This window comes from Scatophagus argus, chromosome 20, assembly GCF_020382885.2.
Source record: "Scatophagus argus isolate fScaArg1 chromosome 20, fScaArg1.pri, whole genome shotgun sequence".
NCBI classification, from domain to species: domain Eukaryota; kingdom Metazoa; phylum Chordata; class Actinopteri; family Scatophagidae; genus Scatophagus; species Scatophagus argus.
In genome coordinates, this window is record NC_058512.1 from 19,394,537 (window position 1) to 19,604,533 (window position 209,997).

At 39.5% G+C, this 209,997-nt stretch overlaps 8 protein-coding genes across 11 annotated transcripts; 2 read left to right on the plus strand and 6 right to left on the minus strand.

Annotated features, from left to right (window-relative positions):
* Positions 1-4,407: 4,407 nt before the first annotated feature.
* Positions 4,408-19,933, minus strand: mvb12ba (multivesicular body subunit 12Ba). 2 transcript variants are annotated; one of them, XM_046375433.1, is made up of 10 exons: positions 19,462-19,933; positions 15,028-15,150; positions 14,025-14,132; positions 13,128-13,224; positions 12,827-12,956; positions 11,614-11,757; positions 9,873-9,967; positions 9,153-9,208; positions 8,127-8,186; positions 4,408-7,451 (listed from the first exon to the last, which is right to left on the minus strand). In XM_046375433.1, exons 2-10 carry the CDS (start codon positions 15,136-15,138, stop codon positions 7,365-7,367), a joined length of 888 nt encoding a protein of 295 aa, XP_046231389.1. In that variant the 5' UTR covers positions 15,139-15,150; positions 19,462-19,933; the 3' UTR covers positions 4,408-7,364. The 2 variants fall into 2 exon arrangements, with proteins under 2 accessions (XP_046231389.1, XP_046231390.1); XM_046375434.1 differs by lacking the exon at positions 19,462-19,933 and adding an exon at positions 19,351-19,451.
* Positions 19,934-22,747: 2,814 nt separating this feature from the next.
* Positions 22,748-38,718, plus strand: mapkap1 (MAPK associated protein 1). Of its 2 annotated transcripts, XM_046375479.1 has the most exons (12): positions 22,748-22,982; positions 24,611-25,084; positions 27,046-27,135; positions 27,485-27,633; positions 27,935-28,107; positions 28,211-28,387; positions 30,858-30,967; positions 31,671-31,778; positions 33,399-33,539; positions 33,700-33,837; positions 34,851-34,948; positions 36,376-38,718. In XM_046375479.1, the coding sequence occupies exons 2-12, from the start codon at positions 24,802-24,804 to the stop codon at positions 36,496-36,498; spliced, it is 1,590 nt and encodes a 529-aa protein (XP_046231435.1). In that variant the 5' UTR covers positions 22,748-22,982; positions 24,611-24,801; the 3' UTR covers positions 36,499-38,718. The 2 variants fall into 2 exon arrangements, with proteins under 2 accessions (XP_046231435.1, XP_046231436.1); XM_046375480.1 differs by lacking the exons at positions 22,748-22,982; positions 24,611-25,084 and adding an exon at positions 25,093-26,724.
* Positions 38,719-45,545: 6,827 nt separating this feature from the next.
* Positions 45,546-59,608, minus strand: ajm1 (apical junction component 1 homolog). Its single transcript, XM_046375936.1, has 2 exons — positions 59,388-59,608; positions 45,546-48,996 (listed from the first exon to the last, which is right to left on the minus strand). Exon 2 carries the CDS (start codon positions 48,940-48,942, stop codon positions 45,682-45,684), a length of 3,261 nt encoding a protein of 1,086 aa, XP_046231892.1. The 5' UTR covers positions 48,943-48,996; positions 59,388-59,608; the 3' UTR covers positions 45,546-45,681.
* Positions 59,609-60,372: 764 nt separating this feature from the next.
* On the plus strand, positions 60,373-65,233 carry LOC124052108 (major intrinsically disordered NOTCH2-binding receptor 1-like homolog). The gene is made up of 4 exons (XM_046376030.1): positions 60,373-60,923; positions 61,133-61,170; positions 61,632-61,894; positions 65,039-65,233. The coding sequence occupies exons 1-4, from the start codon at positions 60,760-60,762 to the stop codon at positions 65,228-65,230; spliced, it is 657 nt and encodes a 218-aa protein (XP_046231986.1). The 5' UTR covers positions 60,373-60,759; the 3' UTR covers positions 65,231-65,233.
* Positions 65,234-69,347: 4,114 nt separating this feature from the next.
* On the minus strand, positions 69,348-119,873 carry slc12a2 (solute carrier family 12 member 2). 2 transcript variants are annotated; one of them, XM_046375129.1, is made up of 27 exons: positions 118,796-119,873; positions 100,258-100,377; positions 99,533-99,608; positions 98,348-98,443; positions 96,850-96,989; positions 95,625-95,735; positions 95,360-95,468; positions 95,111-95,235; positions 94,679-94,763; positions 94,415-94,572; positions 94,194-94,301; positions 93,960-94,083; positions 92,408-92,509; positions 89,548-89,703; positions 88,971-89,070; positions 87,489-87,600; positions 86,415-86,555; positions 84,968-85,074; positions 83,698-83,777; positions 82,863-83,006; positions 81,207-81,254; positions 79,353-79,475; positions 78,317-78,428; positions 75,581-75,667; positions 73,544-73,679; positions 73,177-73,244; positions 69,348-71,564 (listed from the first exon to the last, which is right to left on the minus strand). In XM_046375129.1, exons 1-27 carry the CDS (start codon positions 119,378-119,380, stop codon positions 71,429-71,431), a joined length of 3,489 nt encoding a protein of 1,162 aa, XP_046231085.1. In that variant the 5' UTR covers positions 119,381-119,873; the 3' UTR covers positions 69,348-71,428. The 2 variants fall into 2 exon arrangements, with proteins under 2 accessions (XP_046231085.1, XP_046231086.1); XM_046375130.1 differs by lacking the exon at positions 81,207-81,254.
* Positions 119,874-137,353: 17,480 nt separating this feature from the next.
* Positions 137,354-173,864, minus strand: slc27a6 (solute carrier family 27 member 6). The gene is made up of 10 exons (XM_046375140.1): positions 173,294-173,864; positions 162,332-162,541; positions 158,205-158,363; positions 154,257-154,381; positions 152,691-152,885; positions 145,513-145,603; positions 145,222-145,420; positions 139,951-140,048; positions 139,626-139,756; positions 137,354-138,600 (listed from the first exon to the last, which is right to left on the minus strand). Exons 1-10 carry the CDS (start codon positions 173,844-173,846, stop codon positions 138,424-138,426), a joined length of 1,938 nt encoding a protein of 645 aa, XP_046231096.1. The 5' UTR covers positions 173,847-173,864; the 3' UTR covers positions 137,354-138,423.
* A 10,578-nt stretch (positions 173,865-184,442) lies between these two features.
* On the minus strand, positions 184,443-195,114 carry lmnb1 (lamin B1). Its single transcript, XM_046375150.1, has 11 exons — positions 194,557-195,114; positions 191,357-191,513; positions 190,925-191,050; positions 190,125-190,295; positions 188,068-188,193; positions 187,345-187,565; positions 187,016-187,244; positions 186,787-186,891; positions 186,224-186,343; positions 185,887-185,988; positions 184,443-185,520 (listed from the first exon to the last, which is right to left on the minus strand). Exons 1-11 carry the CDS (start codon positions 194,910-194,912, stop codon positions 185,479-185,481), a joined length of 1,755 nt encoding a protein of 584 aa, XP_046231106.1. The 5' UTR covers positions 194,913-195,114; the 3' UTR covers positions 184,443-185,478.
* Positions 195,115-202,666: 7,552 nt separating this feature from the next.
* On the minus strand, positions 202,667-206,731 carry LOC124051624 (cortexin-1). Its single transcript, XM_046375182.1, has 2 exons — positions 206,474-206,731; positions 202,667-203,262 (listed from the first exon to the last, which is right to left on the minus strand). Exons 1-2 carry the CDS (start codon positions 206,502-206,504, stop codon positions 202,838-202,840), a joined length of 456 nt encoding a protein of 151 aa, XP_046231138.1. The 5' UTR covers positions 206,505-206,731; the 3' UTR covers positions 202,667-202,837.
* Between the last annotated feature and the right edge of the window lie 3,266 nt (positions 206,732-209,997).

Here is a 209,997-nt window from a genome sequence, read left to right on the forward strand (position 1 = left end):
ATGGTGCCAGGCTAGTTTTATTAATTAACGCACTCCCTAATGGTTAATTCTGTGAACCAGCAGCTGTCGCATAAAACACATGCAAAGATAAGAGGAGGCATGGTCTTCTTAAGCATCAAATACCACTCACCGCCTGTAAACGTAGTGCAACACATGTATACACAAGGTTAAGAGTATCAAAGCGCAGTGAACACTCTTTCATGACATGTGTCCCACACATTGACTTCCATCATTCCTGTGATTTTAACAAGGAACTTTTGTCAAAGAAAGCCGTAAAACAGTCTTTCTTAAGAAATGAGCGGCAGCTGACATCCTTGTAAACACGTTTTTATAATGTTGTCTAAGTAATGTATCCGAGCAGTTGGGAAGGTCATAAAAAAAATTCAGCAGCAGTCTCAAAGTAGTTGTGGTCGTAGCAACATGAAGAATTCTGGGTAATTACGCACAACAGACTGCTGTAGATGTAAGATTCAAATGTGCAGAATGTTCTTTATGAAATCAACATAAGTCACATTTTATGATATCTATTCTTATAGTTTGCATGGTCCATTAAACTTTAACTGTGCGTCCAGTTCTCCTTGTAGTTTTGTGTTTCTCCCTCCCTTTCTTTCTCTCTCTGTATCTTTCTGCAGGTCTCTCTCCATCCAGATCTACATGTTGAACTGCATCCAGCCCTCTGACAAACCCAATGTCTACTGTCAACATCTGCCCATGTTGTTCTTCTATGTAGTGCTAATATAACTAACTTAAGCAACATATCAGCTAAAAAACAGCAATTCACAATACAGACAATATAGTCTTCAGAATTCCAATTATAACAACCTGTTATGTTTGTCCTTTGTAATTTATGTTTATTGCATGTATGTTTCTCTCTCTCTCTCTCATCCTCTCTGTCCTGTCTACCTCTTCTTTCCTCCCCTTCACCCAGCCGACTATCAGTAGGATAGTTCTCCCTTGTGAGTCGGGTCCTGCTCAAGGTTTCTTCCTGTTAAAAGGGAGTTTTTCCTTGCCACTGTCTGCTTGCTCGGGGGTTCAGGTTCTGGGTCTCTGTAAAGCATCTAGAGACAATTTTGATTGTATAAGGTGCTATATAAATAAATTGAAAAAAATTGAAAACCGGCTTAGCATCATTTATACTGGAAAGATCACACTTATTCAGCTCAGACGCTGGTGACTCGGCTAAATAATCAGTCATTGTTGGACTACTCATGTCCTCTTGATAAATTATGACTTCTTTTCCATTTACTTTGTTATTTTAACCTGAAGCATTTCTTTTCCCTGATTTTTTTTTTAAGAAGAATGACTGCAACACAATGGACACCGAGAGATTCCTTCCATGCATGTGTTTTCTAATATGATGACCCAACTGGAGAACTATATCACCAGGCCATTCAATATCAGCAGCTTTTGAAAGGTTAACACAAGTTCAGCATCAGAACAGAGTGGGCCTGAAAGGGGCTATGCAATGTCTGTACATAGCCCCTATGTTATAGTACAGCTTAGAGAAAGATTTATTTTCCACTTAACATTATTTTGCCACATCAAGGGAATGTTGGCACTGAATGTTAACAGTCGATGTTAAAACTGTGCCACAGAACTGTACTGTAAAAATACTTGCAAAGAACACTGAAATGTTACTTGTGTAAAAGTATGTGAGTATAGTGAGAAAAATGTACTTAAAGTATTATAATAAATGTACTTAAAGTATTATAAGTGTTGTATATTTATATTTATAACTGTTCTACTATCATATATCGTATCATTGGATTCTTTTTATTAATACTAATTTAATATAAAATGATTATACTATAAATATAAATTAATATAAAAGGAGAATTTTACTCTTGGTTGAGGTGTGTAAAAATTCTTAAAATGGTGATAAAAGCTGTCACACATTGCAAAAGCAGTAAATCCTAAATTTGTGATGCTGGAACCATGAAATGGTTTTACATGAAAAATGAATTCATTTTGTGTCAATCAAATAATCAGTCATCAAGCTAATTATCTCATCTGTGGTTGAATATTTTTGTGTTTTATACGAATGCTGTTGGATAAATGTAGCGGAGCAGAAGTAACATGAAATATATAAGTATGTTATGTGAATAAACGTAGACTTAGTTACTTTTCACTGCTAAAGTTGCTTATATGCAAACGAATGTTGTACATAAAATTTCTGGAATCAGAGAAATACTGGTATTTGGTTTAAGCAAAGTACAAGTACTTCATACAACAACAATGTAGTTAGGTAATTAACGGAATGAAGTAAAATTTACAAGGTAAGGAACCTACACCGAACTGTCGTCATACTGACATACTGACTTTCTTCATTAGTTTATCCTGAACCAGCTGGTGAACAAAAACAAAACACAACAAAAATCACAAAACTAGTAATTACACATTAATTACTAATTACTGAAACATAAGTTACTGTCTTTGTGCATTAGTGATATAATTCTGAGTAGTTTACGAAGTAGTCCCTCATTACTTCATCATTATCTCACTATTGGTTATCCTTTCTGTGATTCCGAACAAGAACGAGCCTTACTGATGTGCACAACATATGATAAAGTAAGGTCAAACATACACTGGGATTTTCCACGTACGCTCTCTGTGGTGGTGCAGTGATGCAGCTCCAGATGTCTACCAGCCAGTGTTGTTACTCCACTCTGAAAAGCTCCTGGGGTGGCGGTGACAGAAGCCATATGTTTTCCAGAGAGCTAACTGACTCGTGTTCGTGAATAAACTACACTGTAAAAACACACAGAGATGAAACACAGCGGGAGAAAAGAACCACCAACAGTTTGCTGTAAGAACATCCAATATGGGGACAACTTCAAGGCAATGGCAGACGACTACACCGAGAAGCTTAAGTTGGCTTATGTTCTGTGAGGCGCTCTGTGAATTGGGCTTTGAAGCTTTAATGAGACTCACAAAAGTCTGAAAACTCAAGGCCTTTAAAGGCTACAGTTTTCTAGTTATTTGGAACCTTTTCCACTGGAGTAATTTACCCTTACCCTTGGGGGCGGCCGTGGCCTAGAGGTCGGAGAAGCGGCTTGTGATCGGCAGGTCACCGGTTTGGGTGTGGTGGAGTGATTAATGCAACAAATGCTCCCCCCCTCCAATAGACAACTTGAGCAAGGCACTTGACCTGACTGCCATTAGGTACCGAGATGAGATCCTCAGACCCCTTGTGAGAACATATACTGGTGCGGTTGGCCCCGGGTTCCTCCTAATGCAAGACAATACTAGACCTCATGTGGCTGGAGTGTGTCAGCAGCTCCTGCAAGATGAAGGCATTGATGCTCGTTCCATCCACCAACACCACGTTGCACCACAGACTGTCCAGGAGTTGGCGGATGCTTTAGTCCAGGTCTGGGAGGAGATCCCTCAGGAGACCATCCACCACCTCATCAGGAGCATGGTCATACAGGTCATACAGGCACGTGGAGGCCACACACACCACTGAGCCTCATTTTGACTTGTTTTAAGGACATTACATCAAAGTTGGATCAGCCTGTAGTGTGTTTTTCCACTTTCATTTTGAGTGTGACTCCAAATCCAGACCTCCATGGGTTAATAAATTTAATTTCCATTGGTAATTTTTGTGTGATTTTGTTGTCAGCACATTCAACTATGTAAAGAACAAAGTATTTAATAAGAATATTTCATTCATTCAGATCTAGGATGTGTTATTTTAGTGTTCCCTTCATTTTTTTTGAGCAGTGTATATATACTGTCAATAAAGCTGATTCTTCTTCTTATGGTCGCACTAGAGAAAACTGATCACTTTTCAAAATAAAAGGGTTGGTCTCATTTGAGAGATTGAATGTGATTGGGTAAAAAAAAGTACTTTCCACACAAGATATTGAATGAGCTGACAGGGAAAAATGGAATTAACTACAGTAGTTTAAAAATCTTAAAAGCACACGTGCTACTTCAACCTCATCCTTAGTGTAAGTGTGCTGGAGGCTTCAAGTTTCCACATCACACTCGAGTAGGCTGCATGTTGGATGATAACTGGTTTCCAAACCAGTTGTGAGGTCACAAACTCATATGTACCTCGATCCAAAGACTCTTCATTTACTGTCATAAACAACAAAGACGAGCAGCAAATCCTTACATTTACAAGGCTGAAACAGCAAATGTTTGGCATTAACTGTTTCAGTCAATTTTCAAGCAATAATTGATCATTAAAATATTGGCAACCACTTCTTTCTTTTGACTAAATGCTGCAACTCTATTTAATAGGTATAGCTAAGAGATATTGCTTGATAATGAAATTGAGATACTTAGATGTTTGAAAAATACAGGATAATATACAGATTGGTTTATAGGCCTAAAAAATACACAATACAATCCAATACTAATCAGGCTAGAAGTTGAGGAAAAAAAAAAGATTGAAATTCATCATAGTTTAATAAAACTTTATGATACAACTTCAAATGACGCCATTTTGTGTGTTTACTGAAAAAGAAAAAAAACTATTCATGAGACAAAAGCTGACTTTTGATCAATAACAAACTACAAAAATAACTGTTCTATTGAAACCTCCGACATCTCATGACCACACATGCAAACTAACAGACATATCAAAGCAGGATTCCTATTTGTTGTTAATGTGGATACATTATATTAGTTAGCTATTAAATGTTTCAGCAAAACTGGCTGAAAGTAAACACCACATCTGTGTAATGATACGTGAGTAGCATATAGCAGAGCAAGCCAATGCAGTCAGCTCAAATACAAAGAGCTTCACATGGACATGAGTCTGTCTTTCCATCCCTCGTCAAAGATGTCAGCAGTGTGATTGACAATTTTATGTGGTATTTCTTTAAAACAACAAAGATTTTTTAGGACAAAAGACTCACAATACTGAAATCACAAATAAATTAGACAAACAAAACTAGAAATTAAAAGGAGTTAATCCATGCATTTAGAATTTGATAATATTACAGAGACACTTGGAAAATATTTTCTTTTAACATCCATTTTATGAAATGGTGTGAAATAAACAAAATAAAATGGAGTCACTGGTGTTCGCTAAAGTCCTTGGTGCTTTTCAAAACAATACTGTATTAACTTAAAGGAAACGTTGCACTGAATAAACAGACATCTGGCTGGAGTGAACTCAAAGAGGCAACGCATGACTGAAAATAGGTGAATGAAAGCAGTACTTCGGTGAGAGAGGAGCAGCACAGTGGTGAGTATAATATGGTTCTTGGTGTAAACAACAGATAAACATGGAGGATTGTTAAGATTGCATTAACAGCAAATTCAAACAGGAGCAGATCTGAAAACAGAACATGATGAAATATATTTATAAAACAGGAGATGAGGCTCAGTATTTGAGGATTTCTTATATATTCTGTAGCATATGTTTGTTCATTAGTAACAACAAATGTCAGACATGGGTTTGAGGTCTTTTAGAAACCATGTTAACATTAGTTTGTCCAGCAGAGAGCACTGATATATGGTGTTTTTTTTGTTGTTGTTTTTATTTTACATAGCATAAATGATCCACTCACTACATATCTTGGTCATAATTCTTGAAGAACTACATTTGTTTTCTCACGGGATCTTTGCACCAATGAATGGTCAGTGCTGGGGGTAGATTCCTGCACCACATTTTTAGTCATCTGAAACATCTCCACTGTGAGACAGCCAAAACTGGTTCCATGCCAGCCCCTTCAAGCGGCTACATCCAGTATTGTTGCTCTACGCATGTGTGGCTGGGGAACGCTGACTATTGGTGAAAAGGCCATCTAGTTCACAAAGTTCCTCTCCTTGTGAGACCCTGGAACTGAACCCCCTTTTTTAGTCTCAAAGTTCCACCCATCCCATTAGAACTGAATGCTGTAATGGCTCTGAGCTGAAAATGGTCTTCGCATGTCAAAGAGCTACAAAATAAGAGTTAAATTTAAGTAACAGACTATGAGGATAGATTCAAACTAAGAGAAAGTTTGTTTTTTAAAAAAAAGGAGTAGAGGGGGAAACAAGCTGAATTAAAAATCTATCATTATTACTGTAGGCACAACAGACTCAAAGTAGTCAAAAAAGTATTTCTACTTAACAAGTTTGCCTTTGCTCTTGCATAATGAAGAATGGACTATAATTTTATGACACCCTGCAACCTTTTTGTTTGTACGTGTTGTGCTTACAAAAGTGGCTTAAAATAGTGGAGAACATTCTGATCACGTAAAGAAAGTAGGGCTGGGTATCAAACCTGAACACTTTCTTTTGTAGTGATTGAAATGTTTCAAGTAACAAAAGCTTAGATGCCAAGATACGGATAAAGAAACCCCAAACAAACAAGAACAATCTAATATTGTTTTTCCCATAGGCTCAATGAGGATGATGGAGCAATGACTTGTACTGGGACTAAAGGACTCAAATGTGCCATAGATTGTTTTAACATGTGAAGGGGTGTATAAGTTAAAACAGACTGTCCTCTTTTCCATCCGAGATATTCAAAATAAGGTATCATCAATAATATGAAAATAATGGTTCCCAGCCCTAAAAAAGTAGCAGACATTAGATTAACTCAACAAAAATTATAAAACAGTAACCTCTCTCATGGTTTACCAACGTTTAAACAGTAACAGTGGCTCTATATGGAAGCTAAAATACTGGCTCACATAAACAGACAGTGAAGGAGTGGTTAATAGAATAACTGTGGTGAACAGGATGCACACATTAAAATTCCCAAACACAAACTGCACTCACAGTCACACCAGTATATTGCAGTAACATCTAGAGAACAATGAAAATGATTCCCAATCAAGAGCAACAGCATACTCTTGAAAAAAAAAAATCCCATGGCATGACATTTTCCTTTACACCTTCACACCCTCCAGGTACCTTGATTCAGGCCAATGACCAAACAGCAGGTGTATCATTAACACAGAAGGCAAATATGGTTGCGCACAGACTCTCATCCCATTTCATAAAAAAAAAAAAAAAAAAAGTCTTAACAGGTGCTCTCCATCAGAATAAAGTATCCTTTTACCATGTCTGTAAGTCCTTCAGATAGGGAGTGGTGATTTGTATTACAGAGAACAATACTTAGGACTGATTGGGAAAAGAAATGTATTGTATAAGAGTGAGATCCGTTTCCGTTTTCTTGAGCAAGAAAGGTCTCTTTTGTCCAACAACGGGCAATTTCCTCTCATAAGCCAGCTCATCGATGTTGTACATAGTGGTTTCAGCTGGACACACGGAATCTTTCTGTTGTTTTGTTTTTCTTGTCAGTTACAGGTGTCGGGAACTGTTTTGGGGAGGTCCTCAGTAGTTGTGTACAAGTCTCTCCTGCTGGCATCCATATGGGAGAGTGTTTTTTAGGGTGGGGTCGGGGGGTGGGGGTGTCTTCAGGCCTCAGAGCTCAGCGAGGTCCGTGTTGGGCTGGGGGGGAGGCGAGCAGCTGCACTGTGCTCTGTGCGAAAACTGTAATCATACTGACACAAGGAGCAAGAGCAAAAATTATTAATTGGTGATACTAATAGAAACCATCTCATTTGACGCCGAAGTCATCAAACAGAACATTTGTGGTTTACAGTGACCCATTTACATTTAGTAATTAAAGGGACATTTCTATTTCTTAAGACTATAAGCGGCAATGTAGATTCAAGTAAACACCAGAGGCGTGTTAGAAATGTTTGCATAGGCACAAAAGAAGGTGAGAGGCAACATTATAGTAATAATCAGCCTCATCTGTTTATCTGTTTTTAGAGACAATACTTTCCCACACATTCTTCAAGTCAAACCAGACCAGATAAAGCATAATTATCACAGTTTGGTTCTTTATAGCAATATTGCCACAGGTTAAGTTTAACAGGTAACGTGATTATTATCTAATTTCAGATTGTCTTAAAAATAAAGAGGTTTAGATGATCTGGATAAATTGTTGGTTTGTTAACAGCCTGTCTGATAATCTGACTGCTGGTGTGTACACATATCAGATATTGTTGTAGAGTTGTGGCCATGTTCCCAATCTCAGCTTTTCTTTGGTGAGAACTGTGTTATCCTAACCAATAAAAATGATGGACAAAGCAATGAAAAAAATGAATTTGCAGTGAACTTAAATTAGCAGAACTGTAGTGACTCCAACTTAATTAAATTTGTCAACTCACCTCTTTCTCAATCTCGGCCAGTGACTTGATTGTAATGCCCATCAGATCTACCTGCTGCAGCTGAACATGGATGGTAGAGAAGGTTAGCTTAGTTAGTTGTTCAGTCATCTAAAGTTCAATTTCAGTAGCAGTGGCTCAGGAGGTAGCGCGGTTGTCCACTAATCAGAAGTTAGCGGTCTTGGCCTCCTTGGGCGAGATAATGAACCATCAGTATCTGAACATCTGTGTGAATGGCTGAGCATATAAATATTTCAATTTCAATTTACTTATATAGCACCTTATACAACCAAAATTGTCTTTATGTGCTTTACAGAGACCCAGAGCCTGAACCCCCGAGCAAGCAGACAGTGGCAAGGAAAAACTCCCTTTTAACAGGAAGAAACCTTGAGCAGGACCCGGCTTTCAAGGGAGAACTATCCTGCTGATAGTCAGCTGGGTGAAGGAGGGAAGAAGAGGTAGATAGGACAGAGAGGACGAAAGAGAGAAAGAGAAAGAGAGAAAGAGAGAGAGAGAGAGAGAGAGAGAGAGAGAGAAACATACACGCGATAAACATCATACATTACAACTTCATACAACATGACAGGTTGTTATAATTGAAATTCTGAAGACTATGTTTTATGTATTTGTTTTTTAGCTGATAATATCATGGAGCACTTTGGTAGGAAGGGCAGTATTGCTCCTAATCAGCAGGTTGGCACTCATCATAGCAGCCTCGGCCGTCAGCGGAATGTGGCAGGTGTTGTAAAGCCCTTTGAGACGTCAGCAGATTTGAAACGCGCCACATAAATGCAAGTCAGTACTATTTAGTTACATATAAAGGTATTTCCTTTCAACCTAAAACTACTAGAATTATTTAAAATCTGTTTTACTTTGGCACAATTTGTATTAGTCAAACAAGGACTGACTATTAAACAAAAGTACAGAAGTCGAGCATAGGCATTAAAAGCAATATTCTGGACACCTGTGTCATAGGAGGACAAAACCTGTGACCCTCAAAAGCCTAAAGACTCAACTGAGACAACTTACCTCTGACGAGGCACAAGCAAACTTCTCAGAGATCATGAAAGGCACTCCATCCATAGCTGAAAGAAACAGTTCAAATGAATGCTACGTAAATCTAAACATAATTTAAAATTTATTCAGAAAATACAAATACAAAATCTGAAAGAGGAATATTTATCGATGAGAAGATCATTTTTAAATATCATGTAAGTTTTACTTATTTACAAGGTCCTGGACTGTTCTTTTAAAAAAAAGAAAAAAAAAAAATTCCTTTTTGTACTTCACTGTTATCTTTAATGTGTGCCCTCCTAACAGACATGCTCAGCTGAACTAACCTCATCCTCAGGGCAATTTAAATTTTCATCATCTTACTTTCCAGCTGTTCCTGTTTAAGCTGATTCTTCCGTTTCAAATTTTCAAGATTTGTTCAAGATTGTTCTAGATTTTATTACTTTGCCTATTTTGGCTTTTTATTATTTTTACTTTCTATCAAAATTTCTTATCTAAGCTTCTGGTTTGTGTTTCCTCCTGCCTCGGATGTTCTGTCTATACTTAATACTCTGCCATATTGCAAATGAGGTGCTCAACTACCATGATCGTTTTAATCAAAAAAATCATGATATTAAATTTTCCAATGTTTCGTATGTCTCAAACGTCTCATGTATCTCTAAAGCTAACAAGAAAAATGATTTTAATTATGTGGAGAGGGTGTTGAGAAAAAGACAACTGCACGTTGTTGCTGACCTGAGATGGCATACAGGTTGGAGTTTTGGTGCTCATAGTCTGGCCTGGTGGTATTCTTCCCTCTGAAGCTGGCTGGGAGAGTCATAGAAATATGCCTTGGGGCAAAAAGAAAGTAAATACCAGCATTTGGTTAGCTCAATAGACACAAAAGAAGGAATCTACACATCCATTCCTGTATGTCCTTGCTGATGTTCAGGAGTGCAAAAGCCTTAGATTATTTTTTTCTCCAAGATACAGTTAGCAATTAAGTTTTTACTTTATTATTCTGACATACCATCTGAGCTCTAAACCTGGGCAATCAGACAAATAAGAAAGACGAGGCGGGAAATTACACAGCAACACTGGGCGTATTTGTCATCACGAAAAAACAAACAAAAAAAAAAAACTAAACTGCTAAAGCTGAATGCCGCAATTAGCATCAAAAGTCATTGTATTTAGACAGATGTAGAAATTGGTGTGCAGCAGAATTACACAGATGTGCATACCTTGCAATGACAATGATTAGGATGTACATTATCCATTTAAGAACTTAAAAGCCTGAGGTACAAATTAAAATAATGATCAGTTTTTAGCAAATTAAGGGGGCAGTGTAGTCGTACAGAAGGCAACAATTCAAATGAAAGGACAAGGGAATGCCGCTGGTCATGCACAATGCTGTGAGCCTTTTTGACCAATTGTACAGCTCACAGGCTTTAAGTGGGATGATCTCAGCTTTCTAAAATCAACTGCCATTTTTCCGTTTTCAAGATGTTTAAAAGTAGGTTTGACATCTCACACCAGTTAAGAGAGAAGTCCAAAATTGGCCCAAGCTCATCCTTCCCATCACGCAGAAGGCTGAAATCTTATTTTATAGAATAGAATACCTATATTGTCATTGTAGGCACAGCAAACATTTGGGAGAGAAGCTCTCCAAGGTGCTTAACAGCAAACATAAAAACTACTAATAATAAAAATGTAGAAAGCATACTCTGCGCATAAATAAATAATCAGTCTCAGTAATCCAACATTTTCTAACTGTGCAGATGAGAATGGGTGGAGAAAATGGAGAACTATGAGGAGTTTCAAGAAAAATAAGTTCGCTGTGAGGAGAAACCTGCACAGAGTACACAGTAAAAAGCTTTAAACGATTTGTTCCGATCACAATCCCGCATCACTTCATGTTCACGCAATCAGCCTTATGGAAAACATAACTGAAGCTTTAAGTTCCCAATAAGGCATTATACAGACAGAATTTAAGTTCTCATTTCTAAACTATCTGTACACTATTTGCATTTTAAAATTTAGAGTACACTGTAAACTGCACACTGTGTTACCTTTGTAGAGTATAGTATAATGCTGTCGTTTAACCTTTAACCTCATTCATTTGTTTTCAAATTTGACACAGCTCACCCTGAGACTATTCTCAATATTAAATTTGATATCCTCATCTGAGGGTGCAGAAAATCATCACTATTCAAAACAGACATTCAAAGTAATTGGACAATTCCATAAAAACATGTTTTCCAGATGAGTTCATCACTTTTTCCTACTTCACTGTCACCTAAATATAGATATGTTTCCTTTCCCTTGGCGAAATGTGTTCAAGGACAGTGAACATCCTATTTCCTTCATTCAGGACTGAGTGAAGTGTTTCAGCCTTGTGAGTAAATGCAGAATACATGTGAGTTAGCTGAATGAGTAACAATAAATCAGATATGTTAACACACACACATGTACAAACACACGATTAGGGTGGACGTACTTGGGCATAGGAGCTGTTGGGAGTGGGGCAGTGCTGGAGGAGGAGTTCACAGTCTGGATATTGTTGGTTGTTGGTGTGTGTGTAGAGTCCTGGGCCCGAGGTACGTTCCCCATGCGATACCAGATTCCCATGTTGTTGAGTTCTCTATCAAACAACAACAATTTAATAAGCATTAATAAAAATAAAGATCTGCCAAAACGTCAGATAATGGAGAAAAGTTAGAGGCTTAATATAAAGCATGTCCACTCATTCAATTTCAGTTTATTTATATAGCACCTTATACAATCAAAATTGTCTCTAGATGCTTTACAGAGACCCAGAGCCTGAACCCCCGAGCAAGCAGACAGTGGCAAGGAAAAACTCCCTTTTAACAGGAAGAAACCTTGAGCAGGACCCGGCAAGGGAGAACTATCCTGCTGATAGTCGGCTGGATGAAGGAGGGGGAGAAAAGGTAGCCAGGACAGAGAGGATGGATGGAAGAGAGAGAGAGAGAGAGAGAGAGAGAGGGAGAGAGACAGAGAGAGATAGATAGATAGATAGAGAGAGAGAGAGAGAGAGAGAGAGAGAGAGAGAGAAATACATGCAATAAAAATCATACATTACAAAGGACAAACATGACAGGTTGGATTGGAATTCTGAACACCATGTATTGTATGTATTTGTTTTTTAGCTGATATGTTGTTCAAGTTAGTTATAATAGCACTACACAGAAGAACAACATGGGCAGATGTTGACATGACTGTGTGTATGTTTCTTTTATACTTGAACGTATTTCTAGTACACATTTACATGTTTTTTCTTTTCTGCTACAATCCCAACCTCACACAGAACTTGAATAAATCAACTTGCTCTGGTCAACCAATTCTGGTACGGTTGGTTGAGGGCTCTGTGACCTATGGTTACAAGGTACCATCAGTCAGAGGCAACTTGTTATTTATTCATTATTGTATTATTAAGTCCAATCCAAGTCTGCTTTCTCAACTTCTTCCCTGTTTACTATGTGACTTCTGAACCTGAGTCTCTTTTTGAAATACTGTACATATATTTCAGAGATGCTTAAGGTTCTTCATGCCCCACCTAAAACTGCTTACTCTATACATGGCATAGTGTATTTTGCAGCTGCAACTGCCAACGGTGACTTGGTTTCAACTACAGTCTGAACAATTTTAGTGCAAACACGTGGACAATAAACTACCCATCCCAAACTACACACCCTATAAAGGTGTACTGGGGAGGGGCCTGCTTGGAGCGCCCCAGGATGCGGATGTCACAAATGGCTGCCTCTGTAGAGTCCCGTGGAATAAACTTGATGCAGAGTCGCCTCTTCCTGAAGGCCTGCTCCTCTGTGGAACACACAAGAGTCAGATGGTCAGACTGAGAGTCATTTCACTGCCAATAGTCTGCTCATTAGCTATACATTAAAGCCAGAGAGATTCTCTGCACCTTAAGATGGGGATTTGGGGTATTTAACTCAATTCTAATAATTCTAAAACACATTGGACTTGATAACTTACGAGTATCAACAGTCTCTTGGATCGGAATGAAACCCACAGGCAATGTATCCTTTATATCAATCAGCTTCATATCCACAAGAACATTGCCTAAATGACTCTGTAGAGAAACAGGACAAAAATGGGAAGGAGAGATTATGGAGATAATCTGTATTATTTGGAAACAAATAAGTCAACAATGGGGGAAAAAAACGAGAACTGGACTAAATGTAACCTCAAAATCTTCAATGGTTCATTCAAATGCTAAATGCAGGGATGCTATGATACCAAATTTTTTCAGACATAGTACATTTTAGTACTTGCCAATACTAATACCATTGCAGTTCTGACATGACTGCTCCTCTTTCTATCTGTGTCATGGTTTGAAGTGAGTATTTAGTTTCCTGTTTTTGTAGTTTTTCTCTCTCTCTTCTAGTGTCCTGTTTAGCTTTTCATTTCCTGTCTTTGCGTATTTTCCCTCCTTTTTATTGCTTTCCCCTCCCCCTATTAGTTCCACCCATTTCTTGCTACTCCACCCTTTATCCACCTGTGCTTTGCTTTCGCCAGTGTGTTTTGTCAGTTTGACTGTGTTCCTTCTCTTCCACCGATTTCAGTCTTCCATTGTGATCCCTGTGTTCGTGTTCCATTTTGGATTTATTTCTTTGCTTGGACAATTACTACCTGGACTCCCAGCCACCTTTAGCTTGCTTCTGTTCTTTTTTGAGTAAGTTTAATTATTAAAGTCTTTTGTTCACCTTATCCTTGTGTCTGTGTCGGCACATCGGGTCCTCCTTTTACTGACGCAAAACAACCTGTTCATCTGTATACCTGATATTGGCACTGGTGTCAGTGTATCCCTAGCTAAATGTATGACCTCAGATTGGAACACGTACTGCTGGTTGGTGAGGTGAATTAACTTACGTTTTCTTTAGAGAAGACCCTGGTGAAGCAGAGGTAGCGGGTCACCTTGGATTTGAAAAGACCGTCTTTCCACAGGTCAGCATCAAGGCCATCTGTTGTTGTTGAAACCTAAACAAAGGTAAGTCAAGGGAGAAGGGGTCAGCAATTATCTGGTTGTCACAAGATTCTTCAACCTTTCTCAGACTTGTCTTGTCCTGTCTTTTTTTGTTAACCTTCCAAAGAAAAATAAAATGATGATGAAATGTCAGTGTTACTTGACAGTAGTTTTAGAATTACACTTACAGTAAAACATGATAATGGAACTATTGATAATAAATATCCGACTAGAACTCTACACTCCCGGGATGCAGCGTTACTTGTGGTTCCTAGCGTACATCTCTTTCTGTGGAGCAATTTTCCAGTTTCAGTCCGGGAGGCAGACACTTTGTCAGTGTTTAAGAATTGACTTGAAACTTGCTTTTGATAAAGCTTGTAGTTAGGGCTGCTGCAGGCTGGCCTCCTCTGATACACTGAGCTTCTCTCTCTTCCTCTCCCTCTCCGTCTGCACACATTCTTGTCCTATTAATGCATGTTATTAGCTTGGTTTGTTCCCCAGAGTCTTTGTGCTTTCTCATCTTGACGGTTCACCTCCTGCTGTGGTCCTGCTCACCACCAACTACTATTATTATTTAGTCATATTTCTATATTATTATTATTATATCAGTTATTCATTCATATCATCAATTCATATCATTATTGTATTTCCACACACAGCTCAACCAGGTAATGTCTGGACAACCTCAGGGTAGCAGTGCAAGTGTGAAAGGGGCTTTTGATTCTTGACTTTTGTTCTTCAGGTAATTTTGGTAATTTTAATCAAAATGTGCATTTTTAATTATTATGGTAGGCATTGTTATTGCTTAAAGAATTATTTGGACTTTATTATCAAAATGTATGATTATTTAACATGGTAATTTGGTAATTCAGCTGTCTAACTGTCTAAAAGTTGTGTTCTGTGACGTACCACATCATATCCAGTGGGAGCCCTGTTCCTGGAAGCTACTACTCCAACTCCAGTGATTGGGTCCATGGGCATCTCTGGCAAAGCTTCAGAAAGTTCCCGAACCTCAGGCATTTTTGTAGAGTTCTGCAGTAAAACATGACAGATTAACTTTTGACTGACTGAAACTGACTGAAACTGAGCAGCAGAAGGAGGAGGTGTGAAGGGTGAAATTTGCAATTACCTGGTAAGTTTAAATGAAATGAAGGTGACCTAAACCCTGCAACCCTCTGCTGTACACATGAGGATGTTTTCTTTAATCTACAGATACAGCTCACTGTCAGCTCTGTTGTTATGTGCAAGTTACAGAGAAGTTTTGTAAAAACAGTGTTGTGATTGTGTGTTTGCTCCCTTTGTGATTTCTTATGTTTTTGTATGTCTGTCACACTTAAATGTTTCAGATCATCAAGCAAATTTAAATATTAGACAAAGATAACACAAGTAAACACAAAATTATTTTCAAAATTTCTGTTCTATATTCTCTCTGATTCTCATTTTTTTATGTGTTGTTCATACACCTGTAAAGTGTATAACTCCGTTATGAATTAGCACTTTAAATAAAACTGAACTGAATTGAAACTGAATTGAATGTCCTACACTTGTTACCGTCTGTCCACACATGGGCTCTCTCTCTCTTTCTCTCCTTCCGCCTGATGCTGTCACTTCACAATTCAATATTCAAGATTCATTTGTCATTATACAACAAAAGATTGTATAACAAAACTCAAGTTATAGTTCACTTTGCTACATAAAAAAACTACACTAAACTAATGAATAAATAATTGTGTCACAAAAATAAAATTTGTAAAGGTGGAGTCAGTGTGGAGCATTCATTAAAGAGTCTCATCTCATCTCAATCTTACAGGTGTACTGAGTGAAATCCTAATAACAAGGCAAGAAAAGAAGCAAGAAACAAATTCACCGAACTGTAGCTATTGTTAATGGTGTTTCGACAAAATAGTGACTATTTATGAAATCAATATGAACTTTCTCACAGTTTCATGTCATCCTGTGTAACCAACAAACCCTCAACGGTTGCCCTTTGCATGACATCATATTGAAAAACAGTTCACTTTATGACAACACCCCACAAAAGTAGTACGAGATAGCTTTACACCTACACAGATACATGAGCCTGTGTCATACTTCATAATTCTGAGGACTTGGTGAATTTATTCATCTTAGCAGAGGCTTAATTTATTTAGGTTTAGGAGTGTTAAATAAAAAAAGAGGCTTTTGTGTCATAGTAGCTGCAATAACAGAGCCACAGAAAAGGGGCCTCAAAAAATGAACACATTATCCTTTATGATTCAAGAAAGACCTTGTAGATAGAGGTGCACTGATTGCAATTTTCAAAAAGCAGGTGCAACAGATTTATACAACAAAAGAAATGTCTCTATGTTACTTACATCATTTTACGGTATCCCTATAAATTCACCAAGGCTGAGGTAATTCATCAGATTTCTGAAGCCTCTATTCTCAACTATGGAGAACAGCTGTTCATCCAGGGCCATGAATTCCATCATTTTCCTCATAATTGCAGTGGTCTTTCCACTGTTCATACCCAGGAAAGATAGGAGAAGCTGCTGGCTTGTGTTTGGCACTGAGCTCTGGCTAGCTTTAGCTGTAGCCTCTTTGCCTTTGCTAGCTTCTTCAAACTGGGCATTTTCAGCTGGTCTCATTAGATTTGTTGTTCCGAACATTTTTGCGGTAGTCCCCTTTTCCTTGGCCCTGTGTAATACAAATTGCGAGTATTTGGTCTTCTTAACTCCACATTAGTGTGCGACTATAAGGTTATTGTCGGCTCCATTCTGCGTATGCGCATTTGTAAGCCGGCTTGAAATCAAAGATGCAAAGATGCTAACTAGAGCTCCTTACCCCCTGAGGAAAAATCTGCTCTACATGTATATTGTAAATCATACTGACACTGTTGTGCCACATGTCACGCCTCTTTTGCCTCTGGAAAGCAAGAATTCTTTCCAAGATCACAAACTGGGACGGCATTATACAAAAGCTGTTTGGTTCAAAGCTGGCATAATGTTCGATGTAGCAGTATTGCCTTTTCATCCTATGAAACGGGTTTATAAGACGTAAGAAGTGTGAGATTTGCACAGAGCAGGAAACCCTTTAAAAGCTTTCTGGACAACAGAGGCCCCCTGCATAGCATTTTCTTTACTGCCAAATGCTAATCAGTTAAACCTAGGCTATTACTATTATTGTTCTATTAATGTACATGTAGGTGCAATTTCTGGATCTAAGTATATGCAGTATAGCAATTTGGCCACAAAGGCATCGATTTTGTGCTTTGGGTCACTACAATACAGGTAGGAACTTGCACTCATGGGAATCATGTTGCTGGATGGAGGAGCACAAATAGTTTTTTTAGTGCTAGGCTAGGTGAATGCTGCATTGTTGCATTAGTGAAATGTTTGGCTGTATGGAGATTAAGTTTAACTGTCAGCAGTATGTGTAGTATTTATGCTTGCTTGCCCAAAAATGCTACCTTAATGTGAATTAACAGCCCCACCACTTATTGAAGTTTCATTTTGATGGGTAACCCATATTAGCAACGATGAGCATGTCTGTGATTAGCCTATCTACGCAGCCCCACTAAAATCCTGATATCATTTCAGTGCACATCAAAGCACTTATAACTGAGTATGTATTCATAAGAACTGACCACAGATCTTCTGTGGATGTAGGCTTCCTCAAATCCTTCTGTCTCTTCATGTAATCCCAGACAGACTCGATGGTGTTTAGATCAGGGCTCTGTGGGGACCATACTATCACTTCCAGGACTTCTTTGTGCTGAAGCTAGTTCTTAATGACATTGGCTGTATGTTTGGGGTCATTGTCCTGCTGCAGAATAATTTTGGTGCCAGTCATACACCTCCCTGATGGTATTGCATGAAGGATAAGTATCTGCCTGTATTTCTCAGCATTGACGACACCATTAATCCTGACCAAATCTACAACTCCATTTCCAGAAATGCAGTCCCAGACTTGCAAGGAACCTCCACCATGCTGCACTGTTGCCTGCAGACACTCATTACTGTACTGCTCTCTAGCGAACAAACTGCTGACCACAGCATCTGCAGTCCTCAACGTTGCTTTTGCTTCTTCAAAAGAGCTTGGACAGCACATCTTGAAACCCCAGTCTGCTTTGAAATCGTTGTCTGGGAGAGACCTTGCTAATGGAGTATAAGTCCCTTGTGTCTTGTTGCTGTGCTCAGTCTTGTCATGGTGTATGTCCTGTGACATGAAACTGTCTTCCACAACCTCACCTTGGCAGCAGAGTTTGGCTGTTCCTCACCCAGTTTTAAGCCTCCTACACAGCTGTTTCTGTTTCAGTTAATGACTGTGTTTCAACTTACATGTGAAATTAATGATCATTAGCACCTGTTTGGTATACTTGGTTGATGACCTGACTGTAGTCCTACAGAATTCCCGACTTTGTGCAAGTGTGCCTATAAGAATTGATGCTGGTTTGAAGGAAAAGGGTGGTGTCACCAAATTTGATTTAGATTTTTCTTTTGTTTGCTCACTTTGCATTTTGTAAATTTATAAAAAAATAAACAATTATTATTGACAGCATCCTTAGTTTGCAGCATTTTTTCACACCTGCCTAAAGCTTTTGCACAGTACTGTGTGTATATGTGTGTGTGTGTCTATTTGAGTAAAAAAGAGTTGCATGAACCACAAAACAATTAACTGAATAAACGCACTGCTCTGTGTATTAACTACTTATATACCGGATTTCCCGCCACACATAGATCATTTAGATAAATGTCACATCACTTTTTATAGAGTAAGAATCTATGTTTAAAAGAAAACCCGAAATCATCTGAATTTCACATACTCTGCTCATACTGCTCAAGTATGTACTGGTTTAACAGACATAGCTGACCGTGTAGGCAATTAGTCGAACTATTTGTGCTTCTCCGCGTCAAAATCACACACCATTACCGTTAAACGACAACCAGCTTGCGTTTATTACGCTAGTTCTCTCAATGCGGGCCGTGCAAGTGATTGTAACGCTAGCTAGCTAAGAAGTACCTAGCGTTAAAAAGTAACGTAACGTTAGCGGAGATAGCTTAGCTATGCGACACCGCTAACAAGCTATTCAACTAGCACACTAGAAGTAAGCAAACAACGGCTGCGACAAACGTCCAACGCTGGCAGAACGCTGTTTAGGCCGTTCCTGGTTAGTCCGGGAGACAAACATTAACCGGCAGACGATTTAAGAGCAAACAATACATGTCTAGGTTATTATAATACCCCACTCACCGTCTAAGGCAAACTATAGTTACACGCCATAGCTTTGCTCAAACACAGCGAAACTGCAGTTAGGCTAGCTGCTAATGTTAGCTAACTAGCTGAGAACCACAGTCCACTTACCTAGTGAGATTAACAGTCGGGTCCGATCGGTCGTCTTGTATTTTCTTCCGTGGTATCCTCTCTCACACCGTTTCACAGTTTTGGGGAGAATCTCATCTTCACTAAATGGCTAGAAACAACAAACCAACCCAATACACAAGCTGCTTTGTATGTATTTGCATGGTGGTTTTGCAGCTAGCAGTTTCAGGAAGGTGCCATCAGTTGAGCTATTGCAGGGGACTGGGGTCAGGGGAGTGATGAGTGATCCAGCTGGAGGAGCATTTTCCCCATCCCTTCTCCAGTGCCTGCATATCGAACAAACGTGTGTGTTTGAATTCTCGATAAAACTGGGCATTGAGTGAAGGACTACTTTAACATTTTGCAAACATTTCTTCAACAGATGAATGCGGGGTTTCTGAAGAAAGCACGAAGGCATAATTCGTATTTCTCAACATTTTTCTTGCACAAGGGTGAATTACAAGCCAGTCAAAACTGGTCACTGCCAGGACTCCAAAGACTCCAGGTTCATCATGTACCAATTAGTTTGGAAAAATTTTTATCAATTGCAACTTTGCTTGTGAATAATGTTTGCTCCACTCCATCGTAAATATAAAAATTTGAAAAATTTTAAAATTTTTAATTTTTTTGTTTTCAACATAAAACCTGCATTATATAAGCTGATTTTACCTGATTTTGATGTTGCATCTTGTAGAGTGGCCCAGAGTGAAAATAATTTTATGCCTTTTATTGTTTAAGTATACAGTGTACTGCATTGTGCTAACAATGTGTGTTGTAGTATGTACAACGTGTGCTAGGAGACAATTGCACCACAAACTAACTGCTGCTATCTAAATAATACACACAGTCAGTAGGGGCTCACAGCTTCATTTTGCTTCCATGTCCCCAGACTGGTTAATCTGAGATGCATTCATCAAACTTTTAGAATATGAGCAATTACACTGAGACAATTTGGAGAAAGTGCACATTTCTGTTACACTATATTGCCAAAAGTATTCGCTCATCTACCTTTACACACATATGAACTTAAGCGACATCCCATTATTAATCCATAGGGTTTAATGTGACATTGACCCGACCTTTTGCAGCTATAACAGCTTCAACTCTTCTGGGAAGGCTTTCCTCAAGGTTTAGGAGTGTGTTTATTGGAATTATTGATCATTCTTATGAGCGCATTTGTGAGGTCAGACACTGATGTTGGACGAGAAGGCCTGGCTTGCAGTCTTCGCTGTAATTCATCCCAAAGGTGTTCAATCGGGTTGAGGTCAGGACTCTGTGCAGACCAGTCAAGTTCTTCCACACCTAACTCACTCATTCATGTCTTTATGGACCTTGCTTTGTACACTGGTGCATAGTCATGTTGGAACAGAAAGGGGCCATCCCCAAACTGTTCCCACAAAGTTGGGAGCATGGAATTGTCCAAAATCTGTTGGTATGCTGAAGCATTCAGAGTTCGTTTCACTGGAATTAAGGGGCCAAGCCCAGCTTCTGAAAAAGAACCCCACACCATAATCCCAACTCCGCCAAACTTCACGCATGGCACAATGCAGTCAGACGAGTACCGTTCTCCTGGCAATCACCAAACTCAGACTCGTCCATCTGATTGCCAGATGAAGAAGCGTGATTCGTCACTCCAGAGAACACGTCTCCACTGCTCTAGAGTCCAGTGGTGGCGTGCTTTACGCCACTGAGGCCGACACTTTGTATCGCACTTGGTGATGTATGGCTTGGATGCAGGTGCTCGTCCATGCGCTACGCTGAGCTCTATGCTGGGATTCACTGGGCTCCTGAGAACGGCCCATTCTTTCACAAATGTTTGCTATACCAGCCACTTGGTTATGGCATTCCTGTATCTTGCACTCTGCTGTTATGTGTTGAACTCCCTCAGGGGTGTCTTTGCACTGCCTGCACCTATGTCCTATCTACTGTGGTAGCCTCTACTGATCCTCTGCTTAGTGCCTGTTCTTGTTCATGATTACTGCTTCTGTGTTGGTCTTCAGGCCATTTTTTTCCAGATATCAACCACTTACCAGATTGGATTACCAACCAGGTAACTCCGCAATATAAGCAGAAGTGATTGGAACCTTACATTACATTAAGTCTTATCTTATAGACAAGCTTTTTTTATTATTTCAGTTCTTCTTGTGCTTACATGATGGAACAGACTTAAAATTTAATCAAAGCCCTGCACAAAATGAGAACTGTTTATATGCTTGATATGATTGTAAAAATATATCGCTGATCCTCTAGTGTTTGTTTGCTAACATGATGACGTAGTTACCGTACACTTATTAGTAATTAACAAGTAATGATTAACAATGCTCAGAGAATATGAGAAACTGGTAGTCAATACAGACCACAGTTCATTTTTGCCATGTGCCCTCATCTAGCATTTTGTATATGTAACCAAATATCAGCGTTTCTCTGAGTAATACAGACATTTTATGTGCAACATTCATGAACATAAAATATTGCAAATAATGTTCATTCATTAGCTTCTACTTGCCGTGGTGGAATGTAACTGCTCATGCAGTGGTTAGCACTGTCGCCTCATAGCAAGAGGGTTCCAGGTTTGAATCCCGGTCTGGGCCCTTCTATGTGGAGTTTGCATGTTCTCCCTGTGCCTGCGTGGGTTTTCTCCGGGTACTCCGGCTTCCTCCCACAATAACACAAAAACATGCACATTAGGTTAATTGGCTACTCTAAATTGCCCCTAGGTGTGAGTGTGTGAGTGTGTGGTTGTTTGTCTTTGTGTGTTGGCCCTGCGATTGGCTGGCGACCAGTCCAGGGTGAACCCCGCCTCTCGCCCGTAGTCAGCTGGGATAGGCTCCAGCTCCCCCGCGACCCTGACGGATAAGCGGTATAGAAAATGGATGGATGGATGTACCTTTAACACCACTGTATTTATGTAACAGCATTCAATTACTAGTTATTTTAGAAATTAAGACTTTACTTACTTTTCAAAGACTTTCACTTATAACTGGGTATTTTTTTTACAGTTTGGCTTTAGAACTTTAACTTAAATAAAGGATCAGTATTCATCCTCCAACGCTGGTCATTTGCCCAAAATCTAAGTCTGTCTGCGTGGTCTTTTATGTTGAAAAATGGAACCGGAACAGAAACTGGACTGGTTTTAGGGATTGATTTTCTTTAGATTGCAACTCTACTGTCTGATCTACATTCCGGAACATGAGGTGGCGGCAATGCACCAATAAGGTGGATGCCAACCGCCATAGAACAAGAAGAAGCAGCAGGAGGAGGACGAGAAGAAGAAGTGGTATTACCAGTAGTAGTAGTAGAAGAAGAAAAACAAGTAGTAGTAATAGTAGAAGAAGAAGGGAAAAGAAACTGGGCTGGTACCGCGAGGCTGAATACGACAGATTGCACTGTCTTGCAGTTGTATTATGATTTTGCTACAATGCATTATTGCTTATGAAAAGAGTTTCTGTAACTTTTGATAGTATGCATGGATAAAATGGAACAATGTGGACATTTATTTCGTTCTTCGGATGTGACTTCTAAAGGTGGGACGCCTCTGGGAGGATATAATAGTAGCTAACCACAAACAAGTACCTTGAGAAAGCTTCAGTGTTGTTAGCCTTAGTAGGCTTACGAGCCTGCTTAGGCTAGATACTAAAAATGCCACTTGCACGGACATTTGTACTTAAATTGATTTACAGGCTGAACACTATGTACATACCCCGTTGCTACTTGAATGTTCATTTAGCATATAGCTAGCGGAGTTTTAACTTAGCTTGTTAATGAGCGACGTTCAGGGTCGTCAGCAAACATCAAACTACTGTGTATCATCACTAATCTTAGTTAATAAGGTTGTTGCATAAAGATATTCAAGAGTTTCGCTGTTTAAAGAAGTGCTAGTTCTTGTTTTAGATAATGTTTCCATGAAATTTTCAACACGTAAGGTTTTTTTAAGCAAGCTTGACTGATTTTCAACCTAACGTTGCTACATTTTAGCATCAGCAGCAGTTACCATCAAACGAAGAATCTCTTCGCAGAACTGACTCTTAAAAATGAAGTTAAACCTCGCTCACAATGGAAACTATATGACTGTAATTATTGCATGTAATTATACTGCTGTGTATCGTGTGTTTGTTGCTAACGTTAGATGAACTCTTGGTGCTGCGTGTCACAACAACCGGCTTTTAATATGCTAACTTAGGTATCTGAGCCAGGCTAACGTAACGCCCAGGAATGGGATTGTTTTGCCCTTACTCATAGCTATCATCTCCGTGTTGAAATTAACAACAGCTTATTGTTCACAGTGTAAATACCCTGGACAGTCAAACTAATATTTTGCACAAGGCCATTTGTTTACTGGTCAATACAATAGCCCAGTTATGGCTAACATTACAAAACGTTAATGCTGTCACCATAAAATCAAGTCTGTTGAGTGGCTCAACAACTTGAATGTCCCGACTAGTCCCGACAACCCGTATGGTGCTATGGTGAATAATAATATTAACATTAACAATGTATCTAACACTCTCACTAACGTAATAGAGTTATTTATTTCTTGGCTTGATTTTTTTTTATTATTTATTTATCTTTTTGGTTGGAATTTCTGGAACCTATACCAGTGATGAATGGTCAGTTTACATTCAAACATAACTTTGTACAAAGTGTTGTCTAACTAGTCTGAAATCAGCAGTTTAGCTCTTGCAAACAGCCACATTCAAAGGCAGCATTTAAAGAGGGACATCACAGAGAAGGGGACAGCAATATTTTGTTTTAAACATGAGGATAACACACTTTTTCGTTCTGTGCTGGAACACTCCATTTGTTCATGAGTGACAAAAACAGTTGTGCCAGGAATGGGAAAAAAAGAGAGCTTTCAAGAAAAGCTCGAAGTCTGACTCCTTTTTCGCCTCCGCACGGCTGCCCAGTGATGATGTGAAGTGGGTGTAAATGTTAGATTGTACCATTAAATTAATCATTAAGTCAAAGTGATCAGTCATCACATGAAAAGGTTCCCACTAGATGTTTGTGCCACAGCAAACATATTCATATATATCATATGAAATCATATATGTAATCATATATTTGTTTTTTCAACATATTTGCTCGCTTGCTCAATCTAATTTCAACATTTCCAGCCTGATCCACATAATAACTGTTGTCTTATTTCAAATAGGTACTGCCACCTTTCCTGCCTTGAGACAGAGACAATAAGCATAATGGGAAAGATGATTGCTCTCCACTTGTCATCAGCCACTTTAACACTCTCAGAGAGAAAGTGAAAGGGATTATCTGGCATATGTGCAGGAGAGCGGGACAGAGACAAAACATCCAGCGCTATAAGCCACACTCCATAAAGCAGAGGAAATGGCTTTTCTGGACAATCCTGCCATTATTCTGGCCCACATCAGACAGTCTCATGTGACCAGTGATGATACAGGAATGTGTGAGATGGTACTAATAGACCAGGATGTGGATCTGGAGAAGTGCCAGCTGGCTCTGGTGCCCAGCAGCAGCTGTGGGTCCACGGGGTCGGGCTCCCTGAGCGAGGGGGGCAGCAGTGTAACAGACAATCATGCCTGTGACCTCTCCCAGTCCATGGACATCACCTCCAGCTGGGATTTTGGCATCCGTCGACGCTCCAACACAGGTAGGCTCATCTCAAGACTCTAGCTGGTTTGCAGTGCAGGCTTTCTCTCAGGCACACCTCCTTCCTGTTATTATGGTGTGGACAGTCAGAAAGCCTGTTCTGCTGTTGTGTGGATGGGACTTGTATGTCAAATCTGGGCCAATGATTAAATGAGGCTGAAATTGTGTGCTATTGAAGGTTTTTGTGTTCCTGTTTCTGACAGAGTCAGTTTTTTAAATCCAAATTAATCATAGCAGCATGTCACAATGTTGGGGTGGGGGGAGGGGAGAAAACCTTTTGAATATTGACCAGATGGGAAAAGGCAAGACAAACTGGTCCATCAGTCAGTCAGGAGCTAATGTGAGAGAAAAAACACACTGAAGTTAGAATCACCAGCTGGATCATGTAAATATAGAAAGAGATCTATGTATTGTGTTGCAGCAATAGCTACTGAAGTTAGCATACTGACCAGCTAGCCCAGGATCTTCATGTCTCGTAATACTGCTTTGTGCCTCTAGAGGCAATAGTTTTATAGTCCCCTGTAGTTTCAGCTGGGGGATGTATGAGATCTCTTTTAGTATTTAGTCTAATAAGTAAACAAAACAAACTCATAAAATGTCAAGAAAGGAAATATTCTTACACATATTTTCCTTACTAAACAGGAGAATACAGTGGCAGACCTCCTGAATTCGAGTTTCTCCCTTTCACCTAACAAAGGCGGGTGTAATTTCCTCGTTAACTTATCATGAAACACACTTGATTCAACTCTGACACGAACAAACTACAGCTCACCAATACCATCTTGGTTTGTCTTGCCACAATCACCTCTGGTTTGGTCAAAATAAATCTGCTAAACCTGCTGCTGAAGCACGATTTTCCCTTCTCTCTTGTTGCTTTACCTCTCTGCAGCCCTCTGCCTCATCCCAAGCTTTGATAATGTTTCTGCTTCTCCTTCACTTCGCTTTGTTTGTAACAGTTTGGGGATTTTACGTTACCTCATTTTGCACAGATGGGAAGTGTCGCAGTTCCATTTCACTGCTGTTGTACCAGTACAATCATGTAGGTGAAAAATAAATCTTGACTTGCTTGTTATGCTCTGATGAAATGAAAGCATAAGTTTGAACCCTGGAATGAAACAATGAATCTGTGTTCTACAGTTCACAAATGTAACGCATTGTCTGATTGGAACTGGAAGATAGTAAATTCATCTAATTTAGCTGTGATTTGTATACAAGGCAGCAGGTGTTGGTCTCTGTTATTCCAAGAACGTTGGAGTTCTCCATCATGATGTTCTTGTGTTAACGTTTGGTGTCCTGATCAACATCAGATCAGTCATCAGATAACTGTATTGTGTTAACATTGGGATAATAGTGTGTGATATGTGTGTGTGTATAGTGACTCTGAATCAGATGGAAAGAGTATGAATCTGTGCTACATTCAGGTGTTATATTTGGAAGGAAATTTTGGGTTTGGTGATCGAGGGAGTCCAAAGGTAGACAGCATGTCTCCTTTTGGTTCCCTTGACTTCTGTAGTCAGTTTGGGGAGTGCTGGTCGCGGTTCTGAGTTGTGGGTGTGAGACCTTCGGACTTTGAGTGCTGACCTGTGGTGGCTGTTTCATCAGGACTCCAACAACACAGCAGTGAGAAACCCGGGGCTGCTGGTAAGACACCAGGGATCAATTAAAACATTGAGTTAAAGTTTACAAGTTTTATTCAAGTTTCATTTGATGTTCCTCTTTGTGTGCGTATGATATATATTTGTGTGCGTGTCAACATTATCACATGGCAGAGAGTCATTGTGTGTGGGGGAAAATAAATGTCCTTTTCTTTTCATATTAGGGCCCAATGATATACATTTGAACCAAAGTGTACAGTGTACTAGTATCCCCATGGTGTGGTTTATGAATTTTTCTTTTCCAATACATTTTGAGCAACTAGTTTGTGTGTGACTGAAAATTAAAACTTTTTCTTTTTTCCCCCAGCCCAAAGACTTGAAAGGTTAAGGAAAGAACGGCAGAACCAAATCAAGTGTAAAAACATTCAGTGGAAAGAGAGGTCATCCTCCCAATCAGGTAGTGTTTCTGAATATTTTTTAAATATATATTAAACTAATCTCCCTGAGTGGGGCAAAAATGTTTTCTAGATTTTAGGCTTTGCTGGAAGTTTTACTTTTTTGTGACTTGCTGGATGGTTTCTATCTCTAACAATTCAAGTAATGTAGAAGAAAGTAACCATTCAGTGGTGACAACTGGTAAACACATGATGAAGGACATATTGTGTTTATGTCTAGATAGAAATTTTCACATCCAGACATGAAATTCTCCCATTTATGTGGATATGTTCCTGCAGTCAGATGAAAGTAATTATTATGTTCAGTGTACTTGAAGTGTTTGCCGTATGTTGGTCATGCTTTCTGTCTAGCGGAGGATCTGGGATCCCTGTTTGAAAAACGGGACTTTAAAGACAGACCACGGACAACAGGCACCAAATCTACACTTTCATTGCGGCTGGAGCAGTGTCCCCAGCAGCTCAACAACCCCTTCAATGAATATTCCAAATTTGATGGCAAGGTGAATAATTCCACATTTTGTTCCTGTTTATTGGACCTACTACTTATCATCCTCTGGCAAAGCAAAATGTAAATCATGTATGTTCTGTCATGTCTGTTTGGTTTAGTCTTGCACTATCAATAAAAAAAAAGAACAAAACAAAGCAATGTTGTGACATGTTATGTTGCATTACTATCTTTGATCTTTAATGTAAAGAAACTTCACATCTGAGTAAAAAGCTACATTTTGAGGTAGCTTATACTGTCACTTTTTATAAGGGGTTTTCTATGCATGTAGTGCTCACTGCCTCATCTCATTTTAGGGCCACATTGGCACAACAGCGACAAAAAAGATAGACGTCTACCTCTCAATGCAGATGGCTCAGGAGAAGGTACATCCAATGACAGTGGTAACCATCGCCAACGCCCGGGTCCACGACCTTATCGGGCTCATCTGTTGGCAGTACACAAGTGAGGGACGAGAACCCAAACTTAAGTGAGTACAAACACATTTTAACACCAGTCCCACTGAAGACTAATTTCTATGTGCAAGCTCTTGTGCCTTTCTCTCCACACTTGTGTGTCGTGTTCTTCCGCAGTGAGAATGTGAATGCCTACTGCCTCCACATTGCTGAGGATGATGGCGAGGTGGACACCGACTTCCCACCACTGGACTCCAATGAGCCAATCCATAAGTTTGGTTTCAGCACTCTGGCCTTGGTGGAGAAATACTCTTCACCTGGCCTCGCTGCCAGACAGTCGCTATTTGTAAGAATGTAAGTGTGTTTATAATCATTAGTTGGGTTGAAGATGTCAAATGTTTTGTTTATCTTGATGTTTCCAGGCATGTGGTAATATACAGCATCATGCTGCATACCATCTGCATTGTTGTACCTACCGTACAAGCACAACATAGACAACAGTTAATAGTTTTAAGGCTGAGCCATTATTACCAATATTATTTTAGAGGATCTAATATAGTATATAATATTTCTCATCTGGAAGTGAAATTATTCATATTTCATATTGATTGATAAAAATGTTGGAAACAGATTTCACATTTCTGATCAATCAACTGTAATTAGCAATATCAAGAACACTGAATGTATATTGGCCTCATAAATTCAGTAATTATTAAGTAACCAAAAAAAAAAAAACAATAAAAAAACACTTCTCTTAAAAACAGTCTACATAGTAACTAAGTGCAGCAAAAAGTCTGTGAAAAGTTTGATTTGAATGGAATGCAACAGTGTTTGTAATTTCTGAACACATCATGTGTCAAGGCCAGGCAGCTTGATTTGTGTAGCGCAATTCATACTATGAATAGATAGATAAATATAAAATTAAAATTCATTATTAAAACATTTTACAAACATTTAAAAAAAAAATTACTCTAATATATAAGCAGTATGAAAAAGGAAAGTTTTAAACTTGGACTTAAACATTGTTAGTGTCTGGACCCGTCTAACATTATCTGAGAGGTTATTCCAGCTTTTTGCTGCATGAAAATGAAACATTGCTTCACCGTGTTTAGTTTCAACTCTGGGCACAACCAGGGCTCATGCCAAATGCCATTAGGGTCAGGGGAAGTTCATATGGGACACACATGTCAGAGATGTATTTGGGTGCTAAGTCGTTCAGAGATTTACACGCAGCAGTGTTTTAAAGTCAATTCTCTGAGTGACAGGCAGCCAGTTTAAATATTTTAGAAGTGGAGTAATGTGGTCATACTTCTTGGTTTTAGTCAGGACCGGAGCAGCAGGATTCTGAATATAATGAAGCTGTCATACCGCTTGTCTTGAGAGCCAGTGAGCAGACCGTTACAGTAATCTATTTTGCTGGAAATGAATGCCTGGTTTCCCAGTTTGCCCAGTTTTTCTGGATCTTGTATTGAGATTATTTCTCTGACTCTGATAAAGTCTTTTTGTTGATTAAAAACCCAGTGAGGTTATGAATTTGATGTGGCTGTGGAAATATAAGTTTTAGTCCATTATGAAACCAAGACTTTTTACTTGACTCTTGGTTGTTGACATGCTTTTTCAATAACTTAAAGAACGTTAAGTTTGATAATGGCCAACATTTGTTCAGTACTGTTGCTTTGAGACTGCCCTTCTTTAGGGGAGGCTTAATGACAGCAGTTTTTAAGGCCTTTGGAAAAATTCTAGACTGTAGAGAATTATTGACTTTTGGAGTAAGTTTTATTGACAAGCTGTTTTTGTCCTTAAGAAAATGATGCATATGCATTACATTTGCTGACAGAAACTAGTTCTGGAGGTGTTGGAGCCGGAGGATTTGTTTACTTGTTCACCATAGCAAATAGGATCCGTGAGTTGTTGCTGTGGATGTTGATGATGAAGATTTTAGAAGTACAGTAAGTAAGAAATTCAGTAAGTCCTGAGCAGCATACAAGATAGGGGCAGTTTCTGTTGTGATAGCCTCCATAAACAGCGTTCCGGTATTATCACTGATGTATCTTTTTACAACAAATACAGGTCCAGGGACATCTTTTGGGATTCTAGACAGGTCAAAGAATATGCCAAAATGATCTGATAGAGCAATATCAATCACAGTGACATTTGAAATTTTAACACCCTTAGTAACAACTAGGTACAGAGTATGAGCTTTTTACTCATGTAAATGCTGACAAAGATGAAATGCGTCAAAGATGGCACAGAGTTCTTTGGCATTTCTGTCACAGACATTATCTGCATGTACATTAAAATCAAATATAATGACTACAGACTCAAATTCAGTGCAGATAAGTGGAAGCATTTAGGTGGCCTGTATAGGCCTGCATATAAGGTACATGGAGTGGATAATTTCAAGTCCATTTTAATGTGTACTCAAATGATGAAAACAATCAGAATGACAGTTTCTCCGAAAGAAAACTATCCTTCAAAAAAGGCACAGACACTCCCACCATTTTTGTTCTCTCTTGATTCAGATTCAAATGTAAAATTATGTGGGATGGTTTCAATAAGGACCATGTTTCCGGTCTTGCTGTCAGGCCAGGTCTCCGTAAAAAACATACGATCAAGCTTCTAAGAAGTTTTAAAATCACTGATTAAAAGCGACTTGTTACACAGGGTGCTGATATTGAACAATCAAGTTGCAGGTCAATTTGAACAGGACCAGCTACACATTTACCTACGTACACATATTTTTTACTACGTTTTTGTCTATCTGTATGGGTTGGAACAAATCTACAAAGGCATCCTTAACCTTTTCTGCTCTTCTCCATTTTAGAAATGCTGCTCATGGTTTCTCTCTAATCCCTGTGGACAGTCTGAAGGTAACCATGAAGGAGATTCTCCAAAAAGCACTCAAGAAGAGAAAAGGCTCACAGAAAGGCTCAGGTAATGCTACTTTTATTGCATGATAAACAACCATATAAGTGTGTTGTCTTCTTTATCTTCTTTATACAGAGAGCAAGAGTCCATTTTATTTATTGTTTTGTTTGTGTTTTATTTATTTCGGATATTTTATATTTTTTACATTCCAATGCCAATGTCTCAATATTTTAAAAAATAAGAAACTTTCACATAAGCTTACATATAACCGGTCAAGGCAGATGGCCGCCCATCTTGAGCCGGGGTCTGCTCTGAGGTTTCTGCCTTCTAAAAGGCAGTTTTTCCTCTCCACTGTCGCCAAGTGCTTGCTCAAGGGGGAATGTTGGGCTCTCTGTATTACAATTTAATTAAAGAGTTTGGTCTAGACCTGCTCAAACTGGAAAGTGTCATGAGATAACTTTTGTTGTGAATTGGCGCTATATAAATAAACTGAATTGAATTGAAGCTGAATGCAATCAGACTTCCTCTTGAAACCAGAGGAGTCAATTTCAATTTTCAATTCAGTCATCCCTTGTTGTCCATTTGGAAAAAAATGCAGGTTTGTCATTGGCTTCGCTTTTCAGACCTGGAAGTTCTGTTCACTGCTTATATAGTCTGAATGGAGTTAGTATCAACAAGAATGATTGCTGTCCCACACATACCTTTAAAACTCTGAACAATAAAAAGCTAAGATGTATTGCTGTCGCCTGATTACATCACTCTCCATCAGGGCCCATGTATCGTCTGGAGAAGCAGACAGAGCCTAATGTTGCAGTAGACCTGGACTCCACCCTGGAGAGCCAAAGCACCCTGGAGTTTTGCCTGGTCAGAGAAAACAGTAAGTAACTTCAGTGGGCCAGTTGCCTTATTATCACTATGAATGACCCACCAGCTGGTTACTTAACTTACCTTTTACTTAAACAGCAACTGCATAAAGCACTAAATTGAAGAATTATCATCTAAGTGGTTTTAGTTTTGGTTGCAAAGTAATAATTGCTTTCGACTGTTATTAACAACTTTGAATCAAGTTCTAAATACCCTTGCAATGCCTTGCAAGACTATCCACTCCTCTCTTGGTGTTTTTTCCTGCTTTGTTGCGTTACAACCTGGAGTTAAAATGGATGTTGGGGAGATTTGTATCATTTGATTTACATGCCACTTTGAAGTTGCAAAATAAACAATCTTCCAGTTGTGCCACAGAATCTTAATTGTATCAAGGTCCGGGCTTTGACAAGGCCATTCCAAAACATTTAAATGTTTCCCTTTAAATCACTCCAGTGCAGCTTTAGCAGCATGATTATGGTCATTATTCTGCTGGAAAGTGAACCTCCGTTCCAGTCTCAAATCTCTGGTAGACTGAAACAGGTTTTCCTCAAGGACTGCCCTATATCAAGTGCCATCCATCTTTCCTTCAGCCCTGACCAGTTTTCCCATCCCAGAACAATGGTGTTCTCAGAGTGATGGGAGGTGGTGGCTTTGCACCACACATAGCCTTTCACATGATGGCCATAAATTTCAAGTCTCATTTGACCAGAGACTTTTCTTCCATGTTTTTTTTGGAATCTGCCACATGCTGTTTGATGAACTCCAAATGTGTTTTGCTGTTTTTTTTTTATTTTTGTCTTTAAGCAATGCCTTTTTTTCTGACCACTCTTCCATAAAGCCCCGCTATTTGGAGTGACTTAAAGTCACCCTGTGGACAGAAAATCCATCTCTGCTGTTGATTTCTGCAGCTCCTTCAGTGTTATCTTTGGTGTCTTTTTTGAGTTAGGTTTGTTGTGGTGCCATATTCTTTACATTTTGTGATCATGGATTTAATGGTGCTCCATGTTATGTTTACAGGGATATTTCTTTCATAACCCAACCCTAGCCTGTACACCTCCACAACTTTGTCTCTGACTGGTTTGGAAAGCTCTGGTCTTCGTGTTTCTTGCTTAGTGCAGTAGAACCAATGTATTTATACTGATATCATATGAAAGATCATGTGATCACTCAAATGGACTTTGGTCAACTAATTATGTGATTTGTGATTGATTGGTTTGACCTGATCTTTTTAAAAAAGGTGAATACAGATGCACTTTACAATGCAACTTTTCAGTTTTTATTTATTTATTTATTTATTTATTTTTTAAACAAGGTATTTCATTCATTCCACTTAAACTAGTTGGACTATTTTGTCAGGCCCATTACATGAAATCCAATAACAGTTAATTTTAATTCCAGGTTTTAATGCAGCAAAACACCAAGGGGGGTGAATACTTTTGCAACACACTGTATTTGTTCTTCATCAGCAGTGTAGGATTCCAGCTGCTGCAAATTGCAAATTAGGTGCATTTGCTGTTAATACAGACCAACTCTTAGATAATAGGTCATGGATTAAAAACAAAGGTGGTTATGTTGGTTTTTTTTTAAAATATATATATATATATATATACATTTTTGTTGTGTTCGTCCCTAGGCTCTAGGGGTGAAGAGAGCTCAGAGGAAGATCCTCCTATTGACATCACCACAGTCCAAGACATGTTGAGCAGTCACCATTACAAGTCCTTCAAGATCAGTATGATCCACAAGCTGCGCTTCACCACTGATGTCCAGCTAGGTACGTACTTCTTACTGCAGGGAGTAAAAATCTGACATTTTTTTTCACAAGTCCACAAGTTAAAAAAAAAAAATGTTGGAAGGAGACTTTTTGCATAATTGATTGTAAGCAGTATACAGATTACCAACTCCAAAATGATAATAATGAACTTTTCTCCCAGGTATTTCGGGAGAGAAAGTGGAGATTGATCCTGTCACCAATCAGAAGACCAGTACTAAGTTCTGGATTCGACAGAAACCCATCTCTATTGACTCGGACCACCTCTGTGCCTGTGACCTTGTAGAAGAGAGAAGCCCCAGTGAGTGGACCACAAAAACAGTGGCTTAATTTTCACATCTGTGCATGATATTTACAGTAGAAGTCGCCTCACCGATGCAGTCTCTCATTACGTGTTTGCTCATATCCACATATGCAACACAGTGCAGATGTGACTGGTTTTACAGATATTTACTGTATTCAATTCAATTCAGTTTATTTATATAGCGCCAATTCACAACAAAAGTTATCTCATGACACTTTCCAATTAGAGCAGGTCTAGACCAGACTCTTTAATTAAACTGTAATACAGAGAACCCAACATTCCCCCTTGAGCAAGCACTTGGCAACGATGGCGAGGAAAAACTGCTTTTTAGAAGGCAGAAACATCAGAGCAGACCCCGGCAGTTTTCCTCAGCATATGGGGCTTCTCAACAATCAACCATTTCTCATGAACACCTTGTGATGTAATTGAAAGCTGCAGAACAATTCTGTTTGATCCGTGATTTTCACTTGTACGCAGTGCTGTGTTGCACCGTATAGCCAGTTGTGATAAAGCAGAGCAGGCCAGATAGGCTGCAGAGGACAAAACACAGTAGAATAAATAAAGGATCATCACTGAATCTGCTTTATTTCAGTTGATGCTGACACTTGGGCAATCCTTAGGATCGGCGTATGTCATCTCCGATCTTAAAAATTACCAAACACGACCCTGTGTTGAGTAACTGGACAACATTTGATCACATCGAAGCAGACTGAGACAATGAAGCCATGAATACCGTCACATACTGAATATTCACTTTGTCTTTTTGTCATGTATTTTCACATTATAGTATTGTGCTGGTCTTTTTCTATAATAATGGACGTTTAACCTATTATTATTATTATTATTATTATCTTATTAACAAATTAGTGTTTTGACAAGAATCATATGGCTTTTTTTTCTTTCTTAGCTCTGAGGAGACTTGATCATTTGCAGACAAGCAGAGAAGTGATGGTGGGTGTGATAATTATTTTTGTCTCATTAAACAAGGTTTTTTCCTCTGTGTTTCCCAGGTCATGCAATATTTAAGCTCACTTACCTCAGCAACCATGACTACAAGCCTCTCTACTTTGAATCTGATGCTGCTACTGTCAATGAAATAGTGCTGAAGGTGAGTTGTGGCTGGATGTCTGTGCTGTCTAAGGCTGTCTTAAGTTTTAACAGTAATGCTTCGGGCTGTTTGGGGTAGCTTTGACTCATTCAAATGTGATATAGTGACATCTGCTGGATAAAGATGAGTGGCAGCATGAGACCAGTCTCACTTAGTGAGTTCCTCAAGTGTGAGACTAAATTACTAGCATATATAATCATTTAAATACATTTTGAGTGTAACTTAGTTTTGGTTCAGTTCAGCACTCAAGTCAAGTGTCATTTCCAGCAGCACCAGGCAGCTGGAAACTGGAAAAGTTTTGATAAAACAACTGCCTACATTACCCAGTCTAGCACCACACAGTAGACAAAGTTATATAGCAGCTGGTGAACATATTGGAGCATCAGAGACAGGCTAAAAGGAGACTGAATATTAGACTTGAATACAAGCACAACTAAGTAATGGTTTGCCTGCCTTCACATGGTCAGAAAATGACTTAAGTTATTCATTTAGAAACATAAGTAACTAAGTTATGATTGTCACCTTATACATTTTATTGATTGAACTTAAATAATTTGTGATATTGTGCTGATTTTTTTTTTTTGACAATGCAAAATCTTATTTCAGTACACCAGTAATGGGTGAGTGTAGCACTGTAACAGCTCTTTAGAGGTAATTTGTAAACAATAAGGGTAGTTGTAAGCAGAAGTAAGGATATTTTAAGGCAAATTGTGTTCCATTTTTCTAACAGTAGCAAAAACCAAGAACACAGACATTCATTTAGTCTATAATGGAGACATAAAATCAGATGGAAATGGTGCCAGACAGCCAGCCTGGACCCCAGAGGGTAAATGAACAGTGAGTTTGAAGTTTATAGGCAACCAGTCTATATGTCCATTTCCAGTTTAATTATGCACACATGAACAGTAACACAGGGTGATAGTAATGAATTGTTTATATCCAGGGTCAAATCATTCACAGGCCAGTTTAAAACTGTTCAGAACTTATGAAAACATGTTGTGCATGAAGGTTAATTCTTAACCTTGGAAATAGTAGTTTGATCCCAAACAACTGCAACCTTAAAGCTTGTTCAGTTGAGTGAGGAAGTGTTTTTAAATAAACGCCTACATACTTTGTATTTTAATATATAAATCACATTCAAAATGTGAAGGTGTTTTTGATATGGCCACAGCTGTGTTGTCAGTCATTCATTAAACTATACAAAATGTCCTTCTATCAGGATCCTAGTGTTACATGATGAGATGTCGATGATGTGATGTCAGAATCAGAATCAGAATCAGAATCAGAATTCCTTTATTAATCCCTGGAGGGAAATTCTTGATGTCTTTGTTATTTCATTTTCCCTATGATAAAGGCCACTGGATGTCAGAGAAATCTACGTGTTTCAAATAAAATTGCCCTTTTCATTTTTCATCATTCATTTTCAGGTGAACTATATCCTAGAGTCCCGAGCCAGCACCTCTCGAGCTGATTACTTTGCCCAGAAGCAGCGGAAACTGAGCCGCCGGACCAGTTTCAGTTTCCAGAAGGAGAAGAAGACTGGCCAGTAGACGGACTGAAGCTGCTCAACCACCTGTCTGTCTGTATATGCTAGACACATGCATAAACGAGGCCTGACGGTCTCATGAGCAGACAGCATCAGGCTAAACAGAAGTGGAGGCTTACAGGAATGATGAGCAGAAAATGAAGCGTGACGACATGTTGAAGTGGAGGACTCTGAATCTCCGTGAGAGAAGAGAGTCCACGAGCCAAAACAAACTAGTTATTTTTTTTCCTTAAACACAGTGGAAAAGATTGTGGGGCTGAGATTTGGTTGCCAATTTGTCACTTCCTGTTCATTTACAACCTCTGAGTTCAGGCCCATACTTGAGGATGGATTTGTACAGCTTCAACAAGTTGGTCATGTACACTCAACAAACAAATCAAAGCTCTAAATACTTGCTTCTTACATCCATCTTTAAGAGATTTAACACATGAGAAAAAGCTACTCATTTTTAATGTACTGTACATAAACATTTTACATTCAGGAAATGAAATAATGATGATACATATAAATGAAACAACCCTGCCTGGATCCACATTCTGTCTTGAATGCAGTTAGCAATTCTTTAACATTATAAGTTCTCATTTTCCAGTTTAAAATGTACACCTAATTAAAACTAATGCAGCGAGGATTCATGAGGATTGTAATTGATCAGTTTTGGTGGAAGCTGTTTTACAGTTGTTTAGTCAACGTTTTATTATTTTGACAAATTGTATTGCATTATATTGGCATTTCTTTTATTTAGCTTACCTTCATTGATATGAATGGGGTGGTCAAAACAATAAAAATACCTCTCAGCAGCACCACAAACCCCAGCCTCCAAGATGACAGTGCAATTGAATCAACATCATAACCTTCATAAAGGTCATATTTAATTCAAGGATGTTAGCCTATTACTTTTCGATAGGTTTAGCTTATAAACTGGGAACTGAGTTGATTTATGTTTAGAAGGGTGTGATTAGGGCACATTTTTAGGGTTTTAGATAAAATGATGTTTCATATGGAAGCTTTTAAGTGACAGCAACAGCTAAAAGAAGTGGTGAATTTTGGCTTGGTGGTTTAATCAACACAGCACACAGGGAGGTTACTCAGAAGACATTTGAATGCCGTGGTTATTTGCTGTCTGTATCCTTTATCCCTGTTTATAGCCAACGGAAACCCTGACAGTATAAAACACATGCCTGTATCATCTGTGAGGCTCAGATTTGTGCTTTACACCATGCCACCGTGAAGTATGACAGATTTTGAAACCAATTTGTAGTGGCAAAACCATATACTGACAACACCACCTGATGCACAATGGCCTATAAAGACGTTTTCGTATAAGTTTTCATTGCGAAAGATGTTGATGTGTAACAGTGGATACATTTTTTGAGTCACAACCCCCTCAAGATGATTGATTTCACTCAGGCTTTGATCTGTTTGGGTGATGTGATTTGGAAAGTCCACAAAAGCAACATGATTAAATTATTTTATCCACATTCAAGATAGATGAGAGCTAACTGGAAGCTAGCTGCTCGGCCTGGATAAGTCTCTAGTGCACACACACCATGGGACCCCACAATGTGGAAGCTATCCGGATGATCAGGGTGATCTATCCAAGTCAGTCAAACTGAGCAACTTTCATAAGAAGAATGGACCCCAAATCCAACGTTGTATCCAGTTTCTTCTTAGTACATCCAAGGTTCACACCTTGTCACAATTTTGAGGCTAGAAAATACACATTTTGACCTTGTGGTGGACCTGGGGTTGGCCAATCAAGTACTATGGTTGAGTGTGATAGGTGAAGACAGCTGTCACTCAACCCAGCACTCCCAAACACAAGCTTCTTAAAGCCTTAATAGTACCCTGTAGTTCTTTCTTTAAACCTCTAGTGTCATATGAAGTGGTGTTAAGATGAAGACAGGTAATGTAATACACATTCCTGCTGACTGTTCAGGCTGTTCCACTGATCAGCATTTGGTGGTAGTATCACGCAAAAACATGGTAGTACTCCACCAAAGGCAGTGAAAGAAATGGTCAGCCATTCAGAAATGTAAGTCAAGAGCACAAGTTTAGAAATAATCAAAAAAAAAAAAAAATTGTGAATGTTTTCTTACATTGCCATCCGCAACAAAATTCTCTTATCGAAAGATCCGTTTTCCCACACCAGTTTTATTCAAGTCCCACTTGCTTGTTTAAGTTGTATCACAGAATTGGCAGAATAAATATGAACCTTTCTCATGTCGCTGTTTGACTTCTCAGTGTTTTTTTAGAGGGGACAGTGCCAGATTATTTTCTGAAATCAGTTCACAGTGACTGACATCTTGTGTCTCCATTGTTTGTGTCTATGTGTGTTAACAGGGTACATAGAAGATGTTTTGGTGAGTAAGATTAAGAATCACTTTATTGACAGTATATATATTTTTACATACACACACTGAATTCGTCTTCTGCATTTGACCCATCCTTAGTTGAACACACATGCAAAACCCAACAAATTACATGCAGTGAAACACACACAGGAGCAGTGGGCTGCCACTATCAAGTTCCCACGGAGCAAATTGGGGGTTAAGTGCCTTGCTCAAGGGCAGCTGGCTAATGGAGGGGGGGGAGCATTTTTCACATTAATCACTCCAACACACCCAAATTTTACCTGCCCTTCCGGTGAGGGAATTGAACTGGCAACCTTCCAATCACAAGAGGTGTGGTCTAGCTATCTTGAGGCTTGCAAGACCACCATTGACCAACAAAAACCTGTTCTTAATTCAGTGGTGCAGTGATTTTGCTGTGATTTGCTATTCAAGGGTGCATTATGCAGACAGTAAGATGCACCTACTATTTCTGCTTCTGGGGAATTGCTGCAGTAATGTAATGTAATTAATATTGTCCTCATTAAAGATGTCACCCACTTGCATCCCATTCACTGTACAGTGTACAGCAGCCCTCCTCCCCTGTTGAAATTTACAGATACAACATACACCAATCAGCTGTAACAATAAGATCTCCAACTTAATATTGAGTAGGTCCCCTTTTTGCTGCCCACACAGCCCTAACCCATCAAGACATGGACTCCACTCGACCCCTTAATGTATGCTGTCGTATCTGACACCAAGCCGTCAAAGCATCACACTGCCTCCACTGTCTTGCATCCTGGTTGCATGTCTTCCCCATGTAAGCAACGCACCTGCACCGGGCCAGCCACAAGATGTATCAGACCGGGTTACATTCTTACACTGCTCCATGGTCCAGTCCTGATACTTACGTGTCCATTACAGGTGCTTTTGGCAGTGGACACGGGTCAGCATGGGTACCCTGACTGGTCTGCTGCTATGCAGCCCCATATGTAACAAACTGTGACGTACTGTGTGTTCTGACACCTTTCTGTCAGAACCAGCATTGACTTCTTCAGCATTGTGAGCTATAGTAGCTCTTCTGTTGGATCAGACAATACGGGCCAGGCTTTGCTCCCCACTGTTGGTAGGTCCTGACCACTGCACACCAGGAGGATCCTACAAGAGCTGCAGGTTAGGAGATGCTCTGATCCAGTCGTCCAGTCATCACAGTCTGGCCCTTGCCAAAGTCACTCAAATCCTGGACTGGTCGCCAGTCATTCGCAGGGCTGACACACAAAGACAGACAACCACACACTCTCACACTCACACCTAGGGGCAATTTAGAGTAGCCAATTAACCTAATGTGCATGTTTTTGGTATTGTGGGAGGAAGCCGGAGTACCCGGAGAAAACCCACGCAGGCACAGGGAGAACATGCAAACTCCACATAGAAGGGCCCAGACCGGGATTCCAACCTGGAACCCTCTTGCTATGAGGCGACCGTTTCACTAAATAAACAGAAATACTCCTCTAAGGAAAAAATGCTAGACATGAAAAATGAGTCAGGACAGGGTTAATGATTGTCACAGAACAGAGAGTGACACTGTGGCCATCTGTGCCGTTGCCATCTTGATTATTTGGATCCAGAAATACCATATTTGGAAGAGAGGATTGAGCTTCCATGAATATGCATTACTAAACCTTTACCCAGTCAAGGCAGGTGACTGTCCACCAAGAGCAGGGGTCTGCTCTGAGGTTTCTGTCTTCTAAAAGGAAATTTTTTCCTTATATAAGATAGGTATATAAGGTAAGGTATACGACTAGTATGGTTGAGACCTGCTATATTTGGTAACTATCATGAGATAACTTTTGCTGTGATTTGGCACTATATAAATAAATTGAAATGAATCCTGATTGATTAGTTGCTGTGGCACTCCCTTGTCAACACAAAGTAGCCATGCACTAAAGCCTATTTTGCTTTAATGTTTCTTTTACTCTAAATGGGACCATGATTTACGAAATGAATATCAAGTTGTGTTGAAGAAGACTTTAAATTAGTGACTGAGACAACTGAAACAAACTGTTAACTGAATTAAGAAATCAAGTAAGACTTGAAGGCCACATCTTTTTGAACATATTTTAAGCAAAGAGAAGTCATTTTTCGCCACACAGTTAATAAACATTGGATAAGGGACTTGAAAGGACATGGATTTTTCTTTCATACATTTTTAGGGCTGTGCTGCCCTGCTTCCTCAGTGACTAAAGGCTTCACTATAGTTCAGACAGAGTAGTTTGTTCAGCGTGTTTTCTTACATCTCAAGGCTGCTTGTAAAGAATGTAATGTAATGCTAAAGTTTGGTGTCAGAGCTTCCTCCAGGCTGCATCCTACTGCCTATACGATCTCTCTTCAACTTTGTGTCTCAATCTAAATGTTCACCCTCACAGATTCTTGTCATGTGTACTTTTGTACATTCACTGTCTTAGTCTGCAAGGGTGTTGGACAAGGGTGCTGGACTAAGAGGGTCTTGCCCTAGTTTTCCACTCACAATGAAATAAAGGCTTGAAAACATGTTAAATTTTGGTGTAAAGATGCTTCATAAAATTAAAATTGTACAATAGAAGTGAAGTCACAAAGGGGTTTAATATCTTCAGTCATTTTATTGTCTCTGATTACACACCAGTACATATGTAAACATAATATTAAAATCATTTGTGAGAAACTGAAAAATTCCTGAATTCTTCTGCTTTCTAAAAATAAATTTACATTGTGGTACTCATTAAGCATAGTTACATTATTCAGATAATCAAATGGAGCTCTGTGTCTTTGCTCTCTGCCTTGGGCAGGAATGTGTATTACACCTCTTCTATGCTATTATGTGATATTTAATGCAATACTTAATTCCCAACTCTGGCTTCAGTTTTGAGACGAGGGCAGTGGTGCCTTATAATTCTTTTTTTGTTGTTGTTGTACTGCCATCTAGTGGCAAATAACAGTCTAAACTCAACATACATGTCAAGTCTCTGAACTGTCTGCACAATAACACGCATGATGTCTGTGTCAACATTTCCTAATATGCACACACACCTAATATACACAGCAAATTGATCAGAGGGCTACAGACCAGAAAAGAAGATCAAATAAGGTGTTTAGAAATGTGACTCTTCCATTGTCTGCCTGGACCTCACTAAACATTAACACCGTTATCAAGACCTTTGTATATTCCAAGAAAAGTTGTTTGGATACACTTTTCAGCTGATGATATAGGCAGTCCAGACAGGCAGCAATACTACTGGTGTAGTAGTCAAGTTAGTGCTGATTGACTTCATGTATGAGTTCTCTTAACAAAGGTGACTCTCAGTTACATTAGTAGCCAGATTCAAAGCTAATAAACAATTTCTCTGTTCATCTCAGGGTTACAGAAGGTCACAGCTTAAGTGCTGATGCTGTATGATGAAGGAGTATTATGCAAATGAAGGACTTATAATAAACCGGCGCAGGGCGGTTTCTTGGCCCATCTTGATCATTAACTCATGAGCTGATTTATTCACAGCTGTAGAACTTTGTGTGCTATGGTGATCTTTTATAAATGTTGTTCCATATTTTATTTCTATAAAGTTATAATACTGAATATAGGTTGTAGAAAGGCTTTTAAACAAAAAAACACTGATATTTACTTGTAAGGACACTCTCCAACCAGAGCAGAGGTCAGATATATCAGAAAATTTATAGAAATAGAAATCTAGAATACAGAAATATAGAAAGTTTATAACAAGTTAAATAAATCATGTCCAGTCCACTCTGTTGCAGGCCCACAAGGTAGTAAGGGGAACATCTTGATGCTCAGCCAAAACACTGAGGCCCAGTCTACTTACCCATTTTTGCCTTAGATCCTTTTCCTCACATGACCTACATTCTGTGTGACCACACACATTCACTGGTAGGTTTTCAGAGCACTGGTGTTGGCTGTGCCTACAGCTGAGTTGGTCTCTTGAATGAACCACCACCGTGGAGTAATGTACTGCACTTATCTAAGCCTCCACAATCCTGTCAAACTGCCAGCAGTCACAAAAGATGCTGAGCTGAGAAGCTTGATGGCCAGCCAGAGGAATGAGGCCTGCCTGCATTATTCTGCCCTTACTGCTTTACATTCTTTTACTGTCATGGCCTACATTCAGTTTGAACACACACACACACACTTTAATAAAGCCCATGACTGAGAACATTCAATGATTTGTTGATCGTGCAATTGAAAGTATTCATGGATTTGGACTGATGGAGTTCAGTATCTGGAACAGTCTGAGGCTACATCAAGTCCCATGAGGTCCTGAAGAAAGAGACAAAACACAAGACACACTAGACAGGAATGGGAACAGAAGGGAGGGAGAGCGTTTTTGCTCTCCAGAGAGGATTGCTAGGGTTGTAGGTGAAAAAACCTAGGTGACCTTAAACCATACCATGCTGTTTTACTGCAGGGCTTACATGACTAAAGCTCAGACACCACATTAAACATTCTGACTACTGAATTAAACCATACCAAACTGTCTCATAAATTAGATTTAATCGTATGACAGACTTAATAAAACAGTCAAAAACATTTATTTCAACATACTGTACAAATTTATTTGCTTATTCTATGCCAAACAAAATTTGCATTGGTCCTTTTGAAGTAAATTAATTTCACTTGACTGATCGTATATATATGTATGTACAGTATATTATAAAATAGATCTCTCACCCCTATTACATCATCCTGTTTAAAACTTCCTGTTCACCTGACTCCTTTAAGGAAATATGAAAGAAGTAACTGTCTAATATGCTTGGACAGACAAAGTGTTGTTGGCAAAGAAAAGTCACACAGCAGCACTCAGAGTTCTCATTCCATTTATTAGATATGGTTTATAAATAGACACACTCGGACACATATTTTGAAAGTATAAAAAATACAAGCTTACTAGACATTTTAGTGAGGTCTCTTCTTCATTTCCTTTGACATGTTATTTTATCTTCAATGACTGACAAAAATGGAAAATTCATTTATTTTTTCTTAGACAGCATAGTAGTTTTCACTTGCACGAGTCCATTCATCAAGCATGTTTCTATCATCAATGTCATGTTAAAATGAGATTGGAACATAGGAAGAATCACATGCAGCAACTTTTCACTGTATCTGTACAGCACATCCTGTCAGCCAAACAAGTGTAAATCAGTGAAAGAGAATTTCAAATATATATGTGCTTCAAGTTTCACTGTACTTTGTCTTACAAACGCCGAGGAAAGCTGACAGTCACAAGGAGGGGGGTGATATGGATGAAAACAGCTTATTCAACCTTTACTAAGTACTGATTGACATCTTCAAGACATGTTCAGTCATTTGTTAAATGGGGTCAGTCAAGTTATTTCTAAATAGTTTGGGTATTAGCATAACATACAATGTGGTCCAGCTTTTTTTTAAAAAAAAAATTCAAATCATCATCGGTATGCTGGCAGGAAATTTGGGATTTACGAAATTACAAAAACAAAATGTACTGTAGATTTGAGGCAACATGGCTAAGTTGACAATTGATAAATGTTGCTAAAATTATGAGCAATGCTATGGTTCTGATTTGCTAAAACCAAAAAAGGACAATATGAATCACATGTAATAAACGCAATGCAGCACAAATACACAACTAATGTTTTCTTCAAGCATTTACGTACCATATAGCTACTATGCCAAATCTGGCTCATCTTGTTCTAAGGACAATAACTCCTGTTGCTAATTCATATATTCTCGTATGTAAAGATATCTAAAAATACAACTCATCGACTTCAGTGTTATAGGAAATTGCATGATTTCTTGGTATTACAACAAGATTTGTTTTTGTCGTAGATAATTCTCATTATTCACAGTGTTTAAAACCGAACAGTACAGGCCAACACCTACTGTGTGGCTGGTAACTGGCACCATTTCAAAATCCATTGTAGAGGTTGCTTTCAAGTCCAGTAGTGCTCCAGTAATGCTGCAGTGCAGAATTAAAGAACTACCGAATTTAGTCTTCATCTTTAGACTCAAAGAGGCAAATTTTAACTTTCGGTATAGTACTCCTACCTAACAGTAAGATTTTGTGCCTGTTATAGATGTTTCAAGTAGCACAGATGTATTTCAGTTTTTCAGTTTTCTTATAGGGACTTATGTTTCAACCAAAACTCTTAGCATGTTATCACATTTTCAATGAAAACTTTCTTTACAAATGCATTTAATATAACAGTAACACGTCCTTCTACAGGAATGTGGTATGGTAGCCTACTTAACTCAAAAAGCAACTTTGCATAGAAAGTATTTGCTTAGCTAAGAAAATAATATTTAATATTTTCTAACTGAGACAACATTATAGTCACATATGAAAAATAGTCATGTTGTACTCACTTACAGAAACCAAGTCTCTCATTTCAAGAGGCTATGTTTAGAAGCACATACAGTTGTTGCTAATAATAATAATAAAAAAATGTAAAAATACCTTAATGTCAGTTTTGGTAATCCCTGCCAAAGGGAATGTGTCATAACAGTATGACCAAGAAAGATAAATGACTTGAATAAAAAGTATGTACTTGTTGAAAAGATTAAAATAAATAATGCACTATACCTATTCTGCACCTGACAGGAAATATTCTGAAAAAGAATAATACTGACTGAGCAGACATACATACATATATATATATATATATATATATATATGTATACACACACACGCATCTTTTGGTAACAAAATACTTGTCTACAAATGTTTGTGATTGGATTTATATATAAATATGTGTAACTATATATATTTATATCTATATATCTATAAATAGATATAGATATATATATAGATATATATGTACAACAAAAGTTTCACTTAAATAATGTCATCAAGGAGATGTGGGGTGCCCACCCAGTCCAAAGTCCTGGGCTCAGAGGCAGCCATAATCATGCACATAAACTGTTTACCGGTCCTCTTATCAATGGGATAAATAGTTGTGGGTGTGAACCTTCTGTTACTTTCCACAAACTCACATAGCTGCTGATACACCTGTGGATATTCATGGCGTAAGAAAACCCCACGGATCCGTAACTCCCGTTGAATATTGATAAAACAGATTTCCCTAGCCTTCCTGCCTTCCTCTCCCTCTTTGTCGATATCTGCTGTTCCTGGGGGTGGAGTGAGGATCAGCGTTTCCATGTCACTCTCTTTCTTGTGAAGCTTTCTCTCAGGACTGAATGAAGCCAGTGCTACCTTTGCATATTTTCTGACAGTTGGCGCTTGGTTCCTTGGTGATGGCCCATCTGGCAATTGCTCACCAACAGCAATAGAAACATTCAGGATGAAACATTCATTTGGGTCGTATTCTTTACCAGCTTCCTGAAGCTCCTTACAATACTCCCCCAGGTTGTCCTTGAAGCTTTCAAGCTCTCGCAGGGACAGGTATGTGGGAGACATAAGTAGACTATCCAGGCCATACTGAAGGAAGTTAGTGGATGATGCAGGGTTTGGAAAACCAAGAAAGAGAACTCCTCTACCTCGTGAGAGGTAGCCAACTTTGGCAATGCGGGAGAAGGCTTTGTGGACATCAACAGTCTCCCGGCAGTGTTTGATGATGTGACGACATGTGCTGCCAATTCTTCCATACAAGCAGCTTTCTTTATGAATGTCCCAGTCCTCCCTGCGACAGTTACGGGAGCAATAGTAGGTATAGCAACTGTGGCAAGATTTAAAATATAAGCAAGCATTGAACAAGGTCTCTGTCCTCCGGCATTTGTTGTTGGAGCACATCATTGTATCATCCTCATCTGGGCTCTGATCTGGGGAACACTCATCTACATTCTTCATTGCATCACTGCCCCCATCCATGTCTCGATAAGCATCAGGATTCATTCTTATTGAGGTTGGCTGTTTATCAAGAGGAGGTGGTTCCTCTGTACCTGCCTTTGAGCTTTTTCTGGACAGAGATACTGCTTCTTCCTCATCAATTAACTTCTTTAGCTGATCCAGAATGTCCTCACTTGCTCTTCTACTAGGTGGCTTGTAATCAGTCACGAGATCTGCCAGAAGCTCATCAAGTTGTTCAAGGCTTTGCTGTAGAGAGGCATTGTCATGTGTCTTCTCTTTGGCTGAACTTTGAAAGTCATGCTGAGACAATTCTGGACCCTCAGTGCTTCGGGAGTCAAGAACATCCCAACTGGCAGACCGCCCTTCAGCCTTATTAAGTTTCCCTGGTCGAATGTCATTATCAGTGATTGTTATCTCAGGAGTTACAAACCAGAGTTTACCAGAAGTGCTCTTTGATGTCTCTGTTGGGCTTTTGTCAATTAGTGAGTTATCAGACATCGATAAGGCTGCATAGCGTCTTGGTGAACTGGACAGATTGACTACCACTGGCTGTGGCTTGTCACCTGTGGCGGCCGCAGGCTTTCTAGACTCAAGAAGATCATCATAGCTCTGACCACGCTGTACAGGAAGAGGTTGTTCCCTCTCAACACGAGAGTTGAGAATATTGTCCCAGGACCTTGAGTAAGATTTGGAATCTGCGCCAATTCTTTGAGGTTCTACACATGGGTTGGCATACCAGGATGTTAACACAGGCTCATGACGGACTCTGGTTGGAGTCACTTGAGATACATAAGAGGCAGGATTGGTGGAATAGCCAGATGCATCTGAGCCATACCAGTCATCTGTTTGTGCCTGAATGACTCTAGCATGTCTCCGGCCCTCTGTATAATATGCCCTTGCAGGGATATGATGCTCTGGTGGCATTGCATACATATCACTTGAATAATAAAATCTTGGTGGAGCAGTCTGGATTTGATAAGACCTTGGATCATCCCCATAAAATATTCTTGCTGGAGGTGTCTGTATGATGTATGGCCCTGGTTCATTTGCTGCATAGGGTTTGGGATACCCTGTCTGCACAGAGTATGGATAGGTCTCCATCTCAGGATAAAAGGGTCTTGTAGCTACAGCATGCATCCTTCGAGTCCTTGGATCTTGCAAATATTGCACTTTTGGACTGTATGTTTGTCCTGGTGTGTAACGTTCATCATGAAAGTAAGAACTTGGTTGAGGAGGGACAGTAGTAACATATCTACCTGGGTCATCCGCATAAAAGAATTTTGTTGGCACGTTGGGGCTGGAATGAGCTCTGCGTTCTCTATAATAGGAATCACTTGATGAAGGCATTCTTTGCAATGGAATCTCCATGGGTTGTAAGTAACTATTTGGCATGCTGCGGGAATAATGATAAGCTTGCCTGCTCTCTGTACCTAATGAATCAGTGGGAGTTGGTGTTCTAGAATAGGAGAAATGTCGTGGCACAGTAAGGCTCCTACTCCCCCCACTGTGGTGCCTCTGCCAGGGTATGTCTATTTGAGGTGAAGCCTGTTTCCGTCCTGAATTATGTAATGCAGCCTCATCAGGTTTGATGTCCACCCTACACCTGACATGAGGACTAGTTGCTGGTTTATCCAGTCCTCCATCCTCACTTGGGGAATATTTACTGCTGTCAGTTATTTGAGGCTGCAACTTAATGGGATGGACCTCATGCATATGAGCCCGAGTTGCTGTATAGGAGGACTCCCTACGAGGTGATACTTCCTGTCTCCAGTAGGAGTCTCTTGGAGCCTTTTGGGACTCCCTTCCCTTCCTTCCCAAAGATGAGGATCCTTCAAAAGAAACAGGGGTGAGACTAGTCTGAACTCGAGGGGCACTTTTTGACCTGGTCCTTCTTTTCTGTTCAGGGACAACTTTGTCACTGGCCATATCAGCAGCCATTGGTTGAGGGGTTAGCCTGTGGCTGAAAATGTCTGGAGCAGAAAAGCGATATCTCTGCTGGCGGCCCAAGGCATTCCATGCAACATCTGGGTTAGCTGCATGCCTGTCAGCCTTCCTGTATGGGGACTCCATTGAGTATTTATGGGATTTTGAGTACTCCAATGACTTGTAGTCAAAGGTACAGCAGTGCCTCTTATTGACTTTGTTCTTACTGTCCTCCAGTGTGCTGTAATTTATAGAATCACATTGTTTGGAGGGTTGCAAGGATTTGTAGTGTGAAAAAATCGGGACAACTTTTATATCTTGATGCACAGTTGATACCAGTATGTCAGGCAGGTCTGTCCGTGTCATCTTAAAGGGACTCCTCTAGTTTTGTCCATCAAGTTGCTTTAAAGTTGATGTTGCCTGGAGAGGTAAACAAAGAATTTCAGTCAGGATCATTTATCCATGAACTATAAATTTATTTCACCAACTATGCATATATGGAGCAGAACTACAACTCAGTAAAGGTTAATAAGTTGGAGAATAAGTCAATTAATTAATAATAAATGTTGGCAGACGTATTAAACAAAATTTAGAACATGTTTGAACAGAGTATTCAATTGGACTGGTTGTGGAAAAAAGAGCAATATTGCAAATTAATTCCAGGTTTTTGCCTGCAATTATCTTCCAAGTGGAAACTATGATGAGATGAGATGTTTGTGCAATGAAATTAAGTTTTTTGTTCTAATTGTGGTGTAAAGGAGTGATAATACCATTCTGGCCTCAATAGCCAGACAGCCAGAAATCAAGAAGGGCATATGAGTGTCTATACATGACTTCTAGAGAAGTTAATTATGAGTTTATGTGGAAAAATGAATGAATTTCCACATAATCTTGTGATTGTGTATTTTTTCTAAGCTACAGTCCGTATTCAGTGATCTGTTTTATGTGAAAAACAAACAGGGTCTCCCTCAATCTAAGTACTAACAACATAAAACTTACATGAGTTTGCTTATGTAAAAATGGGGGATCATGAAAATCTATCTGTTTTCACTTAAAATTGACCTACACTTAATGTATTCTCTTCCAAAACCACTGAATACTCATGGGGTTACTTAAAGGTTTTGAAAAATGAAACAAACTATTTTAAGACCCGTCTGATATTTTTCTCACGTCTTTCTCTGTAACAACCTTTAATGAGTTTTGACTTCATGCTGTCTTCAATGATGGAATCAAAAGTATGGCCAAATATAAATAGATGAGTCTAAATCTGTATGGGTTAGGTACCCAGCACTGAGTATTCTAACAACAAGCAATACAGTGGCTGTATTATTCAGAGTGTTGAGGCTTGTATGTCCCTATGTCTCTCAGTAGTGCAACTACATTGAGATCAAATCAACTTTACTTGTGTAACCCAGTATCAATCAATGTACTAATCAACTTTACAGGCCCAGGCCCTTTACAGACTTCACACTAACAATCAATTCGTGCAAACTTCATGAATTGTGGAGGCCTTTTTTACCTTTATTTAACCAATCAAGTCATTAAGGACAAATTCTTATTCACAAATGCCAGAAGGATCATAAGGTAGTTGATTGTTGAGTCTTATTTCCAGATTGTTGGTATCTGGTGACTTGGTGATGATACTCAGCAATCAACTGTCTTTCTCAAGAATTGCTTACTGCACCTTTCAAGAAGTCTTAACAAGTGTCATAGCAGACAAGCCTAAGTCCCAATAACTTATCTCTCAAAACGAGTCAAAGGTCTCAAGTATCCATACAGAATGCCTGAACAATAGGAGAATAATCTGCAATAAACAAAACTGTACATCTCAGTCAACATTTGATCAATAGGGAACAGTCTGATCTTTAACACAGCAACACAGCAAATCACTGGTTCAAGACAATCAACTGACATTACACTGACATTTAAAATGAGAGACAAAGTTGTTTTCTTAATGACTGTTTGGGTCGGCTTACCATCCCAAAACCTTTATTTTTCTTACCCACACTAACGTGTAATAGATAGAGTTTTCAGATTTATCCACTCACAGGTTGAAATAGAGGAAAAACAATGTATTTTCAAAATTAGCTGGCTTTGTGTGGATGTGCTATTCCTGTATCAAGGAAAATGTTTTCTACCCCTGGCTTGGGTTCCAGTTGGCAGAATTTCCCAACTTTGTAATGTTTCCTGATTTTACTTTGTAGTCAAAAATGTCTCAAGCTTTCTATACAATATTTGATTTTTTATTGACTTCCATCAAGTCAAAGATTAGCAAAACACAATAAAAAGCTTTTAATTGGGCGCCAGGTCCAATGAATCGTAGCCTCATCAACAGTAAGTTATGCTGTTTGGTGCCTCTGATCACAGACTGCAATCACATGAAGTTAACTTGTGATTTCAAAGGCAGCAGCTAAAATGTCACAGGTAGTGTGCATTCTTCTGAGATGCAGTTGGTGGGATTTGTCTGTAATCAGCTACATCAGAGAAGAAATTTTCTGATTCTGTAAACTCATTAGTAATGAGTAAAGTAATGACATTTCTATGTATTTACTGACACTATAATATTTTTATAATGTTTTTAATATTTTTTAATCTATAAATAAAAATTAGTTGGAAGTCTATTACTTACAAAATCATCATTTGCTCAGAGAAATGTTTGTACAATAAATACAGGTTATGAAAAAAGAGTAGCATTACGAAGATGCAGGAATTAAAGCCTGCTTACATAACAATAAAAATACAAGCTGCTGCAACCTGTATGAGACCGCAGGAGAAGGAGCTGACCCAGATTGAGCAACTGGTGGAGCAGATGCTCAGACTGGAGCAGATGGAGGATGGTTAAGGTGCTGACATGACTGATATTTTCCAAAAATCCAGTGGCAACTGCAGCCAAGTGTAATTGCAAATATCCAAAAAGAGTGCAACTGTCAGAACGCAGTAACAGATCAGTGAAGGTCGTAAGTGAATTTAATGACTGGTCTTGCTCCAGGTACACGTGAAAAGTTTACAGTACGCTATGGTGGACTGGACTGGAAACGGATACAATTTAAAGCAAGCTTTCATTAACCCAGCTTTACTCATTATTTTCGTATGATGTTTAATCAAAAACACACTCGTGTCTCTCCTCCTCGGGTAGCCTAAGCTACACTTTCCAGAAATAGAAAAAAGAAAGAAAAGAAAAGAATAAGAGTGACAAAATGTACTGGGGAGCAAAGTTCTTATATCTTGGAACACTGGCACTTGCTTCTACCAATTTATATACAAATCTATAGACTTAGAGATTTATCTGGGAATGACATGCCTAGAGAGGACATTCTACATAAGGCTGCAAAATCTGTCAGTTCTGCTCCAAGTGGCCTATGTTTAATGGCTGGGTGTCACTGAACTCTTAGGGACTTTCAGTAAGCATTATTTTCTGATGAATTGTGGGTATGGAGCTGTTCTGTGGAGCTGAGCTCTCTGTGCACTGCAACATGGAACCACTGGCAATGAACGTGCTTTAATTTTAATTCAATTCAGTTTATTTATATTGCGCCAATTCACAACAAAAGTTCTCTCATGACACTTTCCAGTTTGAGCAGGTCTAGACCAAACATCTAGACTCAACATTCCTCCTTGGGGAAGCACTTGGCAACAGTGGTGAGGAAAAACTGCCTTTTAGAAGGCAGAAACCTAACAGCAGACCCCGGCTCAAGATGGGCGGCCATCTGCCTTGACCGGTTGGGTTGAGAGAGAGGGAGAGAGAGAGAGAGAGAGAGAGAGAGATGCTGATAAATACTGTCACACCGCGGTGAGGTATTGTCTTGTTCTGGGTTTATGTCTTGTGATTTCCTGTTTTATTTTGAAAAGTAACTCTCCTCTCGTTTCAGATCACTTGCCCTTCCTCATGTGTCTACAGTCTGATTGTCTTCCTGATTACCTGATTGTGTCCACCTGTTCCCCATTACCTCCATGTGTTCGAATAGTCTGCGTTTCCCTTGTCTTGCCGGTGTGTTTCGTCTGTGTACATTCACTCCAGCCTTGATCTCGCTATAGCCTCAGCCTTGATTTCTGCCTTGAGCTTTGTTCTTTTCTTTTGGCCTCTGCACAGATTGATTTTGATTTTGATTTGTTTCATAAGTTTCATAGATTGGAATTTACTTGTAGTATAGTTCTAGGACTTGTTCATTTGCTTTCTTTTTCCTCTGTATGAGTGATTTTTAGTTCTTTCTTAGAATAACTTAATAGGTAGTTTATCCTCTGCATTCAGAGTGATTTTTTGTTCTTTGTCTATTTTTCCTTTCTTAGTAATTTTCCTCCCGTTGGAGTAATTCTAAGGTTTAGCGATTTGTGTATTTATATCCTTTGGAACTTTTCATAGCTCTTTGTTTTCTCTCTTCAGAGAGTTATAACTTTTATAGCTGCACGCTTTCGTGTGGAAGACATGCTCAGGACATTTCAGAGCCTTTTGATTTTACACTCTGTATGAGGTATTACCTGTTTTTTTTTAATTATTATTATTAATAAAGTCATCACTATCATCTACCTTCTCTGCGTCTGAGTCCTGCCTGAGCCTGATCGTGACAAATACTTTGTTAAAATACATTTGCAGTGTAAAATAAGGGACAAGATGAGAGTGTCCTGTAATATCTGGTCTATGTCACATATGAAGAATTTGATCAAAATTATTAGAGCAAAGTTTCCTGTCCTGAGGTGGACTGTTTGTTAAACTATTTTCCGTATAGTTTAACAAGCACCCCTTCAGAAGACCTGATAAAATCATGCAAAGTCTTTTGTTTTAATTTCACTTCAGTTTATTTATCTTGTGCCAGTTCACAACAAAAGCTATCTCATGACCCTTTCCAATTAGAGCAGGTCTTTAATTAAATTTTGTAATACAGAGAGAACCCAACATTCCCCCATGAGCAAGCACTTGGCGACAGTGGCGAGAAAAAAACCTTCCTTTTAAGGAAGTTACCAGGCAGAATTGGAACTAAAAAGTAGGAATGACCCATCTGCATTTGAGTTCTTTAATTTGAAAGGAATGTGACATCACATCTTCCACTATGTTGCTCCTTGCAAAAATTAGGTTATATGTCATTCTTGCACTCTACTACTCATACAGTTAGGATGGTGGATCAGGCAAGTAACTATACACCCTATTCACAAGAAAGGCAGTGATACTCAACAACATGCTGAAAATGGGTTGCAAGCTCCATATAATGCAGTCAGTGAGCTATGCTTTGTTAATGTGCTGTGACCCATAGCACTGCAAATAAAGAAGCTGTTAGTTCAGGGTCAAATAACTGGGCCTTTCAAGACAGAGATCATGATATGAATGACGTGAAGTTCTTATTGTTTATTATGTTAAGTGTAGGGCTTGTGTGTGTGTGTATGTGTCTGTGTGTGTGAGCTACAATCAGATGCAGATGTTTAGCAGATAATGTGTCAAATTCTGTTTATTGTCTCTCAGACACCACAATGTCTTTTCCAAGCAGTAATGCATGGCATTGGTTACAAGTCCAGTCGAAAGGAAGGCTCTCTTGTTCCCTCTCAGCACAGAAATGTTGCACATCAGTGGTACATGCACCTTTGTGTGCACCATCTGTTTGCTCTGGGCCTATGATTGTTCCTAATTTCACTGGAGTAGCATCCTGTGTTTCAGTCTCTTGACAGAATTATGCCATTACATGTAGGCTGGCAAGCTGAGTCTCTTGCTGCTCTCCAAATACTGTTTCCTGCTCCATTCCTCACGTTTATTTGCAGTATAGCATCATGAGTCTCTTCAGTGCTTCTGATGTAGCGGCCATATTTATGCCACTGTAGTACAGTAGAGACTCAGAAGCAATTCTTGGGTGGCATGTGTTCTATACCACATCTAAACCTTTTAGTTTGTTGCTCCAGTGCTATTTCACATACGGTGTAATTTTTAATTTTTAAGTTACTTTATGAATCCCAAGCTGGGAAATTACTTCTCTGCATTTAACCCATCACTGATTGAAACATACACAACATGCAGTGAAACACGCAGGAGCACTGGAGCATGGGCATCAAGCGCCCGGGGAGCATGGGGGTTAAGTGCCTTGCTCAAGGGCACATCAGCCGGCTAATGGGGGTGGGGACATTATCACTCCACCACACTCAAATTTTTCCTGCCCGTCCGGTGGGGGAATGCGAGGCCAGTTGCCCTTCATGTATTCATCATGCTGTTGCATAGTCCTCCTTAAACAATGATGTCAGGAAATATGTCATGTGACAACTTTTTTGAAAGACAAGCATGTGTGATTTAGTGGCACCTAGTGAGGTTGCAGACTACAACCAACTGAATACCCCTCCACTCACTTAGTGTGTAGTATGTAGCAGAACCTACTGTGGCTTCTCAAAAAACAGAAAGCACAGAAGTCACTCTGTAGAGCCAGTGTTTGGCTTGCCCATTCTGGGCTAATGTAGAAACATACTCAGTGGGAGAGCACTTCCTCTGTAGATATAAAAGACTTATTCTAGGTTAAAGAAAACATAACAAGTTTTACTTTCAGTTTTCATTAATGAAAACATCAATCCATCCATTTTCTATACCGCTTATCCGTCAGGGTCGCGGGGGAGCTGGAGCCTATCCCAGCTGACTACGGGCGAGAGGCGGGGTTCACCCTGGACTGGTCGCCAGCCAATTGCAGGACTGACACACAAAGACAGACAACCACACACTCTCACACTCACACCTAGGGGCAATTTAGAGTAGCCAATTAACCTAATGTGCATGTTTTTGGTATTGTGGGAGGAAGCCGGAGTACCCGGAGAAAACCCACGCAGGCACAGGGAGAACATGCAAACTCCACATAGAAGGGCCCAGACCGGGATTCGAACCTGGAACCCTCTTGCTATGAGGTGACAGTGCTATCCACCAACCAAAAAAACCATTGTGAGTATTACATTCACTTTCTGCCCCTAAATTATACACACAATCTGTTTGATCTAACTGTTGGATGGCACACAAACGTTCACCTTCTGCATGCCTTTTCCACAAGGAAAGTTGGAGGCACTATATACCTATCCACCAGCCCAGTCTCTGCCCTTCATAATGTACTCAGGAAAGAAGCACTATTTCATTTACTATAACCCTACTGCCAGACAGAACTTTGAGATTGCACAATGTTCAGTGACTACGTTTTAAGCAATTTCAGTCCAAATAAAGTTTGTTAAGATACAGTTACGAGAATGGGATGGCGGTTATTATTTAATAAAAAGTAAAAGACTATGACAAAAGCCTTGGTTTTCCATATGACAATCAAGACAATACAAGTCGACCACCTCAACTGCCTTACTCTGTGGGTGTGGGAGTGTGGAGGAAGCTACATAAAAGGCACACTGTTTCCTGCTTCGACACAGAACATTAGTGCTGGACAAGAATCACGTGCAGCAGAATCACCATCTATGAACATAATTTGTAGGAATAATGGACAGCACAATGGTAACAGTTTATACCCAGGCTCAGCGTGTCAGGGGACTCATGCACTACCCCTGGTTGCCATGACATTGATAACTTTGTTGATAGCACTGCAGGCTCATTGCACAGCACGCTCAACCTAATTGCACCTCAATCTAAAAAGAATATAACTAGAAGAAGCTCCGCTCCATGGTACAACCAGGAAACATGCAAGTTAAATCAAAGATCACAACACATAGATGTCAATATGGAGCCAGGGCCTTCAGTTATCAAGCTCCTCTTCTGTGGAACCAATTACCAGCCTCAGTTTGGACGGCACACACGCTCTCTATGTTTAAGAGTAGACTTAAGACCCTCCTTTTTGACAAAGCCTATAGTTGGACCAACCCCTAGTTATGCTGCTATAGGTTTAGATTGCTGGGGGAGATCCTTAGACACTGAGCTTTCAGAGCAGGGGGACTCCCTCATCATGTCCCATCACCGGTACAGTACTAACTCGCCCTCTCCCCCGGAGCTCTTGTGCTCCATCTTTTTTCAGCACTTCCGGAGCATGTTGCTGGATCCAGAATCTCCTACCCCGCCCTCCTGAGGCCTGGTACCGCTGCTGGATCCTGAGCCCTCTATGGCCCTGCCAACTGCACTGATGGTGCTGCTGGATCCAGAACCTTCTGCATGGCCCTGCCCGGATCCTGCTGCTCCTGCTCTGCAGTGTTCTCTCTATCCTCCCTGTCTGTCCTCTCTCCCTCTCCTTTTTCTCTCTATCTCCCCCTCTCCTGTCTCTCTCCATCTCCCTGTCTCCCCCCTCTCCCTCCCAGGCGGTCACAGCAGAAGGCCGTCTACACCGAGTCTGGTTCTGCTCGAGGTTTCTGCCTGTTAAAAGGAAGTTTTTCCTCACCACTGTCACCATATGCTTACTCAGTGTGGGGTTTTGCCCTGGGACCTGTTTCTCTCTGATTCTCTTTTTTTAATGTGTTGTTTACACACCTGTAAAGTGTCTTGAGATAACTGTGTTATGAATCGGCACTTTAAATAAAATTGAATTGAATTGAATTGAATGGTTGATCCAGTCCAACAACCCATTCACCAGCAACTAATGTGTGTGATTGTTCCTTGTCTCCACAGCTACAACTAAAAAGGTGACCCTTCCTGGACAACACAGCTGATTTCTTTCAGTTTTTACACTTCATGGGATGTATAGAGTACAACCACAGCAATAACTACTTATTCAGGAGTATATTGGTTTTGAAAAACCTAAATGTACATTAAAGAAGAAGAAAAAATAAATCCATCAATTATTATGGTATAGCCAGACAAACATACCATAGAGAATACGCTTCTTGCTCTCATTTGTTGTTGATGTGACTAAGAGACCAAAAAAAGCAGACGGGGTTTAAATGCAGCATTGTGCAACTGCTGAAATGATTTCAGAAATAACTGACATAGGCAGGGATGTGGAAGAGTCTAAGTCACATCTGTACAGACGGCAGACTGATCAGAAACTTTAAAAGGTTCAAATCAAAGGTTCTACAGATATAAATAACAAGACATGTTCCCTTTAAACCCCAAATACTAATGTTCATGTGTTCAACAGATTATACTGAGTCTATCCAGTCACTGGTAGCTTGGTTTAATCTGTTTTTGCTGCACTGAATTATGGGTGGCTGCTAGTTTTGGACCACTGCCTTATTATGCCACCTAACTGGTTGTCTGTCAACCAGTCCAGATTGAAATGTTTTGACGGTTATTGGACAGATTGCTGGTTCATACATTTATGTTCCTCTCAGGCTTAATATAATAACTATGGTGATCCTCATCCCCTGACCATCATCAGGTAAAAACTTAACGGTATTAACAATAACAATAGTCTTTGTGCACCGTGTATAGTCCTTGTGCATTATGTATAGTCTTGGTTGTTTGCACTATGTACAGTTATGTACAGGTTGTATTCAACTTCTCATGTAATGTAGTGTAGCACCTGGTACCTGGAGGAACGTTTCATTCTCATTTCACTGTTCACTGGAATGACTGAACTTATAATATTGTCCTTTTTACTCTTTACTCTTTACACTATTTTTTATTTCACAACTTTACTTATACATTTACTATATTACAGATTTATATTATATATATATTATAGATGAAGATATAACTTTACTGATCCCTGATAGGAAATTCTCAGCCTAACCAGCAGATAAACTATGTAAAGTGATGAATGTATGAGTGCATTCGTGATCATAATCCAATAATATACATTATTCTGATGTATGCCATTCTGCAAAATGTGTACTTTTGCTTGTGGTACTTTAGGTTTAGTTTGATGCTAGTACTTTGGTACTGGAAAATAAAATTTTTGACAAGTGTAATAGAGTATTTCTAAATTTTGGTATTGCTATTATTGGTATTAAATCTATGAAATCTAAATACTTCCACTTCTGCTGCTTTCAGATGCATCCCCATACTTACCCCCACTAGTATTCAACTGGCTAAATTCTTTTGGAATAAAAATACCAACATGTAGTTCTGTCTGCTTCTACATACCTTAAACTGAAAACTTATGTGGCTGCTATGTGTCAGTAGTTTTTGCATTTTGACAAATCATCAGTAATTAAAGATGAAAGCTGCAATCATGCTTATAGTGGGGGTGAATTGAAAAACGTTTTTGTTCAATATGTGAAGTTTTGTCACACACACAAAAAAAATTAAACTGTAAAACTGTTTACTATTGGAACCACTCCGAAGCATCTAGGCTAGGCTATTCTGGCGGTCTTCTCCTGACACTATCAGAGTGTCAAGTGAACACAACCTCTGCAACAGTGCAGCGCAGCGGGCCTGTCTTATCTGAAAGGAAATTCATCAATTCAAATTCATCAAGTCCACACAAACGTCGCATTGACTCGCTGAGCTAGCAAACACTGCGTAACAGGCTAACTGCTGCTGCTCTGCTGCTGCTGCTGCTGCTGCATGAAGGGCTGCTCTGCCGCCTCGAGCCACGGTCCTGATGAGGAGGATGATGTCAGTGTTCATGGATGGGGACGCTTTAGTCTAACATCAACCTGAAGGGAAATGACTACGCTGGTGCAGTAATGAGCAGGACAAATACCCAGTGCATCCACTCAGAGCATGCAGCCACAAACAGAAGCTCCCAGTGCTTAAATGCGATCCGATATGCGCATGGAGTCCGTAGTTCATATCGTGCTCAATATGTATGACGGTCCGTCGCACTGATGTCAAATGTAACACAGATCAGGATGGGGAGACGATTCAGAACGATTGGCTGCAGTTGCTGTGATTAAATTGCACGGCGTGTTCAATGTCTTCGTGCGAAGGCTGGTAACCACGCACAGAACATGACAATACGGCACTGCAAATCAAAAGCTCCGTGTCTTACCGCATCGCTCCGGACTCCCACTTTGAGTTTGTCCATTTTTGTCAGGGATGCAATACGAGGCAGTGCGATAGTGGTTTCCCAATGACGACATCGGACATGTGCAAAAGGTGAAACTGCAATATCCGCCTTATTGGTCAGATTCTCCTCCTCCCAAACGTAACATCGTTGGTGGATTGCTGCGCATCCCCACTGCACCATCCACATCTACTGTATGTGGCCGCAGCTACATCCCCCCGCCTCCCCCACCGCACCCTCTCCCTCTCTCTCCCTCCCTCCCTCTCTCTCTCCCCCTCTCTCAATCATCAGATTACAAAGATTTTGGCACTACACAACAAATAGTAATATTAGATATTAATTCAATAAAAAATGTAAAATATCATTTTCTGTGTGTGTGTGTGTGTGAAATAGGGTTTCAGGGATATTTTAATTTTGTGTCTTTCAGTTTGGGGCATGCATTAACAAATTGCTGCTAAGTATTGCTGCTAAGTATGTGTGTCCCCCCCACCCCTCACACACACACACACACACACACACACCCTGATGCCACCGTCGCGCCTGCACCACTGACAGCAGCATGCTTAAACCTCGTTGCCAAGGAGGCTGCTTATTGCCTCTTTCCTCCATATGGTTGTCGGTGACAAAGATGTTTTCATAGAGAAGATCTGCTGTGCACCCATTAGGAAGAGAACTTATCAGTTGTTATGAGCCCCCCATGACCTTGCCACCAGCACCAACACCAGTGTGTTGCATATTGCTGATTCACCATGGGGTCAATGAACAGAAAAAATCTTCAATATAATTCAGAAATTGTTTTGATAAGTCATCAGTTGATTAGTCATCTCTCATCTTGCTGTGGACTGAAGTGCTAGCAGCACAAGTACTCATGCAGAAAAATTTGGGGTTATAATATTATATATGATAGATAGATAGATACTTTATTGAGGGAAATTCGGGATACCAAGACCAACACCTTCACAAATTTTGTTCACCAACAGTCCAAACTCAAAATTATTCCAGATATAGAAACTTAGTTCAGCTTGATTTCTATGTCACTTTGCATAGTTCCATCTGTAACTAAGCATCATATTTTATATGTTTTGTATATATGAGTGATGAGTTCAGTATGGCACTAAGCACAGATACTCGGCCTCCACCTCCCTCTCTCCCTATCAGCCCTACACTACAATGCTGGCTCCCAGCACCAGGCCCATAATGGTCAGGTTGGGTTACGCACACCTGCAAGTGATACAGGCTCATAAATATCTTGCTCCTCGTGAATTATTACAGAGCCTGCAAGTTGTAGTGTGCATGTGCATCCAGCCAGGCTGCTGGCAGGTGAAGCAGTCAGTGTGGATGGAGCAACAGAGCGAAGATGGACATCTCTGTTCTACCTAACAACAACCACCCAGAGAAGTTCCTTCAGCTGGACGTTGGGATGCTGCCGGCTACACACGGCATGTTTCAGGTGGGGGCGTTAATGTCCAGTCAGAGACACTGGCAGAACAAGGTCTACTCGCAGGTATGGACCATGTCACAGTCTTACTATATGTTCATCTGCTTTTGAGTCTGTGGTTCTCCCCTTTGACGTGACTTGAATTTGGTTTTGTAAATATTCTTCAAAACACATATACCCAAATACATTCTTTATAATGTGCACTTAGTAATTTTTGTCTACTTGAATGATCTTTAAGCAGCTATCTTTTTTTTCTGATCATAAGTATTTTTAATATGTGATATACTTATAGTGATGTAAGGCTGTTTCTTGAAGCAAAAAAGTTCGAAAGTGAGGATGGATTTCTTAAAATTAGGTCACCTGCGTATTAGAAATGTGCAGTTGTTCATGAGAATTGGTGCCCAATTCTGAGAGAGGATTGAGAAAAGGGCTGTTGGCTTTGGCTGTTGATCTAAATCTAAACACTGATAAGCTTCATCTGACCAAAATGTTGCACTTATTGCCACAAATAATAAATTAAAATAGAAATCAACAGATATACTTTTTATTTCCAACTGCAGATTAATCATAAGTGTTATTCTGAGCTGCACTGATGAAATAAGAGAGTAAAAGCATAAACACAAGAATCCTGTAAAAATGAAAGAAATTTTGTCCAAATAAAATTGTCATTGTTTATTTAAAAAAATATCATTCAGACACTCTGTATAATCTATCTTCAGCATGTATCTCCTCTCTGTCTATAGGAAGTGTTCAAAGCCTAAAGGAGGACCTGATGAGAATTCAAATGTAAGTCTCATTGTTTCCACAGAGAGAGGGAAGGGTGAAGGCTGAAAGCAGGTCTCTTCCATCCCCAGAGGGCACTCCTGTGGTGTTTGTGGATAGATATCTAGAGAAGCACATCACTCCAGTCACTCTGAAGTCCAACATTAAAAGGAACCCTCTGTACATGCCCATAATATCGATGGATGCAGTGGACAACAAATCCAAGCCTTCCTGGACTGTCAAAGAGTATGACACACAAACAATCCATGGCAACCTTGCAGATTTTTTAAAGGTAATTTGTGGAGAGTAAGAGTGGCTGTGGATGACTGACAAGATGAATGAGTGTCCAGGTGATGGACTGGTGCAAAGACAAAAAAGACAGTTTGATAGATCAAAGGATATACTGTATTGATTGCTCATCTAATTTCATGATTTTCCTTTCTTAATTACTCATGCATATTCTGGTTGCATGACACATATTTCTAAATAACGTATGGTTTAATCAAATTGCCACAAATCAACTGACACACAGAAAACCTGGCCAACTATTTTAGCAAAGAAGTGGGGGTTGGTTTTGTTGGTTTTGTCATTAAGTTCCCATGTATAGTCTGTTGTGAGCTCTGTTTGCTGATTGGTAGAAAGAAGGTTTGTGGTTTGGATTTCTACAGATCTTGCTTTGGGCCTACAAACAAGTAAATAAAGCGCTGAATTTGGATGCAGAACTGTTGTCTTTACGCAGAATGGATGATGCACCCAGCCGTAGTGGATCAGATTTGGACATAGTTCGGCCACAGACTGTGGACCTATTTGCATCAAGGGAAAGGTGATGATGCCCATTGCTCTCCTCCCTGCATGACCAGAGTGCTCTACTGGGAGTGGACATGCTTGCATGCAAGTTGTTACGAGTTCCACAATACATTTTTCCCCCACTAGCCTTGATTGACCTTGAAAGGCATTAATGCATTGGCTGGCAGAAGTGAACCAGCTCCTCTGCAGCCCCCCTGTGGCCCCTCACGCAGAGCAGGGACCTTTTCACTGAGGCAGATATTTCATCCCCATCTGGAGCTGCTCACCCTCTGGGCCTGGGCTATGAGAGGTTTAATTTGAGGAGTACTGAGCTATCACAGAGAGTCCTCAACACAATTCAGAATGATAGAGCATCGCCCTACAAGTCTCTTGTGAGTGACTGTAAGTGAATAGTGTTTGAGGAATGGTCTGCTGGGGCACATGTTTAGATATTGCAGTTTTGTTCAGCATCTACTTGGCAACAAGAAGGCAACTCCTACTGTCAAAGTTTAATTGGCTGCTATCTCGGTAAACCAACAGGCCGAATCCCCTTGTTTTTCCTTTTATGAAGGGTGCTGAAGGAGACTGTTGTCCTTTTCCAAGCCAATGTCTCTTTCTTGGGACTGTCTTCCCACTGGTCACTCACCAGGCAACATTTTGAGTCACTTGAAGATATAAGTACGGAAATTTAATCTTGTAAAGTATCTTTGCCGTTTGATTTAGCAATAGATAAACATGTGAGTGATAATCATGCTCTGTCTGTGAATCCTGCTTGTATGCGGTTCATCCCTGGTATCCTCGGCGTGACCTTGAAACCTAATCCTGATTTCATCCCTAGGGTGGTCAATCTATGCTCACCATCGAACCTAGCAGCGTAGCAGCCGCTCTACAGAGGAGCAGTGACTACATGTTGTGCCCAGTTTGTGCTCTACACACTTCTGTAGAGAGAAAAAGGGTGTTCAGGAAAAGGACTTAGCTGCTTGTGTCATGTGCTAAGCCCCAAAAGGCCAAACCCATCATTAAGTAAAGACTCTCTGGCTGGATAGTGAATGCTATCATGCTTTAGGTCTGGGCTGGGTTGCTGGCACTTCTACTACGGATCTTGTGACTTCTTAGACACCATTTAGTTGGGGGTTTCCATCCAGAATATCTGCATTGAAACAAATGCTTTGAAAGGGGACTATAAGTTACTTCCGTAAACCTGGTTCTTTGAGTAGCATGACTGAGATCCACTGACTGAGAACACCCTACTTGTTGCTTGGGTGAAATGAAACAAGGTGTGCTAATTTTGAATAAGTAGTGATGATGATAATGCAGAAACCACAACTGCAAGCCACTTAGGGCTGCCACACTCACAGAAATGCTGCTGTGATTATGCAAGGGGGCATATCCCACAGACACCTCTCTCTTGCTACTCAGAGAACCAGGGTTAAAGTAGCCTAGTTTAAATAATGCTTGAATACTGACAAGAATTTCTGGGTCAGCTAAGTTAATGGAAAGTCATATATGTGGCTATCATCAGTTTCTGATTATTTCCACCTTACAAAGAAAAGTTTAAGCATGTCTGTATAGTGAATTCTGAAACACTGAAACATATAATAAAATATATTTTTGAAACTAGTTAGTTAGTAAATGCCTACACTGCACTAATATATTAAAGCATTAATAATTATATTTATATAATAAATATATATTTATATAATACATATAATTATTGTTATTGTGTTATTTATTTCTGATTTTTTTTTATGATAAATTAATACAGTTACTATAAAAACATATGATAGACATTCACATATAGACACACTGGTATCCTTCATATGCTGAGATACTGATCAAGATAAAGAAAGAAGAGGTTTTCTTTCCTGAATATGACTTTGTTTTGTACAAATGAAAATCTTTAGTTTGTTGATACTTAAGACAGTTAAAAGATTAAGAACTTAACTTAAGAACTCGATCAGAAGAAGGAGTTAATGACATTGGTTTTTGTACATTTGTATTGTACTGCCTCTTATGTTTTACCTCTTCACTTTTCCGCAGTTTCCTCAACTTAATTATGCATTTATATCCCATCTTTTTCTCTTTTCTGATGTGACAGTGAGTATGATGTCTCTACTACTTCAGTCTGGAATCATTATTCAACTGCTGGATGAGTTCTTTCTCTGAATGTTGTGATTAAAGGGGTCATGATGCAGCACTGCCATCCCATATTCATTTCTCATTGAAATAACTCGTGTCTTTTACTCACTCTTTTCAATTGTTCTAATCTGCTTTGACAACATTGGTGTTATCAGTCAGCCACTTGTAATTATTAACACGCAAGTTATAAGATTAACCCTTACTCGGGATACATTCTTGTTATTATGATATAAGTGACAACGGAAAATAGGAAAAGTTGATTCCATTAAATGGAAACGACAAGGGTTCAGTAACTTTACTTATGTAAAATGAAAGTTACAGTAAATTCATTTCATCAACAGCTCTCTTAAATCTAATATTTGTCTAAAAGATGACAAACATAAAGGTAGCAGGCAGGTTGCAAACTAATACATACTGGTATTAAGAGTATTAAAAGCATTAACAACAAGAGTCACAGTGTTTATTTGCAGATGGTGATGTTTCATATGTTTTCATACATTAGGAAGAAGAGAAGACTCCCAAAGATCTGAACTTCTGGCTCGAGGATCTTTACACACCAGGATTTGACTCGTTACTGAAGAAGAAAGAAGCAGAACACAAAAGAAAAAGACTTTGTAAAATTCTTTCTTTGATAATTTTGTCCATTTGTGCTGTACTTATTGTTATCATAGCACCAGTTATGGTTCTACAGAAAAAAAACTGATTGATGACAACATTGCCATTCCTTAGTACAACTTTAATTCAATTCAATTCAATGCAATTCAGTTTATTTATATAGCGCCAATTCACAGCAAAAGTTATCTCATGACACTTTCCAATTAGAGCAGGTCTAGACCAAACTCTTTAATTAAACTGTAATAGAGAGAGCCCAACATTCCCCCTTGAGCAAGCACTTAGCGACAGTGGCGAGGAAAAACTGCCTTTTAGAAGGCAGAAACCTCAGAGCAGACCCCGGCTCAAGATGGGCGGCCATCTGCCTTGACCGGTTGGGATGAGAGAGAGAGGACCTCTTTATATGTTGTTGTCATATATTTTTCTGTTCTCAGTGAACTTAGCTAGAAAACTGTCTGGAGAATAGTGGACATATTTTAGCTACACAACTGGCTCACACCCTCTGGGGACCATGAAATATCTGGTTCTACGCCAAACTACCAAATACAGACAAATGACCAGTAGTGAAATAAAGGTTGTGCTTGAGTACTGTTTTGACCTTACATAAATATTTCTTTCTTTCCTCCATGAAATTCTACTTTATACTGACTCCGTATTATGTTCTCTATAGTAGTGGAAACCCTGATCCAGATATAAAACACAGACATAGCAGCTTCATGAGGTCACTGAAGAACTGTCTTAAAGCTTGTTTACAGCTTTACTGCTCACTTGCCAAAGATCTATATTTGAAGGGTGTGGCTTTGCTAGGCCTTCTATGGATAACAAATACAGCAAAGCAAAACTCTTGAAAATAACATAAATGATGACAGAAACCGTTCCAGAGGCTTTACACAAGAACTGAAAATATAGTTTTTATTGACCACAAAATGATTTCAGTGCGTCAGTGTCAGTACACTATGGCATCAATGGTGGCTGTGGTTACAGGTGCACACACACCTGACCAGACCCAACCATATCCATGTGGACAATGACTGAGGGCAGTGAACCCTACCTTTTATAGATTTGAGCTCTTTTCAGGTTTCATTACCCCATTTTTCCATTATCTCAAGATCACAACCTTTTTTTTAATCCAATTTGATAATTTTAATTTTTTACTAATTTAGTAATTTAGTCACTAGAAAACATTTCCATTATTAACAGCTGACATGGCCTTGGGCAAGGCACCTAACCCCCTAACTGTTCCCTGGGTGCCTGACATGGCAGCTCATAGCTCCTGTTTTTTGCATGTAATTTGCTGTGTGGTTTTGCATGTGTGTTCAACCAAGGATGGGTTAAATGCAGAAAAAAAATTCAGTGTGTGTTAAAATATACGGCCAATAAAGCTGATTCTTCTTCTATTCTTTAAGTGGAGTGAACACATTTTTAAGTTTTAGTATATGGATTTTTTTTTTCTTTTGTAAATCTTAACTGTGGTTGATTGTTGCTGTGCATGTTAAGTTAATTTAACAATGTTAAGCAATTTCAAGAGGCAAAATCATTAAAGTGGTTACCTAACAAACATATCGTACCCACTCTGCTTTTTTCCAACTGAATTCTCTTTCAGTAACAGCATGAATAATACAGAGGACAAAAGGAGACTTCAAATGTGACTGATTTCATTTGATTTATTTATTGCAATAAAGATGTACAAAGTATTGGTAATCATAAATGTTAAAATGTTAGAAAAAAGCATATCTGTGACTGTTAACAGTACAGTGTATCAAAACATTACTGCTTCAACCAGCTGGGTCGATTCCATCCACATCTGTGTGTAAGCAGGAGAAAACAGGTTTGATCTGCTTTTGTTACGTCTTTTCTTCAAAAGGCATTGAAAAGATAGAAATACAGACTCAAAAAGAGAGAAAAAAAAGACACAATTTGCTAAAATCAAAAGGTAACAAAATAATAAAGGAAAAAAAATCAACATGCAAATTAACTTACAAGCAAAACCAATATATTTAAGACAAAAAGCAGAGAAAATTTCTAAACTAAAATAAATATCCTCTCCATGTTGAAATTCCACCTAATTATTCCTCTCCCTTAATTTATGTCATCAGACTAATAAGTTTATTTACAAGTTAGTTAACGTTTCCAAGTGTGGACAAGGTTGACCAGTTCATCAGATCATCGCTGGTCGACACATGAGATAGGAACTGGAGAGGAATGCGGCTTTGGCAGAAAATACATACAACAATTAGGACATGTCACATGATGACACGGTGGCTGACATGAGGTGACGTTTGGTTTCATCAGCAGAGCACAGTAGTATCGTCAGGCTGACAGGCTTTAGAATCTGTACCAGGATGTGAATGAAGAAAACAACACAAACACCAGTATTTGGTTGGAAATGTGATGGGGCTTTTTGTTTCACCTAATGTGACATCAAAGATCCACTCCAGCTGAGACTGATACATTTATATATGGGTGTATACATAGGCATATATATATGTTCTGTACTATACAAATATAGAGTAACCCGTGTTCTTATTTGTTATGCTGTTGCTCTGTAACAGTAAATGTGAAGGATTGCTTCACAGCAAAACATTTGAACAAACTTTAAAAATACAGTCATTCATTTTGTTACATTACACTATAAGTTATCACTATTAACAGTGTCCCCACGTAGATGTCATGTTGATTCTGAGAAAGAAAAAAAAAAAAGAATTTCCCCTCGGGGATAAATGAAGGAACTCTGATTCTGATGTCACGATCTTCCTTTAGTTCACCAAAGTTTTGAAACCTGTGCTGTTCAAAATGCCTACCGACAAAATGACAAATTATACGATATATGATGCAAATTGTCATAGTATATTCTTTTAGCAGTTGCTGTACAAGAAATCAATGTACATTGATTTATACATTTTGTTTTAGATGTCAGTCAAACTGTAACTTAGGAATGCTACCGACTACAGTGATTTAGTGTTGCATTTTCATAAAGTCTGCTTACCATCAAGAAACAGATTTGGAAAAAAAAAAAACGCCAAAATCAAAACAGCAGAGGAGCAGTGGAGATACCTTGACTTTTAGTCCATTGCTTGGGTCAGATAAACTTAATTTTGTCATTTTTTTACAGTACACAACACACAGTACATACATTTACTGATCCCTTTGGTTTGTTGAAAACTGAAGGAAGGATCTCCGTCTGCTTGCATCATGTCTAACACACGAACGGGAGTGAGGGGGGCTCTTCAAGTTCTGGGTCAGTTCGGGTCAACCGTGTTTTGGATGTGGTTTAATTACGCTCTGGTCTATTTTGGATTTGGTCTGTTCTTTTGAAAAGCTATATATATATATATGTGCCATGTTTGGGAGGGTTTTTCATAGTTCTGAATCCTGACCCAAAGACCTCTGCTTACACTAACAATGAACTACGAAGATATTGTGGCATTTTAACTTAACCAGGGATAGTCCTACAAAGATAGTCCTACAAAGTTTATAGTTTCTCACCCAGTACATGCTTTGCTTTGTATATAAAATACACTTGTGACCATGAGAGTGTATATAGTTAATGTGGATATACTGAATGCTTATATACACTCATAAAAGCACAGAGTGATGAGCTATAGGATGCTGCTATACAACACAATGAAGCTGACACACAGTACACTGCACTGTGCTAACTGCAATCTATGCAGGAAACAAATCATAAACATGAGAACGGAAAACCAAAGGACCGACCAGCTCCTAGCGGTAGTGTTCATATTATACAGTACATTCAACTAACCTAAGCATCGTGTCACATTCCTGTTGAATTGCATCCAGTGATAGATATGAAGGGGAACAAAGGACAAGAACATGAAAGTAACAAACTAAAGACTAAACCTGCCTCTTTCAGGGGGGGAAACAGGAAGTGAAACACATTATAAACAAAGAACCCTGTTTTATTCCATTGGTTTTGTGGCAGTTTTTAATATTAATAATGGGATAATTCACAATTAGCTGTGCAGTTATTTATTTTTTATTTTTTTGATGACCTTTCAACAAACATCCTGCTTATTCTATTCTATGACTCTGTCTTATATATTTCAGGGGAGTGCACTCCAATAGATACACAGGCACTACTTAAGCCAACCATAAGGTGTGGTCAGACTGAACACAAATTTTTGGCTATGTTATCCATGCAAATTTGACTTAGCTGTTTCAACAGTCCATGATTTAGGATGAGCATGTTTTTTTTTTTGTAAATTTATGTATTTATTTTGGGGAGCATGTTAAGGATCGCAACTCACTCAAATTTTTGCCGTCCAGTGTGATTTTTTTTCTTTTATTAGATATAGCAGCACTTACACATTTTAATTTGCATTCAGTCTCAACACTCCTTTAGAGAAAATGTAACTTCACTCCAACAAGAACAGTTGGGTCAGAGCTGTGTAGTTAAGTAAATATAATATGGCAAAGTCAACATTCTCTATAATCTTGTTAGGGGAACACAGCTGACCTGTTTAGAATCAGTTTTTAAAACTCTGACATGGTCTATATATGGCTTTTCTTGGAGCCATGGTACCCTCATAAGCCTACATGCCAGTTTTCTTGTAGGAAAGAATTAATGTAAAGGAAAGGAACATGGCTTAAGCACTCTTTAGATGAACTGAGGCAAGTAGATCCTTTCATATGAAGGAACGATGGACTTTTATTACAAGAACATATGCTACAGGTCATATGCATAGAGGTTTATCTTCACTCAGCCTTTCCACATTCCAACGTCACATTCTTCCTGCCAGCAAATGCCTTTCAGTTTTAAGCTTGCGTGTTGCTCACTCTCTGCGCCCGTTTAGGCTTTCAGGGAATAGGAGACCAGTAGTCCATCATACACTCAGACACAGAAGCAACTAGATAGGTGGCCTAACTCGTGACTGACGTGGTTATCACACTGGCAGAGTTGCAATCTGTACACTGATCACTTCAGCAGTAACACGTAGGCCTACAGTAAGCACTGTCACAGACTAATGCAGGTGGGCTATGGGAAGAAAGCCGAGACGCATATACAGTACAAAAGACAGTTGTGCTGAAATGCTCCTCCTAACATGTAACTAATGGATACCTATCTACATTTACCCACAAACCGTCCAGCCAGTATGGCTTATAAGAGAAAAGGAACTCATGACAATTGATAATTCTAGCATTAAGGCAAGGTTTTAACTAGCTTGTTGGGTTGAGCTGTTTCTTTTCAGGCAAAGAACCGTAACACATGGACAGGAAAACAGTTTAAAGAAATAATTTAGTCAATCAGCAGCTACATGGGAGAGACAGTCTTTCCACCTGACAAGGCTGATGGAAAACTTACGTTCACATCTTTTCTGACAAACAGCAAGATCTTAAATTTAAGACCCATGTAATCATTTTTTAGGCAAAATGCCTAAAAAAATAACTTGTGTCTCGTGTCAAGTAGCTGAGTGAATATTCCACAGCTTTAAAACGGAAGACTCAAAAGTGAATAAAGAAATGACAGAAAATAAACACACTGATTAGGGTCAAGGAGAGAGAAAAAGGCAAAGTTTTTATGCAATCAAGTGGATGCCCTTCACAAGTTCATGCAATCCACTTGCATAAATACAATGCTTCAACTAGGAAAAAAAAAAATCACATTTAAAACCCAATGAAACTATTATAATCAATATATACTAATATTACAGGTAATATTGTTATTCTAGATAGAGATTATAATTATTTAATCTGATTGAACTGGAAGGCACATCCATAAGGCTTTAGACGGTGTTGCAAAGCTTTCTGCATGGTTCTCTCCCAATATTTAAGGAAAACAACAGGTGATTATTGCTGCATCACAAACACAATAACTGGTCCAGTTAACAAGTATGACATCAAAGATATTCCATGTCATGAGAACATTGTGGACATGGTGCACAACTGCTTTGGAGCCTGAGAGAAATCAACTTTGACAAAAAAAAAAAAAAAAAAATCATGATGAAATGAAAAGAAACTAGAGCTACAAGAGAAAAATTCAGACATCTGGGAATAAATAGAAAGAGGGAGCAGCGTGGTCAACCTTACAACCACCCTCCACCCCAACCCTTACATTCCTCCATCACTTTTACACATCTCACCCAATACCACCCCCTTCAACTTTATTCAGATTACCATCATTGTTTCCATCAGTGGCTGTGTTTTCTACCGTCTCTGGAGTGTATGTGGTGCACCTCTGGGTTTGGACTGGAACTGGGATGTGTATGTGGGTCTTCTCCCAGAAGCAGAAGTGGATGTGACACTTAAACACTTTGATTTTCTTGTGTATTTAAGAGTAGAAAGTGAGGACACTCTGGTGGTTGCCGCGCACCAGGAGGATGGGTGGCAGGTCCTTAGACAGGGCCTCCAGCCAGGCCATGTACAGAGCGCTGGACACTGCCCCCTTCCTGGCCAATGGCAGACTCCTGCAAAGAGAAAGAGGGAAAAAAGAAAAAGAGAAGGCAATAATTAGTGGGGGCCATCCATCCATTTTCTATACCGCTTATCCGTCAGGGTCGCGGGGGAGCTGGAGCCTATCCCAGCTGACTACGGGCGAGAGGCGGGGTTCACCCTAGACTGGTCGCCAGTCAATCGCAGGGCCAACACACAAAGACAGACAACCACACACTCACACCTAGAGGCAATTTAGAGTAGCCAATTAACCTAATGTGCATGTTTTTGGGATTGTGGGAGGAAGCCGGAGAACCCGGAGAAAACCCACGCAGGTACAGGGAGAACATGCAAACTCCACATAGAAGGGCCCAGACCGGGATTTGAACCTATGAGGCGACAGTGCTAACCACTGCACCACCGTGCCTCCCTAGTGGGGGCCATTTTCATTTGAATTCACTTAAACTAGTAACAATATGATACCAGAGCTTCAGTACTGATATCAAACTAATACTTTTTTGATACCTTAGAGAATTTGATAAGCTTCTCTAAAACCCCAAAACAGCTATAAAATGTTTACCATGTGTCAGTACAAGAAGAACTTAAACTGATTAAATTTTACATAAATAAAACAAAAGACACAACAATATGCATGGAATCATTAATTAGACAGACAGACAGACAGACAGACAAACAGACGTACAGACATATATAATCAGCACAGTTTTAACACCCAAGACACCCAAGATTAGTGTCAACAATTCAGTATGTGACCAAATGTGAAACGAAATGTGAAAGAAAACATTATGATGTCACAATGAAGATATTTTGGATATAAAATGTCATCACGTCGCCATTTTATCCTATTAGACATTGTTTGAAATTTTGTCATTATTAGTGCATGAAATCTTGAAGCACCACCAAGTGTACTGAGAAAAGACTGCTGGCCAATTCACAATGAGTTCAGTATCTTTTTAAACATGTCAAAGAAAAGTATGCGACCTGACAGAATTTGACACTGTGCTGAAGAGCTAACAGCAGCACAGTGTCCTATTTTTTTAAGAGTCACTGGATATTCAAAAGGTTTCCGCTCTGTAATGATTCCTGTCTCTAAGAGCGCTCATCCAGCTGAAAACAAGTTATTTAGACCAGTTGCTTTTACATCAGTTGAGATCGAACGGCTTGAGAAGTGCATAGCGTGTATGCTGAAAAAGCAAATTACACAGAAAATCTCCACTGAAGGAGGACAGACTAATATAAACTTATTTATTCAAAGCATACCGACATCTTTGTGGTTGCTTCCTAAGCACGTGAAATCTGTTTGTTGCCATGTATTTCCATTTCCATGTGCAGTTACATCTTATGCAACATGTTCATCTGTCTTTCAAACATCCTTGCCCAAAGTCTTTACCCAAATTGGAGCAAAAAAGTCTTTTCCTGGAGACGTACTCTAACTATAACCATAACTTCCCTAACCCAAACCTCACCTTAAACCAAGTCTTGTCCCTAAAGTTCAATCATTTATGTTATGGGGACCTGCATTTTGTCCCAATAAAGAAGGTGAGTTTCCACGTGTAACTGTGTAAACAGATTTTTGTCCCCACAGTGTAAGTAAAACATGTACACACACACACACACACAGCTTACATGACGATGAGGTTGGCTGTGCTTGAGTGCTCCTTCAGCAGTTCGTTGAGTCTGATCTGGCGATTAGTCTGAAGAGCAAAACAAAGAGATTCAAACATTCAGGTATCAGCTTACCAGATATCTATCAAGTTGTTGCAATGCTTGACTCGGAGAGAGCAGTCCAGCTCACAGCGCCACACTAAGGCTTACACGGAACTTTTTCCACACTAACTGTTTATAGAACATGTTAAAATTATGCAAGCTGCACTGATTTAGTGAAGCATACACTTCCCTGGCTTTTTCTTGTGCAGCAAAGGTACTGAATGATATAACAAAAATGACAATACAAAGAAAGATACTGAGTAACAGTGATTAGCAGTATGCCAACCTTGGCGCGATACAACTCCAGTTCGTTGTCAGTGATCCTCCAGGGTTCGCTGTTTTTCAGCCTTTCAGCTGCATCCTGCTCCATGTCATCTTCCTTCAGGCGATACGGCTCAATCATCTCCTCAAATGCTGACACGCTGCACAACAACAACAACAGCTTCATGATTATACCGCTTATGCAAGCCAGGAAACACCATCACAAAGAACGAAGAAAAAAAAGGCTTGATTTCTTTTGCTTTTGTTTGAAAATGTGACTTCAGTTGTATTTTTGTGGTTTTCGTCTTTGTTTCTATCAATTATGGCAATCCTCAGGTCAAGGAGCACAAACAAAGTTATTTTTTTTGACAAATTATCACTACAAGCGGAAAGGGGTGTACCTGAAATATTGCTAATGTGTACAACTACAATTAGTTGTTACTACAGTAGTTCAAAGTTGAAGCAGAATGTTGTTCTGTAAACTGTGATGTTTACAAGTGGCAGTTTGGATAATATCTTTACTGTTCTCCTTTTTTTCTCTTCTAAGGGAAGGAGGTGGAGGGTATATGGCAAATTAACTTGTATTTATACAGGGCTTTTAAGTGCCTCTTAACACAATGAGGATGAATGAATAAAATAATAAATAAATAAATAAAAGTTTCTCCAATTAATACATCTAAGTGTAAAGGATTATAAGTAGTGATTACTTGAATCTACTCAAGTAAAAGTAGGCTGCACTAAAACCAATCCAAAAAAACCTCAAAACTCAAGTAAATGGCTGTTTGGGAAAGTATCGGCTTCATAGCAAAATACACAGTATGCACATATTGTAAAGACCTAACCTTTCCAACCTGTCTGTTTGTTTCTGACTCCTGTTTTAGTGATGCAATAATGTTCCCATGTTGGCAGATCTCAAGTATTAATTTGTTGAGTGTAACATTATTAATAATATTAATGACAGAATAATCCTTTAAGGAAAAAGACAAAAATACTATCATGGATGCACATTACCAAAAGTTATGTAGAAATATCTAGAATATCAGTCATCAAATCATGCTGATTTTTCTAATCATTATCTGTTCAAAGAACAGTGAATTCTAAACTCGTTTGTCAGTATTGTCTTTACACAAACAGACCACATGAGGGCAGCAGTGATTCACCCTTCCTCTGGCCACAGACTACTCCGTCTATTAATTCATGCAGGCTAATGATTGATGTGAAACATTAAATATTCATATAGTAAATATACAACTATATATTCTATTGATTTTTATGTCAATTATAATTTTATTAAAGCAAAATGGGTTATATAAGAAAATAAAATCCTTTTTTCAAATTTGGGTGTTCTTATAACAGTTTCAGCATTCATCTTTATCAGTTACACACTCTGGAGACATGATAAGCGTGCTTGGACACTTTTACAACAGAATGCATGGACCAATCACCACGAAGCTTTAATAGAAGTTCTGTTGAAACCTATGTAGTAGTGTGTAGCGTCCACAAAAGTACCAATTTTTTTTCATTCTGCAGTTTTGTTTCAATTGAAACTTTCACATAGTTCAATTTTACCAGGTAGGATTTTAATGTGAATTATCTTCAGGGAGTAATGAATTCAATGACAGTTGCTCAAAAGCAGTAGAACAAATGACAAAGTAAAAACATGGTGGCGACATGACTTGTTGAACAATAAAATTGATGGACATCGTGCTAAATTTGACCTGCTCAAATTGGAAAGTGTCATGAGATAACTTTTGTTGTGAATTGGCGCTATATAAATAAACTGAATTGAATTGAATTGAATTAAACTCTAGTTATTATATAGCACAGGTCATCTCACCCCACGCAATATTTTTTATTTATTCATGATCTGTTTATTAATGCTTGTCTTTATCTAGTCTGCTGTTGTCTGAAAATTTCTATCAAGTGTTGCATGTCCAGAAGAATATGCATGACGACTAAAAAAAGTGATTTTAACCAGATAGAAATGGCGGGAAAAACTGTGAAAACATGACCGAGCTGGTGGAAAACTGTTGCTCTGAGAAGCTGACTGAAGAAGACTTACTGTTCCTTCTTGGGCTTGGTGTTTATGTCTCCCAGCACAGTGATGTCTGAGAAGTCTATCCTGAACTTGCTCAGCAGAGTGGCCATCCTGCACAGGAAAAAAAAAAACAAAAAAAAACAATAACCTTTGGGATAAATACCGGAAACCAGCTGCAAGACATTTTCAACGGAAGGAGCTGTGGACAGAGACAGGAGCCTCTGACTGAGTCATCCTGAAGGCCAGGAAGTTGCTTTAAATAGCTCTGTTTGAACATGTTTCTGGGAGGGTGGAGGCAGGTAAGGCAGGCTTTACCAGGAGCACTGAGGCATTCTGTACATGAGAGTCATTTCCTTCAGCTCTAACTTCAAAGAAACCAAGAGCTTGGAAGCATTATCTGTCACAAATGGATAGCTTTTGTTTTCGGACTGTTGTCATGTTAGCGGTTTCAAACGTGAAAAGCCAATAAAAAATAAACTCTTGCGCTGTTCTGATCAATATTCAGTCAAATCACAATATGCAATATGAAAAATGTTACGTGTAGTGAAGAAAATAAAGAAAATTGGTTTTTACGGTGCTTATTTTTACAGTCCAGACTCTGGGGGCTAACCAACTGGTTTTTCAGAATCAGAATCAGAATTGCTTTATTTATCCCCGAAGGGAAATTCTTTTTCGTACAGACATTGTACTTGCAGTATTCCCGACCAAGAAAGAAAAGTGAAAGGCATAAAAATAGGATAAACAAAACAAGATAAGTATAAATCAAAAATCTAGGGGTATTTACTTTTCTATTTACTTTCACTAAAATCATAGGCAGAAAGCCGTTTTAAGGGAAGCTAAAGAGACATATTTTTCTCAAAGGTTGGTGGGGACAAACACAGAGCTAAGCAAGAGTGAATACTGGGCTCACAAATGTAAATTCTCACTTCATACGGTGATAAAATGTCCAGTGTGCATGACTGTGAGCTTTAAAAACAAAAAAACAATCAATTCAACATACATGGATCAATCTGAAGAACTTGTGGAGACTACATTGTACAAAATGCACCTATACAATCAAACTGTGGACTCTGGATCAACGCAGGCTTGACAGGGAAACAAGTTTCAGATACCTGTTGAAACAGCCAGTTTGTAGTAAACAAACACAAAGAGGATTTCAAAGTGCCGTGTGCTTGCACACAGACATAAAAGGCTCAGCTGCTAGAACCAAGCTAATTTTATCCAACAAAAGGATGTAGGAGGCAGCTGTAGGGGACAATAAGAGACAAAGAGTGTGAGTATGTGTGTGAGATAATGTATGTGTGGCAAGGAGGCAGCAGCGGGTGAGAGAAGCATTTGAGCTGAAAAAAAGGTTGATGCACATGTACATAATATTGGAAATATTATGTCCTTGTAATTCAACATAATATGAAAGATTATGTGAAACAAGTTTCTTGGTTTTCTTTCAAAGATGCACAGAAGAATATGGTTATCAATAGTATCGTTTAAGTCTGTTTTTGTACAGGTAAAACAAACAAAACGCAGCCATGCTAGCTGTTTCCCCCTGCTTCCATTCTTAATGCTAAGCTAGGCTAATCATGTCCTGTTTACTGTACATCAATATCAGCACTCTTACAGCACTGTACGAAAGAAAGCAATTTCTATAAACACTGGCATTTACTTTAATATTAAAACTTAAATATGGAAAACTTAAGTCTGAGAGTCAAAGCGAAAGATGGAAGTAAAAGCTCAGCAAAGTAAGATGACTAACAGAGTAATGAAACGGATGAGAAAAGCTTCTCCCCACAACAAGGCAACAATTTACTAATTACCCATTTTCATAATTCTCGAGTCAAAATGTTGTACTTCTATCTCCAGGCAGACAACAGTCTCAGTTCATCACACCATCAAAATGGATTCGCCCAAATAACTACACATTCTCAGTAAACATTTAATTGTCGTTATTTCGCGGCGTTGCAGCGTTTTCCCATATGCGGCGAGTTTCTGTATTTGCAGCGTGGTTGTACTTGATGGCCACCGTACAATATGGAGGTGATTTACAGCCACTCTTACAAGGACAATAACACCAGGCGCAGGAAGACATTGCCGGCAGGAAGTGGGGAAAGGTGAAGAGAGCGGTTTGGTATCAGTTGGACCCTGAATATTTTCATGTCTCCCTCAGCAAATTGAAGATTTATTTTAGACCAAAACAGAAATGACTGTGGAAGGACAAACCAAGATGGTTTCGGTGAGTTGTATTAACGTCGTCAGACCATCGTTTTCACGCGAACAAAGCGGTACGACGGGACAGGACGGGCTGGGGCGAGCTGGTTGCAACATTAAGTGGATATCGGTGCAGCACAAGTGCAGCACAGTCTTCGGTCTAACATCGGCCTTGTTGTTTCTTTACATTCTGTTTACAAATTTAGTTAATTTTTTTCAATTTTCAATTCTTTTAAACTAAATAACAGACCATATCTTATGTTGCACCTAACAACCAATGAAAATGAATATATCAGACAAGAACAGGATAATCAGAACCTACACAGAGCAATTAACTCCTCGTATAGCAATAACAGTGATAATAATAATAATAATAATGATTACCATCTTTAACGATTATTACTATTATTAATAGTAGTACTGGTGGTATTTGTAGTATTTTTTGAGGTAAGTAAGCAGTCAGTGGTAAAAGTACTCATACTAATTAATGTTATAACGTACCTGAGTTAAGCTTGATTGAACTGGACATAGTGGATAGGAAGAACATGCAGTACTTACGCTCGTCTGTCGTGATCAATCCTGTTGATCTTTCCTCCAATGAAGACACGGATCTTGCAGTCTTTCCACCTCTTCTTATTGGTCAGCAGGTAGGGGATCAACAGGGTCAGACCTGAAGACGTATAGCGCTCCTGTTATACATGTGCTGAGACGCAGCAGATGGATTTCCACGGGTAAACAACAAGGAAAATAACAACTTCAAAGTGACGTGAGGACTTGTTTTCACATGCTTTATGTGGAAAACATTTCAAATGGAAATCTTTCAGATATCATGACATCACACTTTCACTGCAGGATAAATGACTTGTCATCCAAAAGTCGTCCCATGTCACAGTGTCATGCCTCTGGCCTTGTTCACTTGTTTACACAGTGCTGGACTGACAGATACCACCCATACAAAAAAAAAAAAATAATAATAATAAAAAAATCAAATCATATAAACATATTGGATTTGTCAGCTCCATTGACTAACACATCGCTGACTAAGTTGATGGATTGATTTTTATTTCTCTGTAGTCTGGACTATAAATTCAGGGGTCCCTGCTGACAGTGATCTACTAAATATTACTGATATGGTTGTGTGAACACACATGTCTCTGTCCATATCTTTTTAATATGTTTATGTGGTCTTAAACATTCAAAAGAATAACCTGTGTACTGTATTTTTAAGACACCGAGCTTTTCCGAAACACATTTCTATTCTTCGTTTCATTTTATTTGCTGAATTATGAGCGGCATGGTCATAATCACTATACAAGATACAGAAGTCATGATGAAGTCAGTGTCTCACACTACTTGTTTTTTCATTTTGTGGCTTTTATATATCTTATTATATATATTTAAATAAAGATACAGATTTAAAATACATACCAACAGAATTATTTCACTTTGGCAACAAAAAGCTGATGCCTGGTTGCCCACACTTGCCCAAACATACAAGCTGTGATGTCAGTTAACAGTAATAGATGTTATTTCTTTTTCTTGCTTCTCACGCAGTAGAGACTAGCTCACTACCATTCACAACATGGTGACTGACCTCCATCATCAAACAGCCACCAGACGTCCACTGTGCCCTTCCCTTGTTTCTTCTGGAACTGCTGGCTGGCCTCCATCAACCTCTGGTCAGACACATTCAGTGGGACAGTCGGACTCTTCTTATCTGCAAGGACAGTCGCCAAACACACACACACACACACACACACATACAAACATACATCAGAGGACAAATGACATCAACACAACAGCATCAAACTGGAATTACAATCACTGATCAGCCTGTTCGGGGTCCTGAGTGGAATAGCGACCAAACAATCAGGTGGGAAAACTGTGTGTAACTGGGATGTGTCAGTCATGGTGTGATGGACTCTGTGGACTATGAACTGTAGGATAGTGTTGAGCCTGAAACTAAAAAGACAAACTGCCAAACCTCAGCACTGCAGCTGTGATCAGCGTTTCCTCTGTATTGATTGATTGATTTGTAGAGAAGAATTGTGGATTTTGGAGCTGTCAGATCTGAGGGGGTTAAACACCCCAGCAGTTTTGCTTGCTGTAATAAATGTCGGATTACCAAAAAAATGACCAATATGTTTGAAAATCATTTTTCAAAGCATCAAATGAGGGGAAAGTCAAAGACAATCTTTTCTGGCATCGAATCAGCGCGTCACCAAATTTGATCTGAATTTGAGTTACATACCAGCTTGTCTCAAATCCTCCAGAGAGAAAAAAAAATGAAATGTCAGATACAAAATGTCAGAAATCAGCGGAACAACACCAAATCCTGACATTTGTGATGGATTAATTTTTGGCTGAAGTAAATGGACAATATCATTAAAATGGACATACACTATATGGACAACAAAGTATTGGGACATTTCACCATTACACCAACAGATACTTTAATGAGCTAACGTTCTAAAAACATTGACTGCTTTGCAACTATAACAGTTTCCACTTTTCTGGAAAGGTTTTCCGCAAGATTTTGCTGTGTTTCCGTGGGAATTTTTTGCCCATTCATGCAGTAGAGCATCAGTGAGGCCAGGAACTGATGTTGGACCAAAAGACTTTGCTCTCAATGTCCCTTCATTGGAAGTTAAGGGGCCTAGCCCAAGTGCTGAAAAGCAGCGCCATCTCAATACTTTTGTCTACATAGTGTATGTGAGTCACGTGGTCAGTCATCTGTCATCTGACTAGGTGAGCTCAAGTACACAACAATATCTACTGTATCAAATGTTTGCTCAAATAAATTGGTAAAATCTGTAAGTTTATTGAAGGTGGGTTTTTTTTTAATGATTTTTAGAATGAACTGTTGATTTGTTTAATGTGCACAGAGAAAACACTATCAATACTAACAACAGCAAACAAACAGGAAGAGAAGCTGTGGGAGGAGTTAGCTGCACAGAGCTGGAAACGTAAAAACAGAGCAGTTTTCATCCTGGAAAAGAAAGCTGCAGACAAACTGTCACCTCCAGAGAGACGAGAAGCAGCAGGCAAGACACTTTGGAGGAAATGGAAATGTTGGCTCACACTTACAACATTAAATACTCTTAAAGGCACTATCACACACAGCACAGCGTCAGAGACTGGGCTTGAGCTACAAGCTGGAGACTGTTAACAGACAGCAGGAGGAAGAGGGAAAAGACTAAATGTTAGTCCCCAAAACCAAATAGCCTGAAACACAGGACAGACAGGCAGAGACACAAGACAGAGACAGGAGGGTGCGGGACGCTATGTTCATACACCGTGAAGAATGAGGTGATGAAAAGAGAAAGGGAAGCAAGAAGAAAGGGAAGTATTACTTAAGAGGAAAGAAAGACAAGAGAGTAAGATATTAAACAGAGCACAGAGCGCAAGAGAAAGGATTTAAGGGAACCCAGTAAAGTGGATCTCCTGCCTTTTTTCAACAGGGGCTGAGTTGTAGCTTTGCCATCATCATCGTCATCTGGGAAATGTGAGACAAAAGGAGAGAAAAATAAATAAATAAATAAATCATAACTGAGGTGAAATGTTGATTTGATGTGCCATTAATCTACAACCACGGCTGCTCGGTCACGAATCAAGATGAAGTACGACAGTAAATGTACACTTAGAAAACTGCATCAAAAGTACAACAAATCAGACACACACACACACACACAGGAGAATGATGCTAGCACTGGCACTCAGCTTCATGGAAAAACATTTTCCTGAGCTCCTGAAAGTTTTCCACTGACAGGAATTGGATTTTCTGGAAATCTCACAGCTCTGACCAGAACAATAAAAGGAGTGGCTTTGAGCCAGCACTATAATTCAATCATTCTGACTCCCACTGGATGATTTTCATGATTTTTTACGCATGAATCAGTTCTAACTCTCAAAGCTGTAGTTCACTGAGACCGTGGATTCAGATGAACACGTCACACAGCGAGGAGGGCGACTCAGAAGAGAAGTAACAGGGGGAACTGGTCTTAATGATGGCTCAGCTCAGAGCTTTGGGACTAAGAGGATTACAATCATCTTCACTTTGATAACAACGTGTGCGGCACCTCAGCTGATCTCGTACAGAACAGGCATTCATAAATGTGTACTTCTACATTACAACGTGCTAACTCGTTAACATACTGCTCAAACAGAGAGCATCCAACCGGTACAGATAAATACAGGTGAGGGGGTCACACCTTAAACTCAACCCATAAGCTTTAATGTTGTATTTAGGTTAAAATGGCAACAGTGTACTGATGGAACCAGTGCAATGTTAATATATTTAGCAAGAGAACAGGTGGAAGCATTGTTCAGTTTATATGAAGAGCAAATTCCAACAGGAGCTTAACAGAAAAGAGGATATCAGTGAAGTAAAGAGCAGTCACTAACGACGCTGACAGCTACAAGTAAGACCGACCTAAGAGTCTGAATTTTTGCTAAACGTTGACAAAAAACAAACAAAAAAAACAAGTGTTTAATTTTGTGTCAGCTTAGCTCATCCTGTATTTAACTTTTCAGATGTGAATCCAGATTTGAGGCGGGAACGTTCCCACAATGTGGGAACACTTCCTGTGTTTGCTTGTGTGAGAGGAATCTGTGGACTAACAACATTGGGCCCAGTGGGACTACTCGGGTCACGAGTCACTGGGGCGACTTCCGGTCAGAGTGCGTGCGTTTTGTGTGTGTGTGTGTGTGTGTGTGTGTGTGAGAGAGAGAATAGGAGAAACTGTTGGTGGATTAAGAGGGATCTCAGAGAATGGTGTTAAACTGATTTCCTGGAAGAAAAGCCTTCCTCTCTCGTGACTTGAACTGGTGTTTGAGAAACACACTCAAACACAAACACACACACACGCACACGCACCCTAAACAATTATAGAGATGCTGTGAATGATGCATACATACCAAGGTTCCGGTGCATACATGCTTTAAGGGCTTGAATATGCCAAAAATATTAATCTAACATCACAAATGAAGTCATATCAACAGTGTCTCATCTGCTGTGACCATTAACAACATTAACATCAACTTTCATCTTGATGAAAAAATAATTAACATGAATGCAGAGACACTCATACAAAGGCTGACTGACCTTTCTGTATAGCCGGACTGTTCTGGAGGCTGGTGGCCTTGGAGGATGGCTTGGATGAATCAGCGTCAGAGTCTTTGCTGGTGTCTATGGACACAATCACATCTTTCATTCCTGATGATTTCTCCTGGGAGGACAGCAAGTCATCTGGTAGGAAAATGGAATGAGAGGACAGATGGAGAGTTGCAGGAAGAAGAGAAAACAAGGTAAGGTGAGATAGTAAATAAACTGTGGGAATCAGAAAGATTTTTTCAAAGACTGTGAGAGTGAAGACAGCATCTGTTTTGGACATGGGTTAGGCAACTGATTTAGTTTTTTCACTTCTATAAAGTTTGGGACTGAAGAGGTGTTATGAAGTGTATGTGATCTCAGTGTGAAGTCACTCATTGGTGCACACAGATCATTTTTTATATAATAATGCAATGAAATGTTGCGCCACAGAAGGCTTCTGTGAGATAGACAAACACAAGATCAAATTTTGGCAGGCTTTATTTTATCCAATAGCAGTCCATGAACAGACCTGAGCATGAGCTTGGCACATCTCTAGGGCTCAACAACTTATGTTTTTAGACCCTCTTGCCTGACAAACACTTTTATCTTTCAAATCCCACATCCAAAGTTTAGAACTTAGACTTTTTGTTAGAAATGTGTAGTCTACAAGCCCATAGAACATATATGATCCACATCTCTGCTGATTCGGGTCATGTTTGATTATCTCATACATATGGGACGTTAAAATATGGCAATATGACAAAACGTTTGTTACATATGAATATAGAAAAATTATACTGACTTCAACCATACTGCCTCTTTGTGTGTGTACTGATGTGTTTGATACCTTGTCCTTGGATATGAGACACATCCAGGCCCTCTTTCAGTCGCAGAATGACGGCACCAAACTGGAAGTCAAAGGCATCGCTGAGAGGAAGAACACAGAAACGAAAGATTCACATAAGCGGAGGACAGCCAAACAGAGACTCGAGTCACAAAGACGTGAACCATTTAAAGAGGAGGACAAATAAGAAGCACGTAACAAACGCCAGGTTCAAACAAGGTTGCAGATTAAACCTTGTAGTGTGTACATAGCTACTTGCCGGATGGAAAATTAAGGGCACATTGCTGGACGCATTAGCTCAGTTTTAATATTGTAGGGCTGAACCATCTCTGACCTAAATCCCCAAACTCATAAGTCTTCCACTCACAGTCTCACATGACTGATTTAGGGTTCAGCAGGCACACAGTATTTCACATGGACAAACACTGTACTCCTGTGTTAAGTATATACACAGTGTGTGTAATGGCACCAGTTCTTACTGTACTGTGTGTCTGTGAGGAATACTGTGATCTCTATTACAGTAATGGCTAGAGCAGCAATGGCATTTTGTACTAAACTTTAGTTTATTTCATTGAAAACATGTCTGTTAATAATTCACATACAAATGAAGCATATTATAAAATGAAAATGCCCATTAAGACAAACCTGCATTGTTACATAAAGATGAGATCTGAGTTAAAATCTTGTTTGAAAGCAGAGGTTTCAGTATATGTTGTTCTTATGTGGTACACATTCCTAAGTACATTCATCATGCTACCAAAAACTAACTGAAACCAACGAAACGCACTGTGTGTAAACTTCTCATATCTCATACAAACGTTTGAGTAGCCTATCTGGGGGGGCAAACACACTCCCAACGATCATTCAACTGACAAAATCAAACTGTGGGGAAAATAATGTGAGTCATTTTCAAAAATGTCAAACACCCTCTTTATGCTCTTCTTTGTTTTATGTCAGAGTAAACTGAAAATCTTTGATGAATCTTTGATGCTGAGTATCTCTGTCCGTAAATACTACATCAAAGAGCATGGTCTAGACCTCTCGTTATGATTTGTGATTTTTTTTTTTTTATATAAATTAATTGAAGTGAACTGTGTCCAAGTATTTCAAATTCAACTGCCTCCTCAAGCAAGATAAATGAATAAAAGAACACTGAGCTAATAACATGCTGCCTCTATTGTGTGTGTCATCCATATTACATTACTATTATATTTTCAAAGTCCAAGTTTGTGACCACTAACTTTCCATTTTCCACTCAGGCAGATCAACTTACTGGATCATACTGATGTAAGTCTCCACATTCATCATGTCACCGTCCCTCCAGTCGTTCTTGAAGCCCAGCACCAGTGTGTTTGGCTTGAGACGACCCAAGCCAACAGCCTTAGAAGAGGACAATTCACAATTCACACTTGCAATTAAATAAATTCAAAACTTTACTCATTTCTCAGATAAAAATAATAGACAGTCATTCTCTGTACCAAAATCAGATACATTGTTCCTCTATTAAAAACACATTAGTAAGCCACACAGTTGCACTGGGTGACATGTTCCTTCATAACCATGAACACAAAATAATGTTGTTTATATTGACTCATTCCACATACATAGCAGGAACCAATGAGCTTGAAGCTTAATGGTCAGAATGTATTGAGAGTATTTTCATGTGATTTGTGGGTAGTAAGGAAAACAGATTGATGCCAGTCTTATCTTTTATCTCCCTCCTGAATTATTATTTCTTTTTTCTTGAGAATCATTTACATGTATAAAAATTTCAATTTTTTATTTATTTATATAGCACCTTATACAATCAAAATTGCCTCTAGATGCTTTACAGAGACCCAGAGCCTGAACCCCCGAGCAAGCAGACAGTGGCAAGGAAAAACTCCCTTTTAACAGGAAGAAACCTTGAGCAGGACCCGGCTCGCAAGGGAGAACTATCCTGCTGATAGTCGGCCGGGTGAAGGGGCGAAAGAAACATACATGCAATAAACATCACATCAGATCAACATTACAAAGGACAAACATGACAGGTTGTTATAATTGGAATTGTTTTTAGCTGATATGTTGTTCAAGTTAGTTATATAGCACTGCACAGGGGTGCAGCAGTTAGCACTGCTGCCTCAGATCAAGAGTGTTCCAGGCTCGAGTCTGAGTCCTTCTGTGCCAAAAGATGCAAATTAGGTTAACTGGCTGCTCTACATTGCCCCTAGGCCTGAATGTGATTTACTGGCAAACAGTCTAGGGTGTACCAGGCCACTTGCCTGTTGTCAGCTGGGACAGCCCCCCCTGCATGGATAAGCAATACAGAATATAGATAGCTGTATGAAAATAACATGACTTTGATTTGACAAGTTTGAGACACTTTAAGGATATGCAGGGCCCAAAGTGCATAAAATGCATAGCCTCTTAGAAAATGAAGAGAATTATCCTCAAGCAAATTAAAATAATTTAAAACATTTCTCATTACCAAGATTTTTAAACAATGGTGAAACATGTGCCGTTGGAAGCATGTCCTTATCAAGACCAACAAATAAAGTATCAGTACACTGATCAGCACTGCTGGCTCTTTTCCTGTGTGGGTCTATAAGAGTTCAGTGCTTCTTGATGCTTCTCACTGTAGCTGTTTTATGCTCACTCAGTGATATCCTCCAGAGGAAAAGGGGCTGTAATCATTTGAAATGTTTTTCTTGGCATCACTGTCACATTTCTATTTTCCCCACCTGGAGAAGGTACTGCGTGCCCTGCCTCATGTCGTCGGCGAACACCGGCGTGTAGAAGGCCTTGCACTCCTTCTTCAGCAGCCAGCGCTGGTATCGGGCCTGGTCTGTGGCCAGGTCTTTAAGGTTCGGCCTTCTGTAGCCCTGCACCCATGCACACACACATAAATAAATTCATATATACAATTAACTGAGTTCATCCTACTGAAAAACATAAACACTCTATACATTTTCATTGTTATGCGGATGACACGCAATTATACTTATCAATGAAACCAATCAGTTATCCAAACTTCGGGCATGTCGTAAAGACATAAAAATCTGGATGACTTGCTCAGACAAAACTCAACTTATTGTGCTGGTCCCTAAACATCATAGAAACAAATTGGATCGCACTACCTTGACCGTGTGATACTTGTAGTGCCTAGAGTCTCCAAACATAGATTAGGAACCAGGAACCAGTTATCAAGCTCCTCACTTGTGGAACTATCTTCCTGTTTCAACCTGGGAGGCAGACACCCTCTGAACGTTTAAGAGTAGATTTAACACTTTCCCTTTTTTGATAAAGCTTAGGGCTGGCCATGGACCGCCAACGAGTTTCTCTCTGCTTTTCCTCTGCTTCTGTACATAGTCATGTCCCATTAACACGTTACTAACTACTCTTTTCCCAGAGTCTTTGTGCCTTCTCGTCTTGCCAGTTCTAGAAATATTTTGCTCAGGGATTTCCAATGGATGAAGATGTAGTAAGAGCAAAATATGATTTGTTGTATTGGGAGTACAAGGAGTTAAAATATATGAGAGGAAGTTTGACAGTTTTATTAGTTTCCTATTAATACCAATATCCACAATGATAAGGTTGGCTGCTGTGGATAAGTGGAGGAACATGCTGAAAATCTGTGTGAGAGCTTTTTTTTTTTTTCCAAAATCATGTGCAGTATTTAATGAAATGCTTTTTATCAGTAATATCATATTTCAGCTTCATGGAGTTTCTGAAGTGATTCAGGACAATTTGTGGGTTTTTCATAATCTCTTCATAGTCACAAATGGCAGAAGAAGAATAACAGAGTATCTGCTTACCGTGCGAACATGTCCGCAGATCATCAGGCCTACATTCTTAGTAAAGCTGTGGACCAGGTCAAGAAGAGCTGGACGAGAGTTGGGGTAACCAGTCATCACCAAACACTGGGGTCTACAGTCAGACACATTGATGTCATATTTATCATCTTGCTTTCATATCTGCAGCAGCTTTTCTTCTGAACTTCACAGTGGCCTCTAGTCTTATTATCTCAAGACAAAAATAAAACAGGAGCAGAGTAGCGCACATCAAAGCAAATATGTTAAGCACCAAAGGATTTAATGGAGGCGCTCACTTGAGTCATTCTGAAGACAACATCAGATGTTTTTAATCTCCTAGTTGGGTAGCTTCCATGGGAACAATCCAAACGCGTAATATCACTAGTATTTCCCCAAAAACATCTGTGCACCATGCACTGCATGTGCAAGCATTAACAGAACATGTAAAATGGTAGCTATATAAATGATTATCTTTTTTTTTCATGAGTGCATTTGCTATAAATTTCCATGAGGTGGTGAAACTGTACAAATAATACAAATAAAAACTGTACTAATAATACAAATAATAATTTCATAAAATAATTACAGTATTTGGTAAACATCGCTACAAACAGAGTTTGATGATTCAATACTCATCAAGAAACTAATGTTGACAATATGATCATATAAATGTACATTGTTTTACAAATGAATGATCCCTAGCAAGCCATTACACAAAACCTAGAAAATAAGTCTTTATTTTCTCATTTAATATGTAACAGTAATTGTTTTGACACAATCATTAAATAAATTTGGTGATATTATGTGTATATGTTGTGTACATTTTCCATTTCATGATACATCATACACCCATAATGGAGCAATTAATAGTGACTTCAACCACACCACCCAGCCTTTACCACAGACAAAGTTCAATATTATGCTACACAGCACAAAGTACTACACTGCTTTTTCTCTTTTTTTATTTTCGAAATGATTTGCAGCAAATTTTGTAGACAGCAATTGTGTGTCTTTACTGCAAACTATGACTGAGTTGGACACCGACTAAAAGTATGTGAGCTGTCAGTGCAGTTTGACAGTAGCCCTAACTTGATCATCTTTCATCAAATTTTGTTAACTCAGACCCAAAATCTGTAGGGCTCATTATCAAAAAAAAAAAAAGAGTGACTGAGAAGTGATTACAGCTACTTTTCAATTCAAGTCCATTTGTTTCTCATACCACTACCACATATGGTACGTAGGTTATAGCGTGATGATACTGATACTGAACTTGTTTGTGTGTCAAAACATTGCTGACTGGGTCATGTTGTAGCATGCTAACAAATGATCTGATTAGCATTGTAACATATATGGTAAAATGTCAGCACATGGAGTCACAACTACACTTTCAGTCTGATAGGAATGCTGGATATCTTCAGAAAAATGCTGCCTGCTTGAGCAGTCACGATGTTTAGTTAGTAGAGGGTGCTTCTTTGTGTTTGATACCTGAAGTTTTTGATGTGGTCCTCCACTCCACTGAGGTGCAGAGTGTGGGTCAGGGCCTGGTGGTAGGTCAGAGCCTGGGTCGATGAGCCCCAGTTAACATCTGGACGGAAGGACACATGCAGGCAGAAACACACAGTGCAGTTAGGAACTATGTTTATGTGTCGTCCTGCTGGGCCGAAGGCCATCTGACCCATGTACTTACAGGCAGTGAACTCCTTGTGTGTGTGTGTGTGTGTGTGTGTGTGTTTGTAGCTGCATGCTAAAGTGAGTGTGCACACAGGTTTGTGTGCAGAGCTGTGAGACCAGCCTTGTGTTTGAAGATTTACAAATGATGTGTGTTGGCCTAAGCATCACGTAGCAATGTGCTGTATTTTTTTGGTAACGCTAGGCTAAAATAGTCACCGCACTTCAAGAGTTTCTTTTCCTTTTTCAGTCAATTTCAAGATTTAAAGCATTTCTGAATATAATGTGCTTATTTTATCTGAAGACTAAAACTCAAACATAAAACATAACTCTGTAAACTGTTGGTCAGAACAAGAAATGTTGTCATGAACTCAATTGTACAATTGTAACTCACCTGGCTTCTTGTAGCTGACATAGATAAAGAGACCCAGAACAATGACATTGGTCAGGAGAGCAGCCCACCAGTTGATAACAAACATCACAACACAGCACAGTACAGCTCCAGCCAGAGAAACCCACATGTTGTAGTATTTGAAGCTGGGACGCCACCCTACAGCACCAATGAAAACAAGTTAAAACAAAAAAAAGGACATACAATGGCAACCAAACTCAAAGTACAGCTCACATACTGTGTTGGTATTGTAATCTTTGTAAAGTCAATAATTATTTAATTAATAGTTAAACTGAGGAAATGCACTTTATGTTAAGGTCCAACTTGTCAAAGACTTAATTAAGTAAGACCTACACTTAAAAATAATAAAAAGGTCAGATGTAACTGCCCTTCTCGACCTCCATGAAAGGAAACATTTTCTTATATTTTTTAATCATCAACATGGTCTTAATGTTTAATATTAAAATGTTCCTGTTAAAGAGCATGAATAAAGTTAAAGTTGGTTGTGTCTTGGGGTTAAAGAATGGGGGTTAGCAACCTGTTAGATCGGAGACCAGAGGATTATAGAAGCTATTAAGGACCGTATTTATTTATTGAGGATCACAGAAACTATACTAGTTGGGTTTTAGTAATGGGATACAGCCAGACTGTGTGTGGTTACAATAATGAAAAACAACAGGACATAAAGGGTACATTGATGTGGTTGTTCCTCTCAGTCCCATGCAGGGAGAGTTTGGCCCTGCTGAGGCCAGGACACCAAATGGGCTTTATAGTTTGTGGTTTCAAAGGCAGCAAAATCCATTAGTCAGTGGGTGTATTACTGCTTGAGTCATGTACCATTTAAGTCCATGTAATTTTATGACCTGCTCTGGAGGATTCAGAAGCTGAAAATCTGTACCTGGAGTTCTGCTAGAGCTTTGGTATTGAGAGGGGGGAAAAAAGCACAGAACTCAATATATAAAAATCAACCATATGCATTTCATCCGCTACTCACTACAGGGTCAGTTCAGCCTTATTACAAAAGAAATGTAAACACTTTCTTACTCACCCACAGTGGGATCCTTCCACACAGGTTTTGAGATACTTGTGTCTGTGATTTCTACTGTTTAGCAGTTAACTATGCTAACAATAAACACCAGCCATGAACCTCCAATTTATGACTGATAATTCAGCATACCTCAGTAAGAGCAGATTTCGATATTTAAGAATGACTAGTGTATTTGGAGTTGACTTGTCTTATTTCTTCTATCAACAGAAAAGTAAATCAACAGTTTTAGCATTTACCAATTAAAATCTAATATTATAACTCTTTATTGAACTTAACTCTTTCTAAAATCTATATCTTAATATTTGTGTGTACATATAAATAATTTAAATTAATTAAATTATAAATAATAGAAATTTAAGTTTGCATTTTGGCACTTGGTCAAAAATCAAAGCTCTTCCTTTCAGTGAAGTTGCAAAAAATAAAATGTTACCTGAACCAAGGTTTTGTTCATTTCTCTTTGCTAATAAAAAAAAACATAGTGTAACACTGTTTCTTAAAAACTGTTTCTGTTCAAGAATTTATGTTATTTCACTGTATGGATCACACAATAAATTTAAATGTATCAGATATCCAAAAGCAATAAATTAAACAAAACTACACAGATGTATAGCATTTGAGGTAACAGCAAATGGTTTTCGATAAATAATAGTGAACTGACCCTTCTAAAAACAAATAACTAATAAATATATAGGGTAAGATTTTTATGTAGTAGTATGTGAGCAGAGACCAGGCCTAGCAAGTCACCTCACTCAATTTGTGTGAACATCACTCATTCATGCTACTGTGTCGTCCCAGGAAGATTACAGCTCACGATGCATCTGCCTTTAAACAGCATTTAACCATTTGAAGAAGGTTTTCCCTGAAAGTTCTCTAAATAATGAAACTCTATCTGCCGATAAAAACTCAGTATACATATATACATACATATACATATACAGTGCTTTCTGAGTCTTTCTTAAAAATGCGGATCTAGAAATGGATTTCCTTTGTCAGAAACTGAATATTGCACATTGTGTTAAATGTGCTTTTGTTTCAAGGAGTCAGAGAAGATAGAGAAGAGAAACAGGTTTTGGGTATTTTGGAGTTGTGTTGTTTATATGGTGTAACAGGTTCATTTTAAAGGGGGAACTTTAATTTAACCTTAAATTGCTAGAACTAAAGACCATTTTAAAAATATTAACATAAATTTTCTGGCTTATAGAAGCCAAAGTTGATATATTTTCTACTGTGCATAATGACATTCTATTTTTCTAACCTCCTCTAATCTACACACTTCTAATCCTTTGTTTAGTTAATTTTTTTACCCTCTTGTCTCTTGTCCTGATTTCACATGTTGTCTAATTTTTACTCTGCTTTCTCTTGTCCTCAATTTACATGATGTCTGGTTTATTGTCATTTTAAAAAGGAGACTTTAACATCTCATCAGTGAAAAAAAAAAACAGTTAAAGAATAGTCACCTGGATTACACTGACACATTTAAAGCCAAAATGGCAAATCGTGTAAATGATCATCTGACTCTTATTGCAGTACACCACGAAAATCCACATCAATTGTACAACATACTTCCTTTAAGTAATGCTCTGCTCTAAGCTCTGTGAGACACCCCACAGCCTAGCGCATGTCTGAGTGCTTCAAGTGATTCCTTTTGAAAGTCCATCATTTCCCATCATAATCATTGTTAAAAGGCATATCACTCATGACCCTGCTATCATAGCTGCTCGTTTTATCATCGTCTCTTAAGGTAAGTTCCCCTGTCTTACATCTTAATCTAAAATATCCTCTTATATTTCTGACATTTCCGAGTCTTGATCTTACCTGGTGAATTAGCCAGTGATGCGTGGAACACAGAAAAGTTGATCAAGGCATAGGATGCCAAGAAAAAGTTGGAGATGATGGGGGCGATTACGTTCAACTCAGCTGCAAGAAGAAAGCATCACAAACAGTAGAACATTAGAATGGGTCAAAGGTCAATGCAATATCATGTTCTCCAAAGAGATAATATACCACACTGACATCAACAACTCAGTATAACAATATAAATCAGCCCATTTTTTGGAACTAGAGGTGCACCAGTAATTGCAATATTCTTGACTAATTTCCCCATTTTTTTGTGTGACCTGCCAATACAGATTTTTGGTGATTCAGATGTTCTTTCTAAGAACTATAATTGACAGCATATACAAACAGAAATCAACTTTTCTTTAATAAAGAATTTTATTTTCGTAATAAAAGAAAGAATAACAGTTAACTAAAAATGAGCTGTATACCCAGCTCTATGACATATTTTACTCTACCAAACAAAAGCAGGTGCCACAGATTTATATAACAAAAAAAATGTATAATTTTACAGTATGCTTATAAATTTACCAGGGCTGAGGTAATTTGTAAGATTTCTGAAGCCTCCATGTTAACCTTTTCTCTGCTTAGTTTACAGACCGTGGTTGGGAAACAGGGGAGATTTCCCTCCTGGGCTCAAGCTAACTTCTGCATCGTTGCTAACCCCCCTTCACTTTACAAACAGTGGCGAAACAGCACACAGGAGCTCTGCTTGGTCTCGAGAAGTTGTAGCATTTATTTACCAAGTGACTGTGACTTGCACTGGACATTTACAGTCAACTCAGACTTACGGCCAACTCTGTGTGCACTTCTGCTTCGCTGCACACAAGCCATTACTCGCCATTACTGTTCTACTTCTTAAACGAGTTACGCTACTCTGATAACGCTCTGTTATCAACTGTGGAGAACAGCTGATCATTCAGGATCATGAATTCCATAATTTTCCTCATAAATGCTGATCTTATCCAAGGAAAGATAGGAGAAGCTGCTGGTTTGACTCTGGAACACGAGCTCTGGCTAGCAGTAGCTTTAGTCACTTTTCCTTTGCTAGCTTCTTCAAACTGGGCATGTTCAGTTGGGTGGCGATGTTTTAAGTGTCTGATTAGGCTTGTTGCTCCGAATGTTATTGTGGTAGTACCCGCACAGTTTACTTTTGTCTTGCATCTATTATAGTTGCGGCTATGTTACTGTCAAAGCCGCTCTGCGTACGTGCCTGCATAAAACAGACCGGGGCTTGGAATGGGAGATACAGGAGACCGGCCAGCTGGTCTCCACTCTGGACCGAGAACACTGAAAACTCTCCAATTTTAGTTCCTGGCTGTTCAGTCAGACCAGAAGTCATCTCTAATTGGAACATCATCAACAAAGCAGAATTTGGTAGTTCTTGACCAGAACTACTCAGAGTTATCGATTAATTTGCACTAGATATCCATGGTCCAACATTTTCACATAGCCTCAACGCTTTCAGGCTTATGTTGAATTTGAACTCACCCATTGTCAGGGGGCAAAACAGCAGTGTAAGCAGACATACCAATGAGGATGAAGGCCAAAGCGATACCGAAGGTCAGGATGTAGCCTCGGAGGGGTTCATTGTTCTTGCCGTAGCCTTTGGCAAACATGGCCAGGCCAGGGTAGATGTTATCTTTACATAAAGCCTATGGAAATGGAACACACAGTTTTAGTTGTTCATAATCTACAAAATGTGGTACAATGCAAAAATTGCTCACTGGTTATTAATGTAATTGGTTACATACATATTGGTTACCTGAAAAACTTTGGGTGCACTGACTAAAGAGGCCAGAGCTGAAGACAGAGTAGCAGAGAAGATTCCAGCAGTGATGATGGGCCCAAAACCAGAAACCACGCTCATCACCTGAATGCAAGGTCAAATGTAAATTAAACTGTTTGACTTCTGTGCTGTTATTTAACCTCTGTTTCTTAAACGTAGTCATTCAAATCTCATCTTCTTCCATAGCGGCTTCATACCTGGAAGTCATGATGGAGCCCATAGCTGCAGCTGTTTGTACTGATACAGGAGGAGAAGTCATAGCCAAATTTGCATGCAGCAGTACTGCAGTTTGCCATGAACTGAGAAGAGACTGTGTCACTTATATTTCCACTGGCATCTCTCACAATGCAGGAACCTGGTGTGATTATTAACATATTAAAGATCCATTAACAAAAGCGATAAACTTGAAAGTGCCGATTCTTAAAGCTACAAAGAATATCACATATACTTGATTATTGCACCTGTTGAAATAGCAACACCCAGGTAGACTATTGCTGTGATAAGTATGGCCAGGAGGGTTCCTTTGGGAATGGCCATCTGTGGATCCTGCAACACAGAACCACAACACAGACTTACAAGAAATCTATAACTATATATGCATTTTTAACCAATCACAATGAATGCTTTCATATGATGACTGCTATACTGACAGTCTTCAGCTCAATCACTGTGGCGCTGTTAATTTTTTCTCCACCACATCAATCAATAAATCACCACTGCACGTTGAATCCATGTAGTGGTATGACCAAGAGCTGGGGTTACAATCAAAAGTTAAGGTCTGACAAAGCAGACAATGACGGGCTTGGTTTGAAAGCTTTAATCAAATGTATTAGATCGGGATAAAACTCTTAAGATGTAAAATCTCTTTTTCAAAAGGTCTACAGGTGACTTACAGCAAGGTCTCCTGAAATGTTGGCTCCAGCTAGAATACCAGTGGCTGCAGGGAAGAAGATGGCAAAGACGGAGAAGAATGTTTCTCCACGGAAGTCCGGACCCATGTTTTCCCACATGATTGAACCTAACAGGAAAATAGAGTTTTAAATAGCAAAAAAGGCAACTGGTGACACCCAAACTACTAACTCTGGGGGTAATGAGGCGTTCTAGATGTCAGTTTGACTTGAGAAATCAGTGTGTGGTCATACCATCATAGCCAAAGAAGCCCTTAGGTTCCTTGGACTTGACAGAAATGAAGGTCCCAATGAAGTAGTTGATGATGGCTGTGATGAGGACGACAAGCAAGAAGATCTGGGCCTAAAGACAAATAAATGAATTAGTCATCTCTTTAACTAATGTAGGCATATTGTGTTTCCTGTTGTGGGGACATCTAGGCTGACTTTGCACAGTCGACCTTTTGCACATTTATGTTATCTGTCTGTCAATGTACAAAAAATGGGAGCTTGTTCATACCTTGGCCTCCCATTCCATTCCTGCCACAGAGATTCCCAGGAGAATGATGACTGTGATGGTGCCGATGATTCGGATATCATTCATATTATCGGTCATAATCGCATCTGCTGACTGAGAGACAATATAAAGGTTTTTAAACGGAGTAGCAAAGAGCATCCACATTTTTTAATATGCACTTTCACTGAATATGATAATTTAGACAAAAATCCAATGCTCACATATGAAACTACAATTAAATGCAAAATGTCAAAGTTCTTAAGGCTAACACAGGAACATCCAGGTAGTTTGACAACGTTCACAAAACAAACACATTAAATTTGCCTCCAGCCTGAAACAGAAGCAGGAAGATGTCAACAACAAAGCCGCCTAAGCAAAAATAAACTGTTCCTTTCCTGATATTATCACTTTGCTTTAGATAGTGAGTTACTACCAACACCATCCACTTTGTAAACTCAGAAGCTGATTTTGATTTTGCTTTGCTTTGAAGTGCAAAGCTTTTGATAGCTGCCACCTCAAATGTTAGCTTTATTTTTTTTGGAGTATGTCTTAAAACATAGTATTATATTAATACTATACATTAGCATATTAATACTGACAAACACTGGCCTGTCCTGTCTTGTAATGCCGCTTTGTACCTGAAGAGGTGATAGTATGATTCAGTTCAGGCCTCTAGAGCTAGGTACTAGCTAGGAGTTACTACTAGGAACTACTAAAGTTGTTGAAAAATTGTTAATCTATCCTTTACTTGACAATTTGAATATTTGAAGCACACTGTTGCAGGTCCCAGTGTGACTACGGTAGCCACATAAACCAAACAGAGGAAAATGTTGGGGGACCAAAAACATGTTTGGATTCATGTCTGTGAAGGTTCTCAGGTCATGGTCTGAGTAGTAAATTCTTATGGCGTCTGGACTTGTTAGGGTCCTAACAACTGGACAGACTGGTATCAGTCTTATTTATCAGATTGATCTCAATTTGTTCACGTTAATGATACATCATCCACACTCACAAAAGTTAGCCACGGAATTCCCCAAGGTTCTGTCCTCGGGCCAATATTATTCACCCTTTATATGCTCCCCATCGGTGAAATTATCAGAAAACACTCCATACATTTTCATTTCATCCACCTTCTCAGGGGCGCTGAGAAGGTGGAATGGCACCAACAAGACATGAGATTCAGCAGTAATCACTGCTTAAAAGCACTGGAAGACACAGAGAGACTTACCGCAAGAAGTTCCACAACAGTTTCAGCAAAGCCCACTACATACATTGCTACAGCCACTGCATTGGCAAAGGCAAAGATCAGACCAATAGAGCCCCCAAACTCTGGGCCGAGACTCCTTGATATCAAGTAATATGCTCCACCTGGGAAACAAAAGGTAAAAAGGGGAAGATGTTAATGTAAATATTAACTGTTATGAGATTATGGAAAACATTTTGAATGTATAGCATGGTTTTACCATTCTTTTATTGAAAATGTTTGTATATAGAGTGAAATGATACAGTAATATTTGCCCCTGAAAATAGCACACTGGGAAATAAAGCCAACTGTCAAGACTCTCCACCCCCACCCAATCAGAGGCTTCCATCAGCATTAGCTGAAGAACACCACAGCCAAAAAGCCCATGCTCCACATCAAGGTTATTTTATTTTCCGGATCATATATCAAACTACCAATCAGCTGCTTGTAACTGCATGTCTGACATGTACTTCTAATACTGGCCTATAGTCTCATTAGACTACAACAAAGCAGCTTGGAGTTGCCAAGAGGTCTTGCTGGTGTATTCAGCAGCTCATGAAAAGCTTGTTCTGTCTATGGTACACTGTGATTAGAGTGTTTGTGTTACACCCCCCAGAACAAATGGGGTTTATTCGGGCTGACCAGTCCCCAAATGGACAGAAACTGCAGATCAGACGATCTCAAGATGGGTGTTATGTGTGGGATTATTACTGCTAAGAACCTCATAACATAAGTGTGAGAAAAATTCCAAACAACCCCTTTAAGCCTTATACATATTAGGTCTACTTTACTTTAACTGTAATACATCTTGTCAGAAATTCGCCTTCGCTGCTCCAACCCCCCTTTACATCTTGTCTAGACTGGCTGCTCAGCAGCTGTAATAGTCACACCGCTTTCACACATAGAAACACAGTGTGTCGGGCTCCTATTCATTCAGCAATGCCAACCCCAAATCAAAGACATAAGAGTCACTTAACAGGGTGAAATAGGGAAGCTGACAAATGTTTCACTTCATTCAACATTTGCATGAATACTGGGTGGAAAAGTACTATTCTGCATGTACTATTATTGGCAGTCACATCAGTCATAGATCGTATCGATTGTATTCACAGGTAAATCCAGCACAAATATCTCATCAGGTTGTACCAATATAGTTGTTGGCAAGCCTGATTTGGCTGACTGTATTTCTGTAAGTCCCCAGGCATGTGATAAAATCCACTCTCACAATGTGTTGACCAGAAAAGACTTTTCACTTCATTACCCAGCTGTGCTTGCTGACAATGGAAACCCCAAACCCTGTCGCCAAGGTTGTAACTGCCATTGAACAAGGGAGTTTTTTAACATGTGCAAGAAGACCATATGACAGGAAATGATGTCCCTGAGGAGGAGCTGCTCTACAGGGTGAAAGTCAGTGACTGCTGCGTTTTCTGTTTTTGTGACATATTCTCTTATGTCTATCAATAGGAAATAAAGTGACATATACCTCCTCGTACAAATCCATTGGTGGCGATGGCAGAAGTAGAGAGTCCAGTAATGGTTGTCACCACGGTAGCCATGGCAACGATCAAACAGGAGAGAGCTGCAGAGGAACCATAAGCGTTAGGATTCTGGTGAATGAAAAGAATGTGCAACAGTTTTCTGATAGGCTGGCCCTGTGAAAAGTAACAGCAGAGCCACTGAAGCCACTGAAGTCTGGCACATGTGTCACTGGGTGGTGATATTTCACATTATCAAGACATACTGAGGCCGCAGACAGTGAGGAGCTGAGAGTGAAGTGACACAGACTGGTGAACACAGGCTATGAAATAAGCATCACAACGATAATAAACATGGGCAGTGTGCCACAGCGTTTCTGGCCAGTGGTACGTGACTTTGTCGGTTATGTGCAGTCTTTGTCACATCAAAGTAAAACACTTGCCGTGTATGACTCCTTTGCAGGTTTCACCCAATGTTTTCAACAAGTCATATTTATTTCATATTCCTGATATATTTTGCCAGATACGGAAATTGTTAGTATTTGACAGCACACGCTTTTCAAATTTTGCAGTATGAAAATCATTTTGTCTGGACAGCGTGTTCGTCATGTGGAATATCATGCCACTGTAACAGTTATACAAGTAAAAGCTTTCAAGTCGTGTAAAAAAAGTTCAAACACAGTGTTTTCAGACATGAGGAAAACAGCTCCTCAAGCTGACGTTGTGCATACTGTAATGCATTGAAAACAGATTCACTTGAGGGTGAAAATTAAACTTAAACTAAAACGTAGGTATGAAATACGATTTGGCCAGAGCTGTGACAGAAAAAATGTCTGATTGTTTGAAGAACAGAACAGTGTAAAGGGCAGCAGAGCACTGACCACAGATGCTGTGATGTGACAACTGATAAAACTTTTTGTTGAACAGCGGACAGACAATACATTGTCATAAAACATTTATGGTTAAATAGTAGTTTTCATGTTTTTAAACACATCAGAATCCATTGTTGTTCACTGTTTGTTGCTTAGCCTGGTATCAGAATGCAAAAAACATTTTAAATAAAAAGTCTCACACCATCCACTCTTTCTTGTGAGGCAACAGTGTTGTGTCATACGTTTCAATCACAACTGGATGGACATTGGAAACGTAGTGCATTACAGAAGACAAGACAAGTCAAATCTCTCTCTGCTTACCAATGCCAGACTGTCCAACGATCCATGACATGCGGATGAAGAGCATCACTCCCCAGATGTTCAACATACAGCGGACCTGCAGACAGGAGGGCTGTTACTGTGGGCGCACTTTTACTTCATATACTTATGAGATATGAGACTTACATATGAGATTTTATTGTCACAAGTTTACCGTGTTTTAGGAAAACAGAAGTGGAAAAATGGAAACCAAATTATTTCTGAAGTAAACTAACATTTCTTTGGTATTGATTCAAGCTTATCATCAGAATCTTATTATCTTATTGTTTTGTTGCCTTGTTATCAAACACTCATAATACAGTACAGTATAGGTTATCAACTGGTCCTGACACATCACACTTTAAGACGATTACATCAGAAAATATCCAGCACCACTTGATAAAAGCTATTAATAACATGTTAATAAGCACAAGTTTCATACTAGGAGGGGTAGAAAGGACAACTACTGACTGGATTAAAAACTGTTTAAGGATCTGTTCTCATTTTTGAAAACCACGTTAATATGCCGGATCTTTGGACTGTTATAGTGTATTGATACTAAATGAAATATTTAATAATGGTCTCAAAAACTACTTTGACTCACTGTGTAATCCATTTCTCCACCGAGAGTACAGAAGTAGTAAACAGTAAATTGTAGTAATTGTAGTGCTTGTGTGTTAATATGTTGAAGAAAAAAAACAAACAAAAAAATATTTAATGTGACTCACCAGAACTCCTTTAATCCAGCCAAACTTGACAACTCCTTTAGACTCGGCTGACTCTTTAGCAGCAGCCTCCTCAGCCGGTGTCAGCTCATCGCCATTGGCAAACCCATCCTCAAATGGCTCCTAAAAAATAAAATCATCCTTATAGGAACTGTGGGAAAAAATTAGAATTACCATGCATGCATGCTAGCCTTGGAGACAGAACAATGAAATCCCGGGTGTTAGCTGTGGTGAGATGAGGAAACAGTATAGATTCCTGAGTATGATGGGCTGAGACAAATATCAACTAACACGGCCAGAAATACACCTCTCCTTTTTGACTTCAGTATCTCCTTAGTACTGTCAAAATCATGCCAAGTCAATCAAAAATTCATGAACCATGAACTGTAACTTTTAGGAACAAAAACAATTATGTTTCCAAAGAAAAGTTGAGACTGTCTTAATACTTTAATTAAATTTGACTGCAAGAGAAATTAGGGCTGGTTTGGTGTACTTTGGTTTCATTGTACATACTGTACTTTAAAAGAATCAAATGAGACCTGAAAACAGAATAAAAATGTCTCCCTTTAATGTTCCAAAGACAACTCTGGAAAAGGTAAAACATGTGACTGCATTTCTGTGACCGAACAACACAGTGTGTGTACGGTAAATGGACTGCACTCAGCACATTTCTTGTCTGACAGACCACTCAATGAACATTACTACATGAGCTCACCAGCAGCACACACTGTAGATAGATTTCAACAATTTCCTGTGGGATCAATAAAGTTCTTATCTAGATAACGCTGTGAGGTAATGTAAGTGGATGACGGCCTCAGTGGAAACAGAGGGGAAGCCTCCCCTTCTGCGCACAGACAAGGATGTGACGTTGGTGGCCTCCCTGCCAGACTCTGCCAGACTCTTCAGGTATGCAGCACATTGTCCATCCCACATTTATAGCACTCGTAATCACCACAGGATGTTGACAACAAACCAGTCCTTTGCATTCACTCTCAAGTTTTCACAGCATTCCCATAAAGAGTGTCCATAAAAGGGTTGTCAGCCAGGAATAAGTACGATTTCAGAACAGTTCTGAGATCAGCTGAACAGAAATGACTCATTTCCATAAACATAATGACAAGTTGTTCATGCAGCATTCTGCTGGGAGTGTAGGAGAAAGGAACTCCAAAAGGGAAAACTATGAATGTGTTCGGCGAGCGTCAGGGCAATTCATTTGTGTCGTTACATAACACAGGATGTGTAAGTTGAATTTAAAGAAAGGATCATCTGATCATCAGTTCATGTCGACAATGAACAGCCGCTGCTCACTTCAAGGAGCCATGTGGCGTTTCCTTGTAAACAAGCTGAAGAAGAGTTTACATTCAGTGCTTCTCACAAACACACACTGGGTGGAACAACCAAACATTTCGAGTGCATTTCCTTCCTCATCAAACATTTGCAAAGCTGATTTGTTTTACATTATTTTGAACCCAGTAGAGTTTAATTGTTTACATGTTTATGAGCTTGCAGTTGACACAACATTTTGCTGGCATCCTGTATTATTTCTTGGTAATCAGTGGAACGGTATGATACCATTGGGCTTTGTGTGTGTGCACGAGAGTCCTCATGCACGTGAGGTCCCACTCATGAGCAAACAGCTCCACGGCACTACTAGAGCTTTAAAAGTCCACAGGGACCCTGCAATGGAAACACACTCATTATACTGTCTACAGAGTTAGTTACTTGGCCTGAAGTTAGCACCAAAGCAAACGACTGCATATGAGGTTCTGTATCATTTTAGTACCGCTACCAAAACAACACTTCCTTTTGGATAATTAGATAAGTATCAATATGTTTTCTACAAAACTCTTTATTTCATTACTTCAAGTTAGCACAGTTAATAATAAGCCACATCCAAACATAAATGGTCTTATTCCATTTCAAAACTTAGCCCTGGTTGTGTAATGACTAAAACTGACATACATCTGCAGGAAAACATAACCATGATGACTGAATTTTCATCCTTTACTCTGTGTTACTTTTGGTAGGTTCCCCAAACTGTCTAAAAAGCATCTTTAATTTTTTTGTAAAAAAAAAAAAATAAACACAACAAAAATTTAGCAAATAGTGACAGGGGTGTCCCTCAGCAATATCAGTGACAAATACTTAACTATCCTTGAGCACTGCACCTAGAAAGAGAGTAAACGTTTACCCATTCACTCTGGACGACATCAACATGCAGTGAATCTCCATTGAAATCCATTACACAGATTCCATACCTTCAGTATTTTTAGAATAATGCTGTCATAAAGGGCAGATTACATAACTCAAATTAAAGAAATGTTTCTTTGAAAATGCTTATAAGATATCTTTCAATACAACATGAAGTAACAGAATGTCTACGGTGAGACAAAGAGAGGAAACCTGCTAGTCATGTAAACGAACATGTCTCAGCAGAGAGGCTCTGTTATGCTCTGTTTGCTGTATAAATTATACATGATAAGCAGAGAGCTGAGCTGGGGGGGAGGGGGGGGGGGGGGTTGAGCATGACTCAGCGTCACTTCACCTGGGCCATCTGTCAACATGAACATCCTGTATATGTGCCCTCCATGACTCAACAACACTGCAGTTATCTTGTCATGGCACTGGAAAGACACACTGGAAAGATGCAGAATCTGCACATTCGGAATCACGTCTGCTCCAAATCTAGAAGATCCCTTTGCTTTTTATTCATCAATATTCTGAAAAGCTGAAGCATGATGATGCAATGACTTCAATTTCTAATTAAAAAAAAAAAAAAATCAACAAAGATACAGTTGTTATTTTGTCAACAGAGTAGTTCAAATGATTTTCTAGCTGCCTTGTTGACAGTGAAAGGGATTTCTTTGTTAGTAACTACAAACACAGATAAGCTGAGGGGTTGAAGAGGTAGTGTTGCTAAAGAGCACAGTATCACTAGGACTACCAAGAGAACTGTTTGTATTGGGAGGGATAGTGTATATCTTACACATCACATGTACACGTGGTACCTGCATTAGTTAGCATTGCAGGTTTTTCTTTAACAATAACAGCAAGACAATAGGAGCCTTAGATACACTCATGACACATGCAATCAACCAAAAAGTACAAACAGTTGCAGATGTAGTTCAAGCAAACTAAATGTCAGTTATCAACCACAGAAATCAGCAAGGGCAAAGAATTTCTTTCCTTTCTTAGCAGTCAGTGCGTCATGAGGCTGCCAGTGTGCTCTCACTGCAAGTGAGTCACACTCTCATCCTCAATGCATTGTTCTTTTTAAGAAAGCTCAAAGGAGTTTTAAGACTGGTGAGCAGTGACCCTCCAACAGTGACGAATTGATATCATCCAGCTGTGGGTAATGGCGCAGAGTCTACGTTAATGGGCTCCAGTAAATACTGATGTAAATGGCACTCAGCAGCAGACATATGTTCAAAGAGAATACAGCAAGAATCATAGCAGGCATAAGTTTTGACTCGTCTGCCATTGCCAGTTTTCACAGAATGCAGTCACCACAGGTCTCAGTCATTGTCTGCAGCACAATATATGGAAACCGTCAAGCTCTGTAGGTTGCTACTGAATGTTTGGTGTGATTTTCTATGGTTCAGGCTGCTTGAATTGAAACAGGTTGTATAAAGTGTTGTCCACCACCTCAAAAAAAAGGTCAACTGTGCTGAATTGTCACACTCAAAAGCCCAGTGACAAGCATGCTGTGTGTGTGTGTGTGTGTGTGTGAGTGTGAGAGAGAGAGAGAGAGAGAGAGAGAGAGAGAGAGAGAGAGAGAGAATTCAAATCTAGCCTCTTTTCAGATGTCAACACAGCTGACCAATCACTGCATTGTAGTTAAGACTGTCTTGGAAAGTTTTAGAATGTTGCAAATGCATCCCGAGTTCCTACTTGCCGAGTTGTGTTACTCCCTAAACTCCCTCAGTCTCTTAAGACTTCTAGTACCACACCCAGCTAATTAAATCTGACCGCTCTGACAAATAAGTACCTCATTAGGCAAAATAAACAAGGCAGACAAACACAAAATAAAACTGGCAACATCGTGTCTTCAATAATGGGCTACAGGAACACAGAACGAGCAAATCTGACTATAAACCTGACCAGACACCTTTTGGTATTTGATCGTTTTTTGGTACTCAGTCAAAACCAAAAAAGCACTGAGTTTCGACACCGAGTTCCAGATGAAAACCCAGCTCAGATTAACATGGATGATTTAATGAAATTCATTAAAATGTCTGCAGCTTTTTGAACTGTTTAGAAAGCAGACTGAACGGCTTTATACTTTCACGTGGCATGAGGTTGGACTTAACAATTTCGAAGTTAATTAAATCTGCTTCTGGCACAAATTATTGAAACAGCTGGGGAATGGGACATTACATTCTTAGTTAACAGTGTTGTCAGGTCATGGTGCTCATGTCATTATGCAATGAATGAAATGAATGTCTGTTGCTCTTGTGTGGCACAAGGGAGGGGTTCCCAATCCCCGGGCTGCGGCCCGCTCCCGGGCCGTGGGTCATTTGGTTCCGGGTTGCGCAAAAAGAATAAGTAACTTATATTATTTCCATGTCATTGATTACCTGAGTCTGAACGATGTTTTATTTTGAAAAATGACCGGATTCTCTCCGTTACATCCGTCTATGACTCACTCTTGACGCATGTCTCAAGTCTGTCTAAAGTCATGTGATACTTTACCGCTGAAAATAAACCTACAAGCTAGCAAAATGAGTAAAAAAAAAAAAAACATCTCTAGAAAGGGCAAAGGCCCTAGATGGGACCTTCTCATTACAGGGGCTCAGGTCTCCCACTGATTCAGCGTTACAGTGAGTTGTATTTTTCATGCACTTTTTTTGTTTTTGCGGTGTATCTTATTTTGAAGGCATGTTTAAACGTTACCATAGCGATCAGAGAGCATTGAGGGCAGAGAGGATGTTACTAATGTTATGTTGTTGGCGCGATGTTATGAAAACGCTGCTGATAAAGTTGCGAGTACACACTGGATTCATGTTTATTGTTATATTTTTAAAAATACCCCAGTTTTTATGCCTTTCTTATCATTTCATTTTGTTGTATTTATCCGCCACACCGTAAAAATCGGTCCGTGAAAATACGGTCTGATATTAAACCGGCCCATGGCGCAAAAAAGGTTGGTTAGTGCTGGCATAAGGGACACCAGGCAGGGAGCATCTGTTTGGTTGATCTGTAGAAGCAGGTCAGACTTGATGTCATCTCCAGACTGACTGACTCTCCAGTGTTTCTCACACCATGAGCATAAAGAGCTGTCCTTCAGAACATTAAACATATTTATGAGACCTGTTTGCATTGACTAATTTATCTTTTTGACACCGATGATGTCAGAGCTCAGGAATGTGGAAAAACTGGCTTCTCAGCTTAACGGTCTTGGTCAAAAGACATTCTGTACGTGAGATAAATCAGAGGAAAATGAAGTGTTTAAGCAAATTTTAACAAAAATCGGTGGAGAACATTTTCAGCAGAGTCAGTGAAAACTAGAGGAAAAGGAAAAAAAAAGCTAGTCAGGTAGCAGGACATACCACCCCTGAGTTAATTTGCTTGCTCTCTGTTATGAGCAGGTTTTAAGCTGTTGGCTTTAAAAGTCAGGCCTAACATTCTTCCACAGCATTCTCCTCATGCAACACCAGCTCTATATATTCCACCCAGCAGCTATCAAGCAGACATTGTAACATAAACTCAAGAGTTTCACCCTCCCTCAATGCACGCAGCAGCACAGCAGAATAATGCAGATGACACAGGATGAGTTAGTGAACATTATCTACATGGCTGACGCAATACAAAAACTGGCTTTGCACAACAATGACAAAGCATCAAAGGCTTAGCATGGCAGTGCAAACTGTACCATGACTTGCCACAGAGGCTGTCGTTACAAAAAAAAGACAACCTGATGTTGAATTACCTTTTTAGTTATTAGATTAGAAGTTAACCTTGGAACTCTAAAAGTCAAGTGAAGATTAGAACCTACTACAACGACTGCCAGAAATGACTGCACTTGATTTCCAGGAAACACTGGCATGTTCTGCTCCCCACAGACTAATGAATCATTTGGGCCCTGTAAATTATCAAGTCTGACGCAACATCTAATCGAAAAACAAACAAGGCTGCTGTGTACGCTGGTGAGGTTGGAACTACCAGTTTCCCTCTGAAATACACAGCACATTCGGAAAAAAAGACATCACTACAGGCACCTGGCACTGCTGAACAGAGGGCTGTGTTATTGGGTTGCATGGGAGTACAGCACTCAAAGTGCAGGTAACTTGCTTCATGGCCTTATTCAAAGCAAGAAGATGGGAGATTTTGCTCCTGAAAAAAGATCGGATTACTATTAGTTGTCTCGATATATTAAAAAGCTGTTGTTTCAACAGTCCTGAAAAAACACGTTTTCTCACGATACGAAACTTGAAAATCAGGGGTTTCAAATAAGACACGGCTCTTCAGAGAACCATAGAAAGGTGTGGTGATCAGAAGCCTACAGGAACAAAACAAATGTATGTAGCGCTTAAAAGCTTAGTTCATTAACTGTCTCCTTGATGGACAGAAAATTAGTCAACAAGAACTATATACCTATACCTATAACCAGTTCATTATTTCATCAATTTTATTTTTCAACAAAAACACCAAATATTTTTGCAGCTTCTTCAATATGAAGATTTGTCCATTGGATATTTTCAGGGACTCAACTGGCTGTAAGCAAGGGCTTGTTAGACTTTTTGTGAGACTGTTAATAACATCTCAATAACACTGTTTGTTGGTACACCGTGTCCAATATACTTATTAGCTCACATGGCAGTGGGGAGCATCTTTTGAGCAAGGCTGCCGGATTCTCAGATACCTAACTCTGGCTGACGGTCCCCTCCCCCCCCGCATGACCCTCTCAGTGGTGGAGAGGGACGATCAGATGTCCACTGTCTCAGACATCTCATCATTGTTTGAAAAAAATAAAAAAAAAACAAAAACCTCCCACCACTTAGTTCATTATTCTTTTACTGCACTGAAACTCTCCCAGAGTTGGATTCCCTGTTGCCCACTGAGGCCTGTTGATGGAACCAAAATGGCCTGGCCTCACACTGCAGAGATTTTTGTTTTCAGATTGTGTCGAATTACTATTTAACTCTGACATGAGCATGAAAGAGGTGACGACCGAGGCCCCTGCAAACAATACGGAGCTTTGTTGCTCAGTAAGGTAACAGCATCTGTGAATGGACTGGGGTGGAGAGCTAGCTTTCGTTTGGTATGGAACAGAGTTTGTGCTAAGCGTTGGAAGCAGGAATGGGCCGATTATTGGTTTCAGTATCGTATTGACAAATATGATGTGAAGACTTGCCCTGTAATGACTGTAAAGATGTGATGGCACACTTTCATTTTCTGTGATTACTGTGGCCAGAAGTATCAAAGTAAAAAAATAATAATGTATCCAACCTTTCAGAAAAGTAACAATCGCAGAGCCAAAAGTTAATACAATGTAGATTGCATCACATAATGACTTCATACTGTGCCTTGGATTTGATCTAATTTTACCCAACTGTTCATGTTTTCATGCTCTTATTACATTTGAGTGTTGGTGCTTGAAATAATAAAGAGATGCCATTAAGCCTTTCCACTAAGTTCTTACAAACCGTTAGCACCACCACCCCTCTGGCACACCATCTCTACACCATCAGTTTCACTCTCCCCTGCTAGTCAGGCGATGCCAGCAGCACGTCCCGATGCTGAAATGAAATCTTTGCATCGGGCTGATTTAAATCTGAGCTGTGAGGAACACTGTGTGTGTGTAATTTTGAGCAGGTTCAGCTCTGCGTTGCGTGACATTACGGCTGAGCAAAACAAACTGCCTGTGTTTCACTATGTCGACGGGCTAATATTAGCATTGCCACAGCAGCTACAGCTACACTGACTAGTGAACCCCCTTTGGAGATTTCCAGGGTAGTCTTTCCAATTCCACCCATATTATCCTGAGAATTCTTCAAGTTCAGAGATCTTTATTTTGAAATTTGATTTTGATATTACAGGGTTGCTTGCACTTCCTTTTGATCATCCTCTGCAATGTTACTCTATGTTGTTGTTGTTACTGTATATCAGAAGTGCAGAAATCACTGCCAATATAAACTGTAATATTATTGCTATAAGGTTCATGCAGCACAATAATTTGCTTATCTCTTTGTATTTCATGATGTTGCACTGTCTAGTTGATGTTTTGTATATTATGCTGCTGTAAAGCTGGGAAGGACTCATTTGAATAATTTTCCTGTTTGGAAATTAGCTGGCTTGCTTAATAACAGGCCTAGCTAACTAACTCTGTACTACTGTACACTTTTTCATACATTTACTTACTTACACATTATTTCAGAAGCTGAAGAATTACACAACAGTATATGCTGCACCTTCTACTATTTCCATCCTGTATGTGCGTATGTGAAAAGCTTTAATGTAACCGATGACTTACAGCTAAAAGGTAGGGTAGAGGTGGCTTTTTACTGAAAACAGCTGTCGGCTGTGACTGAAAACACAGAGCAATGAGAGTGAACGATAAACGAAAAGGTTGAGGCCAGACAGCTAACAATGTGCTGAAACTTACTGTAAAGGTGAGAGAAGCTGTACATTCAGGTGATTACTCCCTTCTGCATGTTGTTTTTTATCTGTACCGGCACATACACCTCACTGTTCATAATGTTGGTAGTTTTGTGTATCCATGCTGCATTCATGACTATGAGCACAACAATGTGCCCAAGAGGGGGACAAACGCTTACCAACAATAAACACAATCCTCAGCTAAATGAAGACAACATTCTGTGACACCGCAAACATCAAATTTTGCTTTTATGCCTTGTTAACGTTTAACTTTCCATCACATGTGCTTTGTATACAAGTGTTTATGGAAGTGGCCCACCAACGACTTCATTTCGCAATTAAACGCAAATTGAGCGAATTGCGGACACATCCTGCCATAAGGCTTGCATGTGTACAAACAAGCGCACATGTGGCAGCCTGTAAACATGTATATACAGGACGTATGCCAATTTTCCATGATGCTAACCACAAGCTCACAGGAAGTGGATTTTAGCTCCCCTCCTTGGGGAAACGGTCTGCTTCAATTCTGGCATCGCAGACAGATCTTGTTCATCAAACACTTATCTTCTGAGTAGCATGTGCGCTGCAGACATGTGCTACGTGAACTGACGTGCACAGACAAAAGCTGCTATGGATAAAATTGTCCTTAGCTCAAGATGAATAACAGAGTTGCTGGTCTTAGCAGGTTATTGAAATGAATAAGACACAACAAGGATCATCTGAACAAAGTAAAAAATTTAAATTGAATTGCAACATATTGAGATGTTTGTCAAAAATCTTTGATGCAAGTGTCAGTACAATAGTCAGTAGCAGGTAAACACACATATCAATATCTAATTATGCGAAACATTTGTTGCAAAACCTTTTTCTATGAACAAAAGAAACCAAGGCTCTCAAAGTGGTGACTTAACACATGCAGAAATACAGCAATATACTTTAATATTAGCAAAATTATGATATTAATCAAAAACTACAACTCTGTGTCACTTCCAGCATAATTCCCAGAGGGTAATTCTCAGACATATCATTAATACATACTATTATTATTTGTTACTGTTTGTTCCAGGATGTTGGGAATCTGCCATGCCACACTGGGACGGCGTGAGAAAGTGATGTCAACATTCACCCCTCGTGCCGTGACTGAGCCCCTAAGTGAAAATAGAACATGTGCTTTGTGAAGTGCTGAGCTTAGCAGTGCTGAGAGAGGATAGCCGATATGTCGCGCCGCAAGAGCGGGGACTGCAGGCAACGGGAAATGTCATCATGAAGGTCGTGACTGTTTTGTTCCTTTAATGGGACATGATCTGAGAAAGCCAGCAAGACAATCGTCTCTCGTTTCATATTGTGTTTCATGTATTTTCTAATGACGCAAATCACACTCTTTACAGCAATATTCGGGCAACACTGCAGAATGAGCATCAGAAAGCAGGTCTCAGCCCTTTGACATCCAAAACTAAATGATGCCCAACTTAAGCCGATGTTCTCTAAAGGTTTATTTAGAGGCTCTCTGTGAGGTTACTGTGATGTCATTCTGAACCACATTTGATTTTGAACATTTTGATAGGCAGCTCACCTGCTGTTGTGAAAACTGAACTGCGGGTGAAAAAAAAAATGCAAAACACAAGATGTCTGTTTTGGATGAAGAAAGTCAACAGAGCACACACAGAGAGAAACACAAAAAAGGCGGGCATGCGCAGCAGGGTGGTGTGTGTGTGTGTGTGTGTGTGTTTGTGTGTGTCGGCGGGGGGGTTTAAAAGGCACTTTGTTTTTGTATGATTACTTTACATATGAAGTGAAGACTTCCCAGTTACACACAGTTATGGATATATCACTTCTGTTGGAAAGATTATCCTGCTTTACACTGAAAAATGTAAAGCAAGTAAGGGAATAACCCAAACTACCATATGTTCCCAGCTTTAATTACTGTACATGGAAGCTGGTACAAATGGTCTCAGGAGGGGGTGGGGGTGTGGGGGTGTGTGTGTGTGTGTGTGTGGGGGGGGGGGGTTGTTGTGCTATTTCTGACATCAGGCAGCATGTGACGCACTTGGATGTGGGGATAAGAAGGAAGCCAGGTCCTCAGTAGACAAAAAGCACTCTGTCTCTCTCTCTCTCACACACATACACACACACAAAGTTTTAGAGAGCTGTTTGGCAACAGCTTGTGTGTTACAACAGCTGTAAGGTCATCAGTTATGGCTGATGCTGAGACAAAAGGACTTCCTCTCCTGTCAAAGGCCACACCAGAAGCCCAGGGCGTCCTTTTCTTCCTGTATCTGTGTGTGATCTTTGCAGGAAAACAAAGTGAAGGGGGAGCAGGGCAGAAATGGGGGGGGCAGGGAGAGACTTGCTCCAAAAAGTAACACTCAAACTGAGGTTCCATTGTGCAAGCTGAACAACCTCTCCTGTAAAGGGCGGCCAACTCAACATGTGTAATTCATTGCTAGTCAGCAACATGTACTCAGAGCAAAACAGGTGACAACATGATTGTTTTTAGTCATTTTTGGACTTTAAATTAAAAAAAAAAATCTACTATTTCACAATCACAGACATTAACACGGTGGACAAGGGTGTGAACCAAAAGTCTAATTCAGTACAAATCAGTACACATGTTGTTCTGCAGCTCAGCAGTAAGCCTTTGACAAATACAACACCATCAGGATTTCTGTTAAAAAAAATAAAGAAAGAAATGATGGCCATGTCTCAGACTTCAGCCATTGACCCAAAGCGTCTGGGACGGGATGACCTGCTAATCAGAAACAACAAAATTCACCAAAATGGCTTTAACAACATTTCACAGAGTCTGGCTGTGATTTCACAAGGTACTAACAAACTCAAGTCACACTAACTGGAAAAGATGACAAAACAATTACAAATAAATCTGACTTCCTCGCACATTTTCTCGGTTTGAAGAGTCAGTTCTTCATTTCTCTCAACAACTACAGCTGCTTTACTTAGCTTTGGTACAAAGGCAATATGTGGATCTACTCCCAGCAAAGCATGTAAAGGGCTAGAATGTGAAATCAATAACAACCTTCAGCATGGTTGACAAATTTTCCTTATTGTGAAAACAAAGACCCATGACTTATCTTAAAATGTATTAAAAACACACAGTAACCTTTTCATTATATGTTTTTTTTTTCCAAACTATATCTCAGGAGGGTCAGGAGGGTAACCCTGCTGTGATGTTTATAATGTTTATCAGGGCAAATGAACACATTTTCTGACTTCTTGTTGCTTTTATTGGTCAATAGGTTTAGCATACTCGGTGTTTGGTGTGAAGGTGCAGACTTAAATTGTACTCCTTTAGTACTGCCACTGTCTCGTGGCTCCACTGTCTCGTGTCTCCATTAAGCACAAATATGTAATCATGTTCGGATCTCTCATCAAACTTTCTTGCTTCTGCATCAACTTTTCCTTTCTTCAACATTTTGCTCGGCAACTGCTATTAAAGTTATATTCTACAAGCACGACCTACAAACACTCTGCCGGAAACAGCTATATGATACTGAGATGTTATTTAGGGTTTTATTATCCACATCTTCAGACTGTGGATAATAAAAAAAAAATGAATGCATTCTGGGACATGTAGTTTATGGACACGCTAGTTCCTTAAAGCAGCACAGAACTGCGCCAATTATATTCTTTACAAGCTCTCACATGCCACATAAAATGAGGTACCTGGCTGGATTTGGCCTGTGTGTTTTTGAGTTTGTCATATATGGACTAAACAATAAATCAATTAAATATAACATAATTAACCGCTCGTGCCACATTATGTGTGCACAGACACATTTAGAGCACTGTTACAACAAATGTTTATCTTCACAAGTTACAGCTGAAATGCCTCTCACTTTACACAAAAAGTCAAGGGCATGCTGCAACTATGCATGATGTTCCAGCCTTTTCAGACACGGCGGATCTGATACACTGAAGCAACACAGAAGGTGGCATCAATATTTAAGCACATTGCATTTATGCTTGGATGCTCCAGCCTGCATAACTCTGCCCTGTTATCTACAGCATGCTGCTTTTGTGGCTGCTGCTGTCTGGTCAATGACCCAATAGAACAGGATAGCGAGACAATCCTGACTGTCGCTGCTGGTGATGACCCTTCCCACCAAATACACCCAAGTTTCCTTTATGGAGCTCACCATCACCGCCCTGATCATGTTACATGAACCTGAAGAGTTCAGCAGTAACGCTGCAGCACTCAGTCTCTAACTACCCCTGAGAGTACACTGAATGACCCATTGATTGCTGTGAAAAAAATCCATGGGCAACAGTCAATCAATACAGTGGAATTTCCATTCTACACTTCGATCTGGACGAGCTGTCCAGAGATGGGAAAACTCTTCACTGCTAGGCATGATACAGTGGAATAACCATGGTCACCATGACCTTCAAACCACCAAAAGCCCCATGAATTTGAAAGTCCAGAAGCCATTTCCCAGACAATGAGCCTCTATGAACAAGAGCCGAGTGCAGCAGCTAATTAAATCCTGTCATCGATCAGTTGATCCTGCAGATTTGCTAGCAGCAGTAATTTTGTGGTGATGAAACAGTCTGGAGTCCTGATTCCATACTACTTGCCATTAAGACCCAATATATTGTGAATAGTGAACACAACAAGAGCCCTATTTCAGCTAAACAACCTTGAGAAAGTATGACAGCAGCTTTTCATCACAAACTACTTGATGCTTGGATACGGGAACAACACATCAGCTGCTTCAGAGATTAAGGGATGCTTTTTCACTATTTTTCATTTACTATACAACTGACTGGAGGAAATGATCTTGGGCAAAGGCATCCTGGTTATGTTGAGTTTCATGCTGGACAGACTAGCAGACCTTTACATCACATTGTGTTTATCCTGATAGATTCACTGAAATCAAGAAAACATTTTCATTTCTGTTACTTTTTATTTCGCTACTGAATAAAACTTGGAACAGACCCTTGACTGGAACAGCTCACACACTGGTCGTGCATATTAAAACTCTCAATACTGAATAACATGAAAAATCCATTGTGTGTTGCATCACATCCTGTTTATTGATTAATGGTTTTAATGGTCAGACCATTTCCAGCAGTAACAGTTTGGCTCAGGGCAGTAAATGTCTTTCTCAATTTGTCAGAATGGATGGCATCACTTAGAACAATTACAGGCCAACCAATACCTGGTTTTTGAGCCTGATAATTACATTGAGATTTCTGCATTTGAAAAAAATTAAATTAGGTCTGATCTTGTACATGCACATTTTGGCAAAGATCCACTGAATTTGTCGTGAGATTTTACAGCTGAACAATAAGTATTCATCAAATCTGCCCTGTAGCTGAATTTGTGGTTCTGGATTTAAACAGAATAGCTATATCTGACTCTGGAATGTTAAAGTGGCATTCAGCATGATGGCCTTCCCTTGAGCAGCCCGATATTCCAGCTCACTAATCTGATAAACTGAAAACAAGGTCAGTGAGATCATCAACTACCACATAAAATGCTCATCTTTTACAAACAATAATTAGCTGTCATGATGGCTTTGACCCTGGACAGTAGACTCGTCGTCATTTTTCAACATCACCGCAACATCCTGCCAACAAATGCTTATGGTGGACACCAGCATCGAGATGTTCATGAACTAGCGGTGTCAGACATTTTATCACTCCCTATGTTACGTTTAAAGCAATTTCTTCGGTTGTCTCCTCACCGATTTAAAATGGATAGACAAAACAGTACGAGCCCCTCGTGGATAACATTGAAATAACTTTATGACGAGTCTAAAAACTGGTACAAAGAAGGACCAATTACGAGTTAGAGGAATTTGTCACCTATGCAAGAAGCAATTACCACTTGGACGTACAATTTCTCAAAACAGGAGACAACAAACAAATTTTATACATACTGGCTCAAAGAATGAAGGTCCAAGTTTGCTCTTGTACCATCTGAAAAATCACCCTCTGTTGATGATAATCATGTGGTATGATCAAAAGTAATACCGTCAATTTTCCTCTATAATCCATTCATTCCTATTATTAAAATTTATTAACTTCCTACAGAATATCTATGCAGGCATAAGCATTGCCAATACCACAATCAGTATTGGTTTGTTAAACATTCTGTCCAATCCACTCACATCAAAAACAGTAACTTCAGCATTCATCTCTTCTTATCATTTTTTATGCCATTTGAATCGTACTGAACTCTCAAGATTTGTTCCAACAGACCTGAGCTAAAGCTGCAGAACAGCTACTAAATAAGCACCATCAAGAACCTTTTCTCAGCATATTGTCGAATCAGATACATTATTAGGAATGACAAAAACAGTTAATGTAAGAGGGTGAGTTTTTTTCATTTTTCCAATAGTTATAAGTCTGCTAGTTGTATTTGTGCCAAAGCAACTGCAAAACATGGAGCCAGTTTCTTTGTCCCATGACCAGCACTGTAATGTGAGCCAATCATCTGGGACAGGCTGGGACATAAGCCTTGTCTAAGTCAAGTAATCCATCACAGTGAACATCAAACCTGTTTGTTCTGTTATAACACACAAGGTAGTACCAAATGTTCTTTTATTGCCACGAAGATGTGCCAAGAGGAAATTTCACTTCGGCACACTTCCGCTTTTGCAATAAATGTAATTCTGCACCTAAACCACAACACAGCATAAACATGATTAGATGGGCATGCAACATTTTCACAAGATGCAAAGAGAAAGACAGTCAGTACAGAGACACAATGATTTTTTTTTGCCTAGCTTAGCCTAACAGATGAAAGGAAACTTCACCAAAAGGAGAAGAATACACCCTCCTTCTATGGCTGAACAAAATGCAAAAAACATACTGATTATTTTGTCAGATATTGTGATTTCAGTATCAGTCACAATTTTAGTGGGAATGGTAATTTTTGCCATTCATTTCCATTTAAAAAGACAAAAAAAATTGAAGATGATATTTTTGCCATTTTCTGTACTAAACAAGCTCCTCAGAGTTTCCATTATCCAGTAAATATTGTTTTTTTCTTATTTGTCAAAATCTGACATATCCAAATTTCTTTGGTCATAATGTCAAATGACAAACATGTGAAAGAAACAAATCTTTCACGTGACAAGATTACAGAAAATCTATGCCAATCATATTCATGCGATTTGAAAATATTCAACTGGTGTGACTGCTCTGAGCCACACACATTTACTAGCAGTGGGAGTGCTTAAGAGTTTTTAAACCTTTTTAAACTTTTCAGATTAAAAAGTTGACATTCACTCTGGTTTCGCAACCTTTCAATAGCAGCGTACATCTGTGTAATGCTCTGTTATTAGTCTGTCTTTGTCCTCATGGACTGCTGACCGGAGATGAAAAGATGAGAGAAGAGGAGAGAAAGAAGACACTGGAAGGAAATAACTGGAATAAGATGAGTGATGAGGTTCAAGAAGAAGCTGAACTGAGCTACAGATACATTCCTCAGTTCCTAAGTATAGACAAAGTGGAAATAAGACATCTCAGCAGTTGTTAGAAGGTACCTTTGCTGGTCCGAACCCAAGCAAAGCAAGTCTAGAAGCCACCTCTGTACTGCAATTCAAACAGATATCCATTTTATTTTCATCCAACACACAGAAATGAAGCATTCTTTCTGTTAATGTGGCTGAATGACGACACCATCTGCTGAATCTCTGAAAGAAATTCCTTTTCAATTAATGTATAACATCTAATGTCTGATATGAACTCCCACACTGACAAGTAACAAGAAATTTCAAAACAGACAACCCAAAGATATGCCAGCGCCTCAATGGCATGTTATTTAAAATGTCTCTCTCACTATATATCACTGTTACAACTCTTTCAAGGAACTCTAAACAAAAATGTTTATTCACCAGTTATCAGTGTTTTTCTGTTGGTGGACACAGTAAAGTAGAGCAGCTCTGTGCTCCACTGATTCATGTTGTTATCCGGATTTGTTATCAATCATGACAATCATCTGCTTGAACTTCATCTGCTGTTCTAATTTAGAAACTCGCAGGGATACAAAGTCAAAGAGGGCTGCCACAGCATACTTACTGCATTTCACGAATGTCTTCTATTCATAGCTCAGATGTTTACATTACAGCTTTTGGGGAAAAGAAACTCTCTGTTCCAGAGTGACTAACCGATGCATGGCAATGATGTCACTGTGACGTTATCAAAATTTGACCTTGACAATTAAAGGCTACTTGGGGGTCAGATAAACACACTCCACAGACATAGACAAAATAATTGGAAAAATGTTGATTACTTGATTACTGCCCAACAATCTGGTCGAGCAAATAATGAGTTGGTCATGCAAGCCTTCAAGTTTTTTGTTTCTAAGCACCAAAAAAAAAAATCATATTTTTTTGCATTGTAACTGTGTTACTGATAAATGCTTTGATAAACAGATTAATATACAATCTGCAGAGACAACAAAGTCTATTTTAGAGGAACAAGTCACAAAATGAGGTTGTACTTTAACAGAAAGTCGTTTTCCACAGGTTTTTAAAGGGGGAATGCAGCACCTCCTAAAGCCAGACACTAGAAGAACCACCAACTGTTAAAAAAGAAAGGTTCAATAGTGTTCCAACTTGAGTAGAAGCCACACAAGTATTTGTGGAGGATAAGCTTTTTTAAATCAATTTATCACATGTATTAGTCCATTATTTAAGACCCCCTGTGAAGTAGACTGTATTAATATTTCATCATGGTTAACAGCTGCAGAACTCGTGCCGGTGACGTTATTTGGAGCCAGAGTCTGAGCAGACGTGATCAGGCGAGTTGGAGTATCGATTTCTGCCCATACACCAATCGCAAGCAGCACTCAGCTGCCAATGATGACAATTCACCCCTTTTTACACGACATGCTGCCATACATTAACATTACAAGAAATTTAAGATTTTATTTTGACCCATGTCTCATCTGCTAACATGAGTGCAGGGTGTTATTAAGTACTACTTAGTGTAGTTGGCTGCTGCTGAACCTGCCTGATGGGATCACTTGGGTGACGCTTCTCATTGCAAAAATTACCTCGTGTCACTGACCTGCTGACATGTGTGTGCTCACTTCCACTGTACAGCTCCAAGTATGTGGATGAATGTGTCAACACACTTTTCTTTTAGTGTTTAAGGGTCCCTTGGTAGAAGAGGAGCCACTGGTGGCTACTCCATATGTCATATAGCCAAAATACAGGGAAACTCAGACCCACAAACTTTTGGTTTAGACTTGTTTTAACTCTTTTACTGCACTGAAGTGAAAAACCTCATTTTACTACATGATATTTTAGACAGCAGTGTTCTTCACACTTTGTGGCAACCATTCAGGGATGACCCCTCCCCATTCATACATGACAAAGCCCCCCCACACAAGGCAGCTCCTTAAAAAGTGCTTCAGCCTGCACACAATCCTGGCCTCAACTCTAACAAGTACCTTATGGCCAACATCAGAGCTGGACCTTACTGAAGCTCCGTTGGCAAAACAGGAGCAGCCAGGTTCCCTTTGTGCCGGAAAACTCTGACTATCTAAAACTGCTATGTTCCTTTGATAAATCTATTGTTCGGAATGTCCAGAACTTCTGTTAGATACTAACAGTCCTCATACTGTAGCTTCTGTCTCAAGACTTTAATCTGTCATTGTTAACGAACAAAACAATCAAGTCGTGTAAATCCTTTGTGCCTAAAAAGAGCGAGGAAAGCACGTTTATCTAACTTCACATGTGCAGTCTGCCAGTGTTCGACACATGAAACGTTGGTTACGTATCGTAACCGCAGATTCTATAATGGAGTCTTTAGTGCTTAACGGTGAACTGAGGATGTGAGCACTTGACTTGGCCATCCTCTGGTAGACATGGTGTTTTATTACCACACTTACTGACGGTATACCGGGATTCTATGACCGACAAACCCACCACCTGCCTCAGCGTAGTCAATCCCATGTGTGGCGGCTTACCTTGTCCAGCTCGTCGTGCAGCTCCGACAGGGTGGGTCTGATCAGCTTCTCTCCCAGCGGGGCAGCTGTCTGCCGGTAGAAATCGATGTTCGGCACGGCATCGATTGTGTTGTGGCCAAAAGTCCTCAGGTAATAGGTGTTGGTGTGGGTGTCATAGTGATAGTGATGCTGGCCCCCCGTGGATGAATGCAAGCTGGTTTCGCTCATCACCGTGTCACCGTTTTGCAGACCCTCAGCCGGCGCAGCCTCAGGAGAGGCCGAGCTCCCCGAGCCACTGGGATCCGCGAAGTTCACCACCCGAAACCGGCCTTTGGCTTCCTCTCCGCCGACCACTGGATCAGCACCCGGACCTTCTGCGGGAGCGGTGGGGGTTGCTTTATCACTGGATGCTACAGTGGTGGAGGTGTCGGAACTGGGGGACTTATCTTCTGTTGTGCCCGCTGCCTCAGCCACAAGGTCCACTTGGAATCGGCTCTGACTGGGCGTCGGACCGGGCGGCCTCAGCCCCGAATCCGGGGCTAAAAAATCAGTTTCCGCCGCGACGCTCTCAGTCGGGGCGGAAGGAGTGGGGAATGGCGCTGACATGGCACTGAAAACACAAATAAACGTAAAACCGCGAGCGGAAAAGTCACAGTATGACTCGTAAGCGTACCACTTATGAAAGCCCGGGAGGTGCCCTGCGACAAACGCACAACTAGCTTCCAATTTACCAGCAAGAACAAGCAGCTGTGTCTGGTCCAGACAAGACAGACGTGCAGAGAGCGGCAGCAGAGGATAGCTCGTTAGCTGCTGCGAAACATGGGGCTCTAGGCTGGAAACTTTAAGTCACTCTCCTTCTCCTCCTCCGTCTTCCTCTTCCGCAGATGTAAATCCAAAATTCCGCCGCTCACTTTCGCTCGCTAATCACTGGATTGAATCTTATCCAGCTCTGCTCCTGAGTTTGAGGGCAGGATGCTACGCTGTTTTCGACCTTGCCGCAGCTCCTCCTAGACTTCCAGAGCTTCCCTCGCTGCTATTATACACACCGCAGTCGGCATCACTCAAGGGTGGGCTCCATCTGAGGAGGGACCACGCGAGATGTAATTTATCGCGTGTCTTTTTTTGGTGTGGGAGGTAAATGTCGCGAGAACACATCACAATACTCACACAGTAGGCGTGACGTTATTAGGCTCCTATGGGAGGAAGAGATGAGGACGAGGAGGGGCGGGGGTGAAACTACACCACCAGACCGGCCGATTTTCTTTGTGAGAGCGCTGCGTTCTGCCAGTCTGCCTTCCTGTGCGTCTGTCTGTCTCCACTTCCTGCATCCGCGTGGGTAAGCCGTAGCAGGCTTTTGGATGGTTCCTGCTATACTATGGGGTCTAATAGTTAACACAGTGTTGTTAGTTAATGCGATAACACGTCGGTTATAGCAGTGTATTTAACGGTGGTCCAAGGCTTCCAGGGCCCAAAACAGAATGTGATCTGTTCCCCGCAAATACACCGTCTGTAGGTGTTCCACTGCAACAAAGCTCACTGACAGAAAACCAAGAGCATAGCCTTCATGCTTTTAGTTGTGTGTACAGTATTTAACAACCACTAACTCGTATTTATGTCAATGAAGTGACTTTTTCAAAAATCTCAATAGTCAGTATCGCACAAGTCAGTCTACTCTAAACTATTGCTTTTACACGAATTTCAAATTTCAGGAATTGTTTTCACTTTCAAACTCAGCTACAACCAAAATTTGTTGGTGATACTAACTGCAGTGCTACCAGTTGTAGTGATTTTTATCACAATATAATGAGGGATAACTGTTGGGAGACAAATTATTAGTGTTTTGGTACAGGAGCTGGTTTAAGCCTGCTGTACATTATTACTAACCAGAGAACAGAGGAGCATTTAGTAGATAAAAGAGAGTGAATATTGGTTTTGAATTCATCAGGTAGACAGAAATGCTAGCCCAACTTAATGCTAATGTTGTAACTGCTAGATATCTAAATGAGCAACAGTTTGTTAACAAGTTGACCATATGATGATGTCATCATTATGTTCGCAGCTTGTTTCCATTGCCCCCAAGTTGCAAAAACAAATCAGTTTTGCAGGATAATAAGGGTAACCGTTTGAGTGTTTTCAGAGCTGTGGCGGAATTACTCTGATACTCTGGGGCTCAATCACACGTACGTGAATGCATGCAAATGACCGTCACCTGCCAGTGCTGTATGCAGGCAGTGCAGGATGTGACGCACAGAGGCATTTAGGTTACCTTAGTGTGCGTATCTGAAGGTGTGAACTGAAATCAACACAGCAACAAAGTTAAAACAAGAATAAATTCAAAGAAAGAAAAGAAAAAATAAAATCAGTAAAAGACTAAAAAAATGAGAACATTAAGATTTTCAGTCTGCTTTTCCTTGGTTAGTTTTTGGCCTTGGCACAACTAGCAGACCACTGCCCACTGATCTCAGGGTCTTGCAATGTTACACTGCATGAAAATATCAGTTATTAGGACAAGCTTCATGTAGAGATTATAAATAAGTGCAAAAAATAAGTACACAAACTTTAAAACTGATTCTGTGATTTACTGACTGTGTGTGTATGTGCACCCTGTCAATGCGTGTGTGCAGTAATTTTAATGTGCTCACCCTAATCGTCCTCCCGTAGGAATCAGTGTGATGTTTGTAGGGTTCAACCCATTGACATATTTGGTCAACCACATGCCCAACTTTGATGGTTTTTATGGCTGCTCAATAAGGTTGAACTCTATGTGAAACTAGGATGCAAATTTGCTTTGCCAGCAGAAGTAAATGTTTTTTTTTCACCCATTCACTCACATAATATGGAAGTGAACAGCAGCTGAATATTTGCCAATGGATTGACTTTACACATGTGACTATGCTCTTACTCTGTAAACTAAATTACTTTAAGTGTAACTGTAAAAAGGCTACATTCCAATATTTTGAAGCTTTATACAACTTCATTCACATATGCAGTAGTTCTCCAAACACCTGTAAACACACTTTGGCATGCAAAGTCAGTGCAGATTTCTGTCCCTGCCCATAATTTTAATGCTTTTTTATGATTCTGGCAACAGTCTTCTTTCAAACTTTCAATTTTCAATTTTTGTCAGCTCCATGAAGAAACAAGTGTCCCATTTTGATGTGGAGGAACTTTATTTTTTTTTTCTACAGTTCTCCATTCATCAGTGTGGTACTGTAAGTTGAGTCTGAAATTGATGCTGTTTTTACCATGACATTACAGAGTAAAGAACCAGCATAAATAGTTGGAAACCAGATGGCAATTGTGTCCCCACAAATTGACTCACAGTAATCAGGTTGGCCTGTTTCAGTGGTCTCTTTAATTGGACCAGGGATAACTCAGTAACTCGATTCACGTGGAACAACTTAGTACTGTGGCAAGGGTCTTTATTACAAATTACAATGGTTTTACCACATTTGTGAACACAAAGTGTTCTGAATTCTCTCGCAGCCCTATCATTATCTTACAGCATAGCTCAGTTAGTAAATTTAGATGGGTAAAGCTACGCTGAGGCTAAACAAGCTCTTAATTACAATTTTATTCCAAAGTCAGAAACTTTATTTTCAGATGAGCTTTGCTATTGTCAAAATGAAGCATGTTATTGGCAGAATAAATGCAAAATGACATATTTTGCCATCTGTGATCTTTATATTTAAGACAGTACTTGTTGCTCTCTAAACAGTGTAGACTAGTTTACACAGCTGACCCAGTGAATATTTGTGGCCTACAACTGTTGTGTCAACATAGTAGTTGTGATGTCATATGTGTTAATGGTTATTGAAAACAGTGACAGAGGACAGAATGTGGTGTGGTATCAAGTAAATCAAAATAACAAATGGCAGTATAATCACAATCACAATGTAAGACTTAATCCATCCACATTCTGACAGCACAGTACAAAACAATTTCAATTTATTTATATAGCACCTTATACAATCAAAATTGTCTCTTGATGCTTTACAGAGACCCAGAGTCTGAACCCCCGAGCAAGCAGACAGTGAAAAAAACTCCCTTTTAACAGGAAGAAACCTTGAGCAGGACCCGGCAAGAGGAGTTAAAATACATTTCAATAAAATCAAGAATGTCAGACCAAAATGTTTCACTGTGTCTAGTGTACCAGAACAGATGCAACAAGATGCTGTTTTTAGAATTGGATTCATTGAACGATCGATTTTTGCCCCAAGAACACATCAAATAAAATGGTACAAGTTTGGTTTTAATTTATTATTTGATACAATAAAAAGGGAGTGAAAGGTCATGAGTGACAGCTGAGCACTGCTTGCGATTGCACAGACTTGGCTCCAAATTGCATCTCTAGTGAAAGATAAGCATGAGAGAACAATAAACAATTTAGTTCTTACAAACAGATTTTCACTGGACCCCTTTACAAGAAAGGCCACAGCATCAAGTAAAAACATGTTTTAATTGAAATTGCGCTGTTGTGCTCAGTGGTTTACAACTAAAAAGTTGACAGTGAGCCAAGACTTTTTCAATTCCTGGAGTTCTGGTCCATAGGGCACACAGAGATTAGATTTACAGTGATACTTTATGAGACATTAGAAAGCTTTCTCTTGTAAAAATAGTAAGTCATAAATGCCAAAACTCTTTTGGCAGCAAATGATTGGCACGCAATGGTGCAGCAGCTTTGCTCTCCCCATTATATGTGTGAGTCGTTACGCTATATATGTGAGTCGTTGTTGCTGTTGCAAGTTGTTTTATCTTTTTTTTTCTATCTTTTTATCTTGCACTGTATCTTAGTGAAAGGAGTTGTACTAAAATTTCATTGTACAGAAGTGCAGCGACAGTAAAAGCCTTTGATTCTGATTCGGTGTCTGAACAGAGGATGCTGAGGAAACTGCTCATCATCAACAAGAAGTCAGAATGCCACACTGGAATCCTACCGCAGCACCTTCAGTCGTAGACTGAGACCACCAAGCTGCTCCACAGAACGCCACAGGAAGTCCTTCCTCCCTGTGGCTATCAAACTCTTCAACTCATCCCCTTTCTCCACATAGGGCAAAACAGTTTATCCTACACTATAATTAACACTTTAAGATTGTATCCGTTGCCATTCTGCACCTTATCTGCCGTTATCTGTCTATATCTCATGTATATACTTTTATATATTACTCTGTTATTTTTATATTTTGTGTGGAAATTACTTGCTACTTTTGTATGGTTCTTTGTATTGCAACCCTGGCACAACAATTTCCCGTGGGATCAATATAGTTCTTATCTTATCTTATCATTCATCTATTCAAATGTTTGTTTATTTTTGTGCTGGATTTTGCTGTGAAAGATGTTAACAGTCAGAGTGTGAAACTAGTGCGCAACCATTTAAACACAAAACTACAAACTACCCCCACCACATAACAATGAGCAAACAATGTTATTTAATGTGTAAATAATTCCTAACAAGCTTTGTTTGTATACTGACAATCATCCTTTCTTGAGCTAAGTAGCTATTGTTTCTGTCAAAGAAAGAAGTTGGGAGCCCGAAGTTCTGCTGGCCAATCAGAGTATCTACTTCTGAATAATGGTATAATTACATTAACAAGCCACAAATGGCCCGGTCCATTAGAGATGGGTGTGGGCATGTGAAAACAACTTTGGATGAAACTGAGCAACCAGTGTCACAACTGTCTTTCAGACAAACATAAGTGTGAGTAGCTTTCAGTAAATGTCATTTTAGTGGATTTGTCTGAGGTAATCACACATGCAAAACCCATAAGTGGTTTGGCAAAGTGCCATATTAGAATTTCATTGGAAACAAGAGAATAAACTGGTCAATATAATGGTATGTTATATTACTCCTGATGTTCTCTGCAAACAGGATTTACTGGGATGTGGTTTTGAATCTACTCTGCTTCTCTACTTCTCTCTCTTCTCTGAAGTGATAATGCTGCTGTCACCAGCAACACAGCAAACATTTATTTGCTTCAGTTATAAAACTCTACTTCCACAAACATTCATTCTCACATTTATACATACACACTATGTTTTGTCATCCATACATTTTAACATCTAAATATGTCACCACTTTTTTCTACTGGAATTTTCAGAGTTTCTATTAACTCTTCTATTGACACCCATAATAAACAGATAATTTATTATGGGTGATTTCAGTATCCATGAGAACAATGATAACAGTAGCCTTTTCACATTTTCTGTTGTCATTTACTTCAGTATCATGTCCTAATGCAGAAGATTCCAATACTGAAGAAAAGTCTAATGCCAATTGTATTCCCTCTCAAATCAACCATTTTGTTGACGGTGCTGCAAGCTCACGAAGGATACCACTCAATTCTATTGCCCAGTAAAAAAGAAACACACAAACCAACAACATGCACCTTAGACCCCATCCCAACTATAAGATACAGTCAATCTGTCCATATTAACAGACTATGTACCCCAGTCCTTTAAAGTAGCTGTAGTCAAACCTCTCCTTAAAAAGCACACACTTGACCCAGAGGTTTTAAGCAACAGTAAACCATTTCTCTCCAAGATCCTTGAGAGAACAGTCAGCAATCAGCTACATGACTTTCTACATAAAAATAGTTTATTTGAGGATTTTCAGTCTGGCTTTAGTGCTCATCATATCACAGAGATGGCATTGGTCAAAGTCACAAATTACCTACTTGCATCAGATGAGGGATTTATCTCTGTCCTTGTACTGTTAGACCTTAGTGCTGCATTTGACACCACTGACCATTCTATCTTATTACACAGATTGAAACACTTAACTGGCATTAAAGGAACTGCATTAAGCAGGTTTCAGTCGTATTTTTCAGATTGATCTCAATTTGTTCATGTTTATGATGCATCGTCCACACTCACAAAAGTTAGTCATGGAGTTCCCTAAGGTTCTGTGCTCAGCCAGTACTATTCACCCTTCATATGTTCCCCATTGGTGAAATTTTCAGAAAACACTCCATACATTTTCATTGTTATGCAGATGACAAACACTTGTACTTGTCAATGAAACCAGATGAACAAATCAGCTAGCCAAACTTCAGGTGTCTGTTTTTATGCCTTAAAGACATAAAAACATGAATAACATGGAGGCAATTTTCTACCTCTAAATTCGGACAAAACTGAAGTTATTGTTGCCCTTAACATCTTAGAAACAAATTATCTAATGATATAGCAACTCTAGATGGCTTAATCTCAAGCTTCAGTGTAAGAAATCTAGGGGTTATTATTGATCAGGACATGTCCTTTGACTCACACATAACAAAGACTGCATTCTTTCACCTCCACAATATTGCAAAAATAAGGCACATTCTGAGTCAGAAAAATGCAGAAAAATCAGCCCATATATTTATTACTTCCAGGCTGGATTATTGTAACTCCCTTTTATCAGGTTGCCCTAAGAAGTCTCTAAAGAATCTCTAGCTAATCCAAAACACTGCTGCACGATTACTCAAAAGAACCGGCATAAGAGATCATATTTCTCCCGCACTGGCTTCTCTACATTGGCTGTCTGTATAATCCAGGATAGGGTTCTTCTTCTCACATATAAAGCCCTGAATGGCCAGGAACCATCATATCTTATCTCCTATTATCCCACCAGAGCTTTACGTTCCCAAGATGTAGGGTTACTTGTGGTTCCTAGAGTCTTCAAAAGTAGATTGGGAACTAGAGCCTTTAGTTATCAAGCTCCTCTACTGTGGAACCATCTTCCGGTTTTAGTCCAGGAGGCGGACACCCTCTCTATGTTTAAGAATAGACTTAAAACTTCCCTCTTCGATAAAGCTTATAGTTAGGGCTGGCCTAGGCTATCTACACCTAGGCCGATCTAAGCCTATAGCTCTGCTATAGCCCTGCTATAGGCTTAGATCACCGAGGGGATCTTCCACGAAACACTGAGTTCTCTCTTCCTCTCCCTCTCCTTCTGCACACATTTATATCCCATTAATGCATGTTACTAACAGCTTCTTCTCCGCAGTCTTTGTGCTTTCTCATCTCGCAGGTTCCCTATGATTGTGGTTGGATCTCCTGCTGCGGTCCTGCTGCTGTCCTGCTTGAAACCTACTGCGATTACTACTGTTTATTTTAATTCTCCTATTACTCTGTACAGCTACTACCATTATTATTGTTACCACTATTGTTATCATAATCACCATAGTACCTTCTGTGTATTTTATTATTATCATTATCTATAGTTTCAGTTCTTCTGGCATTATTGCTGCTGCTACGCATCTTCCTGATGGTCTAATGGCTAGGATTTGGTGCTTTCACCGCCACATCCTGGGTTCAATTCCCAGTGAGGGAATGTGGTTTGGGGCAGCCGGCGACCTAGAGGTTTGGGTGTGGTGGAATGATTAATGAGAAAATGGTCTAGACCTGCTGTAATTGGAAAGTGTCATGAGATAACTTTTGTTGTGAATTGTCGCAAGATAAATAAACTGAATTGAACTGAATTATAGTATGTCTCTGCAGTGATGCTGTTTAGGGTCATATGTCTGAAAGCAAAAATAGTACAAGAGAAGAACTGTATGTCTGTAGGGAAAATACATCAAACATTTTTACTGAAATAGTACACAAGTAGGTCATATTAACAGAAATGGAGCTCATGTTGCTCTGTGACATTCTCCGTCAGGGCTTAAGTTCCCTGGCCTGGACTAACTGGCTGTCTCTATTGCAGCAGAATGTCATGCTGATAATCACTCTGAGACGAGGTCTGCTGTATTTTTTCACAGCAGTGTTGAAGGTCAGATCCCCCACGCAGTTTCTCTTGCTTATTAGGCCAGTATGACTGCTAATCCAGTTAATGCTCGCAGCAGGAGTTCCTACTGCCTGTACATTGTAACACAGAACAGTGCTTCAGATAATTACTTATTAATGTCTTTTCCTCTTTTCCAAATACTGTTTGAGAATATGAGTTGCCATCATCTCTGATGCTGAGTATCATCATCACGTCTTAATCACCATCACTCGTGATGGACAGTCTCCAGGTGAAGGTCAGAACTTCAGTGCACTTTAGAGTTAAACAGAGTTAAAACAGGCAGAGTAATTGTAGACATGTTTTCATGCACTAAAAGTGCTGAACCACAGACAATGGGTTTAAGATGTATCTGCATGTCATGTCTACAATCAGACTATATTAGAAACAGTCATTTTGTTTTCTGTATTAAATTGTTTCTTACTGCCATTTATAATCTTCTAAACAGAGAGTTTGCACTTCATCAAGGCAACATACACCAATCAGCCAGGCCAAATACACCCTTGTCCCTTTTTAGAATTCTTAAAAAGGGAATATTGTGAAGTTTTCATTGTTAATGCATTTTCATCAACACCTTGGAGCTGTTGTCATAGTCACAACCAACAGTGAGACCTGGATGAAGCTATAGCCACCACAATTCATTTTCTAACTCAACTGTAACCATTACAGCACAGTAACTAATAACACTTGGGTTCTGTAGTGATTGTTATTGTCTGTTGCATGTGTAGTCAAACCTTTATAAATGATCCAGAATGCAGCAGAGTGTCTGGTTTTTAATGAACCCAAACGGGCTCATGTCACTCCATTACTCATCCAACTACGCCGGTTACCTATGGTCGCCAGAATCAAATTCAAGTCACTAACGCTAGTTTACAGAGTAACTTTGGGGTCTGCACCCAGCTACCTGAGCGTTCTCATTCAGGCTTGCAACCCTTCTTGGGCTCTACACTCAGCAAATGAACTTTGTCTGGCTCTGCCATCCCTTCACACAACGCACTCCCAAGCCAGACTTTTCTCCCACAACGTTCCACGCTGGTGGAACACTCTACCAGCCACAGTAAGAGCAGGGGCATCCCTCTCTTCTTTAAAAAATACCACCTGAAAACGTATCTCTTCCAACTGCACCTTCTCTCCTAACAACCCTAACCCTCTAACACCCCTCCACTCTCTCATGTTCTCCTGCTTTCTACTCTTGATTTTCTACTTAAGGACTTTTAATTATGTTTTAGCTCTTATTGCTTTAGTCTAATTCTATTGTACTGAAACTTGTGATTCTGTAAGTCGCTTTGGATAAAAGCGTCTGCTAAATGAAGTGTAATAATGAAAAAAAATTCCCTACACTTATTTTTACTTTGAGTAAAATGTTGTATTTTTCAAAGTTCAAAATCAAAATTTATTAAAACCAGGAAAAAAAATAATAAAACCCAGAACCATAATGAACCACTACCTCTCAAATATTAAGTGGACCTGCTGCTACAGCAACCAACAGCTACTACTGTCTACTACAGCAGAAAGTGATTCTGTCCTGGCCACAGCTTTAAACTCAGTGAGTGTGACTAAGTTAAAATTGCTATGTATTCTTCATTCACTGCTCATTCTTATTCACTGATGGACCTCCTATGGATCCACTGCTTTTGTATTGGCACTCCTATTGTTGGATTATACTGTATTTCCATTGGTATATATTGTATTTCTACTGTCAGTAGTGGAGGAAGTATTCAGACAAAGTGCACTGAAAGTAAGGAGTTCACTTTTAACACAGCTGATAGCAATGATGGCCAAAATGAAAAAAAAAAAAAAAAAAACAAGGCTAAGATATCAAAACTTTTGAAAAAGAATCCAGCCTCTTTCTGGTGCTGCTAACTAACTGCTCTCTCAGTTCACTGTAAGCTGAGAAGTGTGCCACGGGTTTGGACCCCCTGGGTTATTTCTGCTGTGAGCACATCTAGATCAACAGACTGACCCCTGCAGTGCCATACCAATCAATCAAGGTACTGAGCTTTGTGACCCTCAGTAACAGTCTGCAGACACGTGTTAAATTACCACATATCCTGACAATGTCTGCAGTAGGTTTAAAGCAAGCTTTGAGCAAATAGAGTGGAGTTTACAGCCACTGGTCATTTCATGTGTCTGTCATTCCTGAAACACTCTACTGAATTGAATTGTGAGGAAAAAAACATAATAAGCATTGATTGTAGCCGGCTCTATGACCAACCCAATGTCTACTGTTGACATCTGCCTGTCATTCTTCTGTGCACCGTCTTTCGGCGGGGTGGTTCTCCCTACGGGCCGAAATTCAACTGATAGGATAGTGATTCTCAACAAAACATAAAAAATACATGAATGATACAGCAGTTCATTATAATTTCATTATTATAATTTCAGTCTTGTGAAATGTTAAAATCATATTGAGGTGGTATCAAAAGTGAAACTAAACAGTTGAGATTTTGTTTTACTTGTCTTTTTAGTGATGTTGTTCTCATGTTGTTAACTGTTTTCCTGCCTGTACAACATCCATTGCACGTCTGCCCGTCCTGGGTGAGGGATCCCTCCTCTGTTGCTCACCCTGAGGTTTCTCCCATTTTTTCCTGTTAAAGGTTTTTCTGGGAGTTTTTCCTTAGTCGATGTGAGGGTCGAAGGGCAGAGGATGTTGCTGATGTTATGTTAAGTCCTTTGAGACAAACTGCTTGTAAAAATGGGCTATACAAATAAAGTTGACTTGACTTGACTTGATCAATCATGTTCACTCAGTGTTGTGATAAAATGAGAGAAAACCAAAGAGAGGGAAGCTAGGGAGGTTCAACGATTTTATCAAAATGTCACTACTAACATGACTATCACTTAAAATATTTCACTGTAGCTTACCTGTGTTTTTGGTCATAGGGATTTAATGAAGTACTTCTACCACTACCCTGACCTGATGCTCACAACAGACAAATATAATATCCAAGCTTAATACAAAGCAATGAGTCTGGAGTCATTTTACATCCCTTTGTAGCTGCTTAACCTCTGTAGTTGTTTTGTGTCTCTTTGTGGTTGTTTAGTGGTTGTTTTAAAAAAATAAATTTGCATCTTTTTGTAGCTGTTTTCCACCTCTTTGTACATATATTAGTGTCTGTGATAATTTTGCATATCCTCATAGTCGTTTGGGGTCTCTTTATAGTTATTTGCATTTGTCTGTGGCCATTTTGAGAAAAATTTAAATTCTGCAAATAATTCACCCCTAATGATAAAAATATTTCTGCCACTGTCAAGCTCTCAGCCTGTTGCTACAAATGACAGTATGTTAGAGGGTGCAGGTGTACGTGATGAAATATTGATCCGTCAATTTCAGGTAGCAATTTTCAACAGTTTTCACACAAAACTGACATAGCAAATTTTGACATGAAAATATGTATTTGAGCCTTGCAGTTGGATGATTGACAAATGTTGCATGGTGCTGTAGTTGAGTTTATGTATCATCAGTGTTTTGTTTGTTTTGACCATAAGCGTGGCCTTTGAGCTAACAGGGCACCATGACTTTGACTGTGTATGATTGTCCCTGCTACCAACATGTGAACTGAGCTCATTCTTTGGTGACTGTGAAGCTGCAGTGAGACAGGTGAGCTTCCACAAACTTTGTGAAAGATCTTGAATTTCTGTGGAGAAAAATATGTTTTGTTTTCCTGATCAATAAAAGCATGTTGTGCATTAATCAAATGTTGTTTAAGACTATAAAACAGTATGCCACTCATGGGGGTGTACTTAAAATTGTTTGACATTCATTGGGGCTATTTGTTTGGATAGAAAGATAAATCATCATATTTTTTCTCTTTAAATTTGTCACATGAAATTGTTGTTTTAATAAGTGTGTGTAGAAATCCATACAGTGCAGTGAGTATTACCTCTCCCCATGAGAATGACAAACACAAAACAAGTGGGTTGCCATCACAAATAGCATGCAGGTGGAAATATTTTCATACAAACTAAGAGATGCAGTATATTACAGTATACTGTACATGTGATGACTGTATTGAATCATTTTGATGTCATTGAATAGAACATTTACAAGTAGAACAGAGTGATATTACCTTTTGATTGTAGCAGGAACTCATTCTCTAAGGCTGATTAAGCTTTATGACATAAGCTTGGTGTCCTAACATAGATCTAAGACCCAAACCATAAAAATTGACTACAGAGTGCTTCTGGAGGGAGGAGGGGAGAGTGTCACTACGACCTCTCAGAGCGGTGTAAGACTATTAGCACATAGCTGACCCAGGCAGGCAGCTCTATGAGGCATGGAATTAGAAATGTTTGACACAATTCAAAGAGAGCTGAAGAAAGCAGAACAAACTCGATACATTCACGCTTGCGGTTGTTTTGATCGAGATGTGGATGACTGGATAAACATGGGCTAGATGTTAAATTTGAAGCAGGCTTGCACTGGTAAACCTTTTATAATTCATCGCTGTGCACCATCATTCATCATTAGTCACCATCATGATTCATTAAGGTGTGAATCTAGTTTAAACAAAGTTACTTTACATACAAAGTCCCACACCCAAATGGGCTTCATGCAAGAACTTTTTAGTGTTCTTATCTTAAACTTGCAGTGAGGAACTTTTGTCTTCCCCTTCTGACAGTGAGAGTAATTACACTTACAGTGTAAAGGAGAAGCTTCATTTTCATCTGCAGAATCACTCCTTAGTTTTTTTTGTTATTGTTTTTGTTTATTTTTACTACCATAGACTCCACCATATTCCTATGTGCTGCAGCCTACCTTTTCAGGAGGAATGATCAAAGAATCCATAACTCTGTCAACATACCACAGACAAATCCAAACCGATCCTTTGTGAGAAAAAACCTTTGGCCTTTCGTCTCAATACAACAGGTCATAATAGTTTACAATTGCCTCTTTGTAATATGTACAGAGTTTCAAACTAGTGCAGTCTTTGTTAGTGTCTGTTGAATCATTACATGTTCTTGGCTGGTGAGAATCAATTTGAAGGAAACATCTGCACTAGAGTAGAAGTGTTTGTTTATGGTGTTCACAGTATTGAAAATTTACATTCAGCAGCAACATCTCTTTTTAAGAAGTTCTCTTCTCTACATGGTGCCTGAGAAGTTGGTGGCTTTACAGAATCAAAGGAGGAAATTGACAAATTACACATAGTAAGTCAGCAGCTTTATCTATAGTATAGCACCTTTCAGGAGCAGAAGATCACAAAGTGCTTTACTTTGTTAAACTGATTCGAAAGATTACCCTTGCTGCCTTCAGCATGACAAACCGCTGTTAATGTCCTGTTTCCAATTGACAGTCAGCGCTGTGTATTGTTTTGTAAATGCAGTTGAAGCACCTGCTTCACTCTGTCCAGTTTGCCTTTTTGTTCTGGGTGTGTGTGTGTTATTGAGTCCCACCCTCAGTCAAACGGACACACAGTCGCAGCTCTTTATATGTCCATGACAAACCAAAAACAGAGACACAGATAAGGGGATGTAAGTTCTGAACTCACACCCTGCGCACTGTTATTGAATGAACACTACAAATTTGAACATGAGAACAATCTGTGTGTGTTAGAAACAGGTGAGCCCTCTGTAATCCTCTCCAGCTAAAGGTTTTAGACAACATTAACTGCTACTAGATAATAATAAAACAAAGACCTCCAACCAAACTGGTGGATGTGGAGTTGCACTGTTGGACGTGTAGGTGGAGGAAGAGTGCACTGAATAAAAAGGCAATTTCTCTGGTTCCGCTCATTTTTGTTTAAACAGTGTAACACAAGCCTGACAATGCTGTGTAAGTGCCATGCATTCATAAACATATTGTATCCACAGCATCATCACTAACTCGAGATAATCCATAGAACAGCAGCATTTAATCCACCTCCTTGTATTGGGGTAGAGGCAAAATCTCAGAGACAAATATTTCAAAACCTGGACAAACGAAGCCAAAATTATATAGCAAGTAAAAATACCTGCATGACTGAAAAGAAACTGAGATGTGTGACCTCTCTCAAAGTGCTGTAGTAAAAGCTCTTCAGTAAGTCATCAACAAACAGAACATTCAGAACATTATTGACCAACAAATGAGCACACAGATGGTCACTCTCATAATCAAGTGGAAAGTTTTCCTGTATACACTGTTGCTTGTTGTCAGCTTACACATGGCAGCTCGACCAGCATTTATCCTTCCAGCTGGAGCATGGACTGTTGAGACCAGTGGCTGAACTTTAAACATTATGGATGTCAATATTGATGGTGCGCTATAAATGTTAAAAAGTCAAGAAAGGTTCCTGCAGGCGTGTTTCATTGTAGTACAAGTTTAGTGTGAGGAGAAGCTGCAGGACATCCTCAGAGCGCTCCACACACACTTCTGTAACCCACTCGGTACACACTGCTCACACCAGTCTAATGCTGTTTAAACAGTCTAACAAATATAAAGACTGATACACCTGAAGATTTTTGTGTTTCGCCTCCATGGTGCTTTCCTAAGTTCTCACTTGCTTTCATTTTAATAACTGTTTTCCTTTGCTCCTAATAATCTGACAACCCCTTAGAAAGATGAACCCTAATTGTAAACCACTGGATTACTCAATGAAGCTAGTAAAATGCTGCTTAAATATTGTTGCATCCATATGAAAATAAACAATACACATCAATTCCGGGACCATTTTCTGTAGAAATGCTACTTCAACATTACTAATAGTAATTAATACTTTTTAGTAAATTTTGCTGATAAGTAAAAGCACAAAAGTATAAAACAGGATTGTCATTGAAAGACTTTAACTTCCAATTTAATGTTTTAACATTTTGTGTTAGTTCTTCTGCTCTTGAAAAGGATCTGAGTGCTTCACCACTTGTAACTGCTGAAAACATTCTGGTGCCATCTGCTGTGTAAAAGCAGCATGACAACTGGAAACAGGCGAAAAAACAGTCACATTGTACATTGTCCAAAGTACATGCATGTCATTTCATTTCAGTAATTTAAGCGAGAGAACATTGTCCCTTTCAATAGTAACACGGAGGACATCAGTCAGACATTTGATATTTGTGGGGGCTTTCGTCATGAAGGGTCAAGAATTTTTTACAAGAAGGCTGAGGATTTTTACTCCACGTCTTACAGCTGTGAATGGTTGATGAGATAGTTTCCATCTATATATAACCCTGGATTACTTTGTTAAAAGGCCAGTTAATGTAAATCATCTGGAAAAAAAGGTCACCCCTGTATCTAACCTTGTGAAAGAGTTTGATTGTCATAAACCAAAAATCGGTATCTGAATAAATTTGTGTGCATGTGGTTGGCATTGTTATTGTAACTGTATTTTATGAACACATGTCTTACTGAATGGTTAACAAACAATTACATACAAGTATGGAAACTCTTCTCTCTCAACTGTCCAGCAAGTCTCAACCGTGTCGGCTCCCTGATGTCTTACAGAAGATGTTTTATGTCATGTTGCTTTTTCATCCCTTTGCAAACCTCAAGAACAGGCTATCAGTGTACTTCTAACACAAGTAAAAGGACATAGTGTCAGACCACAGATAAAGGGGCACATTATCAGACAGCCTATTCACAAACACCTTCAAGGTTTTGCAGGTACTTGCTCACAGGTAAACTTAAAATTATAATTTGGAAGGCACCTGTTCACCTGAAGTATAGGAGAGACCTTGATTATTATTTGTCTGATTTATTATGTGAATTTTTCCTGTCAGAAAAGAAATTATTTGTACTTGTTTCAGCAACTGCTTATTGAGTATCAGATACAATTAAAACAGTTAAGATGCCCCAAACAAGAGCGAACAGAAATGCACTGGTTTGCCGCTTTTCACTCTGTTTCAAAGCAGCTAGCGAGGAACCATAAGAAATCAGCCGCAATGAACTCGCTTCTTTAAGCACCTCATCTGAACACAGCCCAGCCTCTAGGGAAGTTATTATGGTCTGTCTCTGCTTTGCTGGGGGTGGTGTTTCAGTGTGGGGAGTTCAGCCTAGATGCCAGACATCAACACTGAAATTTTTTTTTATAACAATCTATTCCATGAGTTGTGAGTACAATGTACACTGCATTCCAAATACATAGAAATGAATATGGACTTGGACCCTTGGAAGGCTTTCCATAAGATATTGAAGTGTTTCTGGGAGAATTGTTGCCCATTCATGCAGCAGAGCATTTGTGAGATCAGGCACTGATGTTGGACAAAAAGGCCTGACTTGCAATCTCAGTTCCAGTTCAATCGAAAGGTGTTTGATGAAGTTGAGGTCAGGGCTCTGTGCAGACAGTCAAGATCTTCCACACCAGACTCATCCAACCATGTTTTCATGGACCTTGCTCTGTGCACTTTGGCACAGTCATGCTGGAATAGAAAAAGGCCGTCCGTAAACTGCTGCCCCAAAGCATGGCATTGTCCAAAAATCTAAATATTTCCCTTCCCTAGAATTAATAGGCCTAGCCCAACCCCTGAGCTGGCACAATGCATTCAGGCAAGTAATGTTCTCCTGGCATCCCCCAAATCCTGACTTGCCCATCAGACTGTCAAACAGAGAAGCAGGATTCATCATATATCACTCCATCTGACACTTGGCATTGTACTGGGTGATGTACTTGCATGCAGCTGTTCAGCTATGGAAACCCATTCTATGAAGCTCCCGTTGCACAGCTTTTGCACTGATATTAATGCCAGTGGAAGTTTGGAACCCTTGAGCTATGAAACCAGCATAGCATTGGTAACTTTTACACACCATGCGCCTCAGCACTCAGTGACCCTGTCCTTTGGTCTTCTGCTTCGTGTCTGAGTTGCTGCTGTGGAATATCTTGCAGGGACGAAATTTCACAAACTAAATTATTGCAAAGGTGGCATCCTGTCACAGTACATAATGTTATAAATGTTTGTAAATGCAGACTGCATGACTAGGTGATTGATTTTATACACCTGTAGCAATGGTTCTGATTGAAACTCCTGAATTCAATAATAAAGAGGTGTCTCCCAATGCCCTCCTTGAGAGTTGAACGTTATCATTGCTGATAGGAGCGATGGACAGTGTTAATAAATCACAATCATCCTTTAACTTAAATGCACCTTCCTATCCCTTTCACAATAAGAAGTGAACTGAACCTTCTGAATATTACTGCTGAATATTTACAGCTTGCTTCAACACATAACCAACAGTGAACATAACTGAGACCTCTGGATAACAACAGCTCTGGACATCTGGTGTTGGTGACACACTGGTGTTTTACTTTGAAAAATGTTACAAATGAAGACTCTCATTCCAGTTACAGTCATATTACTGTTGTAATATACTTAAATACTGTAAGCTGCAGATACATGAAACAAATCAAGTAAATAAGCAGTACATTACAGACAAACTGAAGTCAGTGGCAAAAGCCATCTTATTGTGGTTGGTGGTTGAAATCCCAGCTCTGCTCTGATTCTGCATCTACTGTACTCTGAGGTTAAGACCTTTCATATTAATGAACTTCTTACCCAACAGTAAACACACAGATTTCCCAAGAACAAATATCCATAAATAAATTCAGAAGCACAGATTAAAATCTTCTTTAAGCAAAACAGAAGAAAATGAGCAAAAATAAAAATAAATTAATCAGGGAATCAGATGTTTCACAGCATTAAAAACCTTCTGATATTGCTATATCTAGGCACTTATGGGCTTTTCCATATTCAAAACCTCTCATAATCAACACAGTACTTTTTTTCATAAATAATATTCATTGAACAACATTGTGCTGCAATTCATCAGCATAATGGGTGAATTTGCAAAATAATGGGTTAGCTCTGAAAAATTGGTGAACACAATATATCTGAACTAATTTGTTGATCTTGTTGGAAAAAACAAGTTGACAGAGCCAGTCAGTTATTTTGCTTGTAAGTTACAAACCTTCATTTTCATAACTCTACATTCTTCATGTTGTCTGTTTGATGATTTTTTTTAATAAATCAATGAGTATTGATGTAATTAAGGCACTATTGGTGGGCAGTTTAGATCATAATGTATACAGAATATTTAACTGTTTGTCTGCACAATTTAATGGCTTTTTAAACTGGTCAAATAACAGTCCACTCCTTCATTTATACAGGGGGTTCATTTATATGGGGTTTTAATTTTTTAATTTAATTAAATTTGTCATTTAAGTGCATTTGGTCAGGTTTAAGAGGTTTTACCCCTTACAAACTCCTCTTATCACACAGGCAACCCATTAATTATATTATTATAATTATTATAATCCATTAATGTCTCTATTAGTTAAGCCCAAATTTGGTACAAACTCAAACCTTAACTGAAATAATTATGTGACTGGCCCATCACAAACCATGTTATATGGAAATCCGTGCGAACAGGAGCAAATCAAATATGGGCTCACAGACTGGACTATTTCCCAGGCTAGAGTAAATCTATTAAACACTTCATAATAAAATATCATTCATTTGCAGCTTAAAATATCCAAGACCCCTAATGTAAACCAAAAATTCCAACCTTAATAACACCCCACACTGATTATTATCAGATTTGTCAAGTATTTCTAATTAATATATGAATTAAGGGAAAATCCTATATATGTCTTCTTTTCAGGTGAATGAACAAATGAAAGAGATTTCCAGTTAAACAATGTTAATTTATAGTATAGAGTTGTTTCATCGTGATACGTTCAGCTTCATATTATTTATCTGATATTTGTTTGACAAAAATATCTCATTACTCTTCACATTTCAACACTCATCATGACCCTCAAACTAGCTAGAAGATGGCTTCTCATTCAGACCCCAGTAAATGATTCAACAGGATTGTAGGCTTACTGGTTTAAAATGCAAAATGCTTTAGTAAAAATGGCTCATTTCTAAGCTTCTTTGTGCAATGTTTTGCATCATGTCCTAACAGCCATGCTTGTGAATTCTATAGCTTGCGTTCTCCTGCGAGTATGCTCTGGTAGATGCTATCAGTAAGGGGAATGTAGGTCTTCTGTTGGTAATCTAACACATAGAGAGGATCACAGATGACTGAGGGGTTGAAGCCGCCTTGCACCAACTGGAACTTCTGTTGCTTGAAGGTACTTGTCATTTCCATCACCTCCTGTGGAAAAAACAACCAGTGGTGACAAACATTTGCTGCCTCTTCCCTGTTTTTTTATATCATGATGAACTGATAATGGAGCTACAAGAAGTTAATTAAATAACTGAGAAAATAATGGAAGAATTGAGTAACGATAAATGCGCATAACATTCAGGTGCTGCTCTAGACATCAACACCTCAATTAAGGAACTTTTTCGGAAAGATGACCAGAACTTTCATTTTACACTGACTACAAAGTAGTGATTCTTGCTGAAAAATAATTATGTCCCCGTGATGAGATTCAGTTTTCATTAAGGGGTAAATAAAAAAAGCCAGTTATAATGACCAGAGAAAAGACATAAGACTCGAAAGGGGCTTTACTGAGACTGAATTTAACAGAAGAACAGGCTTCTTTCTCAGTTTGTATTTGACTAATGTGTTTGCTTGAAGAGTATCACCCATTTCCTTTTCATCCCTGTCCAAAGTCTGTCCATGTCTTGGTTCAAGCAATTAATGCAAATATAGTTGACATATGTCTGCTAAAAATGAGGTGACATATGTCTACAGAATTAATTAAAGCTGCACTGACCATTTTTCTGGTCTCTATCTGAGAGAACTTTGACACTTTATTTTGCCAGCACCTTGTGTTTTAGTTGTACCTCACATTGTATTACTTACACTGGAGCACCCAGAGTATAATTTGGGTACACTGTTGTGTCTGACAAGTGATAAAGAAGTATCCACTGTTGTACCACTAGATGAGAGAGCAGCTTCTTTCCACAGGCTGTGAGACCACCACCAAATTTTTGTGATGTAATTATTTATTCTTTCATTTATATAACTTTCACTTTTTGTGAGTGGCATAAAGGGTCTACAACTATAATTTCTTTATACAATCTTGTACTGTATAATGACGATTGAAAGTGACTTTTGAATAAATTCATTAACGATCAGTGGTGCCTTCTTCGCAAGAGTTCACTTTTCTTTGTTTAATTAATGTTAACTCCACTATTCATACAGTATATCAGCATGTCTCTGCTCATTACCTGAAGCCTTATGAAGAGCGGGCGAGCATACGTTGGAAGATCCTTCGTCACATGCTCAAACAGTTTTTTCCCATCAAATGTGAGGCCCAGTCTGACAATCACAGCGGCCATTCCTGCTCTGCCCTCATGCCCTGTGGACAACATGGTTCAGTATAATCTCTGTCATCACTCTCTCGCTCAGTGTCATTCAAAGCTCGGCTGCTTATCATCAGGAATTGTAGTAGAAACAGCAAGGGATCCCAGTTTGGGATTACTTCCCTGGAAATGACCGTGGGATAGTGTCTGCTGAAAACACTCTATACATAAGTGTTCAAGTCAAACATACCTGGTATTTCCACTCCATACACATTGACCTCTTGAATAAAATCCACCAGTCCAAGAGTCTCTGATACCTCTGTGGTTGCCACATTCTCCCCTTTCCACCTGAAACCAGGGAAACATGATGATAATGTCAATCAACATGTTGAGAAAACATAATGCTTTACTGATCCACCACAGTAGACATTCAGGAATTAACAGTGAAAGAATAGCAAGCTGCAATCCTCTGCATTCATTGGCCTTCACTGACTGCCTCCTCTGATTCTCGAGTTAAACAGCCCTAAACCATTTCCTATGGTAAACAGTTACTATGCTAAACCACTATGGATGTTATTTTCCAGACTGCTGCGAGAAGCAGAGTACACCCTCGCCACTCAATCGCATGGCTGACACACAAATACAGGCAACCACACACACACTCACACCCAGGGGCAATGTAGAGTGAGGGCCAATTAACCTAATACACATGTTTTTGGGATTGTGGGAGGAAGCCGGAGTACCCGGAGAAAACCCACACAGGCACAGGGAGAACATGCAGACTCCGCACAGAATGGCAGAGGCCAGGATTCGAACCTTGCTGTGAGGCAACAGTGGTAACCACTGCACCACCGTGCCGCTATACAGCAACTTTGGGCTACATTATTTTTGTATGAAAAGTGCTATACTAATAAATTTTGATTTATTGTGTGGATAATGAATGAACTGCTGACAAGGAACGGAGCTGTGGGGCTTTGATAAAAACAAAATAAACAATGAACAAACATGTAATGATGTTTAATGATGATGTTCATTTTGCATGAAGTGTCATCCTGTACATGCCTACATAAACACACAAGATGATAACGTGGATCTATAACTAATAATATGAAGTAAAATTAAATGTGTGAGAGGCATCATTATACAACCTGACTTTAATTAACCACCTCAACATCTGTGATGCCAATTTCCAAAATGTTTACACACGTGGGTCATAATTTACTTACAGGTGCATTCTCCAGTCAAGTTTGCTTTTATAAAAGCACAACTTCAGCGTGGAAAGTGGCATTTGCTTCTTTCAGGCCCTATTTTATGCATATGCAATGGTTAGAAATGAGACCACAGTTCGACCTGTTCTCATTAAAAAATGTGGATGTGTGTGTGTGGAGGGGGTTGCCGTCACAGTTGCCGACAGTTGCATATTGCAATAGACAATTGATTTGATTGTGTGTGTTTGTGTCTGTGCATGTGTGACTTTCCATGAAGGATCTGAACATGAGAAATTATACTAATTATTGTAAACATTTCAACAACTTCTCCATAACTAAGTACCAGAGTTGCAAGTTGGGGTAGATTTAATAAAACTTTTAATTGTAAGTGACAGAACTTTCACTTCAGTTCATTTTCAAAGCAGTGGCCAGCTCAGTTTCATATGAATTATAGGTCAAAAAAGTAATTAATTTTTGAATGCAGCATAATATCAGTCTTGATTATAAATATAATCTTTGCAGTGTAATATTACACATTAAACTGATATTACATACTATACTTTGAGCCTCCCCATAAAAGAAAAAAAAAATATTTACGTATTTCAAACTGAATTGATTTTAAACCGAAATTTTGAATAGCAGGAGTTTAGTACCATCTACAAGGAAAGTAAAATTCAGAACCAAAAAGCAACAAAAATGCTGCAATCTGATTGGCTGTCAGTGAATATCCACAGCTGGCCAACGTGTAAATACTGTGAGGTATCGTTGTAACCTGTGCTTTGAGTCTTGCATTTGGGTCCTGCAGTACGAACTGGCCACAGATACTAGTTGAGCACAGGTATATATATACATGGGAGGTAACAATGGAATTTAATCTTCAGTGTTAGCTGCTGCTCTGTTAAATTTTTATGGGAACTGGGGTTTTTTGTTTGGCAGTTGTTGACTGGCTAGAGAAGCCCACCACTTCCATTATCACCCATGGGACCTTTAACCCCTTCAGACCCAACGTGTATTGAAATGGACATGACATATTTCTGTCTCTTAACCAATAAATACCCTGTAATTGAATGTCAGTAATGCTGGTTACTTATTGGATCCTGATTATCCAGTCACAATCATGTCATGACTTTGAGTATGCTCTGAGAGAGTGACAGACATCGGACAAGACAAGCATGGCAGAGCGACTGCAGAGAGGGAGGAGTAAGTGCCCATTTTCAATCAAAAATATAAATTTATGTTCATGCTGGCCAAACAAATTTGCTGTCAGTATAATTGTAACTGTTACAAGTGATAATATTTGAGGTTATTTTGAACATATATCATATCATTAATTCACAGGATTTTCTCAAAGTCCGAGTTGGGCAAGTTTAGCTAATACTTGTTTAGTGTCAGTATATAAAGAAACAAAATACCTATAAGCCTTTCCACAGGTAAAGTATGGTGTCACAGTTTATTTATTCATGATTATAATTTTTTAAATATATATTTTTTGTACATAATGTTCTTGTAGAGTATCGAGTCGAAGACTTCCTTGAACGTCTCGTAAATGGAGAGTTATCCGAACTTGACTCCTTGAATTTAGGGGATGAGGAGGATGGGACCAGGACTGAGATAGGTGGTAAATCTAGAAATTAAGTGTTTTGATGGCCAAAGAAGCTTTGAGGAAGTGATGACGTTGTAAGCCGTGATGGTAAGGTGGAACTGGTCAAATGGTATGACAACAGACCAGTTCTCATGGTCTCCAACTGGTGTTGACAGAATAGATGAAGTTCAGCGGTGGGACAAATTTGTGATGGTGTCCCGTCCAGAGGTGGTTAAGGTGTACAATGAAGCAATGGGCGGCGTTGACGTGCTTGTTCAACTTGTCAGTCTGTACTGTACAGAAATTCGGTCAAAAAAGCGGACCCTGACAATGATAACGCTTTTGACATGGCTGTGGTCAACAGTTGGTTGGAGTACAGGCTGGATGTCAAGAGGGCCAATATCCAGACCAAAGACATCCTAGCTCTCCTCCATTTCAAGATGAATGTGGCTGTGTCTGGTGAGAGTCCATAAAACAGTGGCAGCAAAATGTGGAAGACCCAGTATGTCTCCAGAACCAGAGCATGTCCCCCAGAGACCAGTTCACAGACCATTTCAGGATGTAAGGCTACTACCTGAAGTGCAGTATGACGTCTGTCATGCCTGGTTTTTGATTATACTTTGTCTTTTGATTTCAGTCCATGTGCCATGTTTCATGTTTGTCTTGTCATGTGTTTCCATGTTTTATGTTCAAGGTTTTTGTCATGTCCTGTTTTATTTTGAAAGTGTCTCTTCCCCTGTGTGCCCTGTTTTCATGTAGCTTTGCTTTTAGTTTTCCTGATTACTTTCTCCCTCCTGATGTGTGTCACCTGTGTCTTGTTGTCTTGTCTATTTAGTCCTTGTCTTCCCAGTCACTGTTGTCTGAGCGTCTGCATTTTTTCCCCCCATGCCATGCCAGAAACGTGTTGTTGGTTTTGCCTTGCCTTGCCATGCCATGCCATGCCATGCCATGCCTTGTTTTTTTCCACAGTAAGTGTGTTTTTGTGTTTAGTTTAGTTTAATAAAAGACAAGTGTTTTTGGACCTCCACCATGCCTGCCTGCCGCCTTCTTACTCTGCATCGGGGTACAGTATATTTCTGCATCAGCGACGCCGACCCATTCTTGCCAACGTGGTTGACCACATGTCAAAATATGATGAAAAGAAAGAGGCTACCAGATGCAAGATGCCAAACTGTATAGGAAAACACGTCTTTTGTGACAAGTGTAACATTCCCTTTGTGCCACAAAGAAACTGCTTCAAGGCTGCTTATCGAAAAAGAGAATACATGAAAACCTACACAACCTGATGCCTTCTCAAGTTCAGGTTCCAGTTCCATTCCAAGTTAACGTGTTATCAGTTCATTATCCTCCCGTAAAAAGCATGGTCATGTGTTGGAAGTTCCATGATAGTTTACTGAAGGCAAAAGTGATTTCAGGTAATATTATCTACAGTCATACATCTTGTGTTCATGTGCATGTTCAGATTGCATTATTTCCCTCTCCTCTTGCAGGCTCCTGGTTTTCTTGGTTATGACCTCACTGATGTTCCCTACCCATGCTGTGATACACCTATCAACTTCATGTGCATGTTCAGAACTGTACACAGACTCAAACACATGCAAACATCCAGATTCTGATGTTTAGGTCATACCTGATTGATTATTATGTGGAAAAACTCAGCCTTATTCTCATGTTTAGGTTTTTATGACATTTTACGCCCATCGTGTTGTGGCATCCATTGGAATAGACATGAAACAATACTATTAAAAACGTGTTTTTTTCACTTTGTTTTTATGTTGGAGAGGAGTCAGAATCAGTTTAAATTTTTTTTTTTTTTTTTTTTTTTTTTGCCCAGCAGAAAAAATGAGGGTCTGAAGAGGTTAAAAAATACTATACATATGCAGTACAACAACTATGCAAAAATTATCTTTTAAATTGATAAACATCACATATGTAATCCATAGCCCTTCGATTCGAAGGGTATGAAAAATTTTTTTGACTCTCACCATGGTGATCCAGTGGAAGGGTAGTGACTTTGGCTCTCTATATCTTTTCTTTGTTATATCCTTCCTGCCAGGAAAATGCCTGCATCAGGCTTCCGGTTATAAATATGTTGCCTTTAAGGCAACTGAACTGAACTTGTATGTTCTGACTATGGCTGGGTATTGATTCAAATTTCAAGAATCGATTTGGTTCCGATTCTCAAGATCCAGAATTGATTATCACGATCCGATATGATCCAATTCGAGTCGCAACATGCAGTTCCTGAGGTTGGACGTATTTCCACAATTCTTCACTTCCATTTGGCATTCCTTGCAAATTGCTTTTCTTTTGTCATTTCTATTGTCGTTCTCTTTGAATGTTTTGGGCGTTTTCAAAGTCAGGGCTTGGCTCACGTTATCGCTAGTGTCCGGCGCCATGTTCACTGTTTTGATATCTTCACACTACGCGTGCGTGCGTGAATTCAATGACGCAACTAGTGGGGTTAAAGTTCACCAGCGGAAAATGTTTAGAAAGAAAACGATCTTTGGATGTAAGAATCAATCTTTAGAAAAAAATATTAGAATCGATTCGGAATCTGAGAATCAATTTTTTTCAACACAGGTCTAGTTCTGACAGCTCAAACAGGTTATTCCATTGCACCTGAAGGTCATGATGACACCATGATGTCACATGTGTTAAAGTAGGCATCTCCCATCATGAACATATTTCTTATTAGCTTCAACATCTCAGACATGTTATTCTACTGTACCTGAAGGTGTCTCCCACTCTGTCTTTGAAACAAATGAAACCTTCCTTATCTTCAGCCATGAGGTCGCCTGTGTTAAAGTAGGCATCTCCCTTCACGAACACACTTCTCATCAGCTTCTTCTCAGTCAGCTGCTTGCTTCCAGCATAACCAAAGAACGGTGTAGTGGCGCTCACCTTGGAAAGTAAAAGCCCCGTCTCACCTGAGAATCAACACAATATAATCAACACAAATAATATTAGAGTGATGTCAACTTTCAAAGAAAAACAATCTGAAGATAAAATTACTTCTTACCTTTTTCTACTCGCTGACAGAAACCATATTGATCTTTCACTGGTTCATCTTTCATCATGTCATACTTTACCAGATCATACTTGAACAGGAGCTGCAAGATGTTGAGAAAATATCAGTACAGTGGGTAGTGAGTGGGTTTTTCACAGCAGACATTTTGTTGCAGACAGTTTATTTATATAGTGCCAATTCACAACAAAACTTATTGTCATGCCTTGTGTTCTGTCTTTTGGTTTGCTTTTGGTTATCCTGACTGCTTTCTCCTCCCTTAATGTGTTTCACCTGTCTCTTGTAATGTTGTGTATTTAGTCCTCATCTTCCCCGTCACTCTTGGTCAGGTCGTTGTTTTGTCTTCATGATTCCAAGCCAAGACTTTCTTGTCTTGTCTTGCCATGTTATTGCCACAGCTTTTTTGTACTTTTTGTTCATCCTGGAGCCACAGTAAGTGTGTGCCTGTTTTTGAGTTCTTTGTTAAAAATAAAAGAATATTGTTTTTGAATCTTGGGCTGCCTGCCCTTTTTAACACATCGCATCGGGGTTCAATCCTCTGCATCAGCGACGCCGTTCCCTCTTGACAGTTATTTCATGATGCTTTCCAGTTAGAGCAGGTCTAGACCAATTCAACATACCATAGAACACATTTGCCCTCCCACCAGCACCTTGCCCCAAGAGTTGGGCACATATAATTGAAAAGCAAAGAAAAACAAACAAAAGAAAAACAAACAAAAAAAAGATGAGTTGGTGGAGAAAAAGAGAAAATAATAATAATAATAATAATAATAATAATAATAATAATAATAATACTAAAAATGAACAAGTGAATAAACAAATAAGTTTATTCATCAATAGAAGATCAATAAGAAAAGAACAAATATCTAAACTGGCAGATAATAAGTATTAAATTAAAAATAAATAAATCCATAGAGAAAATAAGTAAATAAATAGAATTAAAGGGAAAAAAACACACAGGCTCAGCTCATTGCAGCACTTAGTTCACAGTGATCACGCATCTTGTGCTATTGACATAAGACAGGAAGGGATTCCAGGACTTCTCAAATGCAACAGTCTTACCAATCAAAGTCAGACTAATTTTTTCTAATTTAAGAAAAGAAAGCACCTCCTTAACCCAGTTTGTATAGGTAGGTGGGACTGGGGATTTCCATTTTAACATTAACAGCCTCCTGGCCAGCAGAGTTGTGAATGCTATCAAGTCCTTTTCGGCTGGGGAAAAATTACGTGGGAAAGGCCATACACCAAACAGGGCAGTTGGGAGTCACATCCCTTCCAGTTACCTTGGATAAAGTATTAAAGATCTCAGACCAAAATCTAGTCAAAGAGAATCAGCTCCAAAACATGTGTGAATAATTTGTTGTGGCTTGTTGGAATCAATCACATAGGGGAGACACTGTATCAAATATTTTTGCAAGCCGAGTTTTAGTGTAGTGAGCTCGATGGAGGATTCAACATTGCATAAAGCTGTGTCCAGCACAGATTGAAGACTTATGTACTCTCTGTAAAATCTCCTCCCAAACATCATCTTAAATCACCTATCAAAGATCTGTCTCCCAAACTGTTTTAAGTACAGTATAAGTAGAGTAGAGTAGTACAGTAGATAAGGATTATCTTATCTTATCTTAGAAGGGCCTTCACAAAGGTCATAAACATTTAAATAAATAGAAGAGATCGCCCCCTTTAATGAAGAGAGAGGCTTCAGAAATGTTTCAACATCTGAAGACTTAGGGAGAGCAGGGAATTCTGGGAATGAGCTACAGACAAAATTTCGAACCTGAAGGTATCTAAGAAAATGTCCTTTAGGAAACAAAAATTTATTTCACAATTGCTAAAAAGAAGCAAAAATACAATCAACATACAGGTCTCTAAAAGTTTTTATGCCCAGCCTAGCCCACACAGAGAAAGTGCTGTCCAATAACGATGGGGGGAAAATAGGATTAGCTGCAAGTGAAGCACCAATAGAAAGTGTTTGCAAGCCAATGGCACAAGAGATGGCACAATAATAGTAAAGGAAGTTTGGCAACACCATCTTGTTCCAAATAAAATCAAAAATAAGACTTTATGAAAGAATGAGAGAGGAAGGAAGATCTGGATACATTGGAATAAATATAAAAAGCGCAGGAAAATATTCATTTTAATTGCACTGATTCTGCCAGGTATAGAAAGGTTTAGTAGCGACCATCGCTCAATATCTTGCTTAATTTTTGTGAGCAGAGAAAGAAAATTTTCCCCATAGAGATTAACCAACATTTTGGCAACATACTCCATACTCCATACTACACATACTCCAAAATAAACAAAGCCAGAGTTCCCAACCTTAAAAGGTATATTTTGGAACTGAGGTGAATTTTCATTACCTCTCCATTAACAGTAAACATTTCACCTTTGCCCAGATTGAGTTTATATCCAGAGAATATACTAAATTCATCTAGGACTAAGAGAGCCGCAGGAATAGAACGTGACAGATTAGACAAAAACAAAATCTATCCAGCTATCCAAAATAAAAATGGATAAAAAGTAATAAGCTGGGAAAAAAAGGTTCAAAGGCACTGCATTCTCCAGAGTCAAAAATGTCCTCACCAGTCGAGACTGACCAAATTAAAAATAAAAATAGCACTAATGTGCTCTGTGTGAGGCAATAAAGCTTATGGTCAGTACACAGCCAATACTGTATTTAGTCTATAAACAAGGCAACAGTATTCTGCGGTACCAGGACATGATACTGAAGTAAACGACAATAGAATTGCTTTCTTAAATGTAGCCACAGCACTATCAGACAAGCATTTAGTATAGGAGTTTTTTCTTGGCGGTATGTAGTCAAGTAATACAAATTCAAAAGTCATTAAACAATGGTCAGATAAAAGAATATTAAATGTTCTATTTCAGTGTCATATGTCAAAACAAGTGCGTGCGTTTACGTACACACTGACAGTAGCCGATTGAATCTAATAGGGAGATAAATGCTGTGCAAAGGCTATCATTATCATTGTCCACATGGATATTGAAATTGCCCATAATAATTACTGGACTAGACTTGATAGAAACTCTGAAAATTCCACTAGAAATTCAGAGTATGGGCCAGGAGCGCGATACACTGCAACAATAAAAATTGGTTGTACTGTTTTCTGGGTTGGGTGTGAAACACTAAAAATAAGGCTTTCGAATGAATGGTAGTTGAGTTTGGGCTTTGGATTGAATGATAGGCTTGGGTCAAAAATGGCTGCAACTCCACCTCCTTGGCTGGTGTCTCAAGGAATGTGAGTATAAATATGACTGGGGGGAGTGGGTTCATTTAGGCTGACATATTCTTCAGGACGAAGCCAGGTTTCAGTTAGACAGAATAAACCGATATTATAATCCAACATTAATTCATTTACCAGTATGTGGTAAAATAGTGACATATTTAGATGTTAAAATATATGGATGACAAAACATAGCGTGTATGTATAAATGTGAGAATGAATGTTTGTGGAAGTAGAGTTTTATAACTGAAGCAAGTAAATATTACAAACGCTGTGTTACTGGTGACAGCAGCAGTATTACTTCAGAAAAAAGAGAGTAGAAGTAGAGAAGCAGAGTAGATTCAAAACCACATCCCAGTGAATCCTGCGAGCAGAGAATATCAGGGATAATATAACATACCATTATATTGACCAGTTTATTCTCTTGTTTCAGGTGAAATTCTGATATGCCACTTTGCCGAACTACTTATGGATTTTGCATGTGTGATTACCTCAGACAAATCCACTAAAAACTTTAGGCTGAACGATATGTTTGGGTCAAAAATGGCTGCAACTCGACCTCTTCGGCTGGTGTCTCGAGGAATGTGAGTATTAATATGACTGGGAGGAGTGGATTCATTTAAGCTGACATATTCTTCTGGCCAAAGCCAGGTTATGGTCTGTTTTGGTCTATATTATAATCTAATATTAATTCATTTACCAGCACAACTTAATTCTCTGGTGTTAATCTTAATTTGACTTTTATGTATAACTCCTTTTTGTATTTGATTTAATTACTTAAGGTGTTCAGGGAACAGACACAGTCTCTTCGGGATTTTGGATGGGTAACTGTTCTAATGGGAGTACAGAGAGGCGTGTAGGACTGCAACTCTGTCTCCTGGTCTCAACTGTGGGTTGTCATGGTTTTGGTTTAATAGGAAACTGAGTCAGATTTCTGGATATGAGAGCTGCTCCATCCAAACTGGGACGAATGCCGTCTCTTCTAATGAGACCAGGTCTTCCCCAGAAGATCTGCCAATTTTCCACAAACTCCATATCGTTTGCTGGACACCACCACGACAGGCAGCTATTGAATGTTGATGTACAGCTAAACATGTCATCACTGGTCAGATTGGGTAGGGGTCAAGAGAAAACTACACAGTTTTACGCAGTCCGACATAGTCTTTACAAACGTACACACCGATTCAACATTTATTTTAGCGACCTCAGGCACAGTCTTTCAGGACCAACATGTTTTACTATTTTACTGTATTTATGCTTATCCTTAGCCAGCAGTTTTAGATAGGATTCAAAGCCTGCTCTGGCCCCAGGAATGCATTTGACTTTGCTGGTGTCGTTATCTTCAAGTTTCTGACTACAGAGCTGCCAATTACCAGAGTTGGTTTCTCAGCGGGTGTGTCGCTGAGTGGGGAGAACCTGTTGGAAACGTGAACAGGTTGGGGGTGAACCGTGGGCTTGTGTTTAGGACTATGCTTCCTCTGTACAGTCACCCAGCCTCCATGGTTTCCCAGCTGCTCGAGAGCTACCGGGGGGCAGCTAGAGGGAGCTACACTAGAACGTCGTGCACCAGCTAATGAGGGCTGGCTAACTACCGCAGCTAAAGACTTTGTTTCCATGGTGCGGAGCTGTGTTTCTAATTCACCAAGCCTCGCCTTATTATTATACATTTATTTACCATTTTCACTAAAGGAGGCAGAGGAATAACTAAACATGTGATACACTAAGCATGAGAGAGCAGGAGAGTGAGAGGGAGATAGAGAAGCCATTACTAGTAAACAGGCTAAGCTAGCTATCAGAGTTTAACAAATGCTAATGAATATGTTGCATAACTTCATTTTTTTTTAAACTTACAAGAGTTAATGGGGTGGCAGGAGCACTGAGACAGATCTAAGAATAGGTGAGGTCAGAGATTAGAACTAAATACATGTAGCCAGCCGCCCTTTTGTAACAACACTGATTAACAGCAACTGCACAGACAAGATTATGAGGCTAATACCAACAAGAGCCACAGGAAAGCCGCTTCACTGCTCATCCTTCTTGACTGTCTCTACAGACTTGCAGCTTAATCACTCAAGCTGACATTCTTTATACAACCTTTTTACAGGTTTCAGTAGCGTAATAATGTTAATGGCCTGACATTATATGTCACCACCAGATGATACTGTATTTGCTATTTTGTAAAAACATTTTACTATTTATTATTATAATTCGAAGTAAGATATGTATTATTATATATTATTATATATATTTGTATTTTTGGGACTTGGGACTGAAAATAGTTTATATTCATTCATTCATAGTTTATGTTCACCATCCTCTGTAAGAAAACATAATTAAATAAAACAATATCATAACACAATTTGTAAGGTACCATGTCAACAAAACTGAAAATGTTTAAGATAAATATTATACTGCATACTGCATATTATACTTTACAGCCACCCCATGCACAGTAACTACATACAATCAGCTGATTGACCCTTCAAGCATCCCTTTGATGGAGGACACTTTACTTCATCCTGAATAATACATGAGCTGACAGACCTCCTCTACGATATAGGTTTGTTTTTATTTAATGATAATACATAATGACTGATAAACTTGTTGATATATTTATTTTTCATAGCGTTCTGTATATGCTACATAGATTGTGTTGATCAGCTTTAGAGGTGCTCATATGTGTATTTTTAAACTTTTACCCTGCTGTATTTTACAGTATTTATGTGATTCCAGGCTAACATGTCCTTAATCCAGCTTTGCACTTAACACACAGCCATGAGAATGAGAAATAAGAAAGCCTATTTCCCAAAATGTTGACTGATTCTTTCTAGATATAGAGATGATATAGCTATGAGTTTAATAACCACAATGCCTTGCACTTGTATAGCAAACAAAGAAAACAGTATTCATGTTGATGTTAAAAGATAATTCCTGTGTGCATAAATTTGATTAGGTCACAAACTACAGACATTTTACACAACTTTTGATATTCACATCTATCACGTGAATATCAAAAGTTTTTTTCTCATAAATTTCCTCAGAAATTGAGTTGTTTTTATATATTACTTATAACAGCCATAATATGCCATTGCATTAATGGCATCCAGAAATCTGTGAGTGAAAATAGTATAGAAGACAAAGTGAACTAAAATTAGAGTAACCACCTTGTTGCATCCCAATGAAGATTTAAATAAAAGGTATTACGTGTAGTTTTTAGGTAAATGAAAGTCACGACTATGTTGACAAGCAAGATTCCAGTGAATATTTTCCATTCAGAAACATGTTGTCTTCACTTAGAGACAACAGAAGAGAAAGAGAGCTCCGTCACATGGTGCAACAACAATTATATGAAGTTCAATAACTACTACTACTACAACCCACTCAATTTCTTTATATTTTGCGTGGTACAATGACAATAAAGGCTGTCTACTTCTACTTCTATTTCAAATATAGATGTTGCTGTAAATAAGTTACAAATTCCAAAATGTGGATGCTTCAACACACACCTTCAACCCAGCACTCTAAAGAGTTAAGCTGGAGTCTTCATCATTATTATTAATTAAAATAATTTTTTTAGTTATTCAGCCTGAATAACTGTTGTTGGACTATTGTCCATCTCTATCACTATGTCTATCTCTGAAATGCTCTCACACTGCAAAACCTGTATTATATATTAATATACAACAGCACACCCAGGTCATTTCCTTCTCTGTGTAAAAACATGATCTGCAACTCACCACCTTCCAATAAAGTCAGAACGAGCCCCTGCATTTGCACACAATAGGTATAACACAATAAGAGATCTAATTAGTCCACAAACTCAGACATCATGTCTTTTCGTCACTTGATCTTGTTTTGGTATTGTACAGTTACTACTGGTGTTGAATTGCACCACTTCTTCACACCTTATAGGTATCAAGAACTCACCTTGTAGATGAAGTTGGAGCGGCCCACAGTACCAATCTTGCCAATGTGGTTCATGAAACATAGGTTTCCCTCAGTGGAGCCGTATACCTCACACATTTTAATGTTTCCAAAGCGATTCAGGAACTCCCGCCAGACGTCCTGCCGCAGCCCATTCCCAACTCCCATTCGCACCTTGTGAACTTTCTCCATCTCAGTCTGGTAAAGGGAAAAATATGTAAAGATGTGACATTCATTTCATTTTCCTGAGATATAAATGCTTGCTGACCAACAAAATTCATCCACCTATTTTTGATACTGCTTATCAGTCAGAGTGGGGTTGGAGCCTATCCCAGCTCACTATGGGTGAGAAGTGGGGTATACCCTCAACTGGTTGTCAGTAGCAGTGCTGACATACAAAGACAGACAACCACACTCACACCTAGGGGCAATGTAGAGTGTAGCCAGTTAACCCAATGTGCATGTTTTTGGTATTGTGGGAGGAAGCCGGAGTACCCAGAGAAAACCCACACAGGCACAGGGAGAACATGCAAAGTCCTCACAGGAGGGCCCAAACCAGGACCTGGAACCCTTTTGCTGTGAGGCGACGTGCTAACCACTGCACCACCGTGACCGACAGTGTTTTGCATGAAAATACTATATATATATATATATATATATAGTTATATTGTTAACTGGAATATAAAGAAAACCGTTGGTTATGCAGTAGGTTATGCAATAGTACCATGTTCGCACAATGGTCACTGAGCATAATGACAGCATACAAGCAGTGATTAGTACTCATTCTTGTTTCTGCACACTGACCTTGTGAAAAGGTGCTTATGTGCTGTATGTGTCCACATCTTTAATTCGCCAATCAATAGTGAGGATAGTTGGACGAGCATTCCACCCACACAGCCAAATAACAGTGGACAAAGAGGACTTTGAGTCTAGCTTCAAGAAGGAACAAGCACTGCCCTCACACTGTGCGTGTGTGTGCGTGTGTGTCCACCATGGGAGGATGCAAACACAAAAACAAAGACCCTCCTTTTCTTTCTGCCACAGTTGTGTACAATGTGGCTTGATTGACTTACAAGTAGGGACTATAAAGGACTCTCTACAAAACAAAAAAGCCTGCCTACTGTAGAAAACACTGATTCAATTTTTCTCTTTTTTTCTCTACTTTAAGTCACTGGCTCTGTCATTCATTAAGGGGCAACTTATGTTAAAAGTTAAATGTGAATAACGTGAAATCAATTTATACAGTATTGGTAACAGGATAGAAAACAAAATTAAGAAAATAGTAAACTAAAAATGATCATACTTTGATGATCAACAATTTGGATGTCATTCCATCAGAAAGAATTCAGAATCACATATAAGAATCAGACAGTGAGAAATCTTTCTTAAAATGACTGATTTACCAAAGGACATGTTACAGGGATATGGGCACACTACTCAAGTGACTTTATTTGTGTCATAGTAGTCATTTGATGTCAATTTTATACCACAAAATCCAAAAATAAACAGTTTTGTCATGATATTGTTTTAGCAAGACTCACAGCTGATTGAAAAAAAGCAGCAGATTACCTTAGGCTGGTTGCAAAGGTATCTGCAGAGTTCACCAATATACTGAAAAACCGACACATTATGTTTTCTACAGTCATTCCAGAACTGGGAGGCTGAGAACTTCTTCTTCAAGACACAGGTTGCGCCTGTAATTGAAACAGTAAGACATTAAATTCACTATTAAAAGATAAAATTCTCATTCTTAATTTCAGTTCCAGTTATATCTACTACATATATTTCTTTAAATAAATATGGACCTTATATCTATGGATTGATATTCATGCACAGTTTAGTGCATATTTTACATGTTTTGATGACAGAATCTGTAAAATCATACACAGTTTCATAAATAGTTTATTGCATATTTATACTTATATATAAACCTTACTTTTACTTTAACCACTTTTTTCTATGATTAAAAAGTTCTTTTTATAATTGAAATTAAGACTGTGGGTTTTTTGCTGTGTGACTATTTGTCTTTATTGTGCTTTTCTAACTGACTTAATTATTATTGCTACTAATACAATCCAAGAAACTGTCTGTGGATGATTATGAAACTACTTAACAATAATGCTAGTCACCAGTACTTTCTCCACACGTTTTAACACTGTACCAGCTGTTTTCATTAACAATTTCCCTATCTTCTGCACACTGCTTGTTGTGTCACTTGTTGATGGTGCAACACGACAACACACTTGTTCAGTGACTAGCTGTTTGTATGTCACTCGTTGCACACTCCTTTATCTAGGGATATGAACCAGGTCATACTGTAATTTATATGTGCTTTCATTGTGGTGTGCGTTTAATAGATTTAAATGAAATTATTGATCTTTGAAAATGCTGTACAACTTTACTTATTGCTTTTGAAGAGAGCCTACCATTCTCATTTATCCGCCAGGTCTTACGTACATATCCAAAATGGATTTGGGGTACATAACTGAAAGGAATGTAGCACTTCATTCACATTTGTTGTATAAGACAGCCATAGCCTATTTGGGAAGTCAGCAAATAGTTTTTATATGACAACCACATATTGGAGGTGTTTTTTTGATATGTTGGATATACCGCAAATGCAAATCTGACACTTGTGTTCTATTAACAAAATACATACAGGCATAGCCAGCTAAATTTTTTAAACAGTTTACAGATGCAACGTACCAACAAACCTATTGAAAATAAGCAGTCTTGTACCTTGAGACTGAAAATCACTTGATAGTTTGCTAGCTATTTTGTTACCTGTGTTTTGTATACTGCACTATTAGTAAAGTTTAAAAGTATTTGTCAATGCTATCTCTTTAAAGGATAAACTTGGGTTATTCTGTGCTATACGAATGGTTAAGGAGTGGCCAATGCCGGTAAGCATTCCTCCTCTCCATTTTGGTCTTAGAGACCACTTTCCATTTAACTTTCCATTCTCTGTTTAGTACATAAATGCATTTTAAAGTTTGGCCAAGGGTAGTTTGAAATTCATCACAGCCGAAGTGATTGAGTATCTTTGTCCTGACAGTTGAGTGTAGGTTATGGCCAGCATTTTGTCAACCTTACAAACATTACTGGCTGGATAAACCTTCCTGCTCTGGAAATATATAGCTATAACTTTAGAAGCTGAGGCAGCCGCGGCCTCAAGGTCAGAGCAGAAAGCTTGGTTGCTGGTCCTCAGACCAGCAAGATGAACCTGGGAACCTCCCTCTTTACCATCACTGAGGTGCCCTTAACCCGAGCTGCTCCAGTGGAGCTGTTCAATGCTCAAATCAGACTGGTTGTACTGGGCAGCTTCCAGGTGTGAACGTCTTTAAATGTGTGAATGTGATCAGGGTGGACTTGGGCAGTCTCAGTGACACTCCACTAAATAAAGGTTAATTGTAGGAAACATGTGCTCCCCAAACATACATGGCATGTAAGAACCATAGCCTTTTGTAGAATGAGTGTCAGACCTGCAGTTCTGGACCTAAAGATCCACTTTAAAATGTGCTATCTATTGCATTTCACTTTCCTTGTCTGAAGGTGGTGAAGATTGGCAGATGTAGACTTGGTTTGACAATGATAGAACAACTAGCCCCGTGTGGAGAGTCTAAAGGTTAAATGTGAAAACTGTGTACCAAGGTTAATACATTTCAACACTGAAAGCTGTCAGGACATTGGCCTCACCAAGCTTTGTTAGTACAACCTGTCAGGATGGTGGAAGGACATTGAACTGTTAACTTTGGGAGCACTTGGAACAAATGCCAAAAACAAGACTTCATCAATAGGATAGTTGATTAGAATTTGCTTCTTTTCCCTAAACAATTACGTAACTACAACACTACTTTTAAGATCATTTTAATCTCCTGCTGAAACAGAGTGTACATTGTATTGTGTTATCTAAACCCAAACTGAACTTGAATTTTATTCATTCAATATTATTATTATTATCAGTATTACTACCACTACACTCCTACTATTATTATTTTTTATAGTTGCAGTACTGTGTTATTATTGCTGTTGTTACGCCCCTCCCACTCTCTCTCTCTCTCTCTCTCTCCCTCTCTCCTTCGCTTTCTCTTTCTCTCTCTTACAATCCAACCAGTTGAGGCACATGGCCACCCACCTAGAGCCAGGGTCTACTCTCCTTTTGCCTTCCAAAAGGAAGCTTTTGCTTGCCACTGTCACCAAGTGCTTGCTCATGGGGGAATGTTTGGTCTCTATGTACTAAAAATGAAATTGAAAATTAAAAAAATGTTTGGTCTAGACCTGCTCTAATTTGAAAGAGTCATTAGAATCAAACTGAACTGAACTTTGAACTTTCTTTGAAAGGGAACACTGCAACCATGACCTAAAACAATAACAGTATTCTTCATAATTGTCCCCACTGTCCACTTCCTGCTTGAAAGCATCTAATTAAGCTGCTAATTGAAGTGAAACAGAGGGTCCACAAAGAGGCCACATAATTTCATAGCTACACCATGGTCAGTGGACACTTTCTGCAGTCCTAAATACCAGTTAGGTACAGAAAACTGCTTCTCACAAAAGAACCTTGTAAATGACAAATTATAAATGGAAAATTCCAATTATTAAATCTGACCCTAAGCTCTCCTGCTCAAAATCTGATCACATCTCATCACCACACTGAACACTTTAAAATTTGAGTGATCTTGTAAAGTCAGTGGTCAAGTGTTCATCAATTTGCTTTTATGCAAAGCATATAACTACTGTTCCTTATGATGTGTCTCTGTATAGTTGTTAATATTCCAGAAAGAAGTCCTTCTGCTTGTTTCATTTACTGGATAGCCAATTTGGACAGCTTTTGAGGTGAAAACTTCCACCGGCACATCATGTACTCCACTGTTGACTATACAACCAGTGCTGGTTTTTTTTCTGTGTGATGAAAAATAAATAGAACTTTTGAAGTGGTTAAACAAGAGCATACCTAACAGTTTAAACTCTCAAAATGAATGTGAAAATAATGTTACAATGATCAATAATGTTACAAAAATCCGAGTCAAAAACAAATCAGAACACACAAACACCATACACTTATTTTTAAATTCACTGTGATTAAGGGTCTTAATATACTAAAACATATTAATATACTAAACAGATGAGTGGATGCCACAGATGCATAGAACAATTATGTTTATATTACTTTCTGGAGTCTGCTTGAAAGATGCATTCCACACATACAAAGATGTATTCTGTAGCTTGTCACAGTGTAGAAGTACACGGACATCCATGCAGAGCGTATACATAGACCCTCTGATGATGAAATTTACACTACGCAGATCCTAGCAGACCCTTGCACACTTGTGAATGCTGGCTATATGCTGGCTATGGCTATATTGGCATACTTTTAATGGTGCCAGGTTGACTCCAATATATCTGAGGGGCCTAGTACATAACAGATAGCGTTTGCTGGATGTGTATATTCCATAAAACTTTACAACATACAATCAGTACAAAAAAAAATGTCTGTAGAGATATTCTGAGGCCTACCCAGCTCTATGGTTCCTCCTATACCAATTAAGGAAGCTGCACTATGGTAGAGGGGCAGAGGGATGTATATCACATCATCTTCAGTGGCCCCAAATGCCCAAAAACCCCCTGCTGCCTTCAAGCTCTGGAGGTGAGTGATCACTGCAGCCTTCGGGAGCCCTGCAAAGATTAAAAGACATAATATTGCATTACATGAGACTGCAAACGTCTGATACTTTCCAGCCATTTTAACTACACTGCTGCTCTACTAAATCCAATGCGCTACCACCATGAAATCCAAAAGGCTTCTTCAGTTCTTACTAACTGGTCGAGATTCCCAGGTATTAAACCTAGATGGAAGATCCACCCAGTCAACATGTGACTTGACTTGAATGGATTGCTGTGGCACAATGCCATCATGTGACTCATTAGAATCTCATGTGCACAGGAGTGAGTTGCCACACCCCCATAGCCACAGTGTGGCTCGTCAACCCACCCTTTCACCATGATACTTGCAAGGGTCACATGATTCCTGGGGGGAATGAGGTTTAAGTTTCCTGGGGCGGGATCTCAAGGCTGCAATGCAGGTGGTCAACAGGTGGTAGTGCAGATCACCGCCTCTGCTGAAGGAAGGTTGTTTATGTAATAGTTACTGATGTTCCTCAGGAGTGAGTCTGGCTTTTCGCATCTGCATTGGATGGACGAAATTCCTTTGACTGCCACTTCTGGCCAGGCAGATGAACTGTCCGGCCTGGATCAGTCCCTCTCTCTTTCCATCCAACAGGTGTCAACACTAAAGGAAATGACAGAGTCCAAATCTATCTAAAGGAGGATCCATGGGAGCAAACTGCTCCTTGACCAGTTCAGCCGGCCTATGGACAGAGCAGAGAGGGATCGTTCTCAATGGCTTAGTCAATGACTCAGTCTTAGTCTTACCTTAAACCCACCAGGGCTCGACCAGGGAATGTGTGGTCAAAGGTATTTGCTGATAGTTTCTGAAAACATACACAGATTCCGCTTTGGCTCATGCTTGAGAAGGGGGTGACAGTAAACACAAAGTCAAAGTCTAATTCACAGTCTTTAATATCCAGAAAAGGGCTTGGTACACGGTGTGGCAATCCAACAGACAAACCTTCCAAAATGGGAAAGGCCAAAGGCAGGGTCAAAAAAGGGCAGCATGAGTCAAAAACCAAACAGATGAAAAAAGACAAGGAAAAATGATGGAATGCTGAGACACTGAGGTACAAACAAAAAAAAACTGAGCACAAACAAAGCAAACTGACCACAAACAATAGGAACATGACACTTTACACTGGGGTAATGAGACATATGTGAAACCAATCAGGGTGGGGCATACAATCAAATCCAAGGGGGAAACTAAACAAAGACAGAGGGTGGTAGTAAAAACAAGACAGAAGAAGGGAATACCAAAGGACAGGACAGGACACACAAGAATATCTGCATGACTGGATAAAACAGTAAACTGCTCTGTAATGCAGGTCATGTACAGTTAGTCAGTCGTCATCCCTTCAGTACTGTCAAGATGTCAATGGCGTTAAACCACCAAATTATCACTTGTGCTCTACATTTTCCCCTCTTATAAAAGCCCTAACTCTATTTTAAAACCACTTTTTGCGTCATATCGATTTACATGTGATGGAGCATTGAACACAGCAGAATTAACTGAAATCAAAGCATTACTATTCTGACAGATGGAAGAAATTTGGTGGAAAGGAAATGTTTTGTGTCTTTCTAGGAAGCCTTGATTTCACGGTTGAAATATGAGTGAAAATAAATTCTCTCTGTTTCACAGCGTATAGATGAAACATTGTGGTGTGAACTTGTATTGAACCACTTTTCACATTAAAGTGAGACACACAACACAACCATGACTAAAATATTCAAGGCAAGCTCAACCTTAAAATGGACCCAAAACTGAACTAATAGTGTTTTTCTTATAAGCAAACATGACCATTCAAGCACAGCATAAATGATTTTCAACTGAGAAATGTAAAATATTTTTTTCTTGATGTTGAAAGATTGAACCATGGTCACCTGCAATCCGTTATTAATGCTAAACATTAAACATTTTCTCAGAATGTTCCAAAATTAAGTAATGTAAGTAATACTAAACATAAAATGTAAGCAAATGTGTTTCCAGACAGTTTCCAATTCACACAACTCACAAATATGGTAGACCAAAGATTAAACTGAATGCTCTTGTCTGTTCAGAGTCACAAGGTCTATCTCAGCATACGCTAGGATAAAGGCATCACAGACCTACACCTAACTTGCCTGTCTTGGTAAAGTGAAGCACTGGTTGCTATTTTACTTTATATTCTAAAAGATTAATTAAAGAGTCAATATATTGATCAGTACTAAAAATAATCACCATTTCCCCAAATACTGGAGGGACCATACAAGGGAAAAGTGTACTACTCTCCTTTCAAATGTGCACAGACGCAATTCAGTAAGTAAGAAAAACTCCATTCCAGTGACACCAGAAAAACTGGTTCCACAGTCAGAGCCTCTTTGGAGAGGCCACAAATGAAACAGGATTTTCTAAGTGACTTAATGAAGGACAAAGCATCCATGGACTCAATCACTTCTATGTGGAGTGTTCAGGCAAATCACAAGACTGCCCAGCACTTACTGTGGTTAGGCTGCTGTTAATGTCTTTAGTGCTCCGTGCAGCCACGGTCTACGGGCAAAAAACACCCAGAAATGTTTAAGTTATAAGTGGTGAAGCTGAGCTGCTCCCTTGTGGCCATCATACCCAGGGTACGTTAGGCTGACTTTGTGGCGCTTTTCCTTGAACAAAGCCACTGTAGACCTAACCGTCCTCATCAGTCTTTTTGAATTTATTAAATGTAATTTAAAAAGGGAAATATAATCTTGTAAAAATGGAATTTCACCCAAAAGAACGTAACCAACCTAGCAACAGGAAGGGGTAGCAACGACTGGTGGAATGTAACTAAGTACATTTGTAATAATGAAGTCCAACTGGCTGCCAGAGCAGCCTGTTACTCAAAATTAATTGAGGATAACAACCCCAGGTTTGCGTTCAGCACTGTAGCCAGGCTGACAGAGTCATAGAGCTGTCCAGCCCTGTATCCCTGTAACTCTGAGGTTTCTGCCTTCTCAAAGGCAGTGTTTCTTTGCCACTGTCGCCAAGTGCTTGCTCATGCAGGAATCTTGGGTTCTCTGTATTACCAAATTTAATTCAATAGTATGGTCTAGATCTGCTCCAATTGGAAACTGTCAAGAGATAACTTTTGTTTGGTGAATTGGTGCCATATAAATAAACTGAATTGAAATGAACTGAATTTACTGAAGTACTTTACGTGCTGTATAGTACAAATCTGAGGTACTTACTTGAGTTTTTTCTTTTCATGCCACTTTTTATATCGCCTCCACTACATCTCAGAGGGAAATACTTGACTTTTTATTACCCCATTTTCATTTATCTGACAAATTTAGTTTACAAAAGTAAAAAAAGACAAGAAGATTTATTGCATACAAAACATACAAAGCTTATAAATGTTGTAAATTAAATTATCTAGCAATTACAGCTTAAACAATCAATTAACTCATTGACAGAAAATTAATTTTTGAATCATTTGATACTCGTTTAAGTTATTTTTCATGCAAAAACATTTTATGATGTCAACTTCACTAATGTGTTGCTTTTACTTTGAATTAATATAAAAGCTTTACATTACTTTTAATGATTTTGAATTTTTGACCTGATTGTTATTAATTTGTTGTTTTGACATTTCGATGATATTTGATGACGAACACCATTTAACCATTTTCTTGGTGAAAGTGCTAAAAAAGTGAAATTCTACATACAAGGTATGCAGGTTTACAAGTGAGGTGCTACTACTGTCTTTTATGAATGATTAAAATTTACCTAAACACTTAATGATCATTTCCTTATTATAACAGCTATCAAAAGAAAATATTTAAACTGAGTAATCCTATATTATAAGACAATCAGACACAGCAATATTGCGCATTATATGCTGCAGGCACCAATGACACGACATAACATCCTCTATTTGAGGATGACATTTTACTGAAAATAGACTCCATTTGTATTATTAGTATGGACCGTCAAAAGTGAAACTGAGCTGTAGAAAACTCACCAGTTGTTCCAGAGGTAAAGATGTACAGCGTGGGAGATTTGAGGGAAGTGCTGGAACGTAACACGGCTGGAACAGGCTGGTCAGAGGCGACATCAATCTTATCCAACAGGGTGTGCACCTGTGTGTTCTCACTCTGGCTCTTCATGGCCCACACCTGAATGTTGTCCTCCAGTAGGCTGCTTAGGATGCTGTCCAGACACTCCACTAAATCTGGGAGATTGAGACAGCCAAGCCATGTATTAAGAAAAGGATACAACGAATTATAGATTGAATGTGATTTTTGGAAACAGCTTTCTACTTTCTCCTCGGTTTTTCATTGTAAGAGTGTGCTTCTGAGTGTATGATCAGGAGACATCAGAGCTAATAAGAGGCTGATGATATTGGATGATGTGAGATATAATGTAACAAAGAGGACTTTGAGACCCTGCATAAAGTGACTGCAATATTTTAAGAATGGAAGCTGCAATGAGTGTGTGCAAACAAGTTATGGTAGTTAAGTCCTGCTGTTTTTTAAGGATTTTTTCACTCTTTCTACTCTACAAGGAAATGTACCTGACAAACAATAACTCCTAAAGCAAGAAACTTGGTGACATGCACTCATTCAAAATTGATTTGGCCCACTTGTGTCTCTACAACAATGAGGTATGCCTCTCGGCAATAATCCCTGAACTACAAACTCTAGAAGTAGGTCTCACTCAATAGTGCCTGAACCATAAGCTGTAGAACAGTGGTTTCCAAGTGGGTGCTGTAGTGTGTCAGAGAAAGTCAAAGTCAAAATGAAATTATTCTTATCTCAGTGTCAATACTTTTGACAACATTATTGTAAAACAAGTTCAAACAAATGCTGTTACATTTCATTCCCCAACCTACCCTGAGACTATGGCTCTACTAATGTTATTATCAATACTATCCTGAGTTGCCCCAAAAACTTAATCAGGCTGAATTCAGATATCCATCACATTTTCATCCTAGATGATCACATACTGACACTTTGTCATGCACTTGTGTGCCTCATCCATACAAGCAAGGTACTCTTTTGGGTCTGAGGACCAGACCCAACCCTTCCCTTTACGGTTGATTAAACTTGCACTCCTGTCTCCTGATTAATTGTTTATCATGACCATGACAATTATCTGTAAATGTGCACAGAAAACATAACACAGTGAAGAGTGATGGAGAACAGGCTTATACAATTTTATGTGATGTTATAAATTAGTTCTAGTTTTTTTGTATACTGTACGCCATACACAAGTGTTATTTGTTTTCTTATTTTGTTTATTTAAATTCTAATAACAGATACCTGTTGTCATTTTTAGTTGAAATGAGACATGCATATTGTGCGAGTGGGCAAGTGAACTGCCACAATTATGACATTTTAGTTCATAATTAAGTGTAATATGAATAATTTTATTTGGTTTCTAGTCAAACAAAAACCCAGGTCTCGAATAATGACCGGGACTGCGCCATAAACAAATAAAGCCCAATCCCAAATATAGATCAGGGGAAAAAATAAGGCTGGATAAACTCAAAACATACCAAGACATTTTGGACAATGCTATGCTTCCAACTTTGTGGCAACAGTTTGTTGAAGGCCCTTTTCTGGGCCAGCATGACTGTGCTCCAGTGAAAAAAGCAAGGTCCATAAAGACATGGTTCGATGAGTTTGGTGTGGAAGAACTTGACTGGCCTGCACAGAACCCTGACCTCAAAATCCATTGAATACCTTTGGGATGTACTGGAATGGAGACTGGGAGCCAGGCCTTTTCAATCAATATGGAAGGCCATCCCAGAAGAGTGAAAGCTGGTGTAGCTGCAATGCTGTCTATGTATTTCGGAAGTGATTTCTTTAAAATCTCTGTTGGTGTAATGGTCAGATGGCCCATTTAGTGAAGCTTGTTCTATAAGCCTGTCAGGTTTTCAACTCCCACCTCTAGAAGAATTTTTCATGCTTTCCAATGGAGGTTGGGGACATGGAGTCTCAGTGGGCCAAATTCAAACCCTCCATTGTTGAGATAACTGTCAAGAGCTGTGGTCAGAAGGTCATTGATGCAAGTCATGGCAGCAACCAAAGAACTTGCTGGAGGACACCAGCGGTAAAGGAAGCTGTCAAGCTGAAGAAGTAGGTCTTCTGGGCCTGACTGACTTAGGGGGGTCAGCAAACAGATACCAGGAGGCTAAATCGGCCACAGCTTAGGCAGTTGCTGAAACAAAAACTGTGGGGGTAGTCTGGGGAGCCAATGGAGAAGAACTTTCAGTTGGCTTCAGGGAAGCTCAGGAAAACTGTTTGAAGACTCAGGAACATGTCCTTGGAGGTCATTGAGATGATGATAATAATAATAATATTAACTTGTTAAAACTGTTAAAACCAGGTTCCCAAGGTGCTTAACAACCAGTTAAAATCAAACCCACAAATCAAACAAAAGAGCAATATAGAAAGTAAACACTGAAAATGAATCAATAACAAATGTAGGAAAGTGAAAATTTTAAAATAATAAGATGAAAGGAAAGTAAAACCACAACATCACACATAAGCTTTTCTATAAAACTGGGTTTTAAGAAGTGATTTAAAAGAAGCCACTGACCTTGCAAGACTTATCTCCAAGGATAGCCGTTTCAAAGGCAAGGAGCCTTTAAGCAAAAGCCATCTTTAGTCTTTACCTTGACTTTGGAACATACTTTATTGATCCCAGGTTGGGAAATTATAGTGCAGCAGCAGCAATACACACAATAAGCTTTACAAAATGTTAAAAATAGCAATAGCAAAAAGGCAATATAAAAAAGTGTATATACAACAAATAAACAGTGTTATGAGTGAGAGTGTTGAAAGCACTGAAGAAATCAAAGAATGTGACCCTTACAGTGCCTCCCCCACCATCCAGATGTAAATGAGCTTGTTTCAGCAGGTAGATGACTGCAACGTTGACTCCTAAATGGAGCTGGTAGGCAAATTGTAAGGGGTCAGGAAACATCCTCACCTGTGGCCTCAGCTGGGCTAAGACCAGTCTCTCCAGGACCTTCATCACATGACATGTGAGGGCGACTGGTTTGTAGTCTGCCGGGTCAGATGGCATCAACTTCTTGGGGACTGGAACAAGGCAGGACGTATTCCACAGTGTCGGGACATTCTCTTGACTCAGGCTCAGGTTGTACAGATGTCCCAGTACAGGAGACAGCTGGCTGGCACAGGTCTTCAGGATCCTGGGTGTGATACCATCAGGGCCTGCAGCCTTCCGCTGATGTAGTTTTTCAGCGGCCTCTTTACCTGGCCTGTAGTCACTGTTGGGCTGATGATGTCTTCCGTGGAGGAGGAGGAGGTGGGGGAGAAAGAGAAGGGGCAGATGGAGAGGTGCTATACAGGAGAATGCTGGGGCTTGGGTCCAGCCATTTGGGACAATGTGGGCGTGTGGGAGGCTGAGGGTGTCGGCTGGGTGACAGCAGGTGAGCTAAACCTGTTCAAAAATAACTGGTTGAACTGGTTTGCTCTATCCAGGCTCCCTGATGTCTGCCTGTCTTTCCCCTTCATTCCTGTGATGTGTTTCATTCCCATCCACACATCCCTCACACTGTTCTGTTGGAGTTTGGCCTCCAATTTTCTCCTGTAGTTGTCTTTACATGTTCTCAGCATGTCTCTAAGTTCATGCTGCACCCTCCTCTGCTCCTCTCTGTCTCCAGACCTGAAAGCCTTCTTCTTGTTCAAAAGTGCCTTCACTGGTGATCCAGGGCTTGTTATTGGAGTAGCAGTGCACGGTCCAGGCTGGCATGGTGGTGTCCTATCAGAATCTCATGTACTGAGTGATGCAGTCAGTCATCATATCGATGTCCTCCCCATGCGGCTCACAGAGTACATCCCAGTCTGTTGACTCGAAGCAGTCCTGCAGTGCCTCAGCAGCCTCCTGTGTCCACCTCCTCACTGTCCTGGTGTGCACGGAGTGCCTCTTCACAAGAGGGACACACTTGGGAGTCATCATGACCAAGTTGTGGTCTGACCAGCCGGGGCGGGAGGGCTGTGGCATCATATGAATCCATGGCATTAGCGTACAGGAGATCCAGCGTCTTATTGTCCCTGGTGGGGCAGTCGACATACTGGTGAAAGTTGTTGAGAGATTTGTCCAGTGAAGCATGATTAAAATCTCCTGTAATAACCATGAATGCATCCAGGTGTTGTGGAGCGAACAACTTCACAGGCCACGGCTGCATCAGCTGACGGGGGGACGTAAACAGCGATAACAATGGTAGACGTGAACTTTCTCGGTAAACAATACGGGCGCATTCCCACCACTAGCAGTTCAATGTCCGGGATGCAGGTCCGCTCCTTCACGCTCACATGTCCGGGATTGCACCACCTCTCACTCACATAAAGTGCAAGCCCGCCACCCTTCCTCTTCCGACTCTTGGAACAGTCTCTGTCACCCTGTACCAAACCGTAACCTGGGAGCTCATTGCTGTTGTCCGGGATGTGTGAGTGCAGCCATGTTTCGCTGAAGCAAAATATACTACACTCACGGTATTCCCTCTGGGTCTTCACTAGTGCTCCTCTGTAACTCCTGCGGGACCACAGGTCTGTCTCCAGGCAGCAGCACGGACTTACACAGTGCAATCAGCTGTTCGCGGGTGTAAACAATGCCCCCACCACTATTGGCAATGTTCTCTGATACAAAGAGTAGTAACAGAAAAACGGAAAAGTAATAAAATTAAATCCAGCCATTGTCACAACTTTCATGACTTCCTGGATGATGCCAGACAGAAGAGAGTTGCAGTCGTCTTACCTGGAGAAGATGAAGATGTGGATGACTTTTTCCAGGTCAGACTGTGAAAGGAGTTGGTTTGATTCTGGATATTGTACGATATAGATAGATGAAGATAGATGAAGCATGATTCTGGGCTGGGTTCTGGAGATGTGTTAGGCTAAACAGTATGATTTCTGTTCTTGAGTTGTTGAGTTGTAGAAATTTTTGAGCTATCCAAAAGTTTAGATCACTAAGACAGTCACCGGCAGCAGCTAGGCTTCTTGGGTCACAGGATCTGAAGGGAAGGTATATTAGTGTGTCATCTGCGTAGCAATGAAATCAGAATCAGAATCAGCTTTATTTGCCAAGTACGTGTGACCATACAAGGAATTTGACTCCAGATTTTCTCTCTCCTGTTCACCATACAAAACACAAAAAACAAATAATAGTAATAAAAAATGAAGAATAAAGTATTTACAAGAAGAAAAAGAGTGATATATATATATATAGCTCTCTCTATAGAGAGAGAGAGAGAGAGAGAGACAGAGAGAGAGAGAGAGAGAGACAGAGAGAGAGACGTTGTGTCATTGTATAATTTGGCCAAGTGGCAGCATATAAATGGAGAATAAAATCAAACCTAAAATTGAGCCCTGCAGCACACCACAGGTAATGCGAGCTATGGAAGACATGTATTCACCATTCACGGCAAAACTTCTTTCTAAAGGATAAGAACAAAACTACTGATGCCCATCCCGGTCTGCAGACAGTCAATTAAAATTTTGTGATTCACAGCACCAAAGGCTGCACTAAGATCTAAAATAATTATAATAGAGCTCTCTCCACTGTCAGCTGATAAAAGAAGGCCATTGGTCACCTTAAGGAGGGCAGGTTCTGTACTTTGTAAGGCTTACAAATCAGACTGAAATTTCTCAAAGAGGTCATTTTGACACATAAAATCTAAAAGCTGGGTTGAAACCACTTGTTCTAAAACTTAAGATAAAGGGGGATTTTTTAAATTGGTCTAAAATTACTAAAAAAAAAAAAGACAGATCAAGGTTAGGTTTCTTTAAAAAAGGTTGCACTTCAGCATGTTTGCAAACAGAGGGAAAGATACCTTTTTATTTATTATATTGAACAAAATAATGGGACCAATAAAGTCAAAAACCTCTTTGAAAAATTTAGTGGGAATAAAGATGACATGTGGTGGACTTAATGTGTGCCATGATCTGCTAAAAAAGGTAGTGAAATTGTCTTAAAATTACTAAAATAACAGTGGCTGTCCCTGTGGGTATGTAAAATAAGAACTGGTGGAGCTGATGTCATCCATCCTCCTATACTCTGTTTTCAAAAGTTTGGTGGCTTCATCCAACCAGGGCTGTGATGATTTGGCAGTTTTTTTTTTTAACTTTGAAAGTGGAAACGGAGTCTAGGATAGAGACAGGTGGACTTAAAGAAGGAGACCAGTTGCTCTGTGTTAAAATTGGGATTAAAATCGGTTAAAACGGCAGTAATAAAAGGCTCAGAAAATGTGCTGATGGATATTAAGTTAAAAACCGCTGACGGACAGGTGTGCAGTGATTAGGAAGTTGTTGGGTAAAAAGGACATCGAGTTAAAGGCGCATATCATTGATGTCAAAGTTTGCTAGATATCCTTGATGTCAAAGTTTGCTAATTAGGTAGGTAATCAAGAAGCTCCTTGATTTGCCAGTCAATCTACGCTCCAACCCTCACCCATGTTACTGGGCTTTGAGTGGTGAGCAAAAGAAGGAGACCATGGATACAAGTAGGGTGGCTGGGCTCAGCCTTACAGAAAGGGTGAGGAGCTAGGACATCTGGTATGAGCTTGAAGTGGAGCTGCTACTCCTTTGCGTCAAAAGGATCCAGCTGAAGTGCTTCATACTTGGGTCAGGATCAACCTCAACACGTTTCTCATGCCATATCTGCAGCTCACACTGACTGTTCTTGTAGATTAAACAAAAAGGGTTTATTAATGCACTTTCCTTCATACAAAAATAAAATTGCAATCAATACACCCACGGAAGTTAACGACACTCACACACCACAGCTGGCATGCCAGCATGGCTACTACAACTGGTAAATCATAAGCACTTATCAGTTCATGAGTATTTGAACTCTCACAGGTTCCATGGATGGTGGTTGGACCTGCTGCTGTGGTCCTGCATGACACAAACTGCTATTATTATTATTTAATCGTATTTCTACATTATTATTACTACTTCTATTATTATTATCATTATTGTTGTTGCTGTTATTATAATTATTATAGTAGATATTGTACATATCATTGACAATTACAACCTATATTTTCCAGCATTATTGCACTAGCATTACTGCAGTTGCTGTTTGTGTGGCCCCCAATCACTCACTTACTCTCTCTCTCTCTCTCTCTCTCTCCGTCTCTCTCTCTCTCTCTCTCTCTCTCTCTCTCTCTCTCTCTCTCTCTCCGTCTCTCTCTCCGTCTCTCTCTCGAAAGTTTTGAAAGTTGTGAAACACTCAAAACAGTGATGTTAGGGTTTGGGCTTTTTCTGTTTCGTTGTTCTTTTTCCTTTCTCTTCCCTTTTCCTGTGAGTGGGTGTGTTGAGTCTCCTTAAGGGTCCAATCCGGAGCTGAGCTTGGCATTCCTATTCTCCCTCATCTGCCCATCAATCAGCATCCCTTTAAAGACCAGTCTCTCCTTGCCACCTTCATCTGATTATCGTGCTGCCTTCGTGGTATTCTCATTGGCTCTCCTGTTAGGTTCTTCCCTGTGAAGACTGACTTCAGGTTTACCTTGTCCTGTTTATTTACTCTGCCTAGGTTCACCTTCTCATGCTCTGCCTCTGTATGTTTTCTGCCTGCCTGTTTGTGAAGGACCTCTGATCAGCTCTTTGGATGTCTGCTGGAGGAAACTGAGACCACGAGTGCTCACCTGCTGTCCTCCTCATATTAACTTGGTCAGATTACTCTTTTGTTAGCTAGCTTTATTTCATCTTCTGTAAGAAGATCTCCCTAAGTCCAGTAAACACTGTTATTTTTCCCACTCCTGATTTCTGTGTGTCCTGATGCACTGATGCACTGCTCAAAAGTCTGATTTACTTAAGCAACCTTTTTCATCACAATGAATTTTTATTCATGCCCTTAAAATCTGCAGTCATATTTTTATTTTTTCATATTTTTCTCAATTATCTTAAACCATAAGCTCTTGAATCTGTTTTTTACTCAACTACTGCAAAGCCAACAAAAATCTAAATATTTTATTCTAAAACTTACGTCTTCAAAACAACAAGTGAGAATCCGCTGAGTCCAGAAGATGGAAAAATCACATATTACAGAGCTATAACGGGTGTGTCCACATTGACATGACTCTTCATCTCTAGTGATAAAATGTACTTCAATCTGCACAATTCTCTATTCACTTACAAAGATCCCATAAAAATCCCTTAAAGTTCAATTAGTTCAACGTTATGCTGATCTGATCTGCTGATCTGTTAAATACTACTTAAATGGCACGACATCTACTCTAATTAGTGTCCGACTTTTATATACATATCCTTTATTTAACCAGGTAAAAAAAAAACCACTTTTTCACCAACAACAAATAAAAACAATACAAAGAGTCAAACACAACTCTCACACACTACAAATGAATGAAGACTTAAAACTGACTTTATATCCTCACTGTTACCAAGTGTTGTTCCATGAATCCTTCTCCTGTTGCACTCGGGTTGGAGTCAGGACAGTGTCCCTGATCAATGTCACGCTTGTTTGGTTGAGCAATGATCGACCAATGTGAATCCTGTCACATGGCTGCAGGATGATGAATCCTATTAACCGTACAAACAGCATTCCTCCTGTGAAACACTGCTGGAAGCTGAATATACAAAATTTCATATTGTCGTAAAAATGAACAGCAAATTACACGTCAAATCATGTTGCAGCAAGGAATTCCCAGCTTTTCTGCATATGTTTCCAGGGTTGACTCCCATATTGAGCAATCATTCAGATCACTCTTGGAATTCCACACAGTTCATACATGAGTTTGAAAAAAAAAAAAAACAGCAGCAATCTGGCAGAAGATTTGGAAACTGGAGTTCACTCTTCAGGGTCGTCAGACTGCAGATAAAGGGGACTGAGTGTACAGGGCCCACATGTGAGGCCCACAAAGACAGAATGGATGAATGAATAGCCATGGGTTTGGGGAGGGGAACAAACAATGTCTGCATACAGGGACCAGATTAATGTGCAACACCCCTGTCATTATTAATAACATAAATCAAAGAGTGCACTGCATCTGGAAATTGCTTGTTATTCACTGGGCCCATCACGTGTTGAAAGGTATACATTTTGCCTCTGAAATGTTTTGGAGTGCACAGCATGTCTCACACATACACACTGACATTAGTATAGCAATGATAACTTAATATAATCAATTATATTTAATTAATTAGCTGAACAACAGAATGTTAACCAATAACAGTTAGAGTTATAATTCCCAGGATTTTATATGAAGTCATTGATTTGGTCAGATAAATCAACTTTTAGAGTTTATGTGTAATAATGACCTCTGAGAAATTTCAGTCTGGTTTTAGATCACTGCATAGTACAGAACCTCCTCAAGGTGACCAGTGACCTCCTTTTGTCGGCCAACAGTGGAGAGAGCCCTATTTTAATTCCTTTAGACCTTAGTGCAGCATCTGACACTGTAGACGACAACATTTTAATAATCCGTCTGCAGACTTGGGTGGGCATCCAGGGCACTGCACACCATTGGCTGGGCCCTTATCTTTTGGACAGAACTTTTGCAGTCACCATAGGTGAATACACATCATCCCCAGCCCACATCACCTGTGATGTGCTGCAGGGCTCAATTTTAGGTCCGATTTTAATCTCTATTTATACGCTCCCACTCAACCAAATTATTCACACAGATATACCTTAGCTTGACACCCAATGACCCAAGAAGCCTAGCTGCTGCCATCAGCTGTCTCTGTGATGTAAACTGTTTGATGGCTCAAAACTTTCTTCAACTCAACAATTCAAAAACAGAAATCAAACAGCTTAGCGCCTCACATCCACAGACACCAATCAGCCAGGTTATAGCTGACTTGACCCCAAGTCAAAAAAAACAATCATTCAATCATGCTTCATCCAACTTCATATGTTCTCAAGACTCAATCCACTCCTCCCACAGTCTGACCTCAAAAAGGTGATCCATAACTTCATTTTCTCCAGGTTAGACTACTGCAACTTTCTTCTGTCCGGCATCTCCAACAAGTTCCTATCACACCTCCAACTAGTTCAGAACGCAGCAGCTAGGCTTCACACTGGTTTTAACAGACATCAACCCCATCCTAGCCCCCCTTCACTGGCTGCCAGTCTGTTTTAGAATTGATTTTAAGATTTTACTGATCACTTTTGAAGCACATTTGGGTCTGCCTCCAAGATATATAACAGAGTTACATAGATGTATAGAGCCAGCCCAAAGCCTGAGATCCTCAGGTGGGGACCTTCCAAAGTCGAGGTTAAAAAACAAAAAGCTTGCAAGGTCAGTGACTTCTCACTTCTCAAAACCCACTTTTATTGAACTGGCCAAGTGTATGTATACATATATATATGTATATTTATATGTGTGTGTGTGTGTGTGTGTGTGTGATGGATAAAAGTATCCATCACACTTTTTCAAGATGGCCAACAATCAACAACCCAAAGGCATTCACTTTACAATGATATTACACAGAGAAAATCAGCAAATCCTCATGTTGGAGACACTGACAGAAAATACCACAGGAGTCACTGAGTATGATAGATATGCCAGAAAGTTCTATTTTCTGAGTGCAATTCAATTGTAAAAATGCATAACTTTTGTAATTATAGGTCTTTAGTGTCCAATTTGTGTTGTATAATGTAAGAAAATTAGGTCAGGAGATCAATTAGTGAAACTTGTACAACAATGCTTGAAGCTTAGAATTACTCCCGGTGTTCAGGAGTCAAAGACTGGCCAGCACGAAAGAGCAGAAACCTGGATGATGGTAGAATCATCCAGAGATATAAATAGCAGGGATTAAAACCAGCAGGGATCAATGCAAAGCTACTTAAACTAGACCCGGGTTATTGACATTACATAGAGCAGTTCCTATTACATAGAAAAGGTCAATCCTCTAAGGGCCCCTAATGAATATCTAACCTCATTTATGAAGCCACAGTGGAGTAATGGCAGTGGAATTGCGAGCCTTACCTGAACCAACAATCAGAGTTTTGGCTCCACAGCAGTTAAAGCAGTGCAGTAGAGATCTGGACTTGATGTTGGTGTTGAGGAAAGCAACCGAGCAGCCTACTTTCGCCAACCCGAACCAAACGCACAGGAAGTCGGGCTCGTTGTTCATGAGCAAGGCAACGCAGTCTCCTTTCCTCAAGTTTACTCTCTCCAAGAAAACATTGGCAAGTCTGTTGCTGCGTTTCTCGATGTCCCGGTACGTGTAGATGGTTTCATCGTAGATAACAAACGGCTTATTGGGAACGCGTTGAGCCTGCTGGATGAACCTGTCCAGGACCGTACACACGCTGGACGTCAGCTTGTACAGCTCCAGCCTTACGCCGTACCTTATCACCTTCAGGAGAAAGAGGAGGTCCCTCCAGAAGTATGGGAAGAAGAGTTTCTGTAAAACATGAGCGGAGAAAAGACCCGCGACAAGAGCTGAGACCCATCCCAGAGAAAGAACCATGCCTGCGCCTGTGAGACAGTGACGGGCCAGCGTGCAGACAGTTGTATACGCTGTTCCACGTTTCATGAGATAAACACGAACTAACCTAGTGATGTAAGCCAACGACCAGTACGCAACCGTCAAGTTACACAACGCAAGACCGGAACATGAAAAATGCCGCCTCAAAAATTAAAGGGATTGTTTTTTTTGGTTTTTTTGGCATTTGTGGAATTGGTGGATTTAGAATCATAAAATGTTTGGATTTGTCGGGTGCTGTTAGTAAACACAGAATAAAGTAAATCAGAAGAAAAAAAAAGTTGATGCCAGGCTGTTAAACAGCCACCATTCCAAAATGCAAAAAAATACTATCTTCTTCTTCTGAAAACAGCAAAATAATGAGAAAATAGAAAAAAAAATGTTAGGAAAATCCTGCACATTACACACTGAAGAGAAGAAAACATTAGAAACTAGACTAGTATTAGTCCTTGTTAGCCCATGTTTTAAAGGACACATTGGCATTTCAAATAATTTATCATTCTGCAGAAATAAAATGATAACAAAAACATGAGAAAATATATCAAGGGTGGATTATGGGACAGTAAGGTCATGGCACACATGTAAGATATTAGTTTTTATTTTTAAATGCATTGCTGAATATATGTAATAACGTCTGACAAAAGTAAATGTTTGTAACTTAATGTAACTTAAAATCAAAAGCTTGTCTCACAGGAAAAGCAAAAATTCAGTATACTGCAGATATTTGACTACTTTTGTTTTGAAGGTCTGAGTCACTTCCGGCAGGGCTGATTTTTTTTTTTTTTTTTTCGAGGCTACTTGTGGGTGCGTCTCTGGAAGTGAAATCCTGTGACAGTGGCTGTGGAGATGAGTGGGAGGGCACTATCGTCCACTGTTTAAAGTCAGATAACAGCGTTCTGGTAGGAACGCCACTCCTAGTGCAGAACAGATTTTCTGTTTGCTCATGTTCTACCGCAGAACGCAAAGAAAGAACGTAACTGAGGAGAAGTTACTGTTAATGTTACAGAAATGTTTCCTCAGACGAAGCTGAAATTGAGTCCTCTTGAGTGTTGAGTCGTCTTCTTGAAAAATCTAAAAAAAAAAAACAACAAAAACTTAGTACTTGTCCAACTAAATAAGACATTTAAAAAAATGACTACATTACTTGATTATCTGAGAAATGTTTACAAAGCAATCTGTTTGTAATTGTTTATCCTCCAAAGCAAACCACCTAGGCGAATCCATATAAGAGCTGCTCCCCAGACATAAGGATATATTTTCATTCACATAATAAGTTATTTCAGTTCACTAAATCCATCAGGTCAACAACAATATTAACAGCCAGTCTTATCAAAACAGTGCACTACTGCCAGGCAACCTGATGGACAAAAACACCAAGCTGCTGGGCAAACCGGTTAAAAAAGCCAGTTCGGTGCTTGGCAGGAAGTTGGACTCATTACAAACTGTGGTGGAAAGTGGCTTTTTAGCTTGAGACTTTTTAACACCCCCACCCAAAATTGGTTAATGGACTCTGTTAGACTTTGACTGACTGCTCAAGGTGTTTTACAAAACAAGCCAGCATTCACCCATTTGCATACATACTCATGTTCATAGATGTCACCTCCAGAAGTTCTCCGACGACTTAACCGTTGTTGGCTGTGTGTCTGAGGGGAATGAGACGGAGTACAGGTCAGTCATCGTGGACTTTGTGGACTGGTGTGAGTGCAACCACCTGTGCTTAAACACCAGTAAAACAAAGGAGATGGTGATTGACTTCCAGAGAAGGACATTATATCATACACCAGTGAACATCCAGAGCTCGGACATTGAGATGGTGGACAGTTTCAAGTATCTGGGTGTCTACCTCAACCGACTGGTCACATAACACTGATGCCCTGTACAAGAAGGGCCAAAGTCACCTTCACCTTCTGAGGAGACTGGGGTCCTTTGAAGTGTGCAGGCCCCTCCTAAGGACATTTTATGACTCTGTGGTAGCCATTTACTACGCTGTGGTCTGTTGGGGACCGGGACAGAAAGAGACTAAATAAGCTGGTCAGGAGGGCCATCTCTGTCATGTGCTGACCACTGGACTCCGTGGAGCAGGTGAGTGAGAGGAGGACAACATCATGGACAACACCTGTCACCCTCTGCATCAGACAGTGGAGGCTCTGAGCAGCTCCTTCAGCAGCAGGCTGCTACACCCTCAGTGTAGGAAGGAGCTGCAGCAGGTCCTTCATTCCCACTGCTGTTAGACTACATAATTCAATGGTCTTTTCCTCCCTTATGAGGACTTGTATATAGCTGTGTATACTGTGTTTACTGTACTGTAAATTGTTAATTTGTTAATTTAATTTATTACCTCTCTATCTATATTTTTTTGTAACTGTTTTGCTTTTTGCACTCTTTTTCTGTTCTTGTGAGCTGCCACAACAAGTAAATTTCCAATCAATCAATCAATATCAATAAAGTTCAACTTATCTTATCTTATCTTAAATGAACCAACACACTTTCATAATCACACCCTCGACCTGGTTCACACCTACAGCCCAGAAACTAAGATCCTGTTAGTTGTCCCTTGAAACCCTCTCCTTTCAGACCATTCACGTCTAACTTTTGAGCTAACTCTAACCGACTTTACAGCACACAATAAAAAGGTCTAGTATACCAGATGTCTCTGAGAATACTGTTGACAGATTTAGGGATGCAATCCCATCACAGCTCCCTTCAACACCATATACCAGTAAAACAGAGCGTACTGATTTAAATGTTACTCCTGCAGAAATTGATTGCTTTGTCAACAACACTGCAGCCGCATTACACACAGTTTTAGATATGGTTGCTCCAGTGAGAAGGAAGGTTACAAATCATAGGAGGCTAGCTCCTTGGTATAATTCAAATATACGAACACTTAAACAAACATCAAGACAGATGGAGAGGAAGTGGTACTCCTCCAAATCAGCTGAATCCCAGAGGGCCTGGGACACATAAATTCGGTGTCATCCTAACTGTACATATTCCTCATAACAGCCTGAGAATTTAAGCCGCTCATGCCTCATGTTTTCGTTTTGTACTCTGTAGCTACCAGTAGATGGTGCAACAGGTTGTGGCCCTGCACTACAGTGTTCTGCTGATCAGGGTCTGGAAATGGTAAAGAAAGAAGATAATATTGATGACTGAAAAACTAAAGGGCAATAACATTATGCTTTAAACTATGAGAAGTAATAGCATTTTAATAATCATGGTAGTAAGCTTTATTATTATTTATTTTATTTTTTTTAAAAAGATCTATCTATCTATCCATCCACACCCAATTTGTACATCCCATTCCTGCAGCCTGTATTAACATAATGTTGTATTTTAACACAAATCAGTTAATCAAATGTGCAAAATAACGTGCATAAAATCAGTGTGCATAATGATAGAGATCATTCTAATGCCAACCTAATGTCACTCATAGTAATGGATAGACTTCTTTTAACTTGGCACTCCTCTCTGTTCTTAAGTGAATGTTTGTGGAAATGTCGGGGGTGTAAACAAATGTTTCATTATGATTTAGTGTTATATATTTTTTGACATCAATAAAATTGCTGATACCACAAAACCTACCACAATCACCCATTGGCACAGTTCAGTTCAAGGGTCTGTATAAATTTCAGCACCTGCTCTAACTGTAAAGTGACTGAATTGAATTGAATTGAATTAAATTGCCTCATCATACTTAACACATTCACTTACAGATTAAAGTTAAAGATTAAAGATTAAAGTGACATATTTTGTCATTGGAGGGAACTCACTCCAACGAAATTTGTTCTCTGCATTTAACCCACCCAAGTGACGTGCATACACACACAGCAAACCCGGGGCAGTGGGCGACCGCGTGCAGCGCCCGGGGAGCAGTGGGGGTTAGGTACCTTGCTCAAGGGTACCTCAGCCATGGACACCGGGACGGGGAATCGAACCAGCGATCCACCGGTTACGGGTCCGACACCCTAACCGCTGATCCACGACTGCCCACTGCAGAGAGAACCAGTTACAGAAGAAGCTATCACAACTTTCCTTTCTGTTTTTCGCTATGAAAGAAGTCATGGCGATGAAACGAGCAGTAACATAGTCTGTGTGCTCACAGAAAGGTCTGACATTTTCCCCATGAGTAGATGTACTGTACCATTCAATTTAATTTCAGTTTAACTTCAATTTAAAAGAGGTAGACAGGACAGAGAGGATGAAAGAGAGAGAGAGAGAGAGAAAGAGAGAGAGAGAAACATACATGCAGTAAACATCATAAATTACAAGGACAGACATGACAGGTTGTTATAATTGGAATTCTGAAGACTATGTATTGTATGTATTTGTTTTTTAGCTGATATGTTGTTTAAGTTAGTTATAATATCACTACATAGAACAATGACATGGGCAGATGTTGACAGTAGACACTGGGTTTGTCAGAGGGCCGGATGCAGTTCAACATGTAGATCTGGATGGAGAGAGACCTGCAGAGAGATACAGAGAGAGAAAGAAAGGGAGGGAGAGACACAAAACTACGAGGAGAACTGGACACACAGTTAGTGACATAAAATAATTCAATTCAATTCAATTCAATTCAGTTTATTTATATTGTGCCAATTCACAACAAAAGTTATCTCATGACACTTTGCAATTAGAGCAGGTCTAGACCAAACTCTTTAATTAAATTGTAAATAGAGAGAGCCCAACATTCCCCCTTGAGCAAGCATTTGGCAACAGTGGCAAAGAAAATCTGCCTTTTAGAAGGCAGAAACCTCGGAGCAGACCCCGGCTCAAGATGGGCGGCCATCTGCCTTGACCGGTTGGGTTGAGAGAGAGAGAGAGAGAGAGAGAGAGCGAAAGAGAGAGAGAGAGAAAGAGAGAGAGAGGCAGAGGGGGTGGGGTGTGAGAGAAGGAGCACACAAGCAGAGATGCATAGCAGCAGTAATAATACCAGAAGTATCGGAATGTAGATAATGATAATGACAATGAAGTATACAGAAGGTATTATGGTGATTTTGATAACAATGGTAGTAACAATAATGGTAGTAGCTGTACTGAGTCGTAACAGATTTAAATCAGATTATGACTAAACAGTAGTAATCGCAGTAGGTTTTGAGCAGGACGACAGCAGGACCGCAGCAGGAGGTCCAGTCATGATCGATAGGAATCTGCGGGACAAGAAAGCACAGGGACTCCAGGGAAGAAGTTGAGTTAGTAATATGCATTAATGGGACATGAATGTGTGCAGAAGGAGAGGGAGAGGAAGAAAGAGCTCAGTGCGTCACGGGAGGGCCCCCGGCAGTCTAAGTCTATAGCAGCATAACTAGGGGCCGGCCTAGGCCAGCCCTAACTATAAGCTTTATCAAAGAGGAAAGTTTGTAGTCTACTCTTAAATATAGAGAGGGTGTCCGCCTCCCGGACCGAAACCGGAAGATGGTTCCATAGTAGAGGAGCTTGATGACTAAAGGCTCTGGTTTCCAATCTACTTTTGAGGACTCTAGGAACCACAAGTAGCCCTGCATTTTGGGAACGCAAAGCTCTGGTGGGATAATAGGGTACTATTAACTCTTTAAGATAGGATGGTGCCTGACCGTTCAGGGCTTTATAAGTAAGGAGGAGAATTTTAAAATCTATCCTGAATTTTACAGGTAGCCAATGCAGAGAAGCCTTTACAGGAGAAATATGATCTCTCATGCTGGTTCTTGTCAGTAGTCGTGCTGCAGTGTTCTGGATTAGCTGTAGAGTCTTTATGGATTTATTGGGGCAGCTTGATAGAAGGGAGTTACAGTAATCCAGTCTAGAGGTCTGGAGGTAATGAATTATATGTTGATCTGATGAGGGGAGAAGAGGGGAGAGGAAGAAGACAAGAAGAGGTGGGGGAGTAGACATGGTAGTGGTATTAGGGAGGTGGGGGAACTGCTCGGTGGATCACGTTTGTGTCCCCCGGCAGCATAGGCCTATAGCAGCGTAGCTATGATAGAGATTTAAAGATTAACAGTTAGTCAGACCTATTCTACCCGTGGCTGTCTGTCAAGAAGCGACTGTAACTACGCCTACCAGGCCTACACACTTTGTTTGAGGCTAACTATATGCTTTACAAAACAGAAAGGTTTTAAGTTTAGTCTTAAAAGTGGAGGTGGTGTCTGCCAAACTCTGTCAAACTCAGATTGGCAACTGGTTCCACAGCAGGGGTGCCTGATAGCTAAAGGCTCGTTCTCCCGTTCTACTTTTATGAATTCTGGGAACTGTAAGTAAACCTGCGCTCTGTGATCTGAGTGATCTATTGGGAATATATGGGACTATTAGATCCTGCAGGTATGATGGGGCTAGTCCATTTAGGGCCTTATATATAAGTAGGAGAATTATAAAGTCTATTCTGAATTTTACCGGAAGCCAGTGGAGAGAAGCTAAGATGGAGGAGATGTGATCCCTTTTACTGATTCCTGTCAAAACTCTAGCTGCTGCATTCTGGATCAGCTGCAGGCTATTAATACAGTAATTTGGACATCCTGACAATAGTGAGTTGCAGTAGTCCAGCCTTGAAGTAACGAAAGCATGGACAAGTTTTTCAGCATCACTCTGAGAGAGGACACTCCTAATCTTAGCAATATTATAGAGATGAAAGAAGGCGGTCTTAGAGGTCTGTTTAATGTGATGGATAAATGACACGTCCTGATCGAAGATAACGCCGAGGTTCCTCGCAGTCGTACTGGAGGCCAAAGTAATGCTGTCCAGAGAAAGTTCTAGTTCTAAGGTGTTTGGGGCGTAGAACAATGATCTCAGTTTTGTCTGAGTTTAATAATAAGAAATTGGCGGTCATCCAGTCCTTTATGTCCTTAAGACATGCCTGGAGTCTGGCCAACGGCTCTGTTTCTTCAGGCTTTAAGGATAAATACAGCTGAGTGTCATCAGCATAACAATGAAAGTTTATGCCATGTTTCTGAATAATATTTCCTAGAGGGAGCATGTATAAGGTGAACAGGATCGACTCAAGCACTGAACCTTGTGGAACACCGAGGTTAACCCTTAAATGTGAAGAGGAAACATCATTAACGTGAACAAAGTGAAATCTGTCTGTTAAATATGATTTGAATCAGCGTAGCGCAGTCCCTGTGATCCTAGTCTCATGTTCTAATCTGTGTAATAAAATGTTGTGGTCTACTGTGTCGAAAGCAACACTGAGATCCAGTAGAACGAGTATGGAGACAAGCCCGTGGTCTGATGCCATGAGGAGGTCATTTGTAACTTTAACCAGTGCTGTTTCTGTGCTGCACAGAGACAATTAAAATATGAAAATATTGCCAATCAGACTGTGAGTACACAGACATACATATGTGTAGGAAAGTTACATAGGGTGCATTACCACTGAATACCGGCTGTATATTAGTCCTGTTCTTGTATGTGGATTTGCTGTTGGCTCAAAATATTATTAAAATACATTTAGGACCGCAATATTTTGGAAACGGAAAATGTTCAAAAGCAACTAATGGTGAGTTCTAATAATTCTCATATGAGTATATAAGAGTGCATCTGTTGTTTTATTGTGTGCACAAGCTTTTTTTCTCTTTTCACATTTTCAGGTCAGTGGTGGAACATAAGATGCACATTAGACTTATGGGATAGGATGTTAAATCAGGAGTACAAAGTAACTGCTTTAAATGTTAAATCCCATCAAAAGAAATAAATTAATAATTAAAGTGAAAAGAGAAAAACAACACACAGTCTTTTGACAAGAGACTCATCTATGTGATAAGGAACACTAGAAGTTAAATCTTTAGTTTTTAAAAATACCTACTACTCTTCCTATAAACATGCACAGGTGAGAGGTGCAGCAATATTAATTTCAAATAAAGTGACATTCCAGCTCTTCACACAGATAACTGATACCGGCTGATGATACATTTTACTAAAAGGATACACCGATCATAAATTGGTGACATTAATTTATTAAATGTGGATAGATCCCCAGGTACTGATACAGTACATATCAACACAATATTTGATTTAAATGCTGAAGAAACTTAAGGGGTTCTCATTTGTGGTGGAGAGTGGAATTGCAACCCTCCCATGACTAACTTAACAAAAAGAATAAATCCAGAGACAAGCACTGTCAAAAAACAGGTGTGATGGATATGTGGATGGAAATTCATCCAACAAAAGGCAGTTTTAATTTTTCTCCCATCCACATAGTGTATACTCAAGAAATGACTGTTTCTTCATGTTTAATTCAGAGATATACAGAATCATAAAATGTGAAATAGAGGTTAAAGTCATTTCAGACCATGCAGGTGTTGTATCGTGACAATGGACCAAAGGCTAAAAAAATGATTAGCTTGGACAATAAGAAGGCAACAGGACAAAAGATCCATTCACAAATTAAAGATACACAATCTGGTAAAATGTCACATATTAAAAAAATGCAATGCTCTTTTGAAAATGACTGTAAGGATTTGTACATATATACGAAATAGTGCTGAGCTTTCAAGCATTATAAACCTCCTGAATTCATTGGACCTGTTGTCCATTGGAACAGAACAGAAGAAGATAACAAAACAAGAACTTGTTAACACCATTCCTAGACTCAAAAGAAATAAAATGCCAGGTTTGGGTGGATTTCCAGCAGCATGGTATTCAAAGTGATACTATCACCAGTATTATTGAAATGCTTTAATTTTACACTAAAAACCAGAGAAATACCTGTATCCTGGAGACAAGCAATCATTTCTGTAATTCCAAAGATGGGTAAGGATAAGTCTGAGTGCGGTTCGTACAGGCCAATATCAGATCTAAATTCTGACTACAGACTATATTCAATTCAATTCAATTTATACAGCGCCAATTCACAACAACAGTTATCTCATGACACTTTCCAATTAGAGCAGGTCTAGACCAAACTCTTTAATTAAATTGTAAAATAGAGAACCCAACATTCCCCCTTGAGCATGCAGTTGGCGACAGTGGCGAAGAAAATCTGCCTTTTAGAAGGCAGAAACCTTGGAGCAGACCCCGGCTCAAGATAGGTGGCCATCTGATGCTACTCCTCCACAGCCAGAATAAAAATTAGTGGCAGTTTAACTTATCCAGTGCCACTTGAAAGAAGTTGCTGACAAGGGTACCCCTTAAGTCTGGCCCTGTTTGCTTTATTTATCTTTATTTATATTTATCAAACTACTCACACAAGCTATTAGAGAAGATCAAAAAATAAGAGATAATATGACACGACATGATTCATGAGTTTAATGCTTTTATGCATATGATGTACTGATCACTCTTTCCTAGCCCAATTCGAGTCTTTCTAAATTATTGTCCTGTCTGAAAATATTATTATTCAGGTTATAAATATATATTTACACAAAATGCAAATGATCTCATACAATTATACACCCGCAACACAAAAAGGTAAACTTTTTAGCTTCAGTTGGAACATTCGCGTTATTAAATATGTGGTAATCAAAATTCCTAAAGATTTATTTAATATTTATACTATGATCTACATGCCAATTATAAAAGGAATAAAGGCAGACTTAAATAGATGGTCTTTATTGCCCTTGGACCTAGATAAATAAAAACAACAGAAGAATGCAACACAGACCTCATTAACATTCTGATTGATGCATATAAATCTAAGCCCAAGAGAAAACTGATTGCTAGAATCTATCCATGTTTACAGTTACACATAGGGATTTCAACACTTTATATTAAACCTAAATGGAAGAAAAAAGTTAACCATTTCAGAAGAGAACTGTTTGAACATTTGTAAAACCCAGCTATGCACTTTGAGTTCAGGTCAGCGGAGTGATTTTGATCAGAATATGATCAGATTTTTCATCACTCTGAAAATAAAACAAATTTAGTCAGAGACTCCCATGCAGATCATTTCCACATCTTCTGGGACTGCCCAACTCTCATCCTTGTTGGGATGGAAATAGTAGAAAAGATGACTTCAGTAATGGCTTTTGAGAACTGAGCAGTACATCTTGGGAATAGCTCATTCATAACTAACTGTATCAAAATAATGTTGGCAGCGAGTAAAAAAGCAGTAACAAGAAAACTGGCTAACTAAAGAGCCCCCAACAAGAGGGGATTGAAGTTTTTACAGAAATACATACAGTATGGCGGCACGGTGGTGTAGTGGTTAGCGCTGTCGCTGTCATAGCAAGAGGGTCCCAGGTTCGAATCCCGGTCTGGGCCCTTCTGTGTGGAGTTTGCATGTTGTCCCCGTGCCTGCGTGGGTTTTCTACTCCGACTTCCTCCCACAATCCCAAAAACATGCACTTTAGGTTAACTGGCTACTCTACATTGCTCCTAGGCGTGCATGTGAAGAATTTCCCTCCAGGGATTAATAAAGGAATTCTGATTCTGATTCTGATTCTGATGTGTGTGGTTGTCTGTTTGTGTGTCAGCCCTACGATTGACAGGCAAGGGGTACTCTGCTTCTCGCCCATAGTGGTAGCCCCCCCTATTTTGGTGTTGTGCTTTTAATGTATTTTATATTTGTAATGCATTGAAGCAATTAGAATTCCGACACTGGTGGAATATAAAACATTTACGTAAATAAAACTATTACATTAATGTAAAAATACATTATTAATACATCTATTTCATACTGTAACTAAGCCTGTCTTCTACATAGTACTGTTGAAATGAAAAAAGTCAAACACATTTACATGAGAACAACATTTACTCAATGAACTACAAAGATTACAGTGATAGCATGCATAATAAACACACCAATACAGAAGGTACTTTAAGCACTTCAAATATCAAAAGGATACAATCAGCACTTCTTAGTGGTGCAATACTTACTCCACAAGGTTTTAACTTGCTGCATTCAATTACATTACAGCCTCCGGGTGTAAAGTGTGATTGTAACATCTGTCAGATTGTTCTGATGGCACAAGCTTTTATTTGCAGAAAAAGATCAGACATGACAGTGTGACCAATGCCAAAGTTTCAAATGACACACATATGGGGCTTTAAGGTAACTCAACAAATGCTAACAAACCTAAATGTCTGCTGACTTCCTCATGGATACAATCATACAATCTTGGTATTTTAAGCTTTTCATGTTTTTTGTTTTCTTTCCCTAAAGATACTAGAAGAATGGCATTTTGACCACTGATGGGAGGAGGTAATCAATTAGATGAACTCCTGTTACTGTTGAACTTTTAGTGTACTTGTCCTTTTTAGTACTACTTATATTTTTATTTTATTTTTTGATATCATACAGTAGGTTTACAGCAAATCCAAAAAACAAAAAACAAAAATAAAAAAAACATCAAATGTCTTAAAACAACCTTACTTAAAAGCCTAAAATATATCATTTATAATAATGATAATATCAAATATAAAATAACAAAATTAAAACAGATTTTAAAAAATAACATAGCAAAAGTAATTGTTTTCTGAAAGACGGCCCATCTTGAGTTTAGCTACTTGTTAAAATTTTTCTTTTTCTTTTTTTTTTTTTTAAAGAACTGAACTACAAATACACATTTTGTTCCGTAACCATGTTATTTTTGTTTGTCATCTACAAAAAGTCTGCATTTCTGTGAGAAATAAAAAGATAAACTCGATACATTTTATTCAAACACACTACAAAAGATAGAAAAATAGTTGTAGAATTACAGTTGGCAGCAGACTGGCTGGGCTCAGAGGAGGAGGTGGTGCTGGCTGGTTGGTTGGTTGGTCAGTGAGATCACATGATGGTGCAGCCTCTCTTGCCAGTTTGAGGAGCTCCCTGCACACAAACATTAATAGTACCATTCATAACACAATGCCACAGATGGTTTTAAAATACACTATCACCTTATCTGAAGTAATAGTAAAATATAATCTCCAAAGTTATAAGTTTATTCCCCAACATGGTCAGATAGCCTTCCTTTAAACCCTGCTTGCAGCCTTGGAGTCAGACAGAACTTCCTCTCTGTGCATCACTGCAAGATTACCAGCTGATCTTTTTCTTATGACTGTGCATGATACAGAGCTGAGTTTTCCCCCCAAAAAAATGTGTTCAGATGACGCATGTGTCCATTTAAGTGTTTGTAAATGCATATGCATTTGTAGTTTCAGTTACACCTGACTGTAGTGTGGCTGGTAGCCTGACCTGCTGGTGGACGAGGTCTTCCTCAGAGGCCTCCATCCCACTGTCATCTTCCTCACCCGGTTCTCCTGCTGTCTTGTATGTTGTGGTTCGCTTTGCCACTTCCTGTCCACACATACATTTACAAATATTACAATAATAATAAATAATAATCTCTCCACATGTGCTTTTGCTTTTTCTCCCAGACATACTTAAGTGTCAGTACAGATTGGTGATGATTATACCAATATATCATCACCAATCATATATTGGTGATGATTATACTAGTCTAGAGATGTATGTAACACAGAGGGCAGAGCACAAGGAGTGGCATGATGGCTAGATGTGTGTAAGGTGTCACCTCTCCCTGAGGGTTGATCAGCACCACATGTACATCTTCCTCTGAACCCCAGGAGGTCTGGTTCTTCCACACCAGGTCTGTGGGAGGTTTAGAGCTCACACCTGCATCAGACACCCAAATCTACACACAGCAAACACAGACACACAATCATGCTCACATTCCACACAGTATTCACACTGAGTGAATGCAATTTAACCTCTCTCCTGTATTAACGGATAACTCGTGCTAACTTAAAGATGTGTGACCTGTGTCTGTTGTTTTTAACCTCTTGTGCTACAGTGGTAGATCCAGAGGCACGCTCCCCAGGAACATTTTTCTAAATGGTATTTGTACATCCCCTTCGCATAAGGTAAAAACTGACGGACTATAACAGAACAAATAATTGACTTTTGACAGAAATCCATCTGTAGACAAAGCTCTTGCACGTGCATGTTCAATTTTCTCACATTTTAAACTTAAAATTTGAAAAATTACATGGCAGTGATTTCTACTGTGGCAAAACTCTGACCCCTCAACAAGTTCAGCAAAAAATTAGCAAAATGTGCCTGCAGACAAATTCTTACCGTGACTTTGTGGCCAGCCTTCAGGACATATTTGGGTGTGAACTTGTAAGTGGCTACAGCATTTCCAATCGTCTTAATCACCTCATAACCCACCATGGCCTGATCCTGAGACAGACGCAGTGAAGACAAATCAAGTCTGACATGTATATAGAACAGGTTATACTTGATTTTTAGTTGCATCTCCACATTAACATCAAGTAACTAAAAATGTCTTAACGGGTCAGCTCACCTCATCTCCGCTGTTCTGAAGGCTGATGAACTTGCCATCAGTGTCAATCTCGTCAACGCAGATGGGTCCTGAGGCCGAGGCAGAATGAGTGATGGACACTGAGCTGCTGGCTTCCTGTTCCTCCACATCAATGCGTTTCCTCTTTCCCTGAGTGGTGCGCACGCTGCGGCTGCTGGATGAGGCTCGAGATACCGTGACGCGAGATGAGGGACTGGGAGACAGCTTCAGTCTGAGGAAGAGGGAACGCCACCATCACTAAGCAAGCTCAGCTGGTGTAGCAGAAACTTTAACTGATGCCATCACTGTTTGTAAACTTTCTGGGTCCTCACCTTTCTTCTTCTCCCTCCAAAAGTTTGCGGTAGGCATTGATCTCCATGTCCAAAGCCAGTTTAACATCCAGCAGCTGTTCGTACTCATTCAGCTGTTGTTGCATCTTGGCCTGGATCTCAGCCACCTGGCGGTCTTTGTCTGCCAGCAGCTTGCGGCTTGCGTCTTTCTCCTGAGCCAAAGTTGCCTCCAGCTCCACTATACGATCGCGCCAATTGCGGGTCTGGGTACAGACGAGAAGGTCACAGTCTGAGCTGGCAATGACACTCACGTCACAGATCAAGTGAACTCTATCATGTGTAACAAAAAGATACTGAAGGTGTGGTATTTACTGGGCTAAGTTTTTCTTCAAAGCCTTAAAAAGTTACAAGTGATGCACTAATGTAAATATTATTATATTATACACTGGACCTTATGTGTAAACTCAGTCAGTCAAGCAAACAATGTGAACATAAAGTTGGATCCAAAGATGTGAAATTGATGATGTGACTGTTCAGTATTGGGACCGCTGCTCAGACAAAGGTGGCTACTGGACAGATTTACATCAAAGCAATACAACAGCATTCAGTGAGAGACTGCATTGGCTAATTTGGTAGATTACTTTGCAACGTGAAAGCAGTTTTTCTGCCGTTTACCTTGTAGTTCTAGCATTGAAAGGTAAACCTGTTGCTGCTGTGAACAGGTCAATAAGTAACATAACAATAACAGAAAGACAAAAAGTCAACCTCCTTCTGCAGTCCTGACAGCTGGGCCGTAAGGCTCTCGATCCTCAGGCTGGACTCGTTCAGCTCCTCGCGGGCCATGTTGGCCGATGCCCCATTCATCTCAGACAACTGACGCAGATCCTCCAGCTGGACATCGACAGAGAAACAACCAACATCAACGTTGTTTCCTTCTCATCAGCTTCAAAAGGAGGAACTGAGCAGTGTCAGCCACTTCCTGACACACAGGAAGTAAACAGCTGCTTGTACGCTGGCTTTCTTACACACATCATTTCAGTTTCAGATCACTGTCAAAATAATGATTATTACAATAATAATGGCCTTTGTATAATTTATGATGTCGTAGTTGTTTGACCACATGCATTTCCCTTGTGATTTGGTTGCTGACAAATAATCACATCTTGTTTTTCTTTCCCCCTTTTGTGATTTGATAGATTACACAAAAAAATTGGTGCTGTGTTTTCAGAACTCTTCAGATTATCAAGAAAATGAACACAAGTGTAAAAAAATTTTAAAAAAGCAAAGCAAAAAGAAATACTATCGTGGAAAATCATATTCTTGAAAAAGAACAACCTTTTTCAAAACAGTGCATGAAAACGGTTATGCGGCAGTAATAAAACCGAAAAAAGAAAATAAAAATGAACATGCTGTCTATCATTTACAGAAGTTCACGTCACACCTGATATAACATTCTACCTGGTCAGACACCTTGGATAAAAATGCATTGCAGGATCAACCTTGTCAAGACTGCAGCGATGTCAAAACAGGCCATAACATACAATGTATAGATACACAAGTATCCACACACACCTCTTTGTGGGGCTGTTTTTCAGGGGTTGGGCTCCACCCCTTACTTCCAGTTTCCCACGATGCACCACAGAGCAACACAGGAAATCATTCCTGCCTGTCGCCATCAAAATATTAGACTCTGCACTATAACGGACACATACTTTTCCCCGGAAACGTGTAAATGTACAGATACATGTAAATCCCTGATATTTTATATTTTTCCACTTATTTTAGGTTTTATCCTATTTTATATTTTTCTTTTCTTGGTCGGGAATATTGCAATGTGCAACGTCTGTATGAAAGAAGAACTTCCCCTCGGGGATAAATAAAGGAATTCTGAATCTGGTTCTGAAGGGAAATCTTAATGCTTTAGCACACCAAGACATTTTGGACAATGCTATGCTTCCAACTTTGTGGCAACAGTCTGGGAAAGGGACTCTTTTATTCCAGACATGGTTGGATGGGTTTGGTGTGAACCTGACTGGCCTGCACAGAGCCCTGACCTCAAGCCAGTTAACCACACAACGCATTTGTGGATGAACCGGAACAGAGATTGTCAGCCAGGCCTTTCGTCCAACATCGGTGCCTGACTTCACTATTGCCCTACTGCATGAATGGGCAAAAATTCCAACAGAAATGATGGAAAAAATGATGGTCTCTGTTGGAGACAGGTTCCCCAATACTTTCCATGTAGTGTTGGACTAAGTGTTCCAAAGGAAAATTCCTTTTGACCTGACTTTGACTGACCTATGCATGTCTGGATGGGCTCCAGCATACAGTGAAATTTCAAACAAAAGCGTTGTTTCCAACACTGTGTCAACAGGTAGTCAGCTGAAGCCCATCCAACATCTTTGGGATAAACTGAAACACCCACTGTGGGCCAGACCCCATCACCTGAGGTGTTGCTGAAGTGCTCACCCTAATACTCTACTGGAAGTCCAACATCTGATGAAAAGTCCTCCTGGAGGATGTTCTATATTGACAAATTGTACATTAACGCCCATGGTGTCAGAATGTTGATCACATATGATCTGCATACTTTGAACATAAAGTACTCACACAGTATAGTCTAGTTTGTAGTGATGATTTACAGTATATTGTCATATTTACTTGTTATTTTCAAGAGAAATTTGCTGTTCCACATGCGTCCTGTAACATCCAGCAGCTGCACCTCCTGTCACAAGTTTCAGTCAGCTCTTTCACATGGGAAGGACTATAATGGGAAAGGGGAACGTGTACTGAGACGGTGTTGTGTGCACGTGTGTTCATACTTTGGCCACGTAGGTGCTCTCCATGTTGTCTTTGTAAATCCGGATCTGCTCTTCATTCTGAGCCCTCATGTCAGCCAGGGCCTCAGTCAGTTTATATTCATACTCCTCTTTCCTCCCAGAGTCCACCTCCACCAGTCGAGTCTCGTACCGCTGCATGGCCTCCTTCACTTCCTGCCGCACACATAAAATTAAAAAAAAAACAAAAAAAAAACGTAGTGATTGAATAAAAAATTATGACATTTAATCAGTACTTGTAACCCCACAGAAAATTCAAGCTCATCAAGCTTTTGCTGGCTCCATTATTTTAGACAGGCATCCTTGTAATGGGGAATTCTGGTACTCTTATACCTGTGCTACATATTCCTATATTTTGATGTGTAAGTGATGCATTCTTGCCAAAAGTTTGGGGTTGGATGGCTTTCAGTTTTACTGGTTAGGTTTTGTGTACAAGCTTGAACTAGTTAATTCATTTTCATTTCATGCAACTAGACGAACCAACATTTGTCAGGTGTTGTCTTTTGTCTAGCTGCACTTGGTAGAAGTCCAATTTTCTTTATTATTTTGATGTTAAACTTTAGAAGAAGAAAAATTAAGTTGAATTGGAAAATAAAAAAACACAATGTGTCACAGCTGTCCTGATGGATTATGGTGCTGCTGCACTCAAACTCATGGGCTCTCATCATGTTCCACATGGAGCAGCTGAATCACATGCAACACCAAGTGGTAAAAGTCAGTGTTACCTGTCCAGTATCTAGTCCTAGTGCCCGAGACCGTGACTTAATGAAATGTCAAACTCTCACCTCTTCATGCATGTTCTTACGGAAGTCCATTTCCTCTGTCAGACTCTGGCAGCGGTTTTCCAAGTCAACACGCAGCAGCATCTCATCAGCAAGGTGCTTCTTGGCCTGAGTGAGACCTGTATCCAGCTTAAGACACACAAAAATCAACAAGTAGCGCTTTGGAAAAAAGTCTGGATGAATGGAAAATGGTTATCAGGTTGAGAAAGTGTATAATAAGAAAATACCACATCAACTTAACTTCAATGACAAATAGCAGATAATATAACATCCATCTCTCAACAGCAACATTAATCTCTCTACTTCACAAGAAGCAGATGGATAGATAGCTACTTTACTGATCCCAAGGGATCAATTAGATATCTATCTATTTATCTACCCACCTTTTCAAATGAACAGGTACAAAGAAAGGAAAATGCTTCAGCAGTGCTGTACCTCCTGTAGTTGTTCTCGCAGGTCAGCCAGTGTGGCTTCCAGACCTCTCTTCTCAGACAGTGCTGTAGCCAGCATGGCCTCTTTAGAGTTCAGCTGAGCCTCCAAGTCCCTCAGTCTGGCCTGGGCTCCAGCTGCTTCAGAATCCTTCTTGTTGTAGCTGAAAGGTGAAGGGCAAGCCATGGTGAGTGCATGTGGACGCTAGTGTGTGATTGTGATGACTGCTGGTCAGAGATAAAAGATCTGATACATGTTGAAACCAATCCCAAACCTCACTGGGGTTATGGCTGTTCAGACAAACCAAACTGATGTATGCGTGCACAGGGCGAGACACACATGCTGTTGTCTTACATGTAGGGATGGGTTCTGAAACACGAGTTAACGACAAGACATCATCTGAAAACATCATGTGAACTATCGTTAAGAAACTCGCTTTCAAATCACTCAGAGCAGCCTTTGGCAGCCTACCTGCCCCAACTTATTTTGCTTTACAACTTTATCATCACAGAAGCAGTCTACAATAACAACTGCTGTTGCAGTTTGCTAAAAAAAGAATATTAATTTATATGGAGTACAAAGCAAAGCAATGTTATGTATGTTCTTAATTTGCTTCTTTTCTTGACTTAAAAAAAGAAAACATAAGAGTCTATCTATCCATCACTGGGTATACCTTCTTTTTTTTGTTTTTTGCCAGTTTCCATAGTGTAGTGGTTATCGTGTTCGTCTAACACGCAATACCGGGCGGAAACAACATTTTCTTGAATTTCCCTCGGGATCACTTGACTTTCCCTCGGGATCAGTAAAGTATCTATCTATCTATCTATCTATCTATCTATCTATCTATCTATCTATCTACCTCCTTTGCTTTTGCTGCACTGGCATGCTATCTTGTCTCACACTTTACACACACATTATGGTGGCCTTGTTTGGCTCACTGAGGGGAAAAAAGAAAAGAAAGACAGGTCTTCAACGTATGGGTTACAAGTCAAAAGTGGAACTGCTTCGATGGGTTTATGGGTAGAGTCTGTTGGAAGAGCTCTGCCGGCGTGAAAGCCAGTTATTTTTTTCTAAAGTATGCCTATGCGTGGGACTGCTGCTCAAGCGGACAAACTATGAGTGGAATGTATCGTGGTATGTCTTCTTTCTCACATTCTACGGACAAACATCAGCTCGCAGGGAAACTAGCCAGAGATACTTCAAATGCAGACAATAAGTTGCAGCAGTTTAATCAAAAACCGGCTCTTCCTGTTCTGAAGTCATTTTAAGACAGGGCCACTAAGCTTTTTAAAACACCTGAGGCCCACAACAAGTAAGGATATGGCTACATCTAAAAATAAATGGTCATTAACTAATTCACCACCTTGTGCCACTTAACTAATCAGCTATCCCCAGACTCCCATTAACTAGAGGCAAGCTGCTAGCTCTCTACGCCTGCTCCTAAAAAACACGCTGGTTCATTCATTTAGCATATAATCAGACCGGTTTAAGTTTGTACACCGTGTCACCATCCAAACTGGGTATTATCACGGTTTTAACGGTGGTACTACACTACGTTTTCGGTCCAGCGCTATTATTGTTATTGGTTCTTTTTGATATTTTTTAAGAAATAAAAAAACACAGAAACAAGAACAAAGAAATTAAGAACAGAATTAACATTGTTTTATTTTTCTCATATGTTCTGCATATAAATGGACTCTGATAAGTGGTTTTGGGCTCGTCTTGGGCTCGGAGCAGCAGCACAGGGAGGAGTAGGTTGCTTCATTCAACTTAAACAAAATGTGAGTTCATAAATTCAGTCCGGCCATCTGATCTCTGGACAGCGTCACAGATTTTAGTTAATAATATAAAAATAAAATATGACGCATTATTCATTAAACTAACCCTGCATTATATCAGAATTAAGTAAATGTAAATAAATAGTGCTGATAATAGTGCTCATCACTCTTCACAACAACAACAAAAAAAAAGAATGCAGGACATTTTGTTTGACAATATTGTTACTGGGACATTGTTTAGCTCCCAAATCAGTAAACAATGACACTCTTGTAACAGTCCTACACTGCTGTATAGTCCTGCACTAACTGCTGCAATGCCTTAACCGTATAAGAAGAACAATGTGTTTTGGAAAATTGAGGCATGTAAACCTTTTCTAGCAAACACCTAAAATAGAAATATGAACCTGAAAATAGCCTCTTTAATGCATGTAATGTAAGTACCGCATAATCCAGGTAGTACCAAGATACAATGTATGAGTTTTTAAATCATTAGAAAGAATCACGTCATCTGGCCAAGCCACAGGCCAACACGGGCTGTTACTGCCACCTGCCTTGTACTGTCAAAAGTACTTGACACAGTACTTCCTCTGTTCACTCAGCAGTGCCAAACATGGTAGCTTGGATTGATTAACACGTGTGGAACATGGGCATCGGTGGAGCAGTATATATGGTACATTCATTCAGAAGTAACTGTGGAGCCCCGTAACACTGTTGTTACCAGTCTGTCAAAGTTATTTTTCAGCTAGTGTTGTTTCCCACACAGCCAAAGGCACATGAAAGAGCTTACATTCAAGGGTGCTGTGCAAACAAATCACTATAAACACAAAAATTCATACAATTCGGATAACAAAATTATGTAATTTACATGTGTCTGATGCATATTTCCTCTGCAAAACAGTATTTATGTGTAACACTTCAATTATACAAAAAAACGAAACACACCCAAAAACTATTTGCCACTTTCTTCATGAAAGTCCAAAAGCATTTCAATTCTGTCCCAGTGATATATTCCTCAGGTACAGGTATATTCCTCGAAATAAACGGATTTTTTACAGCCTATATGATAATCTAGTTGTCTAGAATTTGACATAGATCTGACAGCTATTCTCTTTCAACAAAATAGACAGATACTATTATTTCAAAACATCATTTTTAGCATTCTTAATTTGCATCAGTGCATGTTATTTGATACAGAACTGAAGTGTAACTAACTAAAGAGCAGTGAAAATGAAAACAAAGCACTTTTCAATAGGCCGAGTTTGAGCGACGCCCTCGTCAAACGAGAAAACGTAACCCCCCTGAACTTGCGTGCGTAATGTGGTGAAAATGGCTCGAAAATCAAATCAATCAGCATATGGTCTCTAGCTAATCGACCGGAGCGCACGTCTGTAAGATACTTTAGAACATGACTGAAGTGTTGCGGGCTACCTTTGCTGAAGCTGCTCATGCTCAGATTTGATCTTTCCCAACTCAATCTGCAGCCAGGCCCGCTCCTTGGAGGAGTCATCCAAACACCTTCTGGCGTCGGCTAGCTCAGTCTCATACAGGGCTTTCAGTCCGGTTACCTCCCGACTCCTCACTTCTTCCTTTTCGTTAATTTGCAGGTGCAGTACATCATTTTCAGACTCCAAACTACGGACTTTGTCGATGTAAACGGCCAAGCGGTCGTTCAGGTCCCTGAGCTGTTGTTTTTCCTGAAGTCTGGATATCCTAGTCGGGCTCAGCGGCGTACCGCTGCCGCACGTGCTTCGCTGGCCGGTCGGAGTTGCAGTCGCGGTCGCCATTGTGGAAGAGTAGATAAATAACCCGTACGAGTGACAGTACACAAACTAAACCTAGATAATGCTTATGCAGATCTCGCGATTTATATTCAGGCGCTCAACAACAACTGGTCACATCCGAAAACTACCCTGGAAGTGTAGCCAGTCTTTATTAACAGAATGAAAGAGGGGTTTGGCTTCCTAATATGGCGGCTGATTGAAACGTTACGTTGTAAGCCACTAGCCAATGACACAGCTCTACGCAATGCGTTCTTTCAACTTTAAACTTTAGGGTTCACTTGTATGCATGACCGACGCATACCGAATGGCTTTAGAGCAACCGGGGTCAACTGCCACCATGCTTTCCATAACTTGGTTTTAGCAGCTAAACCACGTCTGTTGAATCAGATTGTCCCGGTGTGAATAACAAGTGCTACCCGACTTTTCCGAGGACGGATCGTTTCTCAGTGTAGTGGCTGCTGTACCATCTAAGGTTCTATCATAAAGTGGTCTAGGAGGAAAGAAAATAAACCCTTTTGTCACTATTGACATTTGTAACCTACCACAAAATAGGTTCTATGACCATATAAGTAATTATTTTTACATTTAAAAAATGGTTTGTACTCTTGTTGTATGCCATGGTGTGCACATACTTTGTCAAAAGGATGTATCCTGTTCCTTTGTTGTGTTATTTGTTAACTGCACTGCTGTACTTGGCCCTGCAGTCGGACCTTGTGGAAATATAACATAACATGAATTGATTAACGTACTTTTTCCTTGTTTTTTAAGGCAATGACATGGAGAGAATTTTCTCATATATTGTAAATTTATTCTGTTTGTTAAAAACTTTGTTGTTTGTTTGGCCAGTTGTGGTATTGAGTGTTTTGCTTCCTGAGATTTTTCCTGAGGTTTTTTTGTTGTTTTTTGTTTTTTTGCTTTTTGTTTTTTGTCATGACTGTCTGCTTGAAGGTGGTCTGAGAGCATTGTTTAAGTATCTAGTCATTGTGGACTTACTATGGTTTGTACGAGTTTCTTCATATTGATGTATGCTTTTTGTAAGAATATGTAAATGTTAAACAATAATACACTCTAATTTATACACTATTGGGTAGTTTAATGTACAGTGAATGAATGAAGTTTCATGTAATTCATACATCTAGATTCACTGACAGTAACAATACAGAATAACTTGTTTAGCATGTATGTTTCTTTCTCTCTTTCATCCTCTCAAATAAAGAAGAATGTAGTTTTTAGAAAATTCTCTTGTAATAATTTTGTGCACATTTCATGTTTGCAAATTCAGTTCATTACAATAATAATAATAAAATGTTTTACCTAAAATCTTCTTCTGAATCTTAAAACTTAAAGTCTGAGCTTTGTCAACTTTAATATTGTCAGGGCAATAATTTTGTCATAATATTTTTCATATTTCACTCTTTTCTCATGATGTGTTATATAAGAAACATTAGTTCTGTATGACTGTTTTGAGTTCAGATAATGACTAAAATAGCTTAGGGACTGTAGACAAAATACACCCTCCCTAGGATCCAACGTTCCCATGTAGGCAACTATAAAATTCCCCCAGAGGTGACAAGTCAGAGCTGTTTAGGCAGCACAAGGGGGCCTACAAAATATCAAGCAGATGGTTTCAATGTTTGTTTTTTGATCACTGTATACTCTGTACTAATAGCAAAGTTGGTAAAACCAGCCACCAAATTTTCAAGTGAAGATATCTATCATCATCTTTGTACCTGTCTCTTAAACTGTCTCTGTAATTTCAATCAATCCTTGTTCTGGGTGCATTCTTGGTACCAATTGAAATGCTTTAGTGGCATCGATTTTCCAAAACCGACAAGTTTTAAAAGTTATCGGCAAAGATCTAGCCAGGTCTGTGATCATGGCAACTTCTTTCTTTAATTAGATAGCTCCAGATTTAAATAAAAAATTACCAATTTCACACTGTATCTTATTTAAAGTTCTTGTACAGCTGTTTGTGTTAGCACAACTTTTGAGAAATTTTGTTTCTTTTGTTAAAAGATGACACCACCCTCATCGGACTCATCTTGGACGGGGATGAGTCTGCCTACAGGAGGAAGGTGGACCGCCTGGTGTCCTGGTGCGGCAGCAACAACCTGGAGCTGAACGCCCAGAAGACAGTGGAGGTGATCGTAGACTTTCGGAAAGTTCCAGTGTGCCACTCCCTTCAGACAGGAGGTTACGGTCCATTTGGACCAGAACAGCTTCTTCCCCTCTGCTGTTGGTATGTTGAACACTAACTGACTAATATCCTGCTCTGCACTTTAGTTACTTTAGTACAGTCACTGTTACTTTAGTACAGTCACTCTTCAATGCTCCTGTCATGATCCACCTGCTGACTATTTATTTTACTCTGTTATTATATGTTACTCGTTTTTATGTTTTATGTATGCACCAATCACTAAGGCAAATTCCTAGTAATGTGAAACCTCTTCACTTACATGACAATAAATACAATTCTGATTCTGAACAACGTTTGAGTTTTTCTGTCTCAGGAGTCCAGGAAAAGGAGGTCTTGGATGAGGTCAATTTTGGAAGGGCTGCAACCATACTGAATTTCCTAATGAATCGCCAGTAAGTTTGAAAGTTAGGGATCTTGGCCAGTGCACTACTGTCTCAACCTTTTCTGGGTCAGTTTGAACCTGCCCACAATAATGTAGCTTAGGAAGCTGACTAATTTGTCATGAAATTCATATTTCCCAGCTTTCACAAACAACTTGATCTTAAGTAACCTTTTCAAAACTGGCCTGACTTGAAACATGAGCTCTTCAGGGGTTTTAGAGAAAACGTTATCCAAATGAGCAAATTTTTTGTATTAATCTCTCCACCACACCCAAATTTTTCCTGCCCATCCGGTGGGGGAATCGAACCGGTGACCCTCCGATCACACTGTGTCTCTCAGACACTCCTGTTCCATCCTCTCCTGACCATCCGGTCCTTCCTATCACAGTGGACTGACCAGTCAGAGGCTGGTTTGCTCTATCCAGGCTCCTTGATGTCTGCCTGTCTTTCCCCTTCATCCCCATGATGTGTTTCATTCCTGTCCACACATCCCTCACACTGTTTTGTGTGTCGAGTTTGGCCTCCAGTTTCCTCCTGTAGTTGTCTTAGCAGTTGTCCTCAGCATGTCTCAGAGTTCATGCTGCACCCTCTTCTTGTTGTTCAGAAGTGCCTTCATGTCACTGGTGATCCAGAGCTTGTTGCTGGAGCTCCCTTCATTGAGAGTGCCTTTTGTTTGATCGTTTCTTCAAATAAATCCTTTGTAAAAGTTTACTACCGGCTTTGAGTTTTGCATCTGAGTCCACATCCCTGTGTCAAGTTCCTCACAGCTGGGCAGGCAGGAAAGTCGCTGTCACCCTCCCTCTTGGTCATGATGACAATCACTGCAAATGAAAGCTATAATAAAACTAATTCCACTTTAATCATACAAGCATTTATAAAGCTATTTTTTATAAGGACAGATGCAGAACGCTGTGCAAATATGCGATAAATGAAAGCTACAACTTGTGATGGCTGCAGTTTCCCCTGCTTTGCATTAATATCTGTAAGTTGTTATAGTCTGCATTAACTAAAAACATTTAATGACTAAAATGAGATCAACATATTGTACACCTTGTCTACGATGTAAGACAGTGAATGCTTCAGCAGGGCACACAAATAAAGGAGGAGAAAATCCAAAAGTAACAAAACAGTAATCTTTATTATTACAAATTCATGCAGCACAGAACCTCTGACATGGGTCAGAAACAGGTGCATATGGGCAATAGGTTATCTAAACCACCTCGCATAAAATGTACTACCCCCTTAGGCACTGAAATTGAATACTGCACTGCAATCCACTCCTAAATTACACCTCCTCAGAGCAAATCAGACAGTATTGCAGTATAGACAAACTACCACATCACTACAAACACAACTTGCTGTTAGGGCACAAACTTCTCTCTACATCCAGCTATCTGTTGGCAATGGTATCCTACTCACTGACATACGCTCCCTGAAGAATAAATTGGACTACCTGAAGCTGGATTTAACAACTAATTGGGCGGTGAGTTTCTGCTGTCCTATCATCCTTACTTAGACATGGCGAAACCCATCTGTCCTGGACAATGCCATTAGCATGCGTGAGCTAACAACCTTCCATGTGGACAGAAGCTATGCTCTCAATGGAAAATCTTGAGGTGGTGATGTTCGCATTTACATAAACAACAGATGATGCCTCGAAGTGGATTCAAGTAGATGCTGTCCTGACAGACAGGTCCTGACCATCAAATGCAGACCCTTCTATCTGCCCAGGGAATTCAGGATCATCATCATCACAGCTGTGTACATGTTCTCTATGTTCTCTACTGCTCCATCAGGGATTTGCAATATACCCATTCAGAGGGTGTTTTCATTATAGCAAGGGACTTTAACCAAGCCAACATGAAAACAGTCTCCCACACACGTAAGGTGTCATCAAAGCAACAATCACCCGAAACCGGGCTAAGAAAGCTCTTAGCTCAGAAGCTCTTCTATGTCCTGAAGAACTACCCAGGCATGTGGCAAGGAATCAAGTCCATCACAAATTTTAAAGCTGCTCCACCACAGTGTGATGGCAACACCATCTTTCTAAATGAACTAAATACATTTTTTGGAAGGTTCGAAATGAGCAACAACACCCCTGTGAGAAAAGCTCTTCCTCATCTTGACAAACGGGCACTAAGCCTTGACACAGCTAATGACAGGAGGACTCTAAAGAAAATCAACGCAAGGAAGGCAGAAGGACCTGATAACATTCCAGGGAAAGTCCTGAGTGAATGAACCAGCTGGCCTGTGTCCTCACAGACATCTTTAACACCTTGATGGACCATCAGATGGTTCCATCCTGTTTCAAGTCTGCAACTATCATACCAATGCCCAAGAAACCCACAATCGCATGTCTCAATGATCACCGCCCCATAGCACTCACCCCAATCATGATGAAGTGCTTTGAGATCAAGAAACACTTCATGTCCATACTCCATCCCACATTTGACCCATTTCAGTTGTCTTACCAACCAAACTGCTCTGCACTCCACGTGAGTCTAACACATCTGGAGGAGAAGAACACCATGTGTGAATGCTGTTTGTGGACTTTAGCTCAGCATTTAACACAATCATCCCCTAGCATCAGGTACACAAACTGGCCCCCTTGGACCTCAGCAGCCCCCTCCCTGTAACTGGCCTGTGTGAGTTGGCAACAACATCTCCATGGTGCTCTCTAGGCAAACGTTCCCCCCAGGACTGTGTACTGAACCCATTGTTGTTCACCCAGACGACCCACGAGTGCTGTGCCAGATCCCCTTCAGACAGGAAATCCTTACAGAGAGTGTAGACACAATTTCAACCATCCAGGAAACAGCACACAAACACTACCTGACCAGAGCAAATAACATCATCAAAGATCTCACCCGCCGCCACCACGGACTGACAGAAAGACGGAAAGACGGTTTCACAGCATCAAATGAAGAACAATAAGATTCTGCAACAGTTTTGTTCCCCTGGCATTAAACTCCTGAACTCACCGCACACCCCTCTACACTGATGCACAATGCATTTTGAACTGTCCCAGAACTCCGTACTAGCAGAGGAAATCCAATCATAGGAAGAGATGGCACATCAGCCACACAAATCTCTGTAACTAATGCCAGAGAATCAAACCGACACACAGTGTGATACTTCCTCAGGATCTCCACCCCCCATCATTTGTCCCTGAAACATCCCCCTGGTGCCCAGCTAATTCTGATCCCCTCTAAATGATATCTAATCAAATCTGTTTAGGAATCACAGACAGTGTTGCTCTACTATCAACCAACAAAAGTGAGTCTAACCCACCTACAATATACCCAGAATCCATGTGGTTACTTGGAGACCCTATAGTTGTACCAGTGGACTTGGGGGCAGGCAGCTAGCCCGCCGTACCTGCCCTCTCTAGTTTCTCTTCAAGTAGGGCAATCACATTTAAGATGTCTATTGCACTCTGCATGCTTCTCTAAACCCACAACTGGTCACTCCACTCTGTACTGCTTGGTTTTCTGTGGAGTTAGGTGGATTTTGGACCTTTGGTGTAGTTTTTAACTGAAAACTGTAAACACCACACTTTCTGCCTCAACTCTGCATGTTTCCCAACCCAGTATGACTATAAGCTTACACGCAACTTACAGCAGTAATATTACGAATTAAGCCTTCGGTGACTGCACTATTAACCAACGAAACTTGTTGTGCTTTGTAGCTACTGTGAGCCCACAGATAGACCTACTGAAACAGGAAAGCAGAAACAAGCAGAGGATGAATGGAAAAAGAAGCGAGGGAGCAGAGACAGACCTGTAATTTAAAAAAAAAGAAAAAAAAACCATCAAGTCAAGAATTCACAACATAATTTAAATAAATAACTGTAATATGAAAGTGGGGAGCAACAATAGCTACTGTTTGTTAAGTTTGCTCACGATTACCTTTGCTAATAATTATTTTGGACCGCAGTGCATTGTTGCCAGTGGTAGCATAGCATTTTTTATTTTTTATATCAATACATTAGAGGGGACATTGGATTACATTTCAATATCCAATAAATATATATTAGACTTAGAACCTTAATTTAGTGTGTATTTTCAAGAGTTTGAATATTCAATATCTTCTTTGTACTGTATTCAACTGAATACAGGTCAAAAAGGATTTGCAGATGGTTGCATTCTCTTTATTCACGTTTTACAGTATTTCAATTTCTTGGAATTGGTTGTACTTAAAGCTGTGTTCAGAATGAATGCAAAGCAAATTTTAGAGGCAACAGGTTTGCTTATAAGTCAATGTAAAAACATGAGGGGACAGAACAGTAGGTCAGTTTGTCCTAGTGGAGAGGTGGCACAAACTGAGGCAAGTCTATGGAAGATTAATTAAAGTTGTAAATTTAAGCAAATATTTGGTCTAGGTTTTATAATTCTGATTCATGATTGTATTGAGAAAAGATAAAAGATACATGAAAAGAAAAATAACAGAACGAGCATGAGTTTTTGGTTAGTTTTGCAATATGGACAAATACATTGTGTACACTGCTAACTAACTCTAGCCAATAACTGTACAGAAAGTACATTTTACAACTATACATGAATTATTACTTCGAAAAAAATCCCATAATTGTGTTAGTGAAGCAAGGATGAAAATCACTTTGTGCTCAACATACCATAAGAATGTCTAGACCCACCACCAAATAGTCTCAAGGTGTCCTTTGTCTCTATATTTGTATGTCACTAGGACTGCCTTTCATTTTGCAAGTATCAACCTGGAAGCGTTGATAACATATACTAACTTTCAAGCCGGTGTGAAGTCCACTTGATGTCCATGTGGAGTAGAATGGTAGTAAAACACACCCATATTAAACTAGCTCTGAACTGGCCTTTGTTCACTTATCTCACATATGTGACAATAAAACAGCTGTGCACATCATAAAGGCAATGTGAAATGGAACAGTACAAGAGACTTTTGTTACCTCTTGGTGCATTCACAAACTCAAGCCAAACACACACTGTGTGTGTGTACATATTATATTCCTGTAGTTGTGGGGACCAAAATATGTTTACACAGTCACAATGTGAGGATCCGCCTTACTAATGCGAACAAAACGCAAGTACCCACAATGTAAATCATTAAATATTACAGTGAAGACTTGCTTTAAGGTTAGGTTTGTTGAAGTTAGGGTTAGGTTAAGGTAAGGGTTAGGATTAGGTAAGTAATAGTTATTGTTGTGGTTAAGTGGTGGTTAAGCCTCCAGGAAATGAATGTAAGTCTATGTAATGTCCCCAAAACTGATGGAAACACAACTGTGTGTGTGTGTGTGTGTGTGTGTCTGTGTACACAAATGCACACTATTGTGCTTGGATGTGTGTATTCTTTGTAGAATCCTAAGCTAAAGTGTAGTCAAACTGCCCCTTTTCCAGACCATCAAGCCCATCTGCCCATGTGGAGGTTGGCATACTCCGGTAGGGGTCCAGGAGGATACGGAAGCATCGCACGATGAGGATGAGGAGGAAAACAAACAGGAAGATGACCAAAGCAAAAGTTGTCTTTTGTTCCAGGGACATGGTGGCAATTGCAGAATCTGACGAGGATGAGGGGGAAGATGAGGATGAGGAGGACGAGGAGGACGAGGAGGAGAGGGCAACAAAGTGTCCCCCAGCAGAGTATAGCAGAGAGGAGAGAGGTGAGGTGAAGGGCTCTCCCTCCATCATCCAGGAGGAGTAGTAGTGGTACTGAAACTCCCACAGGAGGTGCTGTGGCATTCTCGTCTCACTGGCCTGGTCCAGCCTCTTCAGGTGGCCCTCAGTGTCTGGAGAGACATGGGACAAAGCTCTTAAAGTATCAGTGTATTTTCCCAGGTTTCTGCCTCCACCCTGAAATAATTGAGGTAAAGAATGCTAGGATTTGATCAAACGAAAGTGAAAGCTTTACTTTCTATAATCACATTAACTGTAATGTTAATGTTGACTTAAGTGAGTATCCTAGTTGGAGAATGAGTAAATGTTTATTTACTTATTAATCAATTATGTGACTTTGAAAGGCATGTAGTGTGACCAAGGCCTAACAAGCACAACATGTCAATTATTAGATTCATTATTATAAGACTGTAATATGTCAGTGAAGTGTCCCAGGTGAAAAAGAAAGAAAGAAATCAATTGGGTTGAAACAATGAAACATGAGGATCTTTTCCACCCTCCCCACCAAAACAATTTTTGTGCAGTCCTTCTGTCCTTCTGTCCCTCACTCTCTAATCGCTCTATAGCTGCATCCTGATTCAGGCGCAGCATCCCATGAAGGACATGGCCCACAAAAGTGTGTCCTTCGTAGGTCCCGAAGGCCTAAAACCACCTTCACAGAATCACCCACACTTTAAAAAAGTAAAATGAGATATATCCAGTTATATTTTATTTTTGCATTTTATTGTTTTTCCCAAAGAAAATATACACGCATACATTGTCAATAAAATAAACCAAATATCAAAATATCACAGTAAACTACACCTAAAACAGCACAAAAACGGGAAAAAAGGACAAAGGAACCATGACAGAGATAAAACGCTGATGTTGTTTACTTTATGTTATATATGGAATTACTATTATGTATTATATTTACCAAATCGTACATAATATTAGAGAAGCTAAATTCATTCATTCATTCATTTTCTAAACCGCTCATCCGTCAGGGTTGAGGGGGGCTGGAGCCTATCCCAGCTGACTATGGGCGAGAGGCGGGGTTCACCCTGGACTGGCCGCCAGTCAATCGCAATGCTTAGAGAAGCTAAATAATAATTTAAATCATAGATGTATGATAGTGCATTACATCTTCAGCACAGCAGGTTACAGTAATGTTACGTTCAGGCAGGTGTGTGTGTGCCTGTGTGTCTCTTGTTCTCTGTTGTGTTCCACAGGCGTCAGCTGTTAGAGTAGATCCACCTGTGTGGCCAGGCTGTGCTGCTGATTGGTTCATTGAAGCTTAAACCTGGCCAATCATCATTTGGGGGCCTTGATATATATATATATATACATATATATATTTACACTAGAGTCCCTCAAGTTATGATTAGTGGATGGATTGATTATCGTACAGATTTGTTTCATGGACTAAGTATGTACGTAGGTAATTCCTGTTATATTTAGTTTATGATAGAAATAAAGCATCTTTTTCTCCACCACCTGGACTCCATTAATTTGTTTGGTTGTTGTGTTACGGCCTCCGTTAATCCAGCCATCCAGCCCAGAAAATACTTTTTTGGTACTTTTAAATGGTTGTATGTTACAGTGCTATTTTTCAGCCCATCTTGTGGAAACTCTGGATTATTCTAAGGCAAACTGCTATTGGTTTGAGTAATTAAAGCCTGGGTTAAGGTCTTTCTCAACAGATATCCAGATGGGAGCCTGTTTTTTTGTTGTTGTTTTTTTTGTTGTTGTTTCAGATGACAAGTGTATACCAGTCCATATGTGGAAGGCCTAGGCTTTTGTCCTCTATGGCTGCACACTGGTTTGTCTGATTTATATGTTGTTTTTTTTCTTTACCTGCCCTAAAAAGTTTTATACAGTGTTTCATATGCAGTTATATATGTCATTAGGAGGTTGCTCTGAAACAGGTGATAAGATAGTAAGTATTCAAGTATTCATGATTGGTCCAGACCTGCTGTGTGAGTCATGTACCAAATAGTCTGCCTTTCTCCAGAGTTATAATGTCTCAATCTGAAAGAGATAGAGTTTAATGGTACATACATCAGTACGATACAGCATTAAGGCTGAGAATTTACTGAGGTTTGACAACACATTTCTTTGCTTTTTATTTTATTGTCAGCAGCATTTTGGCAGCTTTTACAGTTCAGTATTTGTTTGGAAAATTGTCTGGTCTGTCCAGGCAAACATCGACTGACAGTGTGATATCACCTGCCTCCCCTTTAAGTCATGGACTGCTTTTTTGAGCAAAATATTTTTTGGCATCTTACTTCACTTCAAACCATTTTATCCATTTTTTGATTTATTATTATTGTTATTATTATTAGGTCCTCAACACACTGTAGAGTTCCTGATTTGGGTGAGATTTTTTGTGAATGAAATAAATCAGTGGAGCACAACAGCAAACCTTAGCAATAAGGATTAATTGAGGATTGATTAAGCTGCTGATGAAATCTCATGAACATGTTGCTACTCATACAGTCAACATTCATCAACTAAAAACAATAATATTAATTTAAAAAAAGTTAAAAAAAAAAAAGTTTAGTTTAAATATGAACATATGCATTATAGTGTGGTTTTATTTTTGCCAAGGGAACCATATTGGATTATTCTGGCCATACCAATGACACCTCACACCTTTTTTTCTCATTTAATTTGAGGGACTTGTTGAAGTCACTTTACAGTGGAAATGACAATGAACGCCACATAGCATCTTTACAGTAGGCTAGCAGCTTGTTCCAAATGCTTGTTCTCTGTTTGCCAGCTTAGACATGTTAGTGAAAACATGAGTGACTATAATGACAGAACAATGTAGGAAGAGTGCAACAGAAAGTGTGACAAGATGTCGTGCAGTCTTCTTCTTCATAACATTGCAGTTGTTACATTGTGTGCCAAATGGCTGCTATGCACTGTCTGTTTCAGGTTGTGCATTGTGTATTATGAATGCATAGAAGAGATTCATCTCATCTGGTTGCATTCAGTGTAGTACAGAAAACGCAACATCAATGACATGAGTCTCGAGTTGAAGGAGAAAATGGGGCAAAGTGAAGTTACATCACTTTAATATGCCACTATTCATTTACACACGAGAAAAACCAAAACATGATAGGTGAGCTATCATGTTAAAACGGTCACATATCTGCAGCCTATCACTCAACAAGTGCAAAGCCAATGTCAGTACTGACTCACCGCCGCAATCAGTACACTGGAGGCTGTCGCAGGGATGCCTCTGGGTGCTCGCACACACATGCAAACCCAGCCGAAACCTGGAAACGTGCACACATGCGTGCCTGCATCTTCACAGCGAAACACCAAATGGATAAATACCTTTGTTTGTTTGCGGGGATGTCGGATCCATCTCCGGAGTTACAGAGGGGACCAAAGGATTTGAGCCATTCTACCTTCACCTCTGCGCTTAACTATCTGCAGAGTGTGTGACAAACAGATGAAATATAGCTGACGAGAATGAATTTGATTCGTTCATGACTAACAGCATGCCATCCCAGCCTGAGGGATCTGCAGCCTCCCCGCACGCTGAGGTGCCTCCTGGCTCGGCTGGGGGGAAAAAATGGGTGAACCTCACCCAGTCCGTTGCGATGTGGACTTCACTCAGTCTACATCATAGTAACTCTGTCTCACCACTCTCTGTCCCTGCGCATACATACAGCTTCACATAGCAGCTGCTTCGTGGTCTAAATATGGTTTTGGAGAGGTAAAAATGAAACACCCACACATTTTTTTAAAATAAATATTAAAGCAGCCAACACACATCATACCATTTTGTGCTCAAGTTAGGTAAGGCAACAATTCACTCTGCAGGAATAAATTACCCCAAATTTAACCATGCACCATGAATACTTCTGTATCTGTTGCCAGATGGTAGCAGGGTGAACAGGCTGTGGCTGGTGTGGGTGTTGTCTTTGAGCTTTGTGCCGACAACTCACCTCACAGATATCACTGATGGGTACAAATGATGGGATGTATGGATTATACTGTGGACAGATACACAACCAAATGCATGATCCACTTCAGACTTATGCTCGGGGCAGATAATTATTTTTATTATTAAGAGTTTAACAGTCAAACGTTAAGCTAATCTACATCATTTGGACTGTGGACTGTACTTTTATCATATTTGACTGACTGTGGCCAAACAAATACTAGCAAACAATCTGCCAACTGTTTTCAGATTCTAATTTAAATGATGTTGTAAAATCTAATTTGTAGACAAAAGTACAACAGAATATTTCTGCAGTTATTTGTGTAGTGAACTTCCCCACTGATGGTTTAGTGCATCCTCATTAGTCAGTAGGAGGGTATATAAGGGGTGGGTGGGCAAGATGTTTGGTTACTTTTGTACTTTTGGTGGCTATCTTTTAAACTGGTCACAGTGCTGAGTTTAGCAGTTTCCTGCCTGTCGCCATCAAACTGCTAAACTCAGCACTGTGACGGACACACTCACTTACTTTATATATACACTGTATTGTTTTTTTTACACATGTACATACCTGTATTTTTAAATTTTATTAAAAAATTTGAACACATTGTAAATACCTGTACTTTGAGATTTTAGTTTTTGTTTATCCTATTTTTATGTTTATCCTATTTTTATACTCTTCACTTTTCACCTTTCTTGGTCGGGAATACTGCATGTGCAATGTCTGTAAGAATAAAAATTTCCCTTCAGGGATAAATAAAGGAATTCTGATTCTAATTCTGATTCTGATAACCATGGTAACTCATGCTGCATACCTAGCCTGATCTGGAGGTTATGTTCACAGTTTAGTTTAAAATGGCTATAAACAACAATGCCCTTTCACTAATTGTTTCCCTGACAATATTTTCTGTGAATAACAAAGGCTAGATTATACAGTATGTCATTCATGCAAGCTTTACGTACTGTCTTCTGTTAATAATATCACCAAGTGAAGCGGTCTAATTACAATTTTTATGCATCAAGTTCAAGTTGCACATCTTTTGTTCGTGATGCAGAAAATAATTTGTTTAAGGTAACATTTTTTCAATTTTACAGAGCATCTCATCCACACACTAAAAGAGATGAAGGCACAGCAACGCCAGATTACTTTGGATTAGGCCTTTGTTCTTATTCTTCCTTCTGAATTGTGTTTTACTGTGCTGGAATTGCAGCTAAATGACTGATTTGTTATCTCTCACTGGGGCTTTAGATTTAGTTGAGCCACAACAACATGACACTGAACATTGACACTTCTATTTAAAATTCTTATTCATTACTCAATATGAATATTAAACATACTGCACTGCGGTGTACGAGTACTGTTTGTGAAAAGTATCACGCCACTTCCAAACTTCTTGTGTACAAAAACAGCTTGCAGCACAAAGCCAAGTTATACTGCATAGTCTAGACTTTCACATTGATTTTTAATGCATCATACCCTCACAGTTTTGCTCAGTTGTCATTATGTGACCTACATGGGCCCATATTATCACTATATAAAGTTGTTGTAGCAAATGTGTTAGCAAACAATTGCCTATTAACACATCCAGCAGACACAAAGAATTGCAATAGCCTGTTCAATCACCTACCAATCAACTAATCAGCACTGATATTGTATGCTAATAGATAACGGACTGTCAAGTCATTATTTTGACAGACATCTTGATATCTAGCGGGATTGTTGTAATATCTACATCATGGTGAATTTCTGGCTTTGGCCAGTGCTCACTGATGCATGTAGGGAGCAAAGGCTGGTCTGTGTTGTTCGATCCAATAGAAGAGCTACTGTTGCTGACATTGCTAAAAACGTTCATGTTGGTTCTGACAGAAAGGTGTCAGAAAACACAGTGTATCACAGTTTGTTGCATATGGGGCTGCATAGCTGCAGGTCAGGGTGCCCATGATGACTCATGTCCACGGCCAAAAGCATCTGCAATGGGCATGGGAGCATCAGAAGTGGACCACTGAGCAATGGAAAACGGTGGCCTGGTCTGATCAGTCACGTTTTCTTTTCCATCGTGTGGATGCCAGGTGCATTGCTTACCTGGGAAAGAAATGGCACCAGGATGCATTATGGGAGAAAGGCAAGCCAGCAGAGGCAAAGTGATGCTTTGGGAAATGTTCTGCTGGGAAACCTTGGGTCCTGCCATTCATGTGGACCTAAACAGTGTTGCTGACCAAGAACACCCTTTCATGGAAACGTTATTCCCTGATGGCAGTGGCCTTTTTCAGCATGATAATGTCTGTAGCCATAATGCAAAAATGGTTCTAGAATGATCTGAGGGACACAACAAGATTGAGGTGTTGAGCTTTCATGTAATCATAGCTCTTGTCACTCTCAGACCTGGATGATTTTATTTTACATCAGAAGCATTATGTCTCTTGGCTATGCTGCTTTTTAAAAATTCTTCTGAATGTTTTCAAAAGATTCTCAGTACAGCACTGACCCTTACAGACACACTATCATCTAACAACATTAAAAAATAATAATAATAAAAAACACAATCATTGTGTAGATCTCTCTCTATAGTTTTAGGGTATGCTCAGTGAATTCAAGAAATTAAGTAGTGAGATGGTGAAGAGAGTAATTTCCTAGCGTTAGGCAGCCTTAATAATGTCATGTGAAGATGTGATATCAGCTGACCACATGCTTTCTTAGCATTAAGCCAAAACAATAAAAAAATATTAAGCAGTTAATGACCCTGTAACTAGTTGTTACAGCTGCTCTGTTGATTTGCTTGTCTAAGGCTTATGATTCCATAAATCATCACCTGCAACTTAATTGCCTTGCATATGTAGTCCTTAGTAACACTATGTGTGGCTGCTGGTTTCAGTGTGTTGTGTATGCGCCTTCATCAACAAATGATCGTCAAGC

What these genes read in the sequence shown, in the direction of transcription:
- slc12a2 (XM_046375129.1), bottom strand. Translation starts at nt 119,380, where the DNA reads ATGTCAGCGCCATTCCCCACTCCTTCCGCCCCGACTGAGAGCGTCGCG. An exon ending in GGGCTTCTTTGGCTATGATG is followed by an intron (nt 95,236 to 95,359) that starts GTATGACCACAC and finishes TTTTCCTGTTAG; the next exon opens with GTTCAATCATGTGGGAAAAC. An exon ending in TCTGCGGACATGTTCGCACG is followed by an intron (nt 86,556 to 87,488) that starts GTAAGCAGATAC and finishes GCATGGGTGCAG; the next exon opens with GGCTACAGAAGGCCGAACCT.
- mvb12ba (XM_046375433.1), bottom strand. Translation starts at nt 15,138, where the DNA reads ATGCCTGAGGTTCGGGAACTTTCTGAAGCTTTGCCAGAGATGCCCATG. An exon ending in CCCCAGTACACCTTTATAGG is followed by an intron (nt 11,758 to 12,826) that starts GTGTGTAGTTTG and finishes GTTGTTTGATAG; the next exon opens with AGAACTCAACAACATGGGAA. An exon ending in TGGCCGAGATTGAGAAAGAG is followed by an intron (nt 7,452 to 8,126) that starts GTGAGTTGACAA and finishes TCCTTGTGTCAG; the next exon opens with TATGATTACAGTTTTCGCAC.
- LOC124052108 (XM_046376030.1), top strand. Translation starts at nt 60,760, where the DNA reads ATGGACATCTCTGTTCTACCTAACAACAACCACCCAGAGAAGTTCCTT. An exon ending in CAGGTATGGACCATGTCACA is followed by an intron (nt 60,924 to 61,132) that starts GTCTTACTATAT and finishes ATATACTTATAG; the next exon opens with TGATGTAAGGCTGTTTCTTG. An exon ending in TGAAGCAAAAAAGTTCGAAA is followed by an intron (nt 61,171 to 61,631) that starts GTGAGGATGGAT and finishes TTCAAATGTAAG; the next exon opens with TCTCATTGTTTCCACAGAGA.
- slc27a6 (XM_046375140.1), bottom strand. Translation starts at nt 173,846, where the DNA reads ATGAAACGTGGAACAGCGTATACAACTGTCTGCACGCTGGCCCGTCAC. An exon ending in AACTCTGATTGTTGGTTCAG is followed by an intron (nt 162,542 to 173,293) that starts GTAAGGCTCGCA and finishes TCAATCTCCCAG; the next exon opens with ATTTAGTGGAGTGTCTGGAC. An exon ending in GCTCCAACTTCATCTACAAG is followed by an intron (nt 145,604 to 152,690) that starts GTGAGTTCTTGA and finishes AACATCTTGCAG; the next exon opens with CTCCTGTTCAAGTATGATCT.
- ajm1 (XM_046375936.1), bottom strand. Translation starts at nt 48,942, where the DNA reads ATGACACGGACAGACCTGCCTGACATACTGGTATCAACTGTGCATCAA.
- LOC124051624 (XM_046375182.1), bottom strand. Translation starts at nt 206,504, where the DNA reads ATGGATCCGACATCCCCGCAAACAAACAAAG. An exon ending in ATCCCCGCAAACAAACAAAG is followed by an intron (nt 203,263 to 206,473) that starts GTATTTATCCAT and finishes ATGTCTCTCCAG; the next exon opens with ACACTGAGGGCCACCTGAAG.
- lmnb1 (XM_046375150.1), bottom strand. Translation starts at nt 194,912, where the DNA reads ATGGCGACCGCGACTGCAACTCCGACCGGCCAGCGAAGCACGTGCGGC. An exon ending in TTCAGAACAGCGGAGATGAG is followed by an intron (nt 186,892 to 187,015) that starts GTGAGCTGACCC and finishes CGTCTGTCTCAG; the next exon opens with GATCAGGCCATGGTGGGTTA. An exon ending in AAGACCTCGTCCACCAGCAG is followed by an intron (nt 185,521 to 185,886) that starts GTCAGGCTACCA and finishes GTTTGTGTGCAG; the next exon opens with GGAGCTCCTCAAACTGGCAA.
- mapkap1 (XM_046375479.1), top strand. Translation starts at nt 24,802, where the DNA reads ATGGCTTTTCTGGACAATCCTGCCATTATTCTGGCCCACATCAGACAG. An exon ending in CCGTCGACGCTCCAACACAG is followed by an intron (nt 25,085 to 27,045) that starts GTAGGCTCATCT and finishes TTTTTCCCCCAG; the next exon opens with CCCAAAGACTTGAAAGGTTA. An exon ending in GAGGTCATCCTCCCAATCAG is followed by an intron (nt 27,136 to 27,484) that starts GTAGTGTTTCTG and finishes CTTTCTGTCTAG; the next exon opens with CGGAGGATCTGGGATCCCTG.